This window comes from Acanthaster planci, linkage group LG15, assembly GCF_054643075.1.
Source record: "Acanthaster planci isolate LZ-2023a linkage group LG15, COTS_SCS, whole genome shotgun sequence".
In the NCBI taxonomy this organism is placed as follows: Eukaryota; Metazoa; Echinodermata; class Asteroidea; order Valvatida; family Acanthasteridae; genus Acanthaster; species Acanthaster planci.
In genome coordinates this window covers 10,705,145-10,941,235 of record NC_141791.1, presented here as the reverse complement: position 1 = coordinate 10,941,235, position 236,091 = coordinate 10,705,145, and the positions used below count along the sequence as shown (strand labels likewise).

Genomic DNA, 236,091 nt, shown 5'->3' with positions numbered 1-236,091 from the left:
AGATTAATGGCAAACATCACATCATGTTCTAACTATTACCACGGTTGTTAGGATCTTTTTCTGCTGTGCAACGAACCCTTGGCAGAACCTTAAGAAGACGCCTTTGTTAATGGAAACCCAAATTATGCCCGACCAATTCGGCAGGACCCGTGCTGACCCTTTATCGTGGGACATAGCTGCCCCATGGATGTCATGCTCTGAGGGGAAAATACTTCATAAAATGACAGGCAATAACCTTGACATTGACATTTAGCCTCAACTTTTATTTCACAGTATTCTGTTAAGGAAATATTTGGGAACAAAGCAGAAATATTGGTGGAATGGTGGACCAGAACGTAGCTCCAAAAATCAAAACAAACAGAACAAACCAATATGAAACTCTGCTGTTGGAACCTAAACATTAATACCGAATGTTCGATGAGAAGTTAACCTTTCTGATGAATACTGTTAGAAGTGCGAAGATAAGAGCTAAACTTATCCGTAGAACAAAAGTTAATCAGTTTTGCCTGCTGGATAATGGACAAAATGACATAAGCGTACATGGAAAATGAGTTTTGGCATGCCACAACATAAAAAAACAAACTTGTAAATCATTATCAAACATACAAATGAAGCAATAACATTTTCATAAACAATATTATTAAATATATATATAATATATAATTTGGTGTTGCAGTTTCAGAAATGCCATTTAAAAATAACCGATCAAGGTAAACAAATGAACGCACAATAACAATGTATTTTTGTCATAAAAATTCAAGCCAGTCAGTATCTATTTAATCTACAATGATATGAGACAAACTTTAGTTTGTTGGTGACCAAGTGTCCCATGCTAGGGATAGACTCCACTCCAGTCTGCAGGTCCTTGATTGGAAAATCTCTAGCTATCACAATAATACTGTTGTCCCTCAAATGTGATACCCACACCTAACTTACCAGGCCCTGGGATGTGGGTCAGAACAGCCTTGAATTAATGTGACCCCTGTTGACCCACCCCTCCAAATGAACATCATCTCTGATTCTTTTGAAACATAAGTGTCTCCAACAACTATACACCTATTAGTTGGCCTACACCTGAACACTGTACACTAGAGCACGGCACAAAAGGACCCAGGAAACTTCGTAAGCCAACTTGCAGCATAAGTGAAAATTGGAAAGTATATTCTTCATCTTTTAAATGCCCTTTCAGAGGAATGGGTTCGTTAAACACATGCTGGCAAAGCGTAACAAGATGTCAAAAAAGCAGAAATGAAACACACACAAAGAAAAAAATAAAAATAAAAAATGACTGACTGCCAAGTATGGTCGTAATCTGCCACAACACATCGCCGAGTTATATCTTTGGTTCTATAACAAATCACAGAGGTACTCATTGGAAGATGAAGCTTAATCATAGTTTGTTCCGCGAACGAAGTGCTCATGCTTTGCCAAACACTAGTGCCTGGACAAACATGCAACAAATTTAGGATTCTAGATAATCACAAGGTACCAGAGCATACATCTCGACTCACTGACGATAAAAAGTCGACACCAGTCAACGTAATTTGTATCAGTCGGATGGGTCTTATGACGTTTCAATTACCATGCAATATGAAGCTCAACCCAAATGTTCCCTTTATTCAAAGCTCTGAAGAAAAAACAAAAAAACAAACATCACCTTCCGACATCAACCCTCTCCCTGCAGCATTCCATCCGGATGCTTACTCAACCTCGGGAGGAATTTGACGAAAGCAATCTCGCCCCACTTACAACCGACACAATCTGTCATCCGCAGCCTAACATTCATTGACCAACCCCCCCTCCCCCACACAAAAAAAGCCAGACGTTGTGAAACCCAAAGCCCAATGGTAACCAACAAATGAAGACACCACTGGATAATTGGGATACATCCGCCGGGGCCCTTCGACAGAAAGTTTTTGTTCATTTGGGCAATTAAAGTCAATCACAACAACTTTTGAACGAGAGCAATATTTATGATTTATACAGCTGCAACAATTCTTCAATAATTCAATGATTGGTTGAAATCTGCATATTTGGCAATAAATAAGGAATCCCGGATTCCTCCCCTCACGCCCCCCCCCATATTCCCCTTTCCCGGCTATAAACACCCAATGCTGAAGGTAATAACAGATATGAACACTGTCGCTATACATCATGTCAAGCAGAACACTGTACAGGCTCTTGTATGTACAAACAAAATAACACATGGTTAACTGCACCGTTATTAAACACGAAGTCTGTGATCTTTCTCATAAAAAAAAAAAACCCAAAACACGAACACTCCCTGTAACCCAAACCCCAGAAGACTTCAATGATGATATTCTTTGACTGAAAATACCACGAGAGAAGGGATCAACAGGGGAAAGCAATGCTCCGCACTCGAGGTGCTCCAGCAGATCGAGGAGTGTTTGGAGCAAAGATTAACTGGCAACCTTGCCAGTAATTTGATCAGTCCTATCCTCTGCTGTGGTAATAACGAGCCACAAGCTTTACAGTAAAACACTTGAACACATTTTGTCGAGCAGAAATTGCACATTTCAAAAATAACACAAAAAAAGGAATAACCACCACCGTTCTGATGATGTGATAAACTCAGGTCAACATTTTACGTGCACACGTACGATGTCCAAAGAGCAGTACCAGCCATCCAAACGGCACTCACACTCAAAAAAAAATAAAAACCAATGCCACAAATGTCCCCCAATGCACTGCAAAAGCATTTTCAGTCAAAAAATATTTCACGACAAAGGCGTTCCCCTTCTCGAACAAGAAACACAAACAGAGATGCATGATGATCAAACTTTGTAACAACACAAATACTGGCACTGTACGTTCTATACACCTGTGCTTCGATCAACTCTAAACAACCACGTTTACGTGGGGATTTTTTTTTTTTAAACTGTTTACAACAACTGTACAGCTCTTAATGGATACAACAAATACAAGAGGGCAATATAAGATTTTGTAATGGGATCGTAGGATATATGCATATAGACAAGTCCAATCAGTGGAACGATTTTAATCATGTGTAAACAGTTGCTTACGGGTTTTAAAATTTCAACTAATGCTGGCTTTAACAAACTGTTGTTTACTTACAATTGTAATGATTTTTATCATTATTTCTTTAAAACAGGAAAGGACGATCCACCAGGCAAACATAACAAGCTAAAGGTAGCACAAGCCAGGAATTCGCAAGTTCAATTATTTTGTTTTAGTTCAACTAGTTTATAGTGCCATTCCTCATCTGAACAATGTACAAACTCAACATTCAACAACAATTTACTCGTTGCGGGCAGGCGGCATTCCTTTCCGGTTTGACCGAAGAGAGGGAATTCCCAATTATTTACAAGCGCGCACACACATCAACGCATTTGAACTGAGATTCACTTACATGAGAAAGTCACAAGTGGCCCCTGATTGGTTGTAAAGCTTGCGAGCCGAGCAGGATGACAGCTGATTGGCTAAAAGCCGCTCTGAACAGTATCTACTCTCGTCCATGCCTCATGTACAAGGACACGAGACTGGGCTACCTCCAAGCCAGCTGTGTTGTGGCTACGACTTTTGTTCTCTGCACTGACAGACAAGAGCCAATAGCCACAGCCGCAGCCAAACTTCAAGCTTTGCAACACATCTTTGGGAATAAAGCACCCCGGAAGATCTATATGTAACAGTGATGTTGTTTTTTAAAACCATGTAACCCTAACCCTCATTAAACCTGTTTGTAAGCCATTTACCCTGCAGAGGGGAAGAAAATTCGCAGGTTTCAAAACTACATGTACATGAACACAGTATTGCTTTCAGGCAGGTATGTTTAAACAGGACGGCTTCCTCTGGAACCAGAAGAGCCAACAGTCAATCAGCTGTTTCAGGAAGTTTGGTTTTTCTTATTATCATACAGAGACTGGTGGCGGGTGGCAGTTTTTTCTTCCGAGGAGTCATTTGGAAGCCAGCTGCGTCATCTGGTATAGAGCCACATGACCGCCCGCAGGCTGTAGAGGAGACTAGCCTGCATCTTGGCTTCCAGCACCATGAGATTGACGTGCACCTGCCAGGAAGGCAATCGGAGAGGGACAGAATAAAAAAATGAGGATCTGCCAAATTCAGGCGGGACCAGAGCCGAGGTGGGTACACAAAGGGGTGGGGGCTGACAAAATGGCACAGGGAATCTTGCATACCCTTGGGAAGATATTATCCACCCCAAAAATTGAAGGCAATAGTGTTCAAGACACAAGGCCGACGTATGCAAGATGATGAAAAAGTGAAGTGTTTACAGATTCACACACATTCAAGCTGAACACGCTGCTGTTCCATATATATGTGCATAAATACACAAGTGTCAGGCGTGCAACTTGACTTTGACGAAAAAAACTGAGGCAATCCCAATCTTTACAAGACTTTGTACAGTGTTTTTCAAGTTTTAATGACATAATTGAGAAGTGAGAAAACAAGGAAATCAACTAATCTGAGGAAAAGGTGAATGCCTTAAGTGTAGCCCGCTGGCCAAAAGCCGGTAACAGTTGCTAGGTAACGAGCGAGATTAAAAGATGAAAAATCCACATAACATATAACACGGTTTGTAACGATGAAAATGAAAAACTGCCGCTTTCTAGGCCTTTAACAAGTAGCAAGGCATGGGCTCTCTCACAAATGGCTACAATGAATCTTTTTTGATTTTTGCCAAGTGTACTTAAGTGTTACAAAATCCGACTAATTAAACTTCCCAAATTCCATCAGTTTTAGGGTTGAAATCTTGAAAATCCTGAGAAATGACTCGTTCAAGCACAGACCCAGCAAATCTGGGAACTAACTCGGGGATAAAGAGGGGTGTTACCTTTTCAGAATGTTTGAAATCCCTCCAGAAGGATTCGTAGTGGCTGAGGGTGACCTTCTCCGGGTAGCAGCAGACCGTCTTTATGTAGGTCTTGAGGGCCCGGTCCATCAGCGTGTTGACGGCCCCGTAATCGTAGTCGTCGTGGCGGATGCCGTAGAGGGAGTGAATATAATTCCAGATGGCTCGCCTCAGGAGGGAGGTGTCCACTTGTTCCTTCTTGCCCATTCTGTCAGGAGAAAGAAAACAAAAACAAACGCGGAATAAAACGGGGCTTTTTTGACAACACCGTTTTTGGTCTATGAAAAATACCGCCATGTAATGTACAGAACCAAAGCCAATCTGGAAAGCCCTGTGTATAGCTTTCATTAGCCCTACGATGTTTTGGAACAATTCTGCAGCTTACGTGTTGTAGGTTAAACTGTAAGCGAGCCTGAACTTGTCATCCAACATGGGCGCCACATCTGGGTAGTAACGATTAAGTAACGAGAATCCCTGGTCCTCCCAAGAATAATCCTGTCGTAGGAAAAAACAGATTTGTTAGGCTACCACTAATGATGCAGCTTACCAAGGAAACTTGTGGGAGATGTGGACACGGTATCCCGTGCAAACACGGAACCCATGAACCTTTTTTTTTTTAAAGCTAGTCCAACGTTGAAGTGTCTTGAAGGGCCAATATTAACAATGACTGATCGTCACAACAAATTCTCAGTAACACTTTGTACCAAAAAACTGGTAACACGTGTCGGGAAGTATCGGTCGTCTTGCACATGTGCAAGATCTCCACAAGTGCCGTGTTGTCCCCCACCTTCAAAACAGCTATCTATCAAGTGGAATTGCCTTCTCCTAAGTGGGCCTGACAGTTGTTGTCGCGTTCTGTCACAGCTGACTAACATCATCAGAACTCTTACTGCTAAGTCATAGAGAGCACTAGTTTCAAGTTATGACTAACTGCTCCCCTATCTGTTCCCTCATCTCCCGAGAGTCCTTTTTCCTCTTCCCAACATACAGGAAGCGGAGGTCAAGGCCACATGATTTTTTTTTTGTTCTTGACTGCTTAAAGGACTTGACCTTCCAGCGTTACTCAGCGAATTCTCCGGTCTGCTGAAAGTTTGTTACTGTTTTCCAGGAAAACTTTCCACGTGGTTTCGTTTTAGCTTCGAAACTGTGGAAGACTGAATGGCTCAAAATCAAGGAGTGACATGGCAGAACTGGCCCTAGAAACTGGACAGTCCAAAAAAGGTCACAAGTGTCCAATTCAACACAGAGAGGCGCACAGATGAGCTTTTCTCAAATTCACAAATTAACAGCTTACAATAACTGAGACAAGAAACTGACATTGTAAACTATACTATGCAACGTTTTTGAGAAACAAGAGACTTTTTGATGCACAGAGCATTGAAAATCATGTCGTGACTCACCTGCGCTTTGAACGTGGGTATTTGTGATACCTCCCCTCTCTTGGCAAAGTCCTGGTACTTGAACTCAGGATCAATGATGTAATGGGACAGGTCCGCTGTGTCTTGGCAGGTCTCATCGCAGGGCGGCGACACTGTACAAAAAGTAACAGATTGGTTTGGGATTAAAAAAAAAATTCCCAGACAGTTCCAGCGGAAAACAATGGCAATGATCTCTTAGAAGAGGTAGCCCTTGGAAGATGACGCCACACCTGCTGCAGTGTCGGTTGCTTTGGCTGGTACTGGTAGGCTGTTGTTGAGTATGATTGGCTGGTTGTGGTAGATTTGATGAGACTTTGGATGAAAGGCCCAGGGAGATGGTGTTGGATTCTGTGTGAGTTGGGACACGCAGGGTTCATTGGGTGCAGCGTCTGGCTTGCTGTACCAATTGTTGGACCATGCTTGATTTTGTTAGGTTTGGTACTGTTCAGTGCAAGTCATCCTATACTGCATAGACCCGTCCATACCATATCACTCAAACTCCAACGGGCTCATTCTGTTGGAGTTTATCAGATTTGGTACAGTGACCTGCATGTACAAGTACATAGACAAGTACATGAACTTGTTGGATTTTGTGAGGTTCAGTATACTTTCTAGTGCAGGAGCCTAGGGGGTTAGGCTTAATCCAACGGGTTGAGATACCTGCATTTGTTTTTTGATTGTCAATTAACTGATTAGTGAGCTATTTCGTTAGCATTCTAGTTTATCAGGGTAACCATACCAGCTGTTGATAATCTCTTCCCCCCAAACAGCTCTAGATTAGATTCACATCAAAGAGTTAATTGACCACACAGTACAAGCTCAGTCAGTGCCCATGATGCTAAAAACATTGGAGTTATCCCTGTAACAGGTAAGCAAAGTCTACGGACAAATCTGTGCTCCAAGAATGGGCCAGTTCTGTATTTCAGAAAGCAAGGTCATTCCGGAGGGGCAGCGAGTCCACACGACCTACGATGCGCTTCATTTTGGACAAGTGCTGTAGCAATACCGCACCGGGTCGTTAAGGGACCCCATAACCTTTGAACTCACGTTCAACGTTCTGCTTCTCCACCTTCTCAAACTTCCTCAGTTTCTCCTCCAGGGTCTCGTCGGGTTCCGTCTGCTCCTCTAGCTCCCTCAGCTTCTGCATCAGAGTCTCCACATTGCTACTTGCTCCTTCCAATTCCTTGGGGCAAGAAAGGGAGCAAATAAAGATGGACTTGAAGGTGACAGTTTGGTTTCGCCTTCCCTAAACTACCATGAGGCATTATTAAATACACGGGGGCATCCTCAAACAACCAGGTATAATTCGTGACTATTATATAAAAGAAAGGTTTGACAACAGATTCTTTTCACGTATTGATGAGGCAAGGTGAACTCCATTCTCCGAAAATGCCGGAGAGCAAAAGCTTGCCAGCTCAGCCTCTCTCCTAAGTCACTGCTGGTCGGCCTCACAAAGGTATTGAAGGCATTAAAGGTAGCGTCCCTCACCTCTGAATAATTGTTGTTGGACGGACTGCCTGGATCGTCACCAAGCGAGGGCGGCCTGCAAGTGTGGCCACCCTCCATATCAATCTCTGGGTTGATGCCGCAGCCAAACACCATCCCGGCCAGCGAGCTGAAGTGGGTGGTAAGAACGATGGCTTGTACGAGCTCTGATAGTGCCCAGCTAGACGGACCCTTCAAGAGATCCTAACATGGGGAAAAAGAAAACATTTGGTTTCAAATTTTGGTGGACAGATCATGATTTCCTAAGACATCACTGAGAACAATTTCTAAAATACATGACTACAATAAAAATCAATTTACAATGCCTGGACACCTCATTCCACCAAGTGGAAATCATGATGGCTGGAAAAGATGGTGCCAATGGAATACTGGAAGCGTCTAGCGTGTGAACGGGGAATAAAAAAAAAAAACTTCATAATGCGGACTCCTTTTTGGGCAAGGTACATTCAAATGGGGGCATTTCAGGGAATCCACATCAGCTCACATTTGGAGCGTGCATCATTTGCGTGCATACTTAATTTCTTGGTATCAACACGTGGCAGCTTTTAGTAGATTTTGAAATTCCAATTTGCGATGCTTTGGCATTTGACTTTATCACTGACAGCTGCTGTGAATCCATTTATTTCTCGCATGCCTGCTGGGAGGGGAGAAAGGCAATGCAATAACCTCGTCATTAACCCACGCAATTTAAATCGCTTTAAACAGAAGAATTAGGCCAAATTGAATCCGAGAGCCAAAAAAGCTTGGAATTTTAGTAGCCCACAACCAATTTTCTTACGCATGGTTAGGCACATTAAATAATGACGCATACATGTACATGCATTATTCATGCGAGTAAAAAACAGATGACTTTTGTCATTAAGAGTCTAGACATACATACACAGTTCATGTGTAATGCAAAGTAACAGTTGTAGAAAACTTTGCTTCTGCAGTGAATGTGACGAACACCTTGGATCCATTTTAACTCCCCTCGATCTTCCAAAAGCTGTCGGGAGGCCTTGAAGGATTTTGAAGAATGTAGGTAGGTACAGTAGTGGCCAGCCACTATTGCTTCAGCCGGATTAGGATCACATGTGAAACCCCTCAAGCTGCCAATTAATTGGCCATCCTTCTGCCCTCACCCCTCCCACCCAGACCCTGCAGAAAGCAGCGCCTAGGAGGTACCGGTACACGTGCATGTACTGGCATGAGCCTGATTGGGCCGCTCACCTCCAAGTGCTCTTTGGTGATGAGCCAGGGCTGGTGCACCAGGAGCTTGATGAGTTCCGCCAGCCGCCGGAGCTTGTCTGGGATGAAGGGCAGCCCTCTGAGCCACTCCGGATCTCCCCCTTGTGCCAGGAACTCGTTCTCTTGTAACCTGACAATGTAGCTGCATTGGTGTCGCGCCGTCGCCTGGGAATCAGTCAAGCCAAATCCATCAGTGAATCAAACTGAACTGAATCAAGTCCAATGAAATCAATGAAAATCAACTGAAATCACTGTAAAATCAATCACATTACAAACTGAAGATAATAGTATACACCACCTTACAAGTTTAAGACAGCACCTAAACCAGATCCAATGTACATGCACAATAAATACACAAGGTACATTGTTTGACTGGTCTGATGTTTGGTGTTTTGTTCTCAAACGACCTTACCTTTTTGAAATACCGAAGTGGGAAGAGACAGATAGTGTGAACGCCATGAAAAGTGACTACTATTAAGCACTGAAAATTACAACTGGAAGGCTCCGCAACAAATTACAGAACAGATTTCTTATTTAGGAGGGAACAAACTCGGCCATTATACCGGTAACTGAAGGTAGCTGCAACAAGACTGCTGTCTTCACTGGTATCCAACAAGCAGGTACCGTACTGTACATGAACATGGATTGCTTAATTTTCCAATTTTGTCATTGTTTGCAGTGTACATTTTGCCATTTTGAGGGGTTTGACCTCGTGTGCAATCACACTCAGATGCAAGTCAAAATGAACTCGATTTCCTTCTTTCTAACTGAACCTGATTTCCTTCTTTCTAAATTCTATCTTGTGCATGTGAAGGCCACTGCCCATTTACGTTAGGCAATTAAACCCTAGTATCAGTGATTCACACAAATAAAACTTGGACGGTGGATGGGTCAAGATACTGGTCAAAAGCATTGAGCTACATCCTTATATACGAGAGGATGAAAGTATGGACACATCTACATCTAATGCACTGAGAAGCAAGCGGAAATGCCCACTTTGCCTGTCAGCCAGATAAACAGGGCATCAATAACTTTATGAAGAGGCACAGGAGAAGGTAACAGGCTATCACTGGTGTTATGTAACAACCCAGTGAGGTAACTCCAATGTCCTTGGTACTGGTCAGCTGAGGCTTGGTAACCATTGTTATCATGACCTAACCAGGTCAGTGGCCATTGAAAAGGAACAAATGCTCACAGGCAACACGGGCTCAAAAATGCTCCCCTGCTTCGTGGCCCATTATACAAGTACTTGTATGTTACACAATAGGGAGTCAAAATTGATTTTAAAGGTCCCAGGACAATGAGAAACAGAAAAAATGTCCCCCAAATACATGTAGAGATGGAAATACAGGTGTATGTATATGTATTTGTAATATGTATTTGTAATACATGCATGTGTACATTGTACACGTGTGAAAAGACCCGTCCTCGGTGAACTTACATTGCCCGGTATGTCGTGGGCCTACTGGTACATGTGATCAGTTGGACTACAACACTGAGTTGAATTGTAAGGGGACCGGGACTGTGTGCAAGTGATCAGCTCCCAAGCAAGTTGCGCTAAATGCAGTAACACCACGGGGCATTTTTGTTAGAGGAAAATATTGAAGTGATACGCAGGATGTGAACGGGAAAGCAAAGTGAGGGTAACAAATTGACCCGTTTTTCTGCAGCTGGTTGTTTTTTTGGGGGGGGAGGGGATATGATGGTTTTGCAGGGAGCCAGAAAACCTTTCAGTAAAGCTATTTGTCCGGGGTTCTCCCACAAAGATCACCTAGGACCTAGGACCCTGTCTTAATGCAATTAGATTTGCATGTCCACATACATGTACATGTACAACTATACGGAACCGGTACATGTACAGTACATGTGTGCACGTGCCCAACAGTCTAGGAACACGTGCAATACAGTCCAACAGCACTGCACCGGGTGAACAAACTTTCCGGAGTGTTGCAAACATGTAGCTCTCTCTAGCCTGGGCCTTCCTGACCACAGGATCAGCCCACTCCCTGCCCACCTCTGCCAGCCAATGGAGAGGGCCGGGACGTGTTCCACTGAGCATGCCCAGTGCTGGCTGCAGCCCCTGCAGGGCTTGTGCTTTCATTACCAACATAAGTAGGTCAGTGATCTGTGGCTTGACATATCTCAGGGGACGTTTTTTATTACTTATCACAGGATAAAGGGGTACTATTGTGAGAGCCCAAAAAAAAATCAAAAAAAATCGGACTATACATGTACCGTTATTGGCTATGGGAAAGTATGAAACCTGCATGTTGTAAAGGAACATTCTGGCCATGATGGAATTTCAGAAAGGAAGTTACTAAAAGAAAGTTACTGGCATATGTTTTATAGTTGCTGGCAGTGTCTCAATTTCGACATTGTTTAGGGCTTAAATTTTTAACTTCCATTTACTACCGGTAGATGCACTGAAACATTTCTCATTCATGACCCTGAATACGCGGAGGTGCATGCCATTGGGGATGGTTGCATGAAAATCCAATGGACAGTACTTCTGCTTGCTTTCTCCTTTTCTTTCACTTTCAGCAAATCAGAGGTCCACTTGAACCAACTGCAAATTGGCTTTTTTTTTCTCTGCCCGGCAGCTCATGGAACCGGAGGCGGCTCGTGCCGTGGCCGACAGGAGCTCACAAAAAAATTCAAGATGCAGCCCAACTGCTAGGAAGCTTCATGCAGATCGATGGGGGGGGCGGCCCATCGTAAATCTGTTCCCTTTGATCACTCGCACGTTCTCTGTGCAGCAGAGCTTGGGAAAATGCAGTCTCGAGAGAAAAAAAAAAAAAAACGCCGTGAACAATGGCTTACGAGATTGGACGGTGCAAATACCACTCTCGTTCATATTCATGTTGGCAAATATATCTGATTGTTTGCCTGTAAACAGACCTGGCCATACCTGCCCCAACATGAACTTCTATGCAGAGTGCTATGGTACATTTGCCGTAGCACTTTGCATAAAGGTATATTTACCATGGCAGAGATACCGGTAGATCTCACTTTTCAACCTATAAATAACTATAACTATCAGTTGTTTTTTTTTTGTTCTAGGATTCTGTTCTTTTGGTTGTTTATGGCAATATACATGTTGATGTAGTGCCTGTGCTATTGCCTGTTTACTTTTTTTTTCTTTTGTTTTTGGCAAATTAAACAAAAAGAAATTTGCACGGTTAATCATGTGTAAATAACAGTTCAGGAATACATGTTAAGTCTCGACTAAGAAAAAAATCACAAAGAAAGTAACAAATGGAAAAAACAGGAAAAGTATGGAACAGTGGACTCAGCACCACTAGGATTTGGATTTGGGAGTACAAATGGGCAGGACCACAGTGAACTTGTTTTGACTGGATGCGCATGGGGAAACCTCTGACCTTCAGGGCACACAAATCAACAGGCTGGTAGAAAAGCAATGTAAACTTGCTTCCTTTGCAAAACAAGCAGGCAATCGTTCTTGGTCAGAGAAACGATGTGGAAAGATTAAAAGACCAAAAAAATAAAATTACCCGTGACAAACTGTGACCAAATTTTCAGTTTGGGGTAAGGAGAAGGGAGGTGTCAGTTAATTGGCAAGTCGCAGTCTATAATATAATTTTTCAGGTCCTGAAATTGTTGTTTTTGTCATTAACACACAAAGTGGGAGGAATCCCAATTTTATTACGGGTTTAGAAAGAGGGGTTTAATTCTCATTTTTTTAAATTTTAATTTAGTGTACATATAAAATCTTGAAAGTAGAAAATATTCAAGTTTTCTGCCAAATCCTTAATAAGGAAACTTTCAACCTCCATGGGTAATATCGGCACAAGGCCAACTGAGTGTTGAAAAGTAAGGTTCAATTTTAGGGGGGATGTGTCGTTAGAGGACTTACCATTATTGCAATGAAGTGTCTGTAGTTAAATGGCAAGGGGCCGTCTCCGCGGAGAATGAAGTCCTGCGTCCGGAGGAATGCCTCCAGGTAGCTGGGGTGTAGGCCCATCACCGTCGTCAGATGGTCTAATCGATTGCTCTGAAGGAAGACGTCGATGAACAAATCTTTTGCCTGGGCGGAATCGACAAGTGAGGGAGAACGGTTTTCGCATTTTGAGCGAGAACAAGAGACGGTTGCCAAGTTTCTGAGTTGGAAGTTCACCTTCACCGAGGGGCTCTCAATAAAATGATGGGATTTTGAGTTTACATGGCAGACACCAGGATGAAACAAATATTGTCCTTTGTGGTTCACTGACCACAAGATGACTGAAATTGTCACTAAAACATGCCAACTGTAACGCTTCCGTGGGTTTGACATTCAGCTGGTCAAGACAGATAATATTTAGTTTACTATGACTCGCAGAAAGTACACAGATGTCTTAAAAGTGAGTGCTCATTTCCCACATGCTTGACTTCAATTAACTTTCCCTCAAAAACGCCATTTGTAACACTTCTCAGATTTCAATTAATCTGTATTTATTTTCAAAAGAAAACAAAAATCGTCCACAGGGTAGTTTGACTCCTTAAACATACTAGTACATGTACTCCATGAGGACATGTGAGACGTGCAGATTTAAGAGGAAAAAAAAAACCAAAACAGTGACACTTTTTCCTGTTATGTTCCAGCCAGACCCACGCACACCAACTTGATGACGGCAATGGCACTTGAACATTCTACCCACCCATAAAAACGCAGAGTGTGTTCAGTTGTTTGACATTGTTAGTTACCAACAGTGTGGTAATGGCAAGTTTCAAATGGCGGTGCCATTTTCTGGCCTGCTATCCCCTCCTTTTTAGTGCCTTGTGACAGAGGCGACAGAGGAACCAACAGCCCTTCTCATTTCGTACAGAACGGGTCTTGTTCCGATTGAAATAAATTGCAAACTGACCATAGTCGAGCTTGCTGCAGTGCAGTTATTGACACTGCCCCCAGGAGAGATTTGACATTTGCATCCAACTGGACAATTATTAGCCATGTCAGACCGAGTTTCACGCTGAGCTATCTCTTTTCGCGGATAAATTCTGTTCCCATGGACGTTCTCTGGGGCAGGTTGGAACTTGTAGACTTTGTGCCTTGCTGTTAGTACAGGTCATTCACAATTCCAGTAGAAAAGATCTTTTGAGCTTAAACTTGTCTGTTTAAATCAAGTCTACCCCTTTTCCAAATACAAAGTTTGAAATACATGTAGTTAATACTGTACAGAAGAATTGGATGAGTCAATTCCAATTTTGATTGAGTTTGGAACCATTTCACAACCGAAACCTGAGTCTGAATTTCACATCTGAAAACAAAGCTGTAAAATTCAGGGCCCTATTTAGGCAATTTCCTTCAGGCCAAACAAACAAACAAATCAGAATTCCAACCAAATACAAAAAAAACCTACAAATTGCAGCTTACCTTTTCATCTCGACCATTCTGCGCAGCCGCAAACTGTAAACGGGAAGAGAGAGGAAGAGTTACATGCGCAATCCTCAAACAGCATCTAGACACGATTGAAAAATCCTCTACATATCGTTGCAAATTCACAATCCTTCCTCATTAAACTTTATGCGGCCAGTGTCTATATTTCCTTCTGGACAAGTGGTCACAGATTCCAAAGGCAATGTATATATCCATACACTGTAGGCAACTGTGTAAGTTCAAGATTCGAGGGTGTTTCCCCCGTCAGTGATGTACATACATGTACATGTACATATGTGCGGAAATCATGCCCTTTATCCTGGCTGGTGTGACGTGTGAGCACGTACAAGTACGTGTGTGTGACATGTGCACGTCAAGAAACATGTCCATGTAAAGTGCATAAAACTTCACAATGAAAACAACCAGCAGCTACAAATCCTGCACTGGGGGGAGGGGTGGGTACTGCAAGTGAAACACGATCCCTCAGTGAGCGAAAACTGTCATGGAGCCTGTCTATCTCTGGACACCAGCTGGAGATCTGTTTTTGTTCAAGCCATCAAAAACTCATTATCAGGCTGGCACCCATTTGTACCTGTGCTGGTAGTCGAATACTCCAATTGGACTACATTGTATGCAGCATACTCTATGCAGCAAAGTGCTGAGAAAAAAGGTGAGATTTTCCTTTAACAACACCCAAAACAACTAACACTTGTCAGTGCCTGGTACAACTTCAACCAAGCGACAGGAAAAAAACAACACAATAACCGGAGTTATCCTGGAAATTAATAAAACACCACTAATACCAGTTTCCAGGAACCTCGACTTCTTACTCACAGGAATTGGGGAACACTGAAACTATGAATATGTGTGTTTTTTACATGGTGCTAGCAAACTGCCAGCATCAGCCTACACAATGACGGTTGAAACAGGCAACAATCACCAAAGTATTTCATCTGAGAACTGGCGGCAAGTAAAGGCGGCAGGCTACTGAAAACGAAACTAAATGACTGGAATTTTCCATGCAAGATATTTCTCTGTTGCTTTGCAGTAAAACAAAGTTGTGCAGTGTTGCATGGTTGGAATGATATAACTTACCATGTTTGAGAAACAAGCAGAAATGTCTGAAACTATATGTAAACACAACTAACCGGGCAACTAGCAAAGACATGTATCTACATGGTCATGGTCCGGTATACACCGGTACGTGCAGGCCTACATGGGTATTTCCAGAAATTAGGGGCCACTTTTTTTGTGCGTCTCTGTCACAGCTGTCATATGATTTTGTAAGTTCAGAAAACATTTTCCAATTTCCAAGAGAGAGGAATTAATGCAAATAAACTGACAAACAAATAGGAATAGTTTGAAATCAATTGCGGCGATATTTCCAAGTCAAGTACAAAAAAGGCCTGATGTAAAAGGGACACAAAAATGTCACACTTTTGGACCTCTAATTTCTGGAATTTACCCACATACACTGTACATGTGGTAGGAATAACAGAGGTTCTTCATTCAGGTGCCACATTTTTTGCAGACACTAAGCCCAAGTACCCAAAGCTCATTAAAATGAATTGAACAACCACATGTGTGCAAGCATGGAAAGCTGAGACACTGTTCTCTCTCCAAAAAAACATGTTGCCAATGTACCAAATCCATTGTGCACTTCTTGTCAAACTCAACTGACCAACTGACGAGTGGGGACACCCCCCCACCAAAACTTACAGTTAACTGAAGTCGACAAACGCACTCACCAAGTTCAACACTGTATGCATCCAGGGGCTAGCCTGTCTAGCTGCCACAACCTTTAGCCTCTCGAATGGCATTTCATTAAGGCCAAATCTGGGCTCCGGAACATACATGTGAAAAAAAATAAAAAAATCGCTTGATCACGACCGTACAGCCAAGCAAGATGAAGATCGAGTCAAAGTTGACGATTCAGGCTCTCGTCGGGACTGGTTGTCCAAGGGTGCAGAGTTGGTCCGATTCTCTTACCGGTACATGTAAATGAGACCATTGAACACCACCACCAAAAGTTTATTCCCTGGGAAAAAAAATGATAACAATAGCCCCAGCTCGAAACAGCTGGCCTGCCCGCAAATGCAAGTTAGTGCTCGGTCATGTGTGCTTTTATAGAGTGAGCATTACCAGTTCATCCCCCGGCGAGTTTGAGGAAGGGGAAAGCCTGAGTGAACTGGGGACGTCGTTCTAACCCATGCATGACCGAGGCCTAGCAAGGCTGTCCAACCACACAGGAAGAGCTGCGCAAGGTCCCTGGGGCAGGCTGGGGGCTTCGTTTGCCTTCCTCAAAGCCCAGCTGATCAAGGCAGTGCAGATTTTCTTCCGTGCTACTCAAACAACAGTGTCCGCTACGCGCCTCGGACCAACACAAATGATTAACGCAGGGCTGATAAACAATGAGCTGGCCTAAAATAAGCACACACCCTCTCTTTTCTACAAGAGGAAGGTAAATCTACAGTAAAAAATCATGCACTATTCAAGAACAAATCCACTTCTAACATTTACACGAATGAATTTATTCACCAACAGACATCAAGTCTCAACCAGCAAACTAATTTTTCCCCTTTGGTACATGTACATGTGCAGTAGTGCACTGCACTAAATGCTAGAATAATGCATGCGCGTGTTCCATAAAACGCCCATCTCCTTGACTATCACTTCCCTTGGACTCCTCTCAACAAACCACAGACGTGACAGGGGGATAAATCTCCATTTAAGCGAGGTGCACGTCCTCCATGTATCAAGCCTTCCGTTGGATATCCTATCAGTAGCTCTATGGTCCGAATAAGCCAAGCAGTTTGGTATTCTACATGTACATGTACATGCCCCGGACTCCACCATTGTCACCTGCAAAACACTTCATGATGCAATACCTCTATCTCCCCCCCTCCCTTTCTTCTGGTCCTCTGCCAAGCCGCATTCTTTTCATATTTTTCATTCCTTTTGCCCTCTAAAGCCCTTGGCAGGTGTTGTTAGGGTACATTTTTGTAAAGCGGAGCCTGGCAAGGCATGATGCAATCACAGCGTTTTGATTAAACCATGATTAGACCCTAACTTCCACCATAAGTCTCTGTTTACGTCATCTGGGACCCACTGCCCACGGGCCAACCATCAGGTGATGTTGTCATGCATGCCTAGCCCTGCATAAAGAACCATAGTGAATAAACCAGTGTTGTATACCAAAACAACCCCTGCACCATGTACGCATGTGCATGTACATGTACATGCATGTATATATTGCATCATTCAGTCAATTTTTAGAGCACAGCATAAATTTCAGCATGAATTTAACTGGGCGGAAAACTGGGTCCAATCATGGAGGAAGGAAACACGGTCCAAAGACATAGACACACACTATACATAACTACCGGTACAGTACACATGTAGCAATGCTATGGCATCATGCGCCTCAAATATTCACTCTGTTTGAACTGTTTCTGCACCATTACTTTGTCTCAAACTCCCTTGAGTTCTGAGATTTCTGAATCCTAAAATCAAACACAGCACCGGTATCACAGCATTCAATTAATTTCCATGTACATGATACTGGTTGGGTCCTACACAGTCCTGCAAAGATGTACAATGTATTGTACATGTATGTACCTTTGAAACCAGTCATACTGGTAGTTTTGAAGATTTAGTTTTCTATGAGTTACGATGGTTTAATCTTAATATCAAGAAACCAAAATTACAGCGAGGGGATCTCTCCTTTCAACCAATGACAAACATATTCAATTTCTAGTGCCCCTCAACCCTCAAAAAACTGACACGGCGTCACTGTACCGGTACGTTTTAGTTATTTCACGACTCAATCAATTTTGAGAACAGTGAAATACAAAAAAAATACTTGGTTGTGGTGTTCTGACTGAAACGGACAACATGTTTGCAAAACCAATTTTTTTGGGCAATTGTGCACACTTCTTGCATGCATGTACAGTACATACACCTGTTCGGTGTAACCTAAGCATTTACATGTGCATACATGTACATCCTCCCACTCCTACTCATTCAAACTCAGTTCTCAGTGAGCATTAATTAGCCTCACTCCTAACTCGACCACCTTGTAGACCTATCTTTAGGTTTACTTGGGGACGAAGGAAGCGGGACTTGGCTATAGCCAAGACTTGTGCCGATACTAGAAACATTGACGGAAAAGAAAGCCTAATGGCATGCCATGTAATGGAACAACGCCCGTATTCAGTCCATAGTAAACTTGTCATTTGTCGTCAACATACAGTACACCCTTGGCCTTCATTCTGTCACAGCCAGGCACTGGTCAAGCTGAAGTTCAATGATCGCCCACTAATGCGGGGGTTCTCATAGCTATTTAGGCCAAGGTCAATTTAATTTGGCCAAGGATACCGGTATCACAATTCACAACAGCCTGCAGTGACGTCGTTCTTTCTTTCCTTCATTTCTTCTCACAGGAGCGATGTCGTCAATGATTTTGACAGAGCTGTTAACACGCGCTGTTTTTCTTCCCCGTCAAGTGGAAGTACATGTACATGTTTTGGCATTGGTAATCTTTGCTTCATACATTTCCTTCATGGGCAACGGGCCGTTGCTGCAATAGTAAACCTTTTCGGTAATCTCTGCACTTAGTATTCATGACTCACACGCTCAGCTATGGAGTTTAAATTGCTAAGTTTGGCATCCTCTCAGAAAAGCTACATGTAAATTAGTACATACATGTACACACTGGAAGTGTTGACTACTCTAATTTAACAAGCCGACAAGCCAAATTTCTATAAATATGTGAGGTTCTCCTATGCCATCTCACTGGCAATCGTCATGAAACACAGTCCACTGTGCAGGAAATTGGTAGAACACTCTCCGTTTGTGTCTGAATTATTTCCATTATGTGCAAACGCCTATTGAACTAGTTTTGTTATTGGATGTTGATTTCAAACTACAACAGGTGGCACATGGAAGTGACATCATCTTGTCTACTTTAGTTTACGGTTATTACTTCCATTAACAAACGGGTAATGCCCAGACCCGGCAGATGGAGGTTCTCTGTGTATTTGAAAAGGGCAATTAATGCATTTGCTTTTTATACAGTTCATGTAAAGTGCTTTTTTTAATGTCCAATTAAAATTGAAATTTTATTTTTTTGCCAAGCAAAATGATACCATACAATGTATTTTTTTTTGTGCTGGTGCAAATTTTCTTGTTATGGGCACAATGTGGATCATCGAGCATATTACAGGTCATCCGATTTTGCTGTCAGAACTTTGGTTTACATGTATGCACTCTGGTGCTTTGTTCCAATTGATGACAGAAGTCTGCGACAACACCGGTACACCTGTGAGCGAAGTTTCCTAACAATTGTTTTCAATGAACAAACTGTGAATCTGTAACTTCAACAGAAAGAACCTATGAAAGTGTCTTTCTGGAATGACATCCAAGCAACAAGTACACTCAGATCTCCTGAAGGGGGTTGGACAAATTGACATGTTTTAAAAAGTACACTTTTCAATATGTGTAACCCAAAAGGGTCGTCAAAAAATTTCCACCCACTGTAAAGAGTATGAAGATACTGGTATGCAAAAAGTGCACCTTAGAAAACAATCGCTTCGACCCTACGAGTCACTGTATCTTGATTACTTGGAAAAGCGCGCAAGGAGCAATGCCCTGTGCCATGCGTGTGTGTTTTATGACACAAATATCGCGCTCCAGTAAGCAATCTGGGTCAATGGAAATAATGGCCCATCCAAGGGGAGGGGGGGATATCACGCGACAAGCAGACTGTGGGGCCCGTTGAGCATAATTGTAAAGCTTACATGTACGTCAGTGGCGGAGAATTCTAAAGCACTGGTGTGATGCTGAGCTTAAGTGGGCTTGCTTTTACCCAAAGCCTTGGAGGGAGAGGAGGGGGCGGACGGGGTGTTATTTTTTCTCCCTTAGTGATGCAATGGGAAAAGCTCGTGAATAAACAAGACGGATGTGGGGCGATCACGCTGTGATTAGAAACAAAGTCAGGCAATCTATTAATTAACGTTGATGATGACGTGAGCTGCTCCTGGCCCTCCCGGGGCGACTCGCCTAGCTGTTGTGATCTGTAATGTTCTGGACAGATAATGTGGCAAACTATCGTGGAGGACGCAATACCTAGCAGTTCTTTCAAGGAATCAGGTGATTAGTTCTGCACTGTGCCCACAAAAATGGCCAACAACAGACCAACCTTGGAAGACTAAAAGCTCTGACAGCTGCAAAGATGTAAGTCTTCACAGGTGCTGTAATTTTCCTCAAGTTCAAAATACCATGTAAAGAACGATATGAAAATTTTCCGTCATCTACCGGTAACAACAAGACTTTAGTGCAACTTTGCTGACCAACAAAATATAATCAATCAACAAAAGTACATGTACATGTAAGTAGTAAACAAAAAAAAACACAGATATTAATTGAGCTTTGAAGCCTTGCCTAAGGTTTGCTTAATTTACTAGTGCATGATCGTTGTGCAAGAATACTGTACTTCACTTGTGCATTTACGGGTACATATTTTTGTTATTAACTGAACACATCTTTAAATCAACAGGACTACATGTACATTACATGTACTGGTACACATACAGAGCACTTGGGTCTTTGTGTTTCGACAAAAAACATGGGGAGCACATCAGTGGAGTGACTGACAATGCAAAATATCCTCCACTGGGTAGGCACATGCTGCATGGCACAAAGGTTAAACACGGTCCCTGGCAGCCTAACGTCATGGAAAATTACAGGGGGACAGGGGCTGGGAGTTTTAAGTTGCCTCACAATGGGCGTTCGCTGCATGGAACAACCCTACATCCTGTCCATATTCGCTGAGCACTATCACATCATTTCTGCCAAGGGCTAAGGTAGTCATATACTAATGCGGTAAGTCAAGAAGATCTATCACAAAACAACCGCAAAACCGCAGTCTCGTTGCAAGATGGCATACGTCAACGGTCCCGCTCGCAGAGTCCAATTCAATCTTTTGTCAAAGGTGAATGTCGCCCCCAAAAGTTCAAGAAACCGCAGACTGCATCGATGGGTGCTCTCTCAGCTGGACAACTGTCTTCAGTAACAGCCCCTCACTCACTCCTTTAACATTCATAGGAAATCTTGAGCGAGAATTCCAACAAAGCTCAATTTCAAAGGACAACCAAATGAAAAATAGAGAATCTGTTTTTTGCTCTTACAAACTTTTCTTTAGAAGGATACTTCTCCACATGTGCATGAATGTACATGTACGGCAATCTTTCAGACATTACTACAACAACAGAAAACAACCTAATGCTACAACTGTGAAAAAAAATGCAACATGGCCAACACAAACAATAAACCCGTTTGACAATCTGACACTGCTTACAATCCAGAAATGCTTTACTTTGCAACACTACTGTTAAATCCACAAGCACATGTCTTTCATGTTACTTTTAAACTGCGCATTCTTCACTTTGGAAATTAGTCATACCGAGATTTTTTTTTCTACCCAAACTATGCACAGGAGATCAGATCTTGTACCTGTAACATAATGTAACCCTCCTCTTGCTGCAAACTGTCAAAAATTTCCCCTGTACATGTACATTACATTTGTATATCCTATGTCCCTTGACTAATTTTGACTGATAGGACCACTGTGTTGAGAATGCATCTTTGCATAAGAGGGTTTTAAAGTGAGCACTACAAATACATTACTGGAAGAAATTTGCATTCAGTGCAGGCATTTTGAACAATTCCATGGGACCGACAAGTCTCCTGTAAATTGAAGAGACAATAGTGCTACTGTTTGCAGGCCACGTTTGGAAACGATTGATAACCCAATTTTAAATTTTTTTTTTTAGTGGCCTTTGGACTTGCAAGCACTGAACTCCAAAAACACACATTCTATCGTTCGGCAAATGAATATAGACAAGTTTCTTGCCCTTTCCTCCAATTTAGTAATCTTTTTCAAACTTTGACCAATGGCGCCTGGATGCTTGCGTAGGTATAAACCCTTATGTAATTTTTTATTTTGATAATTGCAAAATAATTTGAAGGATTTCCACATGGCAAAGTTGAAAACAGCCTCAAAATTCCAACACAAGTATAAAAAAAGGTCAAATTGTCATGAATGGTTCCTATCGTACTGGTCCCTGATGCTTAAATAAAACTACATGTAGGACTATCTGAGATTTGAATAGTTCAAAAGGAACAGATAACCAGTGGGAGATTCTACATGTATTTCTAAATTCTTCCGGCTACCAGTAAGATACAGAGAGCACTGCAAGCTGTTTTAACCCCAGATAGGATGGCATATCATTCAACCACTCCATGTGCCTTCAATGAAGGCTGGAATCTAAGAATAGAATATCTTGGGGGTCAAGTTTGACGTGCCCATAAAAATGCCAATTTGGGTTACCTCAATGACCTCTGACTTTTGGAATCGTCACTTTACAACAAGAAAATTACGACCCAGGACACTGTGCTGCATTACCACCACTTTCAGAGCTGCCACAGCCTGGTATGACCAGGTCCGTGTAGCAAATCTTTTGAAGCAACAATTGGCAAATGAGACACCAGACAATGAACTCAACAAGGACTGAACCAACATTAATGGATCAATGACTCCTCAGAATTCTTAAACAGCACTTTGTTTTCGAAAGCGCCGAATCAAATCCACGTTATCTGAACTTTGTCGATAACACAAAGCCTGACTCCAGGGATGGAACAATATTAATGTGTTTGCCAACGTGTGCGTGCGCCAGCAGAAATGACCTATGTTAATGATTAGCGTGTGGCGTGATGTGCAGGCCTGTACGTGTGTGTGTGTGTGTGTGTGGGGAAGGGGGGAGTCAGACAAGTGATTGGATATAATAGCTGAACAATGGGCTTAGAGACCCTCTGGTTTGGAGGGAAAAGAATTACAGCCCAATGAGCCGGGCAGAGTGAATCATCACTCACTAAACCTGGGGCATATCTGAAGTGTACAGATGCCAACAAACTGTCTCGCTGAAATCTGCGAGCTATTTGGCGGGCGGGGGGGGATTGGGGAAGAGGCACGTCCCTTTGTGGTTTCGGGGACAGGGGATGCACCATGTAATGATGTACTGGTAGCTTGCATTGGGCAGTCTCTCCACGTAAGCAACGACAGGAAACTGAATGGTGGGGGAAGAGAGGGAAACCGCAAACTTGTTCCCTTTTTATCCTGAGTGCCGAGATGGCCTGTGAAACTTAAAGCCAAGTTAAGTGTCAAGTTCAAGACAAGGCCCACTGCTTGGTGTATACCCCCTCTCTTGATCAGTTCAGGCAAAGACTGGGGGATGTCACTCAATCACTGTACTGAAGCATGAGCGCAATGTTGGGGGGAGGGCAGAAAGTGTCACATTCACCCACGAGAATCCCAGAAAAGAACAGCATCTCCAACACAATTCACTCAAGTCTCAATGCAAATAATTATTCCCAAAGAATCTTTGCACGGAATCTTTCATTTTCCATGGCAAAACCATAACAGTGTATCCGCTTTCAAATGTTACGTCCATTGTGTTCAATTCATCTTGGATGGGCCCAAAGCATGTACGGACTTGCCTACGCTGCAAAATATCCAACATGTACATGTAGGGCCTACTCCTACCTTGTACATGTACATCATAGGTCAGCTAGCCCCAAACCCAACAAACCCTGTTTTGTGAGTAAACACACATGTATTATACACAGGATTATTTGGCCCTACCCTTTATCTCATCAAGGTAATTTTAAACTTGCTTGAGGATTTAGAGATAGAGATCTAACGCCTGTTAAATATTTTCAACAACAAGAGCTGGTGTGATAAGTCATATGGCAAAAGGTCATCGGTAGGAATAACGAAAACTTTGATTTTTTTTCTATGTCAAGAGCTTGTTCAAAACTTCAAATGAACCATCCAAGGTTGTTAATGCCAGTCTTCAAATTCTGAATCTGTAAAACTCAGTTTTTAAGTGTCAAGGTACATGTACTTTTTCAAACAAAATCCATCAGAATCTAACAAATTCAACAAAATCCAGCACCTGCAATAAGTTTCAGGTTTACAGAGCTAGGAGTACGGTTGGGTTCGTCAAGTGCTGGTCTGAAATCCATCTTCTGCGGTCAATGACAACCCAGCGCCACTTCCTACATTTTTGTTTGTTTTTTTTTCTGAGACAAACAATGGCTTTCATACTAGAAGTTCCTTTACAAAGTTCTTGTCCTCCGAGACAAACAACCGATATGGATTGGACTTAAGGCAAACCGAGGAAGTTGTCCTGGTTTTTATCTTTTCCATCCTGTAAAGCTTGTTCTGACAATGGCATTTTTTTCTCTCTTTTACGCAACACAAGACCGGGGTGGACAGGAAAGGGCTTTCACTGTGTGAAATCTTTGTGAAATGACTCACCGCATTTTTGGGTACGACCCGTGGTGTGACATACGTGTACATACATAGGGGTGAGCTTGTGTACATGTGTCATAACCACCGATGTGAAAGTTATCCAAATTTGCTCCGGAAATGGGTCAAAAAGTTGCAAATTGCTCACTGGAAGGAAGTATCGAAACACTACCGGCATAACTTGCTGGATTTTCAGGATGGTTTACTCAACCCCTCCAATACATTCCGCTACGTGCATTCATGGCACTTTTCCGGAGATAAAAATGCTTTAATGGGTTTGTCATTCTATTGAGGAAACTTACCAGTAATAATATAAAAAACATGGACCCAAAACACTTATCCATTTTATCAGACAGCGTACAAGTAGAATTATTGAAATAATGAGATATTGAAAAGTTGTTCAAAGTTCTTTGTACATGTACATACAAGCTCATATTGCCCATACAGTATTCATGTTTTTGTATCCTGATGTTTACAACCTTTCTTCACAAACATCAAAAGTAGCACTTACCTCTGACCGTGGTATAAATGCTGATGGCCCGTTACCACACTGTCGGGGAACTTTGACTCCTTTTTCCTGTTTATAAAAAGAGGGGGAAAACTTGTTGATTAAGTGTTTCTTTGAAGGCTATCTGTGAATGTAAGCATATCTCTGTGGTTTGGCTAGTTACCAATAGAAGCAGGTTTGAGTATCAACACAGAAGATATCATCGCAGTACTATCCGGTGAGTTTCAAAATAAAATTCAGAATACACAATGTCTGCTCGAGGAAGTCCGATAAACTACACTCTTTCAAACATTCGAACTGAAGCAACTGAACATTTTTCGTTTACCCAATCTGTGCAGGTGCAGAAATGACATGATTATCCGGCCGAGTTTTCAATGGGGCTTTATGTACAAACATCAGAAAACGACTTAATAATTAACAGGCCCTTGCATCATCTCAGGGAATCGTGCAGACAAGAAATTTGCAAGGTTCAGTGCCCCAATACTTGACCTCTCCCCCTTCCCAAAAGACTGTGTGATTTATAATCACTTTCTAGGTCCGGGTTCCGATCATGCAGATCGTGGCCACGACAAGCGCATTTTAAAGAAGGATTGCATCATGTAGGAAAACATGGATCCATTGGCATCAACTTGCGGTTTCAAGCAAAAAGCAAAAATTTGAGATGGGAATAACAGAGAGTGGGCCCTGAAGTTCAGATGTCAGTAGTCCTCTCCCCCACAGACATTGACAAATGGTAAGAACTGTCAACAGGGCTGGTAGCTCAGTTGGTAGAGCACCAGTATGGCATTCTAGAGGTCGCAGGTTCAAATCCCGCTCCAGTCAATCTTTTTCTTCATCAAATGAATGGAGAGGCACAATTTCCAATGGTTCTGTAGCAATCAAGTCTTCACAATAACCACCAGAGGTACAATATGTCCTGCAGGAGTCGAGTTTTCATCTAGGATTGCAAGATCTGCCTGTTCTTTTCCAGCTCAGGTATAAAAGCTAATGTACCTGTGCACTCCCGATGAGATTTTGGATTCTGATGCCCGCGGTTCTACCACACACACATGTACATCTGAGCCTGTACCAGTATTTGGCCCATGCTCGTTGTTGGGAAAGGAATATGAAGAGTTGGTCACCAGCATGAAAGACTTATGCCCCCCCCCCAAAAAAAACCAAAACATCAATTTTGGGCAAGCAAAAACTGCCTGTCCAAAATGACTTTTTTCTGTCCTCGGGACAGGTGGCCAGGTGACTGGATGAGACACTGCCAGGAGTCAGTTACAAGTGCTACAAGTCATCCTGTCTCAAGACGGGTACCGGTAACAAAATATTCTGCCCCACTGTAAGTTACATGTGTAACACAGGCCTTCTGCTGTTAACAGTACATAGGGGTGGGATATCCATGTATTACAAGTACATGTACAAGTACTTTGTCAGTAGTGACTACACTCCAGATTTGATTAGGATGGTCAATACAATTCTGACTTGGAGTCTCGGCTACATGTACCATATCTTACGTAAAAAACCCTGCTAAATAAGAAAAAATAACAATGAGCCGCCAGGGTATCTTTCACCAAAGGAACTATCGAACAAAAGAAATTAACATTTAACAGTCTACTGATGCCTGAAACAGCATCCTAAAAAAATCCACAGAACTTTCCAACAAAGGGATCTGGGCCTACATTTAACGGTTGACTGACGCTGAAAACAGCATCACAAATAGGCCGTGCAAGAAATGATTCCGCCCAATTTTCAGGTGCAAACCGGACACGATAAAGAATGAAATGGAATGACGCAGAACCGGAAAACCACAGAGCACTATTGGGCAAAACCACCCGACCGTAGCTGTCCTGCACTGAAGCAGGCATTTGGCTCTGATTGAGTGAAACTTCTCCCGGTGAGTTTGCAGTTTCCATACCTCACCAGGATTTGGAATACATTAACCAATAAACAGGAAAAGGGATTTCCCCTCGGTCCACGTGCTGACATTCTGTACATTCTGTCCCCCCACCTTTCCAATTAAATCCACAAATAACAAAAGTAGCAAAAGTCACTTGGATTTTCTGGGAAAAATATACAAATTCAATGACTCGCATGGTGCCACACATATCATTAAGTTAGGAAGAATTCCACACATGGAGACAAAGACATTAACGCAGTAACATCCATGTACCATATCAGCCACTGGCAAGCAAAGAAAATGTCCCGACAAAGCTGACATTCGGCAGGGAAAATACTGAAACCTTTACATAGAAAACAGCATTTTTCAGACCAGTCCCAGAGCTGTCGGTAGGGTTTGAACATATTATAACATAGGGTGTCAAGTGATGTGTAGTTTCTACGTAACATTTTGGAATTCAAATAATCTCTTACAGTTATACAAACAACTGTAGAACCATACAGCATTGGCTCCTCCCTTGTAAAAACGCATGTCACATGTTAACGCATGCGTCTCCGCAATCCAAGTGGTTGAACCGGCAATAACCATTAACATACTTTACATGTACCATACCACTTAAAAGGAAGAACATACATGGACATATGTAATGTACCAGTACCATGTAGCACCTTTGCAGGAAATGTCTTCTGACATGTCTGAGATCTGAGTCCCACTGTACTGGTGGCAGGCAGAGTTTTTATGAGAGCCCGTGGATTCAACTACATTAACATTTTTGAAGCCACTCAAGGTAAGGTGTACTTTTTAATACAGTACCAAATGCAGCGTGTTTATTTTTTTCCTCACCATGCCTCTTAAAATTGTTCGCCAATCACTCAAGCAACTGGGACGGAAATCCAAGTCGGGGCACACTTTCAATCTGAGCTTGTACTAATTTTTTTCTACTCATACTACATGTATTCTTGACATTTTCCTTCTTAGATTTTGAAAGATTTCAGATATTCACATTTAGAACATACATGCATGGTGCTTTACCTCAAATAGACAGCAATTTTTCTGACAACATCTGTTCGCAGTGGGACCAACAAGTTAATGATTAAATCAAACGCAAGCCTCTTAAGCATACAATGGGAAACCAATGAACATGATGAAAGAGGCAATATTAAAACCATATATTTAATTTTTTTGAACAAATGTGTCTATATCATTTCAGCCAAAATAACCTGGAAGCTAAAGGGCTCAATGAAAATACTAACGCTATGAGCGCTGTACCTGCATTTGTTCGCCATGGAAAAACTATTAAATAATTAAAAAAGACTAACTAATAACTGGAAAATCTGAAAGAACCACCCAAAAAAATTCTGTTCACGTGTTGTCTTGATTTCGAACGAATCTGATGGTTTCCAAGAAGAATTACGCAGGGATAACACACCCTCAATGCCCAAGGTTGCGCTGTACACCGCCTTACCTGTAAACATCTGATACATAACGTGGGCCTTGACTTCAACTGGCCGTCTTCGAAAAAGTACCTCTGCAATTCGTTCAGCGGGCTGTCCGCACGTATCCGCTTGCCCATGATGCCAGCCCCTGCTTCACTGGAGTAACTGCTAGTACTAGTACCGTGGAAACTCGGCCGATCCTTCTTTCCAAGTAACACACAACTTGCACCGGTCGTCCCACTCGGACACACCTGGAACATCACTCAATGCGGGGCGAGGGGCTCTTCCTCTCTGGACTGTGCAGTTGTGTCACCTTGTGGCAATACACTCCGTGCATTGCATCACTCACTTGCTTGCTCACAAACCCACATATATCGCTGTGGTACACACATGTACTACATCAGCTGTGTGAGCCTCCTATCACCAGCTGGCTCTTGACTGGCTGGTTGCCAATGGGGAGACCACTGACAGATGAACCCAAAGCTCATGAATATTAAAAGCATTGTGACCTTGCAGATCAGCTGATCTTTGTGTGTACAGGCTGACAGCTTGGATACAAAGGCAGTGATGATGCAATATTGATCTGGCTGGGCCTTGCTGACCTGTCATTGGTTGCCTGAATATCATGCTGTACTGGTGATTGGCGCATGCTTGTCACACAATCCAAAATATACAGATCTTTATTGGTGTGCACACAATGGCTGTTTACTTACAGCCAGTAAAAATTATGTGGAACACCTTTTTAAGTGCACTGTACACCTACATGTAAAAGAATAACAGTAAACAAGTTTACATGTATACATACATGTGCGCACTTATGCAGGCAACCAAACTGAGAAAATAGTTGCTTGATAATCTTCATTTATTTATTTGAACAGAACAGGACCCTCCCTCCAAAGGACAGTTATGTGCAAAGAAAGATCCTCTGCCTTTCATACTAGGGTGGCCAGGCAGACAGTTTCAACAATAGCTGAGTCTTTCCTAACCCTCTGCATCATCAAGACCCTGTGCTGGGCTGATGAATATTCATTCACCACGGGGATTGCATAATAGGGCTTTATGCAGTTCACACAACACACTTACTTACAATACATGATGTACATAGTCGCCCCACTAATCAAGAAGAAAACCCTAAGTAGGGAGAGGCAGGGTGTCTCTGTCAAGATGAAAAAGCTGTTTACCTGTTTGTTTGTTGATCAGGTAAAACCTGATAAGTCAATATAGGCCCCACACTGAGCACAGAGCAGCCAAACTTGAAAGAAGAAAAAAAAAGCATAACAATACACCCTCCAAACAGGACAAAGAAGCACTGACAAAGGCCCAGGTGACAATGGGCTGATCAGGATTACAGACTAGGGTCATAACCTAAACTCCATCCCCCCCCCAAGAAACCTCACACACAACCTGTAAACAGTAATCGGAGCCTCCACTAAATCAAAATTTGTTGTAATATGACTGTTTGCTTAAAAAAAAAAATAGGGAAGGCGAGATGTGAGCATTCCTGGGAGGACAAAGGTCAGAGGACGGGAATGGAAAAGTACTGGAGTGGAGAAGCTGACAGCTCAGAGTTGCTCCCTGGACTAGGTGTACAGTGTCAGTCAGCACTGCTTATCTACCTCTTTTTTTGGGGGGGGGGAGGGGGGAAGAAGGAAGGGGAGAGTGTTAATGACCTCAGGTTTGGGCTATGCATGAGGCGATTCATTTGCTGATAAGTAAAATAACCAGAAACCTGCTGGTGGTGCAATTCTACCGGTAAACATTGAGGCAGGAATAACCGGGTGACATTGTACCAGACTTTGCCAAAGCTTTTTTTCATGATCAGAATTTCGGTTTGCAGGCATTAGGAGCCAGGAGAGGCTGTGTTCAGTAAATTCGGTCACAAGTCAGTTTTGGCAACGGGGAAGATATTAGTCCTTCTCATTCTTGCAACGAAGAAAGCGGGGTTGTTGCTTTTGTGCAGTGAGAGATGATACTGTGGGGTGCAGCTGCACTGGGAGATGCAACTATGTGCATCTGAGAAGTTCCGAATGGCCTGATGCTACAAAGACTCTACCCCCGCATTGCTGAAGAAGCTTAGAAGCCATACCTGTGAATGGCGCAAGCAATCTAATTTGTTCCCGATAACAAATTGGTATCAAGAGGGTTGGCATGAAAGCGACAAGGGTAGCAGGTGGCTTAATAGAGGAAATGCCTCTTCAAATGCCCCCCCCCCTCCAAATTCAATGCCTCAATCCCTTCAATACTGGTAGTACGGTTGTGAAAGTCACACCATCAGACCTGACCATAAGCTGGTGCATACATTATGTACATGTGTGTATTTACATGTACACTGTACATGAAACCTTCATTTAGAATGTGTCAAAAAATAAGGACTAATGTCAGCATTTTAACGGGTGGGTTTGCGTATCAGCTATGAACTGGATTTAAGAACATGTTTGACTGGCTGAATATTCACGTTTTTACATGCACTGCGCATACATGCACCAGTACACCTACACACCATTACTCGCACAACAGGAGATCTCTAGCCTTTGGAATACAATATCCAAATTCATACACAGACCGCCCCGCCGGCTAATGAAGCGGAAACAAATTCCTTTGTATGATCTACAATGAAAAAAGAGATCAGCAGTGCTGCAGCAGGCAACCAAAACCCACTTTTGATGCAACCCGCCTACCCCGGTAGATCCTGCCTCCACACACGCGTACACGAAAACACAAGGTTTCGTTGAGTGTCTAGGGCCAGGTTTTTGGTTTTATTTTTTTATGGGGGGGGTATGATCAGAAGGAAAGAGTCTGAGCGACAACTTCTAAAAGTTGTCATTCTCTGAAGGAGCCGGGGAGAGGGGGACTTCTCAAAAATACATTGTTCCTTGACACTTTTAAAACACTGTTTGCACAAAACAGCACTAGCTCTGCTTCAGACAGAACTGACTTAATCACGGGCATGCTATCCTCAACACCAGTACAGAAGAAGCAAAATGATGTCCTTGCGGCACAGCAGTAGGACAATAACCCTTTCTGTCAATACTGTCTCTGCCAGTGTGGGTTCTCTTCAGGGCAAAAAAGGGAAATGATTTATCCTTGATAATTGCAATGAAGAGTGCATGCATTATTAACTGAAGAGGTGGCCCAGGGTCCTACAGCAGGTACATTGTACTGTGTACATGTACGTCCTATAGGTACATGTACATGTACAATTACACCATGGAGAAAGGACGCTACCAAAAGACAAGTCGTCTATCACTCAAAGGCACCAACTATAGGTACATGTACATTGTGCATGAACCAAATTCCACCACATCAACTTACACAAATTTGTACATGTACATGTACGTCTACTTTCCTCACACCATCGGATGAAGCACTTAATTAGACAGACTCTGTCATATAAAAATCACCCAATAGTGACGCCCTACCTGCAAATATATTTCACCCAGCTTTATACCACCCACACTGGCCTTGCTTTACATGCAAACCAGCAAGAAATGAGGCAACAGAAACATATACATTACATGTACACACACATATGTGTTTCTGTGATTAAAACTCCATTTGTACATGTCTATACTGTACGTGTACCTTTGCCACGAACCACCCCCCATCCTCTTAAAATCTCCCAATCAATAAAACTTCCTGTGAAGAGCCTTTCGGGGCTAGCAATCTCCCTGAAATGTATCAGAGGGCAAGGCATCACCTTCCTCAACCCTCCATAATCTACATGTATCTTTCTAAATCCCCTGATGGACTTTGAAGGAAGTGAGAAGGTCAGAGTTAACGGACATGTAGGGGAGAATGGAGTACAACTCTGGTCATTTTTCAAAGGGTATCAACAATTTTGGGCATAACTGTATAAAAAGATCGCCTCTGGTTACAATCTGCAACAACAGTCCAACTCATTCTGACACAAAGTGGCAAGCACTTGTAATTAATTTTGGATTTTTGCCCTGCCAGATGTGTATTATAATACTGTATATTCAGTGTGTGCCCACGAAGGGGTGAAAAAAACCACAAGCGTATTTGGGTGGGACTTGAACCCATGACCTCCTGCTTACTAATGCAGATGTCTTAACCACTCGACCACCAAGCTTGTTGGTGTCAGCTGGCTGGTTCAGGTCAGATGTAGCAGCGGGCACCCCGAACAACTGTTTCCAAGGAGGGATTAGCGGCGGGGAGATTTTAATTAATTGTGGATTTTGTATTGTGGTCCTAATACTTTAATGGGACTGTTCTTTCCTAGGTTATTACATGTGCCGGTACCAATGCAGTCTACCGGTATGTCTCAATCAATAACCTAAATTTCAAGGGATTTTCTCATTCTTGTTGATAGGTGCTAGACTCCAAGGAGGTTTTTTTTCCCACAATGTATGGTGATGTACATGTACTCCTTCTATAAATTGGCAAAATCAGAATTTATTCGTAAAATTTCAATTCATTGAAAAGAGCTACTGGTACAATTACATGTATCTTACTCTCCCCTACCCGTCGGCAGTTTGTAACTTTGTGCAAACACAATATGTACAAGTGCCAAGATATCGGAAGATGGGATTCAAAATAATGAGCAACGCAAAGGAGAGGGTACAATAAAATAAGCTCCCGACTCGATAAATTGAGGTGCATTAGCCTGTAACAATATTCATTGTATACCAGCGTGCTTATACTCTTCCGGTGAGTTTGTGTCCGTACAAACACACCGCCACCGGGTGATCATTGTTGCGGAAAATTTCTGAGGGTAATTATAACAACTACATGTACATGTATCTGTCTTTCTGCCAACTTCCGGACCTGCCAGAAAATGAAATGTCAGGCTCAAGGGAATATTGCGGGGGGGGGAGGCCCCACAGAGAAAGCGATGGTAAATGTCTCGGCCGATACTGCGGGCTCTACTACATGAATGGGAACGTGAGCAAATTTTGATATTTGGAGACGACTGCAAAATAATGTCCGGCACTGGCAAACACAGGCCGTCGCATTGAACTTGTCAGATTATGTCTTTGCAATTAATCGCCGTTGTCAAGACCATTCAGAACAACTTGCTAGAGTGAATGTTTTAGGTCGCATTCATCTGAATCAGGACTTTATTTGGTTAATTACAAAATCTGTGTCAAATGGTGAGGCTGACAAACGACAAATGCAGGAACAAATCCCTTGGTTTCGATGGCTTGGCTCTCTGAGTGAATTCTGCATTGCCCTGCACTGACAGCGCTCTCCTTGACCGTGCAGAATCTGTTACAGATAGGGGCGGCTGGTGCACCCACGCGGGCCTCAATTTCAGAGATCGTCTGCTAAGCAAAACAACAACACACTGATGAGTCTGTGCTGAGCTAAAATGAGCAAAGAACTGGTGCTACATGTACATTCTGAATGACACATCAGCTGGTAACCTGTTTTGCTCATATCTCCTCTAAGTAATGCTAAACATTTGGAGAAGGCTGCTTGCTAACAGTGCTCTGAAATTGGGTCTATGTTTACGCAGAGTAAAAAAAAAAATCAGTTGATCATCTCGGCTTGCGATTTTCCTTGAGAATGCATCCTTTTGTTTAAATTTTGGAAAGTATCTTCTCACCTAAAAAGGTATTTTTTTCATGAATATTAACTGGGTGCTTTAATCAATATTGTTAACATAAATATTTAAAAAAATAAATATAATATAAATAAATATAGCTGTCATTTTAAACTGAAAAGTTGGCGGCCATTTTTAATTTAAATACTAAGCGGCTACTGGAAAAAAAAAATAGAAAATAAAAAGGCCCTCATCCTCATTGTGGAAAACAACCCAGACGATAAATTGATTTTTGTTTTACTTGACCTTTTTTATATTTTTAGACAGGTACATTACAGTGTAGTTCTTGAGAATTCTGCCCGAAGCATAGAGCCAAAACGAGAAATGTAAAAAGCCAGAGACATTTTTCAAGCTCCTTCACTCCAACGCCAACTCTGCTAAATCACTCCAAACCCAGTAGGATTCTCCATGCTTAAATGAACCCCGAACCTCAGATGGCACGAACGGACCTGAAACTATATTCCGACGCCAACTCCTCTGTTCATTAGTGGAATATAAAAGTGCACTGGTCTCCACCTGTAGACAAAGTGCAATGACATATCTGTGTACCGTAGGCAGCATGAAATGGCCTGAGCAACATAAAATCTCTCAGGTGATTCCTCAGAGTAATGTGGCCAAGAGCCAACCGCTGAGCTCTTTCTGTTGATTCTGGGAGAGAAAGAAAAAATTGTTTGTCCAACTTGAAAGCTGTCAAATCTAGGGATCTCATCACTTCGCGTGCTGTTAGGTTACATTATGTCGATTTGTCAAATTTGAATTTGACAGGCTTGCAATGACGTGTACAAATTGGTGCAGTCACAGTAAACGACTTCCGTAAGCTATGTTTCAACAGTAGGGTATATTAGGCAAACAAGAAAAAAGGTTGAACCAAAGGCTCAACTGTTGCCTCATGGGTCCGAGCTGTAAACAGGCCAACCAAAATTTTATAGAAGCAAGTAAAACATTTGTTCATGTTCCTAATGACCCGAGAGGGCTCCTTTTACAGAGTATGCAACAGGGTAACTATGGTGCGATAAAATTTATCCAATCTCAAAACAATTTTCTGGAAAAAAGTCAAATACTTGACATTATTTCATCTCTGCCAATTTTGTTTTAAAATATGGAAACAAATTCCTGACACTTTGAAGTAAAAAGATAATGTTTGTGCCTGCTTCTGACAAGTTTGTAAAAATAAAAAAGCACTCTTGGCAAATATGACGGTGCAAGTAGCTTTCAACCTGGCAGCGCGCGCGTAGGCTCGCCGGAATGAAATGTCACCGCAGAGTGCAATATTAAAAAACGAAACCTGCTCGCAGAGAGATTGGAAGGAGCAGACGAAAACATCCTGAACTGCAGGGAGAGTACTTGAGCCCAAGGCACAGAGTAGAAGAGTCAGGTGTTGCTCTGGTCGAGAAATGAGACTGCCAAATGTCAGGTCCGGAGACCTGCTCGTGGGCAACTGTCAGGGCTGGAGTCAATTAAAAAGCGTCAATATTCAAATAACAATTCAATCAATGAGAGCAGGACAGTTTTCAAAGAATTGCAATTACTCATATTTGGTTTTATTAAGATTCAAAATGAAATTAAGTTCATGTACTGTCACTGTAATAAAAGTGGGTGACACCTGTAACACAGCTTTCACACAATGCCCTAAAGCCTTATAATCCGCACAAAATAAGTATGGAGGAAAATATCACACATGTGGGTCATTTCAAGAAGCAAAAGCAACCCCTTCCAAACGCTGCCTTTCCGTACAACCATTTTTGGTTCTATCTCCCTCCGATATCTTCATTACTTTGCTGCATTTCCCTCCAGTACAATTTTTTAAAAAATGAACACTCCATACAACTCATACAAACAGACTTGCAGCACACTGGAAACACTCACGGAAAAGGTGCATTCACTACCCACAAATGAAATAACTGAAGCTCCACTTACTGATCATACAAATCATTTCAAAACTTCGGCTGTGTTTATTCACCTCGTCAAAAATTCTTTTGTGGCCTGCCTCTTCAAACAGATTCTGCCGGTACCTGAGGTTTACTTCACAGTTACTCCTGCACTGAACTATAGGTATTATATGCAAATTACTTTCCAATACAAAGGAACAGACAGCAGACAATTGAGATAGCTGACCTGGAAAGTGGGCAACCAGGTCAGTTCTAGGCAAGTCTGCTGGACTGCCACTGTTGGCATCAAAACACCTCTTTAGAGATTTGGTTAAGCATCATAAATGTGATTTGGTGTATCCACGGACCTACCCTAAGCTGTTGGCATAAAACAAAATTGCAACGTAAACATATTTAATAGCTGGCGTATGACTTACATGTACATAAATGGCTCACACTGTAGATGCGACGCAATATTTTTCAAATAACCCCCTGGAAATGGGTACTCTTGTTACTCGAACTTTTCACGTTGTAGTTTTATTTGCAATATTTTTTGTTAAGCAGGGACAGAAGCGGCTTCTTTATTAAGACTGCTTTTGTCTTAACAGATATTTTAGCCCAAACTTTTCAAAATACAATGTAGAAATTTTCTCGATATCACTTACGATGAGAAAAATCAGCTTAAAATTAAGTGGAGCTTCAAATTCTTTTGCCATGGATATACACTGTACATGTACATGGCATAAAAACACACTAATCCGCAATCCTTAGCAAATCTATAGGTTAACCTTTTCCAAACTAAAATCTATAGTTTAACTTTTTCCAAACTAAAATCTATAGTTTAACTTTTTCCAAACTAAAATCTATAGGTTAACCTTTTCCAAACTAAAATCTATAGTTTAACTTTTTCCAAACTAAAATCTATAGTTTAACTTTTTCCAAACTAAAATCTATAGTTTAACTTTTTCCAAACTAAAATCTATAGTTTAACTTTTTCCAAACTAAAATCTATAGTTTAACTTTTTCCAAACTAAAATCTATAGGTTTACCTTTTCCAAACTAAAATCTATAGTTTAACTTTTTCTAAACTAAAATCTATAGTTTAACTTTTTCCAAACTAAAATTTCTAGGTTAACCTTTTCCAAACTAAAATCTATAGTTTAACTTTTTCCAAACTAAAATCTATAGTTTAACTTTTTCTAAACTAAAATCTATAGTTTAACTTTTTCCAAACTAAAATTTCTAGGTTAACCTTTTCCAAACTCAAATCTATAGTTTAACTTTTTCTAAACTAAAGGTATACTCTTACTCTCATTGGAGAATGGGTTTATGTTGTGCACTATTGAAATACAAATCTCCCCAAGATATAAGGCCATATTGCACACCTACATGGTACGGTCCTAACATGCCAAGACATTGTCATGCGATGATATGCTATGATAAACATGTAACTTATGAACTACAGAAAAAACTGCTATGGATGTGTTAAATTTAAGATCTATTACTGACAGTAAAAAAGAAAATGTATTTCTCTGTTTCTCATGGTGTCTTTGTGACACTGACAAAAATCTTTTCATTTTTCAATTCGAAGAAACCATAAAAACTACATGTCTAGAAACATCACTAATCTGGCCTTCCTGCAGTCCTGCTTGTTCCCCAAACCCATATTTTATCCAATCCACTGCTAGGTTGATACAATTCAATGATACCTGAAAGCAGTACATGAAATGATCAATGTCATATTATTAACACCTGAAAATATCACAAAAGAAGTGCAGTCGTGACCAATGGTGAGAAACCACTAAAACATGTGGTTCGCAGCGTGAGGTTTTTGTGGGTTCTACCTGGGACTGGGGTCACTTTGAGGTCCACGTCTCTAGGCATTCAAATCGAAATTAGAGTAGAATAACCCTGCTACATGTGGCTAGGGCATGGTACACACATGAACAAATATATATATATATATGTATTTCAATTTACTTTTAATAAAGGAATGAATAATTAAGTGCTTGACCAGTCTTAAATGTGTGTTTACCGGCTCAGGAGAATGGACGGGACTAATACCCAAGCTGCAGGCGAGGGCATTGTCAGCGTTCGTTCACCTGGCACATACTTATTTCCATTCATGAATTACACCTTTTTAATCAGAGAGTCAAAAAAGTAAACAAGTAATGGATTTCCAGCGTTTTTTTTCAAAAATTTTACCGTCATTTTCCCAAACATCCCCGTCCATTATACAATATATTCCTCTTGAAAGTTGCCAACAGAATCCCCTTCAATGATCTTGGCGCATGCGTGGTGCGTCGCGTGCACAGAGACTCCTAACCAATCAGACCTGATTAAACTGTCTCCTATCCATGTGCCAAGCATGATTTACGCGGCGGGAATTATCACTTCTCAGCAGGCATTATCAAATGTTAATACACCGTTCAAGTTGTACGTTGTTGAATAGGGAGACTGTCTGAGGTACAGTATTTAGGAATTCAATTTAAACTATTCTTAGGGACGATGAAATGAAGTCACTTTGCACACATGTGGCTTTCCCAGACTTTGCTGTGAATTTCCCTTTCCAAGGCTAAAAAAGTCACAACAGTTTGACGAAGCAAATGTGAAATTCTAAGAACAAGAGATACAGCCCCATTTGGATGATGCTGAGAAACGAGGGATCTGAATAACCACAGAGGTTTCATAACAACTGCACCAGGGGAACAAATTTACAATTCCACAATTGACAGGCAACTGCTGCGCAGAATACGGAGCAGCAGGAATCTTTATGCATGGTTTCCATTCCAGATCACCCTGATAATTTAGGCCTGCTGCGTTAAACTACCATACTGAAAAACCTGCTGTTGATTATCTTGAGAGTTGCGCTAGGACTGTCATAACTACGAGGCCTTGGACAGGTCAGAATACTGGGCAATCGCAATCATCTGACTTAGAAGTTTCTGTTATCACGGATTTTATTATGGTGAGTGAGCCAGAGGCTGACCTGCTGTATGAGTATACACCAATGAGTCCTAAGTAGCACACAATCTCGTCTACAATGAGTAACCAAGACAGTCAACACAATGGAACAACTAGTACAATGCAATGCAATTATAATTGTAGACCTGGAAGTCCTTAAACTACCTTTTTTCATGAAGTATGCATCGTTCTTTCTTTGCAAAGAGATTGAAAACCGGGACTCAGAAGCAGTTCCAATTTTTAAGTGTGGGTTTTGCCCTTATACGACTCAAAAGACATCTTGAAATAGTTCCGATTTTGTTAGAAATACATAAAAAAATGTTCCTGACTCCTGATTGACTTTGCCTACGGCCAAGCTAAGACAAAAATGCTACAATGTACATTCTTTCCAAAATTGCGACTTTCGATTTGAAATGGAGGGTCAATGATGGGGCCTGTACCTGAGAAAATGGCCACGTCCTTGAAAGTTGGAAATATCGGGCATCAGCTTGTCTGTCAAATTGCAAAAAAGCGGCCCAACTTACCTTGTACTCCATCAGGAGACTGTTGCATTTCTCCTGCACATCCTTGAACGGACACTGGACGGCCAAGCGCAGGACGTTGGTCAGGGGCTGTAGAAGGCTTTCGTGTACGCCGTCGCGGCAGTTGCCTGCCAGGCAGCCCTCGATGTAGGCGTCGCCCTCCTCCACACTGTTGGTGTGGAAGGGGTCAGTGCGCTGCTCCAGGACGTCCTCGTGGAGGGACGAAAGGCAGGCGGAGAGTTGTTCGAGGATGTTGAGGCGGCAGGCGCTGTCCCTGGTCGACAGTTGCTGCAGCATCATGCGGGCCTGGGCAACCGAGCCCTCCTGGACAGCCATCATGTGAGTCTATTTTGATCAGCGTAAGACCATTCGTGAAATTGAGCTCCGGAAGTGCGCTCCTTTCCTAAAAGATCAATTGTTGTAAACCGTTATTCTCCATTTTAAAATGACAAAACCTGGCAGACAATATCAATTATCATTTCAAGTCCTTGAGAAACTCGGTTTAAACAATTATTCATCTCCATGCTATCCTTGTGTAAGGGGAGTCACTTTTGTTGACAAAAACTAAACAGGTACAACGAGTAAAATGTGGAGCCTTTTGGTCATTTATAAAGTGCAAATATTTGCACAAATTTATGGCTGTGGAAGTTTACATAGATGTGGATCAAAAATTAACACTGAACAAAAACCTTTTAATAAACAGAAATCTTATAATACATAAACTACAATGACTGCAAAGTACCAATAAAACGTAGGCTCCTATATCACATTTTACCGTATACATTTTCCCCCGATTGCTTGGAAGTTCGAACATGAAAAACGTTGGAGCCGTATGACTACATTCTTTGTCCATCATGTCTGTGCGAAAAATAGACTCCAAGCCCTAGCCGAACAAAGTTAACACTTAGTTAATCCGAGTTACTACTTTTTGTAGGTCATGCACGTCAGGACTCTACGAATCGCTTCTTTAGTTTTAACATTTGCCGTTTGGACATGTCGGACTTCAGCCTAACGATAAAATGATAGGTCTACATCATTTTTTAGATGTAGCCTATCATTTTTTTCTTCAAAATTACACTTTCCTGCTGAATTCATGCCGAAATGCTGAATTGTTTGCACAAGCTTAAAAACGCATGTAGCTTATGTACAGATTTACGGTACCAACAACGTAAGAAAAGCGCCAGGCATAATGGTACATTTTCAACAAAAACCTTAGGCCTATGCACCGTTAAATTGTAACTTCATCAGATGTCCACTCGGCCTCGGCCGGCGCGCCGGCACGCTCAGTCATCTTGCTGAACATCAGCCTGATCGGTACGGTGCCGACGGCACGAATGACTCGACAAAAATCTGACCACATGGACAAACAATAAACCTTACAACAAAAAAAAATGCACACATCCCAGGTTCACTGGCATGACTGGCCCAGTAAAATCTGACAGAATAATTGCTCACCTTATTCCGGTACTCCAACTTGAGATAAACTCGAGGGGTATTGCCCGTTTTTCAGTGATGCGAAATTGGAGGCAATTTGCCGGCGATGGTGCGACTGTGCTTCGTTCCGCGCACATTGACAACGGAAAATTCCATTCATTCGTATTCACGGCGCAAGAAACTCACGTACGGCACATACAGCGGGCCGCACATATCTGACATGACCCCAAATTAGCATAATTTATACGACCTGGGAGACACACCTCCGAAATAGACCAATCAACTGTTTGAATTTTCTTCGCCAAGTGACCTGTGAACGCAGCGTCGAAGTGATTTCATCATTCGTGCGGTAAGACACTCATTCATAACTTAACTGTGCTATGATGACTAGTCGCTAGAAAATTCGGGAAAGCTTTTCGGGCCGGCTGGCGGGCCCGGGCCGGGAAACTTGAACGTGTTTGTCATATGCTGTATGTCTGTGTCATTATAAAAACACAGGGGAATGAAGAAAGGAAGATTGTTATATTTTATCCCGGAACGAAGTTCTATTTACAACTCATGTTTATAAGTCATGTTTAATTTATGTCAACTGTTTTCTTTCGTGTGTTTTAATTGCTTCAAGTTGATATCGCATAAATTTTACTGTCTTGTAAACGGTAGATGAGTCAGAATACATACAATTGCAAACTTGCGTTGTCAGGAACTCCAATCCTTAAGTTAGGTTACCGGTATTGTATCGATACAGGCATTCTGCAGTGCAGTGCATCATAAACAGAAACGGAGTCAGGGGCGACGGCGCAACGGCGCGTGCCCCCTTTTCATGTATTTGTGGATTTCAAGTTCACCCTTAGGCAATAGTGCACCCACAGACCTCTCCTCTAGGTCTGTGATGTATCTGCCAGTGAACAATGTATCTGAACTTACAAGATCTAAACACTGATTGCCAAGGATATTTAGAAGCGGCTAGAAGAAAGTTTTCAAAATTTATGGCACAAACTATATACTTTTACCTAAAACTTTCGTCGATTTGCGAACATGAAATCTTCGTGAAATGAGCTTTGCCCAACTTGACTGGCGAAGGCCTACCTTGCAAGTAAACGAAAGCCCAAGACAATTAATGAGAACGAAATCTATTAATGAATCAACACCAGGTGATCGAGATCAGACAGGTGGCTAGGCCTATCTACTGAATCTACATTCTACCGAATTAAAACAAAATACATGTACCACGAAGGAACTAAATGAAATTAGGGTCATATGTTTCCTTATTTGCCATGGTGTTTTCTCCTATTTTTTAAGGGGAAGGCTTCACTAAATAATCGAACATTTTAGCTATCGTTTAGTTTCTCAATCCCGTCGCCTAAATTAATGAGCTCCTTCGTGTTCTCTGAACGAACCGTTAGCGCCACATCGCGGGGGTGTATTGGGGGAGGCGGCGCCTTTGTGCGTAGCTATGAAGCCATGCCATTTCAGAGAATCATTGGCACAGAAAAAACATCCAATCGATGCCACCTACGTCAGTCGTTCTTGATGACCAAAAAGTGCTGCTGCCCGAAGTATGTATCGTACACAGTCATTTCGCTTTACCACAGACACTTCCTCTGTCTATCCCCCTCTCTCGTGCCCGACATTGTATTTTTTAAACTCGAGCTTAGCGAACAAACAGGCCATAGCGTAGTGGTTTTTCCCCGATTTAGGGGCCATTTATGTGCAGTTACCACATGACCTATGGAATTTTCCAGGTACAGAAGAATGTAGTGTTTCGGTGTACATTTCTTACATTTTCTTGATAATTCGCGTTTCTTTCGTGTGAAACAACAGGGACAGAATCAGAAAACAAGAATATGACTCCAGTGGAAAAAAGAAATTCCAAGAACCTGACAGATGGATGTGATGTGTGGTGCCTCTGCCTTTATTCATTTTCAAATGTTAATTAAATAAATAACCTTGTCGTATACGTCTATAATGGCAGCAATCAAAATGCCGAACGCTCAAATGCCTCAAAATGTTTCTATTTAGCAATAAATGTGAAACTGTCAAGAACCTGTGTGAGCATTTCTTAATTAGAAGTCATAAATAGGAGAAAAAAGTGAAACTTGAAAATTTAGACTTCATTGTGAAGACATACTAAAAAGGGCAATGCCATTAAGGATGAGAGACAGAAGATGCTGGAAAACAGATACCCAAATCAGTTTGGAATGACCAAGTTTGCACAAACGTCCACAAAAATCGGTTTGTAGCAATATCTATGTCATGATTGTTGCCACTCGAAAGTGATACATTTAAAACAAGTACTTGAGACTCTTTCAGCGTGAACAAAATCCAGCGAAATTGACTGTGTTGTCGACGCTGTTGACATTCTGATCTATCTAGAGTGATTCTGCGCGGAAGAGGTCTGACACTAGTCCATTTGAAATAAATGTCCAGCCAGCAAAATTGCAGGGGGAAATAAAGAAGCATCACAACGCCTAAAAACTCAGCATAACTAAAGATTTAGTTCCACAGCCAAATCTTCATTTGGCTCTGGAACAAGTGCAAAGGTGAAGAAAACTTTACATAGTACACATGCAAGTCCTATTTTTTTTACTTCGTAGTAGCAGGGAATTAAATACACGTAACTCTCTTTGTATACCACCCAAACACAAGGGAAATATATGAGCAAGAAAGTATTTTAAAGAAACAGAGAAAACAGTGAAAACGTTGCTGCAAATTTGCGACACCTCCAACACAATACATTTGTGCTTGTTTACCATTCCCACGTAATTACATATCCATACAAATTCCATGGAGATATGAATTGACTGTTTAAACTGTTTGAAAAATTTGTGCATAATTTGTGAAAGGAGACACCTATTTTGCTTGTTTAAGCCCCATAGGACCGGACCGGATTCCAACAGCATCACTGATATTTTTCTTTTTTTTTAGAATGTTGCTGAAAAAAGCTAACTGAAATTTCAGCTTAATTTTAATGGATGGACAGATCAGAATACCTAGGCAGAAAACAACAAAACCGAGTACGTTACCATTGTGAAATGCAATTCCATTGTATAGATAGTGGCTATTTCACAACCAACAAAACACACAACGGCCAGGTTGAGCGGCTGGCCAGTTTTTCTTGAGAAGCTGAACAAATTTCCCGAGCTTAGCAAATTACCTCTGCTTGGTGTTTCAGTACAAGGACCTGGTTGTAAAAAAGCCACTCCTTCATAATCATCATCTACCAATAGACTAATTTTGACATAAGATGGAAGTCTGGGCTTCAGGTTATCCATAACACAAACAGATATGGCACGATGCCACAACTGTTTTTGTAACTCCTTGGCCTTAGCAACTCAACACATCTTTTTTTTAATAATTTGAAATTTCCACTTTGGGGCACATGCAATACGGCCGTTTCACAATAGTGTGCCACCAAGAGTTTGCAACGCGTTTGCCAATCACAACGCCCGAAATTTGTCAACCCAATGCCCATTTGGAAAAGGTCGACAAATTTCGCGCGTTGCGATTGGCCAACGCGTTGCAAACTCTTGATGGCGCACTACTGCGAATCGCCTGGATTGGTTCTATGGGGCTTTCACACAGAACAGGCATTTAAGGCAAATTATAACATCTCCCCTAGGATAACAAGGCACACACATGTACATTATAATATTTCAACACACACATGTGTAGAACATGTATACATTTAACCGTACCTATGTGCTTATTATGCAATAGTATTAACCAAGGCACCATGCTTAATAACACAATGCTGCTAACGACTTCCTCTCATTTGTCATTTAAGAAAGACTATTCCATCTGTTTGAGAAAATATTCTGAAAGGCCAATCCAATTTGTTGCATCCAGAGTCAATGGAAATGATACATTTTGAAACACTAGTAATATCACACTAATTGATATGACTGATACAAATATAATTATTCCAGCTGCTAGGGCTGTCTCTATTTCATTTATTCTTTCCCTTCATTTGTACTGCAAATGTACGAAAATATACAGATAATCATATTAGAGGTGATGATCCAATGAAAAAATAAGTTGAATTTTTACTTATAAGCTATAAAGTTTTTTCTAACCATTTTAAAAGATATTTTCTCCATTATGCAGTTGCATGATATCCAAATTGCAAATGTTCATTTCTATATTCTATGTAATGTTTCAATCTTCTAGTACTATTTTTTCCAAATACATTGCCATGAGCACAGTTGTAATATAAAATCAGACATATTTTCACACTATTTTTATTTTTGCACACTCTCCATGAATGGCTGTAGCGCGCCTCTCTAAACCAAACGACCCTTTCTACTTCCTAAAGTCGATGCTATGTACAAGATTCTTTCCAAAGAATGTCACTGGCTTGGACAGCCATTCTGAAAACTGCCCTGAACCACACACTATATGGTTCAACATTTCTGTGTTTTTTTTCTTTCACAAGCACTCGAACAGTGCTACGTTAGCAGAGCTTATAAACTGCACTGCTGAGGGAAAAAGAAATGGTACAAAAATCCATTTATCTGAGTAACTACATGTCTGTCAAAATATGAGTACTGGTGAGGTTTGCAATCATTGATGAGTCTTCATATAGTGCTTCAAATTGAGGAATACTTTTAACCACAAATACACATTTCATTCAACAACACCATAACCCTTTCACAGAGACAAGAAACACCATTTAAATATCGCTATTTCATGAATATTATGATGTCTTTATGGTTAGCATGCAGTGTATTTCTCACGCTCTCAAACATGGATTACTTGATACTTGTACTGAAAACACCCACAGGTGTTTTTCAGTACACAGGTGTTTTTCAGTACACAGACCTTGAATACAAAAGCTATTTTAAGTGAGTTAATCAAACTAAAATTGGTGCACCCTTTATCTTCAATTTTAAAAGAAACTTGTTTGTGACCATTTTTTTCTCCAAAAATATTATCTGTACTGCTCAGAGAGGTGAATAGTCTGACATCTCAGTTGAAATAAGCAGTGTCTAGGTCAGTGCTACACAGAAAATTACGATATTCACTTAGTTCTTCCTAAGGTATCCAATTATCTGATATCTGCTTTGATATTCAAATAGTGTTTTTTTAAACTATTCAGATATCTTTTACAAGTCTGATATCATCTCTGGTATTCAGAGAGCTTCATAAATATTCAGACATTGCACACATAATTCGCTAAGCTGAAATTGCTTCAACTGAACTTCAAACCCCTCAGAGGTTTTTCAATTGCAGAATACATCTATAGGTATTTCCATTCGCTAAAATTAAACTTACATCAAATAAAAACTTAAACACTGTAACAGTCCAGTAACTAAGATAAACAGACAGCACTAACCAGTGGTACCAGGACAGTTTGCTGTAGTAGTAAGCGTCAGTATTGACAACGCAATGGTACTGAAAACACGCGCAACAAAGCATCCCTACATGTCTATTGGAATATATGTAGATGTATATTACACCCCAACTCTACCAGCAATTTTGCCAGTAACTTTGAATTAGTTAGTCCTGAATTCTCCCCAGAGTCAGCACGCAGCGACCCAAACATTCTCTGTACTCCAAATTTCAAAGGACATCAAGTCCCACATAAAGTTGCAGAGACTGGACTCTAACCTACCTCTGTCCAGCAGAATTCTCCAAAACTTCCTGGTGGGTTTTGAAGAATCTTGGAGGGATTGGGTTAACTCTAAAGAGCCATGGAGATCTGCCTAATTGCTTTTTTTTTCTCATGTACTGAGCCTCAAGGAGTTTTTCCAACAAGAAGTTCTGGTCATATTGACATCAAGTTTGTGAAGATCAGATGTGCTGTTTTCTAGCAAAGACCGCTTTTCCAAGACAGGTTGGCCAAAATGTATGCTTTTCCAGTGATGTACTCGATGCACGCAGCTAACATGTGTGAGGCCATGACCTTAAAGCGACCGTAAAATCATCCTGAATTGAATTTAAGCTTCACAACTGTAATGATTGTTTACATGCAGGCCAAGTTTCAAAAAGATGGGGGTTGTGTAACAGCCAAGTCCGTCTGAAAGAGACCAGTTCTTTCAGAGTTTGGATTAGTTATACTAGACATGGGAACATTCCAAAAGGCTCAGCATTAAAGTCACTGCTGCCACCTTTTCATTTCCCACGCCAATATTTGCAATTTAATAAATTACATGGCAGAATGCCTCCACGGAAATAGAAATACACGCTGCATACTGACTATCGCAAGCAAACGGAGTGAACCATAATTCTTAACAGAAAAAAAAACCCAAAACCCCTAAACAAATGAAAAAATACATCATATCACAGGTATGTTCCTTCGTCAAGTGGAACGAAATTACATTTGCAATGTGGCAACAGATGGTCTTGCTCCAAATGCCAGAATACTTGCCCTAAATACCGCATGGGGTTCCATTATACAAAGTTCCAATTTCCACTTCAATGACAAACACACTTGCTCCTTAGTATGCCAGACAACTGGATTGGAACGTTAACAAGCTAGTTCCAATTACACAAGCAATACACACATTCTACTGAAATAAGAAAGAATTAAGTTATTCGTAAAAAATGGATAAACTAAAGTTATTTCACCTTTAAAATGCAACTTTACAAATTGAGTTAATCATTAAAAGCAAAAGTGGATATTATTTCACAAAAATCAAACAAACTCTTTGGTTCTTTCCATCTTTTTTTGACAAATCTCCAAATGAACTTTAATGATAAACTTTTCCCGTCAAGTCCCTGCCTTGATTTGTGCAGATTGAGAAGAATATGTCCTACTAGAAATGAATGTACACATCCAGTGACTAAGCTAAACCAACAAGTGTGAGTTGACAGACAATAAAATTTGAAGATAAATTTCACAACCAAAACAAACGCACTGATAAGCCACTCGATACACAAGTGCCACACACGACAAAACATGTTTAAGGGCTTTCCCCCGAAAAAGCAAACTCATAAAAAACAATTCACACTGGTCTTGGCAAAAATACGAAGAGGCCAAAAATCTGAACTGTCGCTGTAAACTTGAGGTAAACATGCATTGTACAAGAGTCAGTTGCTACACTTTTCACAGGATCACTGAGAGACATTTAACATGTTTAACATCTTACTTGAATATAAAGACAGTTCTCATGTTGGAGAGGGAGTGGAAATAACCTGCAATTCTTTAAACTTTTGAGTGCTTGTGCTCTGCACTTTTGAGTATTTCTGAAGGAAGAGTCGCCTTTGAGAGTAGACTTTGTCACCTGTCTGCTGGTGTACAACCACGTCAGAGGCAGTAACAAATTCATTTCCAGCTACTAACCCACTCTGTGAGGAGTCGTAAGTCATCCGAGCAACTTTTGAGGAACAGGCTTTAAAAGAATCTGTGGAAATCGGTAGTGTCTATCAACATTTCTCATCCACAGTGTCGAATTTCATCGGGACACTGTACAGCATAACTGTGCTAAGAGCTACTACGAACTAGTAAGTTTGAAGAATTCCCCGATATGCAAATTCAAAGAGATGCTAAAACCTTTAAGATCCTATCTAGTGTGTGAGTTAATTTTGGGGGGCCAACATTACACACCTAGCTTGGATCTGGAAGTACGAGAGGTCCACATAATGCTGTTTGGGTGAACCCTGTGTGGACTGAGCTGTGTCCACACAAAGTTACCCCTTTCTGGAAAACAATTTTTTAAAAGGTATTTGGGGTTATGGTAAATGAAAGAAGGGGAATAGTTTGAGGAAACCATTGACAATAATCCAGCTTCCAAAGAGTGCTCACAGTGCAAGCAAAATGAGTAATATTCATCGAGTTTTCTCACTAACTACATGAGTGCCCATACCAGGTGCACGTAGGTAACGTGACGAGGGTGGGGGGGACATTTTATGGCACACTGTAATATTTTTGTAGGCTCTCAATTTTTTTTTTTTGCAGGTCCTCTTATTTCTCAGGTGCCCTAGGCACAACGCCTACCATATAAGATCATTTTGCTCACATTCAAAGCACTTCACGGTTCCGCCCCAGACTATCTACAATCACTCTTACAGGTTCGCAGCTCCAGGTCGGGCTTGAGGTCATCAGGAAAGTCACTATTTGTTCCTCGAACCCGCCTGAGCAGTTATGGTGACAGGGCCTTTTCAAGTGCCGCCCCCCGTCTTTGGAACTCCCTCCCGGTAGATCTGAGAGAAACACATAACCCCACACTCTTTGCCCAGAGATTAAAAACCCACCTTTATGTCCTAGCTTTTCCTTCTTGAGACCGAGGCTCTTTCATCAGACCGGCGCCTTTGAATGGTCACCAGATACAGGCGCCTTATAAATGCTGTATTATTATTATTATTATATAGGATAATCCAGCCCTTGTGAAAAACGAGCTGGCTGTACACTGCACTGTTACAGCATTAACAATATGCACCAGCACAAACCAGTTGGTTTTGAGCTAATGACCTCGGTCAGTACATGCCAGTCCCCGCCATGAAAATATCATCTTACCATGTACGTCTGTGTGATGACACGTTTAAAAACTTTACCCTCGTGCCCAAGATGTTGCATTTTCAAATGCTCAGTATTATGAAATTGTTGATTACAGGATTTCTGCCTGCTGTCACAAAATATCAGGTACTCACTTAAGCAATAAACTACAGGGCTAAAATACGGACATTTCACAATAGAGCGTCACCAAGAGTTTGCAACACATTGGCCAATCACAATGCGCAAAATTTGTTGACCCAATGCGCGTTTGGAAAGGGTCGACAAATTTCGCGCGTTATGATTGGCCAACGCGTTGCAAACTCTTGGTGGCGCACTATTGTGAATCGCCTGTATTAAAAGAGCCAAAAAACAAAAGGGGCTAATGCCGCCAGTATTCTATAAATCATGTTTCAATTTACTACCTTTTCTAGATCACTTTCGGGTGTCACTATAACAAAGCTGGCTTGGTATTCCAAGAGCTCAGGTACAAAATGAAGTACGTAGGTCAATCGAGAAACAAGTGCGGGTGAGGTCAGCCCTATCAGTCTGACCACACGTTGACTCATGTACTGAAGACATATGAGCTGAGGTGACATCGGGTGCCTTATTCTCAAACGACCTGGCCTTTCAGAGTCACAAATTGACTCATTAAGCGGCTTGCTAGAGAGCATGGGCCGTTTCATACAACAAGTGGTAATCATTACAGCTGGTACTGCTTTCGTAGCGACTCTGTGGCGAAGGTCTTGCGGGCCTGCCCCGTGCGGATGGCGTCGGCTAGCAGCTGCTGTCCGTTGTGCCGGTTCCACTCCTCCTCGAACTCCCGCTGGACGATCTCCGCCCCCGCCTTGCGAGTCAAGCCCGTCTGCTCCAGGCTCATCTCGCACATGCTCAGATCGTCCTTGCCTGAAGTGAAGCGAAATGCACCAATACCCGATTAAAAATTAGAGCATTTCAGTACTTTCCATTTACAGTAAATTCCCGGGCAAGTTAGGGGTGGAAAGGGTAAGACGCCTACTCAAGTAAACAGGAGGTCGAGGGTTCGAGCACCTCCTGATCAAGCTTTCAAGAGCCTGACTTTTTTGGACCATCTCAGCTGAGGACACAGCACCCAAGATCTCAGCTGTGCTGTGCCCGATCTTCTTGAATCTTTGCATGCATATAAAAACAGTCATGATACTTACACTTAATAAGATTCAACGCAGTCCTATAAAGGAATTTGTTATGGCCATTGGTATTTCGTCCTATGGGTGTTGGCCTGCATGCACTTAACATGTCAACAGCAAGAGTGTCAACATTTTGGGCTGACCTGTCTCAAAATGCTGGGAGTTTCACGGGAACACAATGTCTGATTTTCATAAAATTGAAGTAAAATTGATTACACTATATTGCTGGAGAAACCCTTGAAGGCTCAACATGAAAACCAAATTACTTCAACGATGAAATGTCAAGGGAGGAAGTGAGCTCACAGACAGGTGGTAACCCTTTTTCTTAAAAACGTAATTTTTTTCTGAACAAGGAGGACTCTGGAATAACTTCCTTCTGCTAATCCAATATTCCTCAAAACTCAAAGAAAAAACCAAAAAAAACTGGTTGAGATTCTAATCTAAGAGTACAGAATTGACTCCACTTCATTTTGGCATGCAGTTGCCTAAACCTTCCCAGCATGCACTGCTTCTCTCCCAATCACTTGATATCGCTGAAGTGGCCTGCAAGGATTTAATGCCGCTTGTAGAACACGATTAGAACACCAAGTGCGGGAAATGCACGACATATGTACCAGCAAAATGAGTTGCCTGACAACACTTGAATGAGACTAGATCTTGGCTCGGCCTTTGTATTCAAACAAAAGGTGTTTAATTCTGTTTGTGAACAATCAGGTCAACAGGACTGTGATTGAGAACTTCCTATTTAAGTGATAAGCCTCAGCTGTATCTGTACTGACTATATTGAACGTAAGACCACTGATACAAGAAACGCAAGGTTGGTACCAGAGCTTTAGGGTAAGTGTAGTCTTGATTCAAGGCTTTACTCAAGGGTGGGTCCAGGGGTAGGGGGAAACAAACAAGAAGAGCCATGGCTCCACCCTCCAGCCATAAAATCCTTTTTTTTGGAGAAATGACAGGCGATTTTTTTTTGGTCTGTATCATTTCCCATCCTTCCAAAAGCATAAGCCCTCCTCCAAAAAAAAAAAGGGTTATGGATCCACCCTTGGTCGTACTTGGTTCCCGGCATCAGGAACAAGAGTTTGTGTACCGATAAATTGGTGGTTTAGTTTAGGGCCCTTAACCACTTCGGACCGGGGCATTTTTCAACGTTGAGGATGCTGGGCCGGCATGACTATCATTTTTTCCGTTTTCAAAACCTTCAACAATTTATCATTCCATTTAACAGTCGTTTATAGCCGCATGGAGTAATCTTCAGGCACTACTTTAAGTTGACAGGTGACCTTCATTGACGCCCGAATATTTCAGCCAGGCCTGCAGCCTTGTAAACAGAGCCCAGATTGTGCGGTGTTATACAACTGTCTTTTGTTCACGAACCTGGCTCAGTGCACTGCTGACCTCTTTTCAATAGGGGCCAGATTAGCATGCAGCGGTGCTGTGTGGCTCATCGCTGCGGTGGTGGAGAGCTTTTGTCCCCGGTGGTAATCCGCTTGCTCTAAATACCCCAAACCCTGGTATACGGTTTCAAAATAATGCTGGATTATCACCACTTTTGAGAGTGAAAAATGCCGGTCATGCCCAGCAGCCTGGTCTTTTGTTCGGAGTACGGTCTTTTGTTACAGGGCCCTGTTTCCTTTGTCCGAGTTCGGAGACCCCGGCCACACATATAAACCATACGGCTCCGATCCCGGAGTCTCCGGCTGGTAGTGGTTAATGTTCAGCCATAAAATTGGGCCAAGATCTTAGCCCTCCCACGGCAAAAACGGGATTAGTGCCCTCTTGTGGTGACCTTGGGAGCAGTCTGACAAGGTGGCAAAAGGGAAATTTGAATTTACCACCTTCATACTGATCTACCACACATGATTCCATGTTGCCACTCGTAATTGAGAACGGACCTCCAGTTACAGTGAAGCTACATATACCATTTCTGGCCCATGGTCTAAAGGCCAATCTTTCTGCAAGGGCATGCAGGGTAGGGAAGGAGAAATCCTCTGTAATCCTCAGTTGTTTCACTAATAAAACCACTACAAACAGAACTCTTGGATTTGCTTTTGGGAGCATTTAAATGCACAAGACTGCACGATGTGATGTCTGCCATGGGAAAAATATTTCCCGGGGACCACGCCCCTGACTCTCCTTAGTCTGCGAATCCTGAGCCAGTCAATTTCAAAGCCCCCTTCCAATAATCCTGGGTACGCCCACTGTTTGGAAACTTAGCATGGGAGCTGTCAAGGCATCAAATATCAGCGTATCTGTCAAGTTTCAATTCAATCTGACAAGAAGTTGTGTCATACAGCCATTCCATTCATGGCATTAAACGCTAATTGTGGAAGGGGAGTCCCCCCTTAAAATTTTCCCCAACATCCATTTTTTCTCAAAATGTTCTCCAACAAGATTTGCATCTTTCTGTCACACCCTGCCTAAAAAATAATTATGTCTATTTTGGTCTTTCTACTGATTTGTCACAAGTATTAAAAAAAAAATCCAAAGTAATGATTTTGTGCATATATTTGCATAAGAATTAATTTGGGGGGGGGAATCTGTCTTTGACCAAATGAGATGGGGGTAGGGAAGAATCTAAGCGAATCTGGGGAACATGACAGTACAGAATCCCTTGGGCTCAAATTCAACATTTTTGGCATATTAGAGCGAGGAATGGGACTCACCTTTGAGCTCAAATTTAAAAAGACTTTACAAGTTTTACTCAAGTTGGGGTCGGGGGAGGCACTTCAAAGCATCTCAATATCAAAATGCTTGGACAACACAGAATATCAATGGTTACATTTCAACCTGACAAATTTTTTCCTACAACTTTAGATGGGAAATTACAAAGGTCATACGCAAAAAAATATTGAAATACGCATGACATACCAGTAGCTGGGGTAGATTAATTACTTCTCTGGAAATTAGAGGCAAACACAGCAGACTGAACAAATGAGGAACAGTATAAAAAAATGAAACCAAAATAACAACGTGCAGTTTCTGATATTAGAGCAGGTTTCCAGTGAATGGTAAGCACGGGGCACACACTGTTCCCTTTATGCTACCCAGAACTGATGACAGCGGTAGGCATACTGCAAAGCGGACTCTCGTGAATACATTATACAATTTTTATGGCTTTGAAACGGAAGACAATACCGAGGACCCATTCATGTTCAGTGATTCATCATTTCTCATCATCCATGATGAATGCAGCAGTGACAGAACCAGTGAAACCGACCATTCATTCTATGCTCTCCAGTGACATACAACGGGTGGTGCATCCACGTTGCGCCCATGCTTAGTAGACAGCGCACTTTGTATGATAAAATCAGCAAACTACATGTACTCCGAGGAGCAAACTGGTATCAATTTTGCCCTTGAGATAGACTCTGCTGGGAGCGAAACGGCAGACCAAACTTTTTCAATTTATCTATTTTGGGTGACTGTAGCAAGGAACCAGTTTTCAGTAGTTCATATTTGTACACGTCTAAAACCATTTTAGATGTTAATGGTAATAACTCTAACAGTCCCAAATCCTCTGATTTCAATTTTATTTTACATACATCCTAGGGGGTTAGGGTTTAGCAATGCTTAAACAACAGATGTAACATGAACCTTGTTTGTATCCTGAAATGATGCAAACAGTGGTTACCTTTTCAAGAATACTTTAACAGGACACCACTCTCAAGTGCTATGTTTTGAAAACCCGGTGTACAGAGTTCTAGCCATAGTGGGCAGCGCCAGGCGGCACCACCCGGTACTGCAAATTTCCGCCCGGCTCTCTGGTTCAAACTGGCTGTGCTGCCCAGCACAGATTTTCCAAAAAATGAACTGAAATATTACCATATATATAATCATACCAATTCGATCCTATTTTCAAGCATCAGCTTACTATGATTCGCAATCAAAAAATTACCTGGCACTAAAATGATCCTAGCTAAAACACTGCTGGTGTACGCATCATGTGTGTGCCAAACGGCATGTGAATAATAAAACTTTGAATGGAAAATTTATACTGATAAATCTCTTAATAATCCTCGGCTTATTGCTTTAAAGGGCCTATAATATTCATGAACTTTACCAGAGATGGTATTTCTATGCTAATTTCTACTTGTCTTTAAATCAATGTCCCATGCAAACATATCTCTTTCAATACATGTAAATCTTTAGAAAGTGCACTTGAAGAGTTTCATCATACAATGCTCTATTTCCGTTTTGTTTTGGGAAAATAAGATTTTGAGATAATGCACAATGACTGTCCGCTAAAATAAGGAAACTAATAAGGAAATCTAATGTATATTTTATCATATGTCCAAAAATACAAATTGGAATTCAACAGATGAGGTGTCAAGCAGATAGTTTTATGGACAATATTACGGCCACCTAAATTCATATTTTTCAAAATGGTGGATATATCATTTTGGAATGAAACTCTTCACTTATTTTCTCACTTTAAAACTGTCGACTGCCTTTCCCGATAATTATTCCTGTGATGCCATCTCAGGAAGACACTGTTCATTATGAGGAGTGATCTGTTGAAACTGCCAACCCTATTGTGCAATTTGAAAAGTTGTGTATTTTTGAGAAAAAAACCCCAAAAACCTGAACTGAAACAAACTTTCATCAAAGAAACGGAAATTAATGCCAAAAAATTAACAAAAAAACCTGGACAAATGCCTGTGCTGGAGTGACAGTATTTCACTCGGATTTTCTTCCTGGAATGACATCACGCTCATGAATATGCAAACCAAACATGCAAACTTAGAAATTAAACAAAAGCATCAAGATGGCCTTGAAAATGGGGAAATAAAATTTAAATATGTTTCAATTGAAAACTGAGGAATATTGAAAAAACTGGAATAAAAAAGTTATTCTGCTTTCAGAATTGACGAGGGGTTCTAATTCCAGTCGGTTTTACAAAATTGTGATGCGGTGGAAAAATCAACAGGATAGACACTGACACCAGCATGTCCTGAGTATTAATTAACCCCCCTCAAAAGAATGGGTGAGTCTTTACCAACATTGTATCTCCACCTGTTTTTTTTTTCCTGCACCCTGCCTATTACAGTTTTGTTCTTGCTTATTTGCAAACCAATTTCCTCAAATGTTGATGAAGTGTGCTTCTACAACATTTGTCCATATTTCATCAATCGCACGGTAGAGAACAATCTTTAAGTTCTTCATTTATCATGCAAGTGCCCATTTAATTTTTTTTTTTTAAATGAGGATGTGAACATTTTTTGGAGGGGAACCATTTTACACTAAATGCGCCCTGTGGTACCACCATGTGACTGTCTCTTGTGAGTAGCATCCGTGGTTCTGAAACTCACCTGTTCTTTTCAAAACCACACATCCTCTCTAACGAGATAGTCACATGGTGTTATCGCAAACCTTCACTAGTTGACACCATCACAACGCAGTTTAAGTCTTACTTGACCTTTCTAAACATTGTGTGGGAGTTCTTGTTCGCGCGTATCTGAGGGAGTCCAAGGCTGTGCCATGCCTCTTTAGGTACGCACTCCACGGCTCGCCGATTTTCTCCACGAGTCACTGCACGTGGACATGCTTCACTATTCCAGTTTATGCACAATGCTTGCTGACTGATTGTCAACAAAACAATACTAATATAGACCATTTATCAGACCCCCCTCCCTCAAAAAAATAGTCAACCACTGTGCTCAACCATTTGTAACAGTGACACAGCTGCCCACTCAGACATCACTGTGTTGTTCTTCAACATTAAGTGAATTTGCGATAACCAAAAAAATCAAGGTCGGAAACACTTGGGGGTGTAGCCATGGGTAGGGTGATAAGGGTGAATTTTCTGAGGGGGTCACCTGGGGAGCACACTTTTTTTCGAGGGGGAAACTGAAAGCAAAAGAGCTGTGGCTTGCACATAGGCTGCATACGTTTCAAAATTTCATACAGTGGAAGGGCCCCCTGAGAGAGGGGGAACTAACTTCCACCCCGGGCAATACAGAGGCTGAAAAAGACGGTAAAATGGGATAGGCCTTTCCTGCGAGAAGGGGTCAATTTTTCTTCTTGAGAGAGTCAGGACGGTGTTACGGGGGCAGCAATGTGTCCCTGCAACGTCCACATTTTGACACACCTTTAACCCCCATAGCCCGGTAACAGGTGTGAGTTTGAGCGAGCAGGTGTGAAGCAAGGATTGGTTTGAACGATTCCTGTTGCATGAACTCATGCACTCTGTGGGAGAACGAGGGGGCAGTTGTCAACAGGTCAACACCCGGTGTTTATGTGTGTACAGGATCGAGTGCCTATTCTTTTCACTGCGCCAATGTGAAACAGTCATAAGTTCTTTTCCACGACGACTGAATAAATTCTCTCAGTGTACCAGTTGCCAGTTCACTTGCTCTGTCCGGCGTATAACGTGCGAAAGTTTCCACATTCCAAGCCGTGACCAAAATTTTGCCCATTTTACTAGAAGAACAAAAGCAGCTTGTGCAGATAAGTCACCCGAAGTTAAGACAGTGCAATGTATTTGGGTACATTCAACAGTCATGGTTGTATAGACTGAAAAATTCAACAACAAATGATTGGCAAACCACCAATGTATTCAGACTGCATATTTTGATTGGCCGAGAGCTTGTCAAATGTCATTCACCTCTTGTTCTATCTTGACATGCATGACCAAGAATACTATACGAGTAACAGATGCACAATTTGCTAGCGCTTCAGAGCTGTGGTCAGCTATTTCAGGAAGAGGAAATTTGGAAAAGTGCTAGTGATTTTTCGTAATTAAAGAACAGTTTTATTTTGTGGTGTAGTACATGTAAATCTAAGCCTTCCTTAGTGATCCACGGAGCAATTTATACAATACCTACATAAATCCCCATCATCTGATTTGTGGATCACATGTCACTGCATTATTCGTTCTATTCAACGGGTACCACGGAATAGAACTTCATTTCACTTGCCTGGTTCCTGCCCCCATTTCATTCATTCACCAGTAAGAAAGAGGAAAATAATATGGGGACGGGAACCAGTCTAACATTTAAAGAATTGCAATATAGCGGACGTTGATATGCAAGGGCTGTTAATTTGTCTCCTAACAGGTGAGGGAAAAAACTTGTGAACAGGCCAGTGAAACTGTCCGTGCCCCCGAAACTTTTGTCTAGAACTTACATGTAGGTCTGGGTCTTTGCCCATGTCCTGGGGACCCTGGGAACCGCACAATGACTGAAAGCACCTGCAGCTGGCTGGCAACTAATACAAATTTCCTGTGTGGATAAGCTTAGTACGACCACGCACAATTAAAAAAAACTAATAGGTGGTATTAGACTCTCATCAGATCGGAATCACATTCATGATCTTCTAAAGTGCGGTCTGGGTTTACACATTTGGATAAAAATCCTTCCATAACTACATGTACATGTACATGTAGATACAAAGTGACGAATGTAAAGTGGATATCAAATTTTCCAGTGTTGGGAGAACTGTACCACTGGTTCATCCCTTTCCGGCAATGTCAAAAGCATAATCTTTTTATCATCCTAAAAGTATCATCCACATGTATTCCAAAACCAGAACACCGGTTTTGGGAAAACGATTTTGAGGAAGCACGTCATTTGTTACTCTAGTACTTTCATGGCGTAATCTCGTTAGCAGTGGTGGCAGAACGTCAACTGTGCAGCTTCGGGATAAATTACAGAAACTGCTTTGTAATGATGCCCTGTTATTGTGAACTGTACTGTGACTGGTATGAGGTGTGGCAAACAATGGGCTTGACTTTTTATGAACACAACGCCACAGCAAGGAAGGGCAGAACGGCAGTGTACTCCACTTGGCCCGTCACCTTGGGAAACTTACTAACAGAAGTTGCTGATCCTTGTTAAGAATTCTGTCTTCTCTACTACTTCACATAACACCATATAACCATCACGACTGATCAAAGTACAGTGACGTCTCATGGTGTGGTCACAGAGTTTTAAAATAGGAATTCGACACACTTAAAATTGAATTCCCTTCTCCCCTAACAGATGTTAGGTTAATCCTTCAATTAAATTCCTCCCTCACATACGTGTGGGACGAGTCTGCTGTGAGACGAGCCAATACCTACATGTACATGTACATTGAAATTGAAAACAAATTGTGGAGACAAAAATATTTCCTTACAATAAGTATTGTTCAATACGTGTATAGTCCCTGGAAGAACGGTTCCGGCACACGTGTGTGGGTAGACCTCTACAGCCTTGAAGGGGCAGCATCTTTTGTCCGGGAAGTCAAAATGCATTTGTGGGGACAAAAGGTTGCCCCCTTAACGTTTTAAATTCCTGTATAGTCTACATAACCTCATAACGAGTCTATCTATGAATGAGTACACGCCGTGCGTATCCATGGCTACATACAAACTAAAAACACAAAGCGGACGGGACTTCATGTAACGTTTCCCTACAGTTAACGTTTCAGGCCCTTACCTGCTATCAGCAGGATGGGGGGCTTATCCCCGTGAACCTCCATCTGTCGGGCAATCCACTGGCCATCAAAGTGGGCGTACCAGACGCTGCGCTGGCGCACACCCGCGTTGGGGCGGGCAAAGGCCACGCGGAAGAAGCGCTGGGTGTTGTTGGTGGGGGCGGCCGGGGAAGCGGCCGGGGTAGGAATGAGAGGAGCCTGCATGGCTGCAAATGTCAATAAATGGCACATTTATCATCAAGAGCATCTGCCCAGTTTCATATAAATGTACATTTATCTATCATATTGATTTGCAATGGACGCTTGACCAAGTCTTGAACAGTGTCTTGATATTGCACTTTTCGTCAGCCACGAACGGTTGACCAAAGCTTTCCTCAAACTAAATTACATTTAGCTCAATCTTTTAGACTACATGAAATTTCTTTTTCTCAAAACTAGACATGATTTACATTGAACTGTAGCTAGTTGGTAATGACATTCGATTTGTCTTTGACTGTGTGACTTAAAATATGACTTCCATGTCTGAAAAATGACCTTTTTCTCATTTTGCCTTATTATCGGGTTTATTTAACTTTACAGATTGAAACTGATGGCCCAAAGGGCCAAACCCCCAAGTCAATCCACAGAAATCTTGGTGGAACCATCCAAGTATTCAAGGGGATCCACAGAGTGCATCAGGTGGGCTACGATTGTTGGTTCAGTAGGTGCTAAAAGGTCCTTATGGCAGTCGAATGGTTTGGCAAATAAACTTGAACATGCTCTTGTCCACTTCATTATACACATGCAGTGTTGGGGGCCGATACCCTGAAATTTTCACCAAATCATCTGGCCCAATTTTCACCTTTTCAAACAGTATTTTTCAGGAAGTACCTTTTAGTGCAATTTTTCATTGAGGGCCTTCATATTTTACTGACAAGACTGAGTTATGTTAAGGGATAGGTGGTCAGACAAGTTTCACTCACATTACTTCTTGTGAAACACCGTAACCCATGCCAAAAGTTAATTTTCTGGACACTGACCTGGTCTGTCAAATGTGTGCAGGCCAATTTGGCCCCTCTGACAGGGAGGGGGTGTTTGTGGTATGTGTGCGGGCCAATTTGGCCCCTCTGACAGGGAGGGAGGTGTTAGTGATATGTGTGCAGGTGTTTCTGGAGGGGCGGAGCTTGTGAGGGGGAGAGGACTCACTGTTCTGCATGACAGCCTGAGGAGCTCTCTCCTGCTTGGGCTCCGTCTGCTTCTTGTTCTTCATCTTCCAGGCGTGGTAGACCTTCAGACGGCGATGGAACTCCTCCTTGCAAGCAGCTAAGAGTTCAACGTCTAACAGGCAGATGCAAAGAGGCAAACCATTTTATTTTGGAGGCTGGCATCTAAGAAAGGATGCTTTGCAGTTCCATGTCTTTTAAATTCCCCACAAAGAATTGGGAAGATATTGTGGGATTGCAAAGAGTACAGCTAGGCCATTACATGGCTTGACGACCTGGAAGTTCAGGAAGGTTTCTTGAAAATCAGTCGTCTGCAGAAAGTTGACTCCTCAAAAAATATGGGAGCAGCTGTCGAAAATCATTCGTGCTTCTGGGTCTGTCTACAAATGCGGGATCCAAATGTGTGACATTTCGGTGTCCGTCACACCTGACCAGTGTGATTTGACATGGAAATATCACTGGAATTGACTTCAAACAATGTCTGGTTTATTTGGCAATCACTCTTGGAAATTGAAGAGTGGGTTCCTAACTTGTAAAATTGTATCAGATCCAGTCTTAAGCCACGTCACAAACTATTTGTGCAACCTGCGACAAAAGCATTCCTTTGTCATTGTTCACCCTGTTACTTGCTAAGGGGCGTTTGAAAGGACTTGTGGTTGACTCGACCACAACACTGACTTAACTGAAAAGCCTGACCCTACTCAAGGTCAAGCTGACCTAACTGCTCTCTGACTTCGTATTGCGACAGCAGCGGTTGGAAAAGCCCTACCTGTGGACGTGTTGATGGTGTCGCGCAGCTCAGCGTACTTCCACTTGGCCAGGTCGTACTTCGGCGTGGGTGCTGCCGCGGCCATGGCCGCATTCACCACGGTGGCCATGTCCATTCTAATGACAAAGGGACCAAAATGGAACTTCAATTGAGGTTTTGATTGCTATAACGTAGGCACCGTTTCAAAATTCCTATCGGGTAGGTGTTGGACAGAAAGGTCCGACCGATACATTTATTATCGGTTAGCTATCAGATTAAGTGTTCTCAAGTGGCCAATTCTAACTGATAAATGCCTTTTTATTGCATTACTTCCAAGGCTGTGTGGTTTCAGTGGAGCAACGCCCCCTCCGTTATTCACTCAATACATGTCGCTGTTATCGGTCGGACGGCCCTGTTCTACAGTCAACCGATGGGAATTTTGAAATGATGCCATAGCATTGTCCAAATTCGCAATTCCTTTATCAATCACTGGCTGAGGGCACCTGGCTAGTTTCCCTGAAAAAAGGCACTGACTAATGGTAAGAACTGCCAACAGAGGGCTGGATGGCTCGGTTGGCAGGGTAACAGTACGGTGTCCTGGAGGTCGCAGGTTCAAATTGTATTAATTTCTGCCATAAACCCAACTTATTGAAAAGAGGCAAGATGCGTTGGCCAAACACCACAAATACCGACTCCTGGATATCACATGTAAACTATCTGCGTGATATTTCTCACTGCAACCTCAGAATTTGCAAAACTTCCAAGGCTCTGCCAGAGGGCGATATTTGATGCAACACAGATTGACAGCAGCTCAACAAACAATGCAAAGTCCACCATCTGTCAATTTTTCCTGTAGGTGACTTGTGCTTCTGTTGTCTGAGAGGCCACCACAACAGCGCCCTCTAACATACGTGTAGACTTCTCACTGTCAAGTAAACTGCAGGATATTTATTGAGGTGAAAGCCCCCATGCAGAAAAAAAAACCAGGAAAAACAAAATACATGTAGGTACAGCTGCTAATGAACTGTAAGTAATTCCATGACGGCGCTACCCCCTAATGTCAACTAGTTTCATAATGCCTGTGCACTTGTCCTCTCTGTGGTGTCATAGCGCCCTCTACAAGTCTTGCATGGAGCGACTAGACTCACCTGACCGGTTCCTCCACGGGCACCACCTGCGACTCTGCTTCCTGGGCCAGGCGGAGCGCCAGCTCGTGATCTCGACGCTCCTGCTCCAGCTGCGCTTGCCTACGATCAAGCAAGGAAATAGGCCACATTCAAGCTGGTACATTATCAGGGCTGGCTAATTTGAATCACCTTGATTTATAGCACTGATTTAAATCCCGATTTAAATCGAATGAGTTTTTGAAAAAAATCATTGATTTAAATCAACATATTTTATCTAATTTGGGGGAGGGAAGGCAAAAATGTTTATATTTGTGAATTCTTTGTTGCTGATAGGAAATGTTAGCAGGTTTTGCACATTTTAAACAACAAATCCCCCCTCTGCAAGCCTTCCAATTCCTACTAGTATTAACCCTAACAGTACCGGGCATTGTTTGGCTTAGAGTACTCAGTACTACAAAATACTAAGTAACACTCTCAGCCTGAAGGACCTAGCGCTACAAATGACTATTTCTGGCTAGGTTTATTCCGTTGTTACTTGTACAGAGAACAATGAAACCATTAATTCATAGTGCCACAGCACTGTATGGTACATTGTCTTATCTATTGTATTGTATAGCTTCAGAGAATAATAAAGTCATGTCCTCTTACAAGCGACAGCGCTCAGTACTACATTTGACTACTAAGCAGTACTTTGTAGCATTCGGGACTGTTAAGGTTAAAGAAGTATGACTGCACATGTGTAACACACAATCTGGGTTGGCAAGATTTCTATGTTCAATTCAATCCACTCGTTTCGATTTAAATCAGCTGTTTGGATTCAGTCAGTGTATTTGATGCGAAGGATTTGTAATCAGGAATTAAACTTCATTTGAATTGCCCATGTCAGAGTCTGACATGATTAAAGTATCAGTGTACGTGTACGTCAACCTTTTATATACAGGTACATATGTATTTCATTGAGGTTTGAAAGGTTAGTTATTATGCGATGTATCTAAAAACCACTAAATACCCCTTCATATAGGCCCTTAATAAAGTGATTTTTAATCCAGCCTAAGTCATTGCTCCGTGGACCTGGATCCCAAACAAAACGAGACTGCTTTTTGCACACGGAGCAAGGTAGAATACCAGCATTTTGTACCTTCATATAGCAGGTAAAATAGTTACACGCACCAGTTGTTCCTGGCATGTTTCTCACGCATTAGTCACTTGATGCATGTGTAAGTAACCTGTTAACAAATTCGTGTGAATAGTTTTGTCGAAACTTAGGAGTTCGGTTTAAAACCAGGTATGCACTTTATCCTTGATACATGTGTCTTCACTGTGGGTACATGTACTGGTAGGAGTTATTCTGCATGCATTTCACCAAGGCTAAGACATGGTGGTTTGTGCATTTAATTAAAGTACATGATTTACATTTCTTAATTCAAATCCAGATTTGCATAATTTTGTAACAAAACAAATAAATTAAAGAAAACTAGTGCACTGGCAGCTAATTTGTTGGCTTTTGAACAGACAATTGAGCCAACTTGTCTCCAATTTTTAGTAAATTAAAAAGAATCTGATTTAAATTTAAAAAATCCCATTTTTTATTAAAAAAAAATCAACAACCCTGGTACATATAGAATATGGTGGTCATGGTAATGCTATCATTGGGTATTTGCAGTGGCCCACCCGCCCATGGTGGTAAGCACTGTGACATTTTTTTATGACTGTTCTGTGACAGTCACTCCGGACAAAACCCAGCAACCTTTCTGCCATTAAAGGGGGCCATCGGGAAAGTCTAATGTAGAACATCACTGGACGCTCATCAGTATCAATTAGTGTTACATTCATGCACAAAGGACATGTTAGAATAACATGACTATGGCTGGAAATAATTTGGGTAACCATGGAATTAGCTAGCAAGTAGCCGTAGCCACTTTCTGTTGACTTGTTATTCCACACGACAGGCACAAAATTCAGACACTAGAGAGTGCTTTGTATCTAGTATCACCTAACAGATAACATGAAGGGCTATGATAGTAAACCTGTGAATAGCTCGAGTGCAAAAAAATATCCAGGCAACTCCTATGGGCTTGTTCTAAATTTGACTGAGCTTAGTTTGGTTTCAGGTGCCTGAGCTAAGTTGGGCTGGAATGGGGGTTGCTCAGGCTGGGATGGGGTTGGCAAGGCTGGGTTATGTTGGGCTGGGCTGCGGTTGGCAAGGCTGGGTTATGTTGGGCTGGGGAGGGGTTGCTCAGGCTGGGTTGTATTGGGCTGGAGTGGGATTGCCCAGGCTGGGTTGCGTTGGGTTGGGCTGGGGTTGGCAAGGCTGGGTTGCATTGGGCTGGGCTGGGGTTGGCAAGGCTGGGTTATGTTGGGCTGGGGAGGGGTTGCTCAGGCTGGGTTGTATTGGGCTGGAGTGGGGTTGCCCAGGCTGGGTTGCGTTGGGTTGGGCTGGGGTTGGCAAGCCTGGGTTGTGTTGGCCTGGGGTCACCCCACAGGTGGGCTGGGCTCAGGTTGGCCAGGCTAGGTTGTGTTGGGCAGTGCTGTTCTTGGGAAGGGCTGAGCTGGGTTGTGTTGGACTAACAGCACCGCGGTAGATGCAGCAAGCGCAGACCTGACCAGGCCAGCCATGTAATTGACTACCTTCTAAGTTCCTCCTGGAGTCGGGCCGTCTCCTCTGCTTGTTTCTTCTTGTCCAGCTCAAACTGTCGTCTTTCGTCCTCCAGCCTCTTCCTCTCCATTTCCAGCTTCTTCTGGAGGGAGGCCTCCTCCTCAAGCCGCCGTCGTTCCATCTCCTCTTTCCTTCAGAACAAACGATACGTTAAAGATGCCTTCACAAAACCACATTCTCAATTATAAGATGTGCATGCTTGGTGCAACTGGCGAACACGTGAAAATTGTTGGTCGATGGAGTAGCACAGCTTGCATCATGGACAGGCAGTGCAAACGCATTCCCGTCTGTGTCACTGTCATGTGATTGACAGAGCAAACCAATTAGTGTCTGATTGACCCTACAAACTTATAAGCATGCTATCAATCGCTTATGCCATTTCTGCACAACTGAACATACGCAACACATTCAAATGTTCAAAGTGGGAAATCAATAAAATAAAAAGGGAACAAATTCAATTATTTGGTTGTAAAATTGAGGTCTAAAAATGTATTTTTCAAGGTGTTACAAGTAAACTTAACAGCTGCTTTGCTTTCTCAGCATGGTGTTAAAGCGAGACAGGGAGTTATCATGTTCCAAGCAGTGACTGAAATTTCTTGTGTTAGTGAGAAGAACCATGACTGTGCCTTCCCTCCTGATGGATGCTGAACACCACTCCTTAAATGTACGCCGAGCTGTGACTGAACCTAGCAAGCATGCGCATACTTCATTAGATGTACCACTGCACAGACAAATAAGTTAATGATACGTCGCTGCTGACCTGTCAATTGCAAGACGGAGATTTGTTCAGGAGTTGAATAAAACTGAATATTCAATCACATGGCGGGTGGAAATTTGAATATTCAGTTATCCAAATGGCTCGACATCAGCACCAGACCAAACAGGTTTTTTTGGGTCTGATTTCAAGCGATCGCCCCGTTCCCCCCTCACACTCACTTCCTGCGTTCTTCCTCTTCCAGCTTGCGTTTCCGCTCTCGTTCCGCTTCCTCCTCCTTGCGGCGTCGCTCCTCTTCTTCCCGCCGCTTCCTCTCCCGCTCCATCTCCTCCTGGATGCGGCGCAGCCGCTCCCGCTCGGCCTCCTCCGCCGCCTTCTTCTGCATCAGCAGCTGGATCTGCCGCCGCAGCTTCTCGGCCAGGATCAGGTGGGCGTCCTCGATGTCCCGCCGCTGCATCTTGGCGTTGGTCTGGAGGTGTTGGAGGGAGGGGAGGGGGTAGAATTCACACAAGACTCACGACAAACGATAAAATGGTCCCAAACATTTGCATCAACGGCGGACAGCACTGGAGTTACTGGGCCCACGCAATGGCATTTTCGTAGACGCCCTTTCTGTTCAACTTCATACTCTTTTTCACTGTGTGGAGACTATTTGACATCATTTGGAGGCCAAATGCAATGGGAAGTGCACTGCTTTAATTCCTTTAATTCGTCAATGCTTTTGTGGATAAATGAGGGCGCTGTTGACATAATGTCATCCAGGCAAGACACTGTTCAGCATACAGGCTTTTCTGTTCTCCTTGTGAACGTCAATTTGCTCACTGAAAACATTTCAAAGAAAGGACTGCTTACTTTTATGCATTAACACAACAGTGAGTCACCCGAGAAAAAGGAAATTAGGGCAGCAAATAAAAAAATCCAACCCTTTTTCTGTTCACATATCACTGCAATGTTGAAGTTCTTTCCCTTAGATGACATCACAGCTTTGTTAAAGAATGCAGAAACTTAACACACATGTACCGTACAAACAAAACAGGCATCAGATACCTTTAAAAATGGCAAAACCAAAGTTGAAAAATTTGAAGTGAAACACAAAGGTGCATTTTCAAGGGTTTCAGTAAAACACCTGCACTGCATAGGCTACAACAATACAATGACTATTTTGAACATTTTTCTTCAAGTTCCTATCAAACGAGTCTCACCTTGATCCTGTGCATCAGAGCCACCAGCTCTCTGCCCACGTCTTCAGCCTGCTTCTTGGTCGTGACGTCCTGGACACCCTTGGCTGAAAACACATGCCCCCCAAAAAACAAGTGATGCAAAATCTCTCATGCAATCTGACCCTTATTTGACAGAGAACCAAAGCGTGATGTCACTCGAACCTGGAAGTGTGCGTGAGTGTTGGTAAACTACAGACCTTTTTACCCATGTGACTAAATGTAAACAATACCATCACGTGTGGACCGCCTTAGAAACGGTGATCGCATACATTCCTACGCGCAGCTTCAACCACGTGCAAGTGCACCTGCGAACGCTACATGCTTGACTAGTTTATCTTGAATAGGTAGATTACCATCACAACACTATGCACTCATTACCATCACAAGGTCCAGCACGATTGTGACATCACAGAAAAAGGTCCATAGGCTACAGAAAATGTCTGAAACACAGTTCACCAGAACTGGCTCATTTCGCTGTGCATCCCTTTTCAGATGGGCCATTTCCATTTGGGTTGGCTCAATGATTTGCTGCTGCTTCCGAAAATAAAATCAACAAAGGTATGTGTACACATTCTAAAATTCAATTTTTTTTGGCAATAAATGGTTTAGCGCTGTTGTTTCTGTACATGTTTGCTCGAAAACGGGCATTAATATGCCGTTGATACTTTTCAACATTAGGTTCTATTTTAGCATTTGGGATGATTTCTAAATGGACTTGGAAATGGGCTCGGGACTGGTCTAGCTTCACTGTGTACCGGGGTGTAAACCTCAACCCTAATCAAAGGCTGCATCCGAATCTCTTGTCTAGAGCAAGGTCTAGGTCTTCACTCCATTGTAAATGCGTAGACAATAGACCTAGCCGTAGCTCTGGAAGCCTGTTTCGGACACGGCCAAAGACCCAATCTGAAAATGCAAGCACGATACAGACACCACTTTGGAGACAAACAGGGGAATACAAACTCTGCTCACCGATTTCGTTCATCTGCTGCAGCTCCTTTTGCAGCAGACGGACCTGCATCAGTCCCCGGTACCGGTGGCGATGCTTGCGGACGGCCAGGAACATGCGCACCATGCTCTGCATCTTAATCAGAGCGTTGCGGCGGTAAAGGATCTTGTTCTTCACTGTGGAACGGACAGAGAGGACACAATTTCATGGATGCACGCCCATCGGGCTCAAACAGCCCCCTCCATCCCAAGGCTGAGTGACAATTGAATCCAAAAAGGTCTGATTGGAATGCCACAAAGTACCATGGTTTTTCATTACTCTGGGCGAATGTCTGGTTAGCAACTTGGGGTCCCACATCATAAACTTCAGTGGGGCTCGATAAGAAACAAAACCCCACTGACTTCTGTATCAAATGGCATAAAGGTCAACTCTTGCGCCATGCAGCGCAACCTGTGTGACCTTTTGTGTTTTTTCTCATTTTTTTTGTAAATTTACACAGCTTTATAGGCTTGCATACTTTGCAAATTGTGAACCCAAGCTTTGCTCATTCAAAAACACACCTGAGGAATCAGCCAACAACGAATCATCAAAAAAATAAGAAATTTAGAACAGCACAATACCAATAAATTCCATCAGTTTTTGGTGCACAAATCAATGCAACACTGAGCATTTCTCCTGGAACGACAAATCAGATTTTGCTCACGAATTCAGAAATTTGCACTGGCATTAAAAATCATAAAGCACTAAAACACCTGAAACCAGTGACCAAAATTAAGAGGGTAAGCTGCACCACAGAGGTATCTTGTACATTTTCAAGGACTGCAGTAACACAAGACTGCATTGGATTAACCCCTGAACTGGTGACCGGTCTTACATTTGATGACCATGAGGGTGCCCCACTGTCCCTTCTTCCAGCGTGTACAGATCAGCCAGCGCCGCACCTTCTTGATCAGCTCCCGCAGGGTCTCCGGGTCGCCCTTCATCATTTTGTCAAACTCGGCGAACTTGCCCGGGCGGAAGAAGACTTTGGTCAGGCCGAACTTGTAGTCGCGGTCATCCAGGCCCAAGGCATGGAACAGGGCCTGAAGGGAGGGGGGGGGAAACACGAGGGAGGATGGAGAAGGGTAAATTTAAATGTTAGTGCTCACCTCCAGCCCCTTACAGAGCCAAAACTTTCTCCTTAAGGAGATTGTCTCTCTGGTGTACCCACAAACGATACTTCTCTGTGAGTGATTTGGAGAACGTTTCTGAGTCAACAATATTAAAGTATGGTACCTTTAGCCAGTTTGAGCTAGAAGGCTTCTGAACCGGCAACAATTTCATGTTAACACACTCTCTATGACTGCTGCAGAAGGTGACGGGCTGCACCATTCCTGTTTGTTTTGCACAAGTTTAAGGTCCATGTAGGAGACTGTGTACTGGCTTGACTAAACCTGAATTAGACTGCTGAAGATGGCAGACGACGTAGCAAGTATCACAAGAGGAAACAAAGCATGGCAAAGTTCGAACAAAAAAGAAACAAACTAGCTAAACAGGACAGAATTTGTGTAGGAAATTATGCAAGAAAGTGAAAGAAATAGTCACAAGCCAAAGAGTTTTTGAGCGAAAATTGAAACCACCAAAAAATGGAAATAGAACAAAGACAGTATTAAATGTTGAAAACAGGAACTCTAGCGACAGAAACATTCACAAAACCAAAAAATGAAAATGAAAGAAATGGTGGCAGATGCTTTGGAAAGATAAAAACATTCCTTTACAAGACAAGAGCAACACAAGCTGTTGAAAGTCCTGAGATCTCATTGTCTTACCTTGCAGAAGAGACGGGGATCTAGACGCACCAGTTCAGCAGGCATATATTTCTTGTACATTTCATAAAGATCAGAAAACTGTGTACGTGATGGAAAGCCCCCTTGCATAAGGTCCAATACAGTCACCATACCTAAAAATAAAAACACGCTTTACTTTTTAAAAACTCCCTCATTAAAGGATGGTGATGATGATGCTACCATTTCAAACTTCTAGGCAGGGGAGGTAGTCATCCTTAACCTTCCAAAATCCTTCGGAATCCATCAGATCTTGGAGGATTATGTAGAGCCCAGCTGCTACTGCTTTGCATGGGTTTTGGGGCCTGTTGAAAGTTGATGGTTAAAGAAAGTGTCATTGTTTCCCTGTAAAATGAAGAATTTGACACGACTTGTGGCGGTTCTGAATGGAGTTTCGTCCACAGTAAGGAGTAAAGTCCATGCTACCTCTTTGCCAACAATTTTTGGGGGCGTGCTGATGTTTCCAAATGACCTACAACACCGTTGGAATACCAGACTGGCTCTTTTGGCCATAGTTGTTCACAAACTATTCAAATAATGTGGGTTCTCTGTTTTCTTGAGAAGCTACCAGACCTTACATGTAAGCTTCTGACATGAGAAACAATTTGTGAGTCCCTTGTAGACCAAAATTCAAACCCTGTTTGGTGGGTAAGAGCATCTGAAAATGTGTGACTAAAAAAGAAATTCTTGAGTGCCACTGTAAGAATAACTCCTCCGTTGAAGTTCAGTACTTGTAACGAGTACACATGTACGTACAGAAAAGGTATGGGTGTGACCACGAGTTTTTACTTGGCCATACCTGAGCACTGGAGTTGACTGAGGATTTGGCCACCCTCAAAGAGATCGTCCACCATCTTGCCGTTGGGCTTGATGCAACGGATGAAAGACGAACCGGTGCTCTCCAGTTTGTCCATGAGCAGATTGAGTTGTGTCTGGTGGGGGGAATAAAATCCTAACTAGTATGTCGCATCGCACAGTACATCTGCGTGATCTGGTGATATTGGGCGTGACTTAAAGTATCAACTGCATAGTAGGAAGTTTAGGCCATTAATAGTGTCATACAATTTGCTGATGTTTTGCTAAAGATGGTAACTCACAAAATTGGCTGCAACTTTGTATTCATCTAAGCTTGGATTTTGTTGAATTCAAATTGGATTCAGCAATCTTTCTAGAATTCAGATCCAGATAGGGCCACTAAGGCCGTTGGATTGGATCAGATCGGATTGAACCAAAGCTGCTGCGCTTACTCAGAGCTATCGGATTGGATTGACCTTTCCTCATCCGCTCCGTGCGCATTGTTAGGCGAGGCCTACAGTATCATCGATCATGCACGTGTGAAGAGCATGGGTTAAAATTGATTTAGATACCAAGAAGATGTGGGCAAAAAATCAGATCAGATGGTACTGGGTGAGGGCCTATCAGATCCTGCAATGTGCACTCTGTGAGCAACTTACAAAGCTTTTGGGCGAAACCGGTACATTATCAGTGGGAGGAATTCAGTCACCTGGTGGTGTCTCTGAGATAAGCCTGACTAGTAATGTTGAGCATCCAACAAACCTGCTGCTTGTCTAGCTTAAAAACTTTCTCAATATTTTCTACTCAGAGCTCTGTGTAGTTTGTCCAAAGTCACAATATTCTTTTCCAATTGTTCAGCCACCTCTGCCGACTGTTCCGCTCACCTTGAATTTCATGCCGATGCTCTCGAAGGCCAGTTTGGAGATGAAAGGGAGGGCCGGGGGCCCAGGGAAGAGACTCTTGACGTACTCTTCCTTGCTCTCCTGAACCAGGTGCTCCAGAGACGAGTGGAGGGCATCGTTGTTCTTCTCAATGAATTCATTCTGAGACATAATTGTAAGTCCAAATTGGCTTCATTTATAAGTTGGCCATATTGAATTGAACATGAGGTTAACTTTTTATGTCTGCACATGAAAAAAAACACTGAAATAAAACTTCATTGCAAATTATACATCATTATGCGGTTAACGAATTTATGCTGTTAACGAATTAAATTTTGCGACTAATCATACATGTTTCTTAACCATATGCTGCTGGGGAGCCCGGTTTTGGGTACGTGTTCTTTACAAACGTATATGCAGAGTCTGGGAGCCCGAAATTGGACAAAACAGCTGGGCCTTGTAACAAAAGACCGAACAGACCGAACAGAAGACCGAACAGAAGACCTAGCTGCTGGGAATTGTGGACATTTTTTCAGTTGTCAATAGCAGAGGAAATCTGTCATTGTTTGGAAAGATTATACCACTGTTTGTGGCATTCAGTGCGAGCGGATTACCACCGGGGACAAAAGCACTCCAGTGCTCCATTGATGAGTGGTACAACACCGCTACATGCTAATCTGGTGGCATTTGAAAAGACGTCGGCAGCGCACTGTGCAGGTTTCGGGAACAAAAGAAAATTACATTAACACCGCACAATCTGGGCTCTTTTTACAAGGCGGAAGGCCTGGCTGAAATACTCGGGCGTCAATCGATGTTGTCTGTCAGATTAGAGTAGCCACCAGAAAGTCATTTGTGTGGTTCTAAACGTCTAGTAAATGAAGTTATGATTCTTTAAAGAATTTTGAAAACAGACAAAAATGAAAAATCACCCGGCTCAGCAGAATCAACATGGATAAATGGGCCCCGGCAGAAGAGGTTAATGTTTCAAGCCACATTTAAAAACATAAAAGTGAGGCATGGAACCCAAACAAGTACGGCACCCGCCCATTTAACAGATTCCATTGAATGTGATAGATTCCAGGAACACACTATGAAGTGGCTTCCATGTGTATTCAAGATGAATTCACAGAATTGTAATTTGCTGAAGTGAATGATGGTCATTATGTGCAAGTGTACAACTTGCATTCGATCGTGCCTAAAATTAAGCATCACTATTACCCCTACTCATCGAGCCAATAAATATTCCTCAAACCTTCTCAGCTCCCTGGGTTGTACAAAGCTTACTGCTGCCATTATGATGCAAATAGCTTAGTGAATAGTAGTACCCATCTCTGTCCTCAGAGGTATCAATTTGCCAGTTTCGCAGTTGAGACCAACACACGACCAGATATCAAACCAAGCCAACAAGATCATTCACAAGATTAGTCAAAAGTCTTTAACCCTAACATTCCTCAGTCCTCCAACAGGTGAAGGATTGAGGAGGGTTAGGGTTAAAGGGACAAAAGGCGGCAAAGGAATACTGTCAAGGAAGTCTAATTGAATAGCTTGTGACTTCAATTCAGAATGGAGGTCTGCGGCAGTCTTGAGATGGTCTCGTTACGGTCTTGCGATAGTTCTTTGACGGTCTTGTGAAGGCCATGTAACAGTTTGTAATGGTTTTGTGATGGTCACAAAGAGGTCTTAAGTGCAGCCCTGCTACTTAATCCTCGGTGGGAAGAACCAATTAGGGATAGTGTCTTGCCCTAGGACCCATGCACCACAATCTCACCGGCAGAACTCAATCCCATAAATGTACACAACGTACTCACCGTTTGATAGCACACTGCGCCGGCAAAATGCCGGATGAGGAACCCTTCGTCGTCTCGTAGATTACGATGGCTCGTCAGCTTGGACTTCCTTGGAATCTGAGTGAAATCAATCAAATCACTCTAAATCAAGGTGGAATCTGACCTCTCCAAACAAGGGAATCAGGACAATGCAACCCTGCTGACCTGTTTACACTAAATCTGCCAATCAGAATGAGAGTGGACAGGATGAAGAGAAGAACTGTAGAGAAACAAAATGGCTGAAAGGGGAATCAAACATGTCACACTGACTAAGCCGCTGATTTCACTGAACTCGCAGTAGCTTACAATCGGGGGCCTGTTTGTTTCACATGGATCTGGGTTGCGATCAGCAATCCCAAAGCTGGTTTGCGCTATCCATTAGGTGGGTTCTGGTGTCGGTGAACCAGCCCAAGATCATCACTTATCAAAATCCATATCCGTGTGAAACAAACAGGCCCCTAGAGTTGATGGAGAGCTGCACTGTGATTCTTTGTGGCTACAGTTGGTTCTCCGAAGGACTTCAGGAACCATGAGCTGGCGTGACACGTTGCTAGTTTTTAGGCACAATTCAACTATTTAAAGTGCTCCCCTTGTGACAAATAAATCAATGTAGGATATTCATTGGAGTCTTTGGATTTCCTTTTGTAATGTTTGCAAATCACAGCTGACATGTCATCGTCAAGTTTGAAATCAGCTCCAAATTACTCATCGAGGGGGATTCATTTTCAAGGTATATCACTTCTCCTTTTATGCATTTCCTTAAAGCATTATTTCTTGACTTTGCTGTAGTTTTATGGATTGTAAAGTTGTGAAGCTGGCTTTGAAGGATGCCACTTGTTCAGATGTATCAAACTCACATACTTCAATCTGTGTTTCCCAGTGTTGCATTCGAGTCCACCACAAGTCCCTGTAAGTCCATCACAAGTCATCCAGTCTTAAGCCAATTAACAAGCTATTCGAATGAGCTGTGACCAAAGCAATCCTTTGCATAGTTCATCCTAGCTACTTCTGACTGGCCTTGTGAAGGGACTTGTGACTGACCTCGTGAAGGGACTTGTGACTGACCTCGTGAGGGGTCTTGTGATGGACTCGAATACAACACTGGCGTTACTCCCCCTACACTGTATGCTACCAGCAATCAGAACCATTTCTAGCAGTTATGCTGTGTAACCCACAGTAATATTCGGGTCGACCACAGGGACAACACCCCCCATCCCTATCAAAATCCAGGAACATCAAAATTATGAACTGCTCTTGTAACTGGATTTGTGGAATTCACACCACAATAAACAACAGGGTATATCAACAAAGATAAGAATGGACATCCAAGTACGTAAAAGCTGACCTCAAGTCGGAAGTGGTTCTTGTGTTTCTGATGCACAGCGTGAGTGAAGTTGTTGGGGCTGGCCTTGGGAAGTTTACTCTCTTCATCCAGGAGTTCTAGGATGCCAGACGGCTTACTTTCAATCAGATCTACACACAGAAAAACAGTCTTAAAATAAGAAGTAAGGCTCACCATCAGCTCTGACTAGAAGCACCCCTTCAAACCAGAGACCAGCTGGTGGGAAAAAATGTCAAATTTTCACCAAGTGTGCCAGAATCTTTGCAGGCATAGTAACGGAACAAAAAAGAAAACACCTTAAATTTTTTCCCTTTTCTTGTTTTTAATGGGATTGGGCCAAACTCTGCTTTTTCCCCTGCAACCGCCAGGGATATGATTTGAATGATATAACAGTCACTCCTGACACAGATGAGTCTCGTCAAATGGTCAGTATCTGCTTTAGGAAATCTATATCTCTTTTGAAAATGGAAGCATTCAAAATCCCGCTTAAGCATAGTCAGAGGACTCAATCAGCACAGGTGCACGATGCACTGTGCAAGTCAGTTACGACTCTGAAGCATTCTGCCCTGTCCAAGTTTAGCTCTGTTGACTCCTTTGCATCAACCTTAAACCTCTGCAGGGTTTCTTGGGGGTTCACCTTATTGCAGATCGCTCCTATTGGATAATTTTGTTGTCTTGTTAATTGGAGGCCAGGGTTAAGTGCAACATACCGATTGCATCTTGGTTGTCAACATACTGCACGGTGTTGACACCCAGGCCTTCCTTCTGATATAACTCTTGCTCCTGTGTGATAGGAAATACAGATTAAACAAAAGCAGGTATTTTAGCATTCAAAAATTTAAAATGTATGCAATACAGGTATGCTATACTAAGTCTCCTACCATGTCTTCTTGTCAGCAAGACACAATCTATTGAGAACTGCCACTGTCCTGCACCTGTCTACGGTGTAAAGATGGTTTGCAGTTGTGCACATTCAAACGAAAACTATGCAATAGGGTTTCGATCAAAACACCACATGTACTATGTAACTAACCACAGTGGGCAACACCTAGTCTGCCACTGCACTTCATACAACATCCTGCAAACTGGGCAGTGTGGTTCAGTTTTGCTGTGAATTTCTTTACCATATGAAAGACGGGTCATCACTTATACCATGTTGTTATCACGCTGATCCAGCACTGGATGCTGGCTCTACATTTTTCTCAAACTAAGTGCCATTTACAAAGCACTGACGGCTTGTCCACTATGTGGGAGGAGAGGGGGCCCTGTGGTCTTTGCCTGTGACAATGGTGGACGAGTGTCAGGTCACGCGAGCCAGTGAGAATGCCCTACAGTAAGTCCGCGAGGCCATACCTCCTTGAGCACACGCTTGTTGAAGAACTGCTGGAGCTTCTCGTTGCAGTAGTTGATGCAGAACTGCTCGTAGCTGTTCAGGGTGAAGAACTCGAAGCCGGCGATGTCCAGCACGCCGATGTAGGACTGGGAGGACTGGAAGGGGAAGCACTCGTTGACCCGCTGGACGATGCGGTCAAAGAGGCGGGAGTAGATGCCCTTGGCCAGGGCGTCCCGGGCGTTGCAGGCCTGATCCACATTCAGCGGTACCCTGCACAGGGATCACATGACAGCTAACCAGTGAAACTGAAACAACCCAAAACTTGTTGAAAAATGGACAATCGGTGCACGCTTACCGAGCTCACTCAGCCAAAATTAGGAAATCTAGTCAATTCAATTCAATTCAATTTTTGCATTCTCATTGTGCAAACACATGAACATTGGTTTCTCATAAAAAACATTCAGACCTTAGCATTATACTGCAAGAACTGCAATACTTCCATACGTCAGAACCACAAGCACTCCACACGTTCACAAAATGCACATTACGACATCATGGAACACCATTCATCAAAGGAACAACATGTTTGTCGGACCGTTTCAGCATGACCCAAAGAATTCCAGACAGTAACTTTCAAATAACAGCCAAAGTCATACGGAATCGCAAACCCGTGTAGCAAATGTTTTTCTGTGCTTTTGACAGCCAACCCCCGTTTTGAATGATCTTAAAGAATTCCTGTTACCCGACAGTGTTTGCCAAGTTTAAGCAAGTTCAAATGATACAGAACTCCTAAGGAACAAATAATTACTTTTTTCATACAAGCTCATGCACTGGATGTGATTCAGCTGCACTTTCATTATTAATGTTTTGCATGTACATTTTTCATGTTTTCTTGAAAATGACAACAAACTAGGAGCAAGGATTTCACAGAACGGCTGACAATCCTGTTTTTTGACAATCACATTATTATTAGGCAAATTCAAATACTTGAAGCAGATCTTTAATCCAAATTGTTAAGGCATTATTGGAACCCTCCTGAATCCTCCAAAATGCTCCACTGTGCAGAACAGCAATGCTAGTGGCTGGGCTCTGCCTTCCTTGAGCCAGCAAAGGCCCAACCAAGTCATGCTCTTACTTGATGAGTGTTCCCCGGTGGCCTCCCTTGCTGGTCTGCATGATGCGGCTGGTCAGGCATTCCTGCAGGTCGTTGACGGGGACTGACAGAAGCTCGGCCGTCTTGGTCAGTTCACTCACAGCCCCGTCCGGCACAAAACAACCCCCTGGCCAAGGGACGGAACAGCGGAAAAGGAGGTTTTGATTGTAATCTACTTATTCAAGATAAAATAGTCAAACATGCAGCATTCCCACGGGTGCTTGCACGCGGTTGAAGCTGCCTGTAGGAATATTATGCGATCACCGTGGCCAAAGCCGCCCACACATGGTGGTATTGTTTACATTTAGAGCAATCCTGTCACATGGGTTAAAAAGGTCTAGACTAACGTCCCAAGAGAGACCACAACAAAGACATCAACACACCTTGGGTTCCGTCGGACACCTTGAAGCTCACATTCCCAAGATGCATCACTCCGGCCACCACGCGGAAGATGTTCATCTTCTCCTTGTCGTCCAGGCCGATTTTCTTCATAGCGCCTTCCACGCGCGAGTAGCCTTTGTAGTCGTCCAGGGTGATGTCATAGAGGCCCCCATATTTCTTGTACTGGGAGGAAAAAAAGACAAATTAACCGCATGGGAAGTTTGTAAATTGGGACCTTACTCACTATGGCGAATCACTGCATTTTGCCGTTCCATGTAAACACAAGTGAGTTGCTCCGTCAAATGACAACACTGGTGCTGCTCATAATTTTCACCCTTGACTTTTCAAGTCACTCAATATACATGTACAATACAAACTGACTATGGTACAGTATGGTAAAGGTACCAGATCATCAAAAAAACCAGAAGGGATGTGAACCTGAAACCTCAGGAATACTATCCAACTGTTCTACCAACAGGGCTAGTGGGTTTTGCAGCTTGTGTGCCTAGTTACCCCGAGCAAAGATATTGAGAAATCAAACACAGAACTCGATGGCTAAGTTAAGTTGACAGAGCACCAGTGCAACATCTAGGAAGATGCAAGTTCAAAATCTTGCTTCGGGCAGCTACCTTCATCAAACTGAGCGGTTTATCCAGTATTCCAAAACTAAACTGTCCAGCATGAGATCTCGTACAGTATGCGGAACAAGTTCCTTAGAAATGACACCCAAAGTTAACAGAGTAAAAAGGAAATTACAAGATTATTTTACGTGTAATACAAAATTCCTCCAAAGTAACAACAGTTCCAACTTATACTGAGGCAGAGTTTGAAACCTCCAAACAGTCTAAGTGCAGTCTTCAAATGTACCGCTAACTTACAGGAATTGGCAATGAACGTTACAGTTATCACTGCATGCAAATTTAATTTACACAGGTGTTCCAAAGTGTTGGTGCATGGAAGAATTAATTCTAAAACATCCACCACCTGCAACTTTTACTGTGATCACAAACATACAGTGAAATGTTATATATTTATAAATAACAATGTGCTTATCCGTGAAGTGCAGGTCAAACAAAGGACCGAGATACTACGCTTACTGCGCTCGTAATCATTTCTAAAAGTCAGTGAATCGGGTCCCTGCGGAATATACACATTGATAATTGTATCTCATGTGCAGATTGCAAATAAAGCCCAACTATCCATTTAATCCTGGGTGGAGAGAGGCCAATAAACAACCCACACAGGCTACGAGTACACCTCTGAGCCAAGTACTGGGTGTGTTTCTTGATTTACTCTGCCATCTACAGACCCAACAGCCCTCAAAAGCAAGGTATGATGAATCTATCGTACACTCGGTGCTTGAGTGGGGACACAAAGGCCTTTGTATAGTAATGGTAGAGTGAAGTTTTCAATTCATTAATATTTGGTGTTGTAAAACCAGTTCTGGACGTGGCCAACAGTGGATTTTGAGAAAGTTAATTTCACATCGTGTGCAAAATGGAATAGATTTCTTGCAGTTGGACTGGGACAATAACAAACAATACACAAGATTGTGACATGCAAATGATCACGAGAGTTCTTACCAGAAACAAACGGCAGGGAAATATTTCCATATAAAGACAGGTCGAAATGACAGGGATTAGTCAAAAAAGAAGGCCCAATATTTTTAAAAATATCTGAACAACTAGGTAAGTATTGCAAAACTAACAGAAAGAGAGTAGCACAGAGTCAGGAAGCATTGAGGAAAGGTTTTAAGATAAGGATGCAAGCCAGCATAAGTCATTCAGAGTTAATTCACTTCAGTTCCACATTACTTCTGTACTTCTGTGTAAGAAAATATTAAAATGCAGTATATAAAACAGAAAGAGACTACAATAAGAACAAAAGATGACCAAGTTACCATGGCAACATACCAATTTACTCTTCCTATCATCAGGCAGGCTCTTGTGGGTCTCCTTGGTGGTGAAGTAGAGAGTGTTGCCGTTCTTAAGATACTGTTCAGAGTAAACAAACAAATGTCTAGGTCTTTTCCAGTAGCAAATACATGGGCAAAACAGACATAGCCATAGCTCTAAAATAAAATTTCACAAGAAGCCGATGGTTGTGTTCATAACGTAACTTTCTGCATATTATTCTCCACCCCTTGACAACACAAAAATATCTACATTATCTCCACAACATTCTGGCTAGAGTTACTCAAGTGCATGCTACAACGTACAAAAACTGTCAAGGTGAAAAACTGCCAAGTGTGACAAGCTTTATCAGGTCGACTTTCAAACATGTCAAACAGTGCAACCGTCCCAATGGGAGCCGCTTGCACCGTCTCCGAATTTTGGCAGTTTGTAACTTGCTGCTGACGGAACCAAAGCCACAAAAATCTTTGCAGTGATCAGCGTGTTTAGGGTAAACGCACAAGATTCCCCGTGTCTTTTCTCAATCAGGAAGAACGATCAGGCTGTGGAAGGCCTACCTGGTAGTCGTCTGGTGTCTTTATGCCCAGGTCTTTGCGTACATTGTCTGGCGCCCCGGCGCACAGGTAGTAAAATATATGGTAGTTACGTTCTTCACTGTTCTGCCAGATTACACGAGGCTTCTCCAGGAGGTAGTGAGACACGTAGCCACCAACCACAGAATACTGGAGGATACAATCGACAGACACTAAACGAAGACATCTTGAAAGTGAATTATTTCCTACATACCAACTGGCCAGCTATCCCAAAACAAATTCAACGAGTGGTAATATAGTTTGTGCTCAGCTAAAAAAGGTGTGGATCAAGACCAGCTTGAGTAAAAGCGGGAAGTCAAATAAAACTTGGGGGAAATCTTAGAAGCACACGGCGCACACAAAGAGTATACGGCACTACGCCCGTGAAAGGCAAAATCCTCTGTTAAAAGCTTAGAACAGTAATTACTAATGCATACCATTTATGGTGCTAATGTTTTTGATCATTCAAAATGCAAGTCTTGTACACAGCTAGATATTGGAAGTATTTGTAATTAGCAGCTGGATGTAGATGACTTGTCCACACAGTACAAGAATGGATTTATGAAAATAATGGTGCAAAAAAACAAAGGACATTGACGGAGTCCAACTGAATTGTATTTTCAGACAATTCAAATACTAAGTTCAATTGTTATAAGCTGTGTTACCAATACCCTACCTTTGGGTTCACAAAGCCTCTCCCTAATTACTGAAGTCTGCATCTCATTAGGGCTGAGTCAATTTGAATAATTCACCATTTCAATATTCAACCTTCAATTGGATCAAATATCTGAATATTCGGTTGTATCAACTGGCAGATTGTTGATGAACAAACCAGATACAAAATCAGTTGCAATAACACACACAATTGCATGTACATTATGATCAACATAATAGCTTCTCACATCAAGGAGCATCTCCAGCCATGATTTAGCAAGATTTAAGAGAAGAACAAGACTTCTTGCCCTGTTGAAAATTTCTCGTCCTTTTAGATTGTTTAATGAATCATTTACTTTTTAAATCGTTGTAAGATTTCTGACAATTTTCATTTGAATCTGCTTGAAACAAACCTCCAAAGTGCAATTTTTCTCATTTAAACCAAAGAAAATTTTCCCTTCCTTTTCATGAATTTTGCATTCGAATATTCAAATTCGAAAAAATACTATTGGAATATTCGACAATCGATCGAATATTCGGTTATTCAGATATTCGGCACAGCCCTACATCTCATACCTTCTCACTGAAGTGCATCTCCACAAACTTGCCGAAGCGACTACTGTTGTTGTTCCTCATAGTCTTGGCATTGCCAAAGGCTTCCAGGAGAGGGTTGGCCTCCACGATACGCTGCTCAATGGTGCCCGCGCCCTGCCCGTGGCTTTCAGTCAGATACCTTGGCGAGAAGGAAGGAGGAAAATTACATCCCGCTGCACTGTGGCAAATGTACAAAATCTTGCCAAAACAAAGAGGCAGCTGAGGCGTCATATGATCCATCTGTCCATTTTGGCAAGGCCATACAACTAAATACTGCGAAATGCCACTATATGTAAGTTCTACAAATGTTACAAACTGCTGCGTGGTGTGCTGCGTTGTGTGCTACAAATGTTAAAAACTGCTGCGTGGTGTGCTGCGTTGTGTGCTACAAATGTTAAAAACTGCTGCGTGGTGTGCTGCGTGGTGTGCCATTGAATCTGAGCACAAGCACAAGTATCAAGAGGCACTTTGTAATTTAAATTTGCCAAGACCAAGGCGGATGATATGCACTCGGCAGGCTTTTCCATTTCAGCCATATCGGACTTTGTTGCACTTCAGCAGGGTTCTGTATTTCAGCTGTGGATATTGTTATTATTTTTGCAGGGGTGGGAGAGGGGGCTACATGTATTTAAGCAAGACACCCAGAGAAACCTGACTGGGTTGGGGTTGGAGAGTGTACTTGATTACTGGATGACAGCATGAGGGTGTAACATTTTCAGATGAACAATGAACAACTGGGGCGGATTCCGTGACCACTGGACAATGGTGGCCCCCTTCCCCACTTTCTCAACTGGGGGGAGGGGCATTGTCTCCCACTTTTTGCAGGTCCTGTTATGCACATATGGACTGGCAATGAGGTCACTAGTGCACGCCTATGTCCCCGAGGGACTGTGAGTGACTAGAAGAGGGTTCCATTCAGGACCTTTATGTATATCCTATAGCCTATAGTCCTATAATAGGACTCTCTTCTGGTCACTCACAGGCCCGAGGGGGCATGGGCGTGCACTAGTGACCGAATTTGGCCAGTCCGTATGTGTTTTATAACATACCTCATACTACAAAAATATTTTTTCAGGGTTTTAAATGTTCTAATTCATCTTTCAATTGCACTTCAAAAAGTGCCCAAAATTTGAAGCTTCATTTTAGTTTTCATAGACACAGTCTAATTTTGAGTCGCTGTATACAGCTAGGAAAGGAAATCTTCCAGGGTTTTAACTGTTTCAATTCAGGACAATCTCCAGAGGGCGCATTAACCAGTCAAAAATGACCGGGCGCCTGTCTCTGGAATTGATGCACACGCGCACTGTCTAGGTGAGTGTCATGCCGCCACCAAATTCACATACTAGCCCATATTAGTGAACCACACATGACCGTATTTCAGCCAATCAGGATAAAGAACCAGGAGGAACTGTGTTATAAAATGGGATGGGGCTCAGTGGATCGGCCCATTAATGGCTGATGCCTGATAGTCTCATAACTGACCCCCTCTTTGAAAATTGTTCCACATGCGGTGTCTGCGTCAATACACAATACCAACAAGCAAGTGCAATGAGTAACAACCTCAGGGATACGAGTGAACAAATTGAGTACAATGAATCGCTCACCTCAGGATGTATTTGGTTGACTCTGTCTTACCGGCACCCGACTCACCGCTCACGATGATGGACTGGCTCATCTTGGTCACTTTCATGTCACGGAAAGCCTTATCCGCTGGAAAAAATGAAATGAAACACACGTAAGTAACTTAACATTTATCTAACTTTCTCCTGGTCATTTTTACTTGCAAACTTCCCGAATTCTTCCCACAACCTCCAATGGGAGGTTCTTTGTACTCCAAACTATCACAGGCATCAAGCCCTGCATGAAGTTCTGGTGGCTGGGCTCTACTTGCCTTAATCCTGCAACGTCTCCCTAAACCTCCCAGTGGATTTTGAAGGATCTGGTAGGGACCAGGCTGATGTTCTCACTCTTTGAGATGGGACTAATCGTTTCCCAGATCTAAAGTCTTCAGGTGGGTTTTTTTTTGGGGGGGGGGACTTGGCAGGATTGGGGAAAGAAGAGCACAGCCAGGGAACCATTGCGACTCATAATGTGAGACACGGTGCCTCTTGAAAGATTGGAGTTCAAAGATAATACCCCTGGTGGAAGATGTGCGGGGAAAGGTTCGAACAGAAGCAACAAGGGAGTTAGGGATAATGTAAACCATGCATATTTTTGACTTATTTTCATTTTGATCTAAAGCATTATCTTGAACAATATCAAACATCCCTTTGGCTGTAGGTGATTTTTTCCAGTCAAACACCACAAGTCTCAAGAGATGCACAGCACCTTGATGAATCTGAATCACACCGTGACAGAGAGACAATTACAAAAGCTGAGATTTCACAGAAGAGTTGTTACGCCTGACAGTCATCATGCTACAAGTGATATGATCTGCTGATGCAAAATTACAGGCAACCACGATCGCAGCTGTTTTGTCGGGCATGGTGCTTGCTCATTCTGCTGTTCACGATGAACGCTTTTGGCCATTTGCTTTACGCGTGAATGGTGCAGGTCATTTTTGTTGCCGAGCAACCGTCTCCCCCGGGGCAGCACACCGTACGCTTGTCTGCACACGTCTGGCGCATCAGTGCAACCCAGTGATTGTGCAGATCTGTCGTGTCATAATCAGGGGTGTGAGTGGAACATTACAAAAATAGCTGAAATTGGGAGCACAAAGTGCTAAGCATAGACATGTACAGCATGGGGTCCGGGGCCCTTAAGTGGGCCCCGGGAAAATTTTGAAATGTGGATGCTCTGTGGTGCATTTGACAACCTCTTGGACGGAGCAACCATTGGTCATTTTTTTCTTGCAATTTTTAGGCTGTGTTTTTTTAATTTTTACTTCTCTTCACTTGTCTTGAAATTCCTGAAGGTTAAAATGAGCTAGTAGGCTAATAAGCATACCAAAATTGTAAATATCGAGGTTTATAAAGTGAGTTTGCCCTTTCCCATTACCTAATCTGACCATATTTCAAAATTTCAGTTCTTTCAAGAATGCACAGCACATTGAATGTGCAGGCTTTTGGATTTTCTGGGCGCTGACGTGTTGACTGCCTGTCATGTCTATGGCGTATTCCATTCACGTCCATTTCTGCGGATTTGTAACTTGCGGATCGGTCTTATCAAAGGCCATATCTAAGTCAGAACCTCGTTGGACAATTGTACATACATGTATGTGTTGTACTGATATTTTGATGAATTAATGTCCACAAATTGTTTGAAAGCCCATAGAAAACGATGCAAAACCTCGCGAGAATGCATGACATAAGAAGGCCCTGCACCAGTTGTTACGATGCACTCTATCAGCAAAACAGAAAATTTACTAACCTTATTTCAAGCTGCAATTTTACAGTGAAATGTGTGCTACTACGAGTTATAGTGGAGCTTGTTAGTCACTACTTCTGCTCATGCAGGGACAGCTGTAAAGAGTTCCACTGACACATGAATATTGGTATTTCATCGGCAGCCAATCACAGCACAATGACTGGTGGTCCGAGGATACTGTTTACACACAAGGCTTGCTCCGCGCCAAATAATGCTCATAACCAGATTTGTATGCACTGTACGCATGTCCATGTACACGCACAGTGCTAGTATTGTACATGTACACATGTAGAGTAGATTGAACCGCGTGCATTTAACATGCATATGCAGCACTCCAGTAGTACTGTTCTGTGCCAGACAGAGGATGTGTGAAGTTTGGCCTGACCGTCTCGTTGCGTCGGTAGAAACAGAAAAAAAGGAGAAATCGGCACTTGCGAAAGGAAAAAAAAAAAACCTGGAAAACCTTGCCGTCGATGGCAAAAAGCGGAAAATGAAATTCGGCGAATTCAACAAAAAAGTAGAAATCCGCCAAAAAGCGGAGATTTCACACCCCTGCATAATAGTGGCCTGATGGTTTGGGATTGGGGTAGGCGGGAAGGTTCGAATCCTGCCACAGGTAACATGCAACCCTGGAAAAAGTCGCTTGCTTCTCTCCACCCAAATGGTCACTTGAGGGCAGAGGTTTATTGTGGTTGATTAGCCATGAAGTGCCTGAAATGGCTGCACCAAGGTCAAGGCGAGCAGCGACAAACTTTCAACCAATGGTCGATTTGGACTGGTAAGCTATACATAAAATATACACTGGGCACCGGGCAAAATCGCCCAGTGGTTAACGAATTGTTGCTGATCAAACTCGCCCCAAGCTGTGCTAAGATGGTTTAATAAAGGAGATTTCTTGGCCCATTTGGCATGAATAATCTACCTCGAGCAGAGGCACCCCCTCATCGGTTGAAAATTAGTTAGTTGGGAGTGTTCAATTCGTTGGTAGCAATGCAACCATGACGTATGCATTTCCTAGCCGTTTGTGAATCAGCACAGTTCATTTCCGCCCAAAGGAGACTCCGCTGCTAAGAAAACAGCACCCTCTCTTGGTCCAGCTAAAAGCCCACAGCGATGTACCGGCATAGCGCCTCAAGCACCAGCACTGGTTAATACATGTGCACTTTACATAGACAGCTTGTCAGCACCAAGTGTATACGTACATGTACATCGTCAAAAGTTTACGAGAGTTGTCTTTGGGTATTGTGTAATCTGCTGAGAAGAATTAGAAGCCACAACAGCGGTGGCACAATGCTTGGTGACAGGTGGTATGCGCACACATTACATGCCTCTTTGACCAATAGGATGTCGCGACTTGCCAAATGCACGCGCGCGCCAAGCGTGAGACTGTGCATGTGGGTGCAATGAGAACACAGCGTTTATCTTCAGTGCGTTTACGTTCTTACCGATAGCAAAGACGTGGGGAGGTAGTACACCAAGGGACTTCCCATTGTAGTTCCTGATCTTTTCATTGCCGTACAGGTTCTTCAGCTCTTTGTAGGGGTTGACCGCAATCAGAATGTTGGCCACGTAGGTCTGTCCAAAAGTGGTCATACAATTCATGAATTATTCTAAAAATTACAATAAATTAATGAATTAGTAACCTGCACGCGTGTGTATGACTGAGCCAATGCTTAATGTAGAAGTTTTGGTTGACTGTGAAAAATGACGGACAGACAAATCTGGGGAAGAGAGAGACTTTGGGAGGAATTGTGGTCACTTCCTGATTTAAACTGGAGGAAAAAACACATAGAGGATGTGCGGAACTACAATAGACCTGAAGCTGTTGACATGTTTCAGACCATTCTTGCGCAAGACACCAACAGCTAAACCATTCCAATGGGCCAGTTCAGTATTCCAACTGGGCATGCCCGGTGCAAGGCTATTCAGAGAGCAGCCACGTGAGCGCACAATAACCTCTCCTATCAGCACAGCCATATGCTGACTAACGAGTGCACACTGTTCCCGAAAGACCTTGGCTTTTTGAAATACCGAACTGGCCCACTGGCATCAATTGAACAAAATCCTTTCTCATTTAACATATAAATTAAGACTTCATCTTGGCCAAAAGAGACTTCAAGGGATGTTACAGTTAATGGTAGTAAGAGGAAATGGTAATAGAAATAGCTGCGGGTATTGTTATAAATTATACTGATCAATATGTAAACTCTACTCATTTCATTTGCAATGTACATTACAGTCTTCAATGTACGTGTAATCAGAAAGTACTGTCCATGTACATACATGTACTGCCGTAGAATGGACATTCCTCATGATCACTCAGTTGACTGACAGACTGTTACCTAATCAAATTAATCAATCTGTTAATCATGCTACCGGGCAATGGGCATGCGGCAAATACCAAATCAAATACGCAAAAGAAGGGATAACGTAACCATGGTATTAGCATTCCTCCCTGGCAACATGGGATGTACCAATTATGTGGCAGGGTACATGTGCGGCGAACCCGCTCGGGTATTTGGGAAACAGAACAGTTGAATGGTTGCCACAAACAATTATAAAGAAATTAACGCATAAAACAGGCAAGGCAAATTCACAAGTACATGTACGCATACTTCTTATAATAAGCCGGGAAAAAAAATGTATTTCCCTCCCCCTTTTTTTTATCCAACATGAGATCAAGACAGGAGAAGCATTCCCATAAATAAACAAACAAAATACCCAATACCAAACATTGTCTGTTGCTGAATATTGCGGACTTCTGCTGTTCCAGAAAAAGGCATCAAACCATGCTGCTTGAAGATTGCAGTAATTTTTTTCTCAATTCAAAGAATTATATTAAGGAATGATTTGAGGAAAATTTAAATCACACTCGCAAGTATGTAACAGTCAAAATGGTCCACACATATCACATGTACATGTATTAGAGTGCATATAGACGACCATTGTACATCTACATGTAACAGTAGACTAAGCACTGCTGTGTGCACCTAGCAACAGTCAAGCACAAAATCATGCCTTGGAGGATTGAAGAATTTGTCCAAAGAGAATATCGGTTTCTGTGACTTACGGCAACTCAAAAAAGTCTTCATTTAAGTTTCAATAGTTTTTTGGGGGGACACGCATATTCGTCGCAGCAACAGCGCCCGCCCTCAGTTGTTAGGAACAGCTGAGAATTTGAAATGTTTCCAGAATGTGGGCTTATCATTACTCGTAACACCAAAGGCTGCCAAAAGTTTGAGGTTTCACACAGTGAGGTCAGATAAAAAAGTAGTCTCACAAAATATTAATGCATGGACCCTTTTAATCAACTGAACGAAAATTGCTAAAAGAAATTAGTACGCAAAACATATCTACATACACGTTTCAAATCCATTGGTGAACGTCGTGCAAACAAAAACATTAGTGACTCTGGGACATACACGTGCACAAAAAAGAAATACGTCGAAGCAAAACCCAATTTTATTTCAGACCAGGCATAAACTAAATAGGGTGCCAGACAACATACGTTGGTGTTCAGATACGACATTGTGATATGCTTGCCACTTGAACTGTGTGTTCCTGCAACAAAAGCACATAATGCCAGATGTTTGCCCAACGGCTCAAAAACAGGTCGACAACAAATGTGGAGGATGGAGGTCCATGTACAGACAATGTCCAATGTGAGTACAGTGTTGTGAAAAGTGATTAACAAAAGACACACTCACGCAGGCACCACCCAGCCACGGGTCTCAGTGTAAAAAAAATCCATATCCGTATAGCTCACTGGTTTTTTCCCCAGCAGCATGAGTGAATCTATGCACTGGTTCCTAATCCCTCCACTGGAATGTGTGGAGGAAAACGGTCTCCATGTGAACCACTCCCACCGTTCACAAAATCTTGACAGACCAGATATTGTTTGTGGAATGGTTACATGACAGACCATGACCTCACATAGCCAACAGACAGTCTGGTGTCCAGATTGTTTTTAATGACCAGATTATTTTCTCACTGAATTTGGTGAACAGCGTCCAAGAATAACAGCAGTAACGGAAAGTATGCACATGTACACGCGTAGACAGCCCAGCCTCCTGTGATATGGTCCATGGCTTTTTTTAACACTTCAGTCGGTATAAAGTTATTGCACAGAAGGCACACCTAAGTCATGGGACTGTACAATTACCGGTATTTCTGTACATGTGCCACATCATACAATGTTCACGCATCTACCAAGAAAGTGTACAAAAACTCACGAACCACATCACAGCAAAAGAATCATGATTTGCACACAGGTAAGTGTGCCCTTTCCTATGGCGGTGCAGTGGGACATGATCCCATCGAGCCCTCCCATGGTAGGACCCAACAAGTTGTTTGCTTGGGGGAACTGGATAGTGAGCTAGGAGGGGGTGGGCTACAAGGGTAAGTGGATGGGTGGGGCAGGCTGGTGGATGGGTTGATTGTTACAGCTTGGACGCTCCAGAAAGGAATCCAAAAAACTTTCAGACAATCAAGGTGGTGTACAGTGTATATATCTGGCACATTACACATTTGATGTGCGTGTCTCTCTGCGGTCACGCAAGAAAGCTGCGATTCCATAAATGGACAGTTCCCAACCAAAAAAGAAATTTCCTACCCCTAGACTTCATTACAACCTTTACAAGAGGCCTCTTCGGTACACATCCAGTTGATCGCTTCATTGATAAACTGGACCCTGTTTTCTAGTCCAAGGGGGAAACACACGCATGCACAAGATTGTGCCATATTGCTGCAGCACTTGCTAACACACCAAAATAGTTCAAGCTTCTCAGAGGTCAACATCCTATCCAGGCTTAATAGCTTAACATCTTCACTACCTGCCCCTCTGTGCAGGGTGACTGTGGAAGCTGGCCCAAGTGAAGTTCAACTTCCCTATCTACATTATGGGAGTGTTGTTAGCATGGGGCAACATTGAAGAAACAACACCAAAATCCACTTCTTTCCACTGGTACAAAAAGGGAAAAAATCCCATAATTCCTGAATTACTTATTCTGTAAAGATCAGACATTACTTTGCAAGTTTTTCTGTCATGCCCTTTTGCCACTCAGAGGTTGAAACACCTGTTTACATGAGACACATTCAAATTCTACAGACTTTGTATCAGTTTTACTTTAAACTGCTATTTGAAGGTGACTTATCCGTCATGGTCACGCAAAAAAAATGTCTCGTGAACTACTGCAAGTATTCCAATATATTTTGCTTCTTTTTCTCACTGGAGATGAAACGCATGTTCATTTACATGTCTATTTCAAGCTTTCATGCAACAACACTCCCATATGGCCAGCCTAGAGCATAATTTACATCCAGACGGCATGGGCATATTGCCTTCATGACAAGGCTGTCCTTGGACAAATGAACAGATTTGTTTTTTTCTTTCCCTAAACGATAACCTGCTGGCTGAGCGTACTCACATAAATCTTGCCGATCTTGTAACGCAGCCTGAGATTGTTCAAGAGTGTTGCCTCGTTCAAGTACATCAACGCACCTACGAGGAAAACAAGAAAAAATACACACTTTATGTAGTCAAGAGAATCTACTGAAGATACGTACTTTGCCTCACTACTGTGGACAGGAAGAAACTTCAAGCCAAACGCACATGCGGACTTTAATTTGTAACAGCAATTTTTCCCAATCAAATTAAATCAAATCACTGTTTTGGGAAAGAAAAACCATGCACTGGAAATATCAACAGTACGTGAACACTTGCGTGTATTTATGATGACAGAGCTTGCAAAAACCATTGAACGGTAAACATGAGTTCACATGTCTGTGTGATTAATAATGAGCTTCTGCCCAGGAAACACACGGCATAATGTATGGAGTTCTCTTAAAAAAAAGGCTCCAAAAACTTATGCAGTTGAAGTGTGTCATTTTTTAAATTTATTTTTGAGCGGGAAGAACTTGTATCATTTTCCAACCGTACAAATTGTCTGGATCAGTCCTATTGTTTTTTTTTTCCAAGCTCAGAGAAGTGGCTTCAAGTCACCTGACTCGATTCATCACTCCGGCAACCATTTTACTGCCACACAATTTTTCCATCAAGTCAGCTTCAAATTTAAAAATCAACATACCGGGCTATGTACTTGAGATCACTGCTGTACTAGTTAGTGTATGTAAGGAGAATTAGATCAGGTACTTGTAAGGAGAATTAGATCAGGTACTTGTAAGGAGAATTAGATCAGGTACTTTTCAAAAAAATGCATGTTTCTTTAACCTTTGAAATTACATTCACAAACATAAGTTCTGAGCATGTACATTTGCATATGAATTACATGTACACTGTACATATACAATGTAGATAAAATTCCTCTCTCTATGCTCCCCAAATGTGGCATAACATCCTTTCATATGCTAAGTACGTTATGCAATGCATAAATTTTCCTCGTTGCTATAGTAATCAGACACCCAGCAGTCGAGTTCTGTGCGGCAAATAAGTCACCGTCGTACAGTACATCGCACAAGTTATAAATAGCAATGCCTTTCAATATCCGGAGAGAAGGTTCGAAATCCACGATAAAAAATTAATTACCCTCCTCAGTAATCCATACAGATAAGGGGTGGGGCAGAGTAACACGGAGGAAGGAGGGCAGGGTAGGGGTGTTGCTGAAATGTATACATGTATGCATATAAATGCATCAGGGAAAAGGTGAATACTGTACATTTTGTGTGAATATTAATTTCTCTAACATTAATGCAAATAACGGAATTCCCCTTTGGGTTTAGTATTTTTTAGAGATTTGCTTTCGCTTCAGTTAATATCTTCATTTTCAACTGAGACTGTTGTTGAAATACCATAAGTAATGAGTTTTTATGAACCAACTGGGAACTGTAACTTGCAACATTTTCTGCATTGCTGTACGTAGGTTTGATCAATGACGAGCTGTCACAAATGGGTCCTCCATGAAATCAACAAGAGAAACAAGTGGTGACCCATTTTGTACATGTACATGTAAGCAATATATGCTACATGCCTGGTACACTTTTATGCTTGAGTGCTGCGAACACTACTTTTGAATATCACTCGGCACTGCTCAGGAATATCACGATTCTTTCGGCAGTCAAACCTCTGAAAGCCTTGAAATAATGTAGCAAGGAAATGCCCATCAATGTTCAAAACTACGCGTAAATGGCCAACAAAGGCCTGCAGGTGTTTTGAAACATTCCATTTAAAATTTTTACTGACTGTTTCTATTTCTTATTTCCACTTCCTTGACACGATGACAGTAGGCAGAATCAATGGACAAAAAAATGTACCGGAGAAGATTTTGCACCAAAGTAAGCGTATTCATGATTTTTTGCAGCATACTATTAGATGCAATGTAAATGGGAAGAGGACACCGTTACCAGCTGTGGAAATACATATCCTAGTACCATAAATACAGCCATTTACATTTGCAATTTAAATTTAAACGTATTGTTGCAAGAGAGGCCAAACGTGATGCAAATGTATTAACAATTATTAAAATACGTGCACAGGCACTGGACTGACGTACAGTACACGCGTACGACAGTGCATGCCCGGCACACGCTTCTTGAACGGTCTACGAGTACAGTGTACAACAAATGTGACATGTACCAAGCTATGTGGATCAACATGGAAACTGGAAACCCAGTTTTTATGCTTCTGGAATAAAAACTGACACAATTCACCATACTGTATTTTTTTCACACAGGTCTTGTCAGTATATGTACGGTTTACAGTTCTTTTGCATTAATTTGAATGTACCGGTACGTAAGGTACGGGCTCATTTTCATAGAGCATGCAATTTGCATGAATAATTAGCTCCCTGTGATAGCTACATGTATGACGCACAAAATACCAAGTGAGCATCTACAAGAAGATAAACTTTCTTCCTGGCTCAAATGCCTTTCCAAAACGGTTTGATTAAATACCTAGAATGCCAAGCCTAAATTTAGAGGAACCTAAATATTTATTTAGTGGTTTTCATTTTTGTGTCTCAAGAATGTAAAACAGCCAAACCAACAGCAGATAGGAAGACATCATGTACATGTATGTGTTTGAATTTCTGTGGGAAAAATGCACCAAACATACATGTACACAGAAAGACACTGTACACGTACAGTACGGTGCATGTAAGGCTACCGTACTTCATGTCTGCATACGCATATATGTACATACCGGCATAATGTACAATGTAAGAATGTGTTGTGCATACTGACATACTATTTACAAGCATCCCTTGTCAAATAAGCCTCTTCTTCTGACGGCCTGTGAACGACATGTAGCTAAGTACAGGGATGAGGTTGACCTACGATAAATATAGCTGAAAACAGCTCCAAAAGAAGCTGAACTGTGCAAATCTCCTATACTTTTGTACACAGCCAGTGAGGAAAAAAAGCTGAAATCCAAAACAACAAAAGCTGAAATCAGCTGAAAAGCTTAGAAATCTCACCCCTTTGAGTACATACATGTACGTGTACATTACATGTCCAAAAAACATCAAATGCAAACGATGAAAATGACGTACTTTACATGTACATGTATGCATATTCACACGGCACAGACACCGACTAATATGTTTTTTGGCAATCGTGGATGTTCCTATTGTCCTCTTTTGTTCATACTTTCACTTTTTTTTGGAAGGCCTCTAATATATTTTGTACACGTTTGACAACCACGGACGTATCGGGAATCATGGACAAGCATTAATTCTTTTGTGTAACGTCCACGATTGTTTGGCAACATCAGTGCACTAATATAAACCAATTTAGGAACACCTGAAATTTGCAATGCGGTTTATATTTCACTACGTGTAGTAGTGCTCATATCAACCATGTTGGGCATGTTATTAGCATATTTTTACGTTTATGAAAGGATATTTTGACAGAAAATGAAAATGTTTTGCTGATACATACTTGCCGTCAGTTGATCAGTTACATGTTCAATCAATTGTTCATAGGAAGTGGTGCACTTCCAATGCCTTGTAAGGGGGGTAAGACTAGTGAACCGTATGGTACATGTACATTGTGCAGAGATCTCCATGACAACCATGCACATACATGTACCTACACAGAAGCTGTGTACTAAGCAAAACCATTTGTTAAGCTATCAATCAAACCTGCGATGAGACAGCTGTGGCTAACGGATTGACAAGCAGAGGACGGGTACCGTACTTGTGCAAACGACCATACACAGACTGGTATCTGGTATGGATGCATTGTGGCATATGGCAAATAGACTGGCACTTACAGTTATCATCGACCGTCTTCTGTTCATCCTCTTCTGCGGGGAAAACACGAGCGTACGGTGCAACCACAGGCTGCATGCAGAAGACGAGGGGGAGAACAAAGATACACACATATGGATTGAATCCAATTCCCTCGGCATAAAATAGCAAAGAGCCTCCTGGAGTCTCCTAAAATTCTGAGCTCCTTTGGGTGGGGAGCACAGGCGCCAAGGGTCGGGGGGAAGACAAGGTCCTCTTCCTCTATCCCTCCCCTACCCCAAAAGACAAAGAGAAGGGGATGCAAATCACACTTGAAAGCGTCTCGGAGCTGACCCCATCCATCTTTAACCCTGACACTCTTCAGTCCTCCAACAGGTGAAGGATTGAGGAGGGGTTAGGGTTAACCCTAACCCTCCCTTAATGGTGTTTGATTTTGCCAGTGGTTTGTGTCCCCTTACCCTAGGAACAAAACCTGGCCATGCCCATGGTGGATTGATAAGGGTGTGTTACAGGTACAGTACCTGTGCGTGGAGACAAGCACTGACTTCTTGATAGAATGGTAAAGGTTAGGGATACTCAAGGTAAGGCAGCATAAAGGGACGCCCGGGGCTACGGCCATGTCATTTTCACTACTGGCGCATCTTTGTGACTCCAAACACAAGACTCTGACAAGACCTTAAATAATCTTGCCACATTTCTATCTTTCTTTTTTTCACATCATTTGGCACTCCAATGCAGAATCAAATTCTGAAGAGTCAAAACCAGTCAAGTGACAGACGATATGTAGTACTGTGGGGAAACTGAATGGTTGCATGAGGTTGCTTGGATAATAAGAGTGTTATTGACTTATTCAGGGAAAAACATAAACCCCTTGACATACATGTAAGCTATAGAATAAAAAGAAAAGATGCCCAGCATTAACCCTAGCTACACTGTACACAAGTATTCTTGTTGGGGGCCTTCTCAAAATTCTCCAGAACCCACCACTGTGTATAAAGGGGCCAAATGGCATGGAGTGGAGGGGAGGAATCCAGCCTCTTGTTAGCAGCAGTGGCCGAGTTCTCCCTTCCTACATGTATCAAATCTTCAAGAATCTTTCAAAGCCTGATGGATTCTGAAGGATCCAGGAGGTTCAGATTTAAAACTGCTTATTTAGTTTTGTTGAAGATTTAGAAATTACCTTTCCAGGCTTGTTGATGGGGGCCACGGTGATAGACTCTGCACCAATGTCTTCAATGCGGCCGAGCTGGAACCCCTCGGCGACGTCTGGCACCCAGACTTTCTTGTTCTCGTCAAACATGGCTGGTCGTGCGCGCCTTTCAACAAGGCACCTTGCTGTTAAAAGAATGAAATATGGGAGTTCCTCAATATACCAATATACAATATATGTACTGAACATGAAAACTGTATAAGTCTTTTTTAGGTACAGATTTTTCAGAGAGAGAGAAAACATGTTTTCCTTTGAGTTGCTCTTTAAATAGACAGTCTCTGAAATGGTTAAATTAATTTTTCCAAAATCCCATAAGATTTGGTACACAAACATACAGGTATGTACATGGATGTTACTTTTTGCTCATTATGTTGCAATAATGAGGCAAGAGAAAATGTTTATTTCTCGGGTTGGAAGATACTGTAGATGCAGCGTTGCACTTGGGTAACGTACATTCGAACACGGTTAATACGAGCTTGAAGGGACTCTCCAAAAAACCTTGTCTTACGGTAAACCTCGTGTTATACGTGTTGACACTTATCCCATTCATAGAGCGCAAGCCTGATGTCATGCACCAGCAGACATTGTTATACACTATGGCAATGTACTGGTACTGTATGGTACAGTAAGATCGGTGGTAAAACTGCAAAATTGCCTAGCGGATTAGAATTATTAGAGACGACTGACGCACTCCATCAGGATTTATTGGGATTAAGCTTTTGAAGATGGGTTTTCAATTGTACTCGTTATTGAAATGCCATGGACAATAGTTTTTGATACTGTGGGTTAGACAAAATGCTCGTCTTGTCTGTGTTCTTGTCTAAGAACAGCTTGTATTGATTAAGATTTTCTCTAATAGGAATGTGTGCATTTTGAACAGGACTGAAGAAATATGCTCGTAGTAAGCACGATCTCGTCTCAAGCGTGCTCGTGTTAATCGCGTTCAACTGTTCATGTACGTCACAGAAGTTGAACATGTTGAATGCCTATCATCAGAAAACTTAGTTGGTCCATTATTTGTGTGAAGTAACATCTCTGATGTGCGATAAATGGCAAGTCAACTGAGTCAAATCAAACAAATATTTTATGAGGCGAAATTTCTTAACATCCAAAAAACACTTGTGGAATTCTTCCCATTTTAACATGTTCAATTTTTGGGGGGACATTCTCAACTCCATTCCACAGAAAGAGTTCCATACACCCGTACACAGACATTATTTGACACACTGTGCACCAAAAAATTCTTAATATCAGGTACGGTACCAAACCCGTCAAAACCTCACAAAACCTGCTGTCGGAGTATGGCAGGTTTGGGGTAGTTACTGTACAAGTAGGGTTAAGGAAAATCAGTGATCTCTGTATATGGAAGTCTCACTCATTGCAACGAAAAGAAAATCTTGATGACGTACATTTGTGTAGGCCCCTGGCCCAGGGGCTGATGGGTATCATTTTAGTTGGTAAAGTATACCCTCCATCCTCCTACTTTTGAGCACCTAAGGTTGTGAAACAAGATTTTCGGAAAACTACTTTGCAGTTGAAATTTTATTAAGGTAATTCTATTTTTACAACTCACAGGCTTTCATTGAAGCAAGTCAGAAGGTAAAGTTACATGTATATCTTTTTGTGCCATGGAGTACGAAGCTTTCAGCGGGTTCAATCCCACGTGTGTGTTGAAATTCCTGCCTATGTAAATCCACGTAGCTGGCGCTCCTTGAAATCTAGTGGCCAAGGCACGCTACACAATATTTATATTCATTGAAATGGAAAGTCTTGGTGTTCGGCTTTAAAATAGAACATATGCGTATGAGTATCTTTTATTTAAAAATGTAAACAACTTCACACTTAATACCTTTCCAGTAGTCTTTTCCAGTTCATATGAATAATTTTTATTCGAAATGGAGAAACAAGTTTTAATGAAAAAAAAATTGGTATTTTTATCTTTTTAACATTTCCTCAGTCTGTCAACATTTACAGGTAACATTCTTACGTAACAAATGAAATCCCTTATAGCTTCCCTTGCTTGTCTACTTGTGTCCTGTCTTCACCAGCTACATTCCCCCACACTAAAAATAGCACCCCATATCCTATCATGAATATATCCACCCTCTCCCATATGACCCATGACTCTGTATTAACCACCCACATTAACCACCCACATCCGCCCTGCCTCTAAATACCCCTCAAAAATTAATAAATAATAAGGAACAAATAACTTGTAAAAATAAACAAAATAAGGCCTAAATGTGCCACAACAAACCCTCCTTGGAATTGGGGGCCTAATTTAGTCCCCATATTTAATCCCACATTCCATGTTAATTATGTAACCTCCAACCACTACCATTAGTGAAAACCTCCATCCCCATACCCGCACCCTTCCTGTGGTGACCAGGCACACTGGCATACATGTGTTTCCTCATCCCCACCATTATGTTTATTCATGAACATGGGCAATCCAATGACAACCCAGTTAATCCAGCTCTCTTCTGAGAAGAAAAATGAAACCTTTAAATGGATCCAACATTACTGTTTAATCATATTCACTCAACTGACAAAAAACAACAAATCAACATTTTGCAACTTCAAAAATAACAAAGGGGCCCTATCTGTACCCCTGTAGTGCTTCACTGAATCAACAAAATTTAATGACTTTACGTGATATTACAAGTACATGCTAGACAATAGATGGCGAACTGTTGACATGAAGAATTTTTGGGACTCATGAACCAAATCTAGTACATGTAACTTGTAAATATGCTGTAAAACTGACCGTTTATTTGCAGGATTAATTGCCAACATGTCCAACATTATTGGGTCTTTTGCAAGACTTTTTAAAACAGTACAAAGTAGCTACTGGCCGTTCAATAAACGTTAACTAAAAGGTGACTGTGTAAAAATAGGACTTTACAGATTTAGGAGGTCTAACGATACTTTGTCAAAACAAAGTGGCTATCGTTATGGTAACCGTCACGAGACTTCAAAATTCTATAGTTACAGTAGTGCACAAATATCATTGGTAATTTATATAACGTTTTAATATTCTATCTCAGTCGAGGCACTGTGACAGCACGCTCAGTCAGTCAGTCAGTATGTACATGTATGCTGCTGTGTAACGTACATGTGCTGGGTTCAAGCCTCACTCCCAAGGGAAGTTTTCCCTTTAATTTTTTTCCTTTTACATTTTCTTCATATTATTAATCAGAGTGCATGTTTACTTCCTATACAGGTTTTTCTTTTCCTTTTTAAAATAAAAAGTACAAGATGCATTTGTTGTAGGCTGGTCTGGGTTCCTGTTTTCAACGCAGCCGACTGGTGCAAGAAAGTAGACAGAAACCTGTGTAACATGTCGAAAGTCGCATAACAATAGCTACAACGTTGTCAGAAATGCCAGAATTCTCATGGTTGGACTTCTGGGAACATTGTGTACATAGCATGAAGGGTAAATTTGCCCCTTTGATGTGTGTTAAAACATGTAAAAAGTGACATCATGCCAACCGCGACAGTCATGACAGTGTGTACGCCCTAACTCTCATCAATTTCTACCGTTGTCTACATCATGTCATCCTCTGTTGGCCATTACTCAACATGCTTTATACATAGTTTCGATGGATAGATAGCGATGCCTTCTAATTACACCATGTTCTACGTGACCCCAAATTAAGACAGTCAGCATTACCCGATCATGCCAATTCTATGCACCATACCCTTGATGCATCATGGATACATGGAGCAATCGTGACAATCATCGGTTACAAGGTTAAGTTGAGTCTAGCCCCACTAGTGTGGCACGGACTCTCACTCCCGATATAAGGATAAATCGGGAGAGTCCGTGCCACACTAGTAGTGGGGCTTAGTCGAGTCCAACCCCCACGACCCCGGCAACAACTAAAATCAACCCAAATGACAAACACAGTCATGTATCAACGATTGTCATAATCCCCTCTTACCTAGTTCTGATCCGGATCTTACTCAGTTGTCATTCGATTGTAGTAGTTCTGAAATAACGCAGAAAATGAGAAGTATTTCCTCAGCTAAGCAAATCACCACCCATCTTCCGTGCATGGGAGTACCGGCGACAGTGATTCAGGACTACACTTTAAATAATCATCCGCATCAATAAAATAGGTCTAGGTCCCAATAGAATTTCTTTTAAAAAAGCAACACTGTCATTGTTTCCCGATAAAAAGGATTTATATTTTATAATTGGTAAAAATAGTCGCTTTCTGAGCCAAATGCATCGCTCTCAAAACAGTTCCTAGTCAAAGCGGAATACTAAAATAGTTGATTTTTAGGTGACAAGTTAATTTTTGATGGCAGGTGTATCTGCTCTGGTGTCCAAACCATCAGCGTTGGAAAATCAGATCCATTGGATCGGGTACCAGGCTAGGTGGACCTGCGGAAGAAGACACGCAAACACATGGGTGAACTCATTGATAGTGCGGTTCAAAGGATGAACTTTGGCCGCACACGGTAGTTAAAAGCTAAGATATTTTCTTCTATATTGTACAATAAAAATACCCTCAAAAGTGAAAAATAATTGTATTTTAAGAACGCAAACGTTGAACACATCTCTTGGCTTCGCTAAGGAAACTAGAAAAACTTTCACCTGCCTGCGCTGGGCGGCCCGCCGGCTGATGTAAAGTTTCAAAAGTCCCGAATTCGAGCACTTTATCAGAAGGCTTCTTGATTTGTCGGGAATATAACTTACCATGCACATAAAGTCTTGCAGTGGTCTGCTGTGTGGCGCGAGAAAAACGTACTGAGCATGGTGATTAAGCTACACTTTTTGGTTTTATTTTATTGTACTCATCATTACTTCAAAAGAAAAGTGAGAAACGTAAGAATTAATTTAACATGACAGTGAACATTACCGTAATGTATTTTATTAAGAAACGTCAAATCCATATTTTGATGGGGCCATCTGAGACGAAATGATTTTTACAAATAGCCCAATTCAACAATCACTACCATTACAAGGGCAGGTCCAGGAGCCGTCAACGAGGTCCTGCAACAACCGTACGCTCAGAAAAGGCATAAAAGGTTACATGAAAAAAATCCAAAATTTGTGCCCCCCCCCTAAAATTTTGTTCTTGATCCGTCCTTGAGTATTAGCTATTGTTCGCGCAATTTTGCTCACCGTACTGCCGGCAGAGTCCGGTTTCTGGAAAGCTACTGTTGTCTAGAGCTAGGCCATCGCTCCATTTGAAATGTGCGGAGACGCGTAGACCTAGCCGTAGTTCTAGAAGCCGGTTTCGGACACGGCCTATGATGATGAGGCAAAACGTTGAGATTGTTCGGCTGAGGGCGCTCTTGACGGAAAGCGGTCTAAATCTCTAGTCTTTTTAACTGACGTAAATTGATATTAACGGAAGCATCGTGGGATTGGTACCAGACCGTAAACATTATGATTCCGCGCCACACGTCAAAATCGTACTCGAGAAACGAGGAAGAAGTTTGAAGTTTTCTTTGTACTGCAAATTGCCTGCAGAATGGAGCGAAATGTATTCAGTTTAATTAATCGACACCAGAATTTCGAAGCACTTTTGAAAGAGGTATGTGTCAATCTGCCTGAAAATAAATTTAAGCCTCAGCCTTGGGTTGCAGACACCTACTTCCATGACTTCGACAACTCAAAGTCACTTGGGCTACTCCGTCAAACTCCGAGTAACTCAGAGCCTGTAAGGTTTATACGGTGTCGGTACGCTATGGGTTTTCTCCCGCCCCAAGAGCTCGGCTGTGCCTCCCTGGGTTGTTTTGAAATTTTGTGTGCATGTAGACACCTTATCATTACAAATAAGAAGTTTGAACTCAATCAGATGAATGGTTTTGTTGTTACAGTCATTCGTGTGCATAGAGCACTGCAGTGGAAAAAGTTTACATTTTTGACTGACTCGTCTTGGAAAAAGGTGTGCTGCGCAAGAATGGTTTGTTCGATTTTCAGAAAATTGGTGTCAAAATGACCACAAGAGTTACTCTGGAAACTTCTTTAGGCTCAGCTTCTGAAAAATATGCGCTGCAGAGATAGCAAAAAAAAAATAAAAATGTCAAGGATTCCATCCCCCAGCTCTTTTAGGGTTAAGGAAGGTTTCAGATTTAACCTTTAAGCCAGGTGTGTTTGCGGACACCCAAATCAGTAAGCAGTTTTGCAGCATCATTTTTCCTTTTTTAACTGTGTATTCTATTGATTCAGCTCTGTATTTTTTTCTCATCTCCTTTGAATGTTTAGGCCAGTGACGAAGTCTTTTGTCCTGAGAACAGCACCCAAGCCTCTTCGGAGACTTCTGGTTCGTCCCTGGCCACAGTAATTGACATCAGAAGTCTAAATTTATCAAGTGAGTTGAAATCATGCCATTCTAAATTCTAGACCATAAAATGGTTGTAAAACTCTACCCCAAATCACAGTTGATCCTGATAGAAGCAGGATTCCTTTGGATAGGAGGTTGAGGCACAAGTCAAGAATAATGGCTCAATGCATGCCATTACAATCATTGGAAGGACATGTAAACCTGTCATTTGAATGGATTATTCTCCTAAGAATTTCACTCTCGTGTAAAACAATCTTTAAGCCTTTTCTCACACTGAAAATGGAATGAAAATTAAGCTTGCCATTCTAAAATTTGTCTGTTTTCCAGTTGACGCCTGCCTGTCCTGCATCCAAGCTCAGTCACACCTTTCAGGCACGCCTGTACCCACAGTCGCCGCAATAGAGTGTGCCAAGGAGCTGTGCAGGCTTCTGCAGGCAACTCAGTGTATCGACAGTGACGAGCAAAAGGTAGCAGGAGCTACCGTTTTTGCACTCGAAGGATTTATAAATACAATTTATACATTCTACTTCAAACCTCGACAATGCACCTTTGCGTTTTAATTAACCCCATTATCAAGTTTGTTTTGCTATTTTAACATGGCACTTTGGGGTTTTGAGCTCCTAGGAATTTCTATATTCTTCAGGAAAATCATGATGTCACCTCAGGGCACTGAACCTCAATGGTGCATTAATTTAGGAATTAAAAAAATTCTAGAATTTTTTACAAGGTCAAAAGCCAACAAGAAACCTTTCCTCAGAAATGTATGAAGAACAAAATTTGGGTTAAAAATTCGAACAGGAAATCAAGGTGTAAACTTTTGTCTTCCCTGATTGACAGCACTTGTCCAAAAAAAGAGCTAAAGTCAAACTAGACTTTTACACTTTTTTCACTGGGCAAGTTTGGGTGCAAACTACGGTTCGACCATTAGTCAGTTGCTTTTTAGCAATGCGCCACGCAATTCAGTTACAAGTGAACGACCCCAGTCGGCCTATTTTTTCAAATCTCATCGTTACATTTCATCATTGGCTTCAATTCCCACAGCGTTCGCGGTCATTGAATCTCGTCCAGTTATTTTCCATGTGAATGGTTCCCTCCGTAATGATAAATGAAATCGGTTATTGATAACAGGCAGTGTGACCATGCCCTGGAGTCTGATTCCAAGAGGTCGACTAGATAGTCCAAACCGTCCTTCGTTCGGACGATGTTAGTCAAACTACAGTTAACCATAGTCGTCACTCAAACTTGGCCAACACTGTCATGCTATACATATTCATACTGGTATAATTGGGTCATTTGTGTACGTCATTGCCCCTCACTCTATTTCCCTTGACCTTTGGTACTCTAGAACGCTTTAACCCCTTTATACCGGGAGCCGTCCACACGCAGCCGTGGCTTTGTGTGAGGATTAGTGCATGTCACACATACAGTCTATTCACCATGCAGCTGCTGGTTCAATGGGGCCTGCTGCTGGACAGAGCTTTGCATACTGGGCATACCACAGCCCAGCAGTCGCGGTCAAAAGAATCCCGGCTTGAAGGGGTTAACCAGTCAAACTTCAAAGGCATGCGATGTCTTAGCAGTCCTCCAATTCGCGCTGATGCATGGTTCATGTACGAGCCCATGTGATGACCATATTTCAGCCAAGAACCACCCAAAGGTGTCTGTTATCTGCTCCGAGCAGGAACAAAAGAGGGCGTGTTTTGAAATGAAGTTGACAGTCATTTCGTACGCACTCACCACATAGGCGCGCAAGTTTGTGGGCATTTGACGAGGGGCTCGCTGAGTGTGCGCAACGAATTTAGTCTTGAATATTATAGTTTCCCTGTGCACGCCAAGTGCATATAAGAACCCATTTGGAAAACCGAGTACCATCTGTCTTTCTTTCGTCGAGGGTGCACGTCAGCTCAGAGGGGATAAAGACTCATCTTTGCTTTTGTTAGCCTCCACATCCACCATTTTAACCTGTTTTCATATTTCCTTGTGCCAGAGAAGCGTCAAGTGCCTCATAGCGATCCTTAGAATCTTAGCTGGTCGACTGCTTCTCCACAGGACTCTCTTCGTCGAACAGCTCGCCTCCAAGGTATGCAGTTTGATGTCTGGAAAGTTATGCATTGCTTCACATGTTGCAGTGTGTTGCAGGAGTGGTTCTGTGTTTGGAAAGTGTTTAGGAATTCATTCAAATGCAACCTACGTTGTCGTTGGGCCAGAGTTTGAGGAGGGGTTAGTTAAACTTTGTTCCTGCCCCAAATAAATTAGTCAGAAATACATGTGTTTCTCCTTGTAGTCATGCATAGTTACATATTGTAGTACCTATTTGAAATGTACATAGGTAATTCCAGAAATTAGGGGTCCAAAAGTGTGACATTTTTGTGTCCCGGTTACATCTGACCTTTGTTATTTGACATGGAAATATCACCGGAATTGATTTCAAATTATTACTATTTGTTTGGCAGGTAATTTGCAATAATTCATCACTCTTGGAAATTACAAAATGTGTTCTGAACTTACAAAATCATATGTCAGATGTGACAGGGACACGAAAAAACATGGACCGCTAATATCTGGAATCACCCATCAACTGATTTGCATTTGTAACCACATGATTCAAATAGAATACAAAGAGTTGGTTTTGTAGAAGGGTTAGAGTTTGTGTCTGGCTCCACAGAAGTGTAACTTTTGTTTCATGATCCAAATGTCACATTTCTGGCAGCTGATATTTGGGTGATCAGTTCCTTTGAATCCAGAGCCTTTTAAACTCTGCTTGGTCTCGGACACATCTCCAGGTGGAAACTTTGCCATTGGAGTTGCTATGGCAACTGCATGCCTGTTCGGCCGTCCCATTGGACAGGTATCTGGAGTTAAGTTTGGCCCGTCCGGCAGCCCTTGAGACTTTTGCCCGAAATCTGTCTGACCTTTGCTTAAGAGTCGATGAGTCTGACGAGTGCAGTGAGATAAAAAAAGGTTAGCTTTTTGGTTTTTAGTGAAGAGTGTTATATTTATAAACTGAGAAGTAATTTCCTAGAAATTGCTTATTGACAGGAGTGACCAATAAGCAGGTTCAGGTGACGACCATTTGTCAATCACTGGTCAATTTTTGCCTGGTATTCAGGATACATTTTTGCTATTGGTTACCAGGGAAATCGACCAGTGCTCAACGTATGATTGTTGCTTGAACTTGCTTAGCAATACACTGAGCCAGTCGGGTATCGCAACAGTGCATGCCCAAACTGAAATGTGTTCGAAATGTCATATGGGAAAATCAATGTATGCATGAGCAGTTGGTTCTATCCAGTGTTCTAGCCAGGCATTCAAAAGCATACCAGGCCAATTGACTCCTTACCCACATGTCCCGGTTTTTGATACGGATACCATGTTACAGACACGACCAAATTTTTGTGAGTTGTCGCCGAGCATCAACGAATGAAAACAAAAAATGTTTTCAACTGTTAGGCGTGTCACATGTATTTTTTGTAGACCTAATGATGTAATGAAGATGCCTGAACACATGTCACAATAACCAATATATCTACATGTACATGTATACTGCCTTTGATTTGTTCGCCACTGACAGATTTTTTGGAGGTTCTGCTAAGATGCGGATATTCCAAATCTGAGGAAGGCATCGATATTGAACCAAGACTGGCCGTGGTAAAGTACATATTTCTTTCTTTTCAGGGACGGTTCAGTTACACTTTTGGATATACGGAATCTCTTGCTCCAAATATTGGCCGATTGGAAATGAAATACAAGTATTTTTCTGATGAATTTGTGCGAGATAAAGTGGAATTCTTAAAGTTGTTTCTAAAATGTACATGTACTTTCATTTAAAATGGAAAGCACTCAATCTGGACTCTGGCCAGTTTTCCAGTGGCGGATTTTTCTTGTTTTCTAAACTTGTGCACAGGCATGCCAGGACATTCTTGACAAGATTGTATTAGGTAAGCAAACGATGCCTTTTCTTGTTTGTGATAAATGTGTGTGACGAGTGTAAAAATATTTGTGACATATAACTATAACGGAAGTGAATGAAATTGATCCTATAGAATACTTTATGTGGGGAATCCCTGAACAAAATGATCCTTAAAATATTTCGTCCTGGGAAGCCCTGCAATGTTCAGCTTTATTTCATGCCGTTGAGTTATGTTTAACAAAGAAATACGTCGAATACCACTAGTCATTTTGGTATATTTTGACTTTTGTGATATCTCCGACACTTGTGATCCAACTTAACTAACACTGCATCCGAATCTCTTGTCTAGAGCTAGGTCTAGGTCTTCTTTCCATTGGAAATACTTGGAGACGCGTAGACAATAGACCTAGCCGTAGCCCTGGAAGCCCGTTTCGGACACGGGCAGAATATGTCACAAATTGCCAGAGCAACTATGAAATCTTGCACAGAGTAAATCAGTCAGATCCCTGAACACTCTTCACCCACGTAGTGTGTCCATGTCCATCAGGATGCCAGACTGAGCGATGCTTCAAAGCAAAGATGCTGAGTTGGTGTTCTTATGCAAATCAAGCATTGCTTTAAAATGGCCTCAGGACTTGTTCTGTGGGATCCAGTCAAATTTTGGGGAATAGGTCAATTTGTTAAGAAAGCGCAGCATTAATGATTAAATTGATGGGAATTTGTTTGATTGAAACAGACTTGTGTCAGAATTACTTTGCTGTTGTTAGAAGTATGCCTAATGCATGTACTTACATGTATTTGTGGCTAGCTAGCCACTTCATCCATTTTCTAGAGGCTCATGCATTAATTTTAGACATAGCCGAGTTAGTTGGACATTATTCATTCCTGCTGCCATTGCTGTCTTGTTCCCAGATAGCCATAGCACTGGACGCCCTGTATAAATTCTTGTTACCAGTCTAAATTCCTCACAACCTTTAATAATGACGTGACTAGTTTTCAGAGGAACTTACAGCAGGATCTCTTTGAAGATACTTTCTTTGACGCGATCCTGAGGAGATTTTTCCCCACAAATCACGTGGATGTTGTATTTTAGAGCTGCTCAGAGCTCAGAACCAGACTAGCGAGAGTACACAGGATCACCATGTTGCCAAGCTGTTTGAGACAGTGCGACGCCACCCCAACATCGACAAAGATGCCATCTCTAGATTCTTCAGGAAACAGCTGCAAAGTCTTCTGTGCTGGAAGCCGGAGTGCGATGGTAGGGCTCGCTCTTCCTTGCAGGCAGCAACTTTCGGTGGTTTTTTTTGTTTCTCTTGATGATGTGGGAGTTTTAACACTACATTTTTCCGCTCACGAACATAGAAATTTGCATAAAATCTCTAAAGAATTTCTGAACCCCTCCCCTCACCAAGATGACAATGCAGAAACTGAAAAGAAGGTAAATGAGACGACAGGAGGTATTCCCCAACAGTCCCAAATCCTGCGATTTCAATTCGATTTTTACATACAACCTTCAGGAGTAGCGAAGTGTGACGTCACTGTGAACCAGAAAGTGCAGTGCAAACGAATGGAGTACGCACGCATGTCGGTTCACACGCTGGTTCTCACGCTAATACCTTTTACACACTAGCTGTGCACGTGACGTATTCACTTCAGTACTCTATTAACCACTTTGACCATTTTAACAACTTCCAGATGGCATCAATGCACTATGAAATGGCCTCAGGGGCTTTAGTTCATACCCATGTTCTCTTACGAGAACGTCTCAGAAGTCAGGAACTTTCACGTTCTATTGGATTTTTTCCTACTAGAACATTAGCATTTCATCAGAACGTTCACACATCAGCGAGACTGATGAGCTTTGTGTGTAGACCGTGCTGAGACAGTGTTCTGGTGGAAATGCTATGTTCCCAATGGAGCGCCTGCATGTTCTATAATGAGAACACACCGTGTTCCTAACTGAACGTTCTGACTTATGAACTAAGAGCACTTTGCATAAGATTTTAATGCATATCTTTCCACAATGCCGTTCCACACCAATGCGGAGCAACATTTGCCAGCCTCGGCACAGGGCTGAGCCAGGGTTCCACACTCGGTCATCCTCCACGCTTGTTGAGCCCCCTGTGTTTGTACAAAACTAATAGGTAACTTCCAACCATGAGGGCTTACGTTCACATCACCCACTCACCTGTGAAGAAATTTACAACTTCGAACACTCCCTGTGAAACTGTTCAATACAGTCACAGTGACTATCACTATATTCTAGCATGGTGTGGTTAAGCTTGCAAAATAACTTGTGGCTGACTGTCGGTACACTGGTTAAGACTTACACGTAGAAAAGAATGATCCGACGAAGAGAAATTTCAAGTTAAGGACAGCTTTCGTACAGAAGTTTTGCTCGATTTTTTTTGGCCGTAGTGACAACAGCTCTGACCAAGCAGCATGACCACTGGACCTACTTTAAGGCACCGTCCAGCGAGACCAAGATGTTCATTCAGTTGCTTGTGACTAGTGAAGAGAAACAGATATGCTCTGTGCTGCGGGAAGTCGTGGAGAGAGAAAAGGTACCAGAAATCCTGCGTCCCGTCAGGACAAAATTCACACAGTCGCTTTTGATATTGTACGGAGCAACTTTGACCTTGTTCAATGAGAAGAGTGGACAGTCACTTGGAATCATTGACTTTCTTCATTACTCAACACTGTTGGCATTTTGCCAGAAATTTTTCCATATCTTCGCAAATCCACCAGACTGAGAGCAGGATGAGTCACACGGGTTTACAACATTTAATGGGAAAATATTTCTAAAAAGTATGGTTTTGTAGAGATGAACATGAACATTAAGATGAAGTTGATACAAAAATGGCAACTTAAAGCCTAACGTCATGCTATGGAAGTCAGAGTCATGGACATGGTTTTCCCTGGTTGTAATTTCGAGATCACTTTCTTCCTACGGCATAAGGTTGGTCAAGAAACTTTCAGAACCTCTCGTGTTGTTTTCTTCACCAAAAGGTGAACTGGCAACTGACACTCATTCTGGTGTCTGTTTTCTGCGTGTGTTTCCGGCAAGGCTCGGGACTCCTCAAAGGTAAGTCTGACTGGGCCCATTTTCACACCTTTGCTAACCACAAAGTAATGTGTTTATGGTAACCATAATCTGCTTACAGATTAATTAACAAACATTCTGTGCCAACTGCGTGATACAGAATTTCCGTCTAACTCCTGAAATACGGTAACCATAAGTCACAGAAAACAGGTAGTTTTTTTGTTTAACTTGCTGAAGAGAGTCAAGAGATGTGACCCTGCTTTAAAATAGTCTTTTGACACATTCGAAGCCCAACCCTGAGCAGGAGTTTTGTCCACATCCAAACACACTTCCATTTCCTTCCAGCAGTATTTTGCCATCCCCTGGTTCACATCATTAACCACTTCACGCTGGGCCCATTTCTCCATGTTGATTTCGCTGGGCTGGGTTATTTTTTTATTTTTTTTCTGTTTTCAAATTCTTATAAAATTCATAACTTCATTTACTGGATGTTTACACCCACATGAATGACTGTCCGGTGCTACTCTAATCTGACAGACAACATCTATCGACACCCGAGTATTTCAGCCAGGCCTGCGGCCTTGTAAAAAGAGCCCAGATTGTGCGATGTTATGTAATTTTCTTTTGTTTCTGAAACGGGCAAAGTGCGCTGCTGACGTCTTTTCAATAGGGGCCAGATTAGCATGCAGCGGTGTTGTATCGCTCATCACTGGAGAGCTGGAGTGCTTTTGTCCCCAGTGGTAATCTGCTCGCACTGAATGCCACGAACAGTGGTATAATCTTTCAAAACAAAAACGGATTTCCTCCGCCATTGACAACTAAAAATGTTGGATATTCCCCGCAGCTCGGTCTTTTGTTCCAAGTACGATCTTTTGTTACAAGGCCCAGCTCTTTTGTCCGATTTCGGGCACCCCAGCAATGCGTATAAAGCCAACGTCTCTGAAACAGGGCTCCCCGGCAGCAAGTGGTCAAGTTTATTTTTATGTGGTATTTATTTCTGTTCATGTAACAGCGTCCAAAACTTACCCTTGTTAATGCAATTTTTTAGGACATCATTTGAAAGCTACCTCGGGTTTACTAAATTGACTCTCGAATTGTTGGGGCTTTGTCTCAAATCATCTTTGCCCTTCACAGCTCTGATTGCTGACTTATTAAAGGAGTCCCTAGAGGGCTCACAGCTGTTGCTTTTACACTCTGCATTCCTACTGGCCAGACAAGCTGCTACAGAGGGGTCATGTGATTTCCGGTCATACTCCCGATGGTTTCAGGTCAGTGAACTTTGGCATGGGGGGGTTTAAATTGTGATTTCTGCAATTCCATGGATTTGGAGACACTTTAAAAATATCAGCAGAAGTTTCCTTGTTTCCTCTCCGGTTAAGTTCTGGGAGGAAGGGGTGTGTTTTTTACGATTGTGTCCGGAAATATGTTTCTGCTTGGATCATTGGTCAGGAATTTTAATGAACAAAACAGTGTGAGCACAGTGTGAGAACAGTGTTAGAGCAGTGTGAGAACAGTGTGAACAGAGTGTGAACACAGTGTGAGAACAGTGTGAAAACAGTGTGAACACAATGTTAGAACAGTGCTCTTAATGTCAATAGTTGACTGTACATGTAGTTACCAGGGAAATTATCAGTGCACACCCCATGCCAAATATGTGCATAATATTTCCACATTGTCATTAATTGATTTTCCCTGGGTAACTTCACTTTTTATTGTCTTGTTTGGCTCTCTAAACTAGGATCAGTTCAGCACTGCGTCGGGTCCCCACGTTACATCAAGTAAAACCTTTGCATTCTTCATGGAGTTTCTGAATAGTCTGGTGCCACATGAGCCCGTACATTGCTTGGAGGTAGTTAAAATCCCTCACTGTAAACTCAATTTATTTTTTGGATGTGATTTTTATTAATTCTTGCAGTGAAGCTCAATATTGCTTAATCGGTGTAGCTCGGATACAACAGACACCCAAATGAGCATTGTTGGGTCTGTTTGTTTCATGCGGATCTGAATGATGATCAGTGATCCCAGAGCAGGTTCTGGTGTGAGTGAACCAACAACAGATCACTGATCGCGATCCGGATCCGTGTGAAACAAGCAGGCCCATTATGTTATCCTTGGAGTCAAACTTAGTATTCATATTACTCAGAGATGTACTTTTGATGTTTAACTACTTGCATGAACTCATGAAAGCTACCTGGTACATCGAAATCAGGAATAAGTCGCAAAGTGACTTTTTGAGATATGTACATGGTCAGAAAGAGAATTTCATAAGCTTTCAAGTGTTGCACGTTACAAGTGTTTTGATGGTAACTTTACATCATACACTTCCAAAATATACAGAAAACGCCACATCGATATTTTCAACAATTACCCACCTCCCCACTTTACTCGGCCATTATGTAAAACAGCCTCAGCGACTTATTCCTGATGACGATGTACCAGGTCACATATTTGCTCTGTGTGCTAAGGTCCACCGTTTTAAAGACTAGCAAAATGTTAAGACTAGCAAATTCATGTGCCCCAGGATGAGCCCTTTCAAAATGATACCCAGCAAACTCTTTAATTGTCATTTCCGGCAAGTAAATGAACTGTGGGCCCTGTTCTACGAGGGAAACTGCATTGAAAAGGTAAAGAAGACATTTCTAGTTAAGAGGTGGTAGGAAAACCCTGAAATGACATTCCAGGGACGACCCCTGGAATCAGGTAGGGACCAAAAACCTAATCCAATCCTAACGTTTCAGACAGAGTACACTGTTCGAAACGTCAAGTTTTTCCCCTGTTCTTCTCAGAACCACACATACTCAAGAAAGAGATTGATATATGGTGCAACTGCAATCGTTTTATTCATCTAGTTTCTTTCACCATAAAAACCTTCAAGTCTTATCTGGAAACATGTCGTTACGCTTGTCTACCTTAACCACTTCTGATGGTATTAGTCCACAGAAAAGTAAGGCGCTGTAAAACGAGTAAGAAAGTATTGTATTATTTTCTGCAAAAAATGCCGACTTCTTTAAAAACGACAAGTTACACCAACCAAAGTCCTTTACAAAGTTGGACTTGACAAATGCTGACCCTCGATGGTTATATGTTCAAGATTTTGTGAGACATTTCCTACTACAACTCCTTCTTTAAAAGTCTGAGACAGCTGCAGTGCTTAGCACATGGCTCCTTGAGGGCTACCCATCGCACTGATGTCACTTGGTACTTTGTGCGGAATTTGTGAGAGCATGTTGAAATGTCCTCTGCATTTCTGCATGGGAAATCCTTGCGTATTTACCCAATCATATGACGGGAGGCGCCAAACTAAACATTTAAACTCAAAACACCTGGACTTTTTCAAATTGTTTTGTAGGCCCATGTTCAGCATCCCCCGTATGCTCCCCCCAAGAGTCGAGAAGTTCTCCAAGACTACATATCCTTGGCCAAGACAAGAATTATAGACTTCAAGGTACAAAAAAGCATTTTAATTCTCAGCACTTCTGACAAAGCCGCACCATTTTTTACTTTGAAATCTTGTGTTTTTTTAGGTATGCATTTCACAAATCATGTTTTTTTGAAGTACGTGTTTTGCAAGGAGTACCTTGGAAAAACAAGCTTTGTAAAGCATGTTGTGCAACAGTATGGACTGCTTAATAAAACAATTTTTTTCAGACTGTTCACCGGAATTCTTTTTGAGAAAGCAAGATTCTGTTAAAACGGCTTTTCAAGATATTGTTTTCTCAAATTGTGTTTTCTTTAAACATAGGTTTCCTTAAACATAAGTTTCAGGTTTCAGGAATGTAAGATTTCTCAGTAAAATTTACTTGAGAGAAGATTGTCCAGTAATAATGGAATACATTGCACTGGCGGGTTGCCATAGTCTTGACGTCATCCAGCCAATCAGATGTAATGGGAAAAAAATGATTGAAGAACGTGTTGAACATTTCTTTACCGTTTCTTTATTGCCATCCTGCATCTCCTTTTCTTGTTTCTGCTACCAACATACTTTCATACTTCCTTATCTTGTTGTCTTTCTTCCCTCCTTCACCCCCCTGTCCATAGTTTCTGTTTTCTTCTCCGTTGTGTTCTTTGTTCTTGCCTTTTTTTTGGTTCACCTGGACGTAGTGATTTACTGCTGTCTAGCAGATATCGATCCATATGGGTGCAAAGCCTGTAGGGAATGCGGGGTATATATCCCCCACCCCATTTTTTGACCGAGGGATGGGCTATCGAATCCTCTCCCCACTATTTCGTGGTGAGAAACAACGTAAAGGCAGATTATTAAGAAGTTTTCAGACTTTCCAACAGCCAAAGGTATGCAATAGCACTCAACAAGAGAGAGCAATAAAAAACCCATAAATACGCCTTTGCGATGTAACATTGTACAGGGATGTAATGCATAGTACAGACGCACATCTGTATCATGCTTATCGCCCCGTAAATTTTACGTCACTGTATCGATAACCGTTCATGTTTTCAGATGTTATAAGCAGTAGGATAAACTATTTGGTTTTGAACCTTTGTTGCTAACTTCAGGAAAGTTGGCAGACTAGTGGTGGCACTGGGGCAGGCACCAGTGGAAAAGCGCAGGTGAGCGTTCATGTGAATGGGATTGAATTAATTGGACTTTCATTTAAAGGCAGGAGAAATCTCCAGTGTTGTCAAGTTTGTTTCTGATTCTCACAGATCCTGAAAGGCGTTGTGGTAACAGTTGGAATTGAAATGAAGAAAGTAGACTGTTGGACTGTGTGCTTAAGGGTTATTGTTAAACATCTGGGCCCAATTTCATGGCGCCGTTTACCGCAGAATTCCACGCTTACGATCTTCATTCTGTGCTAACCGCGCTAGCAGAAACATTTCTGCGCTAACCTTTTCAGCACCGAATCCTTAGTTACGGGATGTACGCTTGCGCACAAGCCAAAATTCCTTGCTAACCCGCGAAATACGTTCGCCGTAAGCACAGAATTTTCTGCTATGGTAAGCGCCGATTTTCGCTTGCTGTAAGCAGTGCCACGAAATTGGGCCCAGAGCAGTTCACAAGTCTGAAGATCAGCAGAGAAACTATACATTGATTTCCACCATCTTTTTTCAAAATGTGTAGCATTCACTATTCAGTGAATTTTGTCTTTGCATTTTTATCCTTGGGTGTATTTTGGTATTACGAGAATGCATATGGGCTGTACACTCGACTCCAACTCTATATTCGGGATACAATGTGTTTGCACAGACAGGGAACCAGCTGGCCTTGGATGATGTTGAGGTTGCAGTGGCCCACTATGAGAAGACAGGCCGCATACATGAAAAAGTCCTACAATTAAGGTTAACATTTCCTAACCAATCTAGAAATTTAAGTTGGTTGACCCAAACATGACCATGTGATTGAGTGACGACCGATCTACACACTGACCAAACCACAAACTGATCAACCAGCTGACCCACCGACTCAATGACTGACCAGTCCTCTGACTGATCCACCTCAGTACTGACCAACTGATGACCCACCCACCATCCCACACACCCCTGCCCCCTGCCCCCAGGAAAGTGTACCATGTTGGGAAAGGCACCTTGTTACATATGGCCAGTATCAAACAACAAAATGAGCTTGTGTTGGTAACCTTTCATGTCTGTATCCTCTTGCTTGCATGGATTGACAGGGTTCCCTCGGTCATGGGAAAATCCTGATAAATCCTGGAAAAAAGTTGTCTGGGAGAGTCGTGGAAAAACCACGGAAGATTGGGAAGAAAAAGTGTGACCAGGAATCCTTTTGTTAGAGGAAAAAGTCACAGAAAAATCATGAAAACTAAGATCATGCAAATATTGTTTTTGGTGGGCTGCTTTACCCCTTATTTATCTGTAGCAGTGACTCTGGCAGTCTTCCAGTTCATAATAGAAAACAGCTTTTCTCTGCAAAGTGATACTAAATGTCATAGAAATTGTCATGTTTTAGTCCTGGAAAGTCAAAGTATTTGGTTTTCAGATTTCTGTGGGAACCTTGATTTAGTTGCAGGAATGGTCAAAAGCTTGGTCCAAAACCTCTAAAAATTTGTCATGTTAATTCTCTTCTTGCAGTATTTTTGGAAGGCCATGTTACATTGGGCAATTTCTGCCTGCCTTGTTGACTCCACGAATGGTAAGCTCACGTTGTGTAGTTACTGCTTAAAAGCATTTGTTCAAGAGCAACTCTGATTGGTCAAAATCTATCCATGTGATTGCATTCATTTTCACAATTTAGTTAAACTCAGTTCTGGCAGCTTGCCTCCTTTGTGAAAAATACTCCGTTCTCAACCTTCACTTTTGATGGCTGTACCAGCCCTTTGATTGGTTGTAATGAATACAAACTCATGAATTATTCACATTTTGCTAGAGTTTTTGTCATACTTAATTGTTATTTGTTGGGAAAGCATTTTTTTATAATAAAATAATTGTCAGTTGGCCCACCTGGACTTAAAATACTTTGCTCTCGTGTGCCACTTTTTGTCTTCAGTTGCCAGATATTCCTGACAGCAAGATGAAGCTTATTGGAGCATTGAAAAGGTATTTATATGAAGCAGTTTGATTCAATAAGGCATTTGCTAGTTAAATTTGAATAAAATCTGGTGCACTGAGTTATCTGACTGCCTCATAAACATAATGATTTGAATTCCCCAGACTAAAGACACTGTTGCCATACCTCGTGATTCGGGGCAAGCTTTCACAGAGCGACCACCATCTCTGGAATGGACTAGTTCCTTTGTGCCCTTCTTATCCATTGAGAAAAGTGTATTGTTGCAAGGCGTCTCTTATGTAATTAAGGAAAAGCTTGCCCCAAATCACAAGGTATAGCAACAGTGATTTTGGTATGGAGAATTCCAATTGCTATGTTCACGTGAAAGTACCAGATTTTATTTAAATTTAACTCGTAAAATGCTTATTCCAGCTCATCAGCACAAATACCAGTATGATAACCATTTCCTGCCTTAAATGAGGCCTTTTGGAATTAAATGCACTTTTATGCAAATTTTTATACGAATTTTGATGCCTAAAAATAGTCTGCTTAGTACTAAAATGTATTATTTTGCAACAATGACCTCTTAATGCGATTTATAGTGCTGACAACATTATTTTATGTTAAAAAATAATCCTCGTATGAATTTATAAACAGGTGAGACTTTCACTGGTCCCTACCAAACCAAAGAGAAGCTGGTGTAATGGGAATCAACATTTATGTTGATTTAGCAGTTCGCAAGAGTATAATCAATTATAATTATAAGTCCTTAAACACAAATACCTTGAAATTTTATCACGCCTTTTTGCCCTGAATACATTCCCAGCAATTTTCGGATGCCTGATAAATACTGTCTTGTTTTTGAGACAGTTCCAGTAAGCCTGTTGGGAGTTAAATTTGAAGAAAATCTCGTACACTGGATTCTTTAAATTTACATGAACATGACAATTCGAATTCTGCATACTAAAGACACTGTTGTCATACCTCCTGATTTGGGGCGAGCTTTTGCTTAGTTACATAAGAGACTCCTTACACCAGTACACCGTAATCAATGGAAGGCCACAAAGGAACCAGTCTATTCTAGAGATGGTGGTCGCTGTGCAAAAGCTTGCCCCAAATCATAAGGTATAGCGACAGTGTATTTAGCCTGGGGAATTCAAGTTTAACATGTATGTCAATGTGCAATCAGATAATTCAGTGTACCAGATTTTATTCAAATGTAACTCACAAAGGTCTTATTTGATCACCCTCTATTTCGATATTCTAGATGGACTCGGAAAATGACTAAAACTACTCTACTTTCTAATGACTTTGATCTACTGTTTTTTTATTGCAGTGATGACAAAATTCCTGTGTCTATGTATAACAAGTACACAGAAGCTTGTACCACTGAGATCGAGACACTGTTAGAAGGTAGGCTCAAAATTTATTTGAATGTAGAATATGTGAGCCTATTGACAGGGTTCAACAGTTCCTTTCAGGAAAGTTGATGGCACTGTGTACTTGATTGACTTTCAACTGAATGCACACAAATTATTGATTGATGAAAACCTCGGCAGTGGGGAAATTGAATGGACATGTCAACATTGAAAGGCAGTCAGGCACCTTGTTCGTCGTGATACGACCTGGTTAAATTGAAGTTGTGGATGAACAACTTTCATTGCTTCACCGTGTTTTTGACACGTAATCCTCTACAGGAGGTTTTCGTGCTGTAATTGGTCGGACACCATCTTTGCCATTTGAACATGCATATTAGGATGTACAGGCATGTTATTCCATGTGTGGAGATGTGAATGAGAAAGGTTGCCGAATCAGATGCAAGTTGGAAGGTTTTTGTCTTGCGACTCAATTTGGGAAAACAATTTACTCGTGAAGTTTACATGACTTGGAACAAAATAGCTTGGGACTTCAATAAATTTGACTTGCTGATATTACCAATTTTTCTTGCAGAAATACAAGACAAAATGTATATATTTATGATTTTCTGTGATTTTCGAAAGCAAACCTGTCTTTTCATTGCACTAATGCCCAATCGCTAAAAAATAGAAGCATTTTATGGTGGACAAAAGGTAGACAGGTTGGACCTGTTTTGCGAAACATGGGTCTCATTGTCAAAGTATGTCAGTGAAAGTGTCAAACATGACGATGGACAGGCTTGAAAAAAAATTGACATGGGACTTGGGAAATGCACTTGCGAGTGATTTCACTGGACCGTGGACAAAAATGACTTGCAACTTGACTGGGGAAAAATTGACTTGTGACTTGACCTCTGGGAGACTGACCGACTTGGCTCTCCCACTGACTGCAAAGAACTTGTGTGGACTTTGTGAGGTCCACACAAGGTTAGCAGAGGTCCACACAAGGTTTGCCCAGGTCCACACAAGGTTTGCCCTCTCAAAAAAAGATTGGAGGAGTTTTGGGATTAGGGTCGTAAGATTAGTGAAGAGAAGCATTCAGAGAAACCATCCTCAAATGCTCAGTTTGAAAGAGTGTTCTGCATGTGAGTAACATGAGTTAATTTCTGTTTTTCTGCAGGTGTGTCATCCGAGGACATGGATGACACGGCAGCGGAGCCGTTGAACCGTCTGCAAGATTCCTTAGATTCTCTGCCTCAGTTGCTGATGAAGGACTCAACAAACACTCCTGACTATGCAGGTAAGGAAAGCATCGTCGTAGTCGAGTCCGTCTCTTCCAAATCTGAGTTTCACTGGTTTAAGTCCAAGTCCAAGTCCCAAAAGTCTGAGTCCAAGTGGGAGTCTGAAAATTCCCAGTCTGAGTACTTCAATAAGCGTAATGTTCTCACACATTAAAAACATGGCAAGAAGAATAAGTGAACATGCATAGGGTACACTCAATGCATGGGTCCCATTACAATATAGCAAATATAAACAAAAGAGGACTGATATTTTCCAAGTGTTTATTGCCAAAATAATTATTTTTGACCAACTTTTTCAACAAAAAGTATCTCCAAGTGTTTTCGAGTTATTAAAAACACCTGAAAATCTTCAAAAATAGACAATTAATTTGAAAATAAGCAGATTAGAGCAGTCTTGTTTCTTGCTGTAAAGAATGTTTCATTGGAAAGAATTCTTCAGGTTGGAGACGAAGCAGAGGCATTGTTGAAGTTTTCCATTCCTTTGCTTATTTCACACTGAAAGGTCATCTTCAAGTGGGATCGTGCCTGACTCAGGCAGACCTGTAAGGCCAAGTCCAGGGCAGGAACTTTGGTCTTGAAGGGACAAGGCCATTTCTCATTCGCAAAAGCCACTTGTATCAACTTGTCTATGGGGATATTTCAATGGGCATTGAGGCAAAGACCAGGGCTGTCTAGGCAATTGACTCTGATGCCTCTGTGAAGTTCCTGCCCTGTGAGTCAAACACAAACACAGTCAAAGTCCATCAAAAAGTGGACTTGAGTTGGAGTAAGAGTCAGGACTCAAGTCCAGCAACACCGGAGGAGAGTACATTGGAAACTTCGCATTTTCTTCGCTTTTTACATAATTTCCTTTTGTACTTACGACTTCTAGTTTAAATATAACAAAAATGTTGTTATAAAGGACAAATTCTTAGGGTCCCAGTCTCTTGAATTTGTTTCTCTTTTTTTCTGTCCCTTGATAACAAGGTTCCAGTTATATCAAGGTAGTATGGCTAGTCTCGTCAAACTTAGTACAATGAAGGCTGACACAAAGTTGAAAATTAATGTAAACCCAATAAAGATGATTAAATAGTCCCATTAAGTTTTTTAAAGCCCGCTCATACTGTTCATGTTAGTTTTTGATGTAAATTATTAAATGAAATGACTTTTTGGCTCCTTGAATTTCCTGCGGATCTGTCCAACAGACGTAGCCGGCCACATGGCATTGATATCAGAGAGACTGAGTACTGTTCTGCAAGAGCTGAAAATCATGCCTGCCAATGCTAATAGTATAGAGGGCGCCAGTACCGTCATCTTGGATGTCAATGTTAACACTGTCATGGAGCCAGCGCTTATGCAGGTGTGCCTCCTTTTCAATTCAATTCAAAACTTTGAAAACAGATTGAACAGTTCAAAGAGCTTTCGAACAAAACAGAGAAATTTTGAGCATGCATGCTTCTACGGCTAGTGCCCGCTCCAATCCGCCAATCACGTTTGCTCTCTAGGTCACGGATCTGCTGGTGAGTAGCTTCTGTAAGGCCCACCTGCTGATGGCCAAGGCAAAGCGTCCGTTCACAGCCGTTGCTGAGAGTTACGCCTCCATGCTTGCTGCCCAGGGGTCCCTGCATGCCCTCTTGTATCACAGGTTGCATACCCTCATCTGTCACCAGGTATGTCACAGTCAGTAGGTGAGGCATAGGAGGTGTGATTGAGTGGGTTTGACATTATTACTGCCTTGGGACAACGAGCTGAAGGTTTTGGCTCAGCGTTGCGTTTGTGTTGTAACAGCAAACAGTTTTTGGAAATCTGAATCTGACCAAGTCATTGGAGTGTGTGATCACTGTGGGTCCATCTGCTTACAATTTAAAAATTTACAATTTACAATTTGAAAATTAAATGTCATTAATTGCAACCTCAAATCCTCTCCTACAAGGAGGATTTCAAGGGATTGAAGCGGTATGGCAAAAGTTGACGGGCTGATTTCAGAGGACGTACTGTACTGAGGTCTTCGCGGGATCTTGTTTTCATGCATAAATTTAGTCCTAGATTATACTTTAAAATCATTTGCACTGTCTCAATATATCGACCGGAATTTCCTAATCTGCAGGATTTTGAAGGATTGAGGCTGTGGTCACCCCCATTTAATGCATTCAAGATGTAATGGAGCATTTTGGTGGACTGAAAATGCATTGAGTTTTTACATAGGGACGGTTGAAGGATTTTGCAGGATGAGGGATGCATCCAAGCAAAAAAAAAGGCCAAGGGAGTAAGAGTTAAGGAATCAGCGATCTGTAAAATTTTTTTTCCAAATTGTCATTTTATTAATGACATCTTCCTTCTTGTTCGAGGGGCATGTCTTGGAAGAAGACCACATAAACAGTCTAGCCAGCCTCCTTGTGCATCTGAGTGCCCTGGGGGAGAGGCTGCCGCCTGTCAAGCTGCAGACTCACAGCAAGCAAAGATTGAGACAGCAGCAGGATGGAGAACCAGACCAACTGCCTCTTCTCAACCTCATAGCCAGGAAAATTCCACTCAGCACTGGTGACACTATGAAGTTTGCTCTCAAGTATGTGCTTGCGTTGATTTCCAAAATGGATAATATGGAAAATTGAAAATACTGTCGTTATCATTACTATTTGATGTTAAGCCTTGGTAAATCTTCACTACCTAATTGTGCATTACACAGGTGCACCACAAAAAAGTTCTATTCCATGGTAAATAGAGTGTTCTATTCCACAGTCATGGGAAATGTCTGAACTCATAGATGATGCAGTGCTCAAGTCCCCTCAAACTAGGGTGTTAAACTAAAAGTAATTTAAAATAATTTTTGTGTTTGGATGAATAGATTTTTCATTTGTCGATGTCAGCCTGTCTGTACCCGTATTTCTTGTTCTTTCTAAAGTCTCATCTTTTCATAATATGGGCAAGTTGCATCTTAGTTTGACCTGAAAAGTATGTTTTCCTTGATCACAGCTTAGCCTTTTCCTGCCGGGGTGCCTGGTTTCGGGCACATAGGCTTTATACATGAAACTGAGGAGCTTGCAATCGGACAAAAGAGCTGGGTCTTATATCAAAAGACCATACTCAGAACAAAAGACTGAGCTGCTGGGAACCGTTAACATTTTTAGTTGTCAAAAGCAGTGGAAATCTGTCATTGTTTTGAAAGATTATACCACTGTTTGTGGCATTCAGCACGAGCGGATTACCACCGGGGACAAAAGCGTCCAGCGCTCAATTTATGAGCGATACAATACCGCTGCAAACTAACCTGGCCCCTATTGAAAAGACGCCAGCCGTGCACTGTGCCAATTTTGGGAACAAAAAAACTTACATGTATGTAACACCGCACAGTCTGGGCTCTTTTTTACAAAGCGGCAGGCCTGGCTGAATACTTGGGCATCAATAGATGTTGTCTGTTAAATTATAGTAGCCACCAGACAGTCATTCATGTGGGTGTAAACGTCCAGTAAATGAAGTTACAATTTTTTAAAGAATTTTGAAAACGGAAAATCTTGAAAATATCCCGGTTTGACGTCATGCCACTTAACTTCAAATTCGACCTGGCAGCAAGTGGTTAAAGGGAAGATATTCCAACCCTCCTTCCCCCCTCCCCCATCTCGGTCTTTGAAGAAAGATTTGATTGAAATTTGGTATGTGCATAGACCGTACACTGTGTACAGCCACAGTTTGAAATTTGACAGAAAGAAAAAAAAAGAAAGAGTGGCATACCAGTATCTGGGTTTTTATCAGAAACGGGTGTGAGAACATGCACAAAGCCAAACTTCTCTGGCCAAAAATCTCATAAAGCCTCGGCCAAAGAGTAAACATCACAGAAGAGATTTCCAAAAAATGGCTTTTTCACAAGTAAAAGAAAACTGTTTCAAAGATGGATTTGCGCCAGGGAGATGTAAATTAAGTTTGGATTTTTTGCCCTTCCTGAGGTATATTTTTAACACTGTATCATGCTCAGTGTATGCCCCCGAAGGCTTGTGAAAAAAAAAAACCCACAAGCGTACTCGGGTGGGACTCGAACCCACGACCTCCTGCTTACTAGTGCAGACATCTTAACCACTCGACCACCAAGTTTGCCGGTGTCGGCTGCCTGGTTCAAATCAGATTGAGCAGCTGTTACCGCGAACAACTATTTCAAAGATGGATTTGCGCCGGGGAGACGCCACCCGAGTACGCTTGTGGTTTGTTTCTTTCACAAGCCTTTGGGAGCGTACACTGAGCATACAGTGTTAAAAATACACCTCAGAAAGGGCAAAAACCCAAACTTAATTTAAAAGAAAACTGAATGCGTTATAAGTTGCATTGCATGAAGGAGCAATTATTGGCTGACTTCCAGCATTATTGATAAAGTACTGAAGAATTAATGTGATGTTTTTCTTCTTGTTTGCCTAGGTTCTTTGCTGCAGTTTTAACATGTGCTTCTGACCTGCCCCAATCCAGTCAAGATCAGGTTGTGCCAGAAGTGCTCAAGAAAAAGGTTAGCTTTACTGTTTATGAAGTCCAAAGCCATTGACAACACTGCAAGTGGGGAACGTAAATCCTGCAAAAAGTCCCCAAGACTGCTCGACTATTGATTATTTCTAAGACAGGCTGACTCGTAACTGACAGAGTCGGTTTCAGGTCGTTGGAACTGATAAAATGAGAAAATTGTGCTCGGCACTGGTTTCCATGAGGATTTCTTCATGCGTCTGGTTCATGGAAAGGGCACATCAAGCGTAACAGTCTATGCAATGCAGTGTTTTCACTACAAGCCTCGGAAATTAACGTCTGTGTTTCGGTTTACCGCATTTTCCACTTGAAACGTAGTTTGGTGCCTTTTCGGCATTTATGCTAATGTCATTTCAGTATTCATTGGCAAAACTGTGACTTCATCCCAGAAAAAAAACCTCCACGATGCATGGATTTGCGCACAAAAATCTGCCTGAATTTGTAACATCTTTTTAAAATTTTCTTTCCTTCAGTGAGCATTGTGTTAGTACCGGTACATGGGGATAATGCTTTTGATGAGGAAACATTTTGGTCCACAACTGGAACAGAAAGATGACATCAAAGCAACAGCCCCCTCTATTGTCCAGGAAACCATAGACAACTTTAAATGTTAAAAAAAGTGCACATTTGAATGCACTTCACCTCAGAAGGATGTCAGTTCGTTTCTACATGTTGAAGAAGAATGTGATATTGCTCAAAGTGTTCATTTACGAAAAATCACCCCCTGGACTTCTTAACCAGTGTCTCAAAAGTCCAAAATGTTGAAGAACATTCTATTGCTAACATCACTTGTTTTAATAGACCTATTACATAATGACCAGTGATAAAGCTATGCAGAGCTGCCAACCAGTGCGATTTTATTGTATTTCGTATGATTTTCCTAAGAATGAATTTCAAGTAAAATTCGATTGACAAAAAAAGCTTTGAAATTATTTTAGATTTTTTCCAGTTGTTTGGCTTGAAAATTGATATTTTTCACACAAGTTAATTTTGCACGGTAACATCAGTCGTTGGTGATGTCGGAAATGCCATGCAAATGCATGCAGCACGTGTGATGTTGTATCCATCCACGACGCCCTCTATTGTCCATTGCTGCTTCGTTTGTGCTGTTCATCTGTGCGGTGTACGTAAACTATGGATGTATAAGCAAAATCAGCCTGGGGCCAAGACCATGCATCGTAAATTAATACAAAATAAAAATCGCAATCCTTTAGGTACTGTGTAGGGAATTACGCAACAGTGAAGAATAGGATTTTTTTTCGGAAACTAGGATTTTTAAGGTAAAATCATGGGGTTTTTGGTCAAGTGAGGTTGGCAGCTCTGGCTACGCTGGTCAGGGATCTCCACCACAGCGTTCTACTGTCTGGCACTAAGCTTGATGAAACAGCCTTGTGGCCTGCACAAAACCCTTAAAAATCCCAGAAAAAGATGTTACTGTGTAAATTTCATATTTTCACCTGGAAGAAGTTAAAAAATTTAACTCTTATTCAATTTGGAAAGAAAATCTCACTGAAAAAGTAATCCAGAGTCCCCTGAAGTGGGCCCCTGGACCCGCGGCGGTGACCCCCGAGACTCCGGTCCCGCACTAAAATATGGCTGGCTATGACACTGATAATGACATTATGCTTTGTTTACATATGCGTTTTCCTGTGGGGGCTGGATGGATCCTGTCCTGCCTCATAGCCATCGGACAAGCGCATATGTAGGTAAAAAATGCGTGTAACGTCATTCTGCATAGGTCTGTCAGGAACATCAGTTGTTCCGTCTTAGACCAGCGCATGCTCCGAAATTTGAATAGTGGACTACGCATGTACACAAATGGGAAGGACCTGCTCCTGAGGGGAACCGAGAGGATTCCCATCATGCACTGTGTTCCTCAAAGGAATTTACCTTTGGGAATGGGAATGGTCTGACCTTGGAGACATTTCCTTAAGTATGCCTGTCTGTTTTTGTCAACACCTTGCAATAGTTTTGCTACCTGCGGCCAAGGTTGGACCAAGCATACAATCCGGACTTTGTCCTGACCTCCAGACACTCAGGTGGTGTCTTTCCTACCGGGACCCAGCCCGTGGTGTCGGGGGACAAGTCTGCTGATGCAGTAGGGAAACTGCTGTCCAGCCAAGATCAGGTGACTAGGTCATACATTTGTAGTGTATGAGGCAATTTGGGGTATTTCATAATTCACGTTAAATCTGCATAAAAATTTTTGTTATTACTTCTGAATCAACCATACTCTTCACTTTGTTTACGTGTCTTTGTCCATTCTCCTCAAGGCCTGGATGACGTTCTGTTTAGCAGCATAATGAAATTGGATGTTCCTTTCAGTTTTGAAATGTCCAGAGTGTCACAGGACCAGACACAAAAACGTTCACAAGTCCCACCTCATTTGTTGCACCTCATTTGAATGCTTTATGATTTGAATTCAGATGGGGGGTTTTGTAATGGCTTAAAGACGTCTGGACTACAACACTATCCCTTTTGTGGTGTAGACTAAATCTGATAGGCACTGTTCACAGGCCCAGTAATGGCCAAAGCATTAATGCCAGCTATTTTAAAACATCATCAGTAACACCAGTAGTTGTCTTTGCTGTGGGGCTCCCTGCTTCTTCAGGGATCTCATTCGTGGATTAGTTAGATTCATCACGCACCCATGTATAGAAACTACATTTTTGTGCCCATTCAGACGAAAATTGGTTGTACGTATGTTGTTCCAGATGTGTGCAATTATACTCGTGTGTGCAGTCACCATGCCTTTCATGCGCAGCACTTTCTTCTGTCGATAAGCACAAATTGATTGAATGATTGACTTTGATACCATCTGCTGAGTTGTGCCAGATGTTCATTTTTTCCCTCTGTAGATGACCTTTGAGGAGTGGTTGCACCAGGAGCTGAGGGTGCATTTGTGCGAGGATTGCCTCAACCAAACTCAAAGGTGAGGCACTTTTTTTTCTCTCTCGATGTACAAGCAACAATATTAAATTTGGCTGCATGACAAGCTGTCCTTTCAATTGCTCAAACAGTCCTCAGTCATCCAATTTTTAATCTGTCACTCCTCTAAGGGGGTTAGAGTATTGATGCCGCAAGGCATGAAAATGGTCATAGCCGAATTACCTGCAGCGCATACGCGCGCATGCATTTGCATTGTTTACACAGAGCAAAATGAAACGCTCATTAAGCGATAGCGCGTTTAGGTTGTTTGCGTATCGGCTTGGTTGATGCATCATTTTAGAATGCAGACGCAGATATGCTACTAGCCATACAAAAGCCTAACAAAATTTTGCGTTTTCCATAGGTTTGCGCACAAACATGGATGCGCCCAGCAGGCATCATTTTGTACAAGAGTCACCGCTCCAGTTATTACATATAGCTCTGTGGTTCAAACTCAGTTCGGGGGGGACAAGTATAGGCGTCAACTGATCCTGCATGCAGAATTTGCCAGAACGTGTTCACATGTCCTTGGTGTTACGGGCATTGAAATCCCTGTGTGTTTACAGGTCAACCCGCGTGAAGTGGTTTAATACCTTAAATTTGACATTTTTCTTTGTTTTTGTTTTTCCAACAGAAAGAAATACTATCACTGGGCCGTGTACAGCGTTTACCTTCCACAACTCATACCGTCACCCAGTCAAGAGAATCGCAGGGCAGCTTATAGGAGAGCCAGCTCGGACATACTGAATGCCCTCCTAGATAGATATGCCGAGCCTGTCGCAAAGATTGGCGAACACTGCCCTCATGGGGTGCTGCCAGGCCAGGGTGTGGAGAGAGCGTGCAGTTGCTCAAACTCTTGCCAAGAGGTGGTGCAGATCTTGCAGGTTAGACCTTGATATTCTGAGCAACCTCGTCCCCATGGTGTCGAGCAGTGCACTCCCATGGCCACCTGCTGTCTCACCCTGGTATTCTATTAGATCGTTTGCATATCCAAAACTTTTGGATGCATACATAATAAGGAATAGTCTGGTGCCTGACCACACTTTCAATCATCGTTGGTTCTTGTATGCAGTGTCTGGTATAAAACATGGTCAATTCTTTGGGACATGACATATCAGAAAACAATTTTTTTTTAAGATAAAAGCTTACAATGTCATCCAGCCAATATGCAGTATCACATTCGATATAAATATAATCAAAATGGAGAATGGGGACTGTTTAAAAAGAGAGCATGGACACAATAATTCACAGCAAATGTAAAAACATTCTGTATGCATTGAAATTATAAGCGCGATATCAAGTACCGTGGACAAACCTCCAGAAAACCCACCCGAAACAGGAAAATGTTCACAAGTCTCCAACATGTTCAAAACACAATCTTGATCACTGTCTTTTGTTTTCTGTCCAGTATTTGGGATAATCTGACTTTTCTTTGTTGAAATTTACTTGTGGAAGTGATCACCAATAAAAGTTGTCCACATTTTGCGGTTGGCTGCAGCTCTCGCAGCGCTCATGGTTTACGATGTCTTACACAATTTTTTTCATGTGAATGGTTCCCTCAATACTTTTAAATGAAATTGGCTATTGATAACCAGCGGTGCGACCATGCCTCAGGGCCAGGTTCCAAACGGTTGACAAGATGGTCTGAACCATACCATTTGGTAGACATTACATGGTTGTCAGTATTCCACTGTTGATTTCATAACTGTACTTTTAAATTGATTTTTGGCACACCCTGAATAATGTGACAATTAAAGTGAGGTTTGTGGAATTTTTACAGTTGCTAAACCTTCCCCATTGTTGAGCTTTTGAGCAAGCTTCCACTTGTACCAAAATCCACGAGCTCTATTTCACTTGTTGCTTTATCTTAAATAGTGCTGAGATGTCTGTTTTGCTCTGTGTGTTTTTCAAAGGAACTTTTATTAGTCTGGTCCCCAGTTGTGCCACAGTCAACGTCCCCTGCTGCCACACACTGCTCCTGGCTACTCACCGAGTTTGCAGCCAGACTCGAGTTACTGTCCAAAGCCAGGACAGAAACCGGTGTTGGTAACCAGTGGTGTGAGTTAGCAGCAGGAGCGGAGGTTTCCAACCAGATTATGTGAGTTTTCGATTGAGTAAATGAGACATTTGTCTTAATGTTCATTGATTTTTGTCTGCAAATTCGTTCACCCCGATGCCTCACACTGGTTTAAGGTACAGTGGAACTCACACATATGGGCCTCTAGTGTTACGTGAATGGTTCCCGTCACAGCCCATTTAGCAGTGCCATTTTAGCAGTGGAACTGGTACTGTACCAATTATAAAAAGGGAATAAATTTCAAAGTTTTTTTTTCAACTTCATTTTTTATGCGTGAAAGTTGGCCCAAATCCTCATGTCTAAACTGGTTTTGAGGCAGGACACCACATGTTTGGATGGGGCGAAGATTGGAATGGTTGCATCAGTGACTGAAAATCACTGCACCCAATAAGCGCTATACTGAACAATTTATTGGACCCCATTGTGTTGATTATAGCAGCGTTCCACTGTACTTTGAACATAACTGCAGCTTTCTTAATTTTAAATATGGATCTTTTTCTGTTACAAACTGTAGTCAATGTGGCATTGTCTAACCCCTGTTCAGGTTTTTGTAACAATACTATGGAACTAAGGGCTCCTCTAAGTAATACTTCATCGCATTCTGTCCCTCACACGTTTCGACGATCATTTCCTCTCTAGGTTGGCTCAGAGTCTTCCGCCTTACCTCCTGCTAACCGACTGCCTTCGCAACCCTCCCAAACCAGCAGCACTCCAACATTTGATCAACTACATCAATACCCACCTGGTAAGTTACACTATCAAACTTTGCCAACTTAATTACATTAAGAAAAGAGCCGGAGAAACTTTGACTGTTTTTGGTTTTCATTTTAAGTTTGCAGACCTTCATATAAAACAAGCATTCATGAGGGGACAAAATTTGCCATAGATAATCATTGGCAATATACCGCTTAACCTAACTAAATGAATCGCTAGTCACCTCTGCCCCCTTTTGAGTTGAAGGCCCTACGGTGAATCTTGCACAATGTAAGTTAACAAAGGAGCCCTCAACTTTTTTCGCACGGGGGTGCTTTTTAGGAAGCTACACTGAGTAATACATTAAAACAAATGGTTCATTTTCCTCTTTGTAATTTAAACGAAAATAAAATCTCTGAAAAAATGGCCTTAAGACCCACTTTGTGGGATTTGTCACACGAATACAAAGCTGGAATTGGGGTTTGTAATTACAGCCTAGTTTCTGGAATTCTTCACTCACAGTCACCACTTTTTGCCCACAGTGCTTGCACTTACAGGGCCTCTGTGACGACTATTAAAGCTCAGAATCCTTTCTTTCTGGACATGCCCTTGTGCGCAAACCATCTTTCCTTCCTAGCTTGTGATTTGTGCGAAGCCTCAGTGCCAAAATGTCAGATATTTTTCTCCTACGCTAAGTAGAATCATGAAATTGAGTTGAAAAGTTTCTGATCCCAATTAGTATTTGCTCAACAAATTGGTTTGCTAAGCAACTTCTGGATATTAGGTCCATATATTGGCAGCAATATCATCAAGTTTCCCAGCACAAACATTTACTGATCACAGAAGATAGTTACTGAATAAAACATGGCAGCAGCAAATCTATTGCAAGATGTATATCACTGCTAACTGGTACTCGTCCATTGTTGTTTGCCACATGTATATACTGTAAAATATCTTTGCTTTAGTAACATGGAATGCTCTGAAATTAGAATTAGAATTGGATCCTAGACCTTAGGTAATATAACTTCCATAATTCAATCAAAACAAAGATTCAGGTCAATTTTTTGTAAAAGGTACTTCTTTTCATTTTCTTCCTAGCGAGAGTGTTCCCAGGAAGGTTTTGGCATCCTCAGTTATGAAGTGGTTGCTGTCATCTTGCAGGTATATTTGCTTTGAATATTATAACCCTTCCCATTGAACATGACGTTTTTTGGTGGGAAAAGGATGTGGTATAAGACCTTTGACCTTCACCCTTTTAAATAACTAGCCCTTTTGCTTGATGAAATTTTCTAATTTGGATTTGCTTGATGTAATTTTAATTCAGTAACATTGATCTCTGTTGTTATTCCAATTAAAATGTCACCAATCTAACTCTATAAAAGCTAAAAAGTAATTGAAAATCATGTATCGAATGTAACTTGGAAGATGAAATATTTAGTAAATGATCCTGAGAAACTGGAAGAAGTTGACAGTCTAAATCCTGAGGTGAAGCTGGCATGTAGACAGCACGTTAGAAAATGGTGAAATAAGAACCTAATGGTGAAATAAGAACCTGCAAAATGATAACCATTCCGGGGTGCTAACTAGATTCTTTTGCTTGCCACAGGTGCTGCTAGACCATTTCAAATGGGGGGGATGGTATATGGCAAATGAAGTTTGCTGACAATTTGTCGGCAAGTTTCATGAGTGTAAAGATAGTCTGATTCCCCCGACCTGTCACTTATGTGACCTCCTTGCTTCCTTTTTCCAATCCTTAATTCTTGCTGGTAGCACCGTGATTTTGCCGACAAACCGTCCTTAGATTGAGGGGAGGACACCCCCCACACCCCATCTAAAGATGCTTGCAAATCGGCTCAACTTTCTCCATGTCAAAGAACATTTGAACCTGACAGTTTATGAACGGCATTTGCTCTGCATTCCTAGGGTGTCTTGCAGCTACACTCATATTCGTCTCAGGTGGATCCGGCATGGTTGAAGAACATAGTGTTGATGGTGGACTTTCTCCTCCACGAATGCCCCGTCTTTGCTCTCTCTGTCCTCGTGAGTGCAAATTTGAATACGTCTTTGGCCGTTCTTAATGCTGTGGTCTTTAAGCAGCGAAACTCTTGTGAAATGATCCCTAGGTAGCAGTTGTCTATCATAACACAGTAATGAGGAATGAAAAAGATGATGGAGTCGTTTCAATTTAGTATATTTACAGTCTGACTAAGGGCCTGATGACAGTGATGGATCAAGCCAAAGGCTCGTCAAAATATCAAAGAAAGTTAAAATTTGATAGTTTTCCAGTGATTATGCCCAACAATTTACCTTATATTTATTGACATAAATCCTTGCACTTCCTTCGAAATTTGTTGTGGCGGTGCGATTGATATTCCATTTACCAGTGGAATGGAATGTTCTGGTATGGCTGTACCGTGTATTTGGATGAATAATTCAGGGATCCACCAGTCAGATGACAGAGATTTATTCTGGCGTTGTTTGACTCTCTGTCTCTCTGTTGCTTGTACAAAGAGATCATTGTAAACTACAGAAAAGAAAGAAGCTAGGATAGTTTTTGCAATGGGTGATTTGTAGGTCATTGATCATGTGTCATTGAGAATTTGGTATATTGAACAGTCCAACTGTAACATACCTGTTAAATGCACCATTAAACCAAGTCCATGCGTGGTAGGCACAGTCGCCACTCTTTACACAAACGAATAAAATTTCAGTCAGGGCTTGTAAACATGAAAACTTCCTTCGCACTCTTATGCCAAACTTAGAAAATAAGACATATTCAGGTGTTTTTGAAAATTAATCGTGAATGTTTCACATTCGGGCAGTGACAAGAATAACGTCACTCGTTTAACTGATTAAATTTTGCGATTCCATAAAGTGTATTGTTCTCGCATTCATCATTTTTGTATTACTTGGTGATTTTCTGCATAATAGCATCACTGGGATATGCTGAATCCACTGATCAGTCAGCTGAATGCAACGAGCACCGATCAGCCGCGTCCCCTGGCCTCGCTGAACCTATGGCACAAGTTGGTCCACGCAGCGTGCACCACCACATCGGGAGCATTCTACATGTCAGCCAACAAAATCCAAGAAGACACATGCAGTAAGAGTGGGCTGGCCTTACTGTAAAGATCGGGCCGTATTTTTCAAAAACCTTGTAGTGTTTTTTGTTTTGATTTTTTTTATGTTTACAATATTAAATTAAAAAATAAAAATTTTTTGTAGAGAGTTTGATACTTGTGTGACAGTGTGATGAGACTAAACAGTAAATTTCATATTTGGCTTTTGTGACACAGCAATTGCAGTAATTACAAGTTTGGCCTGAAAATAAAAAATTGGCTAAAATTGATTTTCCCCCCCTCCTTTTGCCCCAAAATTCAGCATATCTGAATTCTGAATTCTGCAAAAAGGGTGTCCTAACTTGTGAAAACACAAAGAAACAAAATCTCTGGTCCCTTTGACATAGGTTTTTGTGCACATTTTAAAAAACTTTCCCCGTTCAGATTCATAAACAGTCAATTTTAGTTTTCTCTTCAGAAGACTGCAACGCAAGAATGCTACTATAAATTTAGTCATGACAAGTAAAATTTTTATATAATTTTGATTACAAAATTATAAAATTGCTCTCTTACCTTTGGTGGTTGCAGACGATTGCATTGCATTGTCTTTCACAAAAGAAGTATGGAAAATGTAAACGTATGTTTGCCCGAAGTTAAATTTCAATTCGATTACAGTTATTTCCTCCTCATGGCAAAATCTATTAGTACTAACAACATATGAGATAAAGTGGCCTTTAGAGGCGGAAAAACCTTGAAAGCAAAGCTCGTGTCAGGCATGCCATTACACGAAACAAACAAGACAATGCAAAAGATATAACAATATACGAACAGGGAAACGTTATGCATGTCCAAAATGAGTATCCAATAAAAATAATGTGAGACCAAAGATGACACTGAACATAGGTTATGAAAGGTCGTGAAGTGTCAAGATGAATAACTGTTTATGAATTTGAATGAAAAAAAATAAATGTATGCAAAAACCCATAGCTAGCTCAAAATGTTTACAATAACTCACATTCTTCTGTAGGATTTTTTATCAACTATTCATTTATGCCCAAAAAAGGCAGAATTTCACCCAAAAGTAGAGACGTGTGATTAGTTTACATTCAGAGGCTCCAAGAGCCTTACAAATCACTCCAGTTAATACCACGGTTTTTTCTTTGCAAGTGGATACTTAGTTGTAAAATATAAACCAAATCCAAAATCAAGACATAAATTGGCGAAAGCCTGGTGACTTTTTTACCTTTAAACTCGGGGAAAGCTAAGGCTTCTTTCTATAGTTGAGATAACTTTTAACTTGCTCTCGCAAACGTCTTTTGGGTAAGCCTGCGAGTTTGCACATGCCATGTCCCCTATGTAACAAAAGTTTTCCCCTCACAGACGCTCATGAATTGCAGAGTGTTGCAATATACTGTTTGCCGCATGTGGATGGTGAATGCCCACAGGAATTTTTACAGCACTCGTCTCTGTAATGATGGTGGAAATCGCTGCATTACCTGGGAAACAAAAGGGGATCTTTCAGCGGACTTATCCTATAACATTATTGTAACTCCAACATGTGTAATTTTCTGTTGAGAAGGTTTGCTCCCTGATCGTTGGTTTTCTAACAAAGTTAGTACACAGAGCAATTTGAACACGGGTGTTGTGTACATCTTGCATTTTCTTTATAAAGACCATTTCCCCCTTTTTTTCTTCTCACATCTTTTATTATGTATCTAAATTTCATTTAGTAATGGTGGTGGTCAGCTCTGCGGTGCAGCTTTTTCAAAGGTCCGTCTCGACTGAAGAACTAACCAACATCGAGAGGAAACTCATCCAAGCTTTGGGAGAAATATTCAAAAGGGTGGGTAGCTAGTCAATTTATCGTAAATTCACACAGGTACAGTTTAAGAGTAGATGTTTTGAAGGAGCTAACGTTGTTGTTTGTGTTGGTTTTTTTTTTGGTAAAGTACAGACACTTTTGGCAAAATTTTGGAAGTGATTCAGTGTTTTGAAATCGCTTGTGAAATTTGATGACACATTTGCATGAGGTCTTGAAAGATTATTGTTCAAGAGAAGTTTTGAGAGGGGGCCTCACAGGTTTCTTTGTGGGGAAGGAGAGTGATTGTAGGGGAACTTCTCCAATAATGTTGTTTCATCCTAAAATAACTTGTTGCCACGGTTGGATTCTCAGGAGGAAATCAGACGATACTTGTTTGAGTGCCATGTCGCTCACTCAGCGTGGCTTTTGCTGACTCACCCGGCTGAGAGCTCCAGGATTGAAGCCCACTGCCGGGCAGCTGGGAGCTTGCTGAACCAACAGCCCAGCTGTCTCGGGGACTGCACCGGTAAGAACAGGGATCGACAACAAAAATCACAACTAAACGGTTCTCTTGAACAGGGAGCTCTTCAACTCTACTGCCGACAGAGAATGTGTAAACATGATAGGGTAGTCTGTGTACAGAGGCACAGCCGAAGTCACTAATCTCCCAAACGCCCTAAGTCTGAAAAGTCTTTGGAGGCTGACAGTGTCTTGATCTTGGCCACTGTGCATGACCTGCTGTGGTAGCCAGTGTTGCTCCTCGAAGGCCCCGTGGAATTTTGAAAACTATGAGGTTTGGTAAGAAGTCCCGTAAAAATTCTCTTCAAATGAATCTTGCAAATCGATGTTTGTAATTTAGCTGCAATTTCTTGCACTTTTCATCTGCGAGTGGTTAAGTTTTGGGGTCCAAAGTTAGACTGGTTGGTTGTCCTAACAGTCGTTTACATCTCTTATGTTAGGACAAGTATCTACCTAAAACAAGAAGATATAGAGTACCGAAGTGAATACGTCACGCGCACAGTTAGTGTGTAAACGGCATTAGCGCGAGAACCAGCGCGTGAACCAACATGCGCGCGTACTCCATTCGTTTGCACTGCACTTTCTGGTTTACAGTGACGTCACACTTCGCTACTCTGTAACGTAATGTTGTGATGCCCAAAAGTCTGTGTACTGCTGCAAAGTGCTGGAGTCCTTCGGATTTGAGAAAGACAGTATCATCAGAAGTTGGATAAAGATGGCAGCACATTTTCAGAATATGGAGAAAATTGCGTGCGGAAAATCAGAGGGAAAAAAATGATGTTCGTTACACTGTAATCTTCAGGGTTCCTGCGGCCTGGAAAAGTCATGGAAATTTGTTTTCATTTTCCAGGCCTGGAAAAGTCGTGGAATTTTGTGAAAATGGCTGAAGTCGTGGAAAAATCACCAGTTTTTTCAAACACATGGCTAAGGCCAATGAATCATGTGTAAGTCACTGTCATTGGTGTCGTAGTTCACAAAATCTGAATCATTTCTGCGGTATCATGCTTGTTGATGGGATCTTGCTATATTTTGCCTTCAGGGGACACAGTCTTGAGGAGACATGTCCTGCAGCAGTCTGTCACCAGCTTGTACCCAGTGGTTTGTTTCAGGTAACTTTCATTGCGATAAAGATCACTTCAAGGAGGTTTTCCACGTTTAGGCTGTCTCCCCAAGTATCTCGGCTTTGGGGGGGGCACAGCCATCGTATATGTCGCATGTACATTGAAGGCCCCCTCCCCGCGTGTTGTATTTGTTATGTGAGAGGAGTTACTCTGCTCAGGGATTTTTCTTTTCCAATTTTTAATTAAATTGGGTTTTTGGGTAGGCATTGGTGTCATTTTTGGCTCATTGGCACAAGTGTACTACAACAGGCAGCAAAATGTCTTTCAACCGGTACAACAAAAATTACGAATCCGGTTTGGGATACAAAGGAAGTTATTTTACAAAAAACCACATCGAGAAAGTCACACTATGTGGACCTTGAAATTGAAAAGTCCATTTTGACCATGGAGCTGTATTCACTGGGCTAAGTGAGACCTACATGGCGCATCGATGTTTCTTCACAGTAAACGAGCACTTTATTTGTCCTGGGTGTATAACACAAGCACATGCGCATTGGAGCTGAAGATACAGCGCATCGTTTGCGTGGAATTTGCTTTATTGTTTTTCATTATGTTCCGCAAACACGCACACTAATTCAAAATGTTCGTGTAGGGAGACGAGGAGCTATCGTTCCAGTCATTTAGTATAGCTTAACCCCTTCACGTCGGGATTATTTGGACTGCGACTGCTGGGCTGAGTCATGCCATGAATGTAGGGCTTTGGCCATCAGCAGGCCCCATTGAACCAGCAGCTGCATGGTGAATAGACTGTATGTGTGGTATGCACTAATCCTCACACAACCGGTGCGGTAGTAGCAGTCCTCCGTAGCGAAGGGGTTAATAATGACCAATCAGAGTTGATCAGAAAAGTTAGTTGCTTACAGTAACCAGTCTGTCCTGGTTACTTTGCACACCCAGGATCCTGCGCAGCGGTCAGTGCAAAGCCCTGCTGCAGCAAGTCAGCACTGACCCCGAGCAACTCGCCACTGTGGTGGGGCTGTACACCTCGCTCGTGCACCTGCACTGTCAGACCAGGTGGCCAATTTCGGATTCCCCTGGCCAGGCAGCAACAACGACAGCTGGACAACAGGTGTGCACATTCTCAATAAGCCTTTTATGAGTTACCTTTGATCCAAATCTTGTACACTGAGGTCTTTAAATTCATGTGAACATAACAACTTGAATTCTCCTGACTAAAATCACTGTTGCTATACCTCGAGCTTGCGGGCAAGCTTTTGCTTAGTTACATAAGAGACGCCTTGCAACAATACACTGTTCTCAATGGATAAGAAGGGCACAAAGGAACCAGTCCATTTCAGAGATGGTGGTTGCTATGCAAAAGCTGCCCCGAATCACGAGGTATAGCAACAGTGTCTTTAGTCTGAGGCATTCAAATCGTTATGTTTATGTGCAGTCAGATAACTCAGTGCACCAGATTTTATTCAAATTAAATTCGCAAATGGCTTATTATTTAACCGATATCGATCAATGAGTACATGGACTTATATTAAACCGTTCTTGTGTTTACTTTCCATTTCTGATCGCACGCTGCTCTAGCTATCATTTCATTATTACCATGTACGTCAAATTCCCTAAAATGGATGCATTAACCTGCAATGTTTCAAGTCACATTTCAAATCATAGGCTGAACTGTAGGCTACATCCAATTCTTGCAAGTAGAGCTAGGTCGAGGCTTTTGCCTGCTACAAATACATGGGCAAATGCCAACATCAGAGGAAACCATAAATAAAAAAAAAATCTTCCTGCTACATCTGACTCAGACTGGCCAGCCAACCCTGGCAAGCTCAGTAGTGGAGTAGTTAAGACGCCTGCACTAGTAAACAGGAGATCGTGGGTTTGAGTCTCACCCGAGTAAGCTTTGCAACTTTTTTGCAAGCTCACAGACAACACGGAGCACACAATGTTAAGAATATACATTAGTGTAAAGTGCAAGAGACATGATTAAAAATTAACATCTCCCCCGTGCAAAGCACATCTTCGGGAAGTTCTCATCAGTTGTTGCCATGGGCTACGGTCTGTCATGAGCCTGTATTCAGCTGTTTTCTGTCAGGTTACTTTGATGGTGAACAAGAATCACTCCAAGGAGTTTTTCCAAATCTCACCCGTCTTCCAATATTTGTCTTCAAGCTTTACTCACCCTCCCAATTTGAGACCGTAAGGCTCAGTGCTGCTCAATTTACTGGTGTAAAAAGACATCAATCTTTTGAGTTTGAAGCAGCATCGGAAGGTTGGGGGCAGCAACTTGCTCTGCCTCGGAATGTTTTTCCAATTTTTGATTTATGAAAATATTGTTTCTGGCTTTAGCATAGTGCGTAGGCTAATTAGCATCAGCATAAAACTACCAGAGGCACCAATCATCGATCCTCCCTGCCAGGCAGTTATGGTGACAGGTGGACAACAGGTGCTGATGTGTTATTCCACCTAAATCGATTACAATGAGTGTGAAGACTTACATAAAAGCTTTGTTCTGTTTATTTTCCAATTACGTGCGGCTCTAGCTGCGGTTTAATTATTATCAGTTTAATTATTATCAGTTTAATTATTATCGGCTGGAATAAAATACAGTTTTTCAAATCAAATTTGATTTGAATCTCAACAATTACCATATTGGTTATTTCAAATTTCAAATCACGCGCTGCACCTAACTGGCTGCACCCGATTCTTATGTTTAGAGCTAGGTCGTGGCCTTTGCCTGTTATAAGTACATGGGCAAATGCCAGCACAAAGCCATAGATATAAACAACTACACCTAGATATCTTTAAAAAGAGTTCTCCACAGTTATTTTTGTCTAGAGTACAATTCACGATGTGTGGTTGCTCATCAAATGCTTGCCCAAGGCAATGAATGGTAGCCGATCGTGGTCACACGGTACTTTGACATGGCAAGATCAAATTTCATACTTGTTTGTATTCACATGACAAGACATACCTCTAGAATCCAGACTACCAGGCCAGTACAGGCCCCAAGACAAGCAATGTGTTGCAACAGCAGCAGACTTGCAACAGCTGTAGTCAAGAAATCATTTGGGCTCCAAAGTCTACATGTATGTGTATGCATGAAGACATGTAATATGTGTACAGGTGTGTCATGCATAGTGTGGACCTCTGCACAAAAGTAGTCCACACAATGCATGGTACAATGGCGTTGTGTGGACTTGCACATGTCCACACAAGGTTTCCCCCTCTCTGGAAAAGGGGTTTAGTGGCATTTTGGGATCGGGTCATCTGTGGTAAAAGGAAGAGGAATAGTCAAGGAAACCTTGTATAAAAAAACAACCAAAAAATCTTGTTCCTGGCTGAAGAAAAAAGAGTATTTTCACTGAGTTTTCTTAACTGCACGAAAACAAAGGAATGTCCACAGTAGGTATGTAAGGTAAACATGTGAGTGTGTGTATGAAACGATCAGTGAAATTCAACTTGTCATTGTCCAAGCTCTATAATTTAACACCTGTTTATTCACTAGTGCAACTCCATGCATGTCAGTTCACCTTTTTTGAATTGGAAACAAAATGGCATCGTACACTGCACAATGTGGCTTCATGTCTGTACACAACTCTGTACAAGTTCTTACACATGAAGGCGACATCTCCATTTTGTGCCCCTTCCCAACAGTTTTCCCTTTTCTCTTTCTATTTTGCCTTAAACCTCGTTCTTGTGCCCAGCTTGTGTTGCATCACTTCTTAATTGTCTCTCTTTATGTTTATGGGCACGCATTTTTCTTCCTCCAGATTTTGGACTTGGAGTTTGTGCATTCTTGCTTTGCTCTGGTCTGTCAACTCGTTGCCAACAGTTCACTGCGCACACTGTCTTCTGTGAATGCACAGATATCGGCCGGCACCGATCCAGAGGTGAGGAGTATGATAGCTCAAAGATTCCAACAACGATAGTCCTCCCCTTGTAATCTCAACAGCCAGTGTGTCTAGCTTTGGTCATTGGTTTGGCATTTTGTGACTTTGATTTATGCTGTGTGACTTCATTGTTCTGACCAATCAAGAACTGAAGGCCAGAGGTAGTTTATCGCCTATTAAATAAGGCAGAAAAAAAAGGCAAACAAAGTTTAGTCACCTCAAAATAAGTAACTGATGAATTTCCCAATTTGTTGTCACATGCAACAAACAAGACAAGGTACTTTCCTCTAGAGGTTACAAAGAGAGAGCAACAGTGGTCAGAAAATCGTCAAAATGGCGGCGTCTTCCTGCTATCCGCCTGAGCTGAAGTGCACCCCCAATCGGCAAAAGAAAGACATAGTTACAAGCGGGTTCTCGCAGGCATTCTGTGTGTACTCAAAGACCACACAAGCTGGAATAACTTAGTTACGCGTACTCAGCGTGCTCCTTGTCAAACGCGCTTATACCTGTGTGCCTCGTGGTGCGCCCGTGCAGTGAATACCAAAAAAACATGCCCTCTGTTGTTTGAGTGGATACTCTCTTGAATGACATAAACTTGTTTGGTTCTGTATTTCTACACTCCACTGGAAGTTGTTCTTGATTAATGCTTTGATGTCTCGCATAAGATTCATAGGGGTCGCGAAAACACACCCTAGATTGAGGAGGGGTGTGACCCCCCGAATAGGGCAGATCAACAGTGCGGGGCACCCCCCACCAAAGTTTTTCCCTCGGTCTATCTCTGGCTTGCCGGTTGATTTTGTGACAGTGTTTTGCTGGCTAAAGCACTCTGGATGTGGCAGACATCGAGCAAGGTGGATCAATGCAGGGTGGTAAACAGAAGAAATCTTGGCATGATCGCGACATGGCCAAGTTTTGACCAAGAAGGCAGCGTTTTCCAATGTGGTTGTGAAACCTTGCATAACCTTGATGTGATTTACACCATCCGGGAAATCAAATCTAATGGTGCAAAGGAGAAATTGAATGCCGCATTGACCGAAATTTAGAGACCAAACTGAATTTGTTTTTCAATCTACTTTATTTACATTGTGCTAAACAAACTGGGAAAACCTGTACGTAAGGGTAATTTTCAGCCAAGCTTTCATGTTCTGTCCATGAATAAACCTGGCACAGTATATCCAGCTATAACTGTAGTTTAATTTGTTAAATCATATCTCGGTGCTGCAATCAAGTTTTCATAACAGGTCCTCAGACAAGCTCCCCCCCCAAGTCCTCACAAGTCAATTGCAGAGCGTTAAGCCTATGTAAAGTCACAGCGATTGCCGACAGCACGCAAAATGTCCAGACGCAGACATTCACGGAAAAGACTCTTCTTGAAATCATATGACCGGAAAAACAACCCCGCAAAGAGGCCTTTCTCAATCCTTGAGAGGCCTTTTAGTTGCATCAAATGTTCTTTTGAAAAGTGACAGACTCAACTAAAGATTTGTGCACTACATGCTATTGAGATGAGTAAACGGTTCAGGAGAAATGCAGGTGGCTTGAATTCTGTACAATATTTTAACTACTTATTTTTATCAGTGGCGTAGCTAGAATGTTACTAGTGGGGGGCACAAAAGGGCACCAGCATCTCATGGGGGGGCCAGCTTTCAGTGGTGTGGTTTTTGGGGGCAAGGTTTCGTTAGCCTTGCTCAATATCCATTCCTCTGTTATTTTTTAGTGGGGGCACCGCGAATTTGTGTGTGGAGGGAATCTGCCCCCCCCCCGGCTACGCCACTGATTGTTATTTATTTTTACCGTCATTAGATTGCAAAGTGGTTCTCAGTAGAAACTGGAAACATTCTGGTATGCTTCCTTGCTGTTTTATCATTTACATGTAAGTTATATTTTAACAATTTTTTAAGCCACGATGCCACACCCACGAACAGAAAATGGAACCGATCAAAAAGACGCTTAAAGTTAATTAAATTCATTCCTGTATTTAATAAAGTTCTTGCTCTTTGCTTGCATGCGGGATCTTATCAGCTTCACCCAGGCCTTGTCGTCCCTTACTAAATCTTGGCACTTTCGGCTAGCATTTGCTGGCATCTGCCAATAGCTAGAGTTGTGCCAGTCCCATACCCGGCTTCCCTGCGCCATGCATGCTCGCGTCGTGGATTCTTTCAGGGCGCGGAACGTCTCCAAATCCTGCCCGAACCCCGGCCCGTAGCTCCGGACCTTGCCCCAGAAAGTCCGGTTGAAGTGCCGGTACAGCGCGTTATCGGCGCCGTTCCAGCTGCGGAGCTTGTCTCTGAGGTCCGCCGAAATGCCAGTCCGGTTCTGGGTCGCTCTCCCGACTGCCTTGGAGATGTAGACTATATCCTGGAAATCCCAGCACATGAGCCTCTTCAGGAGGAGAAGTGACTCGTCGAAATACTCGTTCAGCATCACCAGATCCATGGATTGACTCAGAAAGCCAATGACGGCCTCAACGGCTGTGGTGTTATCGTAAGCACCGGGGTTTAATCCAAGCATAAACATCTGGCCGTTCCTGAAGTGCGTGTTCCATTTGTAGCGTGTGATGATGGCCCGGCTGCGGACGTGTGGGTCCCTCATGAAAACCTCGAGGGGGTCCTCGTTGGCTGTGTGCGGAACCTTTTGCTGGTAAAGGAAGTAGCGGAAGAAGGACTCGGAGCGGGCGCCGGGCTCCCGGATGATGGTGAAGTACACGGCGCGCGGGATCAGAGCTTCCAGCAAGCTGCGGTTGTACCGGGCGTGGTTCACCAGGATGTGGAACCCGCCCAGTGCCGGCCACACCGGCACCCCGCCCCGGTCGGTCAGGTTCCACTGGAACACGAGCGCGGGGTCGGCAAATCGGTACCTCCTCCCCATGGGGAAGGAGTGGGACGGAATCTTTGGCACTGCAAAATGGAGATCGCGCCGGTAGCCGTACCGCTCCAACATCGTGCCCACGGTGGAGCTGCCGGTCTTCGGGATCTTGATGAATACAAAACGGTTCTTCGGTCGGCAAGGAGAGATGTTTTCTGTTCTTGGTTTCGCCTGCGTGATGTAGTGCTGATTTCGTTCAGTCCACTTGTTCGTGATGTATAACGTCAAAGGTCTGGTGAATAAGAAAGAACAGGAGAATTTTGAGACGTTGGTGGCAGCAGATATGCCGGTCCTTTAATACAATTTAAGAGCACGTTTAATATTTACGGGCACATTTATTTTTGACTGTCATTGTTTTGATAAACCAAGTAAAAATTAAAATTAACTTTAACCCTGACATGTCCTCAATGCCCCGATTTCAAAATGATTGTACATATGATCCTTTCATTTCTTAAATCAATTATTTATTACGTCAACTTGTACTGCGCCTTTGATCATTTTTATGGAAAGGGCGTATTATAAATTTCAATTATTATTACATACGCCCCAGTGGGTTCGGCTTAAGGGTCCATTCTTTAAACTTTGTTAGATGTACTTTTTGTGCAGCTTCATGTTCAATGCAGAAAACTGTTTGAAGTTCTTTGGGGTTGAATATATTGAAAACTGCACCGTTTTGAACCTTTAAAATCGTCCATGCTTTGCCGGACAAGTGCTGTTGCTGTGAGGACATTTTGTGACCCGCTCTGCGAAAAAGGTGATTAAGGGACACTGTGCTATTTCACACTGAGGGCTTTTCTATATGGACAGGGTGATTTTTTACTTCTTGGTTTATTGGCCTGTATTATATCAATACTTTCACAATTCACCACAAGAAACCAGACTTTTGCTATGGGTATCAAGAGACTTTCTGCTTGGCTGATTCCTTCTTCCACTTCCTGTGTTTAAAGGGGTTTATCGCTGAAGACAGTTCAGTCAATGTCTATGATATAAAATTCCACAAAGTTCAAACCTACACCAAGTTAAACCCTATTATGTAACCGCTTCAAATGTGTATATAAGTTATTTTGAAAAAGTCCAGTAATAGGCCTACCCATTTTTGTGGAGCCGGTCACATTTAGGGGAGACCGATTAAATAAAGGAGAGCTTTTAACCATATTCTTATGCTTTTACAATGGACGTCTCAGTTGTCTGGTTGATGGATAGAACTATCTGACCTCTGAAACACCGTACCAGTGCTCTACCAACTGAGCTACCCAGCCCTATGTTGGTGGCTCTTCCCATTTGTCAGTATCTCTGTTCGAAAGGGGGGGCGCTAGCCAGAAGCCATTAAACCTGAAACACCATATAGCCAGGGATCACACCCCAATTACACACGATACAACCAGGGAAGCCGTGAACAGGGATCACTCAAAGAGGATACGGCTTTTTTTTGACATAAATCATTAAACAAATCATATAAGGAAACTGACTTGGTGCTTAGGAATGATTATAAAGATGAACGGGATTTGAACCTGCGGCCTCTGGAATACCGTACCAGAGGCCGTACTTGTCTGAATGGTTTATAGAAAATAAATACCGTTTCCAATGATCTGTACTTTAAAAATCACCCAAACACTTGTGCAAGGAACCAGTCAACCTACGCGAAACCATAGTTTTCGTAGCTTTGGCGATAGGGAGAGCATGGCAATTGTTTTGTTTTTGAGAAACAATGTTAAAGTGGTACCACAGAAGCGGTTTTCACGAAAGTGAAACGTTTACATTGTAAACGTAGCCTTCAGCCGATATTTCAAGATGTTTGTAGCCCAGGTCAAAACAATCCCACCTGTGTTGTCTTGTCCTGTACCACTGTACATCCAAAGTGGAATATAACCTCGTGAAATTGAAACATTTTCAAGAATTTCCTGAGAGAACGATATGTGCAATATGTGACATTTTGACAGCCTGTTTATCAATGTAGTCTGGAGTTGGATGTGCATTATGTGTGATTTGTCTCTGGCCCTCGATAGTTCCATGTTCACCCGTCACGCAAAGCGAGATTCGTAGGCACTCTTGCAGTGTCTGATGGCATAGGGTTGAAGATTCCAGACTTTCGATATGGTGAATTGTTATTGTAAAGTGAGCAAGGAAAAGGTGATAGCTTTCTTATTGTGAGGGATAACACAACGATTCCAAAATCATGCAGATTTTAGTTTACTTATTCATTTGGTATGAAAACAAATTGTTAAATTTCGATTATCAAAAATAATGGTAAAGAAGTCTGTGCATGGACACCGAAACGCACAGAATATTTTCACTGAAATCTAAGATCCACATGCTCATATATTTATAATTTCCAAAACGCTATGTGAATAATTCAAACACTTTCAAAAATTTTTTTTGCATTCTCTCTCCGATGTTAAAACCCTGTTGATCACTTCTTCAAATCTGTCACACTCCCTACCCCAAAATGACTCCTCAGTACTTCAGAGCTGGAAAATGAAAACTTCCTGAGACTGTAGGCCTAGAGGTCATTTTAGAATGGTGCTCACCTTGTTCGAAGTTTTAAAAAAGAGTGAAGGAAACATAAAAATTGTTTTCTAAATGTGAGGAAGAAATAACCAAAGTAAACAAGCCCCAAAGCAACTAAATTCAGGTAATCCATGTACACGAATTTTCTGCAAATACCGGGGAAGGTATAGTCTAAATGAACTCACGTCATTGTCGCCTCGATAATTGGATTCCTGGCCGAGTACTTCCCCACTATTACGAACAGCTCGATAGACATCAGCCCCACAAGAGTCAGGCCCGCTGCAGCGCCTATCCTCCGCCAGTATGTTACCAGGCACCGTCCCATCGCAGCCGAGAGTGCGAGGCGGTGAAAGCGAGGAGGATGTTTTGTTGTGAACGGGCCGGCCCTCACTTTTAAAAAGTACCGAAAATATAGCGAAATTTCGCTGCGCTGGAGTCGACCCCGAGGCACCTGTGGGCAAATCCCAGAGCGCATCATACGTATCCGTGGGCCTATTTCACCGATTCACTGGGCCGCGCGCAATCGCACCATCTTATAAGTGCTGACCAGACCGATCTGACCGTACATTATGCGTAGTACATAAACTAGACTACACAACTGAATTTCATACAACTATGTTATCTGAGCATGTCGTAAACATCCAGTGATTAATAGTTATTTTACAGGACAAGTTCCTCATAGACCTCCACAGACTTTTACCAATCAGTATCCATGTATTGTGCTTCTGTCGGCACGCGTCTTGGTGCAGTGTACAAGTATCCGTATTCCTGCGCGCCAGGTCATGAATATTTTGTTATACCACCGTTTATTTATGATAAGAGGGCGCTATTGAGACCGACGGGTGGAAATATATCAATAATTAAATCGAACATTTTGCCGACTTCCAACTCGGGTATATTATTCTCAAAATAGATGAGGTTGTTGCACGGTGCAGGTGGCTACATTCAGAGTCAGACCCGAAGATTTAACACTCTTTTAGGGTATTTGGGCAGACGGGACTTGGCCGACACTTGCAATGTTTAAAAGAAATTTCTGGCGGTCATTGAATTGACAGTGAAACACGCGGCATTTTTACGTTTTTCATGGCTGTCACGTGGAGGCGCTATCTGCCCCCCCCTGCCCAACGATAAATTTGCCCCCCCCCGAATTGTCTCCCGTTCAACGTCACAAGTCTGTCACCCAGACTGTGTCTTTTCAAAACTGTTTTCACACAACGTTTAGACGGACACCGTGCTTTTTCTGGAAAGTTCGACACGTCAAAACACGGCGATTGAACGAGGAGGGCTGTAATTATCCTGAACGCGGGTACCCATGTTGACCGAATCGTGAGCGCATAAATTGTAATGGATTTACTGTGCTTGTGGCCTGTGGCTTGAAGTGTTTTTGGTAGTTTTGGTGCGTTGCGTACACCATACGTTCATGCGGGAGCGATTTTGACGGAGACGCATCGCTTGGCGCAAGTGTTGACGCGCATATGGAAAGGCGCCTTATTAGTACTTCGCGTGCGAGAAGTTTACAGAATACTGATTGACCCCTTATCCGATTTTTTTTTTTTGCAGAAGGCCGTGGCTCGGTTGATTTCACATCTCATGTTCCCCCATTTTGACAGCTTGGTGAAGGGCTAAAAACAATCTAACTGTATTTCATGTGGACTGAATTCATCAAACTAACACGGAAATAACTTCTGTGTGGGGAAACGAGAGGGGAGACATAATTCCTGGAGGGGACAGAATAACCCGGAGGGGGACAGATTTACCAGGTCGAGGGGGGACACTTTTAGATAGGTAATTCTGTCCCCTGGACAGTTTTACCGGGGACAGATTTCCGATTCATTCCACCGGAGTCGATATTTTACCAATCAGATTCACAAAGAAAGGCCACATAGCAAAAAATGCTATTAAAAGACGTCAATCTCGCCAGGCCATTGTGGGAAAGACTGGTTAGCGTGTGACGGATCCAGCGAAGATATTTTCAGATATTTTGTCCTGATGTAGGCACGTCTATGCATTATTTTGTAATCCAGTGCGTGTGTTTATAGTGCCTTGTGGGGTACGAGAGCAATGGGAAGTACCCCACGAGGAACATCCGTTGTGTTTGGGGGGTAATTAACTGTACTCTACAGGAATTTCACGAAATAAATTGGGAAAAAAACAGGAGAAATTGTCAAGTATACGTATGCGTCGGAAATTAAAGTATTTTTACACAGAGGATAATGGCCAAAATATCAACCCAGGAAAGACAGTCTGGTTCAAATGGTAGCGATCTGGAAAGAGCTTTTCACACAACTAAGTCCTTGATACATAAGAACAAAGGCAGTACCCCACAGATCTTATTTATATATTGATGTGAAATCGGAAAGTGTGCGACACGCTTCAGCCGCGAGACGGGTTGGTTGTGATGTGCCGGGTGGTGTTGAGTCGTTCAACCCGTAGTAATACGGATGAGTTGAGCGCATGCAAGGGCTAAATAAATGCCGAACAAACGACGATACATTTGGATGACTTTGGGGGCCATCTGTTTTTTCAGAGCGGATTGGGTATGCTGTGCTGCACACAGTTGCGCATTTAACTCTGTTGCACTTCAAGCTTCTCAGTATAAATCGATTACTTAAACACGTAGATCAATTTTATCACTGTCCCGGTGATTGAATCTAACTCCAGCTGCCGATGTTTCCACACAACCCCCCCCAGCGCTGGACTGAAGCATCGTCTTTCTGTTATCAGAGCAGCCAAGAACAAAATGGCAATTCCAAATTAGTAATACATCCATGGGAAATACTGTGTTACAGGAATAGACCTCTATCATGCAGCCATCTTGCTTTTCTACTGTAATGTAACCAAATTGAGGCTGGAAGGAGTAATAGTCTGATCCCTTTTATCAATACCAAAAGTTGTATTACTATTATCAATGGTCTACAGGGGGAAAAGACAAACATGGAAGCACCATGATAAAGGTCTGTACTGGACCACCCATCTATCCTGTCTTGTGCGTCACGTTTAAACTTCAAGGCTTCAAAATTATGATGCGAATGAGAGTCGAGAAACACTGGATTTTGATCGCAACCTCGAGCTTTGCGTGTCAACTCAGTACCTCATCGGTGGGGGTAAATTTGTGTGGGCGAGTGGCGTGGGGGATGGGGTGTGACCGTTGAGGGCCGGGGGAGGGGGGGGGCTAAAAAACCATGTGGCATTTCCGTCGGTGTCCCTCAGACACCACATATGGCCCGTGGGTTTCGTATAGGATCCTGCATTTTCCCGATGTCATGAGATTAACTCATCACGTGTCAGACTAAGGGTAACCGATGTATATGCCAATCATCTTTTCCCCAATGAAACCGACATTCGTAATGAGTCTAATACAGCTGTGTGATCTGAAGGTATTCTGGAACTGCCGTAAGTAATCCGGACTGTTGAAAGTCGTCCAGATTAGGAAAAGGTTCGTTATGTTAGCGTGGCCATGAAACCCAGTACAACATCTTACAATGATGCATTACCGAATTGACTTTTTATTTCTGTTTCCTATTAAGTATTATTGATTGCACGGGGATGATTATAATCTTTCATTTTGTTTGGCATAAAACTGGGGATGGGTGGTTGGGTGGTGCCACGGTCCATTCCCCAGTCTAAACTGGGGTGGGATTTACGCCCATGGAACTCATGTTTGCCAAGTAGAGAATTGTGAATACTTCTTATCATATTGAAGAGAAACCAAGGACGATTGGCTTACTTAATTTTGACGGAAAAAGTCCCAGTTTTACTGTCACATTTCCCTAGAATGTAGGAGGGTGGGAGCTTTGCATTACACCTGGATCGCGGAGTGATTCCTCGTTAGCAAGAGCTCGCCTCCGGGCTCGATTGTGTTTAGCTTGTTCTTCAGTGATGTATCCAGGTCTTGGGTTGATAGAGTAAACTGGGACTTCTTCAAGTTCTGAAAACGGACATCCTTTTTTTTTCGTCCGTAAAAAATCCTCCTCTTTAAGAAAAGTGCTGTTTCTAAATTGTTGGCGCTTTCAGTTCCTCCAAAAAATGGCAAGGGTGTCGGGGGAAAACATACTCTCCATTGTAATTTTTTACAGCAGTTTCGGTTTAAGTTGTAGTACATATGCCCTGGCACATAAATACTTCAACACGATTGATTGGTACGGGTATATGTGATCATAATCTCGTTATGTAAACACAAAACTGTGACCTTTGCCGTCATAATCTGTGTATAGGCCTACCTGCCGACACATTTCTTACAATCCAGTATCGAGTTTTGCGTACCACGGCGCTCTCGTACCATTCCTGACATGAACACGGCTTGGATCGAGATATAGTGATCACGGTCATGGCGTTGGCAAAGGCAGTTTTGCTCCTGTGTTTGGTCCACCTGTGCGCCTTGGTGACCTCCTTCGACTTGACCATCTTGCACACCAACGACGTGCACGCCCGCTTCGAGCAGACGAGCGGCGAGTCCGGCGGGGTATGCACGGCCGAGCTGGCGGCGGCCGGAGCGTGCTACGGCGGGGAGGCCAGGCGGGCCACCAAGGTCAAGGAGATCCGGCAAAGCGAGCAAAACGTTCTGCTGCTGGACGCCGGCGACAGGTTCCAAGGGACCGTATGGTTCTACGTGTTCAGAGGACAGGCTTCGGTGCACTTTATGAACATGATGGGGTACGATGCAATGGTAAGATTTCATTTGCTCACACTTTGGCAACTTCATATGGCCTGTATATACCAACATACACTAGTAATCTAGTGAGTCGAAACAAATAAGGCTATGCACATGAATTCACATTGCAAAAACATAAAAATATGGTAAAGCTCTCCGAGAGCTCCAAACAGGAGGGTGGCTTTCCTGAAATTTATCAGTTCACTGGTCTAATGTTGGCTTGGCTTAATACAGATGAAAGCTAGTTTAAGCTTTGCATACAAGTAGGCCTATAGTAACAATAGTTGGGAGACTGGCAGGCAGACACACCGTGAAGTGAGTAAAGGCCAAGTGTGGTTCTGCGGGGAACCTGAGAAACCCTGCACCCCTCTCTGGAGTCTGATAACGGCCTTAATCGCCGATACTGATCGAAACGTCGATGTCTGCTTCTTCATGCAAAGAATAATACTTTTTGAGTTAGTCACCTCATACAGTGCCCGTTTGCACATCTCCAGTTCAATGTTGATAGCCTTTTGCCTTTTTGAAATCCAAAAGAAGGTCGGCGATCCCTGCAGACGCGATTGTTTCTTTACAATTGGTCTTTTGTTGGAGGAGTATTTTTGGTAGCTTCTGAGTGCGTGTGGGTTCCATGTGCATGCACTGTGCCGATCACGTGTACTAGTTTTAATTTTGCCACGTGAGTAAATATTTGTACAATCAACCAACACGAGCTGCTTTCGTTCAATGGGCTCTCTGCAGCTCGCCTTCTAGGGATTGGACCATCCAGCTCTCCACTGCCCCGCATGCTAAAAGTGTGGGCAAACAATGGCGAAACGACGAATGGCAGCGCGTTGAGTGCGAATACGGGCGTTTCACAATAGTGCACCACCAAGAGTTTGAAACGCGTTGGCCAATCACAATGCGTGAAATCTGTCGACCCTTTCCAAACGCGCAATGGGCCGACAAATTTTGCGATCGTGATTGGCCAACGCGTTGCAAACTCTTGGAGGTGCACTATTGTGTATCGATCGTATTGCGCGTGACGCACTGGGAATGCATGTATTTGTTTACGAGTGCTCTAAAAATACGTTCCCCTTTTTACTCTTTGGTACTGCTGTCTCTTCATTTCAAATGTTGCAACGACATTGTTTCGAATATGTATGGCCAGATTAGGTTAACAGAGGATTTTTTCACAATCGAAAAATGGCTTTATAGAATTTTATGGTTGTAATTCTTTCTTCAACGGTGTGTAAATTGCCCACGCTTTTGGATTTAGTCGGGTGCCGTCTCGGCTGCGTTATCCCGCCGTTATTTTGAATTGGAGCTGTCCGTCTATGGGTTAATTATATGCATGTCTGTGTGTATGCCTTCACAAAACGCCTAGCGTTCGGGTGGCCTACAACTATGATCCCATGCTTTTCACCTTCCTTGCAATGCACTCGCGAGAGTGTTGGTGGTAGTCGAGGTTGCAGACCAGAAAATAAACACAATATGAAATTCTTCACTTGACAAAAATGTGGAAAACTGCAACTTTTTTCAGGTGCCAGATTGTTATGTCCGATTATTGCAAACAGGCGGACATATTGGCAATCTATTAGACTGTTATTAACCATTTTACCACTATAATTGTCATGTCATTCATTTATTTCTTTATTTTGGCGTCAGAGCGGGGGATTATCCATATTCATGAGTAAACGTGACGTTGTTTTGCGCAGACGCATCAATGTTACAGTTATTTCAGCGCAAAAATGTGATAGAAGTTTGTGTGTTTTTCTGTCAAAAATTTGTAACAATTACCTCACATCATTCGAGCCTACAGCTGTCTAAAAACACTCCAATCTTATAAAGAAGTGCATAACAAAGTTTCAGCACAATAAAGGATGTCAAAACTGGTGTCATCCATTTAAGAGGAGAAGGAGGTTGCACAAAAATGTATATCCAACAGTCGCATGGACCATTATTAATGATCAAAGGTTGAACATTTTTATTTACTTCTCCTTTTTTATCACAGGCACTCGGAAACCACGAGTTCGACATCGGCATTGAAGGTCTGGTGCCCTTCCTTCAAAATGCCACCTTTCCCGCCCTGAGCTGCAACATCAACAGCTCGGGCGAGGCAGCGATGAGTGGACTGTACGCTTGCCAGTCGACGGTAACGCTAGCGAGCGGGGACCGAGTAGGCATCGTGGGTTACACCTTGGTAGACACACCGAAGTACTCGAAATCGGGTGAGGGGCCGCGAGAAAGTCTCGAAATACAGTACACCCACGTTTGCCCAAAAAATGCTACCTTATCAGAATCCTCCTGAGACGCACGGCGTACACAGTGGATCCCGCCCCCTCGTGTATACACATATTCAATGTGTTTCTTTGACATATCAGACTGATTTTGCTAGTATTTATAAGATCTAAGTCGCTGGGTAAAGAGCACTGTATCATAACGATTTTCGAAATCAAAAAGCTGATTCCGGTAGACATTTCATTTACAAAGAATGAAAAATAAGAGGAGCGCTTCGCGCGTTTTTTATGCCCCAATTTGCACTGCAAAAAACCCGTGGTATGGAACTCCCCGCAGGAAAGACGCTCGGCAAGGCAGTGCCACAATCCAGTTTTTTCGTTTACTCCCAAAAATAAGTACACCAAATATAGCTAGGCTGACTTGCCATTTACTTATTACTATGGTACTTGAGTTCGCGAAATTTGCAGATTAATTAATTTGAAGCCTGTTTATAAATTCATTGAACTGAATTGAAACTGGTTTGAACAAATATTCATTCGCCACCGCCAGCAGCGGCATTGTGGAATAGTTATGTATGCAAGATTTAAAACAGTTAGAGTAATTGTTAACAAAACGAACGCTAAGCCAAAACTCAAAATATATAAAGAGGGTAAAAACAGCAAAATTGTTAAAGAAGAAACACTTGCCAGCTTCCATATGAATTAAATGAAAGCCTCCGTTTTCCTGTTTATTTATTAAGCGGTCAAATTAACTTGAGGTTATAGAAGACTAAACCTGGTGACGTCTGACCTTGCGACCTAAACTTCGTCTACAATTTCGTTACTTCGGTCGTCAACAGGAACAGCCCATTTGTCCATTTACAGTTACAATGGTGACTTGCCAAAATGGCTACCAGGTTTTTAGTTATATATAAAGGCTGCATCCGAATCTGTTGTCTAGAGCTAGGTCTAGGTCTTCCCTTCATTGGGAATGTGCGGAGACGGGTAGACAATAGACCTAGCCATAGCTCTGGAAACCATTTTCGGACTCGGCCTAAGTTCGGATTTTGTTGGTTTTGTATTCATTGGATTATGCACATCTTGTCAGTTTCGGATCGGATTCAGAATGAGCCACAAAGGCCGTCGGATCAGATCAGATTGCGCCAAGACTGTTGGGTTGGGATCAGATTCGCATTTTTCCTTTAATCGTTCTCTAATCCGATCCGACGCACATCTTTACTCCTCAAGTTGGCCCTTTTTTTCCAACTATTGCCCTAAATTGGTGTAAATATCAACTTCCCAACTTCTGGTCACAAGGTGTCCAACTGTGGGGTAAATCGTTGGAAAACGACCAACTTTCATACTGAAAACATCTGGATAATTTTGCCCAATGTTTTTACAGTGCATAGGCAGACGGTCCGACCAACGAACTGCCAGCTGATACTAGCCGATTTAGAACTCTTCCGACCCTAATTTTGTATCGCATCGACAACGATGCTCAGTGATGCGTGACGCAAGTGTTGTAGCTATAAATGAAATGCTTAACTTATATACAGTTATTCTACCGTTTCTCCCGCAGGTAACTTAATTTTCAGTCCCGAGGTCGATTCCCTGCAGCCGGTTGTCGACAGCCTCACTAAAAGCGGAGTCGACGCGATCATAGCACTGGGCCATTCCGGTATCGATACTGATATCGAGATTGCTAAGAAAGTGCGTGGTGTCGATGTGGTGATAGGTGGCCACTCGAATACGTTTATGTACACAGGTACGTTTTGCGTGCTCCTGCTTACGAAGACCTTTCTACGACATAGTTAATGCGGACGTTTCACAAAAGTGCGCCTCCAAGAGTTTGCAACGCATTGGCCAATTACAGTACGCGAAATGTGTCCACCCAATGCGCGTTTGGAAAGGGTCGACAGATTTTGCGCGTTGTGATCGGCCAACGCGTTGCAAACTTTTGGAGGCGCACTACTGCAAAATTCATTTGGTATTGCAAAAACGTGTCCACAGTGGTTGAATTGGTTATGGCTAGGATTTGTGTATCAAAGAATTGGTTATTCCAAATACCAATCAATATTGGATATTGCCATTATCATTAAGATGGGCTCATAGGAGGCGTGAAAGCGAACATAAACGCGAATCCCTGACGTCAGATCAAATAATCATAGGGTTGCGTATAGAACTATTTGCCACCCAGTCCCATGACGCATAGCAAATGTTGACAAGGTTTATTCAGACATTTGCTCATTCGCACCGCCCAAATGACGAGTGAAATAGTCGTGCGTACTGATGACGTCACACAAGTGTTTACAGCTGTGCACAGTGGGATAGGTCATCGGTACTGCATGAAACTCTCAGAAGAAAAACGAATGAGAAAATGTGGAATGATAAAAAACGGAGCTACCTCAGATAATGAGACATGGTGGGTTTTTGTAGATTTCTGAAAAATCATTCTCATTGTTACAGGTTCGCCTCCATCAAGTGAGTCACCGTACAGTGAGTATCCACTGATAGTGAGGCCGGACCACGACCCCGCGGCAACCGTGCTGGTCGCTTCAGATTACGCTTACGGAAAGTACCTTGGTCGACTTGATGTGACTTTCAACAACGAGGGCGCTGTCTCGAATTTTGGCGGGAACCCGATTCTCCTGGACAACAGCGTTCCGCAAGGTAAACAATTGAACTTCGTTGGAGATCTAAAATACAGGTGTCTTGTGGATTTAATACCTGTCCTAATTCAAGATCGATTAGTGACCATTCATTAACTAGTGGTCGATATCGATCGCCGGGTACCCTTTTTATGCTTCAAACTGTTGATTGTAAAAATCCCTTTTGTTCCCGTTACTATAATTTTTACTTTCGAAAGATTCAATTTGAAAGTCATTTTCTAGATCCCGAAACGCTGAACGCCGTACTTCAGTGGCGCCAAACAGTGGATGTGACCGCCAATCAAATCGTTGGTAGCACGCTGGTACCCTTGCGTGGTAACGAATTCTGTTACTTCACTGAATGCAACATGGGCAACCTCCTGGCGGACGCCATGTTAGGACCCCACCTCAACAGAACCCCTGGATCGTGGAGTAGCGTAGCAGTTGCCCTGACTACCACCGGAAGCGTCAAAGCAAACGAAGTGAAAAAAGGTAAGATCGCTGGTTTCCTTCACGTAGTTATCATGCACTCCGAACCACACTTTCAACCAAGACTGGACACTGTGTGGAAGCGTAGAGGTTTCCCTGAAAGCCCGAACTGCACATGGGGGCCGAATAGGCGGCCTATAGTGGTATGTAGGGTTCGTTATTCAAGAATAGATGGTGAGGGGTTCGAATCTAACCGCTGTCCACATATGGTGTCCTCAAGCAACCAACAATTCATTCCACTATTCCCTTACTCGCCCAGGAGTATAGAAGATCTCCAGTCATGTCATTTTTGACAACGTTCAATTTGCACGGATGCGCGGGGAAACGTGCGCGCCTTCAATGTATCTCTACATTCTAGCGTACATGATACTGCTAGAATGGCGGACGCCATGTTAGGACCCCACCTCAACAGAACCCCTGGATCGTGGAGTAGCGTAGCAGACTTCGTCACAAAGGCAGACGCGCCACGATTTGCAGGCTCCCATTGGACGATCGCTGAAGTTGCGCGTTATCTTCCGGTTCCATGGTTCCACGTAACTGGCAATCAATGCATGCATGTAACCCTACGTGCAGTGCACGTGTGCAGTGGGCGTGGTTTAAACTGAAGTGACGTCACACTTACGAACTGGATAGAAATACATAGATTTGAAAATGCACGCGCATCCATGGGCATGGGTGCAGTTCCTGAAATGCTTTTTCCCGTCATGTTACGTCACGTGAAAAGCCTCTACAGCTATCAGCACTAGCTGACTGTCCCCTCCAAACTCCAGCCTTTCTTGTCCTTGTCGGTGAGGGGGTACTTCTACACAGAGCGGGTTAATCATCCTTTAGTTGGAAATGTTTTGTTACCATCTGTCAGGATCATCTGAGATGTGTCTGTGGCACGGAAAACTCAATCGTGAATCCGTCAGTTTAGAGGATTTTCTTCATCCGGATTCAAGTTGAAAATTGTCTTTTTCTCTGCAATGTTAATTGCCATAATTTCATCACGACTTACAAAAAACTGTCATCTTAAGATGTCATGCAAAGCCTGGTGGGAAGGTGGTCTGAATGTTTTGCGGCTAGGTTACAACTGTGCTTTTTGCCATGGAAACACTACGGTTAGTAGCCGTAGAGAGACATTCAGAAAAGTTAAGGACTCGCCAATTTTTTAATGAAGTAAAGATGAGTAGCTCTAGCCACCTGTTAGTGCTCAACGAAATATAAACGACCCCAGGACTTCCTTCAGTTACTATGACCAACTACTAGTCCTGGCCATGTCCAAGCGCGGACCACTGGCCAGTTATCTTTTCATACGCGCACACGCGCAGTACAGTCACGCCCGCACAACTCCAGTCGAGCTACATGCATTTGTAAAGTCTCACTGTTTCTCACAGTTTGCCGTTGGCTACGAGTACGAGTTTCGCGGCGTTCATAGCCAATTAACATTTTGTCAATTATTTTTGTGATCAGTTCCTTCCGTACTGATAAATTAAGTCGGCTATTGATAGCCATTGGTGCAACCATGCCCAAGGGCCTGGTTCCAAATAGTTGACTAGGCTGAGTTCGGGCGGCTTGTTCTTGTATGTTTAGGAACAGCTCGATTTGTTGTTCGTGGGTCGGCCGCTCGAACGCCGGGAACAAACAACCGGTTATTGCTGTTAGTTAGTGTCAAGCAATATGCAACATGGCGGCGTTCATGTACGTTATTCGAGAGTTAATGTTTGGATGGGCTGAATTCTTTCTATTTAAACAGGAATATTCGTTCCCGTGTTATGGAAAATAATTAATGTTAATTTTGCAAAACTTCCCATTGTCTCTGGCTTTTGAAGCCATCTCTCTATTTTTGCACCTGTTCAAAAATCAAAATCTCACGAGTTTTTCCGTGTGTTCCTGTAAAACCCTGACGAGGAGGTGGTGTGTGATCCTGTTCCGAGAACAGTGTTCTTGGGACGAGTTCCCACCAATCGAGCGCGAGAACAAGAAACCCGTGTCAAGAACAGGCCGCCCGAACTCGACCTAGGCGTAGATTCAGTCCTCCGATCGTTTGGGTGACGTTGGTCGAAGCTACCGCTACTACAAAGAGCGTCATCTGGTGTTCGGTACCGTCCATAGTCTAGCTCCCTGACCCGACACCCCGCCGTACCTCCAAATTAAAGCCAGGTAGCCCTTGTAACAGCTAATGATGCCAGCTCACATTTAGTTTTTGTATCCGCGCACGCGCAATAGTGGCACAATGGTCGCCGGCCTGAAAAATTATTCTAGCAGACGACGCGCATCCGGTGGTGACCCATGTGAGGGATTTGTACTGCCCTTTCCCTTGAAGACCTCGTATGTGAATAAATTGCCAAGAGTCTATCAAATAGTGATATTTAATAGCTTCTAGTAAGAAAGATCGCCGGAAAGTAATCAATGGAAGTGGAAAATGTCAATTTTACGACAAAGTATAATTATGAAAGATTATCGTTTCTTTACCTTGCTTTGTGTCTACTTTTCACAATTTTGCCGAGTTTACCTTCAAATAAGTTTGATGCCTCATGAAAGACTAGTAACTCTTATGTACAAAAAGGTTATTACGTCTAGGGAGAAAACCATTTTTGAAATTCACTTCGTTTTTCATTGGGACCCATTTTCGTCATTTTCCGTGTTTTTCACCTTACTTAGTGCCCAATTTTCACCCTTTTGTCGAATTCCCCTCAGATCATCGGTGATACTGTCTGGAAGACGGATACATTTTTTTGTATATATCAGCTCATTTTTTTCAAGATCGAGAACCTTTTGTCTGAAATGCGGTTCGTTTTTCATGCGGATTAATTTTTCCGCTCTGGTTTGGCAGCGGCCAAAATGTCCGTATTATGGGCACGGTGCACATGTACACATACCTGGATACGAGTGCGTTTTGGTACGAGTTGACCTACTGCATTGCACGAATACATGTCAATTGCCCGACTAAAAGACACAAACAAAAACTTTCGGTTTCCTTCTTGTATGATACTTTGTCATTAGAGCGTTCATGATATTCCTCACTATTCATAAGTAGAGAAATGTCAGGGAAAACTCGGCAAATCTGAAAAAAAATCTAAAATGTTGACTTCACTTCCAACTTCTGACTCTGTTACTTTGGAGGTACGTGACAAGAAGGGGCAAAAATTGGCAGAAAATGGATTTTTACAGTGTGCAAGTTAGCAAAAGGGACCTTGAGTGTTTAAATTCTAATCGGTATGGAAAAGAGGGGCAAACAACTTTATCTGAGCTTGATGTTTATCGATTACTTTTGGGGTCCACCTGCCCGAGTCAAGAGCCATTTTACTGGCTTCTGTTGCTACAGTGGACTCAGTGCGCATGCGCACAACTAAGTGAGGGGCATTAACATACGTGAGCTACAATTCATTTTTTTAAAGCTCCGTTTCTCCCTCCCTGTATTGTTGGCATATACTTTATAAGCCTGGGCCAAGACCATACCGATTTTTGGAGAGAATGTAAGTCAACCATTACTCCTAAGTTTCCTTCTTTATAAAAAAATAACTCCAAAGTGTCTATATCCCGAAACAAGAATACTCTTTTTCCGTGAAATTCTATCCTTACAAACTGACCGTGACAAGTAGCATTTCCCCACCAGTTTCCAGGACCGCCGTCGACGGTTGAGGCTTTTTGTGTTATGCAGCAGAAATTGAAAGCGAAAGAATGCATGTCGGCTGACCCTCTGTGGCTGATCGACCCTCTGGAGTGCTGTGCGCTTCTTCCCCAGACGTGATGAAAGAGGGAACCGAAACCGAACCATAGATTGGCTTTAAATAGGGATGTTACTGTAAGAGGTTGGTATACAGAACGATGGAGCTCCACTTAAATACAGCAGCTGTTTTTCCTGTTGACGTTCCAAACCTTCCAACTGAAGGAGCAATGGCGTTTCCCACGAACTCGACTTTCCTTTCATCAGCCGAGGCGCTGTACACCTATCCGGAGTTGCTCTTCTGTGCCGTGGGGCTGTCCGTCCTGACTGCCGTGTCTCTCGCCGGCAACAGCCTGGTGTTGGTCGCCGTGGCCCGAACCAAGAAACTCCAGAACGTCACCAACGTGTTCGTGGTCAGCCTGAGCGTGTCTGATTGCCTCTCAGGCCTGGCATTCCTGTGGAGCGTGCCCGGCATGGTTAGCAAGACGCCGGGCTACCCGTTAGCGACCGATGTTCCCTGCGTCATAGCGGCAGCTGTCATCCACATGACGGTCTCATCCAGCCTCAACAGCCTGGCGAACATCGCCTTAAACCGTTGCATTTTGATCACCAGGCCCAAGGAGACCTACCAGTGGCTGTACACACCCAAGAAGATCGCCCTGATGGTCTTCAGCTCTTGGTTTGTCCCTCTGTGCGCCACCATCATACCGCCATTGTCCGGTATCGGTGACCTTGGTTTCGATACCGAGAGTCGAACGTGCTCGGACATCGATACTCACCCGAGAGCAGCAACGTACGATAAGATCCAGTTTGCAGTCTTTTATCCGATACCCTTTGTCACAATCATCGTTTCCTACATCGTCATCTGGAGGTACCTTAAGAAACATTTCAGGAAGCGCCGCGAACATGTCAGCGGGCGTTTGCAGTCCTCCACGGTCACACCGTCAGCAATGTCATCTACTTCAGTGCCGGACGCAGACGACGGCGCGCCAAGAAGCCGCCGAGTCCCGCGAAACGCTGTGAGCTGCCGTCAGCTGAGCCGCATGAGGAACGACCAGGTGGCAATCACCAAGAACCTCTTCATGGTGGTGTTGGCCTTTATGGTCTGCTTCACCCCTCTTGCCATCATGGTGGTCGCCAAGAGCAACCGTTACCAACTATACAGCGCACTGATGCTGTTCCTCAGTGGTTGCGTGAACCCTCTCATTTACGCCGCTAAGCATCCACACTTTGGCCCAGTGTTAAGAGCCTTGGTACGCTGCAGATGCTCCTCATACTAACGGCCTATTTAGACAGGCTAACGGTAAAGGGATTAACCATTGACGGAAAGCAATACACCGCACGAAATTGTACACTTACAAATGAGGCGAAAACTTGCTCAGTCATCAAGCGCGTGGGAAGAATAGAAAGTACGAAGGAGCGCTCAGTCATCCTATGCCAATCAGCCTGTCATCGAACTGTCTTTAAGAAATTGCTCTAAATTTTAAAAAAGATGACAAAAATCAATTTGTCAGCAATATTGCGCGGTTTTCCAATTTAAGTGTAAAAAAGCCGAAGAAAGTGTGTATGCTCGATGTTTTAAAGTGCCGAAGTCCGATACCATTTGTCTGTGAAAGTCTCGTCTCTGTAGCTGTGACAGACTTTGTAGTTGTGATGGAAAAATAGAAATACCGAAAAAGGAAGTAAGAACATTCACATTACATGCATAAACTTTCTGTTAAAATTGTCTGTAGGCAGTTTCATTTATACTAGATTTGCCTGTTGTAAATAATGTATTTTAAGACGTAATTTTGGGTGGAGGTATGGCCCTATTCACGAGTCGGCCATCTTGAATCGAAAGCGAGGCAGTCTTATGCTCCGATGGGGTTTCCAAAATATAGATATATATAATACCACCTGTGGGGCCATTGCCTATTTTAATTCGGAAGTTGACGTCATGAGGCGTCTGCAGCGGAATTTTCTTGGGTTAGAACGTGTTTAAATCTTGCGAATTCGCAGCGCAAACATTTGAGTTGATCCTACGTCGTAATGTCGCGTTCGTGTTCGCTTTCGTCCACTGAGAAGTTTGAAGTGACTTATAATGATAGGCCTATTGTCCAAAAGAAAAAAAGATATCGAGGTTATACTTTGTGATTATATCAAACTAGTTGGCCTCCTGCACATTTTAGTCATCAAATACACTGTGTTTCGATAAATACATGTGTAAAATGGATCGGGGAACGAAACGATCGAAATCGGCCATAATAAACTTCAGCCCAATTTCAAGAATAGGGAACCCTATAGGTTTGCCCCGTACGTCTGATGCTATTTTGAAATCTACACACAAAAACTACCCATTTAATCTGGCGGCTGGTTTTTATTTTCCTCTAGTGCATTTATTTTCCCAGAACGTCCTTCGTTTGTTCCTGATATAAATGTACTTGTAGTTTCGCTTGGAACCCCCCCTTCTAATTTGGAATGTCACGAGGAAAAGGCGGAAAGGAACAATTTTACAACCCGGAAACTTTCGAAGTGCTTCCTCCAGCTCTTACCGCACAGTCCTCTGCTACCGTTTATCGTGTACTGCCTAGTAAGTGTTCGGTGATACAGAAAAGACATTCAGTTCGAAAGTAGCTTAGCTGACTTTGAATTTCGTTTTCTGGAATAGTAGCAGAATTATGTTTCTTCCTTTTATCTATTAATTAAAAAATACACCTGCAACGTCCATTGGAACATATTAAATGGAGGCCCTTTTTTATTATGCCAACGTAGGCTCTTATGTAATTGAAAATATCTGTGCGACCTTTTCGGAGAGACGTCATGATTAATCGGTTTTTTAAAGTGACATGTATTGATAAAAACTATGTATGATAAATTGTATTTAATAAAGGCAAAGGATCAAAAACAGCTTAATGCAAAATGCAAGAGTTTGCTGAATTTATTGTACAAGCAAAAATAAAAAAGAGTGTACAGCTTGCCTTACTGTCCCTGTCTCAAACTGTTTGTCAACGCTATTAAAACGGGCCTGTCATATTGTACTTATTTCAGGTTCTTGATTTCGTGGAGCACCATTGAAGGGAAAAAAGTAGCGTTGCGCAAGACTGTCTACTTGTGTCCTATGCGAGCAGTGGTTGCCGTAACCTTGCTTGGTCACCGGTTACTACATGCGTAGTGACCGACCACTGAACGTTCACCCCACCTACATGTAGCTATACACACCCAGGCTATACTCAATGCACACAGCATCCTCCTAGCGTATAAGCACCGTTCCCTAGTCAAGCCCGATGAGCAGGTGGTCCGAACATCTACAGCTCTTTGGGAGCCTACAATGAAGCTTCGATCGTAGCATGGTCGGTCGGAAGACCGGACAGGCACGATAGCTTAGCTCCTGGTGCATGGGGCATACGTACGGCGGTCGGGCAAGGCATGTAGCCGGTCAGCTGCGCGAGTCAGCGATATACATGTACTGTACATGACGCGGTGAGTGCAGGTAAGCAAGGGGAGATTTACGGAGGTGACCGTTTACTCGCTTTGGAATCACTTATACAAACGAACGGGAACAAAAAGCGTTTTTACACAGTGATATACCGAGCGACATTTTACCTTAACACACAAAACGCCTCGGTATACAAAGTAACAAATTACTGACTTTCCACCGTAACAAAAGCGCCCCACAGCGGACAGTTTCGAAGGCACGTACGACAAGGAAGGGCACCACTGTAGGCAAGTTCGAGCGATGACTTAAGTTCACTATCCGGTTCGAAAGTGACTTCATCACAAAGGCAAACGCGCCACGATTTGCAGGCTCTCATTGGACAATTGCTGAAGGTGCGCGTTAACTTCCAGCTCCACGGTTCCATGTAAACGGCAATCATGTGCATGTAACCCTATGTGCAGTGCATGTGTGCAGTGGGCGTGGTTTAAACTGAAGTGGCGTCAAATTTACGAACTGGATAGCAAAGATTGTATAGCGCCGCTGCGCGGCGCTATACAATCTTTGCTGGATAGTGTAATTCTACCTCCAGAATAAAAAGCCATTACTGCAGTGGCACAACGCTCGTGGACAGGTGGTACGCGCGCGTTACATAGCTTTTCGACCAATGGGGTGTCGTGATATGCCAAATGCACGCGCGCGTCAAGCTGAAGAATGTGCGTGTGAGTGCAGTGCCACCGCACTTATGGCGTCTAATCGGATTAGTCTATGGGTGCGTTCGTTTAGCTTACACGTGATCTTCGTGCCTGCCCTGGTGTCAGCCACCACTACCCCAGCTGGTGAGCGGGTCTCTGGAGGCTGCCCGAGTGTAATGACGTCACGGATGAACTGTTCGAGCATGGACGTACATGATGGAACGTGGCGGGAACTTCAACCTTTACCCCAGAATGCCTTGGAAAACACACTGCAGCGTTCGATAAGCCTCGTTTTGAGGCTTCCCTTGAGTGTAACACTGGTGTGTTCAGGGAAGGTAATCGAACACACCCATTGATTGCTGGTCGAACTGTAGTTCTTACCCAAACTTGCCATGTGCCAGTCGCTCGACCGCTGATTGGCCAAAACTATGCATTGCGAAATAAACTGTTCATAGCTTCTTTGGACAGGGTTGCGGTACGGAATTAAAAAATATCCTGCATCGCAGCGTGGCATGCAAGTGAAATAGTCAGTAGGAATAGAAAACACCGTCAGCTTTTAATTTCATGCAAATCATACGAATGACCTCTATTAGTCTGAGAGAAAATGAATGCAAGAAATTGAATACAACGTTTGGTTGCATGTTTTGGGGGACACACTGCGAATCACAAATCCGGTAATGGTCTTACTCCTGCGTCTGAGACCAGCTCAGGAGAATGGACGCAAGAAATGCCCGAGCCACACATTTATTCCCTTATAAAAGTATCATAGCTTTACTTTCGGAAGCAGACCTTATAGTGGTAAGAAACTGTCATGCTGCAAAAGTGAAAATGTACAAATCCGGGGTGTCTACTTCCTCGAGGGAAAACATCATTAATCTAAACACTGCCGACTTTGCAGACAGCTCATATCTGACACGAGGGTGAAAAAATGACAAAAGTTGGCAGAGTGGAAAGCAAGGACAAAGTGTGAGTGACGATGAGACTTCGCCAAAATAGTTGATTTATACGGAAGGGTTTTTCTTATGGGACATTGCGCTTACGCACTGGAATGAAACAGTCGAAATTGTCTGAAGCTAACACAACCGTCCACGTTCGGGAAGTTGCAAGCGGAATCCAGAATATATAGGGAAAGGGTAGCAGCGTCCGCATTACTTGGCTACGGCTGGGAATCACATGCGTGTTCATGGAAGCCATCAGGTATAGTGGCTGCATTAATGTTCCATTGACGCATGCATTATTTTAAGCCATGGCAATCAGGTAGTTCGGACAAAGTCGATGTTTGGGCTCTTTATGTAGGAAGTCAATGTATAAAAGCTGATCCGTTGTCTCAAGACAGTCGGTTCGGACTCAGGGAAGGCTACCAAGTACTTTTTCATATTGTACTTATATATGCCTGCAAATTTCAGGTGAAATCACCACCAATGACCTCCTGTTGAACATGCCTTACGGTAACACTATTGACGTCCTCGACCTCAGGGGTCGACACCTTTTGGAAGTATTGGAGCATTCGGTGAGGAGATACGAGGCTGGTGGGAGTGCTGGAGAGTTCCTACAAACGTCAGGTGAGTCAAAAAGAAAAAACACCCTAAAAACCCAAACGTAACCAATCAGTGGCGACCGTGACCCTGAGCGAGTTAAGTCACCTTCCAGTCAAATCTTTTGATTGTGTAGTTTATGTTGGCAAGTGATTGTAAGGCAATCTGTCGTGATTCCACATTACTTTCTCCTTCTTGCAAACCTGCAAATTTCTCCAGCCAATAAGCCTCATGTGATCAGTGTATCGTCTTCCGTCGTCAGGGTTACGGGTATCGTATGACGTCAGCCGCCCCATAGGGGATCGGGTTCTCAGCGCGCATGTCCGCTGCGCCAACTGTGATGTCCCTTCGTACGAACCTCTCGACATGGAGAGGGTGTACAGAGTTGCAATGAACAGCTACATGGCGGGAGGTGGATATGGCTTCTCGATAGATGAAAACAAACTCAGTCATGTTAGAGGTAACCATGTCACTTTATTTTGCACACGCATAGTTTTCGTCGGTTTGTGTTTGGGAAGACCACTCTTTGGAGACCACTCTATAGCGACACCTGGGCAATGTAAGAGAACACTGGTCTTTTCTGAATACTTTTAAATTCTACTCAGACGACAAAAGTTTTATTTTTGTAAATACTGGAAACCGACGTGAGGCAAGTTACCTTTTCTTTCCATATCTGTAAAGGGAACAACATAGGCGGCCTGCTTGTTTTGAAAATAAGTACTTGAGCAGCTAAAGATGGTCATACACTTTACTCCAGTAAACCATACAAATGCAATTCAAGTCGTCTTCAAGTTCACTCGATGACGTCAGAAGACGTCAGTTAACTTGATTGCTACCAGCAAGCCTTTTGCGAGTTAACTTTGATCCAAATCTGGTACACTGAATTCTATAAATTCACGAAACATAAAAACTTGAATTCTTCTTACTAAAACCACTGTTGCTCTAGCCTACCTCGTGATTCGGGGCAAGCTTTTGCTTTGTTACATAAGAGACGCCTTGCAACAATACACTGTTCTCAATGGATAAGAACGGCACAAAGGAACCAGTCCATTTCAGAGATGGTGGTCGCTATGCGAAAGCTTGCCCCAAATCACGAAGTATAGCAACAGTGTCTTTCATCGGGGGAATTCAAATATTATGTTTATGTGCAGTCAGATAACTCAGTGCACACAATTGTATTCAAAATTTAACTCGCAAATTGCTTTTAATATTGGCAGGTCACTAATATTGGCCGTTAATTGAATGATTCATCCCAACGCACGGCGAAGCCGTGCCGTAGAAAAAAAAGAGGCTTTCACCGGTAAATAGATCGGTCCATTGCGCGGTTCATGAAATCCCTGAACTTGTGGATGATGCAAGGATGTAACCAAGCGGGAATGTATCGAAGATTTATCGGATGCCGGGATTTAGTATTTATTCGGGCGTTGCCTAAAACGAACAAATAGTGTGCAATATAGCGCGCCCCAAGCGTTTGAAACGCGTCCTCCAACCACAATCCGCAAAATCTGTCGACCCTATCCAAACCGTTGACAGATTTCGCGCATTGTGATTGGCCAATGCGTTGCACACTCCTGGAGGCGCGCTATTGTGAAACGCCCGTATTTCACATTCATACAATCAGAGGAATGTTCTACTCTAATCTAGACAAAATATTTGTACCATTGCGCCCATAAAAATTCACCCTTTGTAAAATGTCACATTCACTGCATTTTCTCCCGCCCATGAAAAGCAAGAAGACATTCATCATTAAATACACTACTGAGTTATTTAAATTAAACCAAAATCCATCGCGATCGTTTTGTTTTCAGGTGACCTGGATGTAGACGTTACGTCAGACTATCTCCAGGCTTACTCTCCAATCAGAATAGGCGTTGAGGGTCGCGTGACCATTTACGACGGCGATGCACCATGTTATCAGGATCCGACGACAGGAGCTGGCAGAGGTTTAAAGGGGCAATCGTTCTTGATATTGATTTTATGGTTTATTTACCCTCGCTTACTTTAACATGGGAGCCACTTTACTTTAAACAAACGGATTCTATAAATTTGGTGTTCTGTGTCCACGTAATGTTCAAACTGACGACGGTGACTGACGTCAGTTTTCACAATTTGCAACGTCCCTTCTGAGCTACCGTAGGTGTGAGTTTTTTTTGTTTGTTTTCGCTATTGAAGGCGGTATTTTGGAGCTGCTAAGTTCCCCCTAGAATGAAGGTAAAGTACTAGACCCGTAACGTACTAGACCCGTAAATAGGGCCCAACGTAGCATACGTAGGGCCCTGTTTACGGGTCTAGTGAAGAACTAGTTCTGGGTAGGTACTCCCTTCCGGACGGGAGAGGAGAGATGCGTGGGGCCGGTCACTGATGCGTGGAAATAATATGGAAGTAAAAGTTGGAATGACTTACACACAAAGTTCAAGGGAACGCCTTATGGGGACTTTTAAGCCCATGTTTTCTGCACATTTTCGGTAACTTTTTTGTAAAAACTTTTGAAGGGTGATTTAGACGCAAAGATTTAATGGGGAAGGGTGTGTGGGTGGGGTCGTTGGGGTTTGGAAGGGAACGGATTAACCACCATTTTCAGTGTTGGGGTATATCTCAACACAAGATTGTCAAGACAAAGGCAAGTAAGCAAGACCAGACAAAATTATTTAATTCCCAGAATTTATAGAAACTTCAATATGTTACCAAATCGTACAGTTGATTTGCCAACAACGAATTCAAGGCCTTCAGAGACAAAACTGTCAACTAATCAGACAAAAGGGATCATTAGTCAAAATGGTTTATTAATGAATATCCCTCCATCCCCGTGAATGTAAATGAATCTTTGCGATCCGTCGCCATGTAAGGCATCATGATCAAGTGGAAATTGTATGTTGGCATTAATAATAACGATTTTGTCATTCAAATGACTTGTCTCTTGTATGCACCTGTTAAAACTCGATTATATATATCGAAAGAAACATTCACGGTATTAAATTTTTATCAGAATGAAAATTATATGGAATACAACCTTAAATAATATAAATAATAAATTTTTGTAGTAATATAAATCATAAATATTTGTGGCAAATTTCTGAACATTATACCCAATTATGCCCTGGACGAAATGCTAATCTACAGCAAAAAGCGACAACTTGAATTCTGAAGCTATGCTAACTAAGTACTTTGAGTAAAAATGCACGCATTTCGACTTACAACCAGCCACCGGTTTGGAGAAACTGCCATAACTGAATTCAAACATGGTTGTGTTTTTCGGCATTTTTAAACAATGCATAGCTTTTGGTAGTCAGATTTCTAATCACAATAAAAACTGTGTTACTATCCTCACTAAATACCGGACTGGCTCCCATGCTCAATAAGACGTAACACATGGGGTAAAATGGGATAAAAAAGTCCATAGTGTATAAACGCCCTCTTATTGTTGATGTTATTTCGCTGCTGATAAAATGAAGATACTAAATGGCAGGGGGATACTATTCCAAAAATGTGAAAATAAACATTTTGAAAGTGGCCATAAAGATTTACCCACGGTTTAGCAAATCTAACGTTACCTGTTTTTATAAAAGTTTTTTTCCTTTTTGCATATACTTATTTAAATTGCGTGTATTACAGAAGGTTCATTCCAAAATTAAAAATGAATAAAATTGGGGTGGGGAGTAAAAAAACAGTGACATCCCTCGCTGATGAGTAACAACTCACCTTATTTTCAATTTTTTTTGGCTATTTTAAAAGATGTTTTGGCGACTTTTCTGGAGTTTTTTTACGCTGGCACAAATTTGCATATTCATAATCAAAACTGTGTTGTCATCCCTGGAAGATCATCTCCACATTGCATTGATTTGTGCACAAAAGCTGCAAGAAATTGGTAGATTTGGCAACCCTAAATTTTCTTTTCTTTTGTGATTCATTGTTCTACAAGCAATCGTTTCCTAAAAAAAAATTCAAGGAGCAACGTTCGGGTGCAGAATCTGAAAAGAAAACCCTAGTTACTGAACAGTGCCTTCCTTCACTGACATCGGGCGATAGCGCCCTCAGTTGTCTAGAAAAGCTGGGCAATCGTGAAATAGCGTTCTTTTATTCCAGAAGTTGTCAAGTACATGCACTAAAGGGGAGGGGGTTACAGGTGCGTAAAAGAATGTCTAAGAGAAATTCGTCGCATGGACTCTTTGAACATTGCAAAGACAATCGCTAGTTTGAAAGCAACTGTACTGAATAAAAACTAACACCACCCAAACCAAATTGCATAACACTGCAAAGACTTCAGGCACAAAATACAGAGAGTGCATTTAAAACAAAATTAAAGGAAACTAAATCTGTGATAAATATTGCTGCATGATAAATTTACAGTATAGTAACCATTAGAAAAAAAACTCAATATTAGTTCGCATTAAGAATAAACATTTTTGGGAAATACAATTTTTTGGACATAAAATTGTCAGTTACTTTGATATACCATATACATTTAAGATACAACTATTTCAGATATACAAAAATTGCCATTCCAAATATTTCAGTGCATGAATTTGAACTGTGAAGTTTGTCTGTATTTCAGATCTTTTGGGGCAGATCACACAATGTGAAATGAAAAAAAAAACACGGCACTCAGCATTTATAAAAACCTACACCCCCGAAAAGAAGCATTTTGGCTACGTATCTGATTAATAATTGATATGTAAAACAGTACCAGCATTGCACAGCATACATGTATGTCTCATCGGTGAAATTTCAATTTCCAGACCATTCTTTTGCCACTTTCTGTCCAGTGCAGGTCGGCCAACTGCATGCACGCACATGGATGGAGTGTAAAAACCACACTTTGAACACACTGCGTGTTGCAAAGTAAAAATAACACCCTGTACAAATGAAGATCCCTACCACAACAACACAATATGACGTTACCTCTTCAAACAGCGCAAGTATAATAAAATGCCCACTTTTGCCAATCGTTACAGACAATTATCATTTCATGCACTAGGTGGCTACCCACAAAAAAAAGGAACTCAATATTTCTGAACAAAAGAAAATTCTACTGTAAACAGGCATTAATTAAAATAGCCATTTGTCTGACAACTCAGCATTTACAAGTAGTTGAGAACCCAACAGCAACAGCCTGGGACTTTGGTGAAAGAAAACTGAGATTTTTAAGAAAGGATTTTAAAATGCTAAACGAAAGTGCCAACCATCTGCAAATTTGACTAAAAAATTGAAAGCAGGGGAAACCAGCATACACTGTATACACTCATAGAACTAAAGTGAAGGACAGTTGGAATTGGAATTGGAACTACATTGGAATTTTAGCAAGTCAGTTCTGGGTACTACAACCAATAAAACGGAACCAGGAATGCAATGCTTGGTTCCCTTGCCTAACTGGTTCCAGAGGGCACTTTTGACTGTATACGTTTACATATTTCCCATCAAAGTCTTAGCGTTCCACAGAAAAGAGGATTGATGACTTGTTTTTATTGAAATGTGTGGCACAGTGCCTGCTTCTCATCCGACTCAAAAGATGCCCAACCCGGCAAGCTCAGTGGTAAGATGTATGCGCTAGTGAGCGAAAGATTGGGGGCTGAGATCTTAGCCAAGGATGTCATTTTTTTTCTTCTTCAAAAGCTTTCAGAAAACACAAAGTATACGATGTTTTTTAAATATCCATCACTGCAAAGCAAAACATTCAATACAAAAACCGATGACTCAAACTGTGCTTTTTTTTGTTACATGCAAAATGCCCTGATATCAATGTCCAATCACTGGACTTGCTTTTGAAATATGAAGTGTTGTGATTTATTTGGTGTCAGCGAGTGACAAAAGATCAGTGACAAAAGAACACCGAGTATGCAGTGATGACTCGCGCGCCTCTGCAAAGAACCCACTGCAAAGTCAGGCATTCTGCCCATGTGACAGAATTTAATCGCACTTTGTTGTGTGTGCTACATCCCAAAAAAGATCAGAAGTGATCTTGGCAGAAAATGACTTGTAACACACGAATATATTTCCATATTAAATGTACTAATTATGGTAGGAGCCATACTTCTCATTTCAGTAAACCTTTCTCTGAAAATATTTTCATTTCAGTAGAAGTTGGCCTCAAAAGTTGCTTCAAAACGTAGAAATTTCAAAATGTAGACAATATGCAAATTTTGGAGTTAGATTTGATAGATTAACAATATTTAGGTTTAATTGGCAACCTTTGTGTCTCACAATTTACTCTCAACTTTCACATGTCCATTGCTTAAAATCACTGGCTTACCACTGACTTGCATTGTCTTTGTGGATGGCTGTGAGGTCGTCTCCTCCCGCAGGACGACTTCCACGGCAAGACAGATCTTCTCCAGGTAGTGATACGGCACTCGTTTATGCACAGGCAAGTAGATCACGTGATCCATGAGGTAGCGTGCTTCGTCCGGAGGGATTGATATTGCCTGGCCGGGCTGGAGCGGGTCGGTAGCAGCGGGACCCGCGAGCTGCGAATCGAAGCAGATTAGCTGGGTCGCGCCCCGATAGGCATCCACTCCTCTCCGGTTCAACTCCTTCAGTACTTTGTCTGGCTCATGCTGTAATCGGATGGAAAGATACAAATTTCAACAAGCTGGATTCTTCACTGGCAAAAGCAACTGACCCGTGAAACATCATGTAAACATCATTCAATAGTGGCAACGTTGAAGAACTGCTCTTTGACAATTTCCAAAACTGCGGTGTGTTGCCTGGTGGTTAGTGGTTGTAACTTCTGAACACAGGGTTGGGGGTTCGAGTCCAGCAGCTGGTCACATGATGTGACCTTGGGCAGGCCACTTTACTCCAAAGTGGCTTTCTCCACCCAGGAGCATAAACGGGTACCTGTTGAGGGTAGAGATGGCTGCTCAGGTTAGACAGGACAGGTTAGACAAAAACACTTTTCCAACTTTATGTGCTCAATGATGCCTTCCATTCCACTCGGGCTGACATGTACATGTAAGAGGCTGTAAGCTATTGACAATAAGAACCAAGCGCCATGTGGGATTGAAATGAAGCTTCACAAATAAACTCGAAATGAACATCTTTACATGCATGCCAACTTTCAAAAAATACGGAACGTGGGAAAAAATCAAACAAACCTTTCAGGGTTACAATCACTGACACCATTTACACCATTTGGTGGGGGGAGAGGTATTTGCTTTTGTAAAAAAACCATTAAAGGGAAAAAATACTAAGAAAGTCTCACCACAAGTATGGGGAAAAGCCAATAGCTTCTGGTCTCAACGTCCATACCGACGTGCTGTGCGCTCTGGGGAAGACGCACGCTGACAAAGTCACACTTCTCTGTGCCTTCTTGGCAATCGGCCTCGTTAAAACCCTGAAATCTGTCAACCAAAAAGAGACACCCCTAGAATAAGAGACACTCCTGGAATATTTCAACACCCAAACACCACGCGGACACGGTCTTTACAAGTACCAGAAAGACGACTGTCCTGAAGGGACCCCCCTAAGGCAGGTGAAAAATTGTATGGAAATTGGAAGATTTGGACAACACCAAATGGGGATTTTTACCAAACGATTATCCAAAGTTTTCTTATTTGCAGAAAAATCATCTGTCTCTGGAAGCAAGTGCTAGAACTGAAGTTTTGTGGCTTTTGATTCCTTACAAAAAAAAAATCAGCAATGTGTCCCCCTAGGGGAGGGGGGGTGGAAAGCGGGGATGACAACTCCCCCCCTGCAGAACAGACTCTAAGGGGTAAAACTTGCCTCTTCAGCATCATTTTAAGTAGTGCAGTTGACGGCTGCTGACGTATTCCATTAACAAAGTCGGTGGGGAACCCCCTCAGTATGGACACCACAGCCTCCTTGTGATCAACACCGGCTGCTCGGAGAATGGGCAGAAGGAGCCTCATGAGTGTCGGAGTGTTGAGCGCCACCATCCCGACTACGATCTGAAGGATTTTCTTGATGTACGTGGCTCTGCTCTGGACAGGGTATCTGTGATACAGTCCTTCCATTTGGTTGAATAATGCGGGATCCTTCACTCTAGCCACAGCTCCCCCAAAGGCAGTGCTGGGCTTGATCGCGCCAAAACTGAAAAAAGAGATATCCGCCTTTGGGTGTCCGAGTTTCTTGAGTCCGCAGAAAACTTCGGCGCAGTCCTCCAAGACGGTGAGGTTGTGACTGAGGCAGACGTTGATGATGTCGTCAATGTCCGACCAGCGGCCATACAGGTGGGCGATAACCGCCGCCACCGTGTTCTCGTTGATGAGCGACTCCAGGGAATCCACCTTAGGGGCCAGCGTGTCGATGCTGATGTCCAGCGGTACAACGCGCAGGCCATGTTGCTGGGCAATGTGAAACATCTGAGGGATGTTGACCGCTGTCATCAGGATCTCGGAGCCAGGAGGGTATCTCTTCACCCGAAGGAACAAGTCAAAGGCTGAGCGGACAGACAAGCATGGCAAGATGAGGTGGTTAGTGGGATGGTCGTCAGGGTTACCAGAATTCCAGATGTGTCGTATGTCGGCTTTGATGTTGTCCCTCTTGTCGTCGTGTTCCGTGAGGTAGTAAAGAGAAGACAGAACATCTTTCCATGATGCATCTATTGGAAGGTAAAGATGGAGATCGAGAATAGCGCCAGCACTGCACGAAATGACGATTTTAGGGCTGAGTCAATTCGAGCAATTCATTATTTGAATATTCGACCTTCAGTTTGATCGAATATCCAAACATTCGGTCAAACCGACCGGCAGATTGTTGATGAACAAACCATATACAAAATTAGGTGCTATAAAACAGGCAGTTGTACATTATGATCAACATAATAGCTTCTCACATCTAGGAGTATCTCCAGCCACGATTTAGCAAGATTTAAGACATGAACAAGACTTCTTGCCAGTTGAAAATTTCTATTCCTTTTAAATTGTTTTAATGAATAATTTACTTAAAATTTACTTTAAATTGTAAGATTTCTGATGGTTTTCATTTGAATCTGCTTGAAAGAAGCCTCCATGATGCAATTGTTCTCATTTAAAACAAAAGAAACTTTTTCCTTTTCACAAATATTGCATTTGAATATTCAAATTCGAAAAATAACGTTGGAATACATGTACACGACAATCGATTGAATATTTAGTTATTCAACACAGCCCTAGACAATTTATGCTGTACGCCGTTGTTACTGTTTATGGAGGCAAACTTAATATGGGGTTTGAAACCGGCAGCTGGTAACATGTTGTGATCACGGGCAAGCCACTTTACTCCAATCTGTCTCACTACACAAACATGACAAAAGAACATATTACAGGCACACGTGAGGGCAGAGATGGTTGCTCTGTTTTGATTAGCCCTTTACGCCTGAAATGATACCATCTAGCTGTCCATGTATACTCCCAAGGGAGCTCAGATGATTTTAGGAGTGTTTATAGGCTCTGTGAGCAGAAATAATAATGTTGTGGCACCTTGAGCACCGGTAACCAGTTATTATTATCATCACTTATCACAATAATGATTACAGAGACGAATAAGGATGCTGATGCCGGTTATAACGGTGACGATGGTTGCAATTTCTAATTCACAGTTTTTTATATGACCAGAAAAACTATTTGAATGTCCATTTGAAAGAATGAGTAGGGCTGTGCCAAATATCCGAATAGCCAAATATTCAATCGATTATCAAATATTTGAAAAATATTTTCTGAATTTGAACATTCAAATGCAAAATTCATTAAAGGAAGAGAAAATTTTCTTTGTTTGAAAAGTGAAAAATTGCACTCTGGAGGCTTATTTCAAGCAGATTCAAATGAGAAGCATCAGAAATCTTACGATTCCAAAAGTAAATTATTCATTAAACAATTTACAAGGAACACAAATTTCCAACTGGGCAGGAAGTATTGTTGATCTCTTAAACCTTGCTAAATCACGGCATACTTCCAGATGTGACAAGCTGTTACAGTGATTATAATGTACACATGTGTGTGTTATTGCAACTGATTTTGTATCTGGTTTGTTCATTAACAATCTGCCGGTCGGTACGACTGAATATTTGCATATTCGATCGAATTGAAGGTTGAATATTAAAATAGTGAATTATTTGAATTGAACAGTGAATTATTCAAATTGACTCAGCCCTATGAAAGAGAGCCCAACAATCAGCAGGGGAAGTGAAATTGCGCAAATACCTGCATTCTGGAATTTAATGGAACACATTTCTTAAGAATACTAATGAGAAAACCAATGGCCTATCTTTTTTGAAGTCATGCATAAAAGTCTACTAAAGTAGGCCCTAGACCATCATTTGGTGAAGCCAGCAGTTCAATTTTTAAAAAAAAAATTATCATAATTTTAACTGACATGCACACTGGAGATGCATAATAGGTGGTAAAGTTAACATGAAAGAAAACAAAATGTCCAAAATTTAAATCTGGATGAATTTATTTCAAGATGGCTACACTGAAGCCTCACTTATATTTCAATTGCATTTTAACATTACCCACGGTAAACATTAAGAGTTCAAAGTAAGGACTGGTCGTTTACTACAAGACTATGGTCAACAGAATAACAGGTCATACAATTAAAAACGCTTTGAGTAAACAAATAATGATGATAAAAATGAAGGAAGATACCAAAGGGCAGTGGCGGAGATATTAAGACAGAGATCAATGATCAGATGATGGGGGACGTTTAGGGTGATGGTGGAGGTACAGTCAACGGTGATGGACATGGTGGTGATTGTTACAATGGCGGTGACTGCAGTTCTACGGTGATGTTACACCCCAACTATGGCGTTTGCCCCAATTATAGCTGGGACAGTCCCAAGAGCAGTGCTGCAGTTGGGCTGGCCCAACTATAGCCGTCTAGGCTCTAGTTGGGACAGGCCCAACTACAGTTGGGACTGACTGATGTGACAGTTAGGGCGTAACAGTGACACTGGGAATGATGACGTGCTTGATGAAGATGACAATGACTGTGGTCATACCCGCAAGCAATGAAACTCACCGATGTACAGACAGGGATATGGTACAAGTGGCCATCTCTCTGACGCTCTTGATGCCATGGCTGGCACCGGGATGATATGGCCACAGCACAGACTGTGCCGCAGTGTTATCACACCCTCGCACGAGGAGGCCTACACCCCATAGGCCTATGAAGAAACTCACCCAATCAAAATTCAAACTGTGTAGCTGAACACATTGGCTCCGTCTGAAATAAGACAACAAATGAAATTTATCCCGAGTTACAGATGTCCCGACTGTATAGCATCTGTCCCATCCACAGTCAAAGGGATAGTAGGCCTACAAACTCTTGGCTTAAAGAATCTGACATTAGATTTTATTTTCAATGTTGCGTTACAGATGAAATGCCCCATGGGCAATAGCTAGTCCGAGTAACGACCAGGAGTGAGCCACAAGAAATTGAGGAAAAGGGTTCCATAAACGGACGCTTGCACACCCCTTGCACAAACCCAATGAGACTGGTCTGAAAAATTCAGTGTCTTCTGAGTAAACGACTTGGTTTTTCCCATATCTACATTGAACTTTTCTGGACATGTTTTTTCTTTCTGAACAGATCACTGTAGGGAATAATCAGTGGCGTCCGTATATGGAACTCTTCCCAAAATGAGAACGTTAAGAAATTTTGAAAAGAAAATTAGCCAACTATCGTGATCGATCCTTGGGCCAGTCCAACCACAGCACCACGTCTGCAGTTGGTACACCGTCCCTACTGTTTTTTATGCAAGAGGCAAACGTAGCCGTCTTGTGCATGACAGAGGTCAGACGAGTCACATCAATCACATTGTGTGTAGTCTGCATTACTATAAAACATTAATGTTGACTGATTAATGATTACTGAACATGTTGTTGAAGCATTCCTCCATGGTTGGTTGAAGTACACCAGGCTAGAGGAGAACTGTGAAGGCCGGGTAGGCCAGGCTAGGCACCTCCGAAAGAAGTTGGCCCCGTGGGTAATTAATTATTTACAGCCATAATAAAGAACGCCGCCCTCTATTGACCAAAATTGCACAAAGATCGTAGGCTGGTTTCGGGTTGTAAGTGTGAAAGGGCGGGAACCAGAGCTCAGTCTACATGTTTTACCTCGGCACCTAATGCAACACGTTTATTGGCCGCACCTTTGCAAACGGGAGCAAACAACTCCGGGCCGAGTAAAAGTTCTTGCGATCGCCGTGTTAAACGGGATATAAAAACTCCACGATATATATTTTTTCTTCGAATACGTGCGTCTCGAAACGGTAGCAATGTGTTAATTGGCGAAGACTGAAAACAATTAGGGCTCTTGTGGTGGGTGGAAGTTGCGGGTGGTCTGGTGGTGCACGGCGCGGACAACCATTCCGTACCGCCGGGGCATACAGTCTGTGTTCGCTGAAGCACCGCTGCCTGACTGGCGCCTGCTGCACAAGGAATTCGGTAAGCATGCATATGCAGTTGTAGTGTTCCGGTAGTGGAATTCAACTTGTAAGCCCAATTTGCCCGTAGAAGTGGTGCTCTGTGGTATGCCAGAGTCTTTATTTTAAGTAAAGAGTTCTGCGTTTGGCTACTAGGCCTATTTGCTTACTTCGACTTCGAGAATTCAAAGTGAATACTCCGTCCGTCGACGGTCGAGTCATACTCGCGCTCGTCCTCCATCACAGCCCGATGACTTCTGATCCTTGCTCTATTATCATGTCTATGCTTCAAGCCAACACAGTTTACCATCTTTATATGGTGTTTTAAGGCTATGGGTTTTTGGAATCGAACTTGATAGGCGAAATGATTCACACTAGGTGTAACAAAGCAATTATGTACAGGTACAATGTAGTATTATTACTATTAAATCATATTTTCCCCTGTCAGCAAACCTGAGTAATATACCAGTAGGCCTAGTCTATAGCTCTTGAAAATGGAGTTACGGAGGTTTCAGAGCATGAGACAGAGTATACCAAATTCTCACTTTCACCCACTGACAGTCGCTCCATTCATGCCAGTCAGTCTTACTTAACACTTAATCAGTCTTACTTTATTTTCCACCACAAAGATAGGGTATATGCACATTATTAAGATTGATTATATACAATTTACATGTAACTAGGGTAGACGGGAGGTGTTACTAAAAAGCAAAGCTTGTCAAGAAGTGGCCCCACGTTAATTACGTTAAAGTTACATCAAGAGATTTCACATGTACACATACATGTTGTACAACATACATGTAAGACAATATAAATTAATTAAACATGGACATGTGACAAGTAAACCCGTTATCTTTATCGAAAAATAATTATTTAATAAGTAAGTCTTATATTTAGTTTTAAATACTGACTTACTGCCAACACTTTTTAACGAGGAATCTCTAGCGAGAAAACCCGGTGGAAATCAGTACGTTGCCTAGTAAAGTGTGATAGTGATGAACATTTTGATTTTTTCTGAACATAGAACAAATGGATTTGGGCAATCTGGTTTGATTAAGTTGATGCATAAAGGTAAGACGATATATATCTTGTATTTTTATCACTTGACATTTAATAAAGAGAGGATCACTACGATCTTGAAAGCTTGTGGAGTTGATAATTCTTAATATCTTTTTTTGAAGTCTGACTGTTCTATTAATCAAACCAGATCCACAGCGGCCCCATGCGAGTATTCCATATGTTAGGTATGGTAAAACTATAAAGACATTAAAATATCAAATGGGCACTGTGGGCCTGCACATACCCTGTTGAATTTTGATTGAATGGGTACTGTGGCCCTCTCACTTTATCCCAGCAGTTTGGGATGGATATGCAGCATGATTGTATGCGAGTTTGTTTGAATAGGTACTGCCTGTCCATTCTCTTTGTATTGTGCAGTGGGCCTGCTGTACCCAATCTAACAAAATCACACAGGTAAAGACCTTTTGAAGTTTGTGTGATTGGGTACTGTTGCAGCAGGAGGTATTGTTAAAGTCTGTGAGATTGGGTTCTGTGAGGTGAGAGTGTTTTTCCAAGGTGTTGAAGTTTGTATGACAGGGGAAGTTTAGGTCCAGAAACCCTTGGGCGGTTAGTGTTAACATGATTGACTTCTGCACATTTTTTATTCAGTAAGTTAGACACAATATTGATAATTTCTTCATTTGAAACATGGGGAAAAAAGATGCAATTCGGGTGTGGATTAAGGAGGTAGTCTGAGAAATTATAATTATTAGGAGGAATGTGGTCACAAAGGTTCTTACCAATATTTGAAAAGTATTTTTTAAAATGATCAGCTATATGTTGTAGATTACTGGTAGAGGTTCCTTCAATATGAATTGATGTAACTTGGTGATTGTTCTTTTGCAATATACTATTAATTAATTTCCATGTGTTTTTGATATTTCCTTTTTGTTTATTGAATTGCTTAGCATAACCATTACATTTAGCCTTGCCAAGGACATTTGTCAACATATTTTTATAGCGTACATATTTAGAGCGGTTTTCATCAGAGGAATTAAACTGATATTTATGGTAAAGTTTATTTTTATGACATACAGAGTTACACAGACTAACAGTGACCCGGGTGATTTGGGAATTAATTTATCTGAGTTTACCTTGCTATGCTTTAGGGGGATATGCTTGTCATGATTCTCATTAAAAATCTTCATAAAATTAACAAAAGCCGAGTTGGCATCTTGTGCACAAACAACTGAACTCCAATCATTAGCATTTAATTGTGAATTTAGATTTAATAAATTTTCCTGTGAATAATATCTTACAAATGTACATGTATTTTCAGAATGTGAATGGTTTTTAGCGAATGGAAAAGAAGTAAATATAGGGAAGTGATCAGAGATATCTGCCAACACAATCACAGATTTATGAGCAGGCAAAATATTAGAAAATACCGGTATATTATCTACATGTAGTAGTGTGGCTGATGTGTTAGTGACTCTAGTAGGCTTGTTGATCAATGGTAAGCAGGCAGAAGAATATATAACGTCCAGGAATTCCTGTGGCTGTCTGCTGTTGTTGAGATTAAGTTAATTTATGTTAAAGTCACCAGATATTAGGTTATAAATATTTATTTTCATTAGATACACGGTCAAATAATATTTGAAAAGAAGAAAGAAAGTTGTCAAAGTTGACATCTGCTCCAATAATTATGTTTTCCTGGTTACTAGGTGTAACAATTTCAGCAAAACTACATTCTGTGGATTCATTGCTCATGGCATTTAAATCAGTGCGTGGGATAAAAGACAAATTTGAAGATATGTTTAAGGCAACTCCACCTTCGGTTTCATCATTTCTATTTTTAGATAACAGTCAGTGACAGTGAATACGCTGGTATATTAAGGACTCTATTATTAAGTCTCACTTAGGGCAATTACTGAGATGTTATGTTTAAGAGATTGCAGAAAAACTTGTAGGTTGTCAATATTTTTTGACAAGCTCCCAATATTTAAATATGCAGTACTTAAGGAAAACTTATTGGTTGAATCATGATTAATTAAGTTTATGAATTTATCACTAGAATAATAACAAGAATCAATTATAGAGTGTTGTAAGTGATCAACACATTCAATACTGGACGTTTGAGTTCTCGAAATAAGCAAATGGTGACCAAACGCCGAACTTTTGGCTGAAAAAAAAAGACTCTGGCATACCACAGAGCACCAGTTCTACAGGCAAACAGGGCCTACATGCCGTTTGTGCGTATCAGATTGCGCATGAGTTGAGCCCACCAATGACCGCGCTTGCTCCGCAAAAGGGGCGCTACATGTACATATTTACGGTAGTTGCTGGAGAATGATTACGACATTTATTTTTTGCCATGTTTCAGGATACCAGCATACATACATGCATGTACTGGTACATGTACGTGCACGTAATATGCATACACGTGCATGTGGTATCTATGTAGTCTGTGGCGCTCTCGGCATTTATGTGTTTTGAAACGACGAAAGTGAGCATGCATTGAAGCACGCACCGTAATCGTGGAACTGATTAATATGATTCACATACATGTACATGCATTGCAGAGTGGATCTGTCCATGGAAGAAGCATTGTTCTTTAACACAATTGTATTTTTGATAGAGATAATCTCTGTACCAGCTTGCAGTCAGACGTTCTAATTTGCCTCTGCTCCAGGTTCGTTTCCAGAGAATGATGCATTGATTTGTAGAATACTACATTGCTCTAATAAGGACGCTGTTGTAACTCGATGATGATTCTGTTGAGGTGCCTCTGTCTCGTGGGTGTCAGATGACACTCTCGTGCCTGGTAGATGGTCCTGCTTTTTCTTGTTGGGTCAAACAGTAGTACATGTAATTAATAGTGACTTGAAAAATAAGCATCTTACGAGAAACAAGGCTGGGTGATTTTGAGCAAAATTTCTTCCACACGTGTTGTACAGTACAAATGTATGTACATGTACACTGCAAGTGCAAAGTACATAGTTTATGGTTCACACACCTACAGTAAACCCAGTGCACACACAATTTTGGAAATGATTGATAAACTTGCTTGCTTCCTTTTGAACAGAAAGCATGGACAAGGCTCACTCTTCCTCTAAAATGACTTCCTCCAAAATGACTTCTATTTGACACACAAGTTATGGTACTTTATATTACTGGTACTTTACTCCTCCCAGAACTGTGAGCCACAGTCCATGTGACAATTCTAGGGGTACTACTTAATATCTACCCGGTACCATTAGGACTACATTGTACCATAAGGCTGTACATCATGGCATACTGGTGCATGTGTACAGGACTGAAACAAGATTTTGCTTGGTCACAGAAATCTAAAATGGACATGGAAAAGCTGTCTAGAGCCTTACCTCTTTGGCTTGTCACGCTGCGCTTCGATGCCGTCACCCCAATTTGATCGTGGGCTTTTTCCGCTAAAATGGCTTCATTCTTGATATGGCCTTGCTACATGTACGTTAAATTCTCTCTCGTTGCTATCCACGTCTTTCAACTTGAGTGAGCAGGTGACAAATTGTTCACATCTGACTCGTAAAAACAATTGAGAACTACATGTACACTCTTTTCAGTCTCGATGACGTTACACGCATCTGGACCTGTTAAAGTTAAAAATGACAGCAAGACTTTGCAGTTACAGTTGAAATAATGAAATTGAAAAAGCCAGTCCAAAATCAGTTTTAAAAAAAACATTTCCATTGGGCTAGTGAAAATTTATGAGCAAGTAAAACAACATACGTGTAGGTTAACTTGCCCGACGGGCTGACAAAGCCCATGTGAGTGGAATTCTCTGGTGAAAAAAACATACAAAGAAGAACAGATTTTAGCACCAGTCCTGATCATTCACACGGCAGATAAGGTAAACATTCTGCGACGACGTTGCAATTTTTTTTTGTTTTTGTATTTGTGATCCATCAGAGCTGACCTCCAAGATGGGGTTGCGTGCCCTGTCTCCCCTTCTGTTGGTCATCGCTACACTCTTGGGCGGGACAGCCACCACCGACAACTTTGGCGAGGAGCGGGAGTTTCACAATGAGTGGGCGGTGGAGGTACCAGGAGGGGAGGAGGTGGCGAGGGAAGTGGCCGAAGAATTTGGCTTTACGTTTGGCCGAAGAGTAAGTTCACCTCGAAGGATTTATCAAAAGGAAAAGTTAGAAGTTTGGCAAACTAGCGTACACCGCGTGTAAAGTTTATCGGGACGAGAGGTCTTTTTTTTCTTTTGCAGTGCATGATGGGAGGAAGTGGTATCACTTGACCACAATAATTTCTCCATTTGACCTGGAAATTTTTCTGTAGAATAACAATGAGTTTACAGGTATTTATAAACAAGGAGACTGTACAACTTCTGTTGGCGTTCGTATTGAATTTTACCAGTGAAGGATGACTAGTGTGGATGATTTCACATGGATCAGTGAATGCAAGATGTCCATGAAGGGTTCTTGTAGTGAAAATATGAGCTTTGTGAACATGCCGTATGTGTAGCGTGCTGTAATGAGAAGTGATACAATTCTTTTAAAACAGTGGTGAAAAAAGTAGTAAAAATAATTCCATTTTCTAGACAAGTCAGCAGTCCTGTATGGGTCTTGAATGTCCCTTATTTGTACATGTAGCATACAGTGCAGTGGTCATGTTTCTCCACCTGTTTTTTTTACGTACATGTACATGTAAGACCATTTCAGTGTTGAGGATTCAGCCGAATTTCCAGCCCAAGCAAATGCTTCAAAGTGTACATAAAGTGTAATGTTACTGTTCCACCCACCTTTCCAAACAAAGTGACTGTACGAGAGTCATTTGATCTCTTTTCAATGAAATATACGCAGTTGACATGGTTGAGTGCAGAAGTGGCATATTTGGGCATGGCTGTGTAATTTATACACTGAGCCATATGGAATTACTCCCCTCTCCCCACATACTTGTATTTTTATACCCAGCAAGAAATGAGACCGAGGGGTACCCCCCCCCAACATGTCCAATCCCTATACACATTCCAGACTATTGTTACTTAACACATCCCCCCAAGATGTCTGAAAGGAATTCCCCAGGTTCCTGCGAGACAATGACCAACACAAAGCAGGGGGGGGTTTCTCCGTCTCATACCTTGCTGCATATGTGTATTTTCTACCTACCCAGGATGTCCCCATCAATAGCCTACTCCGGATTTGTACATACATGTATTCTGTATACATACACATTTACATACAGGTACATGTACACGTATTTATAGAGTAAGTCTCTCAGATGGATGTCATACTAAAGTATATGGTGTATACTCTTGCTGTAGTTAAATACCGTACCATGATCATAAATATTCAAAAGAATCTAGTTTTCTGTGGAATAGATTCAGAGTGGAAGGGAGAAATGCATGTATTTTAATACATGCTTTGGACTGATGGTGCTTAGGCAGACAGAATGTCAGGAGCTGACCTTTATCTTTGGCCATGTTGGTGGTGTTGGCTGTCTTGTTTTACGGAAAAATGCATTGTATACTTGCTTAAGGTCATTTACAGTCCTTGTTCATGAGGGACAGATGTAAACAGTCATTCATGTAATAACCTATTGCAGATATGAATGATCAAATCAAATGGATAATCAAATGGCTAAAATAACCGGATTCTTTACGTTATAAAAAGTACAACATTTATGTAAGGCTAATTCCAGAAATTTGGGCTCCAAAAGTGTGACATTTTTGCATCCCTGTTGCATCTGACCTTTGTTTTTTGACGTACCTGCAGTGACATGTAGAAATATCACAAGAACTGGTTTCAAACTATTACTATTTGTTTGGCAGGTAATTTGCATTAATTCATCAGTCTTGGAAATTAGAAAATGTGTTCTGAACTTACAAAATCGTTTGCCGGATGTTACAGGGACACAGAAAGAAAAATTGGACCCCAAATTTATAGAATGACAAATTGAAATAGGGCAGTTTTTCTGTCTGAAAAAAGTTAGTTCCGTCGGACATTGTTTCAATTGTTCTTTTAAAGGAACTTGATTGAAAAATACATATACCGAGTGTTCAGTCCATCTACCGGGTACTGGTATAGTACGCTGTACATGTTGGGGAAATTTTTGGTTTTGGGCTTCTGTGATAAGACGCACCAAAACTGAATTTTATCAGCTACGTACATGTACATGTATGTACATGTATGTACTTGTACTTGTACATGCAGTCCTGTACATGTAGCCATCCAAGTGTGGGTTTAGGTAACAGACCTGTTTGCACAGACATGGTTGCTGGGTGCTCACTATCCTCCTACATGTATGTATTGTTTGAATAGAGGTTTTGTTATGGAGAGTGGTTTATAGGGCTTGAACGGCAAACCTACTGCTACACCTTATGCACATTGTAAATGCCCGAGTGTTAGCCAGGCTGTGATGAATTAAAATTGTAAAGTGTAATATAATATGTGTGTACTGTACATGTACGTGCCCCCTCATAACCCTGTCCATTTCCTGCAAAATTTTAACCCATTTCAATCAACTTTCTATGCTTGTGCTCTTTCCCAAAGCTCCTTGGATTTGTCTCTGACTTTGGCCTCAAATATTGTGTACGTGATATGTACGTGTACATCTACATGTACATACATGTATACATTCATGTACATGTTCCGGTACATTGTAAATGGTTTATGCTTCTCAGGCATGGGGCTAACACTCAATTGAATAATTCTAATTTAAAATTTACATGTATTTTACACCGTTTTCATTGTGATGGCCAAAAGCACCTGTAGCGTTGCAAGAGACTCGGATTACATGTAAAATGAGACTTTTTGTGTTGGTTTGCCACAGAGAATAGGACTTTTCCTCATTCCTGAAACTATGCTGTTAATGAGCTTCCCATCTTTCCATTTGCATAATGCGTACACGTGTAATACAAAACACGTACATGTAGGCCTATAGTGTACATGTACTTACAAAGTCAATGAGAGACATGTGCTTGTACATACCGGTATGAATGTTAAAATTTACAACACTTCCCAGGATGATGTCATCATGACGTCACTTCATACGGATACGGTACATGTACTGTAGTTCAGATTCCAGTGGTAGTTACCCTGTTAAATAGATGAACTTTTTGAGAACGAAAATTGTAACTTTGAATGACGTTCGCATGACGTCACAAAATTTTGCCATGCCAGTGCAAGATTCAGAATGTCTCCCAAACTGAACAGTCTGGAGGAAGTTGATGTTCTGAAGAATCTGCCTTCTCTCATGGAATGTCGGTAATGCCAGGCATCCCACACTTGTCGTAAGGGATTCCCAAATGCACCCTCAACAAGATTCATCATTTACAAGAAGTTGATAAGACATAAATTGCTCATACATGTAGCAATCATCCAATATTCAGATCAGAATAAGCCAAAAAAGTATTTGGCAACACACTAACACTTTACAAATAACACAACATACATATATTGAATACAGCACATGTACATGTACATGACCATTTTAGGCCTATGCTCGGTACCTGGATACCCGCCAAGCGATATCAAAACCCGGTTCCATTATTTTTGGGCCTGGTACCCATAAAAATTTTTGACAAAAATTCCTTATAGAATGCATTCAGTTCAGTTCAGTTCACTTTATTTTCCACGTAATATTACTCTATAGAAACAGTTTCACAAAGTGTATATATGTGGACAGGGCCCCAAAGAAGCAGTGCTTGTCGAGTGGGGGTCCCCAGTTCGGAAAAAACAAAGTTCCACAAAGACAACAACACACTAACACTTTACAAATAACACAACATACATGTACATGTATATTGAATACAGCACATGTACATGACCATGCAGCTTTTGCCTGCTGCAACCCCGTGAGAAAGAAATTAATCGTTACTTAAATAGTTAATCAGTAGTTTACTTTTCTACATGTATTTGTGTTTGAATACTGAGAGACTAGATGCAGATTTCAAGGAAAGATCCATGGGACTCCATAACTTGGGGCCTACATGTTTCACGGTAGATGTAGCGAGCTTAGTACGTGTAAACGAGCGATGAAATTCATCTCTTTGCCTTGTAAAGTGGTGATGAAAATCTTCATTTCTTGAAATCATTGAGCGAATTGATTGCGGTAGTGAGAGTTATTGAGTTGATACATGTACATGAAAGAGCCTAACTGGAAAGAGTAGTGATTGCTTTTTAGGGTATTACAATTGTAAAAAAGAGGATTACCGTGCTCACAAAAGTTAATATTATTGGGCCTCTTTCTGTTATTGTAAAATTCTATTAATATGAATATGAAGAATGAAGAGCAGAATTTGCTGAAAAGTCATCGTGCAGCTGAAAAACCTGGTCCCATGGTCATAACTCTAGTTCAGAGATCGACAGAGCTACATGTAGTTTTGTTAGAAATTAAAGATAACACTTTGTTTGATCAAAAGGTGAGGGAGATTCCCACCTAACATTTAGAACAATATGCTGCACTTTGTATGAAAAAAGGAGCCCTGTTTCAGGCCCATGGCCCCCTAGGATTGCGCCCAATGTCATTTGCTAAATGTTCTTTATATTTTAACCCTAACCCCTAGGCTCCTGCACTAGAAAGCATACTGAACCTCACAAAATCTAACAGGTTCATGTACTTGTCTATGTACTTGTACATGCAGGTTAGTGTACCAAACCTGATAAACTCCAACAGAATGAGCCTGTTGGAGTTTGAGTGATATGGTATGGATGGGTCTATGCAGTATAGGATGACTTGCACTGAACAGTACCAAACCTGACAAAATCAAGCATAGTCCAACAATTGGTACAGCAAGCCAGACACTGCACACAATGAACCCTGTGTGTCCCAACTCACACAGAATCCAACACCATCTCCCTGGGCCTTTCATCCCAAGTCTCACAAAATTCAACAAGAAGTTCCTCAGGTACGGTACCAAACCTGCCAAAACCTCACAAAACCTGCTGTTGGAGTATGGCAGGTTTTGGGCAGTTAGGGTTTTAAAAGGGTACCCAGGTACTCGGTATTGACATGAAACGGGCACCCAGTTCCAAAAACACCTGCACACACCCATCCCTACCAAGTTTACAAGTTTGTGATTTGTTTTTGTATTGCTGAGTCATTCCTTTTTAATTACAATTTCAATACATCAAACCGCCTTTTCTGTGCAGGTACATTAATTTTTACGTTAATTGATTACGTTGGTTTAAAACCAGCAGTAAATGTAATAAATAATCAAGCAGCCTTTTTGCTGCAGTGTCCTTGAAGTACACAGATTGCGTTCCATTTACACTTTTCAACTACCTGTATACACGTACGCCTGCCTTTGTGTTAGTGACATAAAAAAAAATTGCGAATAAATGTGACCCACCAGCCCAAATCAGACTGAAGTCGGTAGAATTTGTGATGTTGGACAATTCCTCTCCTTCAGCTTTTTTTTTTTTTTCACTTTAACCCTAACACTCCCAAATCCTCCAATTTCAATACGATTTTACATACACCCTAGGGGGTTAGGGTTAAAGTGATCCTTGTTAAATCGTAATTCTGTCTGCAGTGAGCTTCTTACCAGTAGTGGTAGCTGTAAAACGCCCTTGAAAATATGAGCAATGGAAGTTGGACTAATGTAGGGTTATGAAGTTACAGGTTCAGCCATTCTCTTCCACTTCTGAGAGGAAAAGAACAGGTTCAGCCGTTCTCTTCCACTTCTGAGAGGAAAAGAATAGGTTCAGCCATTCTCTTCCACTTCTGAGAGGAAAAGAACAGGTTTAGCCATTCTCTTCCACTTCTTAGAGGAACAGAACAGGTTTAGCCATTCTCTTCCAATTCTTAGAGGAACAGAACAGGTTTAGCCATTTTCTTCCACTTCTGAGAGGAACAGAACAGGTTTAGCCATTCTCTTCCACTTCTTAGAGGAACAGAACAGGTGTAGCCATTCTCTTCCACTTCTGAGAGGAAAAGAACAGGTTTAGCCATTCTCTTCCACTTCTGAGGGGAAAAGAACAGGTTCAGCCATTCTCTTCCACTTCTGAGAGGAAAAGAACAGGTTTAGCCATTCTCTTCCACTTCTGAGGGGAAAAGAACAGGTTTAGCCATTCTCTTCCACTTCTGAGAGGAACAGAACAGGTTCAGCCATTCTCTTCCACTTCTGAGAGGAACAGAACAGGTGTAGCCATTCTCTTCCACTTCTTAGAGGAACAGAGCAGGTTTAGCCATTCTCTTCCACTTCTGAAAGGAACAGAACAGGTTTAGCCATTCTCTTCCACTTCTGAGAGGAACAGAACAAGTGTAGCCATTCCCTTCCACTTCTGAGAGGAAAAGAACAGCTTTAGCCATTTACATGTAGCAACAGTGTATTTAGTCTGGGGAACTCAAATCGTTATGTTTATGTGTAGTCAGATACATGTAACTCAGTGCACCAGATTTTATTCAAATATAACTTGCAAATTGCTTATTGAAATAATTCACTATTCGAATACTTGACCTTCAATTTGATAGAATATCCACATATTCGGTCGTACCGACCGGCAGATTGTTAATGAACAAACCAGATACAAAATCAATTGCAATAACACACACAATTAAACATTATAATCAATGTAATAGATTCTCACATCTAGGAGTATCTCCAGCCATGATTTAGCAAGATTTAAGAGATGAACAACACTTTCTGCCCTGTTAAAAATTTCTACAACTTTTAAATCGTTTAATGAATAATTTGCTTTTTGAATTTGCAAGATTTCTGTTGCTTTTCATTTGAATCTGCTTGAAACAAGCTTCCACAGTGCACTTTTTATCATTCAAAAGAAAAGAAAATTTTCCCTTCCTTTTCATTAATTTTGCATTCGAACATTCAAATTCAGAAAAAAATATTTGAATATTTGATCCGTTATTCAGATACTTGGCACAGCCCTAGAAAATGTTTCTTTATTTGAAGTGGCTTTGATTACGGAAGATCGTAATCAAATGATTTACACTTAACTTGATTCAAATATGGTGTATACATAAACATGATTAACGGAATCCTCGTGGGCCTGTGTCCGACTTTATGAATGCAGATTGGTGCCCTGGAGAATATGTACAGCCTCCAGAAGGATAACCATGAGAGGAGGTCACGAAGACAGGCTGTGGACGTCACCAGTCTGTTGGTAGAAGATGCAAGGGTAAGGCTGTTGTTTTTTAACGTGTGAGACTTTAGGAATCTGACCTTTGGCCGACATGAATGCATTGCAGTGTATTGGAAGGTAACCCGTTGATGGGAAAATTGATCTTTTTGCACTTTTTCTCTTCCCCTTAGGAATTCAGTTCCACTTCACAAAATGTGAAAAAAAAACTTTCCCGGAGTGGGAAAAAATTTCAAAGATTTTCATACAAGTGGGAAAAGATTTTCCAAGAATTACCGACAAGTGGAAAATTTCCTGTGAAAAAAATGGGGAACAGATTTTCACAGATTTTTGTACAAGTGAAATGTGAAAAAGGATTTTTTTCCCACCAGGTTCCCAGCCCAATTCACAGTGTTAACTTTCAATTGCATTATACTGTACATACACGTGCAGTGTACAAAAAGTGTGTAAAAAAATGCAATGGAACATGCAGGTGAGTGCATACACGTACATGTACATGCTCCGGTATGTGCAAAACTTTCCAACTCCCGGTACTTTTGTTCACATTCAGTAATTGAATGCAGTTTTTGCACTGACGCTGAGTTGGGCATGCGTTGGATCATCCTGTCATTTCCAATGCCCTCCCCCAGCATTTGATAATGTATACATGTGGGTAATTCCAGAAATTAGGGATCCATTTTATGTGTGTCCCTGTCACATCTGACATATGATTTTGTAAGTTCAGAACACATTTTTCAATTTCCAAGAGTGACGAATTAATGCAAATTACCTGCCAAACAAATAGTAATAGTTTGAAATCAATTCTGATGATGTTTCCATGTCAAATGACAAAGGTCAGATGTAACAGGGACACTAAAATGTCACACTTTTGGACCCCTAATTTCTGGACACACGTACATGTTCATGTAGGTGTCCATACGGTGGAATCTGACTCCAGCACTTGTAAAGCAGACTACACAAGCACAGTGAATAATGCTTCAGGGACAGTAGTGCCTTTGTTGTCAAGGATCTGTCTGGATTCCGTCCACTTTAGTTGGCTCTATGGTTGCAGCAAGGTCTATTCAAGGAGGAATTTTAAAAATGGAGCCGTGAAAATGCTAAAATGGTTCTTTCTGTTGTTAAAAAGCTTGTCTGACCCAAGATCACTCGCATGTAAAATAACAGTATGTGTGTCATTTTTTGGGCTCACTTCAACCACATGTAGCCAAACAAGTCAATATGTACATAAAACATGTACCAGTACATGTACATGTATGCATGTCACAGCTCTACAATCAGCTAGCTAGCACTATGCTACATGTACATGTGACTCCTGTATTGGTGTAGTCAAGTTCAATGCTTGCCCTCTCACAAGACCCGTCACAAGTATCCAGGTGACCAGAAACAAATGCTGGTCTTTGACTCGGTGTGAGACAGCACATGTTTGTGACCAAGAAACCCACTACTCGTCAGCAGGCTGATACAGATTGAAAATTTCAGGTACAGAAATGTTGTGCACCGAGAGTGGACGTTAACCCATAATGTGGGACTTGGATCCGACAAAACCACCTGCTGTGTAAAGCAAGACTGGATGGGATTTTTTTTAAATCCAGTTTAATTGAATTTGGGTTTTAAAATTCATGAAAATTAATGAATGATTACCTTTCACCCTAGGCTTGTATGCGTAGGATTACTAATGACCTGAAAACGGCACTCAAAATAGGACAAGTCCCTGCGTTTCCCTTCTAGAAAATCTCAGTTTTGTTAACGGCAAAAAGGAGGATGTTGTCTTGAATCTTGTTAAAGTGACATCTCACTTTTGGACCTACATGCAGATATAGTATGTGCATAATTAGCATAAAAAAACAAAGTTCCACATTGCTGACAAATATGACAAAAGTAAAAATTTAATGGAGGTTAGACTGGAAACTCAAAAGTGCATTTTCAAAGATTGCAAATGTAAAAACAAAAAAAAAAATTGCATTACGTAGGCCCTTTAATTTGTCGCGCCTCTTGTCACGTTCAGGTAGCGTGGGTGGAACAACAGGAAACGCATTTCCACGAGAAGCGAGATGCAGCAGCTGTTTCTCACGACCAAACCGGTGACGATTACGTACCGCCATTCAATGATCCCCGGTTCCCTGATCAGTGGTATCTGGTAGGTTTCTACATGTACTTGTCCCTTGCACTCCTGCTAACTAGTCACATACAATTTATTGTTTTATGCCGTTTGCAGACATGTACAATGTGCGTAGCACTTTTTCATTTAGCAGAATAATGAGAATCTGATAGAACAGTTCTGATCTTTATCTTTACAAAACATACTAGAGTCATTTACAGACTCTTACAAGTACCTCTGAAATGATCATGCAACTGTTCACATTTTCCATTTGATATCTTTGGTCACTGTCCGTAAAGAAAACTTCCAGACACATTTTCAGAGTGAAGGAGTGGACAAGTTTTCTGTCCTTTTTGGAGGATGGGGTGAAGTTCATTTAGACTGAATGGACACTAATGTATACGGTGTATGCGGTTGATGATTTCGGAATTCACTTTTCAGCACAATGATGGTCAGAACGATGCGACGCCAGGCGTGGACATGAACCTGGCGCCGGTCTGGAAGCTAGGCATCATGGGACAGGGGTCAGTGGTGGCCGTAGTTGATGATGGTGAGTTTATGTAAGAGGGTCAACTACGTGTGCAAGCTTTCGTTAATACAGAACAGTTTACTTTGGCAGAAGCATTTTTATGGATACAGGAAGGGGGAGTCAACAGAGATTTTCAAGAGATTTTTGAGAAATTCCCAGACTCAAAACACACACAGTTTCTTGATTTGTTTAAATGGGGAACAAATTCAACTGTATGCGTAGCCATTCCGTGCCAGTGGAAGAGTTAACACAGTCTGGCTATCTGTGCACACAGGCAGGGCTGACCAACTGTTAGGCCCACCTCAATTTGCCTCTGGATGGCATCTGAACATGTGTATAAGTCCCCCATTTGTTTTGGGCACACACACGCACTCACCTAGTTTGACAAGTCTGTCATGTGTTGAACCTAAACTTGGCCACGGGAATGGCTTGTCGTGGTACTGATAGCAAATATCATTCCATGGGCAATGCCCCAGAGTTTTGAAAATATTCATGAGGTCTTGATGAGAAACAGTGTACTAATATTGTTCAAATAACTCCTGCAAATCAGTGTTTGACCGGTAAATCTCGCTTGTTTTGAGAGTCAACATTTTGGGCCCAAAATATACATGTAGCACCATCGGCAAGGGGTTGATTTTCTTCTGAAACAGAACAAGAGTGACGGAGTAAGTTACTGTCACCTGACCAGTGTTTCCCTCGTGCATCTACTGGTACATTTATGAGTAGATTGTTGCCAATACTTAAACATGCCAAAAACCAGTTATGCTTTTGAAGCAACGTGCATACGCTGTCTTATAACTGGAGTTGAACCTCTGCAAACTGCATAATGGAGTTTATTTTCCTCTGAATCAAATTTTTCTTGCGTTGTCTTTTAGCTTAAAATGGAAGTCATTGCCTACTTATTTAAGAAATGTTTCAACCCGGTTGTGGCGTGCTTGCTGTTTCAAATGCAGGACAGGTTTTGGACCGATCAAGTGATGGTGAAGACTTTCTTAAAGGAAATGCTGCTAAATGTCATGGAAGCAATTACTGACATGTTTGAAATCTGTTTACAGTGCTAGACAAGTTGTCTGACTGTGCATGTGATTTGGGCGTATGTGCATATATACATGTATGCACTCACGGTTGCACGTGGTGCTTGGGATCTACAGTCACTGGTGATCAGATCACATGAGTGAAACAAAACACGTTCTGTTTCTTTTTCTGCTGGTAGCATAATTATGTTGGTGGTGGGAAGATTAACATTGCGAAAGCCAGTGAAGTCGTGCGTCACTTTTCATTGAACATTGGGTCTGAAACAACCTTTAGAACTTATCTGTGGCCTGAAGTAGAGGTCATGTACTATCAGCTCTCAGTATGAAAAAATAATTCATTCCCCTGTCGAGCCCCGAGCAGGAAAATCTTATGCTCAGGATATTTAACAATCTGGGCACCGTGCAGTTTGTCATGTTACCAGTCACTTGAAAATTATTACGTGTTGAATTTCCATGAATTTTAAAATTTTGTACATCCAGAATATTTCAAATTTGAGAAAGTTTGTGTTTTTTGATATACATGTACATTTTGGATGTTTCCATTGATCTGTGACATTGATTTAATGAAGGAATATGCTGTTTATTATTTTCCCCACGACCCGTTCCCATTCCACAGTTTAATCCCTTTTAATCCCACCCCACAGGTTCCAAGTCAACTTGAGTAAGTTCAAAGTGATTTTGGTTCCAAACTGGCTTGACCATGTTTTACATGTTTTTTGGCTTAATCCTGCATGTGTTCATGAATTTAATGCTGCTGTTTTTCTTTTGGTCGACAGAAAGCTTAATAAGTTGTTGAAGATTTTGAACAGCCTAAAGAGTTTTCTGTGATGCATGAATCCATCGCCCCGTATTAATCGTTACAACCGACAGCTTTGTTCTTGCATGTTTTTCCCCCTCCTCCCTTCCATACCAGTTTGGCTTTGTTCCGTATTGTAGTTAACCGTTCCAGTCCTACGTTAAGAACATCCTAGCTCAAGTTCAACATCACCAGGCTCTCCTCTTGGGACCTCAGTCCCACACATCGCAGAAGAATTCCCCAGTTCTGGCAAAAAATGATGAGCCATGCTGGAAAAATGATGTGCTACCCTGATAACTGTTTATTCCATTCTGAAAATGGGTGACAACGTTCTTCTATTTGTATGCAAATAAAGCCAGTGTCTTTGACATAAATCTGTACTTTCACTGGGAAAAGACAAGAGCACCGTTAATTGGTTTTGTGTCATTCAACATGTAGTGCATGTATCTATGTGCTGGTAGCGTCCCATGCAATGCCCAATGTACATGTACTTCACAGTTGGCTGACTTCACAGTTTATAGACCATTGTTTCAGTCCCCCCCCCACTTCGGAAAGTTTCCCCACCCTCAACTTTGTCCGAGTATATCCCTCTGAAAATCCTTTAACCCATCCAGAATTCAATTCCCGGTGAGACCCTGGTGTGGAGTCAGTGATGTACCATTCCAAATAATGAACACTTTCAACCTCAAATTCTGTACTGATGATCATTTGTACGCCCCCCTGAAACCCTGTAATACAGGTCATTCTATAGATTTGGGGTCCAATTTCTTCTTGTCCCTGTTACATCTGGCATAGGATTTTGTATGTTTAAAAACACCGTCTTTCATTTCCAAGAGTGATTAAGTCATACAAAAATACGTACATGTACCTGCCAAACAAACATAGTTTGAAGTCAATTTCACTGGTTTGTACACATGTCAAATTACGCAGATCAGATGCTACCAAGACAAAAAACTGTCACAGTTCAGATCCCTTATGCATGGAATGACCCTTACACAATTTGCATGTAATGCCTGTGAAACATCAGTTGTGCAGGAAGTGTCCAAACAGCTGTTGTCTGGATTTCGTTATCCCTCGCTTCAAACAAAATTTTGAAGTACGGAATCCCAAGTCTGGGGATTCAGAGAACATACCGGTATGCCAATTTCAAACGAGAGTTCAATGAAATCCTCCTATTGAAGTCAGAACTCGTTGGCCTTTGTGCTAAGAAGCACCTGTGTCTGCAATTGACTCTGAAGGCCAGCATTGTAGAAATTACTTGTATATGTTAGCGAAAAGGTTAATTGTAACTTAATGGAAAGTCAGCCTGCCAAAGAGATTACTTAAAACGATTGAATTAATACACTCCGACCTTTTGTTTTGATCTCCAACCTTCAGCATTTCACAATTGAAATCTGTCCCCTGTGACATTTTCCCTGTATTTATAGATGCCACAGGAAATGATATTTTTGTTTATTCTTAGAACAGGATGCATGAATGCCATTAAGTTTTCTCACCCTGTTTTTTTTTGTTTCTGCTATAATTCCCACTTGCTATGCATTTTTACGGTTGGCTTGTAATTTACGTCAAGTGTAGCATTCACTTTTTTAATCGTCTTTCCCTGTTATCGCTGCTGCAACACACGGTTTCACATGCATTCTGGGAGCTGTTTAGCCCCAGGACAAGTACGTTACTCAAAATCTCTTATTGAAAGGATTACATATGAAAGATATCACAGTAGTAGCCAAACCTAATAGAGTTTGAACCCTGGTTGATGAAAATGAATATGAACCGAAAAAAATCATCGTCGGTGTCTGTTTCAAGACACGTGAGTAGAATTTAAAGTGGGGTTTTTGTTGTTCTTGTAAAACTGAAAGACAGTTATACATGTACATGCATTTACTGATCTCGTATAAGTAAAGAGCGGCCGTAAAAATTCTGCAGGTTTTTCAAGTATTGTGTAAACGAATGTTGTGCGTGTCTGCTCATGCATGGCCCTAATCATCCAGTCAGCCGTTTGCAAGCGAACTTGAACTGACATCACTTATGAATTACCAACTTTATTCCTGTGAATTTTGGATGTTTTTGTTGGCTTGAAATTCAACCGACTGGTTAATGTTGTATATCTAGTTTCCAGACTTTCCTTTTATATTTTGGAAACGGAAACGTTTACGTTCGTGTTCGCTTTCACTTCGAGTGCGAAGTGGCCCTCGTGGGGCCCGAAACTTGGTATGTATGTATGCATGTGTGGGATTCGAACCAGGTTCACAGAGATTGAAGGTAAGATCGGCCGATCCTTGCAGGGGAACTTGGCTTCGCTTGCAAATTTTAATCATTGAGACTTAACAGTTAAGTGTTGCATGCACATGATCATATTCTATATGAGGACAGAAGGGATGATGGTGAATTAATAATGGCTTAAGTACTCTTTTTCTTTAGCCCTCAGTACTCCTTTTATTCCAGATGCTGTGAAAAGGGAATAAAGAAGTACTCAAGTTACTAGAAATTCATCATTATCCCCAGTTGTCAAAGAACTCTTGGCATTTGTCCATTTGTATGATCTGTCATGGTCAGTCTGTGAGTGTTAGCACAATTACATACAAGTATTTGAAAATGATAATGCCGAGTCATTGGCTGATACCTCTACGATATTTTCATCCCCAACTAACTACAGACTGATTTCCAACGGTCACTCTCCTTTGGAAACGCACCTTGCGATGAAAATACTTTGGTATTTATTAATACCATGGTGTTCTATGAAGTGGGGTGTCACTTCATCATTTATCAAATAATTGATCTATTTATTTTGAAATGAATATTATTCATAAGATGGAATAATAAAAAGTGGAGATACATGCAAAATGTGGCAAATTATTAAGGCAAGAATGATGAGTGTTCCAACACCTGCAACTATAAAATGGAAACGACAGACCCAATTCTTGGGTTATGACCGTGACAAAACATACCTCCCAGTGTAAAACATTGTTTGGAACCCCCATTCAGACAATGTAAGCTACACCAAAACTGCAAAATGCATGTACATGTACAGTGCACAATGACAGCAGCGATATAGAAGGCTCTTGGCTGTTGAGTTGGCAGCTGCGTAAGTTTCATGTTACCAAGTCGAGCCAGACAATTGTATCTCTCCACTGTAAGTGACAATGCTGGCAAGACACTGGATGACTTGTGCCCTGAAGAGTGGAACGAAACATGACGCTAAGGTGGTTTTCCTTTATTTAGAAAAGGGTTCTGTTAACATTCTGAACGCATCGACAATTACCTCACAGTATTGAAATTCTGTACTGAGTTTGCCTTTGGTTCGGTATTCACGAATCACCAGTCGGTATTGTTTGATGTGATTAAAAAAAAAAAAACCACCATTTTTTGAAACCAAAATATCGTCCAAGCTTAGTATGTGGCATTCCTTTGTTCTCCTGTGGTTAAGGTAACTTGGCAAACATATCCTTTTTTCCCACTGGGATAACTCCTTTGAGCTGGATTTTTGATGATGATTTCCTGGACTGTTCCTCTTCATTTGGCCCCGGAAACCCATGACCCCAAAATGCCTCTGAAACTGTTTTTCAGAGAGGGCAAAACATTGTGTGGACGTGTGCAAGTCCACACAATGCCATCGCACCCTACACTATGTGGACTTCTTTTGTGCAGAGGTCCTCACTATGTATGCCATGCCTGCACAGCAAAACTTGCACATATCGGCATTCTGTGTTTATTTATGAAAACATGAAAAAAATTACCGAATCTAATCAGAACGTGAAGCTTTTTTTTTCACAAGCAGTCACTTTGTGAAAGGTCTTGGTTTTCTCCTTCGTAATCCATCTTTGTTCTTTTTTTTTGCTGCTCTTTTAGGCGTAGACGGAACTCATCCAGACTTGCAGGCCAACTATGTAAGTTGATGCAATGAATGAACCCCAGAATCAGTCCAAAACTCGCTGGTTTCCAGTGATCACAAAACAAGGCATGGGAAAAACAGTGTATTACTGAACGTCCTGAAAAGGTTGCAGTAATCAAATACTGTTACGTTGTGGAGACTCAAATTCATTCGGTGTCTCGACAGCGCTACGTGACCAGACCTGTTTCCCTGTATATGGTACATAAACAGATATACATGTAATACACGTGCATGACATAAATCACTCACTCGCTTGTCTCGTATTTCAGTTCTCAGACAAGGGAAGGGGTGGGTGGGCAGTGGGGCAAAAATCTCCCTCCCCTCTGACGGAAAAAAATGTTTTTGAAGAACAATGAGTCAGCAATTGTTGGTCTATTTTATTTCCCATCCTAAAGTGTATAGATCCCCCCAACAGTAGCCTCACCCCTCAGAAAGACCATAAAAGATTACATCAAAAGTTTCCTAACATAAAATAGTTCCGCCTTCTCCCCACCCCACCCCAAAAAAATGGTTCTGGATTTGTCCTCGATCAATGAACAATTCATGAGATTTATTTCATAGCAAATTGTGCCTATGTGTTCACAAAGCACACACTCCCACAGTACTTGGCGCATGTACCGTGCAATGGAGGTGGCGTATTCCTGAGTGCCAATGTTTCTTTTGCGTAAAACCTGAAAAGCTCGAAATGTTAGGTTTCATTTCACCTGCAGCCAAATGAACCCAGGGGGGAGGCCTGAAGTTGAGGCCTGGTCTAGACACTGTACCCCCGCCATGCTGAACTCAGAATGATTTGAAATTTTGGAACAGCAGTAGCATGGCACCTAGAGCTGGTCCAGCTGGGCAGTTTGGAGCTTAACCACTTTGCGCCGGTGGCAGTTATCAATGTTGATGATGCTGGGGCAGGATAATTATCATTTTTTTCTGTTGGCAAAATTCTTTAATAATTCTTCCCACTGGACACATACACCCACACAAAGGACTGTCTGGTTTCTACTCTAATCTGACAGACAACATCTATTGACGCTGGTGTATTCAGCCAGGCCTGCTGCCTTGTAAAAAGAGCCCAGATTGTGTGCTGCTGATCTCTTTTCAATAGGGGCCAGATTAGCGTGCAGCGGTACTTTGTGGCTCATCGTTGTGGTTGTGGAGCGCTTTTGTCCCCGGTGGTAATCTGCTCGCGCTAAATCCCCAAAACCGTGGTATACTGTCTCAAGACAAGGCTGGATTATCTCCACTTTTGAGAGTGAAAAAATGTTGGTAATGCCCAGCAGCCTGGTCTTTTGTTCCGAGTACGGACTTTTGTTACAAGGCCCAGTTCCCTTTGTCTGATTTCGGAGACTCAGAACCAGTACCAGAAAACCCTGGCGGCGGCAAGTGGTTAACACATCAGTACACTGTGGTTCAATAAGGCCAGTCACTCTATTCTGAAGGACAGTGGAACTTCGCCTTTCTACATGACGTGCTGCAGATGTAACAAGTTGGCCTTTTCATTCGTTCGGAGATATCACACACTTATCTTTCATTGAACTAGGCATAAATCCGCAATGTTAAACATCTCTAAACTGCTAACATATCCCACTACATCACGAAACTGTTGCATTTGATTGTTAAAAATTGTAGTTATAAAGGTTGACATTGGGAGAAATTGCTGTGCTGTTGTTATGCTCATTTTTAGTTGAGTTCAGCACAGCAACAGCAAGGCATCTAGACTGGGCCAACAGTGACAATGCTTCACCATCAAAAGAACTTTCTAGACATTGAGCCAATCTTGTGAAGCTTTTTACGACAGAAAATACCATTCAGCAAATGCATCATTGAAAGCCGAAAGCAGCAAAAGAACCAGGCAAATGAAATGCGTACATTGCAGAGTAATATGGTTGGTACCCCGCTCTTGCAGAGCAAATGGTCCACACGCCTTGCCAAATTTTTCGTCTTTACGCGCGCGCACAATTTAGTTTGTTGCTAGCTTTCTGAATTAGAGGTCGCAGAGTACCAGCTCCAGCTATACTGCTGGCAACATCTTGACCCCTTGGTACATGACACTGACGCTTTTGGTCACTTGCAGGACCCACTTGCATCCTGGGATTTCAACGGTAATGACTCGGATCCACACCCTGATGACCGTGCTGAGGTGGGGGGTAAAAACAAGTAGGTGTGCCAGGTTACTCCCCGCAGACATTTCTTTTGCAAGTTCAAATTGTGCAATTTCAAAATTCTAGTGCTTAATAACCATAGCAACTGTTGCCTTGATGTGCTCTTTTTTGGCCAATTCTGCTCACATGTAACATCCCAAACAACAAAGAGAACGTTCCCACATACATTTTGCCTCTTACGAAGTTCAGAGGATGGGAGCAATGACTTCGCAAATCTTGCGAACATTTCTTTTCTTATTTGAACAGGCGCTTTAAAATTGTACAGTGCCTAACAACACACAATGCAACACAGCTGTCAGTGTTGCAATTGAAACCACCACAAGACCAGACACAAGGCCAGTCACAAGTAACAGTGAGAACAGTGACAAAGGAATGCTTTTGTTGCAGTTCATTTGAATAGTTTGTGATGTGAATTCAGACTGGAGGTGTTGTGCTGGTTTTGTGTGGTCTTGTGAAGGTCGTAAGTGGTCTCGACTACAACAGTGACAGCTGTTCATGCGATTCCAAAGATTACATGAGATAGCATCCAGAATTTGTTGTCAAACCAATTGTGTTTCGTACATCGATAGAGGCACGTGCTTTGGCGCTTGGCTCACGACTACATGCTCTGTTTTTTGTTGACCCTTTGACACAGTCACGGCACTCGCTGTGCTGGAGAAATTGCCGCGGCCGCCAATAATGGCATATGCGGGGTAGGAGCAGCTCCGAAGGCAGGCATCGGAGGTGAGACATTCCGACCAGCACATTAGTCCCGTAGGTTTTACAGACTGGGGATGGTGTTCAACGATAGATGGTCAACCTATCCCCTGGTTTTATCTATGGCCATCCATTGTGTCCATCATTTTCACGAGTCCAGACAGTACAAACCACAGGAAGAAAAAAAATTTCCTGCTGGATAGCATCGTCAGTTTCCAAGTATATTTTAAAGCATACATGGCAACCAACTAACCACTGGTACCCACTGCAGTGGCCATTTTGTATTTTCCGACGATAAAAAAGAAAAGCTTAACAAGGTTTGGGGAGAACATTTTAAATATAATCTATGGTGTATGGTTTACTAGCACAGACTTTATACGTATGTTCATAGACAAATACCAGGGCGAATGCATTGGTTGTGCTATTTGCACTTTGTTTTTCTTTCTTTGAATTTTGGAGTTTATTTCATTTTGGAGGTTTCGTTAACATATATCCGGGTACCCATGTTTTGTTCCAGTATTTTACCCTGTTCATATACTTCCTGTATATGGCCACATTGCTTGTATTTCTTGATGCCAGAGTCATTTCCAATCTTTGCATCAGGCATACGATTCCTAGACGGCAGAGTGACAGACATGATGGAAGCAGAGGCTTTGACCTTTAACAATCAGCACGTTGACATCTACAGTTGCTGCTGGGGTCCGTCTGACAACGGCAAGACGATGCGGGAACCGGGGAAATTGATGACGGAAGCGCTGGCTCAGGGCTGTAGGGAGGTAAAAAAAGAAAAAAACCTAGCGCAACCTAACCCAGCCTAGCACAACCCAATCATGCCAAACTGAACTTAATGCAACCAACACAACCCAGCCCAAGCTAACCTAGCACAACCCAACCCAATCTAATCCAGCCTAACCCACTCTAGCCAACTCAACCCACCCCAGCCAACTCAACCCAGACCAGCCAACTCAAGCCACCCCAGCCAACCCAACCCAGCCCAAGCTAAACCCAGCACAACCCAACCCAATCTAATCTATCCTAACCCACCCCAGCCAACCCAACCCAGACCAGCCAACTCAACCCACCCAGCCAACCCAACCCAGCCCAAGCTAATCCAGCACAACCCAACCCAGTCTAATCTATCTTGACCCACCCCAGCCAACTCAACCCACCTCAGCCAACCCAACCCAGCCCAAGCTAACCTAGCACAACCCAACCCAATTCTAACCCAGCCCATCCCGTCCAGCGCTGCCTACTCAACTCGGCCCAAGTCAACCCAGCACAACCCAGCTCCACCCTATCCAACCAACCCAATCCAGCCCTACCCAAACTCAATCCGGCCCAGCAGACCCACCCCCAATCCAGCCCAGGTGAACCCAACCCTGCCCAACTCAACCCGGTCCAACCCCACCAGCCCCAATCGTTCATTGAAAACACTTTTGACAAAGGATTGCTTGTCGTCTTATTATCGTGTGCTTACACAGCACTTCATCATCAAAAAAGGAAATTTAAGGCTGTGAAAAGCAAAAGAAAAAAAAATTTGAGCAGATATTGTGCACACATCAATGCAATTTTAGCGTTTTCTCCAAGGAATGATGTCAGTCATGCTTAAAATGAATATAGAAATTTGTAGGAAAACACCAAAAAGGCACAAAAATAACTTGTCACATAGCAACAGCAAGAAAATTAAATAAGGTTGGTAGAAACCCAACGGTGCATTTTCAAGGGTTGCAGTAAAAAAATGCCATTGCAAAGACACAGTACGCATTCATGTTTTATTCATCAGGGTCGAGGGGGTAAGGGCTCTATTTATGTGTGGGCGTCTGGCAACGGGGGACACAATGACGATGACTGTGGGGCAGACGCCTATGTCGGCAACATCCACACCATCTCGGTAGGCTCCATCAACGACAAGGGGGAGTCTGTCTACTTCATGGAGAGCTGCCCCTCTACCATGGGCGTCATTCTGTCGGGGGGCCTGAACGATAGGAGTTCTCTTGGTGAAATGAAGAAACGACAGAACCTTGTGGTGAGACAATGCTTTCTGTGGAAGTTTATTTGGAGAATTTGAGTAACCAGTCAACGTATTCGCGGGAAAGCCATTTTTGATCTTGCTTCCCGAATCTGTTATATTCAACGTAATCTGTTCTGGGATGGTGCCAGACTATTTTTGTGTTCCAAGCCTCACTTTCATTTTTTTTTATTTTAAAAGTGGTTTAAAACATTGAGAAATAACTTATCACAACTTATCAAATTAATTACTCTAAACCTAAACTCTGGTGGCCCTTAAGGGACATGAAATTCACAACCAGTAATGAACTTTTGGGCGACGTGGTGAATTTATTCACGACTTGTCGCGAATATATTTGAGATGTCATGAAATTATTCCCGACTATTTGCAAATTATTTTTGCGACTTTGTGAATTTATTCACAACTAGTCGTTAACATTTGTGCAACGTCGTGCTTATTCCTACGACATCGTAATTATTTTTCAAGACTAGTAGCTTGAGCTGGAGTCTGTTACTCAGTTGGACTTTACGAAAGATGACCCATGTGAGTCGTTCTGTCCAGCCTGGGTGCATAATAATAACTCAGGAAGAGTATTGCACAGGGACTATCGCTATGAAGTCTGGCAGTATCACCCGGCTGTGTGAGGGCGCCACACATGATCAGCCTCCCTGAACTAGTTCTCTGGGTGTGTGCACAAAAAGCAGTAGGAATCAGGCGACTGTCAAGTGGTGGTTTTTTGAATGATTAAGGGCAGCTGGGTCAGTGCGTACCTCTTACAACAGATATCCGCGATGAGTGCATCAACACTTACTTCTTTTTTTGGCAGATCACAACAGATATCCACGATGCGTGCATTGATAATTTCATCGGGACATCAAGTGCTGCACCCTTGGCAGCCGGTCTCCTTGCGTTGGTGCTTCAAGCCAAGTGAGTAGAATCTGACACCAGCCAATGTATTTGTTAAAATTTTTTCTGGCAACCATGCGCGCGAGCTGCCGGCTAACTTCTGTGTCACATTATAAGCAGTAACATGAACCAGATGTTTTGGGGCAATAGTTGGCAGGGGAAAAACCATTTTCAATTCATTTTTGTGAGCTGCCGATTACTTGAGACGTATGTGCGTTTTGGTCTTAGAATTTGCGGAGTTTGCGAAGAGGGGTTTCGGGCGAATAAAAACAGAGACCAACACTTACATGCACATGTGGAATACCAGTGCTCCATCTCAAATATGATGTCATCATAGAACGTTGTATTTGTATAACATTGGTATGTCAGTTTCATGATTAGGCCTTCTTGATCCAAAACAAAACACCGAGTCTAAATTTCGGGTGTTTTACAAGGCTCGTCTTTTCCTCACGTATGCTCACGTTTATGGTTTGTTTTGGTTTTTGTTTTGCGCCCGGACACGTTCTCAGTCCTAACCTAACTTGGCGAGACATCCAGCATATTGTTGTCAACGGAGCGCACATTCCCAACACGGTGGAGTCGGGTTGGCATGTCAACGGCGCCGGTTTCCATGTCAACGAGAAGTTTGGTTTCGGCATGCTGGATGCTGGCAAGATGGTGGAGCTGGCACTGACGTGGAGCAACGTAGGCAAGCAGAAGATCTGTGAAGTGCCCACTTTCAAGATCGACAAGTGAGTGCTTATAAAACGAATATGCACTGAGCGACCTTTTTTTGACCAGTTCTTCTGTCCACCCTGAGTTGAAGTGTACCCTCTCCAAGGAAAGAAAGACAGGCTTGGGAGAAGTTTTACAACTGGGTCCCTGCGTACAGGGCATTCGGTGCACGGCGAAGACCATGCATTCCAGCATAAATTCGTTGCGCGTACTCAGCTTTCCCCCTTGCCAAACATGCATAAACTTGTTTGTACACACTGAATTCCCACCAAAGGACTGTCGTTTTCATTTAAAAATACGCCCTCTTTTGTTCCCACTCGGATCGGATCGTAGTGCCTGAATTTTCCACCCAACTATACTTGCAGTGGTTAATTATTCAAATCAGTTTGGCAATTTTGGACCTAGGCATCTTTACTCCGTCAGTAGTGACAGAGAGGTAGGTATCATGACTGCCCCTGTCTTTGCTGTCAAAACACTAATCAGGGACGAGATTTCTCAGCGTTTTAGCTGATTTCAGCTTCTTTTCCTCACTGGCTGTGTACAAAAGTACAGGAGATTTGCACAGTTCAGCTTCTTTATGCCTTTTGGGGGTTGTTTTTAGCTATTTTTAACGCTGGCCAATCTCATCCCTGACTACTCCAGAGGAGGTCAGCAACACACCCCAAGGAATGCCAGGTTAGTCCTGTGATATGCAAACAGAATATTCTATCTCACTTCATTGGAATTCTTTGTAAAGGCATGGCATCCCTTGGTGCAGAGGTTATTGGCTTATCTGGCTGACTGATAGGACTCGCATTACACCTACAGAGAAAGGATGAATGCTTGGACAAACTTGAAGTGATTATCAGTACAGCTGATACTAGTCGCTTTTCCTCCGTTTCTAGGTCTGTGTTGCAGGGGACGTCATATTTAACCCATTGGCAGGTGGACTGCCCCCACATGACCAAGCTCGAGCACACCTTGGTCCGCATCTCTTTCAAGGCTCCCCGCCGTGGCGACGTCTCCCTGAAAGTCTGGTCCCCCTTTGGCACCCCCTCGGAGCTGCTGTCGCGGCGGCGTCACGACAACTCCACGGACGAGGTGGTCAGGTTCCCCTTCATGTCCGTCAGGAACTGGGGGGAGAACCCCACGGGGACGTGGGGCTTCGAGCTGATGTACCACTTCACACCCCCCGACGTGCAGCCCAAGCCCAAGTGGCCGGACATACCGCGACAGCACGACAGTATGGTGGAGCTAATGGACGTTCAGCTGATCCTGTATGGGACGGCTGACGGCGAAGATGAGGGGACCTCAAACTCTGACGGTGCGTCTTTCAACTCTATTAACCTAGAGTCAAATTTATCCTGACGATTAGAATTAGAAGCTGTTATTTGTGGTGGCACATCGCTCGTAGACAGGTTGTACACAGGCGTTACGTGACTCTTTGACCAGGAGGGTGTCGTGATTTGTCAAATATTGCGCGTCAAGTGCGGTACCACCGCAGCTATATTGTCTCCTCGAATTAGTCTGAGCCCTCTCAGATCTTTCCAGGTCCACCCGCAGGCTTTAAAGGACTGTAGGATTGAGGAAGGCAGAGCCCGGCCGCCGTCATTTTAAAGTGACAGTGACAAATGACATCTTTAAAAATCCATCCCCCATTGGTTTAATACATGTAAGGGAATGATTAGTGTGCTGTCGGTTGCATCGTTATCAACAGTCTTTTATGCTTTTATAGGGTCATAACCTTTTCTGGTTTGATGTTTTAAATATTTTTCTCAATCTTCATATTTTAAAATATTCTGTACGTTGATATTTTTAATAATATTTGTGAATTTCGTTTTCATTGTAATAACTTTATACATTTGTGATTTTTATAGCTTTGTGTAATTATAAAAATGTCTCAATTGGGGCTCTGGCCGCGACAATTTTTTTAATGAACCAATTCAAATCAAATCATAGACAGTTTACATAGTACCATTAAGCACATGCTTTTAAAAATGCAGTGCACAACTACGGGCCATTTTCAAGATTTTCAAATATCTTTAAAAATTCATCATTTCATTTAATGAACGTTTACACCCACACGAATGACTGTTAGGTGGCTATTCTAAGCTGACAGGCAACCTTCATTGACTCCTGAGTATTTCAGACAGGCCTGCCGCCCTGCAAAGAGAGCGCAGAATTTGTGAGGTGTTGCATAATTTCCTTTGTTCCCAGTGAATGCGAGTGCCGTCTTTTCAAATGCGGCTGGATTAGCATACAGCGGTGCTGCATGTATGTCGCTCATCAATGGGGCCCTGGAGCACTGTTGTCCGCGGTGCTAATCCACGGGCGCGCTATGCCCAAAACATTGGTATACTGTTTAAAAACAGTGACAGATTACCTTCGAAAAATGCTAGCCAAAAACAATGATGGCAATTCCCAGCAACAGGTCTTTTGTTCTAAGTACGGTCTTTTGTTACACAGACCAGCTCTTTTGTCCCATTTCAGGCACCCCAGCTCTGCGTATGAACCCATGGTGCCCGAAGCAGGGTTCCCTGGCAGCAAGTGGTTGATACCATTGATCTTCATATTCTGATTGGCTAGCGCGTCAAGTATGACGGCTGAAAGTCACCAGGGTTGCTGTCTTTGGAGGCCCAGAATTTGCTCAAGGGGGGTTAACGTCCCTGCATCGATCAAACACATTGATCTCAGATTGATTTGATTAATAACAGGCCAACTTGATTCATGTGGTTTATTAGTATTTAATAAGGGCATAAATATGTGCTTAGTCAGTCTTGAACAGTCACTGGAGAATGCTGCCATGATCTCATTCATTCGACTCAGATCTCTGGAAGGACTCACTAGAAAACTGAGCACGTTGCTGCAACATACTGGACTCAGTAATATGATTACTGTTGATACAATTATTTTCAATTGTTTACTTAACTACAAACAAGATCTGGCTCGGAAGTAACTTTGGGATTAAACTGATTAGCAGAGAACAGTCAATTGTGAAAGCTGCTCTTTCCATTTTAGATGCCAACCCCGAAGTGAACACCGAATTCACCGGAAGACTAGACAGTGACGAGGTGGTTGACATCTTCAACGATGAGCAGACGGACGACGAGGAGATTGTGGTGGACTTGGACGACCTCGCCGCTGGGGTCCGTCCACCCCCGAACACCGCCCACAACCTGGATAAGAATAGAGTAAGGGATGACCTCATAGAGCCTGTTGTCTCTGTGGGTTGCTCAGTTACAATACAAACCATTGCCAAGTTGGTAAACAATTTCCCAGGGGGGCCTTTTTGATGTTTTCATGCACGTTTACAGCCATTTGAATAATAATTTAAAGTAATAATTTGAAAATTTACTTGTCAGTGATCAATCATGTATCACATCACATTAAAACAGCAAGAATTTAACAAATTAACGTCACTGATAAACTAGGATCAAAGTTGTCAACAATCGAAATGTCTTTGTTAAATTTGTAAAGGATTAACTCATTTCACATAAAGAGAACATGAAGCCGCTCTTGGAACTCTGAATGCAGAGCGTGAGTTAACACGAAGAACAACTTACAGCTCAAGTCCTGATTTGAAATCACTGACCTGTGACAAAAGAGTGGCATCTGCGTTTTTTCAGGGTGATTTTACTCCAAGTACGATCATGTTGGAATACATGCCAAGATGTGCAGTACTAAGTGACTTGTGGTGTGTTAAGCCTGGTTTCCATATGGGGTCGTCTGTAAGGCAGAAGAGACGTGGCGTGACGTCTTTCCACCCCAAAAATTAAACAAAAGGGCGCCCGAAACTCGGACAATTTTCGCAAAAAAATGCACTTTTTATGTGGCAATGTTGCCTCTTGAAGCCAAACTGATACTCTAGTTTGATGTAGTTTGTTAATGGTCAGCTATTTTGTCGACGATTGGGGCTGCCCATGTTAGTGATAAGGAGAAGATGGACAAAATGAGTTGTGCTAAGCCAGAGAAACATCGTTGTACACCGGTCATGCCAGCGTATGTGTTAGGCCTACTCAGCAACTCAACGTAGACAGTCGGCTTTGTTGAACCAGGCTCAACTTTGCTGATCCGTCTGGGGGTTGTTTGCGTTATTGGCGATACTTCCGTTTGGCATGTTTCCATCTGTCTGCGTTGAAGTTTGCGTCTTGATTGCGTTGCTCTCTGCATTTCTTACGTCAATATGGAAACCAGGCTTTAATTTGCACTTCAGGAAGGCTTCAGGCAATAGACGATGTGCACATGTGATCGTGTATCTCAGACCAAGACTGCAGCAAAAATGTTGTTTGCCGCGGTACCTGATTAAAAATCCAGGTCAAAAAAAGATAGTCGGTCTTGATTTATACACAGAAAATGGTACTTTTCCATGTTCTAGCTTTGATATAAAGGTATTGATTATGCACTGGTCTGAAATGTAAAAAGAGGTGTCCAAAAACGTGCTAAATTTTGAGCCGTTTTTCAATTTTTTCATTCGGGAACTCAGTTTTGTCTCTCAGGGTTCACTTTTGTTACGGGAAGTCAATTTTGTGCTAGCCTATGAATGCACCCGAAAAGGCTGTAGCCAAGTTCTTTGAGGTGTCGCTGGGAGGTGGCAGCGGTCAAGATTATCCCAGACCTGAAGTGTTAGGCACAGCAGTGACCTGTACAAAGCCTCTAACATCTAACCCCCATAACCTCCAAGCGGACCCAAGATCTGTCTCACCACGTACAGCTCTGCTCCAACTGAGCCTCAGAAGTCACTCAGATCCCCTCATGTATGACCCTTTTTCTCCTCTGCAGGAGGGAGTCATCGACACGGGACAGTTTGACAAAGTCCTGCAAGATCCCGAGGTCCGTTCTCTCATCCACGACATCTACGTCCACAAGAAGGCGGAGGCCCTGCGCAGGCTGGCCGCGAAGAGACTTCATCAGGACAAGAGGTACCATGACCAGAGGCAGAGGTCACAAGACCTAGATCGGGCACACGACGAAGAGGAATCGAGGCGTGAGGCGCTTGAGCACGTACTTGAACTTCTTCATGACGGCGGCCTGTAATGCCAATCAAAGATGACATCTGAATTTTATCTTTTCGGACCTCAAAACAGTGTTGTATTCAAGTCCATCCCAAGTCCTTTCACAAGTCCCTTCACGAGGTCAGTCCAGTCACAAGTCCCTTCACGAGGCCAGTCACAAGTCCCTTCACAAGGCCAGTCACAAGTCCCTTCACAAGGCTAGTCATAGGGTGAACAGTGACGAAAGAATGCTTTTGTCATAGCTCTTTTGAATAGCTTGTAAATTGGCTTTAAGACTTGCAGGGACTTGTGATGGACTCAAACACGACACTGCATCAAAAAATACCTGCGCTAAAACCTAGATTGTTTTTAACAACTTGAATTAGAATTTTTTTGTAGCAATTCAAGCCAGGAAACCATGCTGTGTTGTGAATCTGTTGTTGATTTAAACAACTAAACAGTTACCAGAGAAATGGTCACTTTATCATGATACTGACTGATCCCAAAATGCACCTCATTCACATTTGTGGCTCATTCAGGGAAGTTTAATGAAGCTGCTATGCAGAAATCTTGTTTTACATAAAATGAGGAGCCAGTTTTAAAACTGTACCCGTTGCTGCTACAGGCAGGGAACCAGTTTCCTTCATTTGTTGGTATGATGTGGAAAGCTTCAAGCCCAGTTCGGTCAAGAAGTATCTTTGGAGCGATCAGACCAACGCTACCAAGTACAGGATATTTGACTGTGATTTGACTGGTCAAGTTGACTTTGCGGGACAGCATGCTCTGATCGCACTGCTTGTCTATCAGCGTCCAGGGCTTGTGTGTATCGAAGTGTTCTGCAGAACATCACAACAGGGAGGTTTTGCCCTGACTTGTGGCCTCTGTTCCAGTAGGCATGTTAATATTCATAAGCGTTCACAGGACATCGTGCAAGTGACCCATATGTTTAGAAACGATCCCACATTCCCAAAAAATAAGCCTGGTGTTGGTGTTACGCACACGGTGCTAGCAAGTCTAAAATACACTATAAAATCAACTCCTTAAGTCAACTCATGCTAGCATTGACTACTGTATTGCTGTATCTCATTTTAGTTTCAGAGGGAAATTATTCCTGTGACTTTCATAATTTGGCCACAAGAGGGCGCTGTTACTCAGATCTGCAAAAATCCTGCTGAGCCATACAAACACCAGCGCGCACAGTGTGTAGTTGAATCATCACCTCAGGGCTGAACTGGCCCGTTCTAAGAAAAAAATATGGAATGTTTTCCTCGCCTGAGGAGCTACAAGATGATTATGCTGGTGGCCACTGCATAATCCAAGTGCCCCACAAAGGAAACACAAAGCTTTGTGGGTAGGCCACCTCCCTGATCAGTGCCTGTACATTCTTAGGCCGTTTCCGACTCGGGCTTCCTGAGCTACGGCTAGGTCTATTGTCTACGCATCTCCACACATTTCCAATGGAGCGTAGAGCTAGACCAAGCTCCAGACTAGAGATTTGGATGCAGCCTTAATTGTGCATGTAGAGGCCTTCACCCCAGGTCATGGGTTAAACAATATCTGCCCAATCAAAACTCAAAGCAGTTAGTTGTGACTGGCGCCATTAGTTAGAAGGGGCAGTGGTTATAAGTGAAATAGATGTTTATTTTTTTGTTGAATCTCTGTGAATTGGTGCTCTGATCGTTTGATCTTTAACTTGTGGGTTTTCCTCCCACTTCTAAACCCAGTTATCTTCCCCTTATAAATTTGTAGTGGGCTTTGTCTTTGGTAATAATAACCGATTATGTGAGGTATTTGATCTTTTACTAATATATAGGGTAATATACGTTATACCATGATTTGGTTTTGCATGAATTGAAAGGACATGCTGAAAATGAATTCTCCTGTGGGATCGCACTTCACTGGTACGAGGTTGGCAGTTGTTCTTCTCAGATCGACCGTGGCATGTCTTTGTAGCGTCCCCTGGATATTCACTTGCAAAGGAAGACCAGCTTGTTTGAACTTGAAAAGAAGTTTGGTAAATGTCTGACCAAGCTAAACTTCTGGTCCAGAGAAAGGGGAAAGCAGACACCTTGATGCCCTCTATTCTACTGTTTGCCACAAACTAAATATTTTTATGTGGCTTATCAGGAATTTACAAAGTGAATTGAGCCTCAGTCTTAGAGTTTAAAAATAGCACACTATTTTTGTATTTTGCTGTAATGTAGGATTATCCACAACTATGTGGTAGATGTCGTTTAGTACACAACGACTGCTTTATAAATGTCTCAGTGTCACACAGCAATAGCGTGGATGAATTCCAGTAATGTCGACATACATGTAAGGCTGAACATTTTTTTACTTTTGTCAAATCGGTGGATACTTTGCAAGATTGATTTTGGACTGTTTTACTGAGTTACCGTCGGCAAAGAAGACGGTAGTGAATTGAAATATTTTGCTGAAAAGGTGATGTTCAAAACATCGTGAATAATGCAACTGTAAAATTCTATGTTTGTATGAATCTCGTGCACGTGAATGCATATTGGGGAAGGTTGTTAGTTTATATATTACGAGGAATATAAATACAACCTCATTTTAATTTTCCAATACGGGCGTTTCACAATAGTGCGCCTCCAAGAGTTTGCAACGCGTTGGCCAATCACTATGCGCGAAATCTGTCGACCCAATGCGCGTTTGGAAAAGGACGACAAATCTCGCGCGTTGTGATTGGCCAACGCGTTGCAAACTCTTGGAGGCGCACTTTTATGAATCGCCCCCATTATATGACGTCTTTTACGCTGAATGAAATGCAGCTGTGTTTACATTTCATTCATACATCGAACGCCCACCAGTATGGAAGTTTACGTTCTTTACTTAGAGATTTATTTTATTCTACAACTTGACGAATTTCTGTTCATAGCAGTATTGATAATCATATGCAAATATGCACAAATGAAATCTGATGTTTACTTCTCGGAGCGTTTATAATTAGTTTTAAATGCTTTCAGCTTTGTTAGTCTAACCAATCATTTGACGGTGCTTATTTTATCTGACCAATCAACTCAGCTTGTGCTTGCAGAGTCGGTGTAATCGTTGTGAAACTCATCCTTTCAAATTGCTTGGAATGTAGCTCCTAGCGTATTTATTCTTTTGCTGTAACCTGTCGTGAATTTATAGTGGTTAAGGTATTCATGGGTGCATGTGGCGAAATTGAAAAAAAAATGGAGAGATAAAGGAACCCTCTTGGTATTGTAAAGGAAATGCTGTCTTCTGCATGTCTTAATCTGTGGCGGGGACTCGTGGAGATTTTCAAATATTCTCTCAATAAATTCAAGGGCTATTTTGGAAGAGGTTAGATTTTGGTGTGTAAGTTATTTACAGCCGGTTTCGGGCTTAGAACATGGAATCTGCTTTTGAAGCAGACTGCAATTGATTTCTTGATGAAAAATGTTGATATGACCCATGCTCTGTTGGAGACCGAAATGAGTGCACGCGAAAGAGTTGTTTCCGCTCACGACAACGCTTGCGTTTTAATCTGGCCCGTCGATTATGCCGAAATAATTGACCGTCCGAGGCTCCCTGAAGGGCCAAAGACCCCCCGACGAATCTCTGTCCAAAGAAAAACCCCAGAAGTTGACTGTACTGTAGAAAACATCAGCCATCCCCGGAGACTTCACGGTTCTCTGGAGGTGTTGGGTTTTTTCCCCTTGTAAACCCCTGTCCCTTGTTTTCCACGGACGCCCAGGAGTCCGGTTTGACTCGGTTAGCGGGGGTCGTATTACGCGCTCGCTGTGCGGTGCCTGCGCCTCTCTGCCCCCGTCACGATCGCAGCGAGCACCTGGTGCCGTCCCGAGCTCCACACGGAACTGCACGCACGCGAGAAGCTCTCTTTTATGTTTACTAACACATCCCCGCCGGCGCTTTTTATGTCCAGCGGAGCGGTAAGATTGGTTGAGGGGGGCCAGCGGCGGCCTACTTTACTTTCAAGGCGAGCATTGAGACCCGGACGAGGGGTGTAGGGTAGCCAGGGGCTCACGGCCGCCCTAGGTATTGCATTTCGGCAACTTGGCCGGGAGTTCTGGCGCTGGCGCCGGCGGCGAAGTAGGGCATTGCCCGGGGGAGGGGAGATGGGTGTAATTGGAGGGATAGCCAAAATGCTAATTGGCCACAAAAGAGGCAGTTTTGTGGTAGTGTTTGGTGGGCAAACTCTGGGCAATTTGTGTTATTCAGGAGAATGAAGGTCGTTATTCTATTAAGTTACAGGTTTTACCGTCATGTTCGTCCTTAATTAAAACTTCAAAATGGCTTTAATTGTCTGTGTCTTGTGATTATTTTTACCACAGAGTCAAAAACTCATTTCGTTCACAACTAAGAACAGTTTATTCGAACATTTATGACAGTTCACGTGTTTGAGAGATTAATACCCCCGCTGTTCCGATTTTGCATTGTTTCCGTCGGACGTTTCAACATGGCCCCTCAAGTTATAAGTTTTTCAAACTCGTTCTTTTAATTCCATTTTGGTTTTTAGCAGTGGACCTGCAGATTCATTCAAACTTTATACATTCAAAGCCATCCACGTGGCTCCGTTGTTTTGAAACGTGCATTTCAGTAACAACGAGAAACTAATGGTGATATTGAATTTCTCAAATTGAAATATGGACGCCCCCTTTCCACTTGGGGCATGAAAACCTATTGGATGTTATCCAAAAAGGAAGCAATTATCAGCTCTCTTTGAATAATTCATGTTTCTTCTGTAACTCTTTCAACACCGAGAGGGGAAAGCAATATATAATTGACTGAACATGGAATTGTGTGTTGGCAGTGCAGTATTCGAAAAGTGGCGCCCTGCTAGCTTGAGGCATATCGGCTGTTTATCGGTCTGTTTTCCGCCTCCATGATTTCTAACAAGGCAAACCAATAATATTTAGCCGGGCTGCTCGCGCTTTCATCACCCGGCCACGGCACGCGGAGTTCTCTGCTTGGCCTGCTTCTTGCCCGGACTAATAGTATTACTTCGAAATCCCCGTGCCATTCTGTATAACGGACCTTTATTTCTTGCGCCGTGTGTGTTTTGGGGGCTACGTGCTTTTTTTCCACAGTTCTTTGTTACTTGTCAACATTTTCCTGCCCGTCTGGACGAAGTCGCCATGGTAACAACAAGACTGGAAAGTGGAACAAAGGGCTCTCGACCTTGACTCGGCAAAGAGCAGGTGCGAACGAACCGATGACAGGAAAGCGTCACAACGTGTCTACATATCGCGTTTCTCCAGAAGCAACAATTCTGTGACAAAAATGAACGGAACCCCTTTCTGCCAGTGCATTAGTTACATATGAAGTACTTTCTCTGTATACGCTTTTGTGCTAAAACACTCCAGACATCATCAAGCCGAATATTATTCAATTAAAGTCCTGCGCTGTAAACCATTCTCAGCCACTGTCGTAGCCATGCATGTCGTTGCCCTTGTTACAACCGTCGACGTCATGGGTGTTGCCACGAAGAGTGTCGACGCCGTCACTGTCGTCATTCACTGTACGCACATGCCCGGGTGCAAATATAACACCTTCGGTGTCCGTTTGAGCCACTGGTCGTCAGAATATTGGACGCCGTTGGTTGAATGCCCACACGGTTTGAATTCAGTAGGCCCACCGCAATCACTCTTCCCGCGCGTTTTGTTACTATTACCGGCGAGCCACATCTACCTTTAACGCGGTCGTCACTTCATTTGCACGATGATCACCACATACAGTCTCCTTGACGATCACCACTGTCACATCTAAACATTCACCCGCGACATTATCACCATTGCCCACGGTTCCGGCAGCCCCCATAGATGATTCTTGCATAAAGGTTTCACTTCATTCTATTTCTTTGCCAGATCAGGCGGAAATGGCTTTAGAGAACAAAAAGTCCGCTCAGCGTTTTTCATACTTTGAAAATAGCGCGCCAAGTGCTTTTCACACCGTCAAATGCGCAGAGTGTGTTACTGTATGCTTTTTCCTTCCAAAAACGTAAAATAAACACCTTAAAAACCGAGGGCAAAAAAAGTACAAAAACACACACAAAGTAAGATTTTAAAATATATATATATAAGAACTTCCCTGTAAATATACACAAGTTAATTATATAAACATGTTTGATTTTAAATTCAAAAGTTGAAAAAAAACTGGAGATTTTTTTGATGATTCATGAAAATGATCCCACATCGCCGTGACAAAATAATAAGCGGGGATCGAGCCAGCCTATGTTACCACTGCCGCCATGAAACCCGATCGAGCATGGCTAACCTTGGGACTCATTGGGTTTGTGATTTCTTCTCACTCAGACACCTTCACGGCCCCCCTTCTTCCCTTTCCAAGCGAATCGCCGGCGAATCTCCTGCCGTCTGCCCATGGGAGGCATCGGCCAGGGAGGCTGGCCTCGCGTACACTAAGTAAACCGTTGTTTTATCCGCGGCGACACCGCAGAAAACTTAGTCACTGAGGGTTCCCTGTACTTCTTCCGCCGGCAGCGGGCTTCGAGACCGCCGGGTCACGACTGGGCGCGGTAACCGATCGCTCCTCTCCGTCTTATAACCGCGTTTTCAGGTGTGTCTGTGGTTGGAGCTGGACGGGGATAAAGTTTTAGGCCAGCGACTGGGTCGTTCCGGCCTTTGTTTGCCGGGAACTCAAGAGGGGTATAAACAATGTCGAAGGGGGAAACGGGAGGAGCTGTAGGGTGTTAGGTGGGAGGAATACGTTTCATCGGGGGCAGGGTACTTCAGGGGAGTTCGAGTACTTTTGCAGAGGTTGAGGCAAGTTAACAAGGGCTACCCCATGAGGAGGAACCCGAATGCTGAATGTTCCTATAGCCAAGTGTGAAACACACAGTCACAATTCATTTCTGTCGTTTGTATTCTAGAAATGAATGATTAAGTCATATCACTTTGGAGGCTTGATCATGATGGGAAAAGGGAGACAGTGTTTAATTTTACGGGGAAATTTTTCCAACATTTTAACAATGCATGCTTGAAGTGATGTGGAATATCCTTAAAAAACACAAAGTTATCATTATTAATTATTATTATTATTATTTCTGCCAATGAAACCAAGGATTCCTCAAAAGCGCCCCAGGCACTGTAGCTCGCATTCCTGAAGAGACCTGTAGAGAGGAGACAATGAGAAGCAGTTACAGTTTTAGAGGTGGGAGGAAAACCTCAGAGGAATAGTCTGGGTAAAACCCTCGGAATCAGGTAGGGACTGAAAGCCCAATCCACATGTGGACCGAGGGGGGAATCGAACCCAGACCACAGAGGTGGGAAGCCAGGAAAGAACCACACTGCACCAATATGACTGCCCGATATGATCATTCGAAACACGTACAAAAAAAAATTCTGAAAAAGTTTCAAAGGATGTGTCAGAAAATAACTACAATAGGCAGATGATACCAATCGCCCCCTGCAATCACACAGTCAAGCCTCAATTCCCTCGCAGGGCTAGGTCCTCTTTAATGCAGGCCATGGCGAATTTGCTTTTAAACTGTGCCTTGGTAGTTCCCTGAGGTCTCTCATGTTTACTCAGAAGGTCAGGCCGGGATAACGCAATTTGCCTCCGGCTATTATACCCATCGGCTTGTGTACACAAGACGTGACAACTTTTTTTCACTCTTCGATCTCCTTTTTATGTGTCTCCTCTATCCTCTTCTGCCTCCATCTCGTCGCATCTTTAATGACATCGTCTCCTTTTTCTCTACTCTTGTCCAGATTTCTGTCCTGTGCCGCCTTTTTGCTTGTTCCTTTCTTCTGCCTTCCTCCCCCCCTCCTCCCCCTTTCTCTGTTTATCGCTTGCACGCCAGCCGCGGAGATGGCAAAAGCACTCGGCGAGCCAATCGATGGGCCCGGCATCGATCCCCCGCGAGGTGTTAGCCGGCCCTGATTGGCAGGCTCTCGGCTAAGTCTGCTCCAGATGTGGGGCGAACTACCGCGGGCCCCCCTGGTGGTGTTTGAACAGGGACGCGGGATGTGCCCGGGGAATCGATGCCGCTTCTACCCCGTCCGCCCGTCAACCTGCCGGTCCACCTGTCCTGGGCACACCGCTGTCTCCCCGTTACCCCCTTTTCCTCTTGCAACCACACAAAACACACACATGCACCCCCTCTGAATTATTCACTTAATGGCTGCGACCAGATATCACCCGATTTTGAATTATTCAATATTCTCTTCTCTTCATGGATCTTCTGATGGCATTTGTCTTCGGTTCTACACAGACGCCCAAGTAGCGACGAATCCATTATCGGCCGCGCGGAAGACAACTGGAAGATAACTTCTACTATACCAGTCGATACACAAACAGGAAATACTTTTATTACGACACATAACTTTGTTTTTCACCTGCAGAGGCGAGCTCCCACCAAACTGTTGGGTGACAAATTCCCCCCCCACGGCTTTTACTCGTGCATAGTGGTGAGATATCTACTCGTTTGGAATCTGAAAGCCTATAATAATAACACTATGAGCGCATTAGCGAATGGGGGTGGGGCGACGGGGTCATCCTCCCAGAAAAAGGGCAGTTTTTTTAATCAGAAAAAGGTGATTTTTGGAGACTATTTTGTGCCCCGTTCCCGTCCCAAAGTGTGTAACCTCAGAAAAAATTTAGCCTCAGAAACGCCATAAAAAGGTTTAATACACAAAAAAACTACTCAACCTTTTTGGCTCCTGCCTCGGAACCCCCATCCTGAAAAGTTGGTCTTAGATCCGCGCTTGCAAATCGTGCCAAGAGCTTGCTCTTTCGGTGAAAGCAGCTGTATACTTGTGTTCACTGCATACGATGGCGAAGCCGCTTTTCAGTTTTCTATGAATAAATGAATGAAAGTGGCGCCAAACGAATCGAGGGACTCGGGTTGTCACGACGACAAGCCCTTTGCCTGCCATTCTTCGGCCCGGGTGTGATTCCTGCTTGCTGCCGGTATGTCGATTTTTTAATACCCACTCCGGAAGTTTTCCCATGTCAAAAATTAAAACCAGAACTTCACCCTCTCTGCTCCACATCTTAGGGCTTGCGGGTTTGAAACTAAATACAGGAAAAGAGACTGCGCTGTGTAACCCGTCCCCTTGCCAAAGTGTAATTCGGCTGCCTTCGAATCTGGCGTTTAGGCTAGGTCTTGGTCTTCGTCGATTGCATATTATATTGGCAACAGACGTAGCCTTATACGGCTGCTAGCCCGTTTTGGATATACCCCATGTGTGTGAGAGAGACACCAAAAACTTCTTGCTAATTTGTGCGCCCATGGCGAAGATTCTTTTCAACCGTCAAAATCTACCCCTGTGCACATTTACAATGCAAAAGGCACGATGACGTTGTCGGCGCATGGGTGTTCCTAATGTTGAGGAACTAAAAGTGAAGTTTTAGTCAAATGGAACGAGGCACTTATCGGATTTTGTGGGATTTGCAATGCCATAAAATCTAGCACTGCGTAAGAGTATACACATGATAGATGTGGAATAATGCTATGGTTAGACAAACTTCATATGTCACCAAATCTTTCCCATTACACGTACAAAAAGTGAAAAGATTTATGCAACACCCGAAGAAATCCTGAAAAAAGGCTGCATCACTCAAACAAATCCCGGACGAAAAAACCCTCAAGGATGAAAAAAAAATCCCTCCTGAATATTACATGCCCAAACGCTTACATGTTTAAGGTTTTCTTGTAACAGTGAAATAGTTCATTTACTGTGGAACTGAGAGCGGCTATTGGTGGGATGAGGCGAATAGTTCAATAACACGTGATCAACAACCCACCAATCAGATCACTGGATCTGCTGAGCCGTTGCATATTTATAATCAACACCCTGTGTCCCAATCTTTTCATAGGAACGTCAACTGCAATTTCTAGTACAGGTCATGAAGTGGGCACTGTGCAAGCGTGCCGAAATGAAGCATAGTGCGCTAGCATTGTTTTCTGCTCAATAATTTCACAGGTAGTATCAATAACAGAGATTTGAATTCTTCCCCCGTATAAACACATCAAAATTAAAACCAAATTTTCACTTCTTTTGGCTTTAGTGGGTCCTGTCCCTCGGCCGCTTTACTCTCCGCGGATTCTGCGGGAATTCGACACCCCCTGCCCTCTATTTTTAACACATCCGAGTCCTCGGAAAATACCGCGGCCGACGGGGGCTCGCGTTACCGCGCCTCGCGTCCTGAGGGCTTTCGGCATTTCACACCCAATTTCCACTGGCGCTCTCCTTCACCCCCGACAATTTCACCTCTTCCCCGATCCCGGGCCCGTTCTCCCCGTCTTTCTCTGGACGTGGCTCGGTATTGTTTCATCTTATGAAACCGGAGCCGCTAGTAATTAGTACTTCTTGTTGTGTTATTTCTGGCTCGGGTCTCGGTTTTCGGTTGGAGTAGCTGTTTTGCACGGTTTCCCGATCTTGCCATCGCGCGACGTGCCTCCATCCTCTTCAAACCCTGCCAGCGGACTAATGGAATGACCAAAAACACCTAGCCGAACTTGCAGGAGCAAAGTTTCCCCCTCGTGTCTCACTTTCTTAATTAAAGTAGCATTCGCTGCTCTCAAAACAACTGGATTTTGTTTGCATTGTCCCTTTTAGCTACAGCTCAGTGTACGTATCATCAAACCCGAAATTCATCTTTCCCATCTTCATTCGGTATGTAACACCCATTTACAGATCCAAACCCGCTGGAAAAAAAATGCAATAGCTCAACACCAGATGACTTCACGATTACTAACTGGCTAGAAAATTGACACTTATTTGGTGTCAGTCTGGGCAGCACCATTTGGCGAGAGGTATGCATAGCTACACAGTGTAAGGCACACGCGTGTCATTTCCAAATAATTTCAGTGGCAGCTGCATTGGTAAAGTTATAAATGGGTTAACTTTCATAAATCAATGGTGAGTGGAGCAGCTTGGGCCGTGCTCACGAGGGCCTAGATGTGAAAGACTTGATCACGTGCGCAACAGTTTCCGCACGCATGTGCTTGTGGCACGGACTGCACACCTCCAACTTTCATCGTCGTGTGCATATACCCCTTTCGCCTTTTTCCGACGAATGCGTCTTTAGCTGGACGCACAAAGACAACGGCGCTAAGGCTGACACTTTGGCAGGATTTGCAGCCTGAATTTGGACACTCGAGATGATATCAGAGCCCAGCCCCTGTGCCAGCTAGCTTATTCTGTGACTTACTCTGCCTTGCAAAGCCGTTGGAAATAGTGAGCATCACTATTTGATAGTGCTTTAGGGCACTGTCAATAAAGGCTTTGCATGGCAGCCATCTTAAAGGCCAGCGCTTTTGTCCCACAGGGATACGCATAAAGGTTCTACTCATGCACACTCCAGCAGAGCAAAAGAACTGACCTACAAGATGGCAGTGGGCTGCTACGTAAACTATCCCTATCTCCACTGCAGAGTGGGTGTAGGCCTCTAGTAATATAATACAACTGGGACTGCGTATGTAGTTGCCAGTTGGTCTCTTTTCGAGCGCGCAGATGGTCTCGTTTCGTGCTATATTTAAAACGACCGTCCCTTTCCTCGGCAAGGATACTCTAACTGTAATGCGGCATTTTAAAATCCTACGCATTCCCTTACTCTTCCCACTTTGGCCTGCTTCGTATACACTTCATAATCTTCCTTGGGCTATGGAAGGCTTAAGTGAGCGCGGCCTGGACTCATACATACATACATAAATACATACATAAATATCATTCGGACTATCCTCAGCCAAAGTTGCATTCAACTTTTATGACATGGGCGATTATGCGCAGTCCACTTGGGCGCCCGCAGATTATGAATCGACGACCTCGTCATGTTTGCGTAATGACAACAGAAAATATTGTGTGTAGGCAGACGAGTCATAAATCCAGGCCCAGACGATGTACGCAGCTGTCAACATCGACCGACCCATTTCCTCATTTCTATGATTTCCTACGAGGATGACTTGTTGCACTCGCTCAAATTCCGTGGGTATGTACATGTACATGTGCACTCCAACCCACCTCCCGAACTAAGGGAGCCGAACAGATAGTTTCTTTGAGATCTTGATGGATGGATTCTGGTCGTGTTAGGTATTTTGTCTGCGGCTGGAAATAAAATGCACGCCTACGTAAGCTGCTGGCTCGTGCAGGCGCGTATGTTGCTCCATACCGGGGCCTGTTGATTAGGAGAAGGCGTGAAACTTCGTTTGACCGATGCCCTAGGGGTCAGCACGCCCGCGTGTGATGTAGGTGCATTGATCATGACGGCAAGCTACCCACAAGGCTTTGCGTTTCCTTGATAATTATTATCGGTCTTTTGGTCTTTCGATAGTACCCTGTATAGAATCGCTCAAGGTGCGTATTTGAGTATAAAATCCACATTCGTACATTTCTTTTGCTTAATATAAAAATATGAACATGCACACAATCCATAAAATGTCTGTCTTCTAACTAAGCATGAACAGTTTGTCTGAAATTTAGTTGTGGAAGGTTTGAACTGAGCTAAATTGGTGTCAAATTCGGAGGACTTTTGTTCCGTTTGTAACCACTTTACAAACAAGAGGACTATACGTTGACAAAAAGACTGGGTCTTTTACAATGCATTTCAATAAACCAAAAGTCTACCGTCTACACTCGGTTGGATTGATTCTTTTATTACACCAAAGCTTTCCGGTATGGGTTCCGCAACCTTGGGGTAAACAACCACCCTCCAAAGGCAACCGAACACATCGGCAGCCCCTGATCGACGCCTAGACCAAACACAATTAGCTTCGGGGGAAAACCGAGTCTGCACCTTATAACCTGGTGACGCTGTCCGCTCGAGACAACGCCGACACCGGGCGTGCACGGAGATCGCCTAACGCATATCGAGTTTATTCACGGTCATTACGTACGTCTAAACCACATTACCATATAGACCCCCTTCACATGAACTCGCTCAGCACCCTTCATCTGACACAAACTCTTCTCTTTCTTGTTTTTCTGTCTGTCCCTTTCGCCAGCTCTGCTCTCCACCGTTTGCCCCTACTCTCTGCAAACCTCTCTCTCTTTCTCTGACTTCACGCTAGCGTGACAGATATCACTTTGTGGCGGGTTATGTTTCATCTGTAGTTCCCATACTGGTGTCCTCGTGTTACGGCCAGGGCAGGTACTTGGAGGGCGTACTGCCGTTATCCACAGGCCTGACTTCTCTTGGCGAGGACGGCGGGAGCTAAGAGTGAGCCAAGACGAGCTAGAGAACGCCAGCGCTACACTTGATACCCGCTCGCCGAGTAGTTCTTCGTATCACCGTTAAGTGAGCGAGATCTGGAAATTGATTTGAGCACGTCTTGCAAAAATCCATTTTGGCAGTACTTGTGGCCGAATCAATTAAAGACTCAATGCTGGCTGGCTCTTTTTCCCCCCTTCTCGCTCCCTTGGCTTGGCAGGCGAGTCAGTAAGCCTGGCACACGAGGAGAGAGCCCTAGCTGCCGACGGCTTGCCGTGTTTTCCCCCGGTCCAGGGTTTTTGTAGGTCGAGTGTTCGTAGGAACTGCTGGGGTCTGGAGAAGGCGCAGCGATCGAAAGAGATAGGAACAGGGGAGAGGGGGAGACACGGGGCCGGAAGCGGAGACCGCGCTTGCGTCTTGAGAGTGGTTAAGATTGTCCAGGCAGAAAGAGAGAGAAAGACAAGGGGACAAAACAACTCCGAGGAATGGGTTTTTATCGCCGTTTTCACCTCGGGCGAAGTTAAGAGAGAAAACATGAGAACAGCACGTGCTGGTGGTGAACAGGATTGTAGAAAAAGCAGATCTCTTTACTTGAGGAAAGAGAATTGCCCAAAAATAAATGCCGCTCCCCCCTACATCGCTGGGCAAATGGGTTGTTTGCCGAGCGTTTTAGAGACCTTGTGAAGATCTTGAAATGCAATTGGGCGGAATAACACTCGAAAACTTACCACTTAGTGGTAAGAGTAACAAGTTGACGGAATGCACCGGCTGGACCAGAATTAAAGTTGGACATGGCAAAAAAAGGTGCGACCTATAGTTTTACAACGTTACGCATCTTGTTCGCTGGAATATCTGTTTCTTTATCATAACAGCTGTGAAGGGTTAGCTAATTTGAAGTTATTTCCAAATATAGACCGGACACGGGGCTGAATAGGAAAAATTCTCCTTAACGAGCGGCAATGAAACCAATTGCTATTATTGATGCACAAGTTGAAAACGTATTTACACAAATGCCTCATTGAAAATTCAAAGCTTAGGCCTAGAAAATGTGCAGGTCACATAATAAGCAATGGACTTTCCCCTGAAAATTTTACCAGTCCATAGGCATCCTAAATTCGCTAAAGGTTCAAATTTCATAAGTACCAGGCATTGTTGCTTCAATATTGCGCATTTGTCCCAATAAGAAAGGGAGATATATTTATTTAGTAGTCAGTGCTGGTATATCTCATTTGGTGGTTTGATTCCCAATTATATTGGATTTTAAAAATATTGCTTAGGCCACTGTTTTGCTGTTGCACTTGTTCGCAAAACTGCAACAGAAAACTAGAAATGTGAATAGCACAAAATTTAATTGCCCACACAATCGTCAAGGAGCAAAAATAAGATGCAATTCTTCATTTCATTTTCCTTTGAAAACTAATTTAATATCGTCCTGAAAATCAAGAGCTATGCTATCTGAGAAAGAGGATTATTTAGACCGCAACCTATCCGTGCTGATGTCGTTTCCATGGAAACTGTTCCTAGCCCCGGGGATGATTCTGAATTAAAAAGAAGGGGAAAAAAAAGCATCGGAAGCAGAAAGAAAGCAGTCGGTAATTTACTCCTTCTTTCGAAGCAAAAAGAAGTTGGCAGTAGGCGAAGAGATATCCTCCACCGCGCAGGGGAGAGGGGAGGAAGCTGGCGGGCAACACGTGGGATGAGCGAGGGATTAGGCGCGATCTCGGGCCTGGCTTCTTGGCAGGTGAAGGCGACCGTTGCAGTTTCCCCCCCCCCCTCCATCAGGGAACAATAATTGCCTGTCATCTCTCCGCTAATTATGTTTGGCTCGGGGCTACTGTTTTAGCCGCGTGAATGTCGAGAGGCCGGCTCGTTTTTTCTTAAAGGTATCCGCACCCCAACCTCGGTGCACATGGGCTTAAAAGGATCCCGTGACTATATTGTCACTGGCTGACAGTTCAGTAGGTGCGCGATGCCGATGGGGGATGCTTATGGCAAGAAGCCGCCAATGAAAACTCGATATCAAATAATGCTTGAATTCCGTGGATATTTCATTCACTTTGAAGAAATCATGTGAAGATGTAATCATGTCAACCATCACGAGTCGGCCATGAGCCAATCAAAAGGCCATCCAGTCTGGAGCCAGATCACAAGCTAGTCTAGTGAACTGTGATGTGGGCATTATTTTGTCACTGTTTGCGTGCGTTACTGCATTTTCCTGTGATCCGACTTGTGACCTTGTCATTACCGCCCGGAGTTGATATTACATGCAGTCACATAGGTGGACGGCCTATTCGAACACAATCCCACGAAGCTAAACTCGTATGTGCGACTTGTATCACGTAAGGTCGACTTATGCGTTCTACGGCTTATGCCTTGCACTTACGACTGAAGAATCACTACTGGTGCGAACGACTTATATCTTGTATGGACGACCTATGTTGTCCGTACGTTCGTACGTACGACTTATATCTCCCGCACGGACGACTTATTCCATATGTACCGGTTTACGACTTCTCATAGGGACGAGTTAAAATTGACACGTCGTGCGAGTTCGCTTAAAGAGGAAAGAAAGTTTTCACCACGTCCCTAATAGAGCTAAGTATAATAGAGCCTGCAAATTGACCCCTGGTGGCGCGCTTCCGGAACCCTTGGATAGGAAAAATAACGTGCAAAGATTTTAAAATTTGTAATGTTTTTTCGTTCAGTTATTTCTTAAAAATTCCAACTCGGAAAAGGGGCTTTGGAAGATATTTGCTAGTATATCAATTTATAGTAACAGAAAAATCACCTGACCTAAAAGAGAAATATCCTCCCAAAAAATGACCCATCACTTCTGAAAATCTAAAATACATGACGAACATTGCAATGCGGCAGTCTCGTACACAAATGAATATTTACAGTTTGAAATTTTACGCTGGTCCGTCGGTAAAAACCGAAATAAAAACAGATCAAAATATTTAGACAATCTTGTAATTTATAAGTAGTAAACTTAAGCAATATTCTACTTCAATTACGAAATATTCTAATCTTTTATCTAACCTTTGTTGACAACAACTGTGTGACGTCAACTCAACGGAATCTGGAACCCATCGACTGCAAATAGGTAAATCTTTGCAACGTTGTACAATCTCGTTTTCACGTAAGCACGGGCAGTGAAAACAAACGTGCATGAACACGGAGACCTAGGTACGATATCGCCGGAATTGAAAGGTCGTTATTTATTTATGTCAGTGTAATTTTCCTAAATATTACTTGAGGAAAACAAAGGTAAAATTCCAACATGAGGGTTTTGTGGGGTGGTTTCAGTTAGAAATAATTCTTCCAAAAATTATCGAACGTGATAGGACGGCCCAACGTAAAATGCCCCTAGGAGGACCGCACAAGGGTTCCGGAAGCTCGCTGCGTGACCTTTTACTTTCAGGCTTTGTATCTTTTGTATCCTTTGTACTTTGTATCAATGATACCTCTGTATCATTATGTGTCCTCATTGCCAGGTTTTTATATGGTTATAGTTATCTGTATACAGTGGCTATGGCTGTGACTATGGTTGTGGCCTGAGTAGGCCTACGGCTCATAAGGCTAGAACTGTGCGTGGCTGTGTTAGCCGCTGTAGGAGTATAATCTTAGATCGCGACTCGACTATGGCTTTAATTGTAGTTACGGTTATGACAGAGACTGTGTGACTTGTGGGGTGGATGTGCCCGCCAGCTGTAGTTATGAATGTGTCTAGTAGGCTGTGGCTGTATGGCTGTCTCCATAGTTTCACAAATGTGTCGGGGTTTTCAACATCAACGTTTCAGGAGATAGCACTGTATCAAAAGATTAAAACTGACCTCTATGTGTCTTTCTTCATCCTCTTGTTTGCTGGTGCCATAGTGACACAGTAACCCCAATTTCCTCCGGGTGTAGCACCCCATTAGCCTCTCTCCGCGGGCTATTGTTAGCCGGCAGGTGACACCAACCAACCCGCATAAGAGCAAGTACAGGGATGATCTCCTGTCTCTGTCTTCATGATAAACACCCGTTTCCCCCTCCCTTGCCCCTTTTTTGGATCACAATAAAGCACATCACGATGCACGGCAAACGGTGTTTCCTGAAGCTGGCAGCGGGATGCATTAGGGCCGCGTATGGGGGGCTGGATCGGGTTTCTCCCCGGGCACGGCACCCGGTCTGGCCCGCTCCCAATCGATGGGACCACCTCGCGTTCGTCGTAATTCTACTCTTCGCTGGGCCGATAGTGGGGGGAGGGGAGACTTTTGAGGTCATGCTTGCTAGGCCAGAGATTGACTTCGCTTTTTTTAACCGCCCGAAAATTGATAAAAATGCAGCGACTAGTTGGTGTCCCAGAATGACTGGAGCATCAGACGTGCGATGATTTATAAAAAAGTGGAACAGAGACAACACAGAGACAGTGGAACCTACCGATCGCTGTTGGTTTTTTATCATTATTTTTAGAAAAGGAGATCGAGAGAGAATGACAGAAACCAAGTCATACAAGCAATGAAACTACCGAGCAAAAATAAGAAAACATGGCGTTCGCTAAAAGCGGTGCCTTATAGGCAACACATCCTTCTGCCCTCTTTCCAGTGTCCATTAAACGCTTTTATGAATGATCTCAGTTCCCCGTCATTTTGGCGGTAAAAAACTACTGGTAATTTAAGCACCTTCATCCTGAGAGCGAAAAACATATACGCTGGGCTGTGTTCCCTTTTTATTTACTTGTGCGCATCCAACAACCCATTTAGCGTCGCTTTCAGGACGAAGTGACAATTAAGGAGACAATGAAGACATGCAGTGTCAGAGATGGGAGAACTTGAAGGGAAAACCCACAAAAATCAGGCAGGTACTGAAAACCCAATCCACATGCTGACCTGGGTGGGGCTTCGAACCCTGGTGGTTGCTACACCAACCTGACTCCCTGATTCTCTTAAAAAGAATCGAAATGATGATAAAATGTCTAGCAGAGAAAATCCATTCTTCCTTTCCTCCGACGATGGGAGCAAGTGTGGAAAAAAGACAAGTCTTTGTGAGCGCTCGTGAAAGTGATGATCTCACAGACACCTGTTCACGCCCGAATGAGGAGGGTCAAAGCTTGCAAAAGACCGTCTTGCTCAAATAGCAGGTATTGGAACCCCACATGCTGGACTCGAACGCTACACTGTTAGACGCTCACACGAGATCTTGCGTTCGAACCACTTTGACCTACCCATCGCGCAGGGCCTGCACAATCAAATTTAACAGGCGTTTCCTCCTGAGATGTTTCAAAACAATATCTTTGGGGGGCCTGTTTGTTTTAAGCGGATCCGAGGGCCTGTTGTTACACGCGGATCCGGATCGCGATCAGTGATCCGTCGTTGGTTCACTGACACCAGAGCCCGCCTAATGGATGGAGCGAACCAGCGTTCAGGATCACTGGTCGAGATCCAGATCCGTTGCAACAAACAGACCCTCAGGGCAGCCTCACAGACAGCAGCACTGAACTCAGTAGTTTATTTGACTACATCAAGCCGATCAGGGGAAACAGACGGGTAGTCGAGGTTTTACATTGCCGTTAGAAAAAGAGAAATTTGTCCTGTAGATACAATTTACAAAATAAGACCATGAAGACACTAACAACATGAAATCAGATATTTGGAACGTCTTTTGTAACACATTACGAAATGAATGTATTAAAAGCTGAATTCTTATCGCATCGTGGAAAGTGCCAACGAGTCGTTAGAATTCTTCTCGTTGGTCCCTGCTTTCAAACTGGTTCAAGTTGGGCGCAGTTTCCCATTTCCACTTTTTCAGTGGTGACAGATCGACTTATTCTGGCTTTTTGGACAGTCTTTTCCGTCAGGGCGCAATTTCACAGCACTCACCTCGGCATAAATATTGCGAACCACGGCGGAAGGTTCTGCGCTCACGTGCTCGTGTAACAGTCTGCAGTTAACATGGACAAGAGACTGGCCCCGGTCTTACTGTGATGTCCATGGTTGTTGTTTAGACCCTTGGCCATCAACTTAACAGAGAACGTCTACATTTTGGACTGAGTCCGACAAATCCACAAATACTCGCTGGCAATCTATGCCCACTTTCATACTGTTGCTAAGTCGAAATTTACTTAAAGTGACTTGTTTTCCTAGAGTTTATCGTGCTTGTATTGAACGTCCTTCAAAGAAAACAGTCCTTAGTAAACCGCTAGACCAAATCCGGTTGAAGGTGTTTTGTATTCTGTTATACAAAACTGCCTACCAATGAAAGTTTATCTATAGATGGTATTTACGGCAATAGCAGCATAACAAGGGTGAGATTTCTAGGGGTAGGGGGTTCCTCTGGTGCACGCATTTTTTTCAGGGGCACCGGAAATCAATGAACTACTGATTGCGCATTCGAATGGGGGGGGGCACACTGAGTGGACCTCCGCTGGGGGGGGGGCGTGCCCACGTGCACCCAGTTACACCACACTGCACAACACTCTATAGAGAAGGAACGAGAGCGTAACACGTTATCGCTAAATCACCGTTCTTTGTATGTGATCCAGTCGCGTAGCCGGGGGGGGAGGTAAAAGGCAAACTATCCCGCGGGAACTGTTGCCCCTTCCCCCACCTTAGAAGAGCCTAGCTACGCCGCTGATGTGGCCGTCTTGGGGATGAGAACAGACTAGTCTGGCAATATAACCCAGCGATCGCTTTTACTTTTGTGAATAATCGATTGGTCAGACGTCGAGGTCAAGTTTTGTTTTTGTTTTTTTTCGTATTATCATGGTTATCATATCATATCATAATATTTTCAATGTGAATTGTAATGATCTGTTTTCTTTCTCCAGGCTCGTTATGCCTTGACAAATCCAACGCAATGTGCCTAGTAAGTCTGTAAATTCCTGTAAAATCTCCCCAGGTTTTTGAGGTCAAATTGCACCGGTTGATCTGACCTAGTGTAAAGTCTTGGGCATATTCTTCAAGACTCATACATGCACAGCAAAGTGTGCTTGGCCAATTTTTGGACCGTTTTTGCAGTGTTGCGTTCAGAGCTTTGTGATTCTACATGAGGTACAGATTTGTTATGATTTGTGATAACATTTAGAAAAAAAACAAAAAAGAAAATTATTGTTTGCATTAAGTTTGTCTTTATTGTATATTAATAATGAGACACTGCATGCTTGTTTTCTCTGTGGAGTTAGGTTCTAGTCTTATGTCCCTGCCGATTCCTCGACTATTTTGCTTGTTGTTGAAGGAGATGTTTCACTTCCACTAAATGAATTCATTGGGAAGTTGTCTGGCACTTCACGTGTCAATCACTGCGCTGAAACTATGTATCTGGCCTGAAGATGGCCACTCGGCCTGTCATTCACCAGCCCGCCGCTCTAAGACGGGCCCATCGCCGGGCGCGAGAAGAAATCACATCTTCATCTCTCATTGCCCACTTGTCATCATTGTTTCTTTCTTGAGAAAACAAGTTTCCCCAGCTAAAAGCATCTTCCCTTGGCGAGACGCCACCGCCCGGGTGATCGTCTTTCGACACCTGAGCCAGTGCCGAGTGTCCGAGGAGCGCCTCTTCGCGACGGCCGCGCATTAAACATTCCCCGCGCGCGGGGCCGGCTGAAGATCGCGCCACCGTCTCCTCTTGCTGGAGATTAGGTATCCCGGGCGCGGGTCTGAAGAGGTTTAAAAGACAGATTTCGAAGGCAAACAAACTCGCGGGTGATGATCAATGCCGGTGCCCGGCTGCTGTATGATTCTCTTTCAATTAGCCTTTCCTTCCGGGACCTGTGCGTCCATCGCGGCACTGTGCGCAGCCAGGCCCCAAACTTTATTGACGGCGCTTCGATCCGCCCTGATGGGGTTGCATTGTCTGACAAACGCCGGTGTCTAGATACCTACCGCTAAGTGAAAGAAAGGTGGGATATTTGAAGTGGTTTTATAATATTTATCTCCTGGAAAATCGAAAGGGGTTTCAGCCAACGGAAAACCTCGATAAAAATGGCTCAGCATAAACAGTGAAAAGACAGAGATAGGATGAGTAAGGTATACACTCTCAACATTGTTTGTAATGACCTACTCGGACTTTTCTCAATTCGTCAGTCCAAAATGATGTAAAGGTATAGCTGAAGAATGACATTTTTTTACACAACTACATCTCTGGAAATAGTTCGCGGTACCTGCTGCTACATCTTTCTCTGACCGGTTAACCGGCAAGCTCGGTGGTCGGGTGGTTAAGACTAATAAGCAGGAAGTCGTTGGTTCGAGTCCAACCCGAGTAACACTGAGCAAAGGGTGCTGACTATTGTCAAACAAGGACATACGGATCACCAATGTGTCTACAGTTGTCTTGTTTCTATTATCAATCAAGAAGACTAATGAAACTTGCTCTTTTTTGACACGGTTTTAAATTAATTAGTGGGACTTACGGGGACAGTAAACAGCAACTAAGCAGACAAGCATGCAGGTAAGTCAGATGGGGAAAAAAAGAATTCAAAAGGAAATGTAGAGACGTGATGGAAGGGGAGTAGAGTAGCGTCAGATGCGACACTGTGCACCGCAAATGGTCACCATCGATCGGCGGAACCCTTCTCAAGAACTTGGATGGATTAGCGCCGAAGGCGAGTAAAAAAACGGAGTTTGGAAGCGACTCCGAGGCAGATTAACAGCGGCACCACGTAGGGGCAGTTCCGCTCCGCGCCGGGCGCACGTCCCTACCATCGGGTGTAATGGACTGTGGACAGGGTGCTATCTCCAACGGTAAATTGACCTTAATCGCTATTATTTTTCCGCGGTGAGGACGAGGTTTGGGCATCCGGAGTTGGTTTACATTGAGGAGGGTTTGATGGGGGGACGGGCAGGCTTCCTTGCTCGGCTCAGATTGGTAAAAAATCACGTTCGCCTCTTGGAGTTTAGCGGCAATTTAGCAGCTGCTGACAACTCCAGCGGCTGCCGAGGAAGTATGCAGTTTGCTAGACAACCCTACTCCCCCTTACCGAATGGCGGTGCCGCAGCCAACACTTATCATAATAAAGTGGAATTAGATATAATTAACCAAGCATACCTAGGCAGGCCAGGCTAATTTAAGAAACGGATCTACACAGTTTCACAATTAAAATGACATGGACAAATGGACCGGCAAGTGTTGTAGTCGAGACCCCCGAGACCATCAAATACCCCCTCCCCAAAAAACAATCTCAGGACCATGCAACACAAGACTACTAGTCTGAATTCGAGTCAGAAACTGATCAAAGCGAGCTGCAGCAAAAACATTCCTTGTCATTATTTACCCTCTTACTTGCGACTAGTCTTGTAATGGTTTGAACTACAATATACTGGACCACAAGAACGGGCAAAACTGCCCTTGTGAAAAAGACGTCTCTGTCCAATTTCTACTTCACCATCATCACCCTCCACTCGCACACCCACAACCACAACACACTTGCATTGAATACCTATATCGTGTGGACATTCCTTTGTTTTCGTCCAGTTAAGAAAACTCCATGACAACACTCATTTTTCCTGAACTGGGAACACAATTTTCAGCTGGATTTCTGTAGAATGTTTCTTTGACTGATCTTTTCCCTTTCACAACAGATGACTCTAACCCCCCAAAATGCCTCCAAACTTCGTTTTCAGAGAAGGGGGAAATACGTATTTTCACCTTTTAGTTTCATTCCTAATGATTAATCCCTTTAGTCAAACTTTGTATCCTTTATTTCAACTTGCATGTATTGGTTACTCTGTTTAAAATTTCTTAACTTAAATGTGAATTCAATTCAAATATAATCCCTTTTATTAACAGCGATAAATAATAATTTCTATTTCAAAACTTGGCGTTTACTATAAGGTTTGGATTAAAAAACCAAACATTTAGACTCTCTAAAGACACGTTCCATTTGATTCGCCTGAAAATGTGGTAAAAGTTCTTGGAAATTCTTAAAATAGAACCATTGCTGGACATTGTTAAAGAATTAATTTTGAATTCGTCCACACATAATACACATAATCTGCGGTTCATGATGCACTGGGTAATGTGTACCTAAACATGTAGGGGTACGCTGTTATAAGTAGCGAATGATCCAAGGCCACAGTTTGGTGTTTGACACCTCGAAAAACGTAGGCACGAAGCAGCTGAAGACGTAACTTTGGACTTTAACCTCCCAAACGTGGGCCAGCTATTAATGTCTTCTAGGTGATGTGATGTCACTACCTCTTCCTGATCAAGGCCAACCTTACTACTCCGTATGAACCCCGAGCTGGACCAAGAGTGCAGTTTCCCTCGTAACGCGGGCTCCTTTGGTAGGAACTGCACTTCGCTGCTTCACAGACAAGTATGAGATGCACGCGTTATACCGGTCGCATCGCTACCAACAAAATGACCACTCCCGACCAACATGGTTCTTTTCTAAAAATGAGGGGTCGCTTCTGCTCAAGTTGGATACACGGTTGAAACGCACCTTGCCTAGGCACTCAGGCAATATCCTGGTTGGAAGGTCAACTGGTTGTCGTCCCGTGCACTCTCCTTCCCAGTGCCATTGCAGGACATTGTATGAGCCACACGTTTGTCTCAAAACATGTGTCCAAAATAGACCAGAATTTCTCATTCAAAATCGTTCATTTCATTGCTATTTCTGGTAATCCCCAAAAGCGCCCAAGGCACTACAGCTCACAAGCCTGTAGCGAGGAGACATTGAGAAGCAGTTACATTTGTAGAGGTGGGCGGAAAACCCCAGAGGAGCATTCTGGGTAAACCTCATGGATTTAGGTAGGGACTGAAAACCCAATTCACGTGTGGACCGCGCCGGGATTCGAACCTGGGCCGCAGAGGTGGAAGGCGAGGAAAGAACGACTACACCAATCTAACTCCCCCATCTTGGAAAGAAAGAAACATCAAATGCAGTTGAAAAACTTACAAGACTAAACTAAATAAAGAAAGAAGGACAAATTTAAGGTCCGGATTAGTCATATAGCTCTGGACACAATGTCTAGGTCACCCTTTGCCCAAGGCACCGCGTTTAACAGCCGCGGGAAATCGCGAGAGCAATAGTATTTTTTTCATCCTGATGCTAAGTTGTGCTGTATTAGCTAACGCGCAGTCGACCCTAAAATCACAAAGTCAAAGAGTGGTGCCGAAGCGTAAGAAAACAACAAAATAAAACAGAACAAAAAACCTATGGTAAATGTATTTTTCGAAGGCCTATTGTTTTTCGCAAACCCCAAATGCCCAAAGCACAGCGCCTGTTGTTCCATTATGATAATCCGGTCCTGGTAAATAGTACACTGAAACTTTAAAAAAGGACTTTTTACGGAAAATGAGTGAATTTACCTCTATTGCAAAGGCTTTTGACCAGTCAACGTTTTGGGAAAAACCTTCCCTAAAACGTGTAGGCAATGGATACGTTGGCTTAATGCTGGGTAAATCTTCACTGCGCATTGGGGAACGGTTGTCAATTTTCGCGTAAAACGGGCCCGGGGGGAACAATCTAAGCTCTGTATAGCCACTTACTGCAAATACTATACCAAATATTCTGCCATGTTCTGTGTTCCTACGATTTATTTCTGCGCTCACTGAACGAACATGAATACGGCTGACAGTGAAAGATGCCTGTGACGATCTACTGAGCAGTGTGGAGATACATTCAGCTTAAATAATGTGATTGTGGGATAAGATTTCGTGCTAAGGTTGTGAAAGCAAGGTTTTCTGGACTGAAACGCATGACGATTGACACTCATCTTTAAAACGAGCCGTGCATGACTCGAGACAGAATTGCTTCTATCTTGTAGAAAGTGTGCAACTGTCACAGCTTTAATCTTGACACTGAATTGTCTGGCTCCCCCGGGGCGACTCGTCAAGGCCGAAAACAGCGGCAATTGATAGGCAACAAGACGGGTGGAGAGACAGTGAAGAACCGTCCCGTCCTGGCTGTCATGACCGTGAGACCATTGCCCACAACTGGCCGATTCTAACGAGAAATGACACCCCATCGTGGCACACCCCCCGGGGAGGGGGCTGGAGCCCCACCCAGAATTTTTTTCCCTGCTGCTTTCTAAGAAACAAAGATGCACCATACACCTACATCTCGAAATAGTAGTAACTGTTGGAGAAAAAGTAAAAAAAAACTACAGTTCAGGCCAAAGTGGAGGCCACAAAGTGGTTGACGCGATGGCCAAAAAGGATGACGTCATGAAGGGTTCTCCCATCTATGAAGACATACAAGAACTTGCGGTTGCCCAATATGTGCATGTAATATGCAGGTATGGGTCTCGATATTTCTACATGTTGTAGCCACATTGTTATCAGCAAAATGGGTACAGCAAACGCCGATACCATGTCTAGAGTGTTTGGTTACGGCTTCATAACACCCACGCTCAACGTGAAAATGTTGAAGCCGCTAGATCCCGGCTTTCATAAGCGAACCTGTTATTTCCGGCTGTAGTCGTAGTTGTGGTCGGAGTTAGTTTGACTTTTAAAATGACGCTTCACAGTACAGACTGTGCATGTAAAGCCGATTCACACTACACTCGAATGCGAAAGCGAAGCGAAATCGACGTCACGAAAAATTTGCCGCAAAAATTCGCTTGAGTTGAAATGTATTTGAGTATGTGAGTATTTGATCTGACGTCACAAATACCAGTTCGCGCCAACTATGAACCGGCGTTTTATCAGTTTAAATTGCCATTCAAGTCGCCTGTGTGCCAGAGCAGCTTCTTTTTCAACCCCAAACCGTGCAAAAAGACCATATAAATCTCGACCCACGTTTGCAAATGTCACAGTAGATCTACCTTTGGATGCAAGCTTAAAACCAGCGACCGTTTTCTGCTTCAGTTGGGCCTAGGCTTTTGCCAATTATATCCACCAAGCGCTGTCAAACTCGGGCCTGAATATGCCGTTAGCGATCTGTGTGGATGGTTGCAATAAACGCGTACCAAATCCTGCAAGAAGATTCTCATACTTTCCCAATGAACTGTTGGCACAGTGGAAGACACTGCCATTGGAATACATGGTCTTTAAAGCATCGTAGTCGTGTTAGATGTTAATCGTGGCATTGCGCTGAAAATGAAACCGGGCAGTAAAATGGGCAGAATGGGCAAATAGGCTGCTATTGCATTTCAGACAGAAATGGATGCGTGAATGCTATATAGTCATAAACGTTGCGTGAACGTCAGTCACAAGCGTTATACAGTAGAGTCAAGGTAACAAAACGGCAAAACTGAGCCTTGTTGTCAGAATCTCCACATGACACACCTTGCTTGATTGAATTAGCAATCGTTGAAAACATGGAAACTTTGTACTGCAAAGCGAGCTGGTTGATGCATCTTGGATAAATCTAACGGTGAATTTGTGTGAAAGAGTCTCAGTTGTTGCTAAACTCGGGTAGTATTTTACCAGTGTTCGAGGAATGTGCTAATAGCGCGAAGGCAGTTGATATTTTGGCAACAATATCAGCCTTGCTGAGAAATAACTGGTCAGTTTGTTTCAAGCAAATTAGCATATGCGACTTATCCTACTGGTGTTCATTCACTTCAGTAATAGGTACATATCTTGGAACTCCTTGCATGACGTCATGTTCTAAGAATAGAAACGTAAAAGGCCTGTGCAAGATACCCTAAAACATCCCATCAATCGAAAAAGGAGAACTCTGTGATGAGATGGGGTAACCACTATTCGGACGTCTTGAGAAAGTCCCATGGGTCAAGCACTACTTGCTCCGTGTAGCGGGCGAGCTAGGAAAGCCCATCGATATCCCATAAGTATCACAAGGCCATGAAAGATTCAGATGTCAGCCAGCGGACATCAGCCCTAAGAGGAAACAGTTGGAACCACTTTCACCCAACTGATAGGCAGTATCGACCAGAGGGGACCCAAAAACATACTAAATAAGCTAAGCGTAATGTTTGGCTATCCCTGTAAATCTCAACCCTTCAGTGTTTTGTCGGGAGGTTGTCTCTCTGTGTAGTATGGATTCCCCTCTCTTTCCATCCCGAACCTCGGAACTTTTGCTGGGTTCGCGTCCGGCGTCGATATTATGCACGCCCTCCGATGCTGTACCGACAACGCTCGTGCGTCACAACACTAGATGGCTCGAGCTGTCCCCCAGCCCTTCGTTATGAATGCATTCCTTTTTTTTTTCTTTAAGCGGACAAGGTGTCTCGGAACGGCGGGGCTGCCGAGGGTCATTGGCCCGGAGAAAGCGGGAGGCTATGCCCGCCGGCCGGATGGTTTACACGGAGTGACGGCTCACGGTCCAATCCGTACAACAACTTCATTACTTCTTGCTGACCGGTGTAACTTTCAGCGCAAATAAGGACGGAATCCTGTTACAGACACAACGGCGAGGCAACAATAACACTCGAGCGCTTCCCCAACGAACTTTTAAATGACACCAGAGCCCTCCATAAGCTGAGTCGATGACACAGAAAAGCACTAATGATTTCGAAGTTACAACAAAAATAACTTCACAGTGCAAGATCGTGTTTTTGTAATGTTCCTCGTCAGTGATGTCCAGGCCTTCAAAGCTTGTCAAAAGCGCCCTCCCACCCAACTTTGAAGGTTCCTCTTAATGTTTTTTAAAGCCATCCCCACTCGGCGTTGATTTTCACCTGCCATTGTTTTGTCCTCTAAACATTAACGCAAGACCAACTCTTCAACAATGTGTTTGTACAACTGCGTGTTCAGTCTCCCGTCTTACAATGCCAATCATTCTTCAACAATTTTAATTCCCATTAAAGAAGTCCCGTGGTGCGGATTCCGCGCACCACGGAGAAGTTCCTCACCATTCAGACAATGCTAGTTTCTCTCCAAAGTGAAAATGTGTGCCGCAGACTCACTTGAGACCTATTTGGATATTACCAACCATAGTCTTATTTATTTCAGAAGAAACTGGTAACGTCAAAGTAGGCTGTGGCAAAATAATTCATTCTGCATTGTGCTACATAATAAGCTACCGTATAATGAAGTACAGGAACATGACGGTCACTGTTTTTTATTTACTGTGACTGATTTTTGTAAATATTTCGCATTACATTCTCAGTCTGCAAAAGCACAAAGTCTTTAATGTGCTTTATAGATTAAAACAGCAGGAAATATGATGACTTCCCATAGAACAATGTCATCATACAAATATGATTTTGGATTTGCGGATCTTATTTGTCACGGCCTTTTCAATCGTTCGAGGTCGTGGACAGGCATCGATCCTGCACTTTTCCATGTGTCTGTGTAAGTGGTTACCATGTGAGTTTCTTGCTTGGAGCAAGCTGCTAATCTCATGCATGGTGGACGTTTCGTTACAATGTCTAATCACTCATGTTGCCCCTCGCTCCCCGCTGTAATCTGCAGCCAGGAGCCCGCGGGGTACAGACCCCGGCCGTTCCCTCGGTTCAGGATCGGTTCAGGGCCGGCCGTAATTATGACCTTGAAGTTTACGCTTCAGGGATCACGGGCCACGACAAACCCTCCTCTCCTACTCCCTATATACCCCCAGGCCCGGCGGGGTTGCCCTGGGGCATCTTGGTATACGGCACGCTGGAAAAAAATCCACGGCACTCTGTATTCTGCCTCGACCATGCTTCAGCTCACAATCTACGGGAGAGCTTGTGCCGCAACACACCGGGGCTGCCAGCTCCGTTGCCGTGGTCCGGGAGAGCGGACGGCGGTTACTTTTCAACGGGGGCCTTAATCGAATCGCGATTGCCGGTTGTCGATTGTGCTGGCAAGGCAGTGAGAGGGGTTATTTGATTTGGGTGATGGCCATTTGCTGGCGGTAAATGCCAAGCAGGAATTGTGCGCTGATGCTTGGAAGAGGCTGACAGTAGTTCATCCGAGGTGCATGTGTCGTGGACACCGCTTGGTATGTTCCAGTGCAGTTATACTTTGATGGCACATCCGAATAAAAAAAACAAAAAACTGGCTACCGTTACTGTTTAAATCGTTCCTTCTTACTTCACGAAGATGATTAACCACCGAAGGTTACCCTTATCAGACCATCGGGTGTGTGCTCCTATATGTATGAAAATCTGGAACATGAAGACGTGGGGGTCAACCCTTGATATCGAAGATCAATTCAGCACACCAACCTGAATGATTTTCATTTTATGCTTACTCTGCACGTGAAAGCGCCCTCATTGTCCAGTTTCAAGCGTCCACTATGCGTAATGTTCGGGGGTTAAAACTACTGTCCGTTTGTGGCAGGAGTAAATCAAGATGGCGTAAATCCCCCAGTCGTTTGCTATTATACGCATAGTTTGACCGAAATGAACGACGGGACCTAGGACATTTTTTGCTGTCCAGGGTGCACTGCATCCGTGGGGAAAAAAAGCCATATTTGCTCTCAACGTTCAATGTCATTATTAACCCGCCGGCATTTCCGCCAATGGCAATCTCATTGGCTTGCTTTCGCCCAAATTGTTGTCTTGCGACCACACTGCAATATTCTGCAAGAAACGCAAACATCGTCTCTGGCAGATCACGTTTGTCTTCCAAAGTATACTGCAGACTAGGATCTTCAACTGGGAACCAGCTGTTCGGGTTCCACCATTTCACCTTTAGAACAATCAGTTCTTATTAAACGGACCTTGCTCTCTTCCACTTTGTCC

General features: G+C 42.5%; 8 protein-coding genes across 21 annotated transcripts; 4 read left to right on the top strand and 4 right to left on the bottom strand.

Moving 5' to 3' along the window:
- Window positions 1-242: 242 nt before the first annotated feature.
- LOC110983305 (sestrin-1-like) lies at window positions 243-41,102 on the bottom strand. Of its 3 annotated transcripts, XM_022242459.2 has the most exons (12): window positions 40,944-41,102; window positions 39,492-39,891; window positions 25,255-25,320; window positions 14,372-14,404; window positions 12,875-13,045; window positions 8,983-9,165; window positions 7,756-7,956; window positions 7,315-7,450; window positions 6,250-6,380; window positions 5,235-5,344; window positions 4,832-5,057; window positions 243-4,045 (listed from the first exon to the last, which is right to left on the bottom strand). In XM_022242459.2, exons 2-12 carry the CDS (start codon window positions 39,825-39,827, stop codon window positions 3,956-3,958), a joined length of 1,683 nt encoding a protein of 560 aa, XP_022098151.1. In that variant the 5' UTR covers window positions 39,828-39,891; window positions 40,944-41,102; the 3' UTR covers window positions 243-3,955. The 3 variants fall into 3 exon arrangements, with proteins under 3 accessions (XP_022098151.1, XP_022098154.2, XP_022098155.1); XM_022242462.2 differs by lacking the exons at window positions 39,492-39,891; window positions 40,944-41,102 and adding an exon at window positions 28,602-29,003; XM_022242463.2 differs by lacking the exons at window positions 25,255-25,320; window positions 39,492-39,891; window positions 40,944-41,102 and adding an exon at window positions 16,123-17,255.
- A 1,705-nt stretch (window positions 41,103-42,807) lies between these two features.
- LOC110983306 (unconventional myosin-VI-like) lies at window positions 42,808-98,690 on the bottom strand. 2 transcript variants are annotated; one of them, XM_022242465.2, is made up of 28 exons: window positions 98,542-98,690; window positions 94,568-94,722; window positions 93,411-93,480; window positions 89,611-89,684; window positions 85,630-85,759; window positions 82,423-82,528; window positions 80,801-80,957; window positions 79,556-79,720; window positions 78,999-79,079; window positions 77,088-77,268; window positions 76,687-76,831; window positions 75,572-75,821; window positions 74,929-75,001; window positions 74,222-74,349; window positions 72,859-72,954; window positions 71,054-71,212; window positions 70,174-70,306; window positions 69,360-69,490; window positions 68,426-68,633; window positions 67,575-67,727; window positions 66,588-66,670; window positions 65,607-65,854; window positions 64,643-64,801; window positions 62,036-62,134; window positions 60,909-61,024; window positions 60,123-60,254; window positions 58,940-59,143; window positions 42,808-50,259 (listed from the first exon to the last, which is right to left on the bottom strand). In XM_022242465.2, the coding sequence occupies exons 2-28, from the start codon at window positions 94,685-94,687 to the stop codon at window positions 50,057-50,059; spliced, it is 3,804 nt and encodes a 1,267-aa protein (XP_022098157.1). In that variant the 5' UTR covers window positions 94,688-94,722; window positions 98,542-98,690; the 3' UTR covers window positions 42,808-50,056. The 2 variants fall into 2 exon arrangements, with proteins under 2 accessions (XP_022098157.1, XP_022098159.1); XM_022242467.2 differs by lacking the exons at window positions 94,568-94,722; window positions 98,542-98,690 and adding an exon at window positions 87,693-87,745 and having other exon boundaries at window positions 93,411-93,439.
- A 1,270-nt stretch (window positions 98,691-99,960) lies between these two features.
- On the top strand, window positions 99,961-138,667 carry fanca (FA complementation group A). Of its 2 annotated transcripts, XM_022242499.2 has the most exons (36): window positions 99,961-100,146; window positions 100,821-100,926; window positions 101,227-101,366; window positions 102,887-102,979; window positions 103,683-103,860; window positions 104,471-104,547; window positions 104,804-104,837; window positions 105,903-106,067; window positions 107,228-107,373; window positions 107,819-107,894; window positions 108,987-109,120; window positions 109,591-109,701; window positions 111,202-111,297; window positions 112,365-112,418; window positions 113,056-113,147; window positions 113,898-113,958; window positions 114,313-114,362; window positions 115,649-115,725; window positions 116,848-116,967; window positions 118,153-118,307; window positions 118,453-118,617; window positions 119,296-119,513; window positions 121,352-121,436; window positions 123,417-123,575; window positions 124,306-124,379; window positions 125,010-125,259; window positions 126,289-126,473; window positions 127,092-127,197; window positions 128,244-128,306; window positions 129,069-129,185; window positions 130,077-130,248; window positions 131,935-132,047; window positions 132,378-132,531; window positions 133,564-133,633; window positions 134,543-134,714; window positions 137,374-138,667. In XM_022242499.2, exons 1-36 carry the CDS (start codon window positions 100,084-100,086, stop codon window positions 137,530-137,532), a joined length of 4,290 nt encoding a protein of 1,429 aa, XP_022098191.2. In that variant the 5' UTR covers window positions 99,961-100,083; the 3' UTR covers window positions 137,533-138,667. The 2 variants fall into 2 exon arrangements, with proteins under 2 accessions (XP_022098191.2, XP_087002756.1); XM_087146630.1 differs by lacking the exon at window positions 105,903-106,067.
- Window positions 138,668-139,418: 751 nt separating this feature from the next.
- LOC110983321 (galactosylceramide sulfotransferase-like) lies at window positions 139,419-143,437 on the bottom strand. The gene is made up of 2 exons (XM_022242500.2): window positions 143,052-143,437; window positions 139,419-140,590 (listed from the first exon to the last, which is right to left on the bottom strand). Exons 1-2 carry the CDS (start codon window positions 143,342-143,344, stop codon window positions 139,450-139,452), a joined length of 1,434 nt encoding a protein of 477 aa, XP_022098192.2. The 5' UTR covers window positions 143,345-143,437; the 3' UTR covers window positions 139,419-139,449.
- Window positions 143,438-146,722: 3,285 nt separating this feature from the next.
- Window positions 146,723-165,046, top strand: LOC110983303 (snake venom 5'-nucleotidase-like). Of its 2 annotated transcripts, XM_022242453.2 has the most exons (8): window positions 146,760-147,532; window positions 149,508-149,724; window positions 151,292-151,477; window positions 152,179-152,382; window positions 152,604-152,852; window positions 162,012-162,167; window positions 162,403-162,600; window positions 163,949-165,046. In XM_022242453.2, exons 1-8 carry the CDS (start codon window positions 147,194-147,196, stop codon window positions 164,143-164,145), a joined length of 1,746 nt encoding a protein of 581 aa, XP_022098145.2. In that variant the 5' UTR covers window positions 146,760-147,193; the 3' UTR covers window positions 164,146-165,046. The 2 variants fall into 2 exon arrangements, with proteins under 2 accessions (XP_087002361.1, XP_022098145.2); XM_087146235.1 differs by lacking the exon at window positions 162,403-162,600 and having other exon boundaries at window positions 146,723-147,532.
- Window positions 153,378-159,800, top strand: LOC147796693 (G protein-coupled receptor moody-like). The gene has a single exon (XM_087146239.1). It carries the CDS (start codon window positions 156,660-156,662, stop codon window positions 157,776-157,778), a length of 1,119 nt encoding a protein of 372 aa, XP_087002365.1. The 5' UTR covers window positions 153,378-156,659; the 3' UTR covers window positions 157,779-159,800.
- LOC110983304 (uncharacterized) lies at window positions 164,766-178,942 on the bottom strand. Of its 7 annotated transcripts, none has more exons than XM_022242458.2 (5): window positions 178,881-178,942; window positions 173,094-173,297; window positions 169,860-170,697; window positions 169,339-169,477; window positions 164,766-168,691 (listed from the first exon to the last, which is right to left on the bottom strand). In XM_022242458.2, exons 2-5 carry the CDS (start codon window positions 173,149-173,151, stop codon window positions 168,335-168,337), a joined length of 1,392 nt encoding a protein of 463 aa, XP_022098150.2. In that variant the 5' UTR covers window positions 173,152-173,297; window positions 178,881-178,942; the 3' UTR covers window positions 164,766-168,334. The 7 variants fall into 7 exon arrangements, with proteins under 7 accessions (XP_022098150.2, XP_022098149.2, XP_087002363.1 ...); XM_022242457.2 differs by lacking the exon at window positions 178,881-178,942 and adding an exon at window positions 173,946-174,084; XM_087146237.1 differs by lacking the exon at window positions 178,881-178,942 and adding an exon at window positions 173,946-174,084 and having other exon boundaries at window positions 173,255-173,297.
- Window positions 174,211-209,701, top strand: LOC110983302 (PC3-like endoprotease variant B). Of its 3 annotated transcripts, XM_087146234.1 has the most exons (16): window positions 174,221-174,345; window positions 178,190-178,321; window positions 179,443-179,639; window positions 186,519-186,623; window positions 188,590-188,721; window positions 189,124-189,232; window positions 194,888-194,925; window positions 196,996-197,078; window positions 197,718-197,806; window positions 198,383-198,555; window positions 199,563-199,805; window positions 200,614-200,714; window positions 201,203-201,424; window positions 202,292-202,710; window positions 204,405-204,577; window positions 206,166-209,701. In XM_087146234.1, exons 3-16 carry the CDS (start codon window positions 179,457-179,459, stop codon window positions 206,418-206,420), a joined length of 2,325 nt encoding a protein of 774 aa, XP_087002360.1. In that variant the 5' UTR covers window positions 174,221-174,345; window positions 178,190-178,321; window positions 179,443-179,456; the 3' UTR covers window positions 206,421-209,701. The 3 variants fall into 3 exon arrangements, with proteins under 3 accessions (XP_022098140.2, XP_087002360.1, XP_022098138.2); XM_022242448.2 differs by lacking the exon at window positions 178,190-178,321 and having other exon boundaries at window positions 174,211-174,345; XM_022242446.2 differs by lacking the exon at window positions 178,190-178,321 and having other exon boundaries at window positions 174,221-174,520.
- Window positions 209,702-236,091: the final 26,390 nt, after the last annotated feature.

Excerpts from the sequence above, each read along its gene's own strand:
- LOC110983304 (XM_022242458.2), bottom strand. The coding sequence starts at position 173,151 with ATGGCATCAAGAGCGTCAGAGAGATGGCCACTTGTACCATATCCCTGT. Across the intron at positions 170,698-173,093 it reads ATATCCCTGTCTGTACATCG|ATGCATCATGGAAAGATGTT; the intron begins GTGAGTTTCATT and ends ACCTTCCAATAG. Across the intron at positions 169,478-169,859 it reads CTTAAAATGATGCTGAAGAG|ATTTCAGGGTTTTAACGAGG; the intron begins GCAAGTTTTACC and ends TTTGGTTGACAG.
- LOC147796693 (XM_087146239.1), top strand. The coding sequence starts at position 156,660 with ATGGAGCTCCACTTAAATACAGCAGCTGTTTTTCCTGTTGACGTTCCA.
- LOC110983305 (XM_022242459.2), bottom strand. The coding sequence starts at position 39,827 with ATGATGGCTGTCCAGGAGGGCTCGGTTGCCCAGGCCCGCATGATGCTG. Across the intron at positions 25,321-39,491 it reads GTCTCCTGATGGAGTACAAG|GAAAAAGGAGTCAAAGTTCC; the intron begins GTAAGTTGGGCC and ends TTTTATAAACAG. Across the intron at positions 7,957-8,982 it reads TCACCAAAGAGCACTTGGAG|GATCTCTTGAAGGGTCCGTC; the intron begins GTGAGCGGCCCA and ends TCCCCATGTTAG.
- LOC110983306 (XM_022242465.2), bottom strand. The coding sequence starts at position 94,687 with ATGTTTGACGAGAACAAGAAAGTCTGGGTGCCAGACGTCGCCGAGGGG. Across the intron at positions 69,491-70,173 it reads CAGTCAACTCCAGTGCTCAG|GTATGGTGACTGTATTGGAC; the intron begins GTATGGCCAAGT and ends TTTTATTTTTAG. Across the intron at positions 60,255-60,908 it reads CACCATCAACACGTCCACAG|ACGTTGAACTCTTAGCTGCT; the intron begins GTAGGGCTTTTC and ends TCTGCCTGTTAG.
- LOC110983303 (XM_022242453.2), top strand. The coding sequence starts at position 147,194 with ATGGCGTTGGCAAAGGCAGTTTTGCTCCTGTGTTTGGTCCACCTGTGC. Across the intron at positions 151,478-152,178 it reads GAATACGTTTATGTACACAG|GTTCGCCTCCATCAAGTGAG; the intron begins GTACGTTTTGCG and ends TCATTGTTACAG. Across the intron at positions 162,168-162,402 it reads AGAGTTCCTACAAACGTCAG|GGTTACGGGTATCGTATGAC; the intron begins GTGAGTCAAAAA and ends TTCCGTCGTCAG.
- LOC110983302 (XM_022242448.2), top strand. The coding sequence starts at position 179,457 with ATGGGGTTGCGTGCCCTGTCTCCCCTTCTGTTGGTCATCGCTACACTC. Across the intron at positions 194,926-196,995 it reads CAGACTTGCAGGCCAACTAT|GACCCACTTGCATCCTGGGA; the intron begins GTAAGTTGATGC and ends GGTCACTTGCAG. Across the intron at positions 199,806-200,613 it reads AGAAACGACAGAACCTTGTG|ATCACAACAGATATCCACGA; the intron begins GTGAGACAATGC and ends TTTTTTTGGCAG.
- fanca (XM_022242499.2), top strand. The coding sequence starts at position 100,084 with ATGGAGCGAAATGTATTCAGTTTAATTAATCGACACCAGAATTTCGAA. Across the intron at positions 115,726-116,847 it reads GATCGAGACACTGTTAGAAG|GTGTGTCATCCGAGGACATG; the intron begins GTAGGCTCAAAA and ends GTTTTTCTGCAG. Across the intron at positions 132,532-133,563 it reads CTGTCTCGGGGACTGCACCG|GGGACACAGTCTTGAGGAGA; the intron begins GTAAGAACAGGG and ends TTTTGCCTTCAG.
- LOC110983321 (XM_022242500.2), bottom strand. The coding sequence starts at position 143,344 with ATGATGCGCTCTGGGATTTGCCCACAGGTGCCTCGGGGTCGACTCCAG. Across the intron at positions 140,591-143,051 it reads ATTATCGAGGCGACAATGAC|ACCTTTGACGTTATACATCA; the intron begins GTGAGTTCATTT and ends CTTATTCACCAG.